Raw genomic sequence first — 288,358 nt, 5'->3', positions numbered from 1 at the left:
ACATAAAATTAATGTTATACTACCAAACTAGGACATCATCTTTGTTAAGTGGAGTGTACTTGAGAAACAAGCAAGATGTGAAATTTAGAGACTGAAATAACAGTTGAAAAAGCCAACATGAAAAAACTATGTACTGAATGATTCCAACTATATTACACTCTGAAGAAGGCAAAGCTATGGAGACAGTAAAAAGTTCACTGGATGCCAAGGGTTCGGGGAGAGGTAGAAAGGGATGAACGGATGGAACACAATGGACTATTAGGGCAGTAAAACTAGTCTGTAAAATATTATAATGGTAGATCCATGTCATTATCCAGAATATGACCTCTTCCTACACTCTCCAGTATAACCACCCTTGGGAAGTATGTGTGTGCTCACAACACTCATAGTATGAGCATTTTCAAATGCTCAGTCGTGTCTGACTCTTTGCAACCCTATGGACTATAGCCCACCAGGCTCCTCTGTCCTTTGGATTTTCCAGGCTAGAATATGGAAAAAGAGTGAGTTGCCATTTCCTCCTCAATGGGATCTTCCCAACCCGGGGATCAAACCCATATCTCCTGTATCATCTCCTGCATTGGCAGGTGGATTCTTTTTCACTGAGCCACCTGGAAGCCAAAAATGGAATCAAGATTGCCAGGAGAAATAGCTACAACCTCAGATATGCAGATGATACCATTCAAATGGCAGAAAGTGAAGAGAAACTAAAGAACCTCTTAATGAAGGTGAAAGAGAAGAGTGCAAAAGCTGACTTCAAACTCAACATTAAAAAACCAAGATCATGCCATCCAGTCTCATCACTTCATGGCAAATAGAAGGGGAAAAGTAGAGGCATTGACAGATTTTATTTTCTTGGTCTCCAAAATCACTGCAGACAGTGACTGCAGCCATGAAATTAAAATATGCATACTCCTTGGACAAAAAGCTATTACAAACATAAACAGCATACTAAAAAGCAGAGACATCACTTTGCCAACAAAGGTCTGTAAAGTCAAAGCTATGGCTTTTATTTGTTTATTTAACTTAAATGCAAAGCACATCACGTGAAATGCTGGGCTGCATAAAGCACAAGCTAGAATCAAGATGGCCGGGAAAAATATCAATAAGCTCAGATATAAAGATGACACCACCCTTATGGCAGAAAGCAAAGAGGAACTAAAGAGCCTCTTGATGAAAGTGAAAGAGAGAGTGAAAAAGCTGGTTTAAAACTTAACATTCAAAAACCTAAGAAAATGGCATCCGGTCCCATCACTTCAAGGCAAACAGATGAGGAAACAATGGAAACAGTGACAGACTTTATTTTCTTGAGCTCAAAAATCACTTCAGATGGTGACTGCAGTCATGAAATTAAAAGATACTTGTTCCTTAGAAGAAAAGCGATGACAAACATAGCGTCTTAAAAAGCAGAGACATTATTTTGCCAACAAAGGTCTGTATAGTCAAAGCTATGGTTTTTCCCAGAGTTAGACCATAAAGAAGGCTGAGTGCCAAAGAATTGATGCTTTTGAACTGTAGTGCTGGAGAAGACTCTTCAGAGTCCCTTGGACTGCAAGGAGATCAAACCAGTCAATCCTAAAGGAAATCAGTCCTGAATATTCATTGCAGAACTGATGCTAAAGCTGAAGCTCCAATATTTTGTTCACCTGATGTGAAGAGCCAGAAAAGACCCTGATGCTGGGAAAGACTGAAGGCAAGAGGAAGGAGATGACGGAGGATGAGATGGTTGGATGGCATCACTGACTCAATGGACATGAGTTTGAACAAGCTCTGGGAGATACTGAAGGACAGGGAAGCCTGGCATGCTGCAGTCCATAGGGTCACAGAGAGTCAGACATGACTGAGTGAGTGAACAGCAACAATGATTTTTCCATTAGTCATGTATGGATGTAAAAGCTGGACCATAAAGAAGGTTGAGCACCAAAGAATTGATGTCTTTGAACTGTGGTGCTGGAGAAGGCTCTTAAGAGTCCCTTGGACTTCAAGGAGATCAAACCAGTCAATCCTAAAGGAAATCAACCCTGAATATTCACTGAAAGGACTGATGCTGAAGCACCAATACTTTGCCACCTGTTGCAAAGAGCAGACTCTCTGGAAAACACCCTGATGTTGGGAAAGACTGAAGGCAAAAGAAGAGGGCAGCAGAGGATGAGACAGTTAGATAGCATCACTGACTCAATGGACATGAGTGAGCAAACTCCTGGAGATACTGGAGGACAGAGGAGCCTGGCGTGCTGTACGCAGTCATAGGGTTGTGAAGAGTCAGACACAACTTAGCAACCAAAGAACAAAGATACATATCATTATACATTTGTCAAAACCCATACAATGTACAAGACAAAACGTGAACCCTAATACAAACTATGGGACTTTAGTTAAGGATAATTTTCAATACTGGTTCATCAATTGTAACAAATGAACCACACTACTGCAAGATGTTTACAACAGGGGAAATTGGATGAGGCGCAAACATGTGAGGGTATCCAGGAACTCTGTGTACTTTCTGCTCAGTTTTTCTGTAAATCTAAAACTGCTCTTTAAAAAGTCTATTAATTAAAAAAAGTAAAAATAACAATTAGATGGGCTTTTGGTAAGAACAAGGCAGAGCATTTAAAACCTGGTAGCATATAGCAGCATACATTTTAGGCTACCAACTTGAGCTTCTTTGTTTCTATCAGTTACAGAGTTACTTTTTAAGTACTGTGACTATTGTTACAGAAGCAGATCAGTTGAGGCCTCAGGAGCTGCTACATGGATTCCCACTTCAGTACATGGAATCTTGTCCCTACTTAGTGGCTGCAGCTCATCAAACTGGCACCATGCGGTTAAGTGACTCTGAACAGATAGGTTATACACCAGTGAGAATCTAAGCGTCTCAGTTTGATCCCAAATTACACAGGTATAATTTGAATATGCTGGAATGGGATAAAAACTTAAAAATTAGGATATGAAACAGTATTTGCTGCTTTTAACCACAAGAGTTCTATTACAGACCACTAGTGAAGGTCTACCTGTTACACTGTTACTAAAAAAGCAAATATCTACACTAGGTATCTAACCAGCACCAACATGAACCTGACCAGCAGACCACCCCTAAAAGTCAGGTTTCACAGCCCTAAACACAAGACTGGCACCAAACTGAAAATGCCTCCTTTTAGGCACCATGGAAGCTCTGTCATTCGACAGAGCCTACAGATGTCAGAGCATGGAGCTCAAAGGGGACATGGAGTTTCAGAGGTTCTGACAGTGCGTTATGGGGTTTTGACGAGTTGGAGAAAAAACTATCTCAGGCAGGACTTCGGTGGTCAGGGCTGCCAGCACTGCAATTTTTAAACTGAGCAAGAAAACAAAGTCTCTACAGCCACTTTCTGAAGGTGAGAAAGTATGCGTAAGTATTTTTTCCTCCAGATATAGTAAATTCATGTTGTCAAAATTATTCTGTTCTTAAGGGGTTTCTCCCAATCAAGTTTAAACTCATTGGTCACGGATACGGGTGTCTGGCTCCACTGGCATCCAGGTGAAAGTGAAACAAGATTTTCTTTTTCCCTTCATTTTTCAGTTTACTATGCCAGATATCTTCACTTTGTGCCTCCACTAAAGGGCTCCTGTACCCTCTGGCTTCTGACTGGTTCAGCCATGTGGAAGCCAACAGCTGCAGACTGGAGGAAAGGAAGACAGTACGGTTGGAAAACATACTCCCCAAGCTCTCTCTCTGCCACTACTGGGATGTCCTCTCCCGCAATCCTTTCACTTTCAGGGTCCCAATGACTCTCTCTCCTCCCTCTTCAGGCTTAGGAGTGCTAACAGCCTGCTAATAAGTAGCCACAGGGTGTACAGTATTCCGTGGATTCCTACCACCCACAATCTTACTACATTCCCCTCAGATTATCCCAACGAGAAGTGTGCTATCTATTCCCTACAGGGTCCCTGGCTGATAAAGATACCACTGAGTTTCTAGGATGGACCTTCAGAAACTACTAAGTACAAGATTTGAAGGAACATAATTTTTCCTAGGACAGGTGTTCTCAGTACTTGGGATCTACTTCAGTGATGAACTAGCGCTGTGATGTTAGATGGCCTACTGGTCCTTTAGAATCTTCCTTAAAAATAAGGTTTATCAGAAATTTGACTCAGAATCAATAAAACTCCTGAGACTTTAAAGAAACTTCACCAATTTCAGTGAGAAATAGTATAAGCCACAACTGCAAAAAAAAAAAAAAATATATATATATATATATTCTATATAAAGTACCTTCTAGCTGAGACTGCACATGACAAGTTAACGTTAATGCAAAACTTCAATTTCTTTGACTATAATTCACAAGTGTAAAAATCTTTTTGATAGTTTATCTTACTTCCTCTTATTCTTTAAAGAGGATGAATCTCTGAACATCCATTTTCTCCCCAAAATATTTATAATGGGAGGGTGCTTATATTCAAATTTAAGCATAGTTTTTGACAGTTTTTTCTAGGAACATCTTAACATCAGTTCAGTTCAGTCGTTCAGTCGAGTCCAACTCTTTGTGACCCCATGAATCGCAGCACGCCAGGCCTCCCTGTCCATCACCAACTCCCGGAGTTCACTCAGACTCACGTCCATCGAGTCAGTGATGCCATCCAGCCATCTCATCCTCTGTCGTCCCCTTCTCCTCCTGCCCCCAATCCCTCCCAGCATCAGAGTCTTTTCCAATGAGTCAGCTCTTCGAATGAGGTGGCCAAAGTATTGGAGTTTCACCTTCAGCATCAGTCCTTCCAATGAACACCAAGGACTGATCTCCTTTAGGATGGACTGGTTGGATCTTCTTGCAGTCCAAGGGACTCTCAAGGGTCTTCTCCAACACCACAGCTCAAAAGCATCAATTCTTCGGCACTCAGCTTTCTTCACAGTCCGACTCTCACATCCATACATGACCACAGGAAAAACCATAGCCTTGACTAGATGGACCTTTGTTGGCAAAGTAATGTCTCTGCTTTTGAATATGCTATCTAGGTTGGTCATAACGTTTCTTCCAAGGAGTAAGCATCTTTTAATTTCATGGCTGCAATAACCATCTGCAGTGATTTTGGAGCCCAAAAAAATAAAGTCTGTCACTGTTTCCACTGTTTCCCCATCTATTTGCCATGAAGTGATGGGACCAGATGCCATGATATTCGTTGTCTGAATGTTGAGCTAAATTTAAGCCAAATTTTCACTCTCCTCTTTCACTTTCATCAAGAGGCTCTTTAGTTCCTCTTCACTTTCTGCCCAAAGGGTGGTGTCATCTGCATATCTGAGGTTATTGAGATTTCTCCCAGCAATCTTGATTCTAGCTTGTGCTTCTTCCAGTCCAGCGTTTCTCATGATGTACTCTGCATATAAGTTAAATAAGCAGGGTAACAATATACAGCCTTGATGTACTCCTTTGCCTATTTGGAACCAGCCTGTTGTTCCATGTTCAGTTCTAACTGTTGCTTCCTGACCTGCATATAGGTTTCTCAAGAGGCAGCTCAGGTGGTCTGGTATTCCCATCTCTTTCAGAATTGTCCACAGTTTATTGTGATCCACACAGTCAAAGGCTTTGGCATAGTCAATAAAGCAGAAATAGATGTTTTTCTGGAACTCTCTTGCTTTTCCAATGATCCAGCAGATGTTGGCAATTTGATCTCTGGTTCCTCTGCCTTTTCTAAAACCAGCTTGAACATCTGGAAGTTCACGGTTCATATACCGCTGAAGCCTGGCTTGGAGAATTTTGAGCATTACTTTACTAGCGTGTGAGATGAGTGCAGTTGTGCAGTAGTTTGAGCATTCTTTGGCATTGCCTTTCTTTGGGATTGGAAAGAAAACTGACCTTTTCCAGTCCTGTACAACATGATCTCATTTTACAGTTTCTAAACTATGTTGGACAACACTGCAGATCATTTTTTATAGGAGCTAGACTAGGGTGGTATTTCCACCTCTGTACAGGGAAGCTTTCAAGACTATTTAAACAATGTGTGGTTCTGACCCATTTCAGGGCCTGCTAGGAGAAAAATCTGTATTGCCATCAGCTGCTCAAAGAGGATCCACAAAGAAGAAATGAGTTGCACTGAGGGGGCCGCTCAGGAAAATGTAGCAGGAGTACTCTTGACAGAGTGCTGTTCTCATTCTCACCCCCACAGAGCCAACAACCCAACAGGATCAGTTTAGGGTGTCTCTAGGGAGCGTTATTGTGACAATTCTTCATTACATGGAACCTTCTGCGCATTGCAGGGTATCTTGCATCCATGACCCCCCTTCCCCCCACCCACCCACTATACACCATTAGTATTTTGTGATCATTGTTGCAACAAAAAAAAAAGCTTCCCTAGGGAAAGATAACAATCCTGCTTTAGAACCTTTGGGTTAAAAGAACAAAAATCTCAAAAAACACTTCTCTCCTGCTCTCAATGTTTCCTTCCAATGTGAAGGGAACCTCATGAAAATAACATTCTTGGCCTTTTGCCAAAACTTTACTCCCTCTTCACGAAGGGAGGCACACAGACTTATTGATTGAAAATGTTAAGAAAATGGCATGTTCAACTCATTTCCTCTTCCCTTTCCCTTGGAAATAAGATGATTGTATGGGCAGCTCTGACCCTGCAGGGTAGTGCCTACCCAGTCCTGTGCTGTTCAGGACTGGGTGGGGAAAGCTGCCTGGCTCTGTTTAGAGGAAGCCCACTGCCCCTACAGTTAAACTACAATTTTCAACATTAACTTTATGAAACATAAAGATGGTATTTTGATCGCCCATTGCCTCAGTTCACACAAAACATTAAAACAGGGACAGTATTTACTGACCCTCCTCAAATCCACACTTCTGCCTGTCTAATAACAAAGTTTCTACTAATCTAGATTTCTTTCCCCATCTTTCTTTAACAATACTTTTCATCATCTAAATCAAGTCCACATTTTCGAAATTTTTTTCTTTTTGAAAGAAGTCTTCTCAACCTCTCCCATTCATATGCAAGTCTACACTTAGAAATAGCTTGGCTTTAAAAAGCTTTTGGAAACATAAACAGCAAGTGCCATCCAGGAAAACCCTAATTCACAATGATTTTCCCCAAATATTTTCTTACTTCTCTCTCTATTCTTAGATCAGCCTTTTTCTGAAGAATCTTCAATGAAATAATTTTATCACTAACATGAATCTTTAGAAAACATAGAGATTCAAAATTCACTGTTAAAAGAGTTTATTATCTCTCATTCTTTTATTAACAGTACTTTAATTGCCAGAAATATTTTCCACAAAGATATCCCAATTCAAATCTTTTGAGCTACTCAACTGTTCAACTATTTGGGGTTTTGAAGGAAAATAACAGACAGCATTTTTTCAGCCACTTTTTCCTCTTAATCACTAAATACATATACTTTAAGAGAAATTTAATCCAGCTTCTTCTGGTTTGCTTCCATTTAAATCATTAAAATGTTGTTTCTTAAAAGTTATTTGCTGTCCAAGAGATTTTTTTTAAGCTAGCTTCTTTGCTTAAAAATCCAAGTTGGCCATAAGAACATGAGCTCTGATGCCAAAAGGCTCAGGTTTGGAATAAAAGTGTGAGCCCCAAGTTGGAAATCAGTTTTAAATGCCGGCTATGACCTAAAGGGACCATGTGGACTCCTTCCCCAACTCATTGAGCCTTCCGAGGAAACAAACATTGCAGCCGAGGTTACCAGAAGGTCTTCAAAATAAATCCTGCATTCAGTAATGAGTCAGGGCTTCTGGAAATTCTAATTTATGCCCTTAATAGTCTTGTTTGTCCTAATCATGTGTGATTTATCCTCTATATTGTTTAAGAGGGAACATGCTTTCAACTAATATTTAATTCATAAAATGATGAAATGAATTAACCCTTTTTTTTGTTTACTCTTTTCATCCTTCAAATCTAAGAAAAATCCCTTCAATTTGAAGAGAATGAGTCCCCTTTGAGTAGCACCATTATTTGAGGTCATCTTACGTCCTACCATCTACTAGCAAAAAAACAATCTCTTATTTCCTCAAAAGTACCATTACCAATGGTAGGAGATTTTTGAATGCTTTTTTTTGCTGCACCATAAACTAGGAAAAGCACCTACTTTCAAAAAAAAAAAGCACCAAACTGCCATGTAACATTGACAAAGGTGAAAGAAACTCTTGGAAAAAAATTTTCTTCTTTGCTTCGTGGTTAGAAAAAAAACTTTAACTTCCTTTCAGCAGAAATTTCTCAGTCTTCCTAGTTAGAAGAGTAAAACCAGCTTATTTATTACTGACTTTATTGTTTAAAAATATATATAACTCACATTCACCTACCTTCTTCAAAACAATCAATCTGGAAATATATATCTATTTCTATAAACTGTGAAGCTCAAAGAAATGAAAGCAACAATTTTCAAAGATACCAAAACTATTTCCTGTACAGTTTGACTAGGGGACATTGTCAGTTTTCAGAAGGCTGGTTTTTGATGAATAAGAAAGAAGCATTCAAGAACACATCTGGTTTTCCACACTGATTAGCATTTAACAATCCTAGTTCTAGCTTCTCAACTTAAAACATGATGTCAAAATGTCCTTAAGATTAAATGACTTTTAATGGATCCCTATCTATCTACTTCCTGAGGGATTAACAGTCCAAAAGTCTATTAGACTGCAATCTAAAATACTACAATTTTCTATTACACTGTTGTAACTTAACAGTACACTAAATTAACGCATTACACTGCCAACCTGTAAACAATTATTTACAAAATGATAATTTATATGTCAATTATACACTGGAGGTTTATTTATAACTATCTTAATGAATTATGGTCAGTAGTGGTTACAAAAATAAAAGATGTATAAACATGCCTAATTGAAAATTCTACAGTACCTTTACTTTGTAACTTTCATAACTCATTATTATTAAATTTTTAATTAGTACAAAGTTACCCTTATTCATTGCTACAGTTATGCTTTTAAATTGATTCTTTGTTGCTTTTCTCTTTCTCTAGCCAAGACTTCATGATCCTAAACATAAATGACACAAGATATAAGACAATTATTGACTAATAATAGCAAAAAGTAACCATTTTCAGGGTTCCTCAAGTATTTTTACTGGGCTTCCCTAGTGGCTCAGACAGTGAAGAATCCACCTGCAATGCAAGAGACCTGGATTCAATCCCTGGGTTGGGAAGATCCCCTAGAGAAGGGCATGGCAACCCACTCCAGTATTCTTGCCTGGAGAATCCCCTTGGACAGAAGAGCCTGGCGGGCTATAGTCCATGGGGTCACAAAGAGTCGGACATGACTGAGCAACTAAGCACAGCACAAGTGCTTATGAAGCTATTTGCATAGCTCAATGCTGACATCTGTAGAAAAATAATATGTTTTTCAGTAAAAAAAAAAAAAAAAAAAACTAAGATTTTTCTTCTTTTACATGAGGCTTATATAAAGGTCAGCACAATATTTTAAAGTTTTCTTTGTGAATCTGCTACAAGGAAGAAAATCTGACAATTCCAAACAAGGGTAAAAATATATATTGTGAAAAAATAAATCACAAAAAACTCAACTATTTTAGACATCACTCATACAATGAAAAATAAATCTTAAGGTTAATATTTTAACATCATGGCCCATATTTAAAAAGTATCATTTTAATCTTAGAAGGCAATGCTTTAAACACAGAAATCTTAGAGAGGATAAATATAATTGTACATTCGTAACACATCTGCACAAGCCAAGTAAAAGCAAACAAAACCACTGGTAAACAGCCAGATAGATCATAAGAAGTATCATGTCTCAGCTATTGTTTACTATAAAGCATGAATAGTATTACCTACCTGCCTCAGTTAGATTAACATTTCCCTGACAGTAAATTCTATTTTTTTTTTTTTTAGGAATTTTCCATTCCTTTTAGACTTTATCCGTTTGCCTCATGGATGGAGTTTGCCTCATGGATGGACCCAAGAAATGATTATTATTTTTCTATTTGTATTTTTGTTTTCTTATCAACATTTTTGTTTTCTCATAACCAAAATGCACAGAAAGCTTGCACTGTTTGTATTCAATAAATCTCACTCAACATTTGGCATAGCTCACCCCAACCTATCTTTAATAGGCAGCAATCCCTTTCCCCAGAGGTGCTGTATCATTCTGACAATCAAGGCACTGGTGTAATTTTCCTTTGCCAACATGACGAAACAGGGAACATTCTACACCATTTCACAAGCACCAGCCCAATGAGACCATGAGTTCAGCTCTGTCATGGTACAATACTACTGTGATAAAATAAAAAGGTCCATGTAATAATTTTTAGTTTTTACATATTCTCTGCAAATTTTAATACTAAGAATCTCATTTGTGGTTGTTATTTAGTCTCTAAGTCTTGTCCGACTCTTTTGCGACCCCATGGACTGCAGCTCGCCAGGCTCCTCTGTCCATGGGATTTCCCCACAAGAACACTGGAGAGGGTTACCATTTCCTTGTCAAGGGAATCTTCCCAGCCAAGGGATCAAACTCACTTCTCCTGCATTGGCAGGCAGATTCTTTACCACCACGCCACCTGGGAAGCCCAAGAATCTCATTTAGAAGAAAAATATCCAAAAAATAATCCAAAGGAACAGTTACATTTTCCTATTAGGCTCTTAATTTCATAATAGGCTACTCTAGAAAGTCTTCCTGATTGATTCTCCAAATCAGGATAAAGTGACAACCACTAACAAGTCAAAACAAAAGTCCTATTTCCAATAAGCCAGATAAGAAAAACACACAAGAGAGCTCACTTTTTTTTGTCAGCTGTAACCACAAGATAGACTGGCTGAGCAACATTAAACTTGTCTCTGTCATATAATACCCTCAGTCTGGGATATAACTGAATTTATAATGACAGAAGCAAAGTTGTAATGCACAATTATATAATTTACTTGATCATTTGCTTTCCATATAGGAAGTAACAGATTGACCAGTTGCATTTTGGCTGAGATGAATTCTACCATTATTCAGGGTAAAACAATTTTGTTGAAATCCGGAAATCCTTCAGAAATCATCTCTAAATCTCTCTGATGACTCGACATTGTTTCTTTTTCCCTTGGAATAGTATACAGCTGTGTCCTCTTTTGTAAAGGCTCTGGACCTACATTTAAGCATAGTAACTGTTTGGGAAACCATAAATATATCTCACATATTTTACAGAAGAGATAACCACTCAGGTCATTCAGTCAGATCTCAATGATTGAAACAAAAAATAAAATTCAGGGATGAAGAGATAGAAAAAAGGCAAAAAATCCTTGTTGGCATATTCCTTTCTAAAGGAAAACACACTGTCTAGGATATGGGTTTTTCTTTCTCATTTTATATCTCAGTTGACAATAAAGTGGAACTCCTACATATTTAATAATATTCCCTCCCAGTTAAGTTATACTCCAGGAGAGGTATTTTATGGGCTGTGGAACATTCTTATTCATGACGTTAACATTTTAGAATAGGCTGATGGGTAAGCAATGCATATTCTATATTGATGAATAAATGATCTGGATCCCAGGATATATATCTTCAAAGTTCGAAAACTTACATTGTCCAGTAAAAATTTCTCATTATCGCCCTTTGAAAAGGTCTTGAAATTGCAACCATCCATAGCCAAATATCATTTTCTGAAATCTGTCCCCTTATACATGGATTTATGAGTCCCATGGTTAGACAAAGGGAAATTATCCAAGGCAAAGTTGTCCAAACAGGCAGCTTTCCAGCAGATTGGAGCCAAAACAGTTCTCTGGAGGTAACTGCACAGGTTCAACTGCAGCTGTGTGGGAACTATGAACAACAATCAGTTCTATGAAGAGTTTGGGTGACTCCAGGAAGAACAAACTGGGAAGATGGTTTTTGTCCTAGTCTATTGGTATGTATTTTTTAAGTGGGGAGGAGGCTTAAAACATTTATGTATCTGTAGTGTTTCTGGAGAAGGTAATGGCATCCCACTCCAGTATTCTTGCCTGGAAAATCCCATGGACGGAGGAGCCTGGTGGGCTGCAGTCCATGGGGTCACTAAGAGTCGGACACTACTGAGCGACTTCACTTTCACTTTTTACTTTCACTCATTGGAGAAGGAAATGGCAACCCACTCCAGTGTTCTTGCCTGGAGAATCCCAGGGACGGGGGGGCCTGGTGGGCTGCCGTCTAAGAGGTCACACAGAGTCCGACATGACTGAAGCAACTTAGCAGCAGCAGCAGCAACAACGTTTCTACCTCTAAATAGTTATATTACATGATGTTATGCAAATTACCATTATAATATCATAAACCTTTTTGCACCTCAAGTGTATTCAAGTAGGAAGCCAAGCAGAAGCATAACACTGAAAACACAGTGAAAAATAAAGAATACCATGGTGCCTACAAAGAATAACGGTCTTCCACACGAAAACTAGCTGTACATATGTAAATCTCATTTGATCCTCTGGATAACCCAAGAGGTAAGTAGTAAAGTTATTATGATCCTTTCACAGATAAGGAAATTAAAACTCAGAAAGGTTGGGAAATAGTCAAAGGTGCCCAGACAGTAAGTAAGAAGTAAGGATTCACACCAGGTATTCTTTTTGAGAACCAGCACTCAATCCACACGTGCCTTAAGGGCAAGCTCTACCTAAGTTTTAAAACGGGAGTAGTGTCACTGCTCCTGCACTGGAGCGGACACATTACTGCTACAGACAAAACCTGTGTTCCGTTAGCAGAAAATGTGGGGAAGAAGAGGGGTGAGAAAAAAAAAAGAAGAGGAGTGAGGGGGGTGAGGTGAATATTGGGTAGAACTGACAGTATTTGCAACATCTTATCTGAGCCTTCTGGTGTTCACAATTATTTTTCTTTTTCATTATGCAAAATTTCAAACACACACAAAGTAAAAAGAACAGTGTAATGAATTTCCATGTACCCACCATCCAGCTTCAACAGTTATAAACATTCCGCTCTTTGTTTCATCTTTCCTATTTTTTTTTTTTTTTAATTTTAGTTTCTGACCTGGCCAGATTTCTAAGTAAACTAAAATATAAAAGAAAGCTTGACTAGATAACCAGGAGAAACAGTGTCACTATATATCTAAGTTCAATCTAACTGCTTTTACATGCGCTACTACTGGCAAGACACATTTGATTAAAGGAATCACTTTAGTTACAAGTATATAGAATTCAAGCGAAATATCTGGCGAATCCAATTGTATATGAAAGGGAAAATGCCTTTATTATTCACAAGGCTCCTGATTTCTAAGAAGAAGGGAGTCCTTTGTTGGCTGATTAGATTGTTGAGTGAAAAGGTAAAATACAGAAAATTAAAAAAAAAAAAAAACTATCACTATAATCCTTTCAGAAAAGGTTGGAATAGAAAAATCTATGAGGAAGAAGCAGCTAAGACTCAGTATAGCTGAGAAGCTGTTGGGATGAAGTTGGAGAGTAGAGAAGAAATATGATACGGGTTGCACCGGAAAAAGAATTCTGGAAAATTAACAAGGAGATATGTATTAAGTTTTGCATATGGTATGTAACAGAGAAGGCAATGGCACTCCACTTCAGTACTCTTGCCTGGAAAATCTCATGAACGGAGGAGCCTGGTAGGCTGCAGTCCATGGGGTCGCTAAGAGTTGGACACAACTCAGCGACTTCACTTTCACTTTTCACTTTCATGCATTGGAGAAGGAAATGGCAACCCACTCCAGTGTTCTTGCCTGGAGAATCCCAGGGACGGGGGAGCCTGGTGGGCTGCCATCTATGGGGTCGCACAGAGTCGGACACAACTGAAGCGATTTAGCAGCATGGTATGTAATGTACATTGTTCTCCTCTCTCCATGCAATGTTCAGAAAAATTTCTATTTTTTACTAATGCACTGAAAAATTGAATATATTTGGGGGAAGCCTTGAAGTGCTGAGTCCTGCTTCAAAATAGTCTTCTCAGAAGAATACTACCATGTTAAAATAATAATTATGTGTTAGAGGATCTTTTTTAAAGTATATCTGACTTTTCCCTTTATTATTTATATCACACAAATAATAAAATATATATATATATATATTTAACGTATAATAGAGCATATAAGAAATATAGTCCATTGAAGCATACTGTGCCCCTAAGGGGATCACAAGGCTACCATTAACTATGCAAAAGTCTTGGAAGCCAAGGGCAGGAATGCCAGACTTAGCTCTGACCCTCCTCCAACCCCTAGAGAATGTTTTATTATGCATCAGGGCATCTTGATTATCATGGTGATGACAAGGAGGCCTATTACTGATTGGCACCTAGTGCCTTAGAGGTAAGAGACATCAGTAATGAGCCACATAAGCATTTCATTTTTTTTTTCCATACAGATATACACTCTGTATATATATATATACACTATATATATATACAGATATATCCATATAGTTCATAATCTGTGAAAAAGTATATCTTACTAGAGTGTTCCATTCATATAAAAGGTAGGAATTGGTATCCATGTTTAAAATTTTTGAAATTTGTCCTAGTTCTAGCTTGAAATTTCTCTACTGACATGCAGAAAAGAGTGCCTTTGTATTATTAAATGACATTTCATTAAAGAAAATCTACTAATTTATAATTAATGTGTATTCCTAAAATAACATCAAGAATGAAACTGGCCCCTTAAATAACTGTCATTAGAATTGATGCAATGTTCAGAGACACATCAAAATAAATCAATCTGTATCTGTTGGTGTTTTTGTTTTGCTTTGTTTTTTTCAGCAGTTAGTATATGTTAGGTTGCTTCTTAAAAAATATATTCATTTTTGCATTTTATTCCCATCTACACATGTGAACTATAAAAAGAAAAAAAAACAGAAGTGGAGGAAAGTATTCTTATTGGGAAATCACAAATGAAATGATATGTATTAATGGAGGTAAAGAAGATGCATGGTTAGAGACAAGTGAGAACCAAGTATAAAAATGAAGTTTATATGTTCTGAAATGAGGGATGGGGATATGCTATTCAAATACCATTACCTAGTCAACAAAGACTAATTCTAGGCCAGTCGTGAACTTCTCACATATCCTTAATGTTGAAATAATCCATAGTTATTTGTGACCCTTAGTAAACTACTATAAATTCTGCAGTTTACCTGGGCTATACATAAGGGATCTTCAGCCATCATCTGTGGTATGTCAGATACTGTCCTAGATACAATTGCGCAAAAGTGGTTTTCTGCCTCAAGGAATTCAGACTCTAAAGGAGAAGACCAAGATGTAAATAATTAAGTAAATAAACTTTTATACTTGAAATAATAGAAGTATACAAAGGATCAAGTATACCAAGAGACCAAGAAACAGTTTCGTAAATGAAATGAGTCTTAAATGGAGAATACGGGCCAGGGAAAACTGGCATTCCACAGAGTAAAGAGACTAAATAAAAAGCAAAGAAGTACGATACTTTACAAGATCTTCAAGTAATCCCACATGACTAAAGCATAGAATGCAAGGAATAGTATGGTAAGAGATGATATGAGAGAGCAGGATGCAGCTCATTGAGGGCCACGCTGAAAAACTGTGCCACATCATATAGAGAATCCACAGAAGCGCTTTTAACTGACAAGCAACATACTCAGATCTTAGAAATATTTATCTGTTATCAGTATTGAAGATGAAATGAACAAATATGAATCAAGATAAGAGAAAACTAAAATATCCAGGCCAAGTGATGATGGGTTGAATTACACTTTGAAGCAGTAAGAATGGAAAAGAGGTAGCTTTACGTCAGTGATGTTAACAACGGAGAATCAGTTGGGTTTTGTTACTATATGTGACTGTAGTTCAGACCTAGTCCTGTCACCTACTAGCTGTACAACCTTAAATAATTTACATAATTTTCAATTCAAATTTCTCCTTGACATTAAAATAAAAATAATAATCATTCCTAACTCACAGAGAATGGTTGTAAGAATTCAGTGAGTTACTGAAATATCTTAAATGCCTATCACAGTATTAGATCAGTTTCCATTCATTCCTTTGTGATTTGAGATAGTATCATAAATTACAAACAAATTTCCTTTGCCAGATGTGGAAAGTGGTAAACAATTATCTTCTCAGAATGATTTTTTTGTCTACTTCTCTGCTTGGGCTTAAAAATGTTGGTATTTCTTCATCATCAAAGGAATGAATGGAAAACTAGTCCCCAGGTTTATACATTTGTCAAGTGTAGATGAGAATTTACTTATGCAGAAAAAATATAAATGACAAGTTTTGGACATGTTAAGTGTCTAACATAAAGTAGGACCTCAATAAAAATGCATTGAGTTGGTGAATAAATGAATGCTTGAAATGTCTATGGGAAAACTGGAAGATTTCTATCTGTATGTATCAGATATTTAGGATGCAGCCCTATATTACAAGTATAGATCTGGGAAATGTTAGTGTACAAGTATTCTTTAAATCCATGCATGATTGATTTCAATCAAGCGACCCATGTACTACAAAGGACAGATGAAGGGCAAACACAAAACAAGAAATACCAACATTTTTAAGACCAAGCAGAGAAGTAGACAAAAAATCATTCTGAGAAGATAATTATTTACCACTTTCCACATGTGGCAAAGGAAATTTGTTTATAATTTATAATACTATCTCAAATCATAAGACTTTTGTCAATATAATCATACCCTTCACATAACAGTATGTACTGAGATTATATAGGGGGAAAAGACAATATAACCTATAAAATATGAGGAAGTCTCTCTTTTCTAGTCCCTTTATTAGATTTTTCATGAAAATATTTCCTAGTGAAGAGTCTCTGACAGAATACACACAAGAAACTTAGTTAAATATAATTGACAGTTGAAGCAGAAAGAACAATACTTTTCCTATAATTAAAAAGTAGACTATACAGTTTATATGTTGAACTATATATAACTTATATGATTTTATATAAACTTATACGATTTTTTAAAACTACATATAGTTGGTCTCTGCTTACAGTTCCTTAAACAGAGATCCTAAAACCTTTGTAATTTCCTGAATAACAGGAGTCATAGGAGCATCTTTTGTTCTGATATTTGGTCTTTATCTTTGGTTCCTCACACAGAACTACCATGTCTCTTGAATTTTCCTGGGTACTAAAAGCATCTTTTGTCCTAATGAGGCCTCTTCTGGTGGGTCTTTACACAGTTGGTCACCAGAAAGACCAAGGCATGATCAAAGGGTTGGAATTTTCAGCCCTCCCCTTGACCTCTGGGGAGGTGGGAGGCACTGGAGATTGCGATCACCAATTGCGATTGGTGATGACCAATAGTGAATGATTTACTCAATCAATGAAACCACCATTAAAAACTCCTAATGATGGGGTTCAGAGAGCTTCTGGGTGGGTGAATGCATCAAGGTGCTGGGAGGGTGATATGCCCACAGAGGGCACGGAAACCTCATGTACCCCTCCCCATATTTTGCCCTGTGTACATGTTCCACTTGGCTGTTCTTTGTTGTATCCTTTAATACTATACCAGTGATAGCAAGGGTTTCCTGATTTCTGCAAGACAGTCTACCAAACTATCCCACTTGAGGAGGGAGTCTCAGGGACCCCTGACATATAGATGGCTGTTCAGAAGTATAGATAGCCACCTAGGACTTGCTACTGGCATCTGAAGTGGGGGCAGTCATACAGAACTGAGACCTTAACCTATAGGGTCTGTGCTAACTCTGGGTAGTGTAAGAATTGAATTAAATTGTAGGAAACCTAGTTGGTGTCAGAGAATTGGAGAACTGGTTGTTGGGTGGAGGAAAAAGTTACTCAAAAGTGTTAGTTAAAGCAGTCTGGAAGAGAGAATAGCCAATGCAAATGCTGAGTACCAAACAGAAGTTTCAAGGGCTTCAGGATATTTTCTACTTTCATGGCTAATCTCTAATAGCCATATGGTCTTAAATAATATATTTCACAAATACAACTCCTCTCAATTTTTTCAATCTTAACACTATAAATAATAAGGAGAAAATGTGTACTGGCTAGCCCTTAGTCTGGCAAACAGACTTTCAGTCTGCTAATGAGGTAAATGACTTCAACAAAATTAAAGCTACCCTAAAAATTTTTTTAAATAATAAAAACTTGCAAATTTTTTCCTCAGGCAAAACTTATACAGGACTGAGTAAACCTCATTATTATTTCCTTTTCTTCATAATTTGCATCAAACTTATGTTTAATGGAGGTTCTGCCTACAGCATGGTTAACCTGGAAAAACTGCACTAGTTGAAACCTGGTTCCAGACGGCAGAGTCTTTAAGAACAATTCTTTTTACTGAGAAGCTGACAGGAAATCTCCAAAGACGCAACACAACGTTCTTCTGGAGCAAGAAACAATGGATTCTGTAACTCAGATCCAAACACCTCTCTTAAAATGCATGGAGAGAAATGCAATGGTACAGAAGCAGAGGGACTGTGCTGGCCTCACAGTCAAAGTTACTCTTAACCTTAACTTCCCCATTTAACTTTATCTCCTCCTTCTCACATTATGAAAATTTTTGTGACATTTTCTTTACATATGGTTCTTTGTATTTACAACACATTACAGAATGTTTTTCCCACTGAATCCTGTGTTCAATATCATTTATAGAACAGTCTCTCTTTTTTTTTTTTTCCAGTTTCTTCTCATAACCCAGCTAGCATCATAAAGTGAAGGTCATAGCTTTGTATGCGGGAGCCCCTAGACAAAGCATACTTCTATTTCAAGTTTGACACAGGTGGCAGTGTATCTACTTTGCAATCATGTTTAGTACTGAGCACAGGTGAAATACACATGCTTATTTCCTAACACATAAAACTTAAATTGGCATAGCCAGAGGTTGTTTATCCTAAGAGTCTTCTCAGCCTAAGCTAAATTAATTCTCTTCCAGTTCTTTTTATCCAGTACTCTCAGCCTGTGTACCATGGCTCTAAATTCCTAATTACTATAAAGTAATTTTCTTCCCTTGAGCTAAGCCTGGTAATATGCTTCTAACAGATGACCTCCAGAATTTGTAATTTGTAACATGTAAGGCCAAGTCTGAGAATAATTTTACATAGTTTAAATGAACATAATAAAAATCACAACAGCATCTCTACCTTTGCCAGGGAAGTTGAAAAAAAAAAAAAAAGGCAATAATAATACACCTAAGCTTAAAATAATGTTCCTAAAATGAACTCTTTCCTTCTCATTAAAGTTATCTTTCCATCTTCATATATCCCAAGCAAATAATCATTGTTTAAGATTTCAAATCCAAAATTATTTTCCTTTAATTTTAGAAAAGTGACCAAATTTGGATTCTGCTGTGTTTTTTATGGGAACGGTACACTTTGATACTGGGTAAGGGGAAGGATATGTTTCCCTGTTCAAAGACTGCTTCATTTTTCAAAAAGTAATTTCAAAATCTTTCCATAAATCTTCAATTATTTAAATAATCATGCGTGAGTGCCTGCTAAGTCACTTCAGTCCTTTCAGACTCTTTGTGACCCTATGAGCTATAGAACCCCAGACTCCTCTGTCTATGAAATTCTCCAGCAAGAATACTGGAATGAGTTGCCATGCCCTCCTCCAGGGGATCTTCCTGACTCAGGGATCAAACCTGCATCCCTTATGCCTCCTGCATTGGCAGGTTGGTTCTTTACCAGTAGCACCACCTGGGAAGCCTCTGACTAATCATATCAAACCCAAAACCTAATATTTTTAAGTTTTAAAATGTGAAATAAGTAATTGAAGCTCTTCCTGAATAATTACCACTAAAACTGACTAGTCATTCATTCATCTTAAACCCACTTACTTACATAGATTAAGGTGAAGGCACAAAATAAAGCTACCTCTGTAAAAATCACCCCAAGAGTAGAAGATTCCAACTACTGCTAAGCGTGCCAGTCACAGCTAAAAAGAGCAAAGTTGCAGGTGTCTTAAAGACAGGAAATAAAAATAAACCCAATTTTTCCAAAAATATAAAAATAAACAACTTTCCACTTGCAATGGGAACTTCCTCCTTCATATAGGTGAGGAAAAAAGCAATTCTCAGGGGCACACATTTTCCTACAGCCATGAGTATTTTCCAGTCATGCTATTTTAATCCCAACTAAGCCACCCTCCCTCTCCTTTCTCTCAAGAACATTTATTTATGACTGGCTGGAAGACTGGAGAATACAGTACATGAAGCTTCTGGACTTTTTTTTTCTAATAAGACTGCTCAAATGTCACAAAATATATTTGCCTTCAAATATACTCTCAATATATAAAAATTCAGACCAGTGTACCCACTGCTTCCTAATTCCAATTCAATTTAATCATAAATGGAAAATATGTCCAAGACAACAGAGTCTCTGAGTACTTGATGGTGGCTACATTATTCAAAAAGCTTCACAAGCATGACTGAAAAAGAGAAAGCCTGACGCACCCAGGAGAGATATCAAGGAGACAATTGTGGCAGGAAAGGGGACAGAAGAAACATTTCACAAAACGGAGGAGAAAGGAGAAGAGTGCAATCAAGTTAATGACATTGACTATTTGAAGAATTGGGAAAACTCTCAAAATAAAGCATAAAAATTGGGACAGGAAATTGTATATACAGCATGACTCCAATTTTGTGATACAACTGTGTATTTTCTTGAAGAAAATATTGAGGGGGGTTGCACCTAAATTAGTTGGGCTTTGTTTGTTGCTTTTTTTTTTTTTTTTTTTTACTTTTTCATTCCACTCTGTATTTCTTATCACAAATGTGCTTGTGAGATTGAAAAAATACACACTCACGTGCCTTTCGTGAAAATGCGGCTCCTTTCTTGTCCTTATAATTGACATGATGCGTCGCTAAAGTTCGGGCTCTCAGTAGAGTTGGGAAGTAAACCGGTCCAATAAGGTTACTCCTTTTCTTCTGGCTGTAAGATACAACTTGAGGGTAGAAGAATAACTTCCGGCTAAGCAAGGCCTCTTTGGAGTAATGGCAGCTCGTGAAAGGCTTCTGTCCGAGGGCAGCACCTCGCATGCTGGCAGGCCTGGTCTCTGTCCTACGAAACCTACTGAAGACGTGCTGGGCTCGGCCAGCATTTAGAAGCCCCGAGCTCCACCAAGGCAAAAGAGTAAACTAACACAGCGTCTCCTAGCCACTCAGGATTGCCCAGAACCGCGGCTCCCAGGCTGCCCTGCGCCACGCACCATCGCGCACACCACGCACCGTCTCGCTCAGCCACGCACCTCAGGCCGAAGAGCCCGGCCTCTGAGGCAGGCGGGTGTAGTACTGCGGCTGGTCTGTAGTGCTGCTCACTCCCTAATTTGAAGCTTCTGTGACTGCAACTTGCACAGCTCGGTTGTGATGTCTGAGTCTCTCAAACGCAGCCATCATTTCCTTGAAGGAACAATGAGGTGCTTCCTTGCTTCCCATCCCGACCATACATTTTCCTGGTAATGCGGCCTTGGTGCTTTTAATCACCCCTTCAGGAGCAACCCGCGCCGGAGGCCAGGGGCGACAACAAAAGGAGTTACCCCGCGTCTGAGGTCAGGGGCGGCAGCCGGGAGGAGATACCCCACGCCCCAAGCCCGAGGCCATGGGCGGCGGCGGGGAGGAGCAACCACACGACTGAGGCCAGGGGCGGTGGCCCGGAGGACCAACCCCACGTCCAAGTAGCCGTGGCTGCATGGGCGCAGGAGGGCCTAGAGGAGCTATCCCACAGTGAAGGTCAGGAAGGGCGGTGGTGAGGAGATACCCCTCGTCCAAGATAAGAAGCAATGGCTGCGCTTTGCTGGAGCAGCCGTGAAGAGATACCCCACGCCCAAGGTAAGAGAAACCCAAGTAAGACGGTAGGTGTTGCAAGAGGGCATCAGAGGGCAAGCACACTGAAACCATACTCACAGAAAATAGTCAATCTAATCACACTAGGACCACAGCTTTAACTCACTAAGCCATGCCCGTGGGGCAACCCAAGACGGGCGAGTCATAGAGAGATTTGACAGAATGTGGTCCACTGGAGAAGGGAATGGCAAACCACTTCAGTATGCTTGCCTTGAGAACCCCATGAACAGTATGAAAAGACAAAATGATAGGATACTGAAAGAGAAACACCCAGGTCAGTAGGTGCCCAATATGCTAGTGGAGATCAGTGGAGAAATAACTCCAGAAAGAATGAAGGGATGGAGCCAAAGCAAAAAGAATACCCAGCTGTGGATGTGACTGGTGATAGAAGCAAGGTCCGATGCTGTAAAGAGCAATATTGCGTAGGAACCTGGAATGTCAGGTCCATGAATCAAGGCAAATTGAAAGTGGTCAAACAAGAGATGGCAAGAGTGAATGTCAACATTCTAGGAATCAGTGAACTCAAATGGACTGGAATGGGTGAATTTAACTCAGATGACCATTATGTCTACTACTGCGGGCAGGAATCCCTCAGAAGAAATGGAGTGGCCATCATGGTCAACAAAAGAGTCCGAAATGCAGTACTTGGATGCAATCTCAAAAACGACAGAATGATCTCTGTTCGTTTCCAAGGCAAACCATTCAATATCACAGTAATCCAAGTCTATGCCCCAACCAGTAACGCTGAAGAAGCTGAAGTTGAACGGTTCTATGAAGACCTACAAGACCTTTTAGAACTAACACCCAAAAAAGATGTCCTTTTCATTATAGGGGACTGGAATGCAAAACTAGAAAGTCAAGAAACACCTGGAGTAACAGGCAAATTTGGCCTTGGAATACGGAATGAAGCAGGGCAAAGACTGATACAGTTTTGCCAAGAAAATGCACTGGTCATGACAAACACCCTCTTCCAACAACACAAGAGAAGACTCTATACATGGACATCACCAGATGGTCAACACCAAAATCAGATTGATTATATTCTTTGCAGCCAAAGATGAAGAAGCTCTATACAGTCAGCAAAAACAAGACCAGGAGCTGACTGTGGCTCAGACCATGAACTTCTTATTGCCAAATTCAAACTGAAATTGAAGAAAGTAGGGAAAACCACTAGACCATTCAGGGTATGACCTAAATCAAATCCCTTATGATTATACAGTGGAAGTGAGAAATAGATTTAAGGGCCTTGATCTGATAGATAGAGTGCCTGATGAACTATGGAATGAGGTTCGTGACATTGTACAGGAGACAGGGATCAAGACCATTCCCATAGAAAAGAAATGCAAAAAAGCAAAATGGCTGTCTGGGGAGGCCTTACAAATAGCTGTGAAAAGAAGAGAAGCAAAAAGCAAAGGAGAAAAGGAAAGATATAAACATCTGAATGCAGAGTTCCAAAGAATTACAAGAAGAGATAAGAAAGCCTTCTTCAGCAATCAATGCAAAGAAATAGAGGAAAACAACAGAATGGGAAAGACTAGGGATCTCTTCAAGAAAATCAGAGATACCAAAGGAACATTTCATGCAAAGATGAGCTTGATAAAGGACAGAAGTGGTATGCACCTAACAGAAGCAGAAGATATTAAGAAGAGATGGCAAGAATACACAGAACTGTACAAAAAAGATCTTCACAACCCAGATAATCACAATGGTGTGATCACTGACCTAGAGCCAGACATCCTGGAATGTGAAGTCAAGTGGGCCTTAGAAAGCATCACTACGAACAAAGCTAGTGGAGGTGATTCCAGTTGAACTATTCCAAATCCTGAAAGATGATGCTGTGAAAGTGCTGCACTCAATATGCCAGCAAATGTGGAAAACTCAGCAGTGGCCACAGGACTGGAAAAGGTCAGTTTTCTTTCCAATCCCAAAGAAAGACAATGCCAAAGAATGCTCAAACTACTGCACAATTGCACTCATCTCACACGCTAGTAAAGTAATGCTCAAAATTCTCCAAGCCAGGCTTCAGCAATATGTAAACCGTGAACTTCCTGATGTTCAAGCTGCTTTTAGAAAATGCAGAGGAGCCAGAGATCAAATTGCCAACATCCGCTGGATCATAGAAAAAGCAAGAAGTTCCAGAAACACATCTATTTCTGCTTTATTGACTATGCCAAAGCCTTTGACTGTGTGGATCACAATAAACTGTGGACAATTCTGAAAGAGATGGGAATACCAGACCACCTGACCTGCCTCTTGAGAAATTTGTATGCAGGTCAGGAAGCAACAGTTAGAACTGGACATGGAACAACAGACTGGTTCCAAATGGGAAAAGGAGTTCGTCAAGGCTGTATATTGTCACCCTGTTTATTTAACTTATATGCAGAGTACATCATGAGAAACGCTGTACTGGAAGAAACACAAGCTGAAATCAAGATTGCCAGGAGAAATATCAATAACCTCAGATATGCAGATGACACCACCCTTATGGCAGAAAGTGAAGAGGAACTCAAAAGCCTCTTGATGAAAGTGAAAGTGGAGAGTGAAAAAGTTGGCTTAAAGCTCAACATTCAGAAATTGAAGATCATGGCATCCGGTCCCACAACTTCATGGGAAATAGATGGGGAAACTGGGGAAACAGTGTCAGACTTTATTTTTCTGGGCTCCAAAATCACTACAGATGGTGACTGCAGCCATGAAATTAAAAAGCGCTTACTCCTTGGAAGGAAAGTTATGACTAACCTAGACAGCATATTCAAAAGCAGAGACATGACTTTGCCAACAAAGGTTCGTCTAGTCAAGGCTATGGTTTTTCCTGTGGTCATGTATGGATGTGAGAGTTGGACTGTGAGAAGGCTGAGCGCCGAATAATTGATGCTTTTGAACTGTGGTGTTGGAGAAGACTCTTGAGAGTCCCTTGGACTGCAAGGAGATCCAACGAGTCCATTCTGAAGGAGATCAGCCCTGGGATTTCTTTGGAAGGAATGATGCTGAAGCTGAAACTCCAGTACTTTGGCCACCTCATGCGGAGAGTTAACTCATTGGAAAAGACTCTGATGCTGGGAGGGATTTGGGGCAGGAGGAGAAGGGGGCAACAGAGGATGAGATGGCTGGATGGCATCGCTGACTCGATGGACGTGAGACTGAGTGAACTCCGGGAATTGGTGATGGACAGGGAGGCCTGGCATGCTTGGAAAGAGTCGGACACGACTGAGCGACGGATCTGATCTGATCCACACCACAAAGTTAATCGCGACTTGCGTGTCTGACCATTTGCTTCCTCAGCCTATGTTTGACTTTGTGTGCACTTGATCTGACTTAGACTTCCTTTATATCCCTTTTCCCCTTCCCATGGCAGTAGTTCTTCACTTCTTAGGAACCGTAATGCTGGAATGGATGCGTGACGGCATGCAAAGTCACTTCAGTCCTGTCCGACTCTTTGTGATGCCATGGACTTAGCCCTTCAGGCTCCTCTACCAGTGGGGATACTCCAGGTGAAAATTCTGAGTGTGTTGGCATGCCCTCCTCCAGGGGATCTTCCCAACCCAGGGATAGAATGGAATGGATGCAGAGAAACTCTAATTTCAGAAGGTTTTAAAAAAACGATAATTTAATACTACAAGATACTCCATCACATATATTTCCTACTTCTGTAATCCCCTCCCCAAAATATTAGTTTTAAAGTATGATGAAGAGAATCCTACGGTTATTCTGAAAGCACAGATAGCCAGGTAGTTCTTATTTTCTGCCCACAAGATAAGTTTTCTAAAAATACATTCCATTTTGAATTCCCCAAGAATATGTTGCCAATCCTGCCTGGGACAAGAGAGCAGGATGAGACATGGATGAGCTCTGTAATGTATATGAAGTGCTTAGCCTTCCATACGTATTGGTATTCTATAATGTTAGCTATGATTACCATACTGCAGAAAAAGAGAACCAGAGAAATAGATTTGAGCAGAGTGCCACAGTAGGCGAAGAACATGTGTGAGTCCCACACCCACATGGACCCATAAACTGATCACTAATTTCACCCTCAATTTCAAATTGCTACCCTAGTCCAGAAAACAAGTACACTCATTTTTGATCTCACTTTCCATAAAGGAAACTGTAATACTGATCCTGGCGGGAATACTTGCCACCATTATTTAAAATGTTCTAAGTTGCAATGAAAGGAATGAACCCTATACAGAAACACAATTTGAACCCAAGGTATATATAGTAAGATGCTGTATTACAAGCTTTCACTATTTTCAGAAAATGTCACTCTAGAAATGAAACATTAAGCATATACACAGTTGAAGATATAGAATTCTGTAGCCTGTTACATGGATTATGGAGAGGAGGAAAAGGGGAGAGAAATGGAGGAAAAGAAAGAGTTTTGCCAACATAAACTCTGATTTGAGGAGATGAGGGGCCTGTGGAGAGGATGGTGCGGGCAAATTGATGAGGAAGATATTTGGTTAGGAAACCGAAGGAAATCAGTTTGAAATGACTGTGATAGAGTACCTTCCAGATATAAGCAGTATTAGGGCCTTTCTTTTCACTTTTAAGTATAATTTGAATATAATATTAATATTTTCCATTTTAAAAATAAAATATTAAGAAATTTTCTCTTTTTTTAAGGAAAAACCTAGCATCTAGTTGTTGAAGACTTTACAAGACTGTTCCTCATTTAAGCCAAGTCCACTTAATAAGGTCAGAACAAATTCAAACTTAATGATTTGTGGATTTTTTTTTTAATAAACAGCATACTACAAGATGACAGATATATAAAGGAAAAAGAACGGTAAATCATTTGCAAGTTTATCAGATTAAAACCAGCAACTACCATTTCAAATGTTCTTGGGTTTTTATGTTGTATGAATAGAAATCATAGTTTATAAATTGTTAGCAAAATTTCTATTTGATGCACTTTTCAGCATATGGTCCTTCAGGAAGATTATTTTGAAGGACAAAAAGATGCTACTAACCAATTGTGTTAACTTGATCCCAGACTTACCAATGGTAAGAGAAATAATCATTGCGTGTGTGGAAAAAGCTTTTTCTGCAGCACACTATTTAAAGAAGTAAAAATAAGGATGTCGTTGAAGCTATTTCAGATAAATTCTAAAGATCTAGTAAATGCCCAGATCACTTTGTGGGTGGAGCAAAAAAACACCATGTAATGGCTAACAATGCTTTAAAATCACTACAAATGTAAATGTCTATTTCACAAGTATTGGTTTATGTCATGTAGTGACTCAGGTAACACTCACAACTACAACCATAACATAAAATATTCCAGAGGGAAAAAAAACAATGAGAAGCCTGAAAACCAGAACACTGTCTTAAACTGAAAGGACAGTAAAGACACATCATTTTTGTATTTTAAAATCTCCTAAAACTTGGATTTTCCTGTAAGCAAAAAAGGTATCCTCCTGAAGAGCTCATACACAGTGTTATATATGTTTCCATTGCAATTCTAAAACTCTTCATATTGATTATACTTTTCTGGATGCCTGCAAAAATCTTCTCTGAAATGGAGAATACCCTCCAGAGCAGAATTTCTTTTTCAAACAATACAACTTGAAGAGTCACAGTGCCCTCTAGTGGCCAACTGATAAGACCCACTTTTACTTCAATCTCAGAAAACAAAAAGTTTTCAGTGAATCTTGTATATTTTCAAATAGTTTTTCCCATAAATATTAATAAATGCCAATTTCTGTTTCTGAGAGGGAAAAATATTTATGGTCAGTTAGCACATAGCACAGTGGATAATGACTCCCTTTTTTGTCCATTGCTCATATAGTTAAGTTGTATCTAAATGGCAAAAAAGGCTTAACTCCAATCAAGCCTGCAAAACAAGGGCCATTAAAATGTACAAATGTAAAATTTTAATCTAGAATTGTGGTAAGGACAATTTTATGGAGTTTTGGATCTGTAGTTAAGTCTCAAATCTGCCAGTGTCTGACAGTGAGACCTGTGGAAAGGAACGTGATCACGCTGCACCTCACTTCTCTTCATGTGTAAATGAATAAAAGTTGGCAGTATTGGTGAGGATGCAGGAAAATGAACTCTAAACACTTCTAGTAAGAGCATTGATGCTACAACCTTTCTGGAGGGAAAATTGGCATTGACTCTCAAACTAACAGGCGTTTCCTAAATTTATTGTCAAAAACTCTCCAAAACCAGGATTTTCCAAATGTACATTGCCTTAGTGCCAGAATAAGTGTCAATATTTAATTCTTACTCTGTCTCATCCACTAAGTGCTTTAAGTATTTTTTCATTTAATTCTCAAAAAAATCTTATGATCCAGAACCATAATTAACCATATTTACGTGTCAGGAAACTGAGGAAACTCAGATGTGAAACTGAGACATGCAAACGTGAAAAGCTGCCCAAGTGGTATAAACTTACCAATAACTGCTAAAACCTGGATCCAAACCCAGACTGTATGGTTCAGGGTCCACACTGCTGACCACTTGCTCTACTTCCAGAACTTCCTCTTCTGGGAATTTATTCTAAGGAAATAATCAAGAATATGCATGAATACTTTTATTTTTTTAATTTATTTTTAACTGAAGGATAATTGTTCTACAATGTTGTGTTGGTTTCTGCTGTAGAACGAGGTGAATCAGCCATAAGTATACATACACAAAGACTGTTCAACCAGTGTTAATTTCAGCATCATTTATAATAAAGGAGAAGAAAGGAAAATAACCTAAATTACCATTAAAATGATTGTGTTAAAACCAAACAATTGGCTCTGTACCCTTAAAGAGCATCTAATAACATGGAAAATGTTCCCAAATATAGAAAGTGAAACGTTAGAAGCATGCACACATAGATATATATGTATATGTACATTGTGCTCCTATTTTGTAAAGAAATATATGTTCAAGAAAAACGAAGGAAAATTATCCAAGTATAAATAATAATTATGTCTAATTGGTGAGTTTACGGGGTAATGATTTTTATTATCTTTTTTATGCCCATTTTTCAAATTAATTCTAAAAATACATTATTTTAATGACGGGTTCAGGCCAAATGTGCTCTCAGATACTTTCTGACTCTAAATTTTTATTATTTTGAATGTGACAAATAGAGAATAGTCATGGAGTTTTAGAACTAGGGGAGAAAAAAGGTTACATTGTCTCCAGCAGTTTCCAAATCTGTTTGATCTTCAGAATCACCTGAGCTGATCAAAATACAGACTCCCTGCTTCCCTCTTTCCCTGAAGCAAATCACCTGCGCACGAAGCTCAGGTGATTTCTTATGATCTGACACTTTGGGAACTACAAATTTACCCCCATTGCATGACTGAGCGACTTCACTTTCACTTTTTCACTTTCATGCATTGGAGAAGGAAATGGCAACCCACTCCAGTGTTCTTGCCTGGAGAATCCCAGGGGCAGGAGAGCCTGGTGGGCTGCCCTCTATGGGGTCACACAGAGTCAGACACGACTGAAGTGACTTAGCAGCAGCAGCAGCAAGTAGTAAAACAGGATTCTTCTAAACCAAACGCAGACCAGAGTCATCATATACCATTATAAGCTATCATATCCTATTATCAATTGATATTGATATTGACAAACTTTAACTTTAGTTTCAATTCCTTAATTTTGTTAAGGAAAAAGTGCATCTTACAATAAACAACAAATTTACTAATGAAAAAATTTTAGCCATAAAAACAATGAAAGTTATACCCACCAACACTGAGCAGAGAGAATGTATTTTTTTTTTTTTTTTTTGATATTTATTCCTTTTGGCTGCGCTGGGTCTTTGTTGAGGCATATGGACTTTCCTAGTTGCAGAGAGTAGGGGCTACTCTTTAGTTTCGGTGCATGGCTTCTCGCATTGGCTTCTCTTGTTGTGGAGCATGGACTCGAGTGCGCGGGCTTCAGTAGTTGTGGCTAGGCTCAGTGGTTGTGGCTCACAGGCTTAGTTGCCTCACAGCATGTGGGATCCTCCTAGACCAGGGATCAAACCTGTGTCCCTTGCATTGGCAGGTGGATTTTCAACCACTGGACTAGCAGGAAGTCCCTGAATTCTTACCTATATTCATTGCAAATAGCTTGTCCTCATTTCTCAAATACATGCTTACTTAAAGGAACCAAGATTTATCCCTTAGTGCCCACAAGACCCAAAATCAGATTCCCTCCCCCCACCCCAAAAAGAAGCATACATTTCAGTTAACACAGCAAAAAAAAAAAAAAAAATTGTTTCAAGCAAAAGATCATCCAAAGGTTCTCAGTAGTCCTAGTTGCACAGAGTAAGGAAAAGACACTCTGGACACAGTGAAAGCATTTATAAAGAGAGAAGTTAAGACTTGCAAAATCTCTCTTGAAGTTCCAGAATTTAAGTATTTGTCACCTTTTTGAAGCTACTTAGCATATTCTTGGGGCAGCAATTTTTATTTGTGGTGTAGTAACCTGAGTCCCAAATTGGCTATATGGAAGAAAATAAAGTTTCACTAACTCTCAGGGAGATTCATATCACCTGAGTCTATCTTATTCAAACCACAAACCTAGTTGCATGCTATACCCATGGCACTTTGTACATGAAGACATCTACCCGAGGTGTACCCAAGCAGAAAACAGGAAGCTGGCTATTGATCGAAAGTGAAGAGTGAAAGTCACTTAGTCATGTCCATATTCTGTGACCCCATGGGCTGTAGCCTGCCAGGCTCCTCTGTCCTTGGGATTTTCCAGGCAAGAATACTGGAGTGGGTAGCCACTTCCTTCTCCAGGGGCTCTTCCTGACCCAGGGATCAAATCCAGGTCTCTCACCTTGCAGGCAGACTCTTTACTGTCTGAGCCACCAGGGAAGCCCACTGATTTTAAAATGATAGGTAAATAAGATTGAAAGGTAAGATGGTTCATCTCACCTTCCTAAAATTCCAAACTAAATATCTCCTGATATTACAGTCTTAAAACAAAAATGCATACACTCACAAAACATTTAAAAATAAAAACCAGGACCAAGGTTGAATTTTAAAACTTCATGAAAATTGTTGGGTAGTAGTGGGCATTGAGGCAACATTAATTGTGGGTAACATGTTCTGGTGGGCTGCCGTCTATGAGGTCACACAGAGTCAGACATGACTGAAGCGACTTAGCAGCAGCAGCAGCAACATGTACTGTTGGTTTGACTGCTTTGGTGACTCATCAGATAACACCTTCCCCCAAGTTGTAACTGCAAACTGTGCTTCAGTGCCCTTACCTGAGCCTTCTCTCTGCTTTCTTACAGTCCTGGAAAATGTTCTACTCAAGGCAGCAAGTACACACAGAGCCCAAATGAACTATAATTAAAGTGGCAAGAGACCAAGGAAAAGAGCAGTGTTAGTTCAATTGTTTCCTTTGCACGGGTAACAGATGGACTCCAAGGTCTAATAACCCTTTGTACTTCAGCTAAGGCTGACAATGCGTCATTATACTCAGATGGAAGCAAGAAGAAGGTGCCTAGCAACTTGGGCTTGGAATGCCTAGGCTTTTGTCAATTTACATCATAATCTTAATATTAAACAGGCTTGCTCTCATTTGCCAGTCATCACCTCATTTTATGTTTTTCAAACACAAGAAGATTAGTCTTTCTTGAAAGTACTTTAGCCCCTTAGATACAGAACAGTAGTAGTATTTTAGAGTCTCCCCTTATAAATGTGTACATAAAACTGCCATGATCCTTGATGGAAATTATATCAGTAAGTTGGGGGGCCTACCATGGGTAATATTTTCATTAGCAACAGTATGCACATAACCCAGGCTCTTTTTGGAATTCAGTAGGATACCAAGGACTATTTTTGGGGCCTCATTACTCTTGTATTCTTGTACTTTATGTATATAAGAAGTCATTAGAATGTCTATTTAATTTTATATTCTCCTTTTTAAGCTCTGTTTGTCTATATTTTATGCTGCAAATAAAATGTGTGTGTGTTGGGTTGTGTGCTCAAGCATTTCAGATGACTAGATGATGATATGTGTTCAATGAATAGTTGATAAAAGAAGACAAGAAGGAAAGAATGAAGAAGGAAAGGAGACGTGAGAATGAATAAAAATCACTGAACCATCAGTGAACCGCCTGCCCTTCTCACAGCATAGAACAGGCAGAATTTTCATTAGTAACATATAACCAGGAGGATGAAAATCACAATTTATCTCCAATAGCCTACTATGATGTCTATTTATATCAGTCTAGGAGAAAGACAGAGTTTGTTAATCTTTCATTCTATGGTAAAGAAAAGAAATATTGGGGGAAAATTCATTTCTATCAGGAAACCCAGAAACATTGGTTGCAGATGTAAATATCATTTCCTATCCTTAGGTCCCAGGTAAACAGCTTAACATAATAGCTGGCATTCTCCTGGCTTTCTTACTGCAGATGCCAGTGAAAAAGAAGAATGAGATCATTATACAGATGACGAAGTTATCACTGAACTCTTGCAAATCTTTTTGACAACAACAAAAAATGGAATAAGAAATGTTGCCAACAGAATTACCACTAAGATGAAGAATATATAACAGTGTATGTTACTCATAACAGGACCCAACCTCCCCAGTAGCTATGGACATTTGGAGTCAGAAGACACTTCAAGGAGGAGAAAATTAGGAGATTTTTATAGACCACATAGTTCTCATCAACTCAGGAGAGAGAGAGGAAATGTCCCAATCCAAACTTTACTTGGAGGAAGAAACTTTTCCCAACACTACTGATGTACTTTGGTCTAACATAATGTCTTCTCCATTGCCATACTCTCTTGCCATGTGACAACCTCTAGTGAGAAAAGTTGTGTCTATCTCATCTTTATCTTATCCCTATCATCCTATGGTATATAACCATATACTTGGAAGATCTTAAGTAAATGTTACAAAGGGCCATAAAATAGTTTAGAAAAGAAAAAATGTGAGAAAAGCAATTAGTGAAACAACTAATGGAAGCAAAGGCAAAACAGAAAGAAAATCACTGTGGCCAGAACAGTCAAGGCTTCTCTCTTGAGTGGATAAGGTAATTTTCCTGCTTCAGGCACAAAGAGGGATTTGATTTTTTTTTCTTCCTTATTTTTCACATCCAGTCTATTGAAATATTAGTAGACCTTTTCAAGATGGGTGTTAAACTTCTACAAGTTTAGCATTCTTTATGTAAAGGGATAAAGGTAGCCAAAGACTGTCCTAATTTCAGCTGGACAACTAACTTCCTGTGGAGCCTTGAGAATATATTTTAACCTTTCCAGATCAAGGCCATGGCTTTCTCATGGGTAAAAGAAAGCTAAATTATCTTCCTATGCTTCATTCATGAAGTGTGTTAGAATCCAAAAAGACACTGGTAAATTTTAAAATATTTTGTTACTTTTTTTCCTCCGAAGATAAAAAGGGATCATCCCTCCAATGAAGGGAAGACATGACGTCTACAGGATTAAGTCATTTTAGATTCTTAAATGTATGGCATTCTTAAATAGGAACCTCAAACCTTCAGTTCTGGATAACCTCTCACAATTGCACCACTGTTTTAATACATTCTTACAATGCCAAGGTTTGAGAAAAGAGGGTAAAAATACCTTCTCTGGGCAATTTGTGTGCAAATGGAACAGCTTATTAAAGATTCCCTCAATGAGATGCGTAAACACTGGTGTTGGCCACAAAGAAACAGTTTCCTAGGGCAAACTTCATGGTTTGATTTCCCAGAAATACCCTGGAAACTGAACAGAAGGAAACGCCTTATACCGCTTTGTCTGTAGCCACAAAATACACACATAGGGTCCCACCCAGCCTGAATTTAACCCTGTGCGCCCAAAAAGGACAAAAATAAGTTTTAAAAATCCCATAATGAGGCCATTGTACACATAAAAATAGTATCTGCACTACCTATGCATGAAAGCCAATATAATTGTGGCCAAAGAAACTGAGTTCCTTCAGAGTAGAAATGTGAACAGGTGCCCTGTGATAATATGTTCTAGGCTAGAAACCATTCAAGGTTCCCTCTGCTCCCCTCAGCTCTACTTAGTTTAAATCCACCCTGGGTGGAGAAGGAAGAGGGTAGTTGGCAATTTACTCAATTTAGAATATTTCATAGACTTCAGTGAATATTTATAAGAATATATTTAACTGTCAAATATTAATTTCTTTTAAGAACTGTCATTATTGTAATTGTTGATCTAACAGAAGAAGATTTAGAACAAATCATTCAGACTTGTTCTATTCTTATATGGTTACCTATATGTCTACTACCATCTTATACCCCAAATGAGGCTTATCATTGTCTTTCTATCCTACTCCCATCCCATCAAACTAATTTACTGCCAGGATTAGCCACTTCTATTAGCAGATTGGAAACTATAGAGTCAACATCAACCTCTCTCCTTCTTTCCATAACTCAACTGATCAACATTCCTTTAAATAGTTCTTAGAAATGCTTCTCATTTTCTCTGCTGCTGCCATGGTCCAGGTCTTTGGCATCCTGCCCTGATTGCTTCCAATCTTGCCTTTCCACCGCTGGTTCTCAACACTAATTGTACTACCTCAAAAATTTGAGAGGTACCCCCAAACTTCATACACCTATCCCTAGAGGGTAAGTTGTTGCTTGCCTGCTTCACTCAAAATAATAAAAACTTTTAGTGTAGAGACATGTGGAATTTTTTATTAATGTTAAATTGGGGTGCTTTATAGTAACAGGCTTCCCAGGTAGCACTAGTCATAAAGAATCCACTTGCCAATGCAGGAGATATAAGAGACACAAGTTCGATCCCTGGGTCGGGAAGATCCCCTGGAGAAGGAAATGGCAACCCACTCCAGTATTCTTGCCTGGAGAATCCCAAGGACAGAGGAGCCTGGCAGGCTACAGTTCCATAAGGTCTCAAAGAGTGAGATACAACTGAAATGACTGAGTGCAAATACATGCACTTTATAGTAATATCTATTTTCATACTGTCAGCTGACACACAAGTATTTCTGGTCAGTGAGTATAAAATGCCTGTGCCATTTATTTTGTAGGAAAAATTTTTCTTTGCCCCAAATTACCCACAGGTTACAAACTGCTATAACTGAGTTAGTGATTATCACTGTCACGTGATATGCTGGACAGATCATGGGACTAGGAAATTTGAGTTCTGATTCTTGGATAAGTTATTTATTCTGATGGGTTTCTGGTGGTTTTTTTTTAATGAGAATAATATTATTTTCCTTTCATACCTCACAAAATTATTGTCAGGGTTAAATGAGATAATATATATATAAAAAAGTATGTACAACTACAAATTATAAATGGCCTCCTCTTCAGATATATATTTTATTTCTAAATAGACTATAAATCTTTAGAATTGTCTAACTTTGTTGTAAGTAAATATTGCAAATGAAGCAATATTCTACAAAGAAGAAAAGGCATTTTTCAACAGCTATTGTCTCTGTAATCATGTATGCTTACTGTACACCGGAGGCAGCCCTCTGTACTTAAAGAAACTGTAAGTCAGAGTATGTGGAACCCCTCTTAGGTTGCCAGTACTTTCTCCCACATCTGTAATCACTCCTCACTGTCCTTGGCAAACCCTCCCTAAATCTGCAAATAATTCCTGCTCCCTAATTTCAAAACCAAGAAAAAGCAGCCAAAGCAACAGGTAAACTGCCAGCCATGTTTTGATTCCACATAGGTTCATCAGGCCTAGTTATCTCCCAAATTCCCCTGCAAAGAGGGCTGGAGAAAAATACAGGAGCTGCTGCCAAGAGTGAGGATGCTCACATCTGGTGAGGACGCCTTCTCACGTGTTTGACGGTGAGAAAAGAAAGTGTATCTAAATGTTAATTCACAGGATGGCATTGAATGAGTGCAGGGGCAAAGTAGAGGACCAAGACTGGTTTCAGCCCAAAGCCACATAGCAGACAGATTTACATTTGCTTAGGTCCCTACTTGGAGATTAATCTGGATTATCTCCCAATTCAGGGGCTAAAAAATTATCCCTGGAACTGAAGGGATTTCTAATCATATTCCAATAAACCTGATAAATCCTAGTTAACTTCAAATCCCATGGGATCTTAGTCAAAAACAAAAGCAATGCAAACAAAAGAAAACCTCATAAAACAGAAACTACCTATATCAAACTTCTTTATCCTAGATATTTAGGAACACCATCAAGTTTTAACAACAATAAAATACATAATTCTGAATATAAATTCAGAGGATTCTTCAATTAAACTGTATTTAAATGCAATATGCATGTATTATTAAATTGAGAAATTATTTCTAAATAATAATTAAGATTATTATTGAAGATATGTTTAAGATAAATTGGCAAAATACATTTCTTCTAAGAGTTTACAATATTATCTTCTGTTTCTCAATCATTTGGAGTTATTGAATCTTTTAAAAATCTAATGAAAGATACAGATGCTCTTACCAGAAATACAAATACACCTATAAAATTTACATCCATTTTTTCTTGCTTGGACATGCCCAGTATTCATACACAAATGTGATCCCCTACTTTTGTTTATGTTATTCATGTAGTATTAAATGTTGTCTCCCCAACCCCATCTCTGTCTGGCAAAGTCCTACTCAAAGTCCTGCAAAGTGACTTCCATCATGAATCCTTTCCTGAACATTCATATCTAATGCTTATTAAGAATCCTTAATGTTGAAGAAAAATAGATATGAAGATAATACAAAGTAGCATAATATTAAAGCAATAAATAATGCTTTAAGAGCTAAGACCAACGAGCATTTATTTAGGTGTAAAATGCTCAGGAAAGGATTCATGATGGAAGTCACTTTGCAGGTTGTCCTTGAATGGACAATATTAAAAGAAAAGGGACTAAAACGAAATCTTGAGACTTCCTCAGAAAATTGTTCAATTGCCCAGTTTCCAAATAAGTAAGACTTTAGCGATAGTTTGTAACTCATATCAGGTTTCCGGGTCCCTGACTCTTTAATTTTAGACTCTGCAACATAAAGAGACTGATCTACTGTGCATAAAAACAGAAGGTGTTCCAATACTCAACAATAAGTAGAAATAAACAATGTTGCCAAAGTCAGCAAAAATACTGATTTCTCCCAAAGAGAAGGAATCTCATCAAAACAGTTTAAGCAAGAGTTACTTGACAACAGCAGGCACCAGAACCTTTATCAAAAACCTGCCTCAGACTCAGCCTTCTCAGAATAATGAGAGCTAAATGAGACCCAAGTAATCATCTAATGCAATCTTCCTCAAGAAAACAAAAAGCTAATGTCCAGGGATATTAAGGAAGTTGCTTTTGTAATAAACAACGGGACTAGAGCGTTTGTCTCCTGACTCCCATTTCGGGTGTACTCTCCTCAGCGGCATACTTTCAAATGCTTCCTTGAGTCATGAATTAACTCCATGGATTTGGAGTTAACCTGTGTCCCACAGAGCAGACCTCAGGAGAATACTGAGCTGCCATACTGATGGATTATTGGGGTTGCTTCCAGCTGTTTGAGCAGAATCACTCAAACAGCTGGCTGCGATGAGGGATGAGTGACTATATACATGTGTGCTTAGTGAGGAAATGGTTAGAAAACAGAAAGTTTCTTCAGAGGTGCCCTCTACCTTCCCCGTGGCTGCTGAGAGATCATAAATCAGAGGATTCCATATTCTCCAGCCTGCCCTTCTCTCTCTATGAGCCTCATGGCCCCATGTTAGCTATCCCTATTCCTGGGACTTGAGAGAATGTAAATGCTTAAAAATTGCTACTCTATGGAACAAAGAAGCAATGTAATGAAAATGGGCTTTAAACTTCAGAATGTGGGAAGCTACATTGAAAGGACCCTTCACTACACTGTGGTCTTCCCAAGTGGCTCAATGGTAAAAGGCTCTGCCTGCCAATGCAGGAGACGCAGGTTCAATCCCTGGGTCAAGAAGATCCCCTAGAGAAGGAAATGACAACCCACTCGTTTTCTTGCCTGGAATAATCCCATGGACAGAGAAGCCTGGTGGGCTCTAGTCCAAGGGGTCACAAAGCGTCTGACACAACTGAGCACGCCCGCACTGCCCTGTTACAGAAACAGAAACCAAAAGCTTTAACAAAAATGGTTGAAGAGTCAGACTCTCTGGGAGCAGAACCCAGGAATCTGTTCAACAAACTGCCCAGGACTCTAATGTTAAACAAATTTTAAAATTCTCCAGTATAATGTGTATTCAAATTGTTTCCCTGAGGTTACATTTTGGGTGTTCTAGTTCAATAGCTAATCTAAAAGTCTTACTGGGGAAAAAAGCAACACAAAACTGCTGGAGATTAAATGTGACAATGCAAGTACTAGAACTAGAAGGTTTTGGAGATTGTATCCAGCATCCTGTTTCTCATGGAGAGGAATGCAGCATGCATTACAGAAATTTCCAGGTGTTGCACATTCATGGGAAGGAAGATTGAGTGTAGCATTTATCTTCCTACCTTTTTCCTTAGATTACTGATAGTAAAATTCAAAAAAAGGTATCAATTTCAACTTAATTCCTGAAGGAGAAACAAAGAAACTAAATGTAGACAAAATTTGATAACCAATTTACCCTCCATATGCTAAATCATTAACTTGTTCTTAGCTTAGGTACCAAACAAAGATTTATGTGCCCCAAAATATTCAACTCACTTGACACTTTACTTAAGAAAAAACAGCAGGCCACTCACTTAGTGAGACTCTGTTTCATGGCTATTTATAAATGGAGTAGAATAACAAATCATTAGGACATGTCTGAGAGGGGGGAAAGGCATGAATAACTACAGTTATTATATTTCATGTGTGTCAGTCTACTATCTGAGCATTTATAGAGCCCACAGGAGGAATTTTTTGATATTTCTTTTCAGTTAAAACCAGCTGGTAAAACTTATAGCTTTTCTGGTTCACAGAAAACTATGGCCTTTGTACAGGAAGGGTGTTGCGCTTCTAGGAAATAGAGAATAAATGATATTACAGAGAAATATTACTTTTCAACTTCTTTTATACTGCTCTATATCACAGTCTAACTTCAGTGTTTCTCCCAGACCTTCTAAAATCACAGAAAAAAGAAATCACTTTGGAAAATTAGATTAGTCTTACAGAAGAATATCTCAAGGGAGGAACAGTTTACTGTGTCAGATGAGGTTTCTTTTATACAAAGTCAGATTTTACCTGCACACAGATATTCCTTAAAACATTGGAACTTATTAGCTAAGATAAAGCTTACTCAGCAAGATTTGTTATATCTTGCTTTACATCAGCACTAAATATTTATCTGTTGTAAGGAACATTTTCTCAAAAAAATAGCAGGAAAAATTTGGATTATTTATCAAGTGACACACTCTGGAGATCATACAATAAGTTTTAGAATATTTGGGGTGCATTGAAATTATACTTATTGTGATAGGATAAAGATTCTTATACCATGAATTTTTCAAGCATGGGAAAAGATTCTGATGGATTGGCAATGCTTACTTCATAACCTGACTGGTTAGTTTGTGAAAATCGGTGAACCATATTTTTTGTATACTTTTCTCTACATTTGTTACATTTCACAGTTAAAAGTAAAACGAAAGAGACCATATCTCAACCATTCCTTAATCTCTGGTACCCCCTAAGAATTTATTTAAATTACATTGAAAGGATATTGTTTAAATTCCAAATCTTCAGAGCAAATAGAATGGAAGAGGATAAAATAGAAAAGAGAGACGTCAACTAAATGTTGGAAGATAGAAGGTACATGGAAAGTACATGGAACAGAATAGAGAGCCCAGAAATAAACCCACACATTTAGGGTCAATTAATCTATAACAAAGGAGTTAAGAATATGCAATGGAGAAGAGGCAATCTCTTCAATCAATGCTACTGGGAAGACTGAATGGCTACCTATAAAAGAATGAAATTAAAACGTTCTCTAACACCATATACAAAAATAAACTCAAAGTGAATTGAAGACCTGAATGTAAGACCAGAAACCATAAAACTCTTACAGGAAAATATAGAACACTCTTTGACACAAATCATAGCAATACTTTTTTGAATCTGTCTCCTAAAGCAAAAGAAATTAAAAATTGGGCCTAATTAAATTTTTAAGTGTTTGGACAGCAAAGCAAACCATCAACAAAATGAAATATAACCTACTAAATGGGAAAAAATATTTACAAATGATATGACCACTAAGGGGTTAATATCCAACATATATAAATATTTCACACAACTCACCGTAAGAAAGCAATTTTAAAAAGAAGACCTGAATAGACATTTTTTCCAAACAAAAAATGCAGATGGCCAATAGGCACTTCATCAGGGAAGTGCAAAACCACAATGAGATATCACTTCACACCTGTCAGGCTATCATCAAAAAAAACACAAATGACAGTGTTGGCTAGGACGTGGAGAAAAGAGAACACTCGTTCATTGTTGGTGGGATTTGATGTAGCCACTGTGAAAAACAGTATGGAAATTTCTCCAAAAATCTAATAATAGAAGTACCATATGACCCAGCAATTCCACTCCATGAGTATTTATCAACAACAAAAAAACAACACTGATTTGAAAAGATATAATGCCTTTGACTGTATGGATCACAACAAACTGTGGAAAATTCTTAAAGAGATGGGAATACCAGACCACCTTAGCAGCCTCTGGAGAAATCTGTACACAAGTCAAAAAGCAACAGTTAGAACTGGATATAGAACACCAGACTGGCCCAAAATTGAGGAAGGAGTATGTCAAGGTTGTGTATTGGCACCCTGCTAATTTAACTTATATGCAGAATATCATGCCGGGCTGGATGAAACACAAGCTGGAATCAAGATTGTCAGGAGAAATATCAACAACCTCAGATACACAGATGACACCACCAATATGGCAGAAAGTAAAGAGGAACTAAAGAGCTTCTTGATGAAAGTGAAAGAGGAGAGTGGAAACTCTGGCTTAAGACTCAGTATTCAAAAAATTCAAAAAAGTATTTCATGCAAAGATGGGCTCAATAAAGGACAGAAATGGTATGGACCTCACAGAAGCAGAAGATATTAAGAAGAGATGGCAAGAATACACAGAAGAACTGTACAAAAAAGATCTTCACGACCCAGATAATCACAATGGTGTGATCACTGACCTAGAGCCAGACATCCTGGAATGTGAAGTCAAGTGGGCCTTAGAAAGCATCAATAAAGCTAGTGGAGGTGATGGAATTCCAGTTGAGCTATTTCAAATCCTGAAAGATGATGCTGTGAAAGTGCTGCACTCAATATGCCAGCAAATGTGGAAAACTCAGCAGTGGCCACAGGACTGGAAAAGGTCAGTTTTCATTCTAATCCCAGAGAAAGGCAATGCCAAAGAATGCTCAAACTACTGCACAATTGCACTCATCTCACACGCTAGTAAAGTAATGCTCAAAATTCTCCAAGCCAGGCTTCAGCAGTATGTGAACCGTGAACTTCCTGATGTTCAAGCTGCTTTTAGAAAAGGCAGAGGAACCAGAGATCAAATTGCCAACATCCGCTGGATCATGGAAAAAGCAAGAGAGTTCCAGAAAAACATCTATTTCTGCTTTATTGACTATGCCAAAGGCTTTGACGGTGTGGATCACAATAAACTGTGGACAATTCTGAAAGAGATGGGAATACCAGACCACCTGATCTGCCTCTTGAGAAATTTGTATGCAGGTCAGGAAGCAACAGTTAGAACTGGACAAGGAACAACAGACTGGTTCCAAATAGGAAAAGGAGTTCGTCAAGGCTGTATATTGTCACCCTGCTTATTTAACTTCTATGCAGAGTACATCATGAGAAACGCTGGGCTGGAGGAAACACAAGCTGGAATCAAGATTGCCGGGAGAAATATCAATAACCTCAGATATGCAGATGACACCACCCTTATGGCAGAAAGTGAAGAGGAACTAAAAAGCCTCTTGATGAAAGTGAAAGTGGAGAGTGAAAAAGTTGGCTTAAAGCTCAACATTCAGAAAACGAAGATCATGGCATCCGGTCCCATCGCTTCATAGGAAATAGATGGGAAAACAGTAGAAACAGTGTCAGACTTTATTTTTCTGGGCTCCAAAATCACTGCAGATGGTGACTGCAGCCATGAAATTAAAAGACGGTTACTCCTTGGAAGGAAAGTTATGACCAACCTAGATAGCATATTCAAAAGAGAGACATTACTTTGCCAACAAAGGTTCGTCTAGTCAAGGCTATGGTTTTTCCTGTGATCATGTATGAATGTGAGAGTTGGACTGTGAAGAAGGCTGAGTGCTGAAGAATTGATGCTTTTGAAGTGTGGTGTTGGAGAAGACTCTTTTGAGAGTCCCTTGGACTGCAAGGAGATCCAACCAGTCCATTCTGAAGGAGATCAGCCCTGGAATTTCTTTGGAAGGAATGATGCTAAAGCTGAAACTCCAGTACTTTGGCCACCTCATGCGAAGAGTTGACTCATTGGAAAAGACTCTGATGCTGGGAGGGATTGGGGGCAGGAGGAGAAGGGGACGACAGAGGATGAAATGGCTGGATGGCATAACTGACTCAATGGACATGAGTCTGAGTGAACTCCGGGAGTTGGTGATGGACAGGGAGGCCTGGCGTGCTGCGATTCATGGGGTCGCAAAGAGTCGGACATGACTGAGCGACTGAACTGAACTGACTGATTCAAAATCTAAGATCATGGTATCTGGTCCCATCACTTCATGGCAAATAGACGGGGAAACGATGAAAACAGTGACAGATTTTATTTTTTTGGACTCCAAAATCACTGCAGATGGTGACTGCAGCCATGAAATTAAAAGACATTTGCTTCTTGGGAGAAAAGCTATGACCAACCTAGACAGCTTATTAAAAACCTGACACTTTACTTTGGACACCTGATGTGTAGAACTGACTCGTTAAAAAAGACCCTGATGCTGGTAAAGATTGAAGGCAGGAGGACAAGGGGATAAAATGGTTTGATGGCATCGCCAACTCGATGGACATGAGTTTGAGCAAGCTCTGGGACTTGGTGATAGACAGGGAAGCCTGGCATGCTACAGTCCAGGGGGTTGCAAAGAATCAGACACCACTGAGTGACTGAACTGACTGAATGCACAAACCCTAATGTTTATAGCAGCATTATTTGCATTTGTCAAGATATGGAAACAACCTGAGTGTCCATCAACAGATGAATGGATAAATAAGATGTGATATAAATATATATATATATATATATGAAACTGAAAGTGAAAGTCGCTCAGTCGTGTCTGACTCTTTGCAACCCCATGGACTATAGTCATTGGAATTCTCCAGGCCAGAATACTGGAGGGGGTAGCCTTACCCTCCTCCAGGGGATCTTCCCAACCCAGGAATCAAACCCAGGTATCCCGCATTGCAGGTGGATTCTTTACTAGCTGAGTTACAAGGGAAGCCCAAGAATAGTGGAGTGGGTAGCCTTTCTCTTCTCCAGGGAATCTTCCCGACCCAGGAATCAAACAGGGGTCTCCTGCATTGCAGGCAGAGAAGCCCACATTTGTGTGTGTGTGTGTGTGTAATGGAATACTACTCAGCTATAAAAATGAATGAAATGTTGCTATTTGTACCAGCATAGGTGGACTTGGAGGGTGTTATGCTAATTGAAATGTTAGACAGTAAAATACAAACACTGTATGATATCACTTATGTGTGGAATCTAAAACACACAACAAACTAGTAAATATAACAAAAAAGAAACAGAGTCTCAGTTATAGAGAACAAACCAGTGGTTACTACTGGGGATTAGAAAGGGAGAAGGGGCAATATAGGAGTGGACGATTAAGAGGTACAAACTATTGTGTATAAAATAAGCTATAAGGGAATATAGCCAACAGCTATAATAACTATAAGTGGAGTATAAACTTTAAAAATTATGAATTTTTAAATCACTATATTTGATACCTATAACTTGTATAATATTGTACATCAACTATACTTCAATTTAAAAAAGCAGATATGCAGATGGCAATAAGAACATGAAGATATACTTATGTCAGTAATTATTGTCATTGTCCTAATATCATCAGGGCAACACAATTAAAACCATGGAGATACAACTACACACCTAGTAGAATGGCTAAAAGTAAAAAGACAAAAGATTGACAATACCAAGTATTGTCAATTGGAAAGACTGTGATAGAACTGGAACTCTCATTTCACCCCAAGCACTTATCCAAGAGATACGAAAGCATATATCCATACAAAGATTTGTAAATGACTGTTCATAGTAGTTTTATTTATAATAATAAAAAACGGGAAACAATCCAGTCATCTATCAACAATTTACACCAAAAAAATAGTAGTACATCCATACAAGGGGATACAATTCAGCAATAAAAGTAAACAAACTATTATGGTTTGCAACTACATGAATGACTCTCACAATAATTATGGTAAGTAGAAGCCAGACCAAAAAAGACATGCTTTATGACTCAGTTATGTAAATTCTTGAAAATTTAAGCTAACCATTTTTTTTTTTTCTTTTTGCCACACAGTGCAGCTTGTGGGATCTTCTTTCCCTGACCAGGGATTGAACCCATACCCCTTGCAGTGTAGAGTGGAGACCTAACCACTGGACCAGCAGGGAATTCCCACAAGCTTATCTTTATGACAAAAAGTTTATAAGTAATTGCCTATCAGGTGATACTCAGTATGGAGAGATTATAAAAGGAGACAAGGAAACTTTTGAGAGTGATGGTGCATGTGAGTGTGTGCTCAGTCATGTCGTGTCAGCTGTTTGTGACCCTATGGATTGTAGCACACTTTACTCCTCTGTCCATTGGATTTTTTTTCTAGGCAAGAATAGTGGAGCGGTTTGCCAATTCCTCCTCCAGAGGATCTTCCCAACCCAGGAATTAAACCAGCATTTCTGTGTCTCCTGGATTGGTTGAAGGTGATGGGTATGTTCATTATCTTGATTGTGGTGATGGTTTCATGGGAGTAAACACATGTCAAATCTTAACAGATTTTTCACTTTAAATGTGTACCTTTTTGTATTGTGTATTATACTTCTATAAAGCTGTTATTAAGAGCTATATATCAAATTAAATATAATGATAGATCTGAGTAATATTTACATAATCATAATAATATAAACCGGAGAAGGCAATGGCAACCCACTCCAGTACTCTTGCCTGGAAAATCCCATGGACAGAGGAGCCTGGTGGGCTGCAGTCCTTGGGGTCAATAAGAGTCGGGCACAACTGAGCGGCTTCACTTTCACTTTTCCCTTTCATGCATTGGAGAAGGAAATGGCAACCCACTCCAGTGTTCTTGCCTGGAGAATCCCAGGGATGGAGGAGCCTAGTGGGCTGCCATCTCTGGGGTCTTACAGAGTCAGACACGACTGAAGCGACTTAGCAGCAGCAGCAGCAATAATATAAACACTGAGTAAGACATGCTTTTTTAAAAGGCTGAGGGCTGGGTTATTTAATTTGATTTTTTCTGATTTCTACTGAGGTTTCATACCTCTACATATACTGATTGATTACTTGGGGTTTTTCCTTCTTATTCAAAATGCTTATGCACGCATTTTGCCCTTTTTGGTGAGTTTTCCCTCCTTGCTGAAGGGCAGGAGTTCCTTATTTACTCTAGATATTAATCCCTTTTTGGATCTCTTTGCTGCAGATGTCTCCTGTCAGTCTGTCCCTGTCAGTTAATTTTGGCTAACTCCATCCTCTTCCTTGCAGGCCACCTAAATTTCCCTATCCAAAACACTGGGCAGCTCACAGCTTCAACTGACTGTATGTGTCAGCTGTTTCAACCTTATCACTCTGCTATTCTTCAATTTAATATGCTGAATAAACTCTAAAACATCTTAAAGGAATCTGCTGTATTATGAAATCAGTGAGTTTGCCTGCAGAAGAAGTTTGCCCCAGCCAGAGAAATCTATACATAACTTTAGAAAATAACAGGCTATATAAGGTGGTGATGAGAGAAATAAGGTGTTTTATTAAACTTTGTCCACCTTCACCCCTCAAATTTCCCACATCCACTTGTTTTGAGGCAGTAAAGTGCAGTAGTAAAACTTCCAGACAATGGACATGATTTCAAATCATGAGCCTCCACGTCCCTTTTAAAATGGAGTTGGTAGTATCAACCTCACAGAACTGTTTCCAGGATGAATTATGATAGCATAAGTGCTTAACTGAGTTTTCCCAGGTGGCGCTAGTGGTAAAGAACCTGCCTGCCAATGCAGGAGACACAAAAGACATGGGTACAATCCCTGGGTTGGGAAGATTCCCTGGAGAAAGAGATGGCAACCCACTCCAGAATTCTTACCTAGGAAATCCCATGGACAGAGGAGCCTGACAGGCTACAGTCCACGGGGTTGCAAGAGTCGGACATGACTTAGTGACTAAACTCTCCCCCTACAAGTGCTTAATTGGCACATCACCTGGCCATGCTGCTGCTAAGTCACTTCATTCGTGTCCAACTCTGTGCAACCCCATAGACGGCAGCCCACCAGGCTCCCCCATCCCTGGGATTCTCCAGGCAAGAACACTGGAGTGAGTTGTCATTTCCTTCTCCAGTGCATGAAAGTGAAAACTGAAAGTGAAGTAGCTCAGTCGTGTCCAACTCTTCTCGACCCCATGGACTGCAGCCCACCAGCCTCCTCCATCCATGGGATTTTCCAGGCAAGAGTACTAGTGTGGGGTGCCATTGCCTTCTCCGACCTGGGCCATAGTTAACACCCATTAAATGGTAGCCATGATTCTTACCTAGACTGCCCTCCCCCAGCCCATTCTCCTTTACAACCTAGCAAAAATCCTTCTACTTATATTTTATCTTGTATACCTTTTTAAAATTTTTTAAATATTTCATTGAGGTATAGTTGATTTACAATGCTATATTAGTTTCAGGTATAAAAAAAAAATTCTGGATTTAGAAAAGGCAAAGGAACCAGAGATCAAATTGCCAACATCCGTTGGATCAGAGAAAAAAGCAAGAGAATTTCAGAAAAACATCTACTTCATTGACTATGCTAAAGCCACTGACTGTGTGAATCACAAAAAACTGTGGAAAATTCTTAAAGAGATGGGAATTCCAGTCCACCTTACCTGCCTCCTTAGAAATATGTATGCAGGTCAGGAAACAACAGTTAGAACCGTACATGGAACACCAGACTGGTTCCACATTGGGAAAGGAGTACGTCAAGGGTGTATATTGTCACCGAGCTTATTTAACATATATGCAGAGTACATCATGCAAAATGCAAGGTTGAATGAAGCACAAGCTGGAATCAAGATTTCCAAGAGAAATATCCATGACCTCAGATATGCAGATTACACCACCCTAATGGCAGTAAGCGAAGAGGGACTGAAAGCGTTTTGATGAAGGTGAAAGAGGAGAGTGAAAAAGTTGCCTTAAAACTCAACATTCAAAAAACTAAGATCATGGCATCTGATCCCATCACTTCATGGCAAATGAAACAATGGAAACAGTGACAGACTTTATTTTCTTGGACTACAAAATCACTGCAGTTGGTGACTGCAGCCATGAAATTAAAAGATGCTTACTCCTTGGAAGAAAAGCTATGACCAACCTAGACAGCATATTAAAAAGCAGAGATATGACTTTGCCAACAAAGGTCCATCTAGTCAAAGCTATGGTTTTTCCAGTAGTCATGTTTGGATATGAGAGTTGGACCATAAAGAAGGCTGAGCACTGAAAAACTGATGCTTTTGAAATGTGGTGTTGGAGAAGACTCTTGAGAGTCCCTTGGACTGCATGGAGATCAAATCAGTCAATCCTAAAGGAAATCAGTCCTGAATGTTCATTGGAAGGACTGATGCTGAAGCTGAAACTCCAATACTTTGGCCACCTGATGCGAAGGACTGACTCATTGGAAGAGACCCTGATGTTGGGAAAGATTGAAGGCAGGAGGAGAAGAGGACTTCAGAGGATGAGATGGTTTGATGGCATTGCTGACTCGAGGGGACATGAGTTTGAGAAAGCTCCAGGAGTTGGTAATGGACAGGGAGGCCTGGCATGCTGCAGTCCAGGAGGTTGCAAAGAGTTGAATACGACTGAGTGACTGAACTGAACTGAATAAAGCAAAGTGAATCAGTTATTCATATACATATATCTACTTTTTTTCCTTCTACTTTTAAGGCTAAATTCAAAAGACATCTCTTCCATAAAAGCATCCCCAGATCATTGCAAGCTGACTTCAGGACATGACTTCTTAAACCCCATTTTCACCCCCAAAATACTCATCATGCCAAAATATTCATCACTTTCTTTTCTGTAATCTCAAGTGCATTATTCATTTACTTACATGTATCTTTACTTACATGACAATGCCACAATGAGATCAATATGTGACTATTTCCCACCATGAAATGTGAACTCCTGAAGTCAGGAATAATTACTTCTGTCATTTTTAACATGATAAAGGGTTTTCTTCTTAAATATAGCTAGCAGCTAGGCTAAACATGTTATCCAGATCCAAATGATAAAGAGATTGAAGTTAAGAGAAACAGTATTTTGACATATCATAAAACTATCTTTTAATATAATAGAAGAAGGAGGAAGGTGGAGAAAGAAAGAGGAGGAGGAAAGAAGAGGTAAGAGTAGAGGGAGGAGAAAAGAAGGGATTTGAGGGAAAAGGTGGTGAAGAAGAATCCTGTGAAAGATTTGGGATATAACAATATCCTGCAACATCACCTCTTTTCAAAGTAGTTCAACTATACCCACCATATGAATTTCACCAATAGCAGTTTATTTAAATTGCTAAATTTAAATCAGTGTGTATCTATTATTAATTAAAGGCTCAGTGTCAGCCACTTTTAATTGTTAATATTATGTAACAGAAAGTTCTATGGTTTTCCCAACAAGTCATTGTGGGAAAGCTCACATGGTGAGAAACTATTTCCATATAAAATTTTCAGTTCTTGGTGAAAACTAAATACCTAATTGAAATAACTCTTATAACACTCATCTTTCTGTCTATAACATTATAACCCCTGTCTATAACACTCATCTTTCTGGAAAGGGGTGTCATATATTGCAACACCCATAGTATGAAAGCCAAAGTCCCCAGCCCCAAAATATTTCCATTCTATTTTAATGATATTTAACTTATAAAAAGGCAACACATGTTTGAGTCAATATTTAAATACGGTTTAGTCTTTAAGTGAAAATTTTTATTTTTGTTTTAATTTTTACTTCCAAAGTAAAGTAGGACATTGCATTTATTTAATATCCACATAACCTGAATAATGTTTACCGTACTCCATGTTGGTAAATTAATTTTTAAAATTAAAAGTGAGTATTTATGACTTTATACATATACTTTATTCTTATCTTTTGAATATGTTCTGGTTATTTCATTAAAATAAATCACTACAAATTGGATTGACTTAAAACAACAGCAGTCATTTTATTATTTTCACTAGTTTTTGTGGGCCAAGAATTAAGAGAAGGCTCATCTAAGCAGTTCTGACTTGGAGCCTCTCATGAACTTCGTGTATTCTGCCTAGGACTTTCTGGGGTATTACAAAGACTATTCTAGCTCCAGCTATTACCCTTAGATCTTTGTCCTAAAGTCCTTTTGAAATTTGAGACCAATTTGCTACCTGAAAAGACTGGTCTGAATCCTTTGCATTTCCTATGAATTTCATTCAAAACTGAATAATTTGTTCATTAGCCCATCACTCTCCTCTTTTATTTTATTATCAGCCGCAGGAAAAGCCAGATCATCGTGTTTATTAGGAACAAAACCTATGTTCCACATTCACACAGGCAAGAATTTTGCAGAAGTTCCTTCCACTACATAACAAGGATCCCTCTTTATCTAGCTTCCAATCAATGATTTTCTCACTTCTCTTTAAGCCCTTCCAGACAGCCTTCTTAGGCTACTGCTTAGGCTACTGCTAACCCTTAGGCTACTGCTAACACTCTATGTTTCTTCCAGCTATCACTAACAACCTCCCTAGTGCTCCAGATTTTAACTGAAAATCTCTTCCTAAAGGATTCTGTCCACATGACATTTTTGTTATGTCAGCATTCCATTTCTGCATCAAATTCTGTTCCAGTTATCTATTGCTACGTGATAAATCACCCCAAAATGTAGTTGCTTAAAACAATTATTGTATTATCTTTTGTGATTTCTGTAGCTCAGAAGTTCAGAAAGGGATCAGTTTAACAGTGCTGGCTACCAGTCACTCCTTTGTAGTCGCACAGTAGATGTATTGGAACAATGAGAAGCTGGAGCAGCTGGGATGGCTAGACATATCTCTCCTAACTTGTCGATTCAGTGTTCCTCTAAGCACTGTCTTGTAGGCTAAATTCAGCTCCCTCACAGCACAGCAGTAGCAGGGAAGTCAACTTTCATGGTCTGACTTCCTCCAGAGCAGTCATCCCAAGAGAACTAAATAGAAGAGTATGGCCTGTTCTCTGCTAGTATCATAAGAAATGCAAAGTCACCTCAATTGGACTCCATTTGTGAAGCAATTACAGTCCTGCTGCTGCTGCTGCTAAGTCGCTTCAGTCGTGTCTGACTCTGAGACCCCATAGACAGCAGCCCACCAGGCTCCCCTGTCCCTGGGATTCTCCAGGCAAGAACACTGGAGAGGGTTGCCATTTCCTTCTCCAATGCATGAAGGTGAAAAGTGAAAGTGAAGTCGCTCAGTCGTGTCCGACCCTCAGCGACCCCATGGTCTGCAGCCTTTCAGGCTCCTCTGTCCATGGGATTTTCCAGGCAAAAGTACTAGAGTGGGGTGCCATTGCCTTCTCCACCCAAATTCAATTTGAGGGAGGAAATTCACTCCATCTTTTTATGGGTGGGTGGCAAGCTTCTAAAAGTGTATGTGGCATGGCAATTATTTTGCAACCATTTTTCAATAATACAATCTGCTACCTAATAATACTTTTAGCCTTTGTTCCATATGGTTTCTTTCTCTAGCTGTTTTTGGTGACGTAAAAATTGCTCAGTCATGTCCAACTCTTTGCAACCTTATGGACTATACAGTCCATGGAATTCTTCAGGCCAGAATACTGGAGTGGGTAGCCTTTCCCTTCTCCAGGGGATCTCCCCAATCCAGGGATCGAACCCAGGTCTCCCTCATTGCGAGCAGATTCTTTACCAGCTGAGCCACAAGGGAAGCCCAAGAACACTGGAGTGGGTAGCCTATGCCTTCTCCAGCGGATCTTCCTGACCCAGGAACTGAACTGGGGTCCCCTGCATTGCAGGCAGATTCTTTACCAACTGAGCTATCAGGGAAGCCTAGCTGTTTTTAAGTGAGAAGTAAAACAAATCATCAGCCCTTGAAACAGGATCTCAGTTGAGACTGGAGTAAGTGACCATCATTTAACACTAGGTAATCATGGGATTTTTTTTTTATCATGATTTTGAAATTATGGATCCATAATCCTGATTACTACATGAAATTAGATTTTCACTATATACTTTAACGGAGAAGGCAATGGCACCCCACTCTAGTACTTTTGCCTGGAAAATCTCATGGATGGAGGAGCCTGGTGGGCTGCAGTCCATGGGGTTGCTAAGAGTTGGACATGACTGAGTGACTTCACTTTCACTTTTCACTTTCATGCATTGGAGAAGGCAATGGCAACCCACTCCAGTGTTCTTGCCTGGAGAATCTCATGGAAAGAGGAGCCTGGTGGGCTGCAGTCCATGGGGTTACTAAGAGTCGGACACAACTGAAGCGACTTAGCAGCAGCAGCATATACTTTAAAAGGAATCCATGCTTCTTTTTTTCTTTAAAATATCTATAAATACAATTGTGTTGTTACTCTTCTTCTGTGAAATACTAGAGTACATTGCTATTGGGCAACCTTGATTCCTCTACAATGAATGATACAAAATATTAAACATTTCTTTCTTCACTCACTTTCCATACATGTAGCAACATATATAATTCTTTCTTTTAAATAACTTTATCAATTCACCAAATAACAACAAGAGTCATATCTGATCAACAGGGGAGTTAAAATTATTTTTATTTTTTTCTAATTTTTTTTTACTTTGACCAAATCATCCAGTGCAAATTTTTACTTTTACCACTGGAAAGGAATCAAAACTCTTGCAATTTAACTTCATCCCCTTGCATTGTATGTTACATGCTATAAACTTAAGAATGATTATGTTTTCAGTGATTCCAACACCTCCATATGTCAGTGTATAATACCATAGACACATAGTTAAGAGAAAGATAAATATATGAAAATAGAATTTAATAAGCAGTTTAAAACATCTAATACCATATATGCACATGTACATAACTCACTCCTGCTTTGAAGAGATATTAATAAAATGATATTGTATCCCCTAGAAAGAGGGACCCATCCATCACACAAAGTGTAGTTTGTGATTCTGTAGCAGTTTGGGGAAGCAGCTATCCACCCCAGCTATCCACACAACATCCCATTTGCTTCTACAACTGAGGAACAGATATAATCAGATAGTGTGAATACCTTTGTCTTTCTTTCTGGCTTAAGTGAACTCTGGAATTGAATACACTCCAGATTTTTTTTGACAGTCCAATACCAACACACCAACGTTAGTCCAAGTGAAAATAAAATGCGGAAGGTTTGATTTGGGAAGAGCATTGATTTTGGCATCAGAAAGACAGTGTTCAAATCCCCAATTAATAGTTCATGTATTACCTCTGGAATCTTCAGCAAATTCCTTCTTTCTGAGCCTTTACTACTTCGATTGTATTAACAGTTTCACACATGTTTGGGTATGTCCACATCTATCAAATTGTATGCATTAAGTTTGTACAGTTCTTTGTATATTAATTATACCTCCATAATGCTGTTCTTGAAAACAGTTGATGGTATAACATACCTGCCTCAGAAAGTAGATTTGAGGAATCTGTGCAAGGCTATACAGTGCATGATCCATGAGCAGTCTGGAAGTTATTTTTTGGTAGTAAAGGTTTAGCTTTATTTACTCAGATAATTGCAGGGTTCTAAGAAATGCCAACAGAAAAGAGGAGGAAGTGGAAGTGTAACTGGACTAGAGAGAGGGTCTTTCCTTAAAATAACTTTGCTTTCCTTCCAAATAGAATTTATTTTCTGAGAAACAGAGAGTGCTAAGACAAGCTAACTAAGGGAGTGTTTTAGCTTTAGCTCTCTGAGAACAAGGCCTGGATTCCAACTCCAACCTCTATACAGCTGACTTGTTAGGGTTCATACCCATTCTAATGCAAACACATGAAAATGATTAAACAGCTGAATTCCAGCCTGGCTTCTCAATACTATGGCTTGTTTAGCTCTTAGCAGGGGATACTGCTGTGGCCAAAAAACCTGGTTTACCACAAAGTGATTTCTGCAGAGAATGTAAAATCATATCAGCAGGTTTGTTACAAATCACATCTTGGCAATAGAATAAAGCTTGAGTATTCAATTGGCAGTGTGTACGTGTACCTTCTATACTACTGTGTCTACCCTAGAAGATTAAAGTGGAGGGTTAAAAATAGCCTAGATAATTTGGATAAGAGGAACAGTAATAAAACCTGCTGTTTACTCATGGAGAAAAACAGTGATGTTTACAATATCCAAACTTCATGGACTTAAATAATTTGAACACCCAGTTCCATTTGTATTTACAGATAATTTTATCAGCATATTTAAAGGAAATTGCCTAACTTTCTTCTCTTTTATGTTTGACACAGCTCATTGTTAGAGAACTGACAGAATCAAAATCTTCCAAAGACACCATCCACCGATCTGAAACCCTCACATTTAAATCCAGCTGAAAATAAGGTAGAATTCTTTATTTTATAAGCCAAGATAGAATCCTTTTTTTCTCTTAATTTTTATTTATTTATTTCTGACTCTTGCTACATGGGCTTTTTCTCCAGTTGCAGGGGAGTGGGGGTCGTGGGGAGCGGTACTTTGTAGTTGCGGTGAGCGGGCTTCTCACTGTGGTGGCTTTTTATGCAGGACACAGGCTCTAGCTTCAGTAGTTGTGGTGCAGGAGCTCCAGAGCACAGACTCAATAGCTGTGGTGCACAGGCTTACTGTTGCATGGCATGTGGGATCTTTCCAGACCAGGGATTGAACCCGTGTCTCCTGCATTGGCAAGGAGATTCTTTACCGCTGAGCCACCAGGGAACCCAAAGATACAGTCCTTTTTAAAAGGTGCATCTCTTTAAGAATTTTCCACACTTTGTTGTGATCTACCCAAAGTTGGTGTAGTCAATAAAGCAGAAGTAGATGCTTTTCTGGAACTCTCTTGATTTTTCAATGATCTAAAGGATGTTGGCAATTTGACCTCTGGTTCCTCTGCCTTTTCTAAATCCAGCTTGAACTCAGCAATGGCCACAGGACTGGAATGATAAGTTTTCATTCCAATCCCCAAGAAAGGCAATGCCAAAGAATGTTCAAACTACCGCACAGTTGCACTCATCTCACACGCTAGCAAAGTAATGCTCAAAATTCTCTAAACCAGGCTTCAACAGTACGTGAACCATGAACTTCCAGATGTTCAAGCTGATCTTAATATGTTTTTTTAATACTTAAATATTTTTTTAATATTTAATATCTTTTTTAATATTTAGTTTTATGCCAGCTCTTTCACTCTCCTTCTTCACCCTCATCAAGAGGCTCTTTAGTTCCTCCTTGCTCTCTGTCATTAGAGTGGTACCATCTGCATATCTGAGGTTGTTGATGTTTCTCCGGCCTGTCTTGATTCCAGCTTATAACTCATCCAGCCCAGCATTTCTCATGAAGTGCTCAGTGTATAGGTTAAACAAACAGAGTGACAGCAGACATCCCTGTTGTACTCCTGTCTCAATCTTGAACCAATCAGTTTTTCCATACAGGGTTCTAACTGTTGCTTCTTGACCAGCTTTGGCATAGTCAATGAGACAGAGGTAGATATTTTTCTGGAATTCCCTAGCTTTATCTATGATCCCGTGATGTTGGCAATTTGATCTCTGGTTCCTCTTCCTTTCCTAAATCCAGCTTGAACATCTGGAAGTTCTTGGCTCACATAATGCTGAAGCCTAGATTGCAAGATTTTAAGCATGACCTTACTAGCATGGGAGATGAGTGTAACTGTCTGATGCTTAGCACACTCTTTAGTACTACCATTCTTGGGAATTGTGATGAAGATTGACCTTTTCCAGTCCTGTGGCCACTGCTGTTTAGTCACTCAATCGTGTCCAACTCTTTGTGACCCCATGGACTGTAACCAGGTTCCTCTGTCCATGGGGATTCTCTGGGCAAGAATAATGGAGTAGGTTGCCATGCCCTCCTCCAGGGGATCTTCCCAACCCAGGGATTGAACCCATGTCTCCCACATTACAGGCAGATTCTTTACCATCTGAGCCACCAGGGACACCCAGGGAAAGGAATACATCAAGGCTATATATTGTCACCCTACTTATTTAACTTATATGCTGAATACATCTTACAAAATGCCAGGCTGGATGAAGCACAAGCTGGAAAAAGATTGCCAGGAGAAATCTCAATAACCTCAGATATGCAGATGACACCACCCTAATGGCAGAAAGTGAAGAGGAACTGGAGAACCTCTTGATAAAGGTGAAAGAGAGTGAAAAAGTTGGCTTAAAACTCAACATTCAAAAAACTAAGATCATGGCATCCAGTCCCATCTTCATGGCAAATGAAACAATGGAAACAGTGACAGACTTTATTTTCTTGGACTCCAAAATCACTGCAGATGGTGACTGCAGCCATGAAACTAAAAGACGCTTGCTCCTTGGAAGAAAAACTGTAACCAGTCTAGATAGCATATTAAAAAGCAGAGACATTACTTTGCCAAGAAAGGTCCATCTAGTCAAAGCTATGGTTTTTCCAATAGTCATGTTTGGATGTGAGAGTTGGACCATAAAGAAACCTGAGTGCCAAAGAACTGATGCTTTTGAACTGTGGTGTTGGAGAAGACTCTTAAGAGTCCCTTGGACTGTAAGGAGATCAAATCAGTCAATCCTAAAGGAAATCAGTCCTGAATGTTCATTGGAAGGACTGATGCTGAAGCTGAAACTCCAGTACTTTGCCCATCTGATGCGAAGGACTGTCTCGTTGGAAAAGACCCTGATGTTGGGAAAGATTGAAGGCAGGAGGAGAAGAGGACTTCAGAGGATGAGATGGTTTGATGGCATTGCTGACTCGATGGACATGAGTTTGAGCAAGCTCCAGGAGTTGGTGATGGACAGGAAGACCTGGAGTGCTTCAGTCCATGGGGTCTCAAAGACTCAGACACGACTGAGTGACTGAACTGAACTGAAAGTTTAACTCTGCAGAATAATAATATAACCTAAAGGTTTATATCATGTGTGTAATTTTTCATTCACTATAAAAATACTTGTGTGATATAAGTAAAAGCAGTCTGTCTCCAAGTTATAAAAATAATTACTTTATAACAATAGAAATGGAAGAACTCAAACATTATAAATGTTTAGAAAATCAGTAGGGGTATATCCCTATAACTTTTTTATTAAAAAAAAAAGAAGAATTTTTGCTTTCGAAATCATAGACTATGATAATTCAGCATATTCAGACTATGAAGATCATTTTATTGTTGATTCCATATTTTTTATGTCATGCTTTTTTCAGGTGAGTTATTTTTCAAATTATTATATCCTTTTCTACAATAAAATAATTTCCTATACTCTTAAAGCTAGTACTTGCTAAGAATAAAAGAATGAATAAATAAGTGAATGAATTCCACAATATCCATAAACATCGGGGTCTTGAAAATGGAAATGAAGAAAAAGAAATTCAATCTTTCTCTCCAAGTAACCTAAAAATCAGTGTTTGTTCATAACATAGTACCACAGAATCCTTTTCCAGGAACTTTATATAATTTTTTTTTCCTGTGAGTAGAGTCTTGCGTCTGTCTTCTATCATCATGTAAGTCACTAATCCACTGACCTTCTTAAGCTTGTCCAAGATTCCTGTATGAAAAGATAAGCCATCTTTTTATTGAACCTTTTGTCAAAAAATATATATAACAAAATTTGCCATTTTAACCATTATGAAGTATAGAATTTGGTGGCGTTAATTAGATATATAATGTTGTGCAACACATACTACTATTTGTTTGACTTGCATAAAGGAATATAAGAAGAGCCAAAATTTTTCTTAGAAAACAGTTCTGCAGAAATCAGAACTGAATGTTCATGTTTTTCCTTTATTTTCCAAGGCTGTTGAAACTCTATTCTCTTGGTTAAGGGCTTACTTAATGGGGCTTACTTAATTACATGTTCATAGAGTGTGGAACATCATGCTTTCCAAACTTACCAAATTTCACTCCCACTTTAGTTTAAAAGGGTTTCAAGAGTCTGAGGTATTGGGAGGTCTAATGCTGGTATGAGTCCAAGGTCAAAACAACTATCACCAGCAATCCTTTCTTTATACAAAGAAATAAGAAAATGATGACTAAAGATACAGAAAGTAGGATATTCTTTTTTCTTAAAAAACTACTATTTTTGTTAGAAGATAAAGATTATGGTAATCATCTATTCAGGCAAGAAAACTTTTAAGATTTTCTCATTTTGCAACAGAATTTCAAAGTTACCTCTTGCTCTTTTTTGTTTCTAAGTATATAGATCTAATCTTAATCAGGAACACAGAACACATGAACTTAAATTCCTTGCCAGAAAATGAAGGCTTAAATTGACTCCTGTTCAATTTTTATCAAACGTCTACTTGCAAAAAAAAAAAAAAAAACAGCATTACTGAAAGGACTTAAAATCCATTCATTCCATGAGAAGTTTTAAGGTTTATTCCTATGTATCAGGATAGTATTTGGAGATATTAAACCAAAGTTTTTAATTTGTCGCACAACCAGTTTTCAAGCACTCTGCCTTTAATACTGAGGCAGCAGCAATAACTTCCTATATGAAATGCCCCTGGGCTAGAGCAGATACAGAAAGAAAACAGTAAAATTCCTGGCTTTTGAATTCACAAATAGACTTGTAAATCTATGGTAAATTATTGACTCTCAGTTGCACTTGTAAGGTACATGAAATGGAAGGGTGTTTTGAATTTTTTTTAATATATATATTACCTTCCCTTTTGAATTGAAAATCTACATGTCAAAATCCAGAACCTAGTATATACACCATGAAAATAGAGTAAGGAAGCCTCAAAAGTGACAAAAGGAACTTAAGTTCATGTGTTCAGCGAGAGTGAGGAAGAAAAAGATCAGAGTATGTGGTCAAGTGTTGATCCTAGTGGGTGCATGGGGAAGGACTTCAAGACTCTGCTCCCCAATCATAGTTGAATGTCAAAGCTAAATGTGTCCAGTATACTGTGAAGGGGGCTGCTGTAGAACTCTGTGGAAGACTGTTGACTCTTTGAAGCTACTACCCCCAGGAGCTTACAGCAGAGCATCTGGTGGTGGGCCAGCCTGGGGCTGCTGTTGGTCAGTAGGGCCAGCAGTTGGGAAGAAGAGCTGGAAGCAAAATGAGGGGGCAGGATGATAAGCTATAAACTGCTAGCCTCTTGGCATCTATCTTCACTTCCTCTCACCAGTGACAGCTTCCAAGTATGATGGCTGTTGTTTTCACTTCCGCTTCCCAAATCTTCCTGCAGCATCCTGTGTAACCAACTGGAACCTGACAGTGAAACATAGTTCACAGCATAAACAAGTTCACAAGGAAAGGATCTAGTACGAGACTGCTGAGGAACAAAGTGAGAATTAAAGGATATGTTAAGCAAGAATACAAACACAAGTGAAGAAAGAAAGCATTCCAGATGAAGCAGCAGAATGACCAAAGGCACAAAGGTGGAGAAAACAAAGTGTGGGAGGAGCCCAGAACATACAGGCAAGCAGGAACACATGGGTGCTGGGTTCGTTAGGGAAGCCATATGATGGAAAATCCCATGGACAGAGCAGCCTGGCAGGCTTCAGTCCATGCAGTCACAAAAATTTAACTGGACATGGCTGATGCCAATAAAGTTGACAGAGTAAGTTCTTGAGGAAATTAGTAACGTGATAGAAGTCAGGAGAGAAAGTTATGACCAACCTAGATAGCATATTCAAAAGCAGAGACATTACTTTGCCAACAACGGTTCATCTAGTCAAGGCTATGGTTTTTCCTGTGGTCATGTATGGATGTGAGAGTTGGACTGTGAAGAAGGCTGAGCGCCGAAGAATTGATGCTTTTGAACTGTGGTGTTGGAGAAGACTCTTGAGAATCCCTTGGACTGCAAGGAGATCCAACCAGTCCATTCTGAAGGAGATCAGGCCTGGGATTTCTTTGGAAGGAATGATGCTAAAGCTGAAACTCCAGTACTTTGGCCACCTCATGCAAAGAGTTGACTCATTGGAAAAGACTCTGATGCTGGGAGGGATTGGGGGCAGGAGGAGAAGGGGACGACAGAGGATGAAATGGCTGGATGGCATCACTGACTCAATGGACATGAGTCTGAGTGAACTCCGGGAGTTGGTGATGGACAGGGAGGCCTGGTGTGCTGCAATTCATGGGGTTGCAAAGAGTCAGACACGACTGAGCGACTGATCTGATCTGATCTGAAGCATGTACAATAACTGAAAGTGGAAAGAGGCCCAAAGGGGTCATTGAAGTGATTGCTGCCTATGAGATCATGAAAACATGGACAAGGGTAGTGACAGTGTGACAGAAGAAAGAAAAAAAATCTGAGCAACAATAACTGACAAGTCAACAGAATCTAACCCGAAACTGAAAAGCAGTGCTTCCAGGGGATGGAGCATTAGATAGCAGGTTAATAAAAGCAATGCTTTCAATGATTTATTCAACTATAAAAATGATTTGGAACCATATCAACTGAGTGAAAATTTATGCACTAGAGCACTTCACCACCAACTCTTCTGAAGTATATGAATCAACTGAGATAAAACGGCTTCCCAAGGTTTCCAGACTGGCCTCATTGTTCAGAATGTTTGTGGTATTCAACCTCATTTATCCTAGTTCAACCTCTCATAGACTGTTTTATTTATTGATGTGGAGGTAAATGAAGATCACTGAAAAGAGAACAAACAGAGGCTATTTATTCAGAGCTTGCTATGTCATCTCATCATCTCTTGTGTTTGGCAAAAACTCAAAGGCAGGCAGAGGGGTGGGAAAGCTTTATAGTGAAAGAAAGAGTAAAGGCTTCAGGTGTGCTCTGATTGGAGGCTGTTGGAAAGCTGGAGGTGAGCTACCTAGAAGCAGGGCATATTAGATTGGTTTGGAGAGCATATTTGACTTTCTCTGTTCAGTCCTGATTTGAAAGTAATGGCAAAAATAGGAAAGTTGGCAGTCATTGACCAAGCCCTGATACTTCTGGGCCAGAAGTATTCTGCAGAGATGTGGTTTGGCTTCCAGGGCTTCCAAATCAGAGTTCTGTTGTCATATATGGTCTGATCATCATCAGCTTGCATGTTTAGCATACTTACTGGAGAGATGTGAATGATAGTTCACTGATTTTCATTAATTCAGTACCTTCACAAATTTGCTTGTCTGTAGATTTACTGCCCAAAATATATTATTGTGTTTAAGTACATGAAAAACACCAATTATCATGAAAGTCTTCCAAGAGGAAGAAAAAAAAGAAATAGTTGTCACTCATGTAGAGGAGTGTATTTATAAGTATATCCATAATAATGATAAAATCTTCCTAAAACGCAGCTCTTCTTGTGACATAATTTAGCTTAAAAATTTATAATGATTTCCTATGGTCAACCTCCTTTGCGTAATATCAAATTTCACCATCCATTCAATTCCCAAACAGTTACTGAGTGCCTATGACTGCTAAGCATTGTGTTGAACTTTGGGGGGATAGTCTCTGCCTGAGAAAGTCAGTGATTAATATGTAATGTTATAAATACCAGTACAGGACATTGTAAGAACATAGAAGAGGAACATTAAAAATCAGATAGTATACCTCCCAATCCTCCACCCAGTGGCAGAAGGCAACCCAAGCCCAGGCTCTCCAAAGCCCTGCACACAGTAGCAGGAGACTGCTGGAGTCTTCAGACCCTCCACGCACTGGCAAAGAGCAACTCCGATGTGATGTATCCCAACCTTTTACCAGTGCAAGAGACACTTTCTTCGTGAAAAAGCAGACTGAGCAGGAAGCACACTAGAATGTTTGACAAAAGAATAGGCCAGGTGAAATGCTGTCCATCCTATGGGCCCACCATCCTCCATTCACCACCTACCTTGGTCCAGTCAACCTGTAGTCCTGTGAAAAATAATAAACAAATGCTTAACAAATGCTGGGTTTAATTTTTTTTTTAATTCTTATAGAAGTTTTAGATCAGGTATACCTGTGGCGGATTCATTTCGATATTTGGCAAAACTAATACAATATTGTAAAATTTAAAAATAAAATAAAATTTAAAAAATAAATAAATAAATAAAACAAAGTCAAGAGGGTGATACAGAGATTTCCCAAATACCCACTTCCCACACAATTACCTAACCTCCCACTTTATCAACATCACTCACCAGAGTGGTACATTTGCTAAAACTGATGAACCTTCATTGACCATTGTAATCACTCTAAGTCTATCGTTTATATTAAGATTCACTCTTGGGCTGTGCTTTCTATGAGCTTCATGTACATAGGTTAATGTGTAATGACAGATAGCCTTCATTACAATACCATACAGAGTATTTTCACCACCCTAAAAATCCCCTGTGCTCTGCTTACTCATCCCCACCCACCCCCCACCACAAACATACACCCTTGGCAACAATTGACTTTTTTATTATCTCCCTCGTTTTACCTTTTCCAGAATGTCATGCAGTTGGAACCATACAGAATATAGCCTCTTCTTGGCTTCTTTCACTTAGTAATACACATTTAAGTTTCCTCCATGAGGTTTTTTTTTTTTTCAGTTGTGGGATCTTTTTAATTGTGGTTCATAGGGTCTTTAGTTGTGGCATGCAAACTCTTAGCTGCTGTATGTGGGGTCTAGTTCCCCAATCAGGGGTCAAGTCCAGGCCCTCTGCATTAGGAACTCAGAGTCTTAGCCATTAGACCACCAGGGAAGTACCCCCTCCATGTCTCCATGTCTTTTCATGGCTTGATAGCTTGTTACTTTTTAGAGTTGAATAATATTCCCTTGTCTGGATATAACATGGTTTATTTATCAGTTTACCTCCTGGAGGACATCTTGATTGCTTCCAAGTTTTGGTAATTATAAGAATCCCAGGGACGGGGGAGCCTGGTGGGCTGCCACCTATGGGGTCGCACAGAGTCAGACACGACTAAAGCGACTTAGCAGCAGCAGCAGCATCCAGTCTATCAGAGAAGGCAATGGCACCCCACTCCAGTACTCTTGCCTGGAAAATCCCGTGGACAGAGGAGCCTGGTAGGCTGCAATCCATGGGGTCGCTAAGAGCTGGACACGACTGAGTGACTTCACTTTCACTTTCTTTGGTAATTATGAGTAAAGCTGCTATAAATATCTTTGTGTAGGTTTTTATGTGGACATAAGTTTTAAACTCCTTTGATTAAACAAATACCAAGATGTATGACTGCTGGATCATATGGTAATAGTATTTTAGTTTGTAAGAAACTTCCAAAATGCCATCCACAGTGGCTGTAGCGTTTTGCATTCCCACCAGCAGTGAATGAGAGTCCCTTTTGTTCCACATCCTCATGAGCGTTTGGTGGTGTCAGTGTTCTGCGTCTGACATTCTAAAAGGTGTGTAGAGGTATCTCATGGTTGTTAATCTGCATCTCCCTGTTAACACAGGATGTAGAACATTCTTTCCTATGCTATTTGCCATCTGTATACCCTCTTTGGTGACATGTCTGCTCAAGTCTTTGGCCCATTTTTGAAACAGGTTGTTTGTTTTCTTATTGTTGAGTTTTAAGAGTTCTTTTGTATTTTGGATGGCAGTCCTTTCTCAGATATGTCTTTTGCAAATATTTTCTTCTGCTCTGTGGCTTGTCTTCTAATTCTCATGTTATTATCTTTCACAGAGCAGAAGTTTCCAATTTTAATGAAGGTCAGCTTATCAATTCTTTCTTTCACAGATCACATCTTTGGTGTTGTATAACAAATGCTGTTTTAAGCCACTACAGATTTTTTTGTTTGTTTGTTTGTTTTTCAGTAGTGTGTTATGCACGGTAGTTAACTTGTACTTACTGGAGAAGGCAATGGCACCCCACTCCAGTACTCTTGCCTGGAAAATCCCATGGACGGAGGAGCCTGGAAGGCTGCAGTCCACGGGGTCGCTGAGGGTCGGACTCGACTGAGCGACTTCACTTTCACTTTTCCCTTTCATGCATTGGAGAAGGAAATGGCAACCCACTCTAGTGTTCTTGCCTGGAGAATCCCAGGGACGGGGGAGCCTGGTGGGCTGCTGTCTATGGGGTTGCTGAGGGTCGGACACAACTGAGCGGCTTCACTTTTCACTTTACCTCAGAAGTCATGGTGGAAAAAAAAAAAGCAATTCATTAACTTCATTGCTGTAAAAATATGCTTCTCTTTTCTTATTTTCTATTTTCTTTATCCAATTATCTAAGCTTAAACTCTCAAGAGTTATCTTAATGTCTTCCCACTCCAGCATTTACTTTATTCTGTAGGCAAAAGAAAGCTGCTGAAAGATTTTAAGCAAGGGAGAGACATAAACAAATTTATACTTTATAAAGATCTGTGCTAACAGTTCTCAAAGTGTGGCCCAAGAAACCCTGGGTTCCCCAAGACTGTTTTAGAAGGTTTTCAAGGTCAAAAATATTTCCATAATAATATATCATTCACTCTCATTTTTTATGAGTGTACAGTGGAGGCTTACAGACACTACATAACATGTGACCTCATAACAGATTGAATGTAGAAATAGATGTGTGAATTCATCTGTCTTCTATTAAGAAGAGTCTCTACCAATATTACAGAGACTTGCAAAAAAATAAAAAGCAATGCCATTCTTCTCACTAAATTTTATTTTGTTTTATAAAATATACTTTTCATAAAAATGTGTACTTATCTTAACATGAAATGATATTACTTTTATTTTTAAATTTTTAATTTAAAGTTTCTCAGTGTTAATTTTTAGTATATTAAATATTTCTACCACCCACATAAACAAAACTTTCTGGGGTCCTCAATAGTTTTTGAGAGTATAAAGTAGTCTTGAGACAAAAAAAAATGAAAACTACTTATCTAGACTGGAGGTGATATGATAAATATTTTCAAAAAGTGCTTCTTTTCAAAAGAATATAGATAAAAATCTAGTTGGAGGCTTTCAAAGTGAAAACTGTGCTAATATAAACCAAGCAATGTGGATTGGCAGGAAGAGATGGATAAAAGAGATGTTAAAAGAGATAGATTCAATAGACCATAAGAACTAAAAGATTTGTAGTATGGAGTTTCCTTTTAAAACTAAAAATACAGCTACCATATGATCCAGCAATCCTATTCCTGGGCATATATCCAGAGAAAAGCATAATTTGAAAAGATATATGTACCCCAATGTTCATTGCAGCACTATTCACAATAGCCACGATATGGAAGCAACCTAAATGTCCGTTTTTTAGGAGGAATGGAGAAGCTATAGTACATATATATAATAGAATATTACTCAGCCATAAAAAAGAATGAAATAATGCCATTTGCAGCAACTGAGATTGCTGCAAATGGCATTAGAGATTGTCATTCTAAGTGAAGTGAGTGAAAAAGAGAAAGACAAATATCATATGATATTGCTTATATGTGAGTGATAATTGCTCATGTCTGACTCTTTGTGACCGCATGGACTGTAGTCTTCCAGGCTCCTTTGTCCATGGAATTCTCCAGGCAAGAAAACTGGAGTGGGCTGCCATTTCCTTCTCCAGAGGATCTTCCTGACCCAGGGATCGAACACAAGTCTCCTACATTGCAGGCAGATTCTTTACCATCTGAGCCACCAGGGAAGCCTTTGCTTATATGTGGAATCTAAAAAAGTGGTACAGATATAGAAAACAAACTTACAGTTACCACAGGGTAAAGAGAGGTAGGATGAGACAGATATATTGGGAGATTGGGAATGATGTATACTACTACTATATATAAAACAGATAACTAATAAGGACTTGCCATATAGCATAAGGAACTCCACTCATCTGTAATGGCCTATATGGAAAAAAAAATCAAGAAAAGAAAGGATATATGTATATGTATAGTTGATTCACTTTGCTGTGCATTGAAACTAAATCAATATTATAAATCAACTATAGTTCAACAAGAACTTTTAAGAGAAGTATTTGTAGAGGCTAAAGGAATGGGAAGACTCTAGGATTACTGCTGGATTTCTTCCTTAGGAAACCACTCACTTGAAAAGCTACAACTTCTCTTTAAAGAACAAGGCCTTTTTGTCTGTGAAGCCTTTATTGACCTACCTATGTTTGGCCACACATGGCCTAACATTTAACTCCATTCTTAAACCTGCCCCACTGATTATGATCATTTGTCTGGTATGCCTCTGCCTTCTACTGGACTTGAGTTTCCTGAAGTTGGAGATAATATCCTAACCATTTATGTCCTCAGTGTCTCCACAATGCCTGCCATGTATATACTCAACAAATGTCAGAAGAATGTATAATAGATAAAAATTATTGACTCATCCCGACCTTTTTTACTCACTAAAAAATTGTCTTGGTCTGCTAGCTTCCCTGCAACTTGACCCATTGTGTTCAATTTTGCCAAAAATTCTCAGATTTCGAGAAAGAGAGAACTAAACTGGAAAGACAAAAAGAAAAGACAGAGTAAGAGACATAGAGGCATGTTTGGGAGAGAAATATTGGAAACTTAGCACAAAGAGAGGCACCAGGACGACAAAGGGGCATTGGAGAATAAGAAAGAATAAAGAAAGCCTCTAGAAAGATTCATAACGAAGGACTATGAACTTGTTGTTCATTTAATATTCTTAAGGAGGCCAAATAAGTGTGGGAATTACTTTTTAACCACCTTTGGTTGTAAGCTGTGTTTCTTTAATGCAGTACTATGCCAAAACTGGACCATATGGGGCCTAGGAATTTATTTAGATTATAAATGAAGCATACATGCATGAACCAAATTAATGTGAGACATTTTCCACTGAAAGACTTTGTTTTGTAGTATTTTGTATGAATTTTTGTTAAGCGTGTACAGATACTTTGGTTTTAGCCTAAGCTGTTTCCTCTGCTGGGATTCAGACATGTCTGGGCATGTCTGATGAGGTATTGGAAGCCCACAGGTGTCTATTTATGCAGATTGATCTGTCAAGGGGTGTAGAGTGGCTGCAGGGAGTAGGGCTTTTCAAGGCACACTATGGAAGACATCTGGGATTTTAAGGGAACAATATGGTGACTCTCCCACTCGGGACTCATAGTCTTGTGTTTGAGCTCTAAGGAGAGAGAGATGCTATAGGCGAAAATGGAAAAAACAAACAAACAACAACAAAACTTTTTTCCCAAAGGAACTTATGAGACACTTTCTAACACCCTCTTTGTTTGCCTGCTGACAAGATACATTCTGTGCAGAACACAACTTTTTCCTGGGCCAGGGTCAATTGCAGAGCATGCCTTTCTACATGGTCCCTCATTTGCAGCTTTGGGAGTTTCAGAAGTATAGCGAAAGCAATCAGCAGCCACTCTCAGTTATTTTCTTAGAAAGAAGACATCATTGAGGAGAAGGGCCATTCAGAGTGCGTAAGAGATACCCCTAGAGATACCCAAAAAATATACTTGGCAGTTAATTTTCAGAAAGCTAAGGCTATCACCAGTAAGTAAAATTCGAGTTATTGAAATTAAGTTGACCTAATTTGTGCCCACTGGTTTCTGCCTTGGGATGACACAAGTCTAGCACCATGTTCTGTTGAAGCCATGTTGAAGAATGAATATTTGTTGCCTTGATGAGTGGATCTCTTATTTTATTTAGTGAGTAAGTCTTACTTCATTTCAGAAAGAATTTGAGGCAGCTATCTAGTTTGTTTAGCAATGAGTTGCAGCCTGAAGCTATTCCACTGAAACAATTTATTGCTAAAATCTAAGAGACATCATGATCAAAAGCCTATTTGTCAAGTGTCTATTCACAGGTGGTCTTGCACTTAAGGCCATTCACCAAGAAAGCTTTCAAGCATGACCCATGTTCCTTGGAATTCTATGGTCTGAAGTGGGTTGAGAACTCATTTCCAGAAGGGAATAAGATTAGAAATTTCTATTTAGAAATGATGAGGAAAATAGGGAAATAAGAATGAAGAAAAATAAAAGTTAGCAGTCTAGGCAGAAGCACATGCTCTATTATGAATGTTATATAGAACTCTTGCATCTGTTTCCTTTTATAAAGGGACCCTATGGAAGCCTTTTCCCTTTACATCATCTGTTTACTACCATTTTGCCTTTTCATAGCATATGCACCCCAAAGACTCACAAATCTCTTCTCAGAAGATGTTATGAGGTAGAGGATAAGGTTATTTTGTTTTGTTTATAGTGAATCTATGCTAATCTTTCAAAGAATACTTTACCCCCACATGTAACTTTGGGTTTCATTGGTAACTGTGTGAAAATTTTCCAGAGATGAACTGACCTGCAAAGAACTATATTATAATCTTAAATATATATATATAGGATGTGAAATGGATCAAAATTAGCTGATTCAACCAGTCCATTCTGAAGGAGATCAGCCCTGGGATTTCTTTGGAAGGAATGATGCTAAAGCTGAAACTCCAGTACTTTGGCCACCTCATGCGAGGAGTTAACTCATTGGAAAAGACTCTGATGCTGGGAGGGATTGGGGGCAGGAGGAGAAGGGGACGACAGAGGATGAGATGGCTGGATGGCATCACTGACTCGATGGACGTGAGTCTGAGTGAACTCCAGGAGTTGGTGATGGACAGGGAGGCCTGGCGTGCTGCGATTCATGGGGTTGCAAAGAGTCGGACACGACTGAGCAACTGAACTGAACTGAACTGAACTGAACTAAAAGTATGAACTGTCATGATTTCTTTTTCTGTTTTTCCTTCTACACAAGTAGTTGTTAACTTTCTCCCAAGAAATAATTCTTTTCCATTTCTAGGAAACCCAGTATAAAGCAAGGAAAATCTAAAAAGCTATTGGTTTCACTTTTTCTTTAGAATTCCTGTACACTCTTCTAAAAGATTGACACTAATACCAGCAAAGGGAATCTGAAATTTGATCTGCTTCTGGGTAGTAAATTAAATAAAGATTTTTAGACACCAATCAAATCTCATACTACTTCACAGATGTTGCAATGAAAAAGTCAAAGCCTGTTAGGGTTTCCAATTAGTAAGCTGCTCCTTCCCATTGCTGGGCTTGCAGATAAACACAGGTACCGTGATGGATGTGGAGATAGAGAGACTTAGGCCGTGGTCAGACATTACACAGATGTCCTTCATAAACGTCAGAGACAAAATCGACAATTCCTTGGAGATTGGAGTTTTCAGGGCTAAAACTCTAGACGCATTCATCACAGAAGCCGGCAGGTTGCCATTGCCCTAAAGCAGAGCCAAGCTAAGCGTGCTTAGTTACATTAAGATCTTGCAGCACATCTAGTAATCAGGGGCTCTAAAATGGAAAGCCAAGCATTAGTGTATAAAAGTCATCTTGGGAAGTAAAATCACAGACACTCAGTTTCAACTTGTGGAAGCTTATGGTAGAATTGCAGTCATTTTCTCTGGACTTTCTACAGTGAAAGGAAATCAAATTATTCCAGGAGGAAAGTATGCTGTGGTTTTCTTTTCCGAGGAAAACACAATTTGCTCTCTCCTATTATGTTTGACTGAGGTCAGAATTGACATTGTTGCCAGTGTGTCTGCTATTAAAAGTCTTGAATAAGCCTTTAAATAATGACAAGTTAAAATGCAGAGCAGACAGAGAAAACCCCAAAGGCTTTCTTTTTGCAGCTAATATGAATCATTCATTTATTTCAGTAGCTTGAGACATTTATGTTTAAACACACTTAGAAAAATCAGTGATTCTATGTATAACATGAGTCATTTAAAACCTCATCTTCTTTCATGAGAAAGTCCAGTCTTTAACCTGGCTCAGTCTGAGCAAATATTTCATTATTTGAGTGTTCATCTATATTTTAATGTTAAGTCTACAGCTTAGTTTCATTCTAAATGTTATTTCACCTAAATTTCTAGCTTCCTCTAAAGCATTTAGGAATTTCTCTTTTAAAACATTTATTAAGAAAAGCCAGTAGAATTCAGGAAGTTTATACTAACTCAAGCATAAAATTCTTAGAGAATTCTAGGACAGTGATTAGTGATAGTTTACATTAACCAGCTATAACAAAGATACCCAAATAAAGTGATTCAAACAAATGGAATTTTGTTTATCTTCCTTAAAACAATTCAGATATAGATGGCTAGTCCACAAAGCCATCTGGGACCCAATTCCTTGTATCTTTTCATTTGGCATCCCCTGAAGGGTTGTCCTGGCCAGAGAGTCAGAACTGAGTCACCAACAATTGAGTGTTCCCGCCAGCAAGAATGAGGAAAGATAGAAAGTAGAGGGCAAGCAACTTCCTTTTAAAGGAGCAACACCCAAGTTGCCTACATCACTTTTACTCACATTCTACTGGCAAAAAAATCATTCACACAGCTGCAACTGGTTATAAAGAAGCTAGAAAATGTAGTGTTTAGCTGGAAAGCTGTGTGTGCCCAGCTAAAATTCAGAGAATCTCTTACTAAAACGAAAAGAGAATGCATACAGGGAACAAACAGCCTCTGCCAAAGACAGTGTATCCTCAAGTGTGTTAAGGAAATACTAGTTCCTTGAATTGTTAACAAGCTTACCAAAAAAACAGAAACAAGTTCTTTACAACCAAGACTTAGAGCCTTTAATACACTAACGGTTAAACTCTATGAGGGAGGAATAGATTTCCTACATTTCCTAGATTTATTTGACCACGGGACTCGTTTTTCAAAGGTCAACTCTTAGAGCTAATATGTGGTAGAATACATATTAGGGAACACTACTCTGGAATACTGCACTTAAATTCATTAGCTACAAATCAAAATTCTCCCAAGAGAAAAAAGAAAACATTGGCGTATTCACACGCTATACTCTTTGAAGGAGCTGAATATACCTAAAGAATGTGTATTTAAATTCTTTCAGTGAGCTTATTAAGATTAGTTTGTGAAACTATTTTGCTTTTCCTTTAAGGGTTGGGGCGGGGGGTGTATTTCTTTATGAAAGACAAAATAAATGCATATGATAGGCATCCTGCATAATGGAGTGTCCAAGAGGTTAATGGTCTAACCCAGGCTAAATCAGTAAGGCCACAAGTCAGTTTAACAAATGGAATATAAGTTAAGCATTGTTTGTGGTGCCAGTTCAATGTCCTTTAATACACAAAGCCACAGGGCTGGGTCCAGTTAATTGGAACCCTTGTATCACCTAGAATATTCAGTGGTACAGGATGAGGCAGTGGAGGCTAAGGACATTGTCTTCGCTACCCAGGTCAAGAAAACACCCTGAGACTATTTTCCAGTACACAGCAGCAGTCATCACTGGTACTTCTTTTATCTTTACGCAAACTCTAGAGTCTAAGACACTCTTAGATACTACCTAATTTGCCATCAGAGAACTGGCTTTTTATATTTGTTTGGTTCATATTCCCTATATCAGTGTTCAGTGTCTCTTAGACTGAAAGGGCACTGCTGAAATTCTGGTGAAAATGACTTTAGAATCCCCCAGCCCTGAGTTCAAATCCTGACTAGGGCACTCCCCAGCTATGAGACTCCTCTGTCCATGGGCTTCTCCAGGGACTGGAGTGGGTTGCCATGCCCTTTCTCCAGGGGATCTTCCTGACACAGGGATCGAACCAATGTCTCTTACATCTCCTGCAATGGCAGGCAAATCTTATCATCTGAGCCACTAGATATGACTTCAAACAACCTAACTAATTTGAGCCTCAGGTTCCTTGTCTATAGTATGAAGACTATTATGTCTGCCTCAAAGTTTTTGTGAGACCAAGATAAGAAGTAGTACACAGAGATGTACTAGAACAATGGCTGCCACATGATAGAAAGTCCTCAAAATGTTAGCTTTCTTCCATTCTTCCCACTTTTCCCCAGCAGAATGATTAAGATCATGGGTAATGAAGACATACACACCTAAGTTTCAGTCTTTGCTCTGCCTCTTAGTAGCCATATACCTTGAACCAGTTTTTTTAATCCCTTCAAGTCTGTTTCCTAATTCATAAACCAAATATTAATATTTAATTAGATTATTAAGGAAATATAATATTAAGAAATCAGTACAGTGCCTGACATAGTTTGTATTTCATCAAAAAGTGAAAGTGAAAGTGTTAGTCCTCAGTCATATCCAACTCTTTGTGATCTCCATGGACTGTAGCCCACCAGGCTCCTCTGTCCATGGAATTCTCCAGGTAAGGGAGTGGGTAGCCATTCCCTTCTCCAACAGATCTTCCCAACCCAGAGATCAAAGCTAGGTCTCCTGCATTTCAGGCAGATTCTTTACCATCTGAGCCAATTTGGAAGAAAAATATGTGCACCTTGTTGATAAAATATGGGAGTAAGCACTTAATAAGTTGTTGTTAACATGTGTAACATTATTAAGGAGACTTATATGGAGACCCAAGGTAAAGCTTACAGAGGTTGGAAAGATCAACAACTTTAGTGCTAGAAAACCAAGTACAATCAGAAGAGCTATCATTATGGCCAAAATATAACACAATTAACATAATAAGAAAGCTATATCTGTGGTGTGAAGATACTAGAGAAGAAGCTGTGATAAACTCTAGACTAGGATTACGGGGTAGGCGGTGAGAGAAATGAAGATGGATAGAAAATGCTTCATCATAATTGATTCATAAAGATGGTTTTGAAGAATGAACAAAAGTGTTTAATGGCTTTAAAAGAACATCCCAGACAGATGAAAAAGCCACTGAAAAATACCAATTTGGGGGGAAACACAAGATAGCTCAGTATTACTGGAATGCAAATTGCTTTCATCTTGGATGAGAGAGTTCACAGGAATCCACATGGCCAGCAAAGATAAGCCCTCTTCATTCGCTGAAGGGATGCCTTCTTAAGTAAAGGAATTTAAATCCATTCAGAAAAGAAACATAAAATAAATGTACCTAATCGCCTAACCCTGTAGGATAATACAAAAGGGATGAGTGAAATCTCTAGGGCAAAAAGAAAAATAGACTTGCAGATCCTATTTCCTAAAGAAAAGTATGTACTAATCAAAGAACAAAGATAGCAAATTCGAGTGTCCTTCATATTTTCAAGAGGCTAGTCTCAAACAAATCCACAGGCAAAATAGATCATTCTTTAAAAAAAAAACAAAAACACTGATTTAAGCACATTTTATTTCCAGTCTAAATTTTAAAATTTATTATCAGTACAATCATTTCATCAGAAAAATCATGATAAAAAGAACATACTATTCTTATATTAAGAAAACTAATAATCTTCATTCACTGAGCCATTTAATATATGGAACATGGAATGAATCTCCTAAAGTTTCTACTATAGTCTTGAAATTTTACATCTTCAGTCTTTCACATATACCTGTTTCTAACTACTGTGCATAGATAATGAAAATTCTAAAGGACAAAGCAGAAAATTTAAGCCTGAATTCTGCAATAAGGAGCTCATGATCTGAGCCACAGTCAGCTCCAGTTCTTGGTTTTGCTGACTGTATAGAGCTTCTCCATCTTTAGCTGCAAAAAATATGATCAATCTGATTTCAGTATTGACCATCTGGTGATATACATGTGTAGAGTCATCTTTTGTGTTGCTGCAAGACGGTGTTTTCTATGACCAGTGAGTTCTCTTGGCAAAACTCTGGTAACCTTTGCCTTGCTTCATTTTGTACTCCAAAGCCAAACTTGCCTGTTGACCAGATATCTCTTTACTTCCTACTTTTGCATTTCAATCCCTATTATGAAAGGACATCTTTTGTGGGGTGTTAGTTCTAGAAAGTCTTGTAGGTCTTTATATAACTGTTCAACTTCTGCTTCTTCAGCATTAGTGGTTGGGACACAAACTTGGATTACTGTGATATTGAATAGTTTGCCTTGTGAACAAACTGAGGTCATTTTGTCATATTTGAGATTGCACCCAAGTACTGCATTTTGGACTCTTGTTGACTATAAGGGCTACTCCATTTCTTCTAAAGGATTATTTCCCACAGTAGTAGATACAATGATCATGTGAATTAAATTCACCCATCCCATCCATTTTAGTTCACAACAAAGCAGAAAATGGAAAATACTAATGTTACCTGTGTTAACAAATGCTGTTGGCTTTTGACTACCTTGCTTAGCTCTGTATGTGTGCTTGGTTACTCAGTCATGTCCAACTCTTTGTGACCCCACGGGCTGTAGCCCACAAGGCTCTTTTGTCCTTGGGATCCTCCAGGCAAGAATACTAGATTGAGACTCATAACCTTCTCTAAGATATCTTCCCGACCCAGGCATTGAACCCAGGTCTCCTGCATTGCAGGCAGATTCTTTACCATCTGAGGCACCAGGGAAGCCTTTGGCTTTGTATAAAAAAGGGTATACTGAAATTCTCCCTGAGATATGGCCAAGGGCCACATGTCAGTATACCCAGCATGTGCCACCATACAGCAGGGCTCCAGCTAGGATCATGGCAGCATAAAACCCTGCTCTCAGGAATCATATATGGATTCAGTTCAGTTCAGTTTCAGTTCAGTTGCTCAGTTGTGTCCGACTCTTTGAGACCCCATGAACTGCAGCACACCAGGCCTCCATGTCCATCACCAACTCCGAGAGCCTACTCAAACTCATGTCCATTGAGTCGGTGATGCCATCCAACCATCTCATCCTCTGCCGTCCCCTTCTCCTCCTGCCCTCAATCTTTCCCAGAATCAGGGTCTTTTCAAATGAGTCAGCTCTTCGCATCAGGTGGCCAAAGTATTGGAGTTTCAGCTTCAACATCAGTCCTTCCAATGAACACCCAGGACTGATTTCCTTTAGGAGGACTGGTTGGATCTCCTTGCAGTCCAAGGGACTCTCAAGAGTCTTCTCCAACACCACAGTTCAAAAGCATCAATTCTTCAGTGCTCAGCTTTCTTTGTAGTCCAACTCTCACATCCATACATGACCACTGGAAAAACCATAGTTTTGACTAGATGGACCTTTGTTGGCAAAGTAATGTCTCTGCTTTTTAATTGCTATCTAGGTTGGTCATAACGTTCCTCCCAAGGAGTAAGCGTCTTTTAATTTCATGGCTGCAGTCACCATCTGCAGTAATTTTGGAGCCCAGAAAAATAAAGTCTGACACTGTTTCCACTGTTTCCCCATCTATTTCCCATGAAGTGATGGGACCAGATGCCATGATCTTAGTTTCCTGAATGTTGAGCTTTAAGCCAACTTTTTCACTCTCCACTTCCACTTTCATCAAGAGGCTTTTGAGTTCCTCTTCACTTTCTGCCATAAACGTGGTGTCTTCTGCGTATCTGAGGTTATTGATACTTTTCCCGGCAATCTTGATTCCAGCTTGTGCTTTTTCCAGCCCAGCGTTTCTCATGATGTACTCTGCATATAAGTTAAATAAGCAGAGTGACAATATACAGCCTTGACGTATTCCTTTTCCTATTTGGAACCATTCTGTTGTTCCATGTCCAGTTCTAGCTGTTGCTTCCTGACCTACATACAGGCTTCTCAAGAGGCAGGTCAGGTGGTCTGGTATTCCCATCTCTTTCAGAATTTTCCACACAGTCAAAGACTTTGGCATAGTCAATAAAGCAGAAATAGATGTTTTTCTGGAACTCTCTTGCTTTTTCGACGATCCAGCAAATGTTGGCAATTTGATCTCTGGTTCCTCTGCCTTTTCTAAAACCCACTTGAACATCTGGAAGTTCACGATTCACATTTTGCTTAAGCCTGGCATATGTGGATTAAGTGAAACAATAAAAGCTAGAAGCAACAAGCTATGAGAATAAATAGGAAATTTATTCTCTACCTAAAGGTAGGTCTTTGCTGTGGAGACAGCATTTGAAAGGCTATCAGTGGAGACCCCTGACCCCAAGATACTGACACCAAAGGTTTTACAGAACCAGTGTCAGGGTTTAAATCTACCAGACTGTTCCTCTCATCCTGTCTCCCCAACCTTGAACAATACATACCAGAAGGGACCAGCCTTATTTTAAACTGCCCTTGACTATCAAAATCTTCGCTGGAATCATTTTACCAGTCACTGTGAAAAAGAATGAGACTCAGTGGGGATCAGAAAGGAAGAAGAGAACATTCATAATGAGGAAGATCATATCCCCAGGGTTGGCTAATGCCCATGGGCTTTCTACCCTAGGCTTTTGCTAATGCCATGACTTGTCTACAGGCCTTCTCAAAAATAGTCTTTCTCCATTTAAAAAACATCACCCGCCTTGTTTCCCTAATGCCCAATCACCAGTTGAGGTTTTTCTGCCTTAGTTCTATTTCTTTTTCTTCTCTGAAACAACTTCTTCAAATTCCCAACAACCTTCTCTGTTATGTTTAGGTTCCATAGCAATCATTTGGGGACAACATTTAATGATTTACAGCTTTGTGGCTTTCTTTACAGACTATTTTAAGACAGAGACAGATATTTTCATGTCACAGAATTGAGCTGTTACAGAAATAGAAGAAGGGAAAGAATTTAACACCTTTCATTTTCTCTCCTTTTGCTTGGGGTGGTACTTCTCCCTGGGCCCTGAGTAATGATAGCTCTGAATCTGAAGCCAGCTGACTGAAGAGGCAAAAAGATAAGGATGCGACTGAGCACGAGGAATTAGCAGAGAATCAGTAGTAACTAACTTCCCACCACCCGCCCCCAACCCCCCGCCCTGCCACAGTCATTCTTTGTCCTCTGAGAGGACATACTTGGCTTAGAAATGTTTTCTAGAAACAATGGTTACTGTTTCAAAGCAGCAAAGGAAAAAAGAAAGAAAGAAAAGAATATCCTTTAAAAGTTTATTCTCCAAAAGGTCAGGGGATGGGTCGTGGGGGCTAGAATAGGTGTGCACAAAGTAAGTAAACAACTTAATAAACAAAGAGTGGAGAAGACAGAGCAGGATAGGTAAAATGCAGTGGAAAAGATCTTGCTAGAGTAACTCAACAGCTTGTAATCTCCAGGCTGATCTCTTGGTAGGCTTTCTGTGTTAAAAAAAAAAAAAAAAAAAAATTCCCTGGGAATTAATGATTTTTTATTCCAAATGCCCTTTTCTCTCTTTCTGATGGCCTTAAAATAAAATTGTGTTTTCAGAGTCTGAGGCCTCGTGTCAATCTTGTTTCTCAGTGGCTAGGACAATAGTTCCTGCTACTTTTGATAAAGTAGTTTAAGTTGGGAGAATGCTGAATTAAGGAAACTTAAACTGTGTTTATATTTCTAGGATTCATTTCATTTGTAGTATGAGGGGTGGAGTAGAGGTGAATACATTTCAGTGTTTCCTAAATTCATTTTTCCATAGAACTGTTTTTCTAAGCACCCTAGTCTCCTTGTGGAGGATATTTATGAGGAAATATTGATTTTTCTGCTTAAGCACTCTTAAAAATTATCAAGGACCCCCAAAGAGCTTTTGTTTATTCATATTTACCATGTTAGAAATGAAAACTAAGAAAATTTAAAATTGTATTCATTTAAAGACATAATTTGGAAAACTCAGCAGTGGCCACAGGACTGGAAAAGGTCAGTTTTCATTCCAATCCCAAAGAAAGGCAATGCCAAAGAATGCTCAAACTACGCACAGTTGCACTCATCTCACATGCTAATAAAGTAATGCTCAAAATTCTCCAAGCCAGGCTTCAGCAATACATGAACCGTGAACTTCCTGATGTTCAAGCTGGTTTTAGAAAAGGCAGAGGAACCAGAGATCAAATTGCCAACATCCGCTGGATCATAGAAAAAGCAAGAGAGTTCCAGAAAAACATCTATTTCTGCTTTATTGACTATGCCAAAGCCTTTGACTGTGTGGATCACAATAAACTGTGGAAAATTCTAAAAGAGATGGGAATACCAGACCACCTGACCTGCCTCTTGAGAAATTTGTATGCAGGTCAGGAAGCAACAGTTAGAACTGGACACGGAACAACAGACTGGTTCCAAATAGGAAAAGGAGTTCGTCAAGGCTGTATATTGTCATCCTGCTTATTTAACTTATATGCAGAGTACATCATGAGAAATGCTGGACTGGAAGAAACACAAACTGGAATCAAGATTGCCGGGAGAAATATCAATAACCTCAGATATGCAGATGACACCACCCTTATGGCAGAAAGTGAAGAGGAACTAAAAAGCCTCTTGATGAAAGTGGAAGAGGAGAGTGAAAAAGTTGGCTTAAAGCTCAACATTCAGAAAATGAAGATCATGGCATCTGGTCCCATCACTTCATGGGAAATAGATGGGGAAACAGTGGAAACAGTGTCAGACTTTATTTTTCTGGGCTCCAAAATTACTGCAGATGGTGACTGCAGCCATGAAATTAAAAGACGCTTACTCCTTGGAAGGAAAGTTATGACCAACCTAGATAGCATGTTCAAAAGCAGAGACATTACTTTGCCAACAAAGGTTCATCTAGTCAAGGCTATGGTTTTTCCTGTGGTCATGTATGGATGTGAGAGTTGGACTGTGAAGAAGGCTGAGCACCAAAGAATTGATGCTTTTGAACTGTGGTGTTGGAGAAGACTCTGGAGAGTCCCTTGGACTGCAAGGAGATCCAACCAGTCCATTCTGAAGGAGATCAGCCCTGGGATTTCTTTGGAAGGAAAGATGCTAAGGCTGAAACTCCAGTACTTTGGCCAACTCATGTGAAGAGTTGACTCATTGGAAAAGACTCTGATGCTGGGAGGGATTGGGGGCAGGAGGAGAAGGGGACGACAGAGGATAAGATGGCTGGATGGCATCACTGACTTGATGGACGTGAGTCTGAGTGAACTCCGGGAGTTGGTGATGGATAGGGAGGCCTGGCGTGCTGCGATTCGTGGGGTCACAAAGAGTCGGACACGACTGAGCGACTAATCTGATCTGATCTGAAAGACATAATAATAAACATCTTACATGTTAACATAAATAACAGTTTTTTATTAAAAAAAAAAAAACCTACATTTTCCAAAATCAAAAATATCTTGTGATGAGATTGGCATAGTCTTACAAATGTCTTTAAGTTCTGGATTAGTAGGAGACAACTAGATTCTCATATCACTTCTGCATTCCACCTATTGTGATAAGTCAGGCAATCTCTGGAAACCTCCCCCATATACTTATGAAAGAAAGAGAGTGAAAACAGCCAATGTCATCTTACTATCATTATGAACAAAGCTTAAACCTCGAGAACTCCCTAAAAGGGCCTGAGAGACTCCTCAGAGGACCTCGGACCATACTCCAAAAACTGCTAGACTAGGGCATGAATGGCCAATGGGAAGAGGCAGGAGAGGAAGGAAATAATAGATCATTTATGAGTGTCTACCATATGCCAAGAGACCTGCTAGGAATTTTGATGAGCATTAATTTCACCTACCACCTAAACTCATTTAAGAGGTAGTCACTATTTCCTTTGTCTGTGCTGGTGAGAAAACAGAAGGATTGTATAACTTACCCAAGGTAAAAACAACTAGTAAGAAGCAGCCAGTTTGAAACTGAGTTAAGGACACCAAAGTATCTTATAAAAAGAGTTTTCAGTGTTGTATCATTATTAAATTTTATCGTTGCATAACAAATTACCACAAACTTAGTAGCTAAAAACACCCATTTATTGTCACGGTTATGTATTAATGTCAGAAGTCCTAGAGCTATCCAAATGGATTCTCTACCCTGAGTATCACATTTAGGCTGTTAACTGGTTGAGTTCTCATCTGGAGATTCTTAAAAGAATGTGCTTCCAAGTTCATTTGGGCCAAATTCAGCTCCTCCCAGTTGTAGGACTGAGGTTCTTGTTTTCTTGCTGGCTACTGGACAAGGGTCACTTTCAGCTCCTAGAAGTTATCCTCAGGTCCTGGACACTTGACTCTCTACATCTTCAGGTCAGTAATGGGGAATCTTCCTTGCATGTAAGAACTTTGGCGTCTACTTGCTTCTTTTTCCATTTCCTAAATTTCTCAGAGGTGAAATATATGTGCTAACCTCAATTGGCTCTCTGTTCCAAGATAAATGCATCCATCTGGGGTCAGTAGCCCAGTTCTGCACCACAACCAGCCCACTAGAGTACTTCATAGAGCCAGGAAGATAAAACCTCTCCCTTTCACAACTGAGCTGTTATCTCCTTGTACCTTCTGAACTCAAATAGTCAGGCAGCCCTGGCTTCTCGCCTATAGCCCCATGGTTCCATGTCTCCAGTTTTCCATGAGGAAGGGGATTAATATCTGTTGCTCACATTGCCAGCCATCTTTCATCTTCTCTCAAAGTGTCTTTTCTCCCTTTTCCCTTTCTTCTCATAAATTCAGGCATTCTTATATCACATTTCTCAGCTAGTACTAAATTTAAAGATCATGTCTACAGAGCATTGTTATAAAAGAGCTTCATTAAGTGCATATAATACATGATTTTAAAGTTAAAGGTTTTGTGAAGTTCTACAAATTCTAGTCAGAACATTATTAAGTATTAAACAATTCATATTAATTTTGCTTAGAGAATTTATAAAAACATTGCAAAATGTTTACTTTTTTTTTCTAATTTTATTTTATTTTTAAACTTTACATAATTGTATTAGTTTTGCCAAATATCAAAATGAATCCATCACAGGTATACATGTGTTCCCCATCCCGAACCCTCCTCCCTCCTTCCTCCCCCTCCTCCCTCCTCCCTCCCCATACCATCCCTCTGGGCCGTCCCAGTGCACCAGCGCCAAGCATCCAGCATCGTGCATCGAACCTGGACTGGCAACTCGTTTCCTACATGATATTTTACATGTTTCAATGCCATTCTCCCAAATCTTCCCACCCTCTCCCTCTCCCACAGAGTCCATAAGACTGTTCTATACATCAGTGTCTCTTTTGCTGTCTCGTACACTGGGTTATCGCAGCACTGTTTATAATAGCCAAGACAAGGAAGCAACCTAGATGTCCATCAGCAGATGAATGGATAAGAAAGCTGTGGTACATATACACAATGGAGTGTTACTCAGCCATTAAAAAGAATACATTTGAATCAGTTCTAATGAGGTGGATGAAACTGGAGCCTATTATACAGAGTGAAGTAAGCCAGAAGGAAAAACATAAATACTGTATACTAACGCATATATATGGAATTTAGAAAGATGGTAAAATGTTTACTTTAATGTAGCTGAAAATCAGCTTCCTTTCCTCCTCTTCCTTTTGGGCTGTTGTAAAATTAATGCCATCCAGAAAGCAAACATTTATTTTTTCCTTTATTTTTGTCTATATAGATTTTCACTTATAAATTAAAAAAAAAAATTCAGAGAATAATATCATTAGTCATTTTCCACAGGTAAATATTCATTGTAATTCATGTGAAACATCATCTTAATAGCCAGTAAGAGTGGAATTAGCAGAAGGATTTATGAAGTGGATTACAGCAGCGACAGAGCATATAAGGGACAGGAACAAGGAAAAAGAGATGGAGGGATGTGGGGTGAGAGGATGAGACAACAAGAGCCATGAAGAAGAGGTAAAAGCAGGCAAGCAGACACAGAACGTGCATAAAAAAGAGCAAATATATCAGAATCATTATGCCTTGACTGATCAACTAATAGCATTTTTTGCATCAAGCAGTTTCAGAATCTTCTGTTTATGTATCTAGGGATTGTTTACAGATACACACAAACAAATACAATTATAAATCTATCAGCCAGAGCTTTAAGAAATTCACATATTAAGCCATGAGTCACTGATCTAAGTCTCATGGTTTTGGCCTGAGGATCTAAGAGTAAATACAAAATTAAAGGGAATTACGGAATCCATAGTTAATTTGGAGATGCTTTTTGGATTTATATCCCTACATAGGTAACCATATTATCCTGAAGAGTAGAAAATCATACTTTTTTTAGGCCAAAAAAAGAAAAATTTGTGTGGTTTACTCACATAGTAATGTAAGAATAGTTCCTGGATAATAAAAACTACACAAAGTCAGTATCATCCTTTCAACAGCATTTGTGTCCTGACTATTAGCAGAAGAAACCAGAAGTATGGACATCTTCTTTAATATTTTCAATTCTTTATCCAGTCATTCACAGGCATATCATTTTAATACAGGCTTTTTGATGTATGTTTGGTTGGGCCACCATAACAAAAATACCACAGACTGGGTGGCTTAAACAATAAATATTTATTTCTTCACCATTCTGGCAGCTGGAAGTCCTAGATCAAGGTGTAGGTAGGGTTTGTTTCTTCTGAGGACCTTTCTCCTTGGCTTGTAAATGACTATCTATGTCTTTACAATAGTCTGTTGTGTTTCTGTGTCCTAACCTCCTCTTTTTATAAGGATACCAGTCATATTGAATTAGGGTGTGCCCTAATGACTTCATTTTACCTCAGTTACCTCTTTGAAGACCTGATCTCCAAATAGAATCACTGTCTGAGGTACTGGGGTTAGGATTTCAACATGTGCATTGGGGTGGGGACACAATTCCAACCATAACAGTAGTCCTTTTTTAGAAACTTTGCTCTAATAAAAGAAATTCTTTTTTTTTTTTTTAAACTTTACAATATTGTATTGGTTTTGCCAAATATTGAAATGAATCCACCACAGGTATACATGTGTTCCCCATCCTGAACCTTCCTCCCTCCTCCCTCCCCATACCATCCCTCTGGGTCATCCCAGTGCACCAGCCCCAAGCATCCAGTTCTTATCTATAGATATGTCATCCCAGTCAATGGTTGCTACCCTCTTTAAGTTTTTCACAAGTAAAGTATCTGAAAGAAGAGTTTCAAAGCAGGGTAACGGACAAACCTGATTTGTCCCCTGAAGTTTCCTCTTCTATCTGTGACTTTCTCGCATTAATTCGGACACTACCATCATGCCATCCATGAGATAAGTACACTTCTTTGTTCTTTTTGTTTGATTGTTTGTTTAAAATTTGCTAAATCTATTGCCTCTAATAAAAGGGGACTGTAAAACATTGGGGGAAAATGTAGAAAAAATTGCTATAAACTCAGGCAAGCTCTAAATGAGCCTAACCCATGGACTACTGAAACTAGTGTGTAAATCCTACCTCTGCTTCTCATATAATGTGAGGTTCCTTACTATTTACTTCACTCTGAGCTTTAGTTTCTTAATGTGTATGATAAGAACAGTAATTCCTCTGTGGAGACTTTATCTGAAAGGAAACCCCAAACCAGGCAGGTTCAGATACCTGACATTGGCACATTCCTGCCCTATGGTGGCTATTTTGAGAAATATGTGGGCAGTGGGAAGGGCAAAAATAAAATATGTAAACTGTGAAACATAAACCATGAGATACTTTCTTCGTAATGCACACTAGTTTTCTGTTAATTTTCTTGCCTCCTCAGTGTTTTTCTTTCTTAGTACTAATGAAAGTGAAAGTTAAAGTCGCTCAGTTGTGTCCGACTCTTTGTGACCCCATGGACTATACAATCCATGGACTTCTCCAGGCCAGAATATTGGAGTGGGTAGCCTTTCCCTTCTCCAGGGGATCTTCCCAACCCAGGGATCAAACCCAGGTCTCCTGCATTGCAGGCGGGTTCTTTACCAGCTGAAGCCTCAAGGGAAGCCTTAGTACTACTATCAGTGAAATAAGTGTTAGTTGCTCCGTCATGTCTGACTCTTTGCAGTCCCATGGACTGTAGCCCTAGCCCACCAGGCTCCAGTGTCCATGGAAATCTCCAGGCAAGAATACTGGAGTGGGTTTCCATTCCCTTCTCCAAGGGATCTTCCCAACCCAGAGAACTATCAGTACTCCAAAACAAACAACACAGGAAATTTCAGGAGTCATTTAGTTACCCCAGAGGAATTACAGTACATATTTTTATCTTTATTTTTCCTTCTTCTCTAAATCACAAGGATTTGTGGCAAATATCTTTGTGTCCCTAATGAGGCCTTTTTTTATCTGTGATAAAGTGCACAAAACATAAAATTTAATATCTTAACTTTTTAAGGGTATAGTTCAGTGGCATTAAGTACATTCACATTGCTGTGCTACCTGAAAGAAAAACCATTTGTTTTCCTGAATGTGATAATTATGATCATTGTAAGTAGTTCAGAGAGATGTTAAAAATCAAAGCAAAAAGTTACCCTAAATTCTACACCCAGAAGAAATCACTTTTTATCTTGACAGCTTCCCTGAATATCTGACCTAAACTTTAGATGTTGTCTTCATGACTGGTGAGAATCACATATATTTTGGCACTAACCTTAAGTGTACTGCTTCTCTACCTCCATTCTGTGTTTTTCTACATAAGGTCCAAGCTGACCGCTGCCCTCCCCCCTTCAGTATGCAAAGTACTTCTTAAAGAAGGCTGCATTTGTAATAGAAATGAATGGTGCTTAAGACAAGAGTGAGAACAGCAGAGAAAAGCAATTGATGTAAATTTTCATTTTATGCACCTTATCCTTTTAAAGAAGTCCGTAAGTCATTTCTGCTCCAAGAAAACTTTCACTTAACTACCCTGTAGTCTCTGCTGCTATATAACCCCCTTACATTTCCCCTCCCCATCTGCTCTGGCTGACTTCTATTCCCAAAATTCCTTCCAATTTCATAGGCAGAAAAGTTCAGCTTTATCTTTATCCCTTCCTTGCCCATCACAGCTATGCCAGAGGAGCCGAAGCATACCCACCTAGCACACTGTTTTCTTGCAGAGGATTCAGAAGCCATCATTTGAAATAACAATTTTCTCTCTCTACATACATATAAATTTTTACAAAATAGTATCCACTAACAGGGCTGCTACCCTGCACAATTCTGGGAGCACCATTCACATCTTTGTCTTTGCAGATGGGCATCTCTTCTCTGTATGAGAGACCTTCGGTGCTATACTTGTTATTGTGTAACTCTACAGTGCCATGGATATTTTTCCATGTCACTAAATAGGTTATATATCATTATTTTTAATAGCTGTGTAATGTTCCATGCTATATAATGTCCCATTGTCTGTGAAGGACACGCATAACTGATCCCTTTTTTCTCATTATTATGAACAATGTTATAAATGACTTTTTAATTATATACCTTTGTGAAGATATCAGATTATATCCTTAGAATAAATTCCTATAGAATAAAAGCTATATACACTATATATTTTGCCACATGTTTCAAAGTACCCTCTTAAGAAGTGCCAGTTTTTACTACATGGGGATTCTTTTTCCTACATCCAATTTACAATCCTGGACATTATTATATGCTTTCTCCTTTTGTTAATGTGATAGGTGAAAAAATGGCATCTTAATAAGTTTTTCCTTTCTTGTCTCTGTTTACGAGCAAAGTTGTATATCTGTTTTATATTTTTATTGGCCATTTTATACTTTTTCATACGTGAATAACATCTTTATCTTTCAGTCCATTTTTCTACTGGTGGATTTGTTTTTTTCCACCAGTTTATAAGAGCTATGTAAAAATTATCAAAAGATTTATCTAATTCTGGTTTTTATTTTACATTTTGGAAGTTCCCTTTTATTTCAAGGCCCTTGCACTATTAAAATTAGACCATGAGCATGAGACATTGCTTCAGTAAAGTGATAAATGGGGAGAAGAAAAAAATTTTTAATTCTTGACTTAGAGTTTGAAAATAAGTACTTGTTATCCACAGTACAGGTGATAGTCTTAAAAGTCAAAACCTTTGACTACAAAAAATAGGAATGAAGCTTATTTCCTGATCCATATCTGTTATACATGTTGCCAGTATTGTTTCTTTTTCTTAGATTGTAGTTTACCTTCAACCTTTTAGGGGGTTGTTTTGATTTGGTTTTGGTTTATTTCTTCATACATCTTTAAACTTATTTCTTTGTTTTCTGGCTTAGCTATCCCACTTTGAAAAGTTTTCTAAACTTCTACATCATAAAAATATTCAACTGTATTTTCTCCATTATTCTTGCAGCTTTATTTCTTATAGTTAAAACTTTGATGCATTTAAATTTATTTCAATGCAGAAACTAGAAGAAGAGATTCAGCAATTTTTTTCCAAATGATTTTCAGCTTTCCCAACATGATTCATTAAATAGTTTATTTTTCTTAAGTTTAATCGTGTTAAATTTCTGTATACAAATATATATCTGAATTGTGCTTCATTAATTTTTATGGCTACTATTACACAGACTGTTTTCACTGCTAAAGCTTCAGAATATATTTTATACATGATTGATCAAGCATCCCCTAATTAAAATTTATTTTAAGAAATTTCCTGGATATTCTCATATAGTTCTTCTTTCAGATAAAATTTAATTTGTCAAGGTGTATCCAAAATGCATTTTAAACTTTTTTTAAGTAATGAAGTTATAGTTATTATTTTTACACTATTGTGTCTTCCTATTCAAAATAACTTACATATTAACATATAGAAATTACTAGCCTTCATATACACAACCAAAAACTAAGTAGGGATATAAGGGTATCAAAAAGCCCATTTGCAATAGCAACAAAAATATTGAATACCTGGGAAAATTTACCAAGAAGTATGCAATGGCACCCCACTCCAGTACTCTTGCCTGGAAAATCCCATGGATGGAGGAGCCTGGTGGGCTGCAGTCCATGGGGTCACTAGGAGTCGGACATGACTGAGCGACTTCACTTTCACTTTTCACTTTCATGCATTGGAGAAGGAAATGGCAACCCACTCCAGTGTTCCTGCCTGGAGAATCCCAGGGACAGGGGAGCCTGGTGGGCTGCCGTCTATGGGGTTGCACAGAGTCGGACACGACTGAAGCGACTTAGCAGCAGCAGCAGTGCAAAACATATACTAGAAAAACTTTAAAACACTCCTGAAAAACATAAAATAGAGTTGAATAAATTTAAAAAACCATCCCTTGTTCCTGGATAGGAAAACCCAACATCTTAAAGATGTCTGTTGTCCCTAAGCTGATTTACAAATTAATGCAGTCTCTTGATAGAAATACAAACAAGTTTTTTTAATAGAACTAGACTAGACAATTGATACTAAACTTCATGTGGAAACATAAACATATAAGAATAGTCAGAAAAACACTAAAAACGAAAATCTGTGGTAGAGGGCTATTGTTGTTGTTTCATCACTAAGTTGTGTTTGACTCTTTCGTAGCCCGCCATGCTCCTCTGTGGGCTTCCCTTGTAGCTCAGTCGGTAAAGAATCTGCCTGCAGTGCAGGACATCTGGGTTCAATCCCTGGGTTGGGAAGATCCCCTGGTGAGGGAAATGGCAACCCACTCCAGTATCCTTGCCTGGAAAATCTCATGGACAGAGGAGCCCAGTAGGCTGTAGTCCATGGGGTCACAAAGAGTCGGGCATGACTGAGCAACTAACACTTATTTACTTACTTATGCTCCTCTGTCCATGGGATTTCCTAGGCAAGAATACTGGTGTGGGTTGCCATTTCCTTCCCCAGGAGGTCTTCCTGAATCAGGGATCAAACCCACATCTCCTACATTGGCAGACTGGTTCTTTACCACTGAGCCACTTGGGTAGCCCATGATATAGAGAGTGGTGACTGAATCTACCAGATATTAAAACACCACAGAATCTCTATAATTAAAATAATGTGTTGGTGTTGGTGTATCCATAGACAAGTTAAATAGAATATTAATTCAAATAATAGACTCAAGTATATATTATTATATATATTAAGCTTTAGTATATGATAAAAATGGCATATGAAGTTGCTACAGAAAAAAAAAATGGACTTTTTCAAATATGGGATGAACAACTGATTATTCACTTGAAAAAAAATAAAGTTAAATCCACACCTCACAATACACCTACACACACCTCTCCAAAAGGAGTAGAGATTTAAATGCAGAAAATAAAACTATGCAAGTACTACAAGAAGATACAGTTGAATTCTTCACTAATATGGTGTAGGAAACAATTTTCTAACCATAACAAAAAAAATCCATAAACAGTTTTTAAAAGATTGACAAGTTTGACTCCATGAAAACTAACAACTTTATTTGAAAGAAATGGCAATGACAGCAAACTGAGAAAAATAAAATTTGCTACATAGATCACGAAGGATTAATATCCCTAATATTTAAAGAACTGTTAAAAATTGAAGGATAGAAGAACAAAAACATATAGAAAAATGGACAAAGATTTTTATCCTCACTCATGATAAGAGAAATGCAAATTAACCACTCGTTGACAAGGCTTACAGTAACTCACACACAGTTGGTAGGAAAGCAAAGATAGCAGTGAAAACAAAAGCATAATATATGGGGAAACAGCCCAGTGCTGAGCACTGGTGATAAAAATGAATAAAGCACAACCTCTGTCCTTGTATGCTCAGTCTCTGTCCTCAATTCTTTGAGAAGAAAGCAGAGCAGGACTTAGACACATAAAGTGTAATTTCAGTGTACTCTGCTAAGTGCCAGAATATCATAAGTGCAGACAGGAGAGCACTTAACAGACTAGAAGGACTTCCTGGAGGAAGTGATGCCTGAAGCAGTACAAGTGAGCCAGAAGAAGCAAGCAAAGGGCACATGAGAATGTGCAAGATGGTGCCATTGTGGTGTTTTAGGAAAAGTAGCAGCAGTTAGTTCCGCAGCAGATATAATCCTACCATGGGACCAGAGTACTAGGTGGCATCAACAGTTCGAGTTAGTCTCTTTAACTTTCCTTTTTCAGCTTCCATGACTAACTAGCATTCTCCATAAACGAGTGGATATATTCAATCAGGTTACGGTGAAGTCAGGCTCACCCGGGGGCTATTTGGCTTTTTACAGTCTGATCATTGGTGTCAATAGTTAAGTTTCCCTCCTGAAGTGTAATCTGACTCCCAAACTCCTGGAAAACACCTCACTGCACAGCCCACCTCAAAGTACTCAAATGGTCAGGTGTGTGTTTCAAACACATGTATCATTTTCTCTGTAATATACATAACAGATTGCAAAGAGCAATGACTGCTCAATCTGAAAACCAGGTAGTATATGATAGAAAGGATCTGGCAGAGAAATGATGAGGGTCCAACTACAGAAATCATGAGGTGGAAGAGGGGCCAGAGTTTCCTCAAGTCACAATTCTCCCACATACAGAGAAATTACTTTTCTTACTATAAGGTTGAAGCCTGAAAGTATCTTCATCTAGCATTAAATAAATATAATCAAAATATCACATATATAGTAGGAGGGCTTTCATTTTTATGTATCAATTCAGAATTTGAGCACTGGTTTAGTATTCTACAAAAAAAAAAAAAACACACACACACATTAGTGAAAATATTCATTGGGGTAGAATTTACCCCATAATGATACAGACTTCCTATCAGTCTTGTAACAATGAAAACACATTCCAAAAAGCAGCAGAATTAAATTCATAATCAGATTTCTCATTATAAATGAGCCTCATGAAATAAAATTAGCTGCTTCTCCAAAAATAGCACTTAGTAGTTGTTGTAGAGGAGCTGGAAGAGCACAGAGCATTCCAGAGAAAATTAAGCTCTTTTTGTGTTTGTTTTCTGTCAGCTGTGTTATTTTCCAAAAGGAATTCTCTTTTCTTCCTTGTGTGCTAAGTCGCTGCAGTCATGTCCAACTCTTTTTGACCCTATGGAGTATAGCCCTCCAGGCTCCTCTGGCCATGGGATTCTCCAAGCAAGAATACTGAAGTGGGTTGCCATTTCCTTCTCCAGGGGATCTTCCCGACCCAGGGATTGAAGCTTTGTCTTCTCTGCCTCCTGCATTGGCAGGGCAGTCTTTACCACTAAGCTACCCAGGAAGCCCCATTTTTTTTTCTCATCTCTTTTTCTTTTTTAAAATTGCTATTTATTTTTTTTTTTTTGGCTGTTCTGGGTCTTCATTGCTGTATGTAGGCTTTCTCTAGTGGCAGCAAGTGACCCTGGCAAATTTTATCACTTATTACTGAATTATAGGCTATAGGTGGCAGATGATGAGATGGCTAGATAGCATCACCAACTCAGTGGACATGAATTTGAGCAAACTCTGGGAGACAGGGGAGGACAGAGGAGCCTGGCGCGCTATAGTCCATGGGGTCACAAAGAGTCAGACACAACTTAGCTACTGAACAAATTGAGTTATAGAATCAATATATGCTAAGTTGCTTCAGTCGTGTCTGACTCTGTGCGACCCCATAGACGGCAGCCCACCAGGCTTCCCCGTCCCTGGGATTCTCCAGGCAAGAACACTGGAGTGGGTTGCCATTTCCTTCTCCAATGCATGAAAGTGAAAAGTGAAAGTGAAGTTGCTCATTCGTGTCAGACTCTTCGAGACCCCATGGACTGCAGCCCTACCAGGCTCCTCCATCCATGGATTTTCCAGGCAAGAGTGCTGGAGTGGAGTGCCATTGCCTTCTCCAAGAATCAATATAGAATCAATCTCAACACTGTTGAGATTGCAACAGCGTTACCTAATTTCAACAGCAAAGAAGGGTCTTATATATGTGAGATAAGAATCTGGTTAAACTTCCAAAAGTCTTCCTTTTAGAGGTGATGTACATTTTTAAAGCTTAGGTATCTGGTATTTTATGATTTGCTTGAGAATTACTTAAAATCCTATACCACACAGACCTTTAAGAGTATTTGCCTCTTACCTAATGCCATCTGTTGTAGATCAGCTACATACATACATACATATATATATATATATATATACACACACATATATAGCATCATCTCCAAAGAATTCTCTGTATTATTTATAAACATTATAATATGGGTTGTAATAAGTTATGAAAAATGCAAACACATCTGGAGGTAATTTAACAAAAATCAATAAACCACTTATGAATTGAGCTATTATTTATATGTTATCTGATTGGCTCACTAAACATTTCCATTTTTCCCTAAACATTGCCAGTTTGTCCAAACATGCCTGAGTTGATCAAAAGACTCAGTGGCTACATAAAACACTAATTAAGTTTTTCATAACACTGTTCCTCAGAACGCTAAAATCCTCTTTCATTGGTGAATCTTCATTTGGGCAATAGGAATGTGAACACTTCAGGCTACACAGTCAAAAGGAAATACAGTTATAGAGGATCATCTAGGCAGCCTATATAGGAGAAACTACTCATGAAAGATTACTTTTCCCAAGTTTTCTAAATCATTACTTCAAACCTCAACATCCTTTTGTCCATGCCAATATAACTATCAGATATTCCCATAAAAAGAGTCCCTTGTACATTTTCAAACCACCAAAACCACAGTCATATGTATTTATAATCCCAGCGGACTTGCCCTTGCAAAATTCCAATTGATTTCAGCAGGACACACCCATTCCCCAGAGCGATGTTAGCTTTTCTCATCCACTTTAATGAGAGAAAACATTCTATTAATAAAGCAGGTGGCAACCATTACAAATATCTTATGAAGTATTAAATAGTGGGGGATTTCTCTGAGCCAAGAAACAGTAATATACAATAACCATTATGTACACTGTACTGGCAAAATCGTTCTTTTATAAACTCACCAGATTTGAGTGGATTGACATCTCACCCTAACAGAAAGGAAGGTCACTGTTTCTGACTGCCTTTTGTGCCAAGCACAGTACTAGACACGTTTATACAGTATTATCTTATAGACAAGTAACTATTGTTCTTACAGGTCACATAAATTACCTACTAAAGGACACACAATTATAAAGGATCAGACCTACTCCAAAGCCCAAGCCCTTCCTACTTTACGACACTATACACAACCCTAACTGAGGGTCTAAAACAAAAAAAGGAAAGGCATTCTAATTTAACTCCTATGTGAGCCCAAGTGTGCAGAGAGAATGTAACTCCACTTTGACGTTAATATGATTTTCCTCATGAGCCCACACCCCCTGGATAGTAGGGGAAAAAAAATAACACCAAATCTGCTTTAAACTTTAGTCCAATCCAGTGGTTCGAACTGTATCCACAGATGGCATCTAGTGGATCCTGTCCACCAGACTCTCTCTACCATTGTGCAGCCAGACTTGTGTTCTAGATGACCAGACAAGTCATCCAGCATCCTACTCTATGAATGCAGGACTTTCAATCTGCTCCTTGATATGCTAAAGGGGAAAAATACAGGATTTTAGAGAATCCTTTCTTGTCCAATGACCTGGTTTGCAAAACTTTTGTCTATAAGCAAATCAAAATTTAGTAGCTACATTCCTTCTACACCTTCTCTCTGTCCCCACCCCAAGTGGGATTCCTAGACCAGTCAGAGCTAAGATTATATATTCAGAGAAGCAAAAGAGAAAAGCATATTGGTGAAACTACTAGTTTCACCAATCATACAGTCATGGGTGAATGAAGCTAGTACAATAGAACCCCAATTTTGTGAAATTGTTTTTCATTTGAAAATATAAACTTCACTATGAATATATCATATATACATATATACTATGGAAATAAACTGGATTATAAATTGTTGCAGAATCTTTTAAAAGGGTTCCCCTTCGATTTTTTAATTAAAATGTTCAACTGTTAAATTAAGAATCAATCCTCAAAGCAAGTAATTTGCTGTTTTTCAGTCACAAAGTCATGTCCGACTCTGTGACCCCATGGACTGCAGCACACCAGGCTTCCCTGTCCTTCACTATCTTGGAGTTTGCTCAAACTTATGTCCATTGAGTCAGTGATGCCATCCAATCATTTCGCCTCTGTTGCCTCCTTCTCCTCCTACCCTCAATCTTTTCTGGTATCAGGGTCTTTTCCAATGAGTTGGCTCTTTGCATCATATGTACATGTAATTTTCTTTGCACTTCACCCTCCAAGGTAGCAGGAGTAATGTAAACATTCTAATATGTGTTTTTCCACACCTGTATCCACATTTATACAAACATATACAGACATGCAAAGATATAAATAGGGGTTTTAAATATTTTATAAATAATCTATACACATTGCTCTTCAACTTACTTTTCTCCTTTAACAGTCTCATTTAAACTAGTCAAATTGATTAAAACAAACTCCCACATGAAGAGTAGTGAACACATTTCAAAATTTCATTTGACTCATTAATGAAGAAATCAGCCAAATGACAACATTGATTCAATTTGGACGTGAGAAACTTGGACTTATATAAAGAGTGAAAAAAGGAATACCATAAATAAAATTGCTAAATTTAATATTAAAATGGTCATTGTCCTACAGGGAAATAAAATCATAACCTCTGGGGTTATCTCCTTTACTATACAAAAAAAGTCATCACACCTTATTAGATTTCTATCAGCTAACCTTTAACTTTATTGAGCTGTAAAATGTCTGTGCCCTAATCAATTGTAAACATTAAGTTAGGCCAAGTCTTTCTTCCTCAGAATAGAGCTAGATGACCCTCAGACTGGCTTGTTAAAAAATGCTATAGCAGGATATTAAAAGCATGCAATCATCTTTCTTGCGTTATGTTCAAGTTTTAGAAATTTTTTCCTAAACATAATAGATCATGAATATCCTTCAGATATACATACATATATATATGTATACCTCCAATTAACTTTTTAATAAATGTATAATCAGTCCATAGTATAAATATTCTACAAACAAGCCAATAAGCATTAATGGACATACATATTTTCCCCAATATTTTAGCTATAAATAATACTGTTTTAATATCTATGTATATATATTCTTTGATAGTGATGCCTCTGTTCCTAAGATAGAATTCCCCAATGCAGGGTCATCAAAATAAAAAAATACATAGATATTTTAATTAAACAGCTATTGCCACACTCTTTTATGAGTTTTGACAGTATGAGATGTAGTCCTATGTACGTTTTTACCCTTGTGAAGTCAAAATAATCCTAGCAAGACTGAAAATACATGATACCTTTCTGACTGTGCAATCACATGAAAAGATAACAAGTAATTTTCATGACAAGAACTTAATGACAATGATTACTCAAACTATAAATCAAAAAATAAATGTATACATCTTTATTGGTTTCACAATAAAATGTTAACTTTTTAATTTGCTTCTCTTGATGATTCTAATACATTATATTTGGTACTATTGATTTAAAATAGACAATATGCCTCTTATTAATATATAATAGTTACTTTGTTTCTTGTCTAGCTCAAAAAAATGCTAACGCTAAAGTAATCATATTGTGCCATCATTTTTTCCCAAAACACTTGAAAAAACAAAACAAATAAACATAACAAGACAGAAACAGATTCAGTCCTCCCAACTGAGGAGGACTTCTAATTGCATTTGTTTTCAAGTACTTTTATATCCTCAAGTGTTTGAAACAGTCCTGACACAAAGGCAGAATAAGCATTACCATTAAGTGCATCTGATTAAACATATCATTTAAGGACTTTGGGCTTTTCTGGTGACTCAAATGGTAAAGAATCTGCCTGCAGTGCAGGAGACCTGGGTTTGATCCCTGGGTCTGGAAGATCCCCTGGAGAAGTAAATGGCAACCCACCTCAGTATTCCTGCCTGGAGAATTCCATGGACAATGGAGCCTGGTGGACTATAGTCCAAGGTGTCTGAAAGAGCTGGACACGACTGAGTGACTAACACTTTCACTTAAGTCCTTTGTTTCCTTACTGATTTTCCATCTGGATAATCTGTCCATTGATATAAGTGGGGTGTTAAAAGTCCCCTGCTATTATTGTGTTACCATCAATTTTTCCCTTTATGTTGTTAGTATTTGCTTTGTGTTTAGATGTTCCTATGTTGGGCACATATATATTTATAATTGTTATGTCTTCCTGTTGAATTGATCCCTTATTCATTACTGATTGTCCTTCTTTGTCTCTTGTTACAGTCTTTGTTTTAAAGTCTATTTTGCCCAATACATGTATTGCTACCACAGTTTTCTTTTTGTTTCCATTTGTATGGAATACACTTTTCCATCCCCTCACTTTCAGTTTGTGTATACACTTAGATCTGAAGTGAATCTCTTGTAGCAGCATGTATATGGGTCCTGTTTGTTTATTTAGCCACTCTGTGTCTTTTGAGTGGAGCATTTAATCCACTTACATTTAAAGTAATTATTGATATGTATGTACTTATTGCCATTTTTTCTTTATTTTCTGATTGTTTTTGTAGTTCTTGTTTGTGCCTTTTTCATTCTTTTGCTCTCTCCCTTTGTGATTTGATGACTAACTCTAAAGTTATGTTTAGATTCTTTTCTCTTTTTGTGTGTTTATCTATTACAGATTTTTGGTTTGTGGTTGCCATGATGCTTGTACATAACAACCTATGTATATGCATGATTATTTTAAGTTGATGCTCTCTTAAGTTCAAATGCCTTCTAACAACTTTGCATTTTTACCCTCCCCGCTACACATTTATTGTTTGGGGCATCATATCTTGCATATTTGTATTGCATGTCCTTTAACTACTTATGGGGTGGTTTTACTACTTTGTCTTTTACCTTCCTAATAGCTTTGTAAGTGGTTGATCTACTGCCTTTACTGTATGTTTGCCATTACCAATGAGACTTTTCCTTTCATAATTTTCATATTTCTAGTTGTGGTCTTTTCTGCTTTACATTTCTTAAGTCAGGTTAGTGGTGCTGAACACTTTTAGGTTTTGCTTATGTGTAAAACTCTTTGTGTCCTTTAAAGCTGACGGATAGCATTGCCAAGTAGAGTATTCTTCATTGTAGTTTTTGTCCTTTCATCACTTGAAATACAGTAAGCTCCCTGCATATGAATGAGTTCCAAGAGTGCATTTTTAAGGACAGTTTGTTCGTAAGTCCAACAAAGTTAGCCTGGGTACCCAACTAACACAATCAGCTAAGTAGGGCTCTACTGTAATAGGTTTATAATACTTTTCACACAAAAAAACACAATAAACATTTTTAATCTTACAGTACAGTACCTTGTAAAGTATGGTAGTGCAGTACAGCTGGCATAGAGGGGCTGGCATCCATTGAACAGGCAGGAAGAGTTGCTGACTAGAGGAGGGAGAGGCAGTGGAAGATGGTAGAAATGAAGGATCATCAGCAATAGAAGACAGAGGCCAAGCTGCAATTTCACTCACACCTGCCATCGATGACACAGATTCTGGTTCCTTGCTGGATTCATTTCTATCTACCCTCTTGAAAAAAATGAATCAGTGATGTCTGAGCAGTGTCTCTTTTTTTCTTGTCATAGATAACATGGCTGCACTGGATTGCATTCTGAACAGCTCCTGCAACCTCCGTGTACCATTTTACGTTTTCGTCCTATGCCTCAAAAACTAACAGTGCCTCCTCAAATAAAGAAAATCCCCTTACCATTTCCTGCATCGTGAATCTCTCTGGTTCTTCAGTTACTTCTTATTCCTCTCATCTTTGACCTTTCCCTGGGCCTCCAATTCCATCAGGTCTTCATTAGGAAGCTCCTTGTGTTGTACAGCAACAGCACTGTTCATTAAAGTACACAAAACACAGCCACTTACAGAGGATGCATGCGTGTGACAGTGTTCACCGGGCATGTGAACTGACTTATGTGATTGGGCATGTGAACGCGTCTTCGCATCTTTGAAAGTTCACAACTTGAAGTTTTGTATGTAGGAGACGTACTGTATATCATTCCGCTCACTTCTGGCCTGCAAGATTTCTGATGAGAAGTCAGCTGATAGTCTTATTTCCTGTAATTAACTAATTGTTTTTCCCTTGCTGCTTTTAATCCCTCTATTTTTAACATTTTAATTATAGTGTGTCTTGGTATACACCTATTTAGGTTCATCTTGTTTGGGACTGTGATTCCTAGACCTGGATGTCTGTTTCTTTCCAGCTTAAGGAAGTTTTCAGCTGTTATTTCTCCTGCCTCTTTCTCTCTCTCTCCTCCCTCTGAGACCCCCATAATGTAAACATTGCTACTGCTAAGTCACTTCAGTCGTGTCCAACTCTGTGCGACCCCATGGACTGCCACCTACCAGGCTCCTCCGTCCATGGGATTTTCCAGGCAAGAGTACTGGAGTGGGGTGCCATTGCCTTGTCCAATGCAAACATTAGAATACTTAATATTGTCCCAGAGAGCTCTCAAACTAACCTCATTTTTTAAAAAACCTTTTTTTCTCTCTGTTTCGCTCTGTGATTTCCACTGCTCTGTCTTCCAGTTCACTGATCTGTTCCTTTGCATCCTCTAATGTTCTGCTGATTCTTTCTCATGTATTTTTTATTTCAGTTGTATTCTTCAGCTCTTTATATTTCCTTTATACTTCCTACCTCTTTCTTAAACTCCTCACTGTTTATCCATTTATCTCCCAAGTTCATTGAGCATCTTTATGATCTTTACCTTAAACTCTTTATCTAATAAATTGTTTACTCTGTTTTGCTTAGTTCTCCTGGGTTTTTTTCTCCCTCATCCCTTCATTTGGAATGTACTCCTATGTCTCCTCATTTTGCCTAATTTTCTGTGTCCATTTTTATGTATTAGGTAAGTCAGTTACATTTTCCAAACTTGGAGAAATGGCCTTATGTAGAAGACATCCAATGGGGCCCAGCAGCACACTCCCTTCTGGTCACCATCGTATATGTTATGGGGTGCTACCTATGTGGGCTGGGTCAGCCCTTCTGTTGTGGCAGGTCTGACTACTGTGGGCATCCTGGTAGAGGGGCTAACCCCTACCCCAGCTGACTGTAAGGGCATTCCTCACATGATATCTGCCAGCCCACTTGTAGCTTTGGGAGCTGCGGAGACCCAGAGCTAGTGCAAGCCAATGATGGGCAGGGCCAGGTCCCAGCACAGCTGGCTGCAGGCCTGGAGGGACCTGGGACTGGTGCCAGCCAACTGGTGGGCAGATGAGGCCCTGGCATGAATAGTCTAGGGTAGCACTTGCCAGCATCAGTGTCCTTATATAGAACAAACTCCCCAAAATGGCTGCCATCCAGTACTCTTGCCTGGAAAATCCCATGGATGGAGGAGCCTGGTGGGCTGCAGTTCATGGGGTCGCTAAGAGTTGGATACGACTGAGCGACTTCACTTTCACTTTTCACTTTCATGTATTGGAGAAAGAAATGGCAACCCACTCCAGTGTTCTTGCCTGGAGAATCCCAGGGATGGGGGAGCCTGGTGGGCTGCTGTCTATGGGGTCGCACAGAGTCAGACATGACTGAGCAACTTCATTTTCACTTTTCACTCTCATGCATTGGAGAAGGAAATGGCAACCCACTCCAGTATTCTTGCCTAGAGAATTCCAGGGATGGGGGAGCCTGGTGGGCTGCCATCCAAGGGGTTGCACAGAGTCGGACACGACTGAAGTGACTTAGCAGCAGCAGCAGCAGCAGCAGCAGTAGTAGTAGTAGTAGTAGTAGTAGTAGTAGTAGTAGTAGTAGTAGTAGTGTTTATATTCCCAGGGGAGTTCAGTTGCCTTCTGCTTCTCTGGGAGGCTCTCCAGGATCAGCAAGTGCGTCTGATTGAGGGGACATAGAATTCATTCCAATTTATTGCCTCTGTGCTGGGACTCAGAGCATACAGGTTTTTAAATGTGCCCTTTAAGAATGGTATCTCTGATTCCTGCAAGCCTTCAGCTCTCCCATATACACAAACCCTGCTGGCCTTCAAAGCCAAGTATTCTGGAGGCTTATCCTCTCAGTGCAGGATCCCCAATGTAAAAGCCTAATGTAGGGCTCAGACCCCTCACTCCTTGGGGAGAACCTCTGCAATTGTGATTGTCCTCCCATTTATGGGTCATCTCTGGGGGGACAGTCTTGACTGTACTGCATCTCCATCTCTCCTACCCATCTCTTTGTGGATCCTTCTTTATATCTTAATTGTGGAAAATCTTTCCTTCTAGTCTTCAGATCATTTTCATGACAGTAGCTCTGTAAATAGTCATATTATGAGTGTGCTTGTGATAGGAAATGAACTGAGTCTTCTTACTCTGCCATCTTGCCTACAGCCCCAGTTCTTCAGTCCTTTTTAATGAATGGATAAAATTTGTTTACCCATTCATCCATTAATGAATATTTTAGTTGTTGCCACGCTTTGGCTACTGTGAATGGTGCCACTATGGATTGAAAGAAGCCACACACACACATGCACAATCAGATACTGTATTATTCCATTTATATGATATATAGAGCATAGATAAATCCATAGTGTAAGAGGGCAGACTGATATTTTCTTGGGGCTGGAGAAAGAAACAAATAGGAATGAACACCTGCTTAACAGATGTGGAGCTTCCTTTTGGAGTGATGAAAATGTTTTAGAACTAGATATAAGTGGTAGTTACACAATGCTGTGAATTGCTAAATACCACTGACTTGTTCGTTTTAGAGTGACTGCATACTGTGAGCCCTCAGTTGTATCCAACTCTTTGTGACCCCATGGACTGTAGCCCTCCAGGCTCCTCTGTCTATGGGATTTTTCTGACAAGAATCCTGCAGTTGTTGCTATTTCTTCCTCCAGGGGATCTTCCTGACCTAGGGATCAAACCCATGTCTTCTGAATTGGCAGGTGGATTCTTTACTGTTGAGCCACCTGGGACTCATGTTATGTCAAGTTCACCTCTAAATAAATCTATAAATAAATATCTGGTGCAGTTTCTGTCTCCAAACTGGGCCCTTACGGATACTTATGCCTTCATCAGACAAACAGCAGCCGTTGGATTTGCTTTTACCACTTGAACCACATGACTGGCACCAGCCCTTGTTCCTGTCTCTTCCTCAGATTTCCAGTTTAGCAGGTGATTGACTCTCAGAGGAAAACATTGTCTTGACCTATGCCACCCAATATGTGCCAGCCTTCTGTGGCTATTTAAGTAAGTGTAATTAAGTAAAAGAGTCAGTTTCACTGACACTTGAAAGTACTCATTATCCAGTGACTAGTAGCTACAATGTTGCACAAAGCATTTCCATCATTGCAAAAAGTTCTATTGAATGGTGTTGGTCTGCACCTCACCAACAGTCTTTCTGTCATAAAGCTTCCAAAGTATTTTGCAGCTATTCATCAGCCTGTAGTTACAGTTTCTTTTAGAGCCTAAATGAGAGAAACCAAGGAAGAATAAGTTAGGTTAGGGACATTTTTCTTTGCAGATTTCTCCACTTAACTCTACCCTTTCTTCAACCAGTAGTTCAGTTCTCATCCATCCCTCTCCTCCCTAAATACACATCAGTATTTATCGCATTTAGAAGTCTACATTTATTTTGATTACATATTAGTTCGACCTATAAATCTATAAACTCCTCAAGGCCAGAGTTTGGGGTTTGGTTTTTGTTTGTTTTTTTCGTATACACTCCCCACATTCAGTGGTATATTCCTTGAGCATTCACCAAATTCTTGATGACTGAACATCTGATGAGGCCAGCTCTGATTTCATGGGATTGGTTCCAAACTGAAAAAATAAAACTTCTGCCAGCATAGTGGTAACACCATGCCTAAATAAACAGCAGTGATTTGCAATGCCTTCCTCCTATGACTTCTTCTGGTTTTGATTTTTAATGAATATACCACTTCAAAAACATTCTTAGTGTGGCTCAGCCCAAATAGCTCCAGAAGGAGATGGTAACCTCCCTCGGTGAAAACCAGCCCAGCACTAAATCCTTTTTGTTCCTGGGTCACAGAACAGATCCAAGATCAACCCTGGGTGATAGAAGCCAGAGACACAAGCCAAATGCCTTTCCCTTAAGACATTTTCCTAAATATTCTTCCTACTGTTAAAAGATAAACTGAGGCATATTAAAAATTGTAAAGGTTTCTTTGAGCAAAAATCAATTTGAATCAGGCAGCACCAAACCACAAGTGGTTAGGAGTGCTCCACTGACAGGAGCTCCAGGGAGAACTTCTATAGAGAAAAGGCAGAAGCAAAGTCAGGAAATTATTGATTGGCTATAGCTTAAAGCCTAGTTGGCTGCTTGTGATTGGTTGTCCTTAGGTTTTAATTATGCAACCCTGAAGCACTTACAGGCTTAGATTTGCCTAAGTAGGCTGCTTTAGAGCCACCTCAATCTAGTGGCCTCCTTGTTTAATCAAATACTGCATATGTTATGTGTCTTTCTGAGAAAACCCACAGATGACTAAACAAGAGGGTCCAACTCTAGGGTGACTAGTCAGTAGTGGTCTTGAATGACGTTTTCCAAACTCTCACCAGCCTACGCAGAACCAGTCTGTAAGTGACAGCAACTCCCTCATATTTATGAATAGTGACTATGAGTTTGAGGAAAATTTGTGCTTTGAGTAGTTCACACGTTACGTTTACAGCTTTATATCTATACAGAGCTGGTAAGGAGTGATCCTCCTCCTACTTTACTGCATGTACAATAGTGTCATTCTTCATTTAAAGTGGGAATGACCAAGATTCATGTGTGCCATGGCAAGTAGCTTAGCCTTGCTAATTGAAGAAATAATAAAACATTAAGAAAGAAAGTGGGTAAATACAGAATGCCCAGGTGGTGAGAGGCATATCCAGTAGAGATACCCATGTGAGCCAGTTATTACTGATACTATCACACTCTCATCTCTTATTTCTACTTCCTCTACTACTTTCTCAGTCCAACTTACAGAAACTACTTCCCTTTCTCTCTAAGCTACACTTGGTCAATTTTTAGAGTGATCAACACATACAGGAACCCAATCTATTAATAGAATACTGGGCACATGAGTAATATGCAGTGGAAGCCATCAGTGCCTTTCCCATGTCTCTTGGTCAGGCTTACCAATTTTGTGCCCATAACTTGACCTCCAGTTACTACCATCTGTATCTCTTTGCCTGAACACTTTCTCACACAGCAGAAGAGAAATATCAGGGAATTCACACTCCTCTGCAAGAAGTCATTTTCCAGTGATGGATGACAACTGGTATCTAAATAACTGATTTTCTTGCCCCTTAGAATGAAATCACTGTGAAATGTATATTCTGCACTGACTCCCAACATTCTCCAGTGAGATGAAGCTCGAGTTTTCCAAGGTGGTAACTTGCCCTTTTTTGACTGCCTTCCCTTCCATATTTCACTTCCTCACTTCCTTACTGATATTTACTGGGATCACCTCCCAGATAAACTACGTGCACTCAGGTCTTTGTTTCAGGGTCTGCTGCAGAGTGAACTCAAATCAAAACATATAGTAATAATAATAGTTATCATTTGTTCAGCACATGCTGTGTGAGAGACACTATTCTAAGAGCTTTGTATATATGAAGGCATTTAAATGTCACACAATTGGACAAGTAGTTACTGTCACCATTATCCCTAGTGTACAGATGGGGGAACTGGAGCACAGAGATGTTAAATACCTATCCCTTGAACCTGGTCAGAATGGCTCCAGAACCTTTGTGCCTATGCTATACTATGCTGCTCACTACCTCAAATGGGCCTTTGAGAAATAAATATATTAAAACAAAAAAGGAATAAAATCAGAAATTCAGAAGCCACAGTGATTAATTCATATATTCTAAATGCCTAACAGAAGAACCAGGAGACAAAGTACTTATTGATTAAAAGGTAAAGAAGAGAGTGGAGCAAAACTTAATAGATAGAGGAAGTAGGTCCCCTAAATAAAAATTATATTGACACTGGAAGATTAAAGATGACTGCAAATGTTTTACTGTTATTGGTGGTGTTCAGTTGCTCAGTCGTGTCTGACTCTTTGTGACCTTCTGGACTGCAGTACACCAGGCTTTCCTGTCCTTCATTATCTCTGAGTTTGTTCAAACTCAGGTCCACTGAGTTGGTGATGCTGTCCAACCATCTCATTCTCTGTCGCCCCCTTCTCCTCCTGCCCTCAGTCTTTCCCAGCAATCACAGTCTTTTCCAATGAGTCAGTGCTTCACATCTGGTGACCAAAGTTTTGGAACTTCAGCTTTATCATCAGTCCTTCCAATGAATATTCAGGATTGATTTCCTTTAGGATTGATGGGTTTGATCTCCTTACTGTCCAGGGGACTCTCAAGAGTCTTCTGTGTATGTGCTTAGTTACTCAGCCATGTCCAACTCTTTGCAACCCCATGGACTGTAGCCCACCAGGCTCCTCTGTTCATGGGGATTCTCCAGGCAAGAATACTAGAGTGGGTTGCCATGCCCTCCTCCATGACATCTTCCCAACCCAGGAATCAAACCCACATCTCCCACATTCCAAGTGGATTCTTTACCATCTGATCAGCCAGGGAAACCCTCAAGAGTCTTCTCCAACACCACAATTAGAATGCATCAGTTCTTCAGCACTCAACCTTCTGTATGGTCCAACTCTCACATTTGGATACATGTCAGGAAGCAACAGTTAGAACTGGACATGGAACAACAGACTGGTTCCAAATAGGAAAAGGAGTTCATCAAGGCTGTATATTGTCACCCTGCTTATTTAACTTCTATGCGGAGTACATCATGAGAAATGCTGGACTGGAAGAAACACAAGCTGGAATCAAGATTGCCGGGAGAAATATCAATAACCTCAGATATGCAGATGACACCACCCTTATGGCAGAAAGTGAAGAGGAACTCAAAAGCCTCTTGATGAAAGTGAAAGTGGAGAGTGAAAAAGTTGGCTTAAAGCTCAACATTCAGAAAACGAAGATCATGGCATCCGGTCCCATCACTTCATGGGAAACAGATGGGGAAACAGTGGAAACAGTGTCAGACTTTATTTTTCTGGGCTCCAAAATCACTACAGGTGGTGACTGCAGCCATGAAATTAAAAGACACTCTTTGGAAGGAAAGTTATGACCAACCTAGATAGCATATTCAAAAGCAGAGACATTACTTTGCCAACAAAGGTTCGTCTAGTCAAGGCTATGGTTTTTCCTGTGGTCATGTATGGATGTGAGAGTTGGACTGTGAAGAAGGCTGAGTGCCGAAGAATTGATGCTTTTGAACTGTGGTGTTGGAGAAGACTCTTGAGAGTCCCTTGGACTGCAAGGAGATCCAACCAGTCCATTCTGAAGGAGATCAGCCCTGGGATTTCTTTGGAAGGAATGATGCTAAAGCTGAAACTCCAGTACTTTGGCCACCTCATGCGAATAGTTGACACATTGGAAAAGACTCTGAATGCTGGGAGGGATTGGGAGCAAGAGGAGAAGGGGACGCCAGAGGATGAGATGGCTGAATGGCATCACTGACTCAATGGACGTGAGTCTGAGTGAACTCCGGGAGTTGGTGATGGACAGGGAGGCCTGGCGTGCTGCGATTCGTGGGGTTGCAAAGAGTCGGACACGACTGAGTGACTGATCTGATCTGATCTGATCTTACTGGAAAAACCATAGCTTTTACTATAGGACCTTTGTCAGCAGTGATGTCTTTGCTTTAAAGTGTGCTGTGTAGGTTTGTCATAGTTTTTCTTCCAAGGAGTATCTTTTAATTTCCTCCTATTAGGATATGGAAGCTAACTTCCCTCTCCCCTGAATCTGGACTGGACCCCTTGAATCTTGACCTACAGAATGCACGGAAAGTAATATTCTGACTTCCCAGCCTAAGTCTAAGAAATCTCGCAGTTTTGTGGAAGTCTTTTAGAGTACTCTTCTCTGGAAAACTTGCATTACCAAGGGAGAAGTCTCACTAGCCTGAGGCCACAAGTAGTACTCATATTGACACTGTCAGCTGTGCACAGCATTCCAGCAATTTGGGAGAAAGTCCCAGACATCTTGGAACCCTCTAAACCTGTAGTGTACCAATCTGTCCCAGGTGTGGGCAATAAAGCGATTCAGAAAACAAACAGAAATGTGATCTGATTTTTATTATGACTGTGAGCTACTAATTCTAAACAATGTGAGTCTTAAAACTTTACTACTTGAGAAAAATCTTTTGTTGGCCTGGTTTCTAAAAAATTGCTATCACTGCTGTTTAGTTTCAGTAATATACATGTAAATATCAAATTAGCCTATTTGTGTTACTTATTCTTTAATAAATATTATACTGTACATGGTAGTTAATGTGGAGAAATCCATTATACTGTCAACCTCCAACATACGCAGACTCAGCAAAGCATGTTCATTGCGAGTTCTCTGAAAAGGAAAAAAACTTTTCAGTTCTTCACCTGTGTGAGAAAAACCCCAGTTCTTCCCTACTGTGTCTTTCTTCCCTGTGTGTCCCCTTTGCTACTTTTCAGAACACTTCTGGTCACCAAATGTGTGGAGTTTTCCCCCACAACAAGCAATTCTCCATGCTACCAGCTGGATGTACTAGAGTGTAACTCAATTCTGACACTGTCTACCTGGTTATAATGTCAGATCCCACAAGATAAGATTTCAGGCCCTCAAGACTGCTCCCCCAACAAACATACAAACATATGTATGCACTTCAGATACCAGTCACAAGAGCAGTTTATCACTTGGACTTCTGACCAATGGCTATACATCAAACATTCCAATGACTCCCTTGTTGGGTTCAATTACTATGCTACAGTGGCCCACAGAACTCAGGGAAATACTTACTTACGTTTATCATTTTATTAAATAATATGATAAAGGGTGCAGATGAACAGCCCAGATAAATAGATAATGTGAGGTGCAGGAGGGTCCTGAGCACAGGGGCTTCTGTCCCTGTGGAGTTTGATACATCACCCTCCTGATGTGGATGTGTCCACAAATCATTAAGCTCCTGAACCTTGAGATTTCATGAAGGCTTCTCACATAGGCATGATTAATTATTAACTGTTTCTAACCCCTCTCCCTTTTCTAGAGGACAAGAGATAGGGCTAAAATTTCCAAGCTTCTAATCATGGCTTCGTCTTTCTGGTGATCACCCCCCATCCAGGACCCATTCAGGAGCCCACTCAGAGTTGCCTCATCAGAACAAGAGATGCTCTTACTGCTCTCATCACCTGGGATATTACAAGGGTCTTAGGAGCTCTGTGTCAGAGATGGGTCAAAGACCAAATACAAGGTCAAGAGGTCTTCCAAGTGTTATCACTTAGTAATGTATAAGCTTAATGACCCAGATAACCACGATGGTGTGATCACTCACCTAGAGCTAGATAGCCAGGAGTGTGAAGTCCAGTGGGCCTTTGGAAGCATTACTACAAACAAAGCTAGTGGAGGTGATGGAACTTCAGCTAAGCTATTTCAAATCCTAAAAGATAATGCTGTGAAAGTGCTGCACTCAATATATCAGCAAATTTGGAAAATTCAGCAGTGGCCACAGGACTGGAAAGGTTAGTTTTCATTCCAGCCCCAAGGAAGGGCAATGCCAAAAAATGTTCAAACTACTGCACAATTGCACTCATCTCACACACTAACAAAGTAATGCTCAAAATCCTCCAATCTAGGCTTCAACAGTATGTGAACCAAGAACTTCCAGACATACAAGCTGAGTTTAGAAAAGGCAGAGCAACCAGAGATCAAATTGCCAACATCCGTTCAGTTCAGTTCAGTTGCTCAGTCATGTCTGACTCTTTGAGACCCCATGAATCGCAGCACACCAGGCCTCCCTGTCCATCACCAGCTCCCGGAGCCCACTCAAACTCATGTCCATCAAGTCAGTGATGCCATCCAGCCATCTCATCCTCTGTCATCCCCTTCTCCTCCTGCCCCCAATCCCTCCCACCATTAGGGTCTTTTCCAATGAGTCACCTCTTTGCATGAGGTGGCCAAAGTATTGGAGTTTCACCTTCAGCATCAGTCCTTCCAATGAACACCCAGGACTGATCTCCTTTAGGATGGACTGGTTGGATCTCCTTGCAGTCCAAGGGATTCTCAAGGGTCTTCTCCAACACCACAGCTCAAAAGCATCAATTCTTAGGTGCTCAGCTTCCTTCACAGCCCAACTCTCACATCCATACATGACCACTGGAAAAACCATAGCCTGGACTAGATGGACCCTTGTTGGCAAAGTAATATCTCTGCTTTTCAATATGCTATCTAGCTTGGTCATAACTTTCCTTCCAAGGAGTAAGCATCTTTTAATCTCATGGCTGCACTCACCATCTGCAGTGATTTTGGAGCCCAGAAAAATAAAGTCTGACACTGTTTTCCACTGTTTCCCCATCTATTTCCCATGAAGCGATGGGACCAGATGCCATGATCTTCGTTTTCTGAATGTTGAGCTTTAAGCCAACTTTTCACTCTCCTCTTTCACTTTCATCAAGAGGTTCTTTAGTTCCTCTTCACTTTCTGCCCTAAGGGTGGTGTCATCTGCATATCTGAGGTTATTGATATTTCTCCCAGCAATCTTGATTCCAGCTTGTGCTTCTTCCAGCCCAGCGTTTCTCATAATGTATTCTGCATAGAAGTTAAATAAGCAGGGTGACAATATACAGCCTTGACGTACTCCTTTTCCTATTTGGAGCCAGTCTGTTGTTCCATGTCCAGTTCTAACTGGTGCTTCCTGACCTGCATATAGGTTTCTCAAGAGGCAGGTCAGGTGATCTGGTATTCCCATCTCTTTCAGAATTTTCCACAGTTGATTGTGATCCATCATAAAAAAGTCTACAAACAATAAATTCTGGAGAGGGTGTGGAGAAAAAGGAACGCTCTTGTACTGTTAGTGGGAAAAAACCACCATATGACCCAGCCATCCCACTCTTAGGCATATACCCTGAGGAAACCAGGATTGAAAAAGATACATGTATCCCATTGTTCATTGCAGGACTATTTACAATAGCTAGAACATAGAAACAACCTAGATGTCCATCGACAGATGAATGGATAAAGAAGCTGTGGTACATATACATAATGGAATATTACTCAGCCATAAAAAAGAATGTATTTGAGTCAGTTCTGATGAGGTGGATGAACCTAGAACCTATTTACAGAATGAAGTGAGTCAGAAAGAGAAAGATAAATATTGTGTTCTAATGCACATATATGGAATCTAGAAAAATGGTACTGAAGAATTTATTTACAGAGCAGCAATGGGAAACATAGAGAATAGAATTGTGGACATGGGGAGAGGGGAGGAGAGGGTGAGATGTTGGAAAGAGTACCAATGGAAACTTACATTACCATATGTAAAATAGATAGCCAAAAAGAATTTGCCGTATGGCTCAGAAAACTCAAATAGGGGCTCTGTATCAACCTAGACGGGTTGGATGTGGAGGGAGATGGGAAGGAGGTTCAAAAGGGAGGGGATATATGTATACCTATGGCTGATTCATGTTGAGGTTTGACAGAAAACAACAAAATTCTATAAAGCAATTATGCTTCAATAAAAATAAATTAAAGAGAAAAAAAAGATTAAATCTCAGCTTGTATTTGCAGAATTTTAAAAATGGACTTCCTTCCCCCAGCATCCACTTGAGAATTCTAAATGAACACTCTTAATTCTGGTATGACAATGTCCATACCTGGACCAACCATTATGCTCAAAAGAGATGAGTTTTTCTAATCCCATTCAGATCTAATCAGATTAGAAACCACCACTGTAATCCTCTGGCATGGCAGAGGAGTAGCTCTTAAAAGGTAAAGATACGTAGCAGACAAATAGGTGAGAGATGTTCCTTACATTGTGAAGAAAAACAAATCCAGTAGCTCCAAGGACACAGTTAAAAGAACATTCACAGTAAAAGGCTAGTGAAAGAAAGGGTTAGAAAGTAGGGAATGAGCCAAAAATGTATAATATACTAAGAAGTGAGGGGTAGAGACAGTTTCAAATAGCACAAGAGAACTTAACAAAGCCTAATCCAGTACCCAAGGGAGAAAAAGAGCCAAGTATATATCCCAAAATAGTGTGACTTGCTAGATATATTATGTAAATATGTAACGAACATCTCCTTGTGCCAAGTCTGTACAAGGGACTGGAAAAATATTGCTATCTTCTTGTGGTTTACAGTCTCTCTGGAGATACAGAGGCACAGACTGGCACATGCAGGGTGAGTTCTGTCTATGGAATGCAGTTGTGGCAGGAAGCATAAGAGCACTGCATAGTGCCTATGGTGTTTTCTCTCAGATGTCCACTTTGACTCTAGATCCATAGCAATCAAACAATCATTCAATAAATATACAAAAAAGAAGGGACTTATTATACATTATAGCTGATTCACTTTGCTGTACAGCAGAAACTAACAATATTGTAAGGCAACTATACTCTAATAAAAATGTATTAAAAATATACAAAATAATTCTACAAAAAATAGAAATGAAAAAAAAACTGTGTTACATTGTCTTCCTACTAGTGAAAAACAGTCCATAACTGATGTGGACAACCATTACTACGTCTCCACATGCCACTAACATAGAAAGTGGTTTGCAAACTACTTTTATCTATTCCGTTGTCAAAAGGATACACTTATAGTCATATATTATCCCAGTACACCACAGGACTGCCCCCAAAGATGTACTTTTTATATTTTATCTACAAACAAACACTGTGAGGTTCTATGAGTTCTATGAATTCATCTAGCATAGTTAATTGGAGAAGGAAATGGCAACCCACTCCAGTACTCTTGCCTAGAGAATCCCATGGACAGAGGAGCCTGGTGGGCTGCTGTCCATAGAGTCGCACAGAGTCCGACATGACTGAAGCGACTGAGCATGAGCATAGTTAATAAAATTACCTGTGAGAAATTAAAGACCCAAGTAAATAAAGAGAGAGACTGTGTCCATATATTGTATTTATACTGGATCAGTAGGGTCATCCTTTATGTGTATTAGGCAGTTCCTTCCTGTAATACTTGCCAAAAACACATGTTAAGTTTCTTTTTGTCTTGTGTTAATGTTCTTTGGGTTAGACTATTGTTGGAAAACATCAAATTGTTGTATTTATTTATTTTAATATTCAAAAATGATTTTACTTGCTACAGAGAAATGTATAATTTAAACCTCTGATGCACAAATACTCATTTTTTATATTAAGACATTCCATTGGCAATATTAGAAAACCCAACATAGTAGAGATGTTAATTCTCCCCTGATCTATAGGCATAATCTAAATTCTATTGAAGTTCCAGCAAAGTTTTTTATACATATATACAAGGTTATTTGAAAATTTATATGAAGAGGCACAGAGCCTAGAACAGCTAAAATCATCTTGAAAAACAATAATAAAGTACCCAATATTAAAGTTTACTGTATAAGTATGGCAATCAGTTTATTAAAAAGCAGAGACATTACTTTGCCAACAAGGTCCATCTAGTCAAGGCTATGGTTTCTCCAGTGGTCATGTATGGATGTGAGAGGTGGACTATTATGAAAGCTGAATGCCAAAGAATTGATGCTTTTGAACTGTGGTGTTGGAGAAGACTCTTGAGAGTCCCTTGGACTGCAAGGAGATCCAACCAGTCCATCCTAAAGCAGATCAGTCCTGAGTGTTCATTGGAAGGACTGATGTTGAAGCTGAAACTCCAATACTTTGGCCACCTGATGCGAAGAGCTGACTCATTGGAAAAGACCCTGATGCTGGGAAAGATTGAAGGCGAGAGAAGAAGGGGACGACAGAGGATGAGATGGTTGGATGGCATCACTGACTCAATGGACATGAATTTGAGTAAACTCCGGAAGCTGGTGATGGACAGGGAGGCCTGGCGTGCTGCAGTCCACGGGGTCACAAGGAGTCAGACACAACTAAGTGACTGAACTGAACTGAACTGAAAGGTGAATTGAGGAGTTTTTAGACTTGACACAAAAGCACAATCTATAAAAGGATAAATTGATAAATAGTAAAAGATCATGTGAAGAACATGAAAAGACAAGCCACAGGCTGGGAGAAAGTATTTGCAAACCACATATCTGACAAGGAACTAGTATCCAGAATATATGAAGAATTCTTAAAACTCAATGGTATTAAAAAAAATAGAAGAGAAAATGGGCAAAAGACATGAAAAGACATTTCACCGTGGAAGTTCTACCGATGGCTAATAAGCACATGAGAAGATGTCCAACATCATTAAACATTAGGGAAATGCAAATTATAACCACAGTAAGATAGTACTACATACCGATCCAAAATCACTGCAGATGGTGACTGCAGCCATGAAATTAAAAGACGCTTACTCCTTGGAAGGAAAGTTATGACCAACCTAGATAGCATATTCAAAAGCAGAGACATTACTTTGCCAACAAAGGTTCGTCTAGTCAAGGCTATGGTTTTTCCTGTGGTCATGTATGGATGTGAGAGTTGGACTGTGAAGAAGGCTGAGAGCCGAAGAATTGATGCTTTTGAACTGTGGTGTTGGAGAAGACTCTTGAGAGTCCCTTGGACTGCAAGGAGATCCAACCAGTCCATTCTGAAGGAGATCAGGCCTGGGATTTCTTTGGAAGGAATGATGCTAAAGCTGAAACTCCAGTACTTTGGCCACCTCATGCGAAGAGTTGACTCATTGGAAAAGACTCTGATGCTGGGAGGGATTGGGGGCAAGAGGAGAAGGGGATGACAGAGGATGAGATGGCTAGATGGCGTCACTGACTCAATGGACATGAGTCTGAGTGAACTCCGGGAGTTGGTGATGGACGGGGAGGCCTGGCATGCTGCAATTCATGGGGTCGCAAAGCGTCAGACACGACTGAGTGACTGAACTGAAACTGAACTGAACAGACCGATCAGGACAGTAGAAACAAAAGAATTAGTGACAACAGTAAGTGCTGACAGAATTCACAGAAACTGGATCATTCTGCATTGCTGGAAGGAATATAAAATGGTACTGACACTCTGAAAACAGTTTCACAATTTCTTATACAATTAGACATGAAACTAAATGACACAGTAGCTGTACTCTTGGGCATTTATCAGAGTGAAATGAAAACTTATATTTATAGAAAAAATTGTACATGGATATTTATAGTAGCTTTGCTCATCGGTGCCAAAAACTGAAAACCCCAAAATGTCTTTCAATAGTTTAACCATTCATAGCATGGAATACTTCTCAAAGAAACAGTTATTACACACAGTGGTGAATCAATGTCCAAGGAATTATGCTGAGGAAAAAAAGCTAATCCCTAAAAATTTATAGAATATGATCCAACTTATATAACATTCTTGAAATGACAAAATTTTTGAAATGATGAACAGATTTTGAGGTTGCAAAAAATTCAGAATAGGTAAGGTGACTGTTATAAAACGGCAACACAAGAGATTTTTGTGGCAATAGAACTGTTTTTTTTTTTTTTTAGTTTTTATATCTAGTGTGGATACATAAACCTACACATGTGAAAATAAACTATGTAAAATCAATTATAAACACACACATGCAAATAAAAGTAAATCTGAATAAGATTTGTGGATTATTTATAATATACTGTAGTTTTGCAAGATGTTACTATTAGGAAAAACTGGGTAAAGGATACTTAGTGTCTCTCAGCATTATTTCTTACAACTTCATCCAAAATTTCAATTATCTTAAAATAAGAAGCCTAATTTTAATAAATTATCTCTAGATCTTAGTCTTCAAAATAATGCAGTCTACCAATACTAACTCTTAACCTGTAAGAGCTGTCATAAAGGTGGAACAAGAATCCCAGGTCTCACTCACTTTGTCCATTCCTGGTTGCTGCAATGTGTAGGATTAATTGTATGATTATAATCGAAAGAATTAGAATCACCTTAGTTGGACTCTAGGCTGTTGAGTACGGAGCTTGAGGAACAGAAAGGAAAAGAGGAGGTGGCATCTTCTTCTTAGATGTATTTGCTACCTCACAAATGGTCCACAAGAAAGTCAAAAACTTTAAGGCAGAACAGGTAGGTGTCTGCAGGTGGACAATGGCCTATTCACAAAAGAAACCAACACAGAAGAAAACAGTCAGTTGGGTGTGTTTTTCACCACAATGAAAAGCAATCATAAGTTGGAAACTGCGGGAAACTGCCAGGGCGCCTGCTGCTGCTATTGCTTCCCATACAGTCAGTGTGGATATGAAGAAGGGAGAGCCTCACTGTCTCTTAAGAAAATATTGCAATTCCCTCTTTAGACAACAGCAATAAAACCACCATATTACAGATAAAGAAACCTATGGCCAGAAGTGAGAAGTGAATTGCCAACCTCTCAGTAAATGACAAAGGCAGGATTCAAAACCAAGTTTTCCATTTCCGAGGCCAGTATTCCCTCCAAGGCCAGCTACACCCATGGCTGCTACAGTTTAGACAGTCTTTGGCTAATAACTATACAGAACATTTCAACTGGCAGAAGAGTTGCATGGTTAAGTTGAACATTCTCACCTTTCACCATGTGGATTTTGAATATTAGTTTGGAAAGATAAACTTTTGAGTTTGTATGTAGAAAAATTGTGTTGCACGTGAATATTTCATTTTATTAATTACGTTAAATGCTTTCAAGTACACTTGATCCTCACACAATCCTATAAAATAGGCAGGCCTGAATTTGTTATAACCAGTTATTAAAATGAGAAAATTGAGGCTCAGTGAGGCTAAGTGACTTGCCAAAGATGACATAGTTTTATGTTAGAGGTAAAGCTGGAACAAGAACACATTCTCTATCCTCAAGTTTCTTTACACTTCTTTCCCTATTTTATTAATTTTCTTTTATGTATAGATATATGTTATAATCAACCACCCAGCTTAAGAACCTGAACCTTACTAATGCTCTTGAAGCTTCTATATTCCCCTCCCCAAGGGCCACTGTATTTCACGACCCCAGGGAGCATCATTCACGTAGAATGAAGTGGGAAGCGTGCCCCCTGGAGTTATGATCCTGACAGTCCTGCCCCCATCTCATCTCTCCACTCAATCCTATATTATGTTTATCATTATCTTACTTTTCTTGATATTTCATCACCTATCTTTATTGCTCTGAAAGTATGTTGTTTAATTTTGCCTGGTTTTTACATTTTTTTAAACAGATTCATACAGCACCCAGTCCTGCACAACTTGTTTCACTTTCTGTTCTCTGTGTGCTGACTGATGTGTTTCCTAATCCCCAGGTGCAAGAGTTTTTCCTAGGCATAGAGGTAGGAGTTAATTATTATATTGTAGATTTACACATCTTTAGTATTACTAGATAATTTCAAATTATTTTCCAGTATTTAGTACCAATTTATATTTCAGTCATCAGTGTTTAAGAATTTCTGCTTTATCCACATCCTCAGCAATTATCCACAACCTAAGCAACTATTGGTAATGTACATTTTATTTTTTGTTATTATAATGGATACAAAACAGTGCTTCATTTTACCTCATTGTAGTTCTATTTGCATTTACCTGATTACTTGAAGTTGAGCATCTTTTCTTAATTTTTTAGTTTTATTCTGTTTCTTCTTCAGGGCAACACCTGCTCATGTTGCTGGCCCATTTTTCTGTTTGATTACTTTCCTTTTTCTTGTCCATCTTTTTAAAGGAATTAGTATATTTTAGGCAACATTTATTTGTCAGTTATACATGTTGAATGTTTAAGTTGAATCTTGTGTTTAAGATATACTTTGATAAGCAGATCTTAATTTTGTCTTTCTTTAGCAGATCTTAGTTTTAATACAAGCATTACAATTGATCTTTTCCTTTATGGGCTAATATTTTAATTCATAATATGGTGAAAGATATTTATATATAACACTGAATAATTTAAATATCATACTTTTTAATACACTACTGGATTTATAAGTCTGTTCAGAATTTTTATAGCCATTTTTAATGAATAAAATTAGCCTGCAATTTTCCTTCCTCCTATTCTCTGTTTGGTTTTTGACATCAAGATTGTACATCCTTGTAAAATAGATAAGTATGTGAAATAACTTTGTTAAGATTGCAATTATGACTTCCTTTTGCTAGATCTCAAAAGAAAAAGTCTCTGGCCTGATGCTGTCTTTGTGGAAAGATAAGTAACTACTGATTCTGATTCAATTTCTTTACAGGTTATAAGTCGATTCAGGTTTTAAAAACTTAAGACAGCTAGGGTAAACATTTTTCTAGGAATTTGTCCACTTTGTTTTAAAATTTATTGGCATGAAGTTGTTTGTGCTTTTCTCTAATCTTTTTAATCTGTGCTATATCTGTATTTGATATTCTCATTACTTGTGACTTTTCTCTTTTTGATAGAAATCTTGCTGTCTTTTTTATAATTTTACTAGTATTTCAAAGCATCAATTTTTGACTTCTTGATTCTCTTCTTGTATCATATTTTTAATTTTATTAATTTCTCTCTTATCTTTATTTCCTTCCTCTTACTTTATATTTATTCTCCTGTGCTTTTTCTAATTTCCAAAGTAGCCTGAAGAGGTCAATAATTTTTAAATTTCTTCCTTTATAGTACAATTATTTAAGGTTCTAAGTTTTCCATAAGTTCTCTTTTATTCCAGATCAAAATTTTCTCATTTCCAGTGATTTCTTTTTGACCAATGAACATTAGAAAGGTTTTGAAATTCCCAAATGGAAGGGGTTTATTTGGTTATCTTACTATTTCATTGTTTTATTGATTTCTAACATAACTGACTTGAAGTCAAAAATATTATATGATATTGATTCCTTGAGTTCTTGTGCTATAGCCCAGAAAATAGTCAGTTTTTATGAATGATTCATGAGCTTGAGAAGAATGTATTTATACCAGTTAAAAAGTTCCATTTTCTAAATATGTCCATTAGATTTAGCTTTTTAATTGTGTGATTAAATACTCTATACTTTCACTAGCATTTTTTGTTGGCTTAATCTATAAATTACTGAGAGGATTATTAAAATTTCCCATGGTGAATGGTGATATTTATGAATTTGATAAATGGTTGATACACAGTAAATATAGTATATCAGTTTCTATTTCTATTAATTTTTACTTTACATACTTAAAGGTATGTTACTAGATACATTTAAGCTTGGAATGATGAATTAAACCTTTTAAAATTAAGTATATGTTAATCTATTTTTCTACGGTTTAAACTTAAATTCTATTTTGTCCAATATTTATATGGCTATACCAAGGTTCATTTCATACATATTTCCTTATCTTTTCCTACCCTTTTATTTTCAACCTTTTGGTGTCCTTATGCTTCCAATGTTGTATGTTTGTATGTATTTTGTTATCCAGTCTAGCAATGTTTCTTTTTAACTAGAGCATTTAGCTAATTTATTTTTCTTGAAAACACATATTTATTGAAAACATATATATTCAGATTTAGTTCTTATTTTGTGCTTTATTTTATCCTTCTTTTTCTGTTTCTTTTCCCCTCTTTGTCTTCTTTTGGATTAACTAATTCTCTCTGCCTTCTTTCTGCTATCCTCCTCTAAGAGCTGGAAATAAATACACTCTATTTTTCCTCTGCCACCCCATAAACTTAAAATACATACTTAATCTAACAAAATTTGAAGTTAATCAATATTTATTGTCAACCGAACAATATGTATACAATTTAGTGTGCTTTAAAAAATGATGATCACCATTGCATCCTACATTTAAATAATACCATATTGTCCAAAAGGAAAAATTAGATCAGATCAAGGAGAATCAGGAGTGCTAGGCAGAATGAGGCAGGATGCAATTTTAAATATAGAGGTCAGTTTAGGCCTCATTGAGAAGATATTGCACTCATCTCACACGCTAGTAAAGTAATGCTCAAAATTCTCCAAGCCAGGCTTCAGCAATAAATGAACCGTGAACTTCCAGATGTTCAAGCTGGTTTCAAAAAAGGCAGAGGAACCAGAGATCAAATTGCCAACATTCGCTGGATCATCACAATAAACTGTGGAAAATTCTGACAGAGATGGGAATACCAGATCACCTGACCTGCTTCTTGAGAAACCTGTATGCAGGTCAGGAAGCAATAGTTAGAACTGGACATGGAACAACAGACTGGTTCCAAATAGGAAAAAGAGTACATCAAGGCTGTATATTGTCACCCTGCTTATTTAAATTCTATGCAAGGTACATCATGAGAAACGCTGGGCTGGATGAAGCACAATCTGGAATCAAGACTGCTGGGAGAAATATCAATAACCTCAGATATGCAGATGACACCACCCTTATGGCAGAAAGTGAAGAGGAACTAAAGAGCCTCTTGATGAAAGTGAAAGAGGAGAGTGACAAAGTTGGCTTAAAGCTCAACATTCAGGAAACTAAGATCATGGCATCTGGTCCTATCACTTCATGGCAAATAGATGGGGAAACAGTGGAAACAGTGGCTGACTTTATTTTTCTGGGCTCCAAAATCACTGCAGATGGTGACTGCAGCCATGAAATTAAAAGACGTTTATTCCTTGGAAGGAATGTTATGACCAACCTAGACAGCATATTAAAGAGCAGAGACATTACTTTGTCAACAAGGTCCGTCTAGTCAAGGCTATGGTTTTTCCAGTGGTCATGTATGGATGTGAGAGTTGGACTATAAAGAAAGCTGAGTGCCAAAGAATTGATGCTTCTGAACTGTGGTGTTGGAGAAGACTCTTGAGAGTCCCTTGGACTGCAAGGAGATCCAACCAGTCCATCCTAAAGGAGATCAGTCCTTGGTGTTCATTGGAAGGACTGATGTTGAAGCTGAAGCTCCAGTACTTTGGCCACCTGATGCGAAGAGCTGACTCATTTGAAAAGACCCTGATGTTGGGAAAGATTGGGAGCAGGAGAAGGGGATGACAGAGGATGAGATGGCTGGATGGCATCACCGACTAGATGGACATGAGTTTGAGTGAACTCTGGGAGTTGGTGATGGACAGGGAGGCCTGGCATGCTGCAATTCATGGGGTCGCAAAGAGTTGGACAGGACTGAGCAACTGAACTGAACTGAACTGAGAAGATATTTAAGCAAAGATGTGAAAGATGCAGGGTTTGGGACAACAACATACCAGTGAAGGGATCAGCAAGTGCAAAAGCCCTAAGGAAGGAACAAGGTTGGAGAGCTCTAGGAACAGCAAGGTCAGTGTGGTTGGAACAGAGCGAGTGAGGGGAGAGTACGAGAGACAAGTCAAACAAGCAGTGGAGGGTCGCCTCAGACTGGACCTTGTGGGGCATTTTAATGCCATGTGACCCTTACTCAGAGTAACATGTGAAGCCTTTGGAGAGTTTTGAGCAAAGAGGTAACATAAATTGACATTTATGGCGGATTCATTTTGATATTTGGCAAAACTAATACAATATTGTAAAGTTTAAAAATAAAATAAAATTAAAAATAAATAAATAAATAAATAAATTTAAATACCAGACCTTAGAGAACTTTACTCAAAAACAATATTTTATTTCTACTCATAATTCACATACAAATGTGTCTTACTTGGATAAAAGGAAATAAGGAAATATCATGGGAGATGGTTTTTAAATATTTGTGTTTAATGCTAATTAAACCTTTTTAATCTAAGTTTTCAGCAGCAAAACAAAAGTATAGATGATCAGGATGAAAATTATGCCCTAATTGCCCAAAGAATTCCACAACTACTCTATATTAAATATAAAACACATGTAAAATCTGCTTTGTTCCTTAACAATATATCATGAAATTTTTTTCATCCAAACAAATATATATCAAAATTAGTTTTTCATGGCTAGGTAAGGTTCTATTAAATGAATGAACTATAATTTTTCCAGCTTTATTGAAACATAATTGACAAATCACATTGCATAAATCGAGGTATGCAACATATTGATTTGACAAACTTAACATATTGTAAAAGGATTATACACAGTAGTATTAGTTTATATTTCTTACCTCACGTGATTATCATGTCCTTTTTGTGGTGAGAATATTTAGGATTTACTCTCTCCACAACTTTCAGGTATATAATATAATATTGTTAACTATTATATTACATATATCACCATCTTGTACTTTAGATTCCCAAAACTTATCTTATTACTTAAAGCTTGTGACCTTTGACCAACATCTCCCCATTTCTCCCATTTCCCAGCCCCAGTAACCACCATGTCTATTTAGGTCTTCTGCCCATTTTTTGATTGGGTTGTTTGTTTTGCTGTTTCTGAGATGCAAACAGCTTTTGTGCATTTTGGAGTTTAAGTCTTTGTTGCATTGTTTGCAGTTATTTTCTTCCATTCCATAGGCTGTTTTTTCATTTTGTTTATGTTTGCTGTACAAAAGCACATTTTCTTAGGTTTCATTTGCTTGTTTTTGCTTTTATTTCTATTGCCTTGGGAGACTGACCTAAGAAAACATTGGTATGATTTACGTCAGAGAATGTTTTGCTGATGTTCTCTTCTAGATTTATGATGTCATGTCTTATATTTGTCTACATTTTAATTATTGATAAGTAAGAATTTAGTAATAACATCTTATTTAGTGTTTTCTGACTTTTTAGTTCCTTTCTCTTTCTCTCTTCTTTGGCATTTTGATGGTGTCATGTTTAGATTACTTTCTCATTTTCTTTTGTGCTTTTACTAAAAGTTTTTTCTTTGTGGTCACTGTGAGGTTCACATATAACATCCTAGGTTAAAAGCAGTTTAAGTTGGAAGAAACTTAAATTTGAACATGTTCCAAAGCTTTATCTTTTTACTCCCTGCTCCATTTTATACTATTGATGACAAATTTTACATATTTTAATTTTATATATCCCTTAACTAATTATTGTCATTTTAGTTAACATTACTACTTTTGTAACCTTCATGCTTATTTTATAAGTGATTGCTCCACTATTTATTATATATAATAATAATTATATATCATTAATGTTATATATTAATATTGTGAGTGAGATTTTTACTTTCATGTACTTTCTCACTATTAATTAGTGTCATTTCTTTTCAGGTTAAAGAAATCTCTTTAGAATTTCTTGTGGGGCTGGTTTAGTGATAATGAACTCCAAAAGCTTATGTGGGAAGCTCTTAATCTCTCCTCCAGTTCTTAATGATAACTTTGACGGGTACAGAATTCTTGATAGGGAAGTTTTTTCCTTTTAGTTTTTTTGAATATGTCATGCCATTCCCTTCTAGCTTGTAGGTTTCTGCTGAAATATTTGCTGATAGTCTTATGGGGTTTCCCTTGTACAAGTTGTTTTTCTCTCATTGCTCCTTTCAGCATTTCTTATAAGGTATTTCCAGTGGTAATGAATTCCCTCATCTTTTGTTTGTCTGGTAAAGTCTTTTAATCGCTCCTTCATTTCTGAAGGATGACCTCACTGTTCATTCTTGGTTGTAGTTGCTTTTTTTTTTTCTTTCGGTGCTTAAATATATTACCTCACTCCTCTGTCTCTAAGGTTTTTGCTGAGAAATCTGCTGAGAGCCTTATAAGGGGTTGCCTTTAAGTTACAAGCTTCTTTTCTTTTCTGTTGCTGCTTTGAAGATTTCCTCTCGTCTTTTGTTTTTTACAGCTGTATTATAATATACCTTGGAAAGGATCTCTTTGTGGATTTGGTTTGGTGACCTATAAGCTTCCTGAGCTAGGATACCCAAATATCTTTCCAGATTTTGGAAGTTGGGGGCCACTATGTCTTAAATAAGCTTTCTGCCCCCTTCTCCCTCCCTTTGTTCTTCTGGAACTCCAGTAATTCACAAAGTGGTTCTTTCGATGATACCACATACACTTTCTTTATTCTTTTGTTTGTTTGTTCTCCTCTGACTGTATCATTTCAAAATTTTTGTCTTTTATCTCATGGGTTCTTTCTTCTCCTTGACCTTTCTGATGTTGATGCTCTCTATTGCATTTTTCAATTCTTTCACTGTATTCTTCAGATCTAGAATTTCTGTTTGGTTGTTTTTATAATTTCTATCTCTTTGTTAAACTTCCTATTTTGTTTCTGTATTGTTTTCCTGATTTAATTAAATTGTCTTTCTGTGTTTTTTTTGTAGTTCATTGAGTTTTCTTAAAACTATTTTGAATTCTTTATTGGGTAAATCACAGATCTACATGTCTTCGGGGTTGGTAACTGGGAGATTATTGAGATCCTTTGGTGATATCATGCTTCTTTGGTTTTTCATGTTCCTCTAAGTTTTGCTATCCTTACATTTAAGATGTAGTCACAATCTCCAGTCTTTACTGACTTTGGGAGAGAAATACCTTCTCTCAGCCCTGCTAAGCAGTTCTGAGGCTTTCTCAGACCTTCTGCAGATATACGTGCTCCAAGCTTCTTGCTCCTTTTGTGGCAGAATTACTAAACTTATATGCTTCTCTAATTCCTTCAATGCACCATTCTGCATGATGACGGTCCTCTTTTTTTCCCCAAAGGTGGCGCTAAACCTCAAGTTTGTCACATCTTCCTAGACCACAGATTTGGGCAGGCTTTCTACACATGCTCCGCCAAAACTTGCTTCCTCACCACTGTTGGATGCACACACAGCAAGTCAGCACAGGGACAGAGCAGGAGGAGGACAGGGCATACGGGGGGTGCCCATGGGCCAGCTGGGGAATCTGTGGATGAGCTATTCCCAGTGGCTCATGGGAGGGCTTCTAGTGGAATCCATGACACATTTAGTATTATCTGTATCTCTTAAATGTCCTTCAAGAGTCCTACCTGTCCAATCCTGCTAGTCTCTTTTCACCTCCCAGCTCTGCAGCTCATAGTTAACATGCTCTGATTCAGTATTCCGATAGGGCTAGAGAGAAATGAGCCTCTTTGGCTGATACTGAATCACATACCTCAGACAAAGACACTTTTCTTTGTGGTTGTTGTTCAGTCACTAAGTCGAGTCTGACTCTTTGTGACCCCTTTGACTGTAGCACATCAGGCTCCTCTGTCCTCTACTATCTCCCAGAGTTTGCTTAAATTCATGTCCATCGAATAACTGATGCTATATAACCATCTCATCCTCTGCCACCTCCTTCTCCTTTTGCCTGCAACCTTTCCCAGCGTTCGGGGTCTTTTCCAGTGAGTTGACTCTTCACATCAGGTGGACAAATTATCGGAGTTTAGCATCAGTCCTTCCAATGAGTATCCAGGGTTTTATTTCCTTTAGGACTGACTGTTTTGATCTCCTTGCTATCCAACGGACTCTCAAGAGTCTGCTCTAGCACCACATTTTGAAAGCAATCTTTAGTGCACAGCCTTCTTTCGGGTCCTACTCTCACATCCGTATATAACTACTGGGAAAACTATAGCTTTGATTATACAGATCTGTGTTGGCAAATTGATGTCTCTGCTTTTTAATATGCTGTGTCAGTTTGTCATAGCTTTCCTTTCAAGGAGCAAGCATCTTTTAACTTCATGGCTGCAGTCACTGTCCACAGTGATTTTGGAGTCCAAAAAAAATAAATAAATAAAATCTGTCACTGCTTCCACTTTTTTCCTTTCTATTTGTCATGAAGTGATGGGACCGGATGCCATGATCTTAGTTTTCTGACTGTTGAGTTTCAAGCCAGCTTTTTCACTCTCCTCTTTCACTCTCATCAAGAGGCTCTTGACTTGTTCTTTTGTTTATGGATGGATGCCAAAATTACTGCTGTGGGAGGGTCAGTGTATAAAAAATGAGGAATATTTTACTCTGCTGGCATCACTCCCACAATTTATTTTTAAAACACTTTTAATTCCCTTATATATTTCCCTATAAATGTTAGGTTTTTCCCATTTTTTTCTATTATAAACAACTTTTCAGTGAACAAATTTGCATTTACTGCTTTATTTGTTTCATTACTTCCTGAGTATAAACGTCTAGATGTGGTATTGCTAAGTCAATTTTCTAACTATCAAAAGCTGTAACTTTTTGAAATCTAATTGTTCATTTGACTTTCTGAAAAATGAACTAACTGTATTCTTTTGACATTCTTTTCACCACTCTGTTGGTCAATAAATCCAAGTATTATCCAAGCTGTGCTGTGACAACGGGTATTTAGCCAGGTGTAGACAGAGAAAGAACAAGTCAACTATCCCAAATCCTTTGGGAAGTGTGCATAATGGTCTTCTCTCACAAGAAAAATAAAACAGGAGAAACTGAAAGAAAATTTTGGAAGGCTATAACCTGCTATTCTTTGGTTTCAGCATTTCTGATGATTATTATGTCATTTACAAACGATGGTCCAGGTTATTCTGCTCAGATAACACATATTTCTCTTCTCCAACAATGTTAGTCTTTTATGTCTTCCTTCTCAATGTTCTTTAAAATGTTGTCTCTGGAGAAAAGAGAAGAATTAAAAACAAGGAAGAATTTCTGGCAGAACAGTTTGATCTGCACCATTAAATGTGCTCTGTCTTCTGTCTTTCCTCCAGTTTCTCCCCTAGTTAATAACTCTTCAGAAAAAAAAAATTACTGATAGAATTATTTTCCTTAATCTCTGTGTAGTTTAATTTGGAAACTTTCCTAGACCAATATCCAAAGTAATTTAGGACAAGTGAAAAAGGTGAAGTTGACCTTGACCAAAATTCAAGCAATCGCTTATGGTTGGTTCTGTCAGAGGACCTGGTGATCAGGGCTGTGGCAACAGGAGCAGCTCAGAAGGAAAGCCTTCAGCATCCTTTCACCTCCCTGAGTGGTCCAGGGCTTGCTGGTCAGAGTAGGAGGGTGGATTTCAAACAGTGGGGTGGCATCCTGAAAAGGATACCACATTGAGAATATAATGGTTTTGGTTTGTGGTTTGAGACTCAACTATTCCAACTATCAACTTGGAACACATCGGCACTTAGAAGCAATAGCATATAGCAGTCAAAAGCCCAGGCTTTGGAGTCAAGCAATGGAAAAACAGAAGGCTTTGTTCTAAAACTCAAGGAGTCTGGATACTAGAGTTTTAAGCATCTAAAAGTAAAACATTATCATCAGAAGGCTTCTGTTTAAAGCAATCTTGCTGCCAGTCAAGAGGAAGTTTGCCTGTGCCTTTGAATCATGGCTCTGCCATTTATTAGGGCTTGGATCTTGTCTAAGTTATTTAACTTCTCTCAGCCTGGGTATCCTCATCTTTAAAATGGAAATTATGAAAAAATAAATAAATAAAATAAAATAAAATAACTACCCTTGAGTTACTGTGAGGATTAAACGTGCATAGCACTCAGCACAGTGTTTAACACTGAATGCTACAGCTATGTTTAAATTATTATGATTACATATTCTTTCTAAATCACGATTGACTCATCTATGAATTCTTGATGATTACTATAGTTTCTTCTAATTTAAATATTTTATATTTAAAATACTGTGCAAGCACAAAATCTGTACCTATATTTAAGATTTAATCACAGTGCTTCAGATTTTAAAATATACATTGCTTATCAGTTAAATGTATGCCACCTTAACTAACAACTGAGCCCTCAAATTCCATTTAACTCAGTGACAAACAGAACATACACTTATGATCTCTTTCGCTGTCTCCACCTCTCTGAGCTGTTTTCCTGCAACACTATCTCTCCCCAGCACTCCCAGCCTCACTTTTCTCCTTGATATTACAATGAACACATGATACACAATCCCAACTTAGAGTCTTTACACTTGTTGTTCTCACTTCCTGGAATGTCCTTCCCCTAAATATTCACATAATTTTCTCCTTCACTGCATGCAAGTCTCCTATTAGAATGGCTTGCCCTAACCACAGCCTTCCTCACTATCAGTCTCTGTCCCCACATCCTTGGTCTATATCACTCCACATGTTTCATACATGTTTGTTCTTGTTCACGGCCCTCACTATGAATTATGTTCCATGGTGGGAAAGGTTCCGTCCCTGTTCCTAACTGGTTCCCCAGGGTCTGGATGTATGCCTGACACATAGTAGGAACTCAATAACCATTTGAAAGAAAGAAAAAGAGTAAGGAAAAAAGAAGAGAGGGAGAGAGAAAGAAAAAGAAAGAGAAAGAGGGAGGCAGGGAGGTATGAAGAGTGGACAGGGAATAAAAGAGTTATGGTTAACCTCTTTCTAAAAACATGTGTACAATCTATTGGGAGCCTTAATTACTTCAACTGACAAGAACTTTTTTTTTCCTTTTTTACCCCACCTTTATTGAGAAGAAATACTTTTAATTCAGGTGTATGTTTGAATGACTGAAGAAAAAGTAGGAAAAGAGAGGGTTTTAGGCTGAGCCTAAATTGACTCAGCTGACTTGTACAGACTCCCGACTCCAGAGGTCCTGAGTCCATCTGTCCAGTAAAGGGGAGGAAAATGTGAGCTTGGAGTCTTTAGAAGATGTGGAAGCCCATCTCCATGCTGCCTGCCTGGAGCTCTTCCCCTTAAAGGGTCTGCTCAATCCCCTTTGGACAGAAATCTGGGGGCAGGGGGCTGGAAATGGGTTTTGATGTTTCTTCTTAGTCGTTTTCATGCGTGTAAGCATGAAAAGTCGCTTCAGTCCTGTCCGATTCTTGGCAACCCCATGGACTATACCCTGCCAGGCTCCTATGTCCATGGAATTCTCCAGACAAGAATACTGGTAGGCTAAACAAAGATAAAGACTAACCCACATTACAGAAATACAATCACTTTTGCCTTTATTCTCAATAAAACGTTTTGATTTTTCCCTCAAGTTTTAAATTGACAACCAGGAATGGAGTTTATTTTGCTCTGCTAATCTCTCTGTGTGTGTGTGTGTGTGTGTGTGTGTGTGTTAGTCACTCAGTTGTATCCAACTCTTTGTGACCCCACGGACTGTACTGCCAGTCTTCTCTGCCCATGGAATTCTCCAGGCAAGGATGCTGGAGTGGATTGCCATTCTCTTCTCCCGAGGAGCTTCCCAACCCAGGGATGGAACCTGGTCTCCTGCATCGCAGGCAGATTCTTTACCATTTGAGCTACAGGGAAGTCTAAGCAAGTGTAAATTTACTTCCAGGTTCCATGGAAAATTTGTAAACAGAACTCTTTTAAAATTTGTTCCCAAATAGAGAATTGACTTTATTCTGTTCCTGCTGGCATGAAGAAGGGGCAGAATCTGGCAGAAAGATCATTTTTCCAAAGAATTTTTAGCATTATGTCTAGTACCATAGCTCTTGCCTCTTTCTATATTGTTCCTGCTAATTATTCCAATAAAGAATAAGACTTTTTGATATTAAAAGCAAAACAAAAACACAATCAAAGGAGGAATGCTTATTTTTATAGACATTTTCATATTTATCATTGTCATTTTGTCAATGATAAATACAATGGCTTGTTTTATCAACCCTTCACTGAGTGTCCTAAGTTCGGGGCTACACACCAGAAGTAATGGATATGTCTGAAGCAGTCCTGGCTTTTGAGAAGTTTTCAGCCCAGGAAGGGAAACAGAGAAGTGTAGTGACAGAGAGAAATAAAGGGTAATGGAGAGTAGTCAACAGGACTGGAAAGAGGTCGCATGTCATGCATTCAGGGGCTTATGGAGACCCTCAGGTCGTCAACATTTATCGAATGCTTTTCTACAAGGCATTGTTATATACCAAATATTCTTAGTTCTTGTTACAAAAATTCTGAGTCGCATCTACACTATTTTCTGCATCCCACTTACAAACAAGCTTATTTTTTAACACAAAATCTTATAGATTCTTTTTACATGCTAGATGCATACCTAAAAAATTTTATGCATGTTTTTTAAGTCATATGAATTTTGAAGGACTATTGTAAAAGGATGCCTGTATGATAATTATAATACATTATAAAATGTTTGGAAAACAAAGAAAAATATATACAATATGTATAGCAATAATTTCACCACCCACACAAAAATCTCTGTTAATAATTCATAGTATTACACACACATACATAAATATACATATGCACACACATGTACACACTTATGCAAACCTATACATAATACAGTCGGGATCATACACAGTATATTGTTTTGTATTGTGCATTTTTGCTTAAAAATGAAATATGAAATATCCTAAATGGATAAATACAACCTTCCCATCTGCTTATGTCTGCAATAACATATACAATCCACTTCAAGGAATTTTTTGTCATTTCTAACAAAGTAAAATCTGTGTTAAGTAATTTATCTGTTACAACTCTGAACTTTTCTCCAGAAGGCTTTATTAAAGCAGAATAGATTTGTACAAATAAGTTACCTTGAAAAATTTCTTGTTTTCACCTGTAATGAAGAATTTCTACAAATCTGAGACCTATGTTATTTTTTCTGTTTCTTAAAAGGAGACCCAGCAAGTTGTATATTCCTCCCCTAATTTATGATAGTGACCATGGCATAAAGGTTTAGACATCTTTAATAACAATTTTACACATTTATCAGCAAAATATTTAGGAGATCAGAACTGGTTTAATAGAAATAAAATGTTCTTAATCCAGCTTATTTTGAAAATTCAGGACAATCATTTTTACAACATTAATTTTTCCTATTATAAAAGTAATACATGCTTCTTGGAGATAATTTGGAAAATGTAAATGTAGAAAGTAAACAATTAGCAATAAAGTTACCACTCCAAAATATCTTTTCTAACAATTTGCTGAATATCCATTTTATTCTGTTCAAATAATTTAAAAGTTATAATCATACATTTTGTCTCATTTTTAAACTTATGAACATTTAAAAGTCCTCCATATAATTTGAAAACATCATTTGGGGCTTCCCTGGTAGCTCAGTGCTAAAGAATCCATCTGCTAATGCAGGAGACATGAGTTCAATCCCTGGTCTGGGAAGATTCCCACATGCCACAGAGCAAGTAAGCCCATGCACCACAACTATTGAGCCTGCGCTCTAGAGTCCGGAAGCCGCAACTGCTGAGTGCATCTGCCACAGTTATTGAAGCCCATACACCCTAGAGCCGGTTCTCTGCAACAAGAGAAGCCACAGCAATGAGAAACCCATGCACTGCAACTAGAGAGTAACCCACACAGCAACGAAGACCCAGCACAGCCAAAAATAAATACAATAAAATAATAAAAAATAAAAGCATTATTTTAATAACATAATACCCCTCATATAAGTGTATTATGATTTAATCTGCATTTTAAATTTCCCAGTTTTTTTCAAAAGTGAATAGATTTGTGTATAAAGTTTTTCTATGTTTAGATTTATTTCCTTGAGTTAATATGATAGTCTTTTCGGTATGTCAACCTGGCTAGGCTACAATCCCCAGTTATCTAATCAAAGTTTAATCTAGGTGTTGTTGTAAAGGCACTTTATAGATGTGATTAAAATCATAATTAACTGACTTTAAGTAAGGGAAATCATCCTAGATAACCTGGGTATACCTCACTCAATTAGTTGAAAGCCTCAGAAGCAGAGCTGAGGCATCTCTGGATAAGAAGAAATTTCTTCCGTGGGCTACAGCTTCAACTTGTGGGTCCCTGAAAGTCCCAGTCTGCCCTTCTGACAGCCTGCGCTGCAGATTTCACACTTGCCTAGTCAGCCCCCACCATGCAGAGCCAGTTCTCTGAAATAAACCGCTTAATATATATCTCCAACTAGTTCTGCTTCACTGGATGAGCCCTGCCAAATACAGGTATACCCATAGAAGTACACAAACTAGGTTAAAAATCTCACGCAATTTAAAAGTCCATGACACTATTACTGTGACTTTTTCCTTATAACTTTCTCCATGGTTTTTAACATATTTAAATGATGTCCTGCTTGCCAACTAACTTTACATAGCTTAAAAACTTAAGCAAGTAGCTGGAATCATGTTTGACTGAAAATGTGTTTTATAGCTAAGCTAAGAAAAATTACACTTAGAATCAGCCAGGTTGGTGGCACTTGTTCAATCTGTATTCTAAACAAAGTGTAACCAAGACTTGGTCCAAATCCTTTCCCAACAGAGTCGGTGTTTGTTCAACGCATCTCAGCTAACACTTCATTATCCAGGCAATCTAAGGACTGCCATGATACATTCTCTCCATTGGATTTGATTTTTTTAAGGGACTATTTTATTTATAGTATAGTATCAAACCTGTACTAAGCAAAAAGATTTCATACACACCTCTGTGCTTATATACACACATACCACCCCAGACACATTCTACTTTTAAAATATTACTTATGCATCTTGTCTAGGGGCTTCCCTGGTGGCTCATACAGTAAAGAATTTGCCTGCGATGCAGGAGACCTGGGTTCGATCCCTGGGTCAGGAAGATCCTCTGGAGTAGGGAATAGTAAACCACTCCAGTATTCTTGCCTGGAAAACTTTATGGACAGAAGAGTCTGGTGGGCTACAGTCCATAGGTCACAAAGAGTCAGACACGACTGAGTGACTAGGCACAGCACAGCACATATATAAATTATGGAGACAGAAATGGCAACCCACTCCAGTATTCTTGCCTGGAAAAATCCCATGGACAGAGAAGCCTGGCAAGCTACAGTCCATGGGGTCGTAAAGAGTCAGACATGATTGAGGGAATAACAAAGATCTTGTCTAATATGATCCCTATGACTTTTCAATTATTCCTTGTAACTTCTCTTCAGACTTCATCTAATTTTATATATGAAGAATTGTTTAAACGATTTTAGATTTAAAAATGCTATACCAATTAAAAATAATAGCACACTGATGAAGAGTATGTAAACTGACAACTTATAAAGTCATGTGTATTCTTATTCCAGAAAGTTGAACAGGATACTGCCATCACTGAAAGACTTAATCAGTGTACTGTTTTTTCCATAGAATCTATATAATTGGCTGTCTATTTAGATCAGGTATGCTACTTCATATCAACTATAATACCTAAAAACAATTATACAGAGCTTTTAAAAGTCTAAGTTTTAAAAATTGACCTCAGCTCATTTCTTCCTTCCTCCCGTTCTCCTTTTACTCTCTACTGGCTCCCATTTTAAAATATTTTTTCCCTTACCTCACTCACTCATTCTTTCTTTTTCATACATTCCTCCCTACTGACTTCCACTTTTAAAAATTATCTACCTACCTACCTATTTATATAACTACCTACCTACCTATCTATTCAACTATCAATCATCTGTCTTTCTGTCTTTATTTTTTGTCTTTGTTTCCCTGACTCATACTTTTAAAATCTGTCCCCCACCACACTACTGCACTTGATTTTTGTCATGGCTCCTAACTCTTACATGCTCTTTCCTTCTTTAACTCTCTCCTGTACTGACTCCTCCTTTCTAAACTTATTGCCTGCCTCCCCCTTTCCCTCCTTCTCTTCCTTCCTTTCCAGTCTCCCATCTCCTCCATCACTCTTTTATTCTCTTTCTACTGGCTTATTTTTAAAACATTCTTCTTTCCTTCTCTCTCATTTTCTATAATTTTTGTCCTATCTTACTACTGGCTTTAAAATCACCTCTCTATCCACCTAGCTATCTAATCTACCTACCTACCATCCAGAGGTCATGCTTCTGTTTTTATTTCAATTTTTGTCTTACTTCTTTTGAACCTCTTTCTCCCCATCTTCTACACTATATTTATTTTTTTTACTAGCTCCTCCTTTTAAACATCTGTCTTTCACTCTCATAGTCTCTTCATTTTTATTTTACTATTTCCCCAGCCTCTCCCCATTTTAGAATTCTCTTTTTCCTGCCTCCTCCTTTCCTTCCTTCCCTCCTTCCCTTTGTATCTTGCTTTCTCCCTACGTTCCTCTTATACTTTCTTTTAAAACTGGTTCATCTTTTAAACTTTTTCCTTTCCTTCGCTCTCTCTCCTTTCATCTTTTTAATGTTGACTTTTTCACCAGACTTTTCATATAAAACCCTTTCTACTTACCTGTCTATCCTTCACCTACCAAACTACATAGCTGTCACCCATCCATCTGTATGTTGTTCTTCAGTTGCTCAGTCGTATCCGACTCTTTGTGACCCCACGGACTGCAGCACTTCAGGCTTCCCTATCCTTCATCATCTCCCAGAGCTTGCTCAAACCCATGTCCACTGAGTCGGTGATGCCCTCCAACCATCTCGTTCTCTGTCGTCCCCTTCTCCTCCTGCCGTCAATCCTTCCCAACATCAGGGTTTTTTTCTGATGAGTCAGCTCGTTGTACCAGGGGGCCAAAGTATTGGAGCTTTAGCTCCAGCATCAGTTCTTCCAATGAATATTCAAGGTTGATTTCCTTTAGGATTGACTGGTTTGATCTTTCTGTCCAAGGGACTCTCAAGAGTCTTCTCCAACACCACAGTTCAAAAGCATCAATTCTTCAGCGCTCAGCCTTCTTTATGGTCCAACTCTCACATCCATACACGACCACTGGAAAAACCATAGCTTTGACGATGTGGACCTTTGTCAGGAAAGTAATGTCTCTGCTTTTTAATATGCTGTCTAGGTTTGTCTAGCTTTTCTTCCAAGGAGCAAACGTCTTTTAATTTCATGACCACAATCACCATCTGCAGTGACTTTGGAGCCCAAGAAAATAAAGTCTGTCACTGTTTCGATTGTTTCCCCATCTGTTTGCCATAAAGTGATGGGACTGGATGCCATGATCTTCGTTTTTTGAATATTGAGTTTTAAGCCAGCTTTTTCAGTCCCCTCTTTCACTTTCAAGAGGCTCTTTATTTCCTCTTCGATTTCTCCCATTAGGGTGGTGTCATCTGCATATCTGAGGTTATTGGTATTTCTCCTGACAATCTTGATTCCAGCTTGTGATTCATCCAGACTGGAATTTTTCATGATGTACTCTGCATATAAGTTAAATAAGCAGGGTGCCAATGTACAGCCTTGACGTACTCCCTTCCCAGTGTGGAACCAGTCAGTTGTTCCATGTTGGGTTCTAACTGTTGCTTCTTAACCTAAATACAGGTTTCTCAGGAGGCAGGTAAGGTGGTCTGATATTCCCATTTTTTAAAGAATTTTGTACAGTTTGTTGTGATCCATACAGTCAAAGTTCATCTGTATATCTTTATTTTACTGGATTATAACTGAATTCTTTTTTAGATCTCTGTCTCTCCCTGCTCTCCACTTCTTTGCTTCCTTTTTCCTCATTCCTTCCTTCCCTCCCTACCTCTCTCTCTTCCTACCCTTTCTCTATCTTTTCCTCACTCCATTTCTTTCATGGTCTCTGTCTTTCTCTTTTCTTTCCCTACCTGTCTGCATGCCTGCCTTCCTTCTTTCATTCCTTCTTTCTTCCTTCCCTTCTCCCTTTCTAACTCCTGCTCCTTCATCCTTCTTCATTTCCTCATTTCTTCCTTCCTTCCTCCTGCCTCCTCTTCTCCTTTATCCATCCATTTATGCACCCTCTCCCTCTTGTCCTTTTTCATTCATTTCTCCTTCCTTCACTCCTTTCCCATCTCCTTCATCCTTCTTTCTTCCTCTCTGTCTCCCCTTTCCTTCTCTTCCCTTCTTCCTTCCTTCCATTCTTATTTCATTTATACTACTCTTGTTTCAAAATGTTATCTTTCTTTCCCTCTTTCTTTCTTTATACTTTTTCTTTAGTGTTTAACACTGCCTTCTCCTTTTAAAATCAGTTCTTTATACCTGTATATTTACCTATCAGGCTGTCTCTATATCCAGCTGTCAATCACTTTCTGTCTTTATTTTAAAGACTTCTACTTTTTAAAATCACACATACCACACATTTGTACTTGATATTCTTGCTGATCCTTCCTCTCACTCTCACATTCCTTTTCCTTCTTTATGTAACTCTTTCCCCCTACTGATTCATCCTTTATAAACATCCTTTTATTTCTTCTTCCTCAATTATTTCCTTGCTTCTCCCCCACCCCTACTCCCTTCCTTCTTTTACTAGTTCCTTTTATTTATTTTTTTAAATTTTATTTTATTTTTAAACTTTACATAATTGTATTAGTTTTGCCAAATATCAAAATGAATCCATCACAGGTATACATGTGCTCCCCATCCTGAACCCTCCTCCCTCCTCCCTCCCCATACCATCCCTCTGGGTCGTCCCAGTGCACCAGCCCCAAGCATCCAGTATCGTGCATTGAACCTGGACTGGCATCTCGTTTCATACATGATATTTTACATGTTTCAATGCCATTCTCCCAAATCTTCCCACCCTCTCCCTCTCCCACAGATTCCATATGACTGTTCCATACATCAGCGTCACTTTTGCTGTCTCGTACACAGGGTTATTGTTATCATCTTTCTAAATTCCATATATATGCGTTAGTATACTGTATTGGTGTTTTTCCTTCTGGCTTACTTCACTCTGTATAATAGGCTCCAGTTTCATCCACCTCATTAGAACTGATTCAAATGTATTCTTTTTAATGGCTGAGTAATACTCCATTGTGTATATGTACCACAGCTTTCTTATCCATTCATCTGCTGATGGACATCTAGGTTGCTTCCATGTCCTGGCTATTATAAACAGTGCTACGATTCCTTTTAAAAACTTCTTTTCATCTCTCTCACTTAGTATAATGTTTGTTCTGTCTTACTACTGGATTCTCCTTTTTAAAATTATATCTATCTAGCATCTATATAAAAACCTCTTGAAGAAAGTGAAAGATGAGAGTGAAAAAGTTGGCTTAAAGCTCAACATTCAGAAAACGAAGATCATGGCATCTGGTCCCATCACTTCATGGGAAATAGATGGGGAAACAGTGGAAACAGTGTCAGACTTTATTTTTGGGGCTCCAAAATCACTACAGATGGTGACTGCAGCCATGAAATTAAAAGACGCTTACTCCTTGGAAGGAAAGTTATGACCAACCTAGATAGTATATTAAAAACCAGAGACATTACTTTGCCAACAAAGGTCTGTCTAGTCAAGGCTATGGTTTTTCCAGTGGTCATGTATGGATGTGAGAGTTGGACTGTGAAGAAAGCTGAGTGCTGAAGAATTGACGCTTTTGAACTGTGGTGTTGGAGAAAACTCTTGAGAGTCCTTGGACTGCAAGGAGATCCAACCAGTCCATCCTAAAGGAGATCAGTCCTGTGTGTTCTTTGGAAGGACTGATGCTGAAGCTGAAACTCCAATACTTTGGCCACCTCATGCGAAGAGTTGACTCATTGGAAAAGACTCTGATGTTGGAGGGATTGGGGGCAGGAAGAGAAGGGGACAACAGAGGATGAGATGGCTGGATGGCATCACCAACTCGATGGACATGAGTTTGAGTAAACTCTGGGAGTTGATGATGGACAGGGAGGCCTTGCATGCTGTGATTCATGGGGTCACACTGGGTGACTGAACTGAACTGAACTGAACTGAAGCATCTATATATCTAATTGCCTAGCTGTCATCAATCTGCCTATTGGTGTAGTTCTGACTGACTTCTTTTTAGGGCCCTCCTCCTGCTCTGTGCAATTGTACTTAATTTTCACATTAGCTCCTCCTTTTAAACTCCTCTGTTCATCTTGCTGTCATATTCTCTCTGCTTTTCTATTTTGTCACTTTCCCCAGTCTCATCCCTTTTAAAAGTCTTCACTTTCTTTCCTACCTCTTTCCATCCCCACTTCATTCCATCCCTTTCTTTTTTCTTCCTTTCTTCCTTCTTCTTCCTTCATTCTTTCCTACTCACTCTTTCACTTCCACTTTCATTATTTACTCGTTCCTTTTTTGCACTAGGTTTTCTTTATTGGCTCCTCCTTTTAGTTTATTCATTTCCTCTCTTGCTTTCATTATTTTTTGCAGTAACATTTCTTACGCCTCTTCCTTATCAAACATATTCTTTCTTCTCCTCTTTCTGTATAGGACATTTTTCTATACCTAATCTCCAGATTCACTGGTTAAAAATTAAAATAAATGGAGAAGAAAAAAGAATACAAATAAATGTTTCCAAACCCTAAAATAATTAAAAGATATAATAAGGACACTTGTAACACTTCAGTGCTAGCTAAATTTTGAAAGTTATAGGACATATTCTAAGTCTTGAATAATGATTGTTCATTCTTTGAAAATTTCTCAGAAGTCCCCTAGAACTTTTCCAGATCTGATTCTTTATTTTTCAGGTGCCAAGATGTCTGTTGCAGATTTTAGGCTCCAAAGCTTTCCTAGTAGTAGGGTGTACTAAGACTTGCATTTTTTTTAATCTTAGCTCTGCTACTTACTCACTGTTTGACTTGGCAATAGTAAATGCCTCAGTTTCCTCATTTGTAAAATGTAAGTAATAATCCCCACCTCATAGGGTGGTTGTGAGGATTTGAAGAAATATATTCATAAAGTGCCTAGCATAGGGCCTGGCCTGCTGTAAGCAGCCAGGACATGGTTGTGTTGTGGTGGAGGTGGAGTTGACAGTGGTGATGGGTGTTGATTGCCTACAAAAGAAAATAGACAATTTCCTGAGCTTCACTAATTGAATGTGGGAGAAGGGCTTTAAGTGGTGGTGTAGTGCCTTTTGGTTGATCTGGCTTGGATTGCCCATTGGAAATATTCATTAATCTTTCAAGTTCCCTTTACTCCACACCCTCTCTAGCAATTATTATTGGTATACTTTTTTGATGATGACTATTCTGACTGGTGTGAAATGGTACCTCATTGTAGTTTTGATTTGCAATTCTCTGATAATTAGGGATGCTGAGCATCTTTTCATGTGCCTGTAGGTCATCTGTATATCTTCTTTGGAACAATGTTTATTTAGGTCTTCTGCCCATTTTTTATTGGATTGGTTTTTTTTTTAAATATATTTATCTGTGTAAGCTGTTTGTATATTTTTGTAAATTAAGCCTTGGTTGGTCACATCATCTGCAAATATTTTCTCCCAGTCCATAGGCTGTCTTTTCCTTTTGTTTATGGTTTTCTTTGCAAGAGCTTTTAAGTTTAATTAAGTCCCATTTGTTGTGTTTTTAGTTTTGTTTCTATTACTCTAAGAGTAATTTTTAGAAGACTTAACTAACTAAAATACATATTTTTCAAAATATGCCTGCTTTTCAGGTAATTCATCTGTAATTTCAGATAGTTTCATTATTCTAAAGCTCTACTAAATGGGAGATTAATGAGTAGAAAGTTCATGGATAGACTTGGGAGTTACCTCAATTCAACGAATATTTGTTGAGAACCTACTATGCATCAAGTCCTGTTTTGAACACTGTATGAGAATAGAAAACTATGGATAAAATACTCCTATCCTCAAGGACAGAATGTGAAACAAACATAAAGTAACTATAATATAAGGCAGGTCATAAGACCTGGCAAAACCATAAGCTAAAGGTATAATTCAGAAAAGAGGGGTCACATCCAAATAAAAACAGTTCAGTCACCCAGCCATATCCGACTCTGCGACCTCATGTACTGCAGCACACCAGGCCTCCCTGTCCATCACCAACTCCCAGAGCTTGTTCAAACTCATGTCCATCAAGTCAGTGATGCTATCCAACCATCTCACCCTCTGTCATCCCCTTCTCCTCCACCCTTCAGTCTTTCCCAGAATCAAGGTCTTTTCCAATGAGTCAGTTCTTTGCATCAGATGGCCAAAGTATTGGAGCTTCAGCTCCAGTGTCAGTCCTTCCAATGAGTATTCAGGAATATTCAGGACAAGATGGTGGATTAAAAGAATGTGTGCTCATCTTCTCATGAGAGGACTCCAAAATTGCAACTCGCTGCTGAACAACCATTGACAGGAGAATGTTGCATCCCACCTAAAAAATATACCCCACATCCAAGGAGAAGCCCCAGCAAGATGGTAGGAGGGGCAAAATCCCATTTAGAATCAAATCCCATACCCACCAGAGATGCTCGGAGAGCTCAAACAAAACCTTGTGCACACCAGGACCCAGGGACCCCACAACAGACCGAGCCAGATCTGCCTTTGTGTGTTTGAGTGTCTCCTGTGGAGCCACAGGTCAGCAGTGACTGGCTGCAGGGACAGAGACTCTGGCTGCAGCAGACCTGGGTCACCCAGAGTGTGGCATAAGCCCTCTTGGAGGAGGTTGCCATTAGCCCCACCATAGAACCGCCAAGCAGATGACCAACAAACTGCAGAACAATTATACCAAAGAAATTCTCATACTTTTAAGAAAGTTCTAGGACTCACAACAAATTTCCCAACTTGGAGATCTGGCAAAGGGACTGAGAACCCCCAGGGAATTTGACTTTAGAGGCCAGTGGGAGATTGAGCCAGACTTGCCTGTGAGTGTCCAGGAGTCTCCCATGGAGGCTGACAGTTTGGCCTCAAGCCAAGCAACAGGGAGGGAACACAACCCCACCCCTCAACAGAAAATTGGATTAAAGATTTACTGAGCATGGCCCATCAGAACAAGACCCAGTTTCCCCCACAGTCAGTCTCTCCCATCAAGAAGTTTCCATAAGCCTCTTATCCTTATATATAAGAGAGCAGACAGAATGAAAACCACAATCACAGAAAACTAACCAAACTGATCACATGGATCACAGTCTTGTCTAACTCAGTAAAACTATGAGCCACGTCATGTCGGGCCACCCAAGACAAATGGGACATGGTGGAGGGTTCTGACAAAACATGGTCCACTGGAGAAGGGAATGGCAAGCCACTTCATTAATCTTGAGAACCCCATGAACAGTATGACACTGTTCATAAGATATGAAGATATGAACAGACGTGTCATAAGATACTTTTCACTGTCAAAAGATATGACACTTAGAGATGAACTCCCCAGGTCAGTAGGTGCCCAATATGCTACTGGAGAAGAGTGGAGAAATAACTCCAGAAACAGTGAAGAGAGGGAGCCAAGTGAGAACAGAGAGGGCTTAAAAATCTGCATGGATGCACCAAGAAGTTGGATAGAATTTTGGCAGGTAGCAATGGAGAAAGGTTATTTCTAGCAAATGGAACAGCAAGAGCAATGTGAAAAGTGAGAAAATGTGGCATACTATTAGAAAAAAAAAATATGCTGATAGGTCAGTAAAGGTTTGGGGTGAAACAAATTCAAGATAATGTCAGTAGCTAATGAGAAGACAAAATATTGGGGCCATCACATATCAACGGAAGCAATTAGATATGGACCACAGGATTGCAGGGTAATGTGGTTAGAGTCAAGTTTCTTGAACTTTTCCAAGGGCCCAAATGTTCTTAAAGGATTCTGTGGGAGAAACTGCCCTGCTGGCCTCATGTTATTCCCCTAAATGCCTCATTTTCTCTGGTAGTTATCAGAACTAGGAGTTGCCCAGTATATTATCAAGATTAAAATTTAAAAATTGTTCCAGATATGCCTCATTTCCAAAGTAGTTACAGTCCTCCACAAAATGTGGATAAATATTTCAAAAGATCAAATTGTATTCCGTATGCTCAAAATCACATAGTGCTTTCTTTTACAAAACAAAAGATAATTTTGTACTAAGAACCCCTGTTCACAGTTTGTTTCTCAAATTTCTTTTAAACCTATTGCCCCTTTCTAATAAACCTAAAACTCTCAGGCCATTTTAAATTCTGTTTGAAAGTTCAGTGTAAATAAACACTAAGACTACATAAAAAATAATTTTATAACTAAATACATTTTTAAACTAAGTATCCTTGTTTGGATTCTCATGTCACCACCAGCTACCTACCAGAAAACATCCCCTAACACATACACACACCAAACTCATCCACAATATTTGAAATAAACAAAAAAACACTGACTCTAAAACAGTGCCATTGCTTACCAAAAGAGTGCTTTGCTGTCTCAGAGCTAATTCCACACTCAAAGGAGGGCAAATTTATTAAAATTCCAAATCATCTACACTAAAGGAAGGAACTAAAGGCAAATAATAATAATAACAATGAAGAAACCAAAAGTCATATATTTCTTACCTTGGAATGCTAACTGATAATTTTCTAATCGTGTTTAACCTAATCTATTGTTGGGAGAAGGCAATGGCATCCCATATCCAGCACTGTTGACTGGAAAATCCCATGGATGGAGGAGCCTGGTAGGCTGCAGTCCACGGGGTCGCTAAGAGTCAGACATGACTGAGCAACTTCACTTTCACTTTCCACTTTCCACTTTCCACTTTCATGCATTGGAGAAGGAAATGGCAACCCACTCCAGTGTTCTTGCCTGGAGAATCCCAGGGACAGGGAAGCCTGGTGGGCTGCCGTCTATGAGGTCGCACAGAGTTGGACACGACTGAAGTGACTTAGCGTCAGCAGCAATCTATTATTCAGTTCAGTTCAGTTCGGTCGCTCAGTCATGTCCTACTCTTTGCGACCCCATCAATCGCAGCACACCAGGCCTCCCTGTCCATCACCAACTCCCGGAGTTCACTCAGACTCATGTCCATGGAGTCAATGACGCCATCCAGCCATCTCATCCTCTGTCGTCCCCTTCTCCTCCTGCCCCCAATCCCTCACAGCATCAGAGTCTTTTCCAATGAGTCAACTCTTCGCATGAGGTGGCCAAAGTACTGGAGTTTCAGCTTTAGCATCATTCCTTCCCAAGAAATCCCAGGGCTGATCTCCTTCAGAATGGACTGGTTGGATCTCCTTGCAGTCCAAGGGACTCTCAAGAGTCTTCTCCAACACCACAGTTCAAAAGCATCAATTCTTCGGCGCTCAGCCTTCTTCACAGTCCAACTCTCACATCCATACATGACCACAGGAAAAACCATAGCCTTGACTAGACGGACCTTTGTTGGCAAAGTAATGTCTCTGCTTTTGAATATGCTATCTAGGTTGGTCATAACTTTCCTTCCAAGGAATAAGCGTCTTTTAATTTCATGGCTGCATTCACCATCTGCAGTGATTTTGGAGCCCCAAAAATAAAGTCTGACACTGTTTCCACTGTTTCCCCATCTATTTCCCATGAAGTGATGGGACCAGATGCCATGATGTTCGTTTTCTGAATGTTGAGCTTTAAGCTAACTTTTTCACTCTCCTCTTTCACTTTCATCAAGAGGCTTTTGAGTTCCTCTTCACTTTCTGCCATAAGGGTGGTGTCATCTGCATATCTGAGGTTATTGATATTTCTCCCGGCAATCTTGATTTCAGCTTGTGCTTCTTCCAGCCCAGAGTTTCTCATAATGTACTCTGCATATAAGTTAAAGAAGCAGGATGACAATATACAGCCTTGACGTACTCCTTTTCCTATTTGGAGCCAGTCTGTTGTTCCATATCCAGTTCTAACTGTTGCTTCCTGACCTGCATACAGATTTCTCAAGAGGCAGGTCAGGTGGTTTGGCATTCCCATCTCTTTCAGAATTTTCCACAGTTTATTGTGATCCACACAGTCAAAGGCTTTGGCATAGTCAAGAAAGCAGAAATAGATGTGTTTCTGGAACTCTCTTGCTTTTTCCATGATCCAGTGGATGTTGGCAATTTGATCTCTGGTTCCTCTGCCTTTTCTAAAAGCAGCTTGAATGTCAGGAAGTTCACGGTTCACGTATTGCTGAAGCCTGGCTTGGAGAATTTTGAGCATCACTTTACCAGCGTGTGAGATGAGTGCAACTGTGCGGTAGTTTGAGCATTCTTTGGCATTGCCTTTCTTTGGGATTCGAATGAAAACTGACCTTTTCCAGTCCTGTAGCCACTGCTGAGTTTTCCAAATTTGCTGGTATATTGAGTGCAGCACTTTCACAGCATCATCTTTCAGGATTTGAAATAGCTCAACTGGAATTCCATCACCTCCACTAGCTTTGTGATGCTTTCTAAGGCCCGCTTGACTTCACATTCCAGGATGTCTGGCTCTAGGTCAGCGATCACATCATCCTGATTATCTGGGTCATGAAGATCTTTTTTGTACAGTTCTTCTGTGTATTCTTGCCACCTCTTCTTAATATCTTCTGCTTCTGTGAGGTCCATACCATTTCTGTCCTTTATTGAGCCCATCTTTGCATGAAATGTTCCCTTGGTATCTCTGATTTTCTTGAAGAGATCTCTAGTCTTTCCCATTCTGTTGTTTTCCTCTATTTCTTTGCATTGATCACTGAAGAAGGCTTTCTTATCTCTTCTTGCTATTCTTTGGAACTCTGCATTCAGATGTTTATATCTTTCTTTCTCTCCTTTGCTTTTTGCTTCTCTTCTTTTCACAGCTATTTGTAAGGCCTCCCCAGACAGGCATTTTGCTTTTTTGCATTTCTTTTCCATGGGGATGGTCTTGATCCCTGTCTCCTGTACAATGTCACGAACCTCATTCCATAGTTCGTCAGGCACTCTATCTATCAGATCTAGTCCCTTAAATCTATTTCTCACTTCCACTGTATAATCATAAGGGATTTGATTTAGGTCATACCTGAATGGTCTACTGGTTTTCCCTACTTTCTTCAATTTGAGTCTGAATTTGGCAATAAGGAGTTCATGATCTGAGCCACAGTCAGCTCCCGGTCTTGTTTTTGCTGACTGTATAGAGCTTCTCCATCTTTGTCTGCAAAGAACATAATCAATCTGATTTCGGTGTTGACCATCTGGTGATGTCCATGTGTAGAGTCTTCTCTTGTGTTGTTGGAAGAGGGTGTTTGCTATGACCAGTGCATTTTCTTGGCAAAATTCTATTAGTTTTTGCCCTGCTTCATTCCGTATTCCAAGGCCAAATTTGCCTGTTACTCCAGGTGTTTCTTGACTTCTTACTTTTGCATTCCAGTCCCCTATAATGAAAAGGACATCTTTTTTGGGTGTTAGTTCTAAAAGGTCTTGTAGGTCTTCATAGAACCATTCAACTTCAGCTTCTTCAGCGTTACTGGTTGGGGCATAGACTTGGATTACTGTGATATTGAATGGTTTGCCTTGGAAGCGAACAGAGATCATTCTGTCGTTTTTGAGATTGCATCCAAGTACTGCATTACAGACTCTTTTGTTGACCATAATGGCTACTCCATTTCTTCTGAGGGATTCCTGCAGGCAGTAGTAGATATAATGGTCATCTGAGTTAAATTCACCCATTCCAGTCCATTTGAGTTCACTGATTCCTAGAATGTTGACATTCACTCTTGCCATCTCTTGTTTGACCACTTCCAATTTGCCTTGATTCATGGACCTGACATTCCAGGTTCCTATGCAATATTGCTCTTTACAGCATCGCACCTTGCTTCTATCACCAGTCACATCCACAGCTGGGTATTCTTTTTGCTTTGGCTCCATCCCTTCATTCTTTCTGGAGTTATTTCTCCACTGATCTCCAGTAGCATACTGGGCACCTATTGACCTGGGGAGTTCCTCTTTCAGTATCCTATCATTTTGCCTTTTCATACTCTTCATGGGGTTCTCAAGGCAAGAATACTGAAGTGGTTTGCCATTCCCTTCTCCAGTGGACCACATTCTGTCAGATCTCTCCACCATGACCCACCCATCTTGGGTTGCCCCACGGGCATGGCTTAGTTTCATTGAGTTAGACAAGGCTGTGGTCCTAGTGTGATTAGACTGACTAGTTTCCTGTGAGTATGGTTTCAGTGTGTCTGCCCTCTGATGCCTTCTTGCAACACCTACCATCTTACTTGGGTTTCTCTTACCTGGGGCGTGGGGTATCTCTTCACGGCTGCTCCTTACCTTGGATGAGGGGTATCTCTCACCACCACCCTTGATGACCTTCAATGTGGGATAGCTCCTCTAGGCCCTCCTGCGCTCGCGCAGCCACGGCTCCTTGGATGTGGGGTTGGTCCTCCTGGCCAACGCCCCTGGCCTCGGGTGTAGGGTAGCTCCTCCCGGCTGCTGCCCCTGACCTCAGACGTGGGGTAGCTCCTCTCGGCTGCTGTCCCTGACCTCGGACTTGGGTAGCTCTTCTCGGCCGTTCCCGCTCCGTTGCAGCCTGGCACTCTCGGCCACTGCCCCTGACCTCAGACGTGGGGTAACTCCTCTTGGCTGCCGCCCTTCGGGCATGGGGTCCTCCTGGCTTCTGCCCCTGACATCAGACGTGGGGTAGCTCCTCTCTGCCACACCTAAGTGCGCCGGTCACAGCCACCCACCTAATTTCACACTAATTTGTAATGTAAGAGACAGACTGGAAACAGTGCTGATTAGAAGAAGCCCCTGAAGTTCCAGAACCTGTTGGGGTAATTCATAAGACAGATAAACCCATGTACGGAAAGCTGAGAACCAAGATATTGTAAGGTTCGTGACTTAAAAGAGAGGCAAATGGTTTCCTTTGTATTCTCGTCTTTTAGGTTGGTAGCATTACATTACATTATAATACAATTGAGACAATTCTTAAAGTTTGCAGTTTTCCCTTATTTCACATAATTTCCTCTTGCCTTTACCTTGCTGTTCCTTGGATACTCAGATGTTCTCACACCTTCTGATGTACCTAGACACCATCCATCAATTAGATTGTCATTTCTCAGGAAAACACTGAGGCAAAAAGGTAAAGGAAAGTCACAGAATGAGCCATTCTCATTTTTATAGATGAAAACACTGAGCTGATAAAGGGCAACTTCTTGCAATCAAATAGTACTTTCTACTTCTTAAAGGACGTCATGTGTATTATTTCAATTTATTTAACTCTCAGAGTTAATAATAGAGTCTTCCTTGATAATAGAGTTAATAATAGAGTCTCCTTGATCTTAAAAAGTGAGTTCCTTAGGCAGGTGTGGAATATATTAATATTTATGCTTATGATACTTGGACTAACTTGGATTAATTTTTCACATATAAATACAAAAATTAGGAATAAAAATGCTAAAAAAAAACAATGTCTGGCCCTAAAGCTAGCAAATAAATATTCAGTCTTATGTCCAGTCTAAAATAAACCTCTCCAAAGAAAACTGAAGCTTAAAGAAATTGCTTCTTTCAGTCATCTCCATAGTAAAAGTTCATGAGGACTTGTAATGGGTCTCAAATTATTTGAGCACATTTTGCTATGGCATACACACAATATTTTGAGAACTGCAATACCCAACATAATACCTATGCATAGAGAATGTGTCCAAAAAAGAGATAAGTTTGTAAGTTTAGTTCAGTTCAGTCGCTCAGTCATGTCCGACTCTTTGCAATCCCATGAATTGCAGCACGCCAGGCCTCCCTGTCCATCACCAACTCCCGGAGTTCACTCAGACTCACGTCCATCGAGTCAGTGATGCCATCCAGCCATCTCATCCTCTGTCGTCCCCTTCTCCTCCTGCCACCAATCCCTCCCAGCATCAAAGTCTTTTCCAATGAGTCAACTCTTTGCATGAGGTGGCCAAATTACTGGAGCTTCAGCTTTAGCATCATTCCTTCCTAAATTAAATTGTATAGGGAGCAAGAAAATAGGTAAGCATAATAAGGAAGATTGAATGGAAATAAAAGTGGAACAATTTCAGTGGTATCTTATAATATAGTGGAAACTGTATAATATTTAGATTCATTTAACTCATTATATTACTTTTATATCATAATTTATTTTTATATTTTTTAATTATATGAGCATTTAAATAAAGGTAAGTCTAAAATTATGTCAAATTTTTTACATCAGGAATTCTCTAAAAACTGTATTTTGTATTACTTTTTAATACTAATATTTTAAATTGTTATATTTTATGAGAAATTAAATCACATTAAAAATTAAGGATTTCTTTCTATTATAATCTCAATGTATATTGTATGTTCTTGTGCCCTGTGGCTCACTCATCCATTTTTTGGTTTTACTTTTGTTTGTTTTAGCATTCAATGGCATACTGACATAATTTAGAAAATGAAAATTTTCATTTTTATTTCTCAAACATATGAATGAATTGCATTGGAAGTGTAAAAACAAAAGTGTACAAATGTCTTTGAACAGAGCAATGAATGCCCTCTAGTGTTTCTTGCTAGAATATCAGATTTAGTAATAAAAAAATTGAATATGCAAATTATATTTTCATAACTATTTAAAAAATAAACTCATAAACAATAAACTCTGAAGTCTATGTTTTAAATGCTACCAAAAAAATGGAATAGCAAGACATTTCATTAAATGTTGTCCTACCTAAATAATAGATATTATTTTAATGTATACACAAAGGTGATAGAAATCAGAGCTCTTCATTTTTCAGATACAGGGCAGCTGACACCCCTGAAAAGTACATCCTGTCTTTCTACTACTACCTTTCTCGCAAATTCCAGACTGAAGTAGTTACAGGAGACATTCTTAAAGCATCACTATACAAGTACTTAGTCACAAAACCACACTTTTCCCTGTCCATTGGTATGCATACACAGAGCTTCTATCTCTGGAAGACAAAACACAATTTCCGTGAACATCTTCTGCCTCTGTTTGAGTCTCCCATTGGTAATAACAATGATGAAAAGAAAAATCAATAAAGGAACACAATTTATCTGGACCTGTCAAACTCCTGTGTTCCAGTGTGCTTTGGCTTAACTTTACACAGCAGCAACCATTACAAGAATGAAAAATGCCAGTTCCTCCATTATCAAGAACCAGTGCCTGGTCAATCTTATGTAGCATTTGCTTACAGAGAAGCAAAGGCACTAAAGCATGTTGGGTGGTGACCAGATCACTGCATATCATTTCACTAACTATGGAAAATCAACACAACAATCACAAACCAAAAAAAGCATTGGAAAATATTTGAGTTGAATACATCGAGTAGTGGATTTTCTTTTTTTCTTGACCAGTACCCTTTCACGTTCTTTTAGAGCACCACACCTCTTCTGGTACGTGGGATTGGTATTGCATAGACGGCATTTTACCTTCTCAAGACCACAGGGTGGGCATGGAATGCAGCCCTTGTCAGACTTTGAGGAATATGATTCTTGGACAGAATGAAGAGAGGATGAAAAGCTGCTTCCAAGATCCTCAGAACCACCAATTCTGACATATTTTATGAGAAATTAAATCAAGGTATAGACATTCAACTTTTCCTCAGAATCTGTGTGAGATACCAGTTATCTTATTATTTTCTCTTTTTGCTTCAGCTAACCAGAATGTGTGTGTGCTCAGTCACTCAGTCATGTCTGACTCTTTGCGACCCCATGAACTGTAGCCCACCAGGCCCCTCTGCCCATGGGATTCTCCAGGCAAGAATGTTGGAGTGAGTTCCCTTTCCTCCTCCAGAGGATCTTCCCGATCCCAGGGATCAAACCTGGTTCTCCTATGTTATCTTCTGCAGATTCTTCATCTCTGGAAGAATGAAGCACCTGGAAGCCCATATGGCTGTAGCCAGGTTTTCTACTTTGTTAACCATGGAGCCACTGGTTTCTTAAAGTTGTTCCTTTGTCTAAGGGAGTTTGTGTGCTTTATCTTCCACAGAGGATATCTGTCTGAAAAGCACACCACATATCTAACAAACTACTGATTACTCAGACTCAGTCATCTTTATTATTAAACAATTTATATATTTTACATGAAAGAAAGTAAAATAAGGCCAATTTTGTTCACGTAAATAGTTACTTTCAAACATTTTTGTTTAAGAAAGCAAAAGTCCGTGTCTTAGCATGGACTATGAAATTCATAACTCCTGTAAAAGTCAGAATACCTATTTGTTTCTTTTATAATATTTATTTATTTGACTGTGCTGGGTCTTAGTTGCGGCATGCAGAATCTAGTTGCCCGACCAGGGATCGAATCCAGGTCCCTGGCATTGGGAGTGCAGCGTCTTAGCCACTGAACCACCAGGGAAGCCCCACCTATTTGCTTCTTTAGCAGATAATTTCACTCAGTCAGTTCAGTTGCTCAGTTGTGTCCGACTCTTTGCGACCCCATGAATCGCAGCACATCAGGCCTCCCTGTCCATCACCAACTCCTGGAGTTCACTCAGACTCACGTCCATCGAGTCAATGATGCCATCCAGCCATCTCATCCTCTGTCGTCCCCTACTCCTCCTGCCCCCAATCCCTCCCAGCATCAGAGTCTTTTCCAATGAGTCAACTCTTCGCATGAGGTGGCCAAAGTACAGCTTTAGCATCATTCCTTCCAAAGAAATCCCAGGGCTGATCTCCTTCAGAATGGACTGGTTGGATCTCCTTGCAGTCCAAGGGACTCTCAAGAGTCTTCTCCAACACCACAGTTCAAAAGCATCAATTCTTCGGCACTCAGCCTTCTTCACAGTCCAACTCTCACATCCATACATGACCACAGGAAAAACCATAGCCTTGACTAGACAGACCTTTGTTGGCAAAGTAATGTCTCTGCTTTTGAATATGCTATCTAGGTTGGTCATAACTTTCCTTCCAAGGAGTAAGTGTCTTTTAATTTCATGGCTGCAGTCACCATCTACAGTGATTTTGGAGCCCCGAAAAATAAAGTCACTAGAAAATAATTTCACTAGAAAGACAATTAAACAATGATAATATAACCTGCATGTGCTATGTGCTTTAGTTAACAGAAGTTTTTTTTATGTGGATTATTTCATTTAACCTTGATGACTGTAAAAGAATCAAAGTTTTTTGTATCCACATCTTAGAGATAAGATAACTGAAGCTAAAAGAGTGTAAGTGGCTTTACCAAGGTCCTAAGGGTTATCACGTTGGGAAGCCAACCCAAACACAGGTAGTCTGTCCTCCAGGTTATGGTTCTTCCCACTATACCACACTACAAAGTAGCATGAAGTTTTATTGTCCTAGAGTTGCATTACCTCTTAGTGTAAGTATCAGGGAGATGGAAGTAAACCAAGAACAGAGCAGTGGCACAAGGCCCCTGGTCACTTTCCAGGACTTGTAAGTTACTGGAGCTCAGTGGTCTTCTGTCAGGAACTGCGAAATGTCTTTTACTCCACGGAATTGATTATTCTCTAGACTATTTCAATAATGTATGTCCCTTTTGATTGGTACAAACAACAAAAGGGTTCTAACTTAGGAGTCCAACCTCAGGTCATGGAGCATCAAAGAGTCAAGTGGCCCCACAGGACACATGCCCTTTTCCACATATGCACTAATCAGCCAAGCTAGGAGAGACCTAGACCTGAGTATAAGATGTCAAAATCTAATTTAAGATGTAGGTAACCCAGGTACTAGAAAATAAGACAGATATCTCCACTTTCACATTTTCCATGAAACTTCTGGAATGGATACTGCTGTTAGTCTGGGATCTCCAAAGAGCAAGATCTCTACCAAAACTGGATTAAGAATTCTATTAAAGGAAAATGCTTGTGTAAAAAGAAATAGGGAGGGTGCTGGGAAAGGCTGGGAGAGTCATCAGACTGCATACAAATCTAATCTGTGAGAATAAGAGACTGAGAGACGGAATGAATGGATGCACCCAAGACTGCTGTGCAGTCTAAAGAAGGTTTGGCAAAAAAAGTGAGGGAAGGCCTAGAGCCAAACTGGGCCAACAAAGGAGTCTCACCTATCTTCCAGGACAAGGTCAGCCTCAGTACATCACTGCACTCAGTCCCTGGTGGGAGCCGCCAACAGGAAGTGCAGCCTGGATCAAACCAAGGGGTGGATGGGTCTCAAAGCACTGCAGCAGTGGCCTTCCCTCTCTAAGGAACATTGTTACTGCCCTACCACAAGGTATGAAGGGAAGGTGTAGGAGAAAAACTTTTCAAAATTCTTGAAAATGTCAGAGTCCTGTTTTTATCAGAAATTCATTGGTTGTTTCTAAAAAGAACCAATTCCACATAATTTGAGCACAATATCAATAGTATTACCATAAATAGAATACTGAGAAAAACATTCTGAAATACACCCTTTAGAAAATGAACAATTCTAAATCATCAACTAAAAATAATTCAGTAGTTTAGCTCAACACCAGATGGAGCTCTTTTGCTTTTTAAAACTGAAAGAGGCTGGTGTTTTCTTAATTTAATACAGGTTTAGATTGATTATTTCATAGGTCTTCAGCCATCTTTTGAAATCATTTGAGTGCATTGGCACCGTATTTGTCACATTGTAAACAATGTTTTTCCAAATACCATGAACTAGATCAAACTGTAATGTTAATCAAATAAAACCAAGACTAAACACATTGCTAAATCTTTAAAATAAAGTTGTAAATGTCTGCATTCTTCTAAAGGAAAGTGTTAAGAACCTAATGTAAATCTATCCTTAAAAAAACTGATAATTACAGAAAATCCTCTCCTAAATCTCTAATTTGTATAGTCATTCTTTTTTTATATACAAAATACCTTTTCTATAGGAAAAATATTTTTTAAAAAACAAGTCTTAAGTTATAAAGTATAATATTTTTAACAACTTTGCTGTGCCAGTTTTCAAAAGAAGCTAAAGGATTAAATTAGCAATGTTTATGATATAGACATGCTTTTTTGTAAGTAAATCCTAACTGTGGGAGGTATTATATTTATGTTCTGTGCCTCTGCTTCAGGGTTCTTTAACTGTCATTGCAAGGAGACAGATATAGATACAAAAATATGAGCTTTTATAATCAAAAAACATTTTTTAAAATGATAGGACTGACATAACCTTAAAGGAAGATATTTAATGGAATAGTTTGTATACCTATTCTTTCATTCATTCAAGAAATGCTTGCAGAGCTTGCTTTTGCTGAAGCTGCTTTTGTTGTTCATCACCCTGGAGCTTGAGAGTTCAGAAAGCATACAGTGAAGCAATCAGTTATACTAAAGGCTATTGTCAAAGAAGGCAATGGCAACCCACTCCAGTACTCTTGCCTGGAAAATCCCTTGGATGGAGGAGCCTGGTAGGCTGAAGTCCATGGGGTCGCTAAGAGTTGGACAGGACTGAAGGGCTTCACTTTCACTTTTCACTTTCATGCATTGGAGAAGGAAATGGCAACCCACTCCAATGTTCCTGCCTGGAGAATCCCAGGGACGGGGGAGCCTGGTGGGCTGCCGTCTATGGGGTCACACAGAGTCGGACATGACTGAAGTGACTTAGCAGCAGCAGCAGCAGAGGCTATTGTAATTAAGGAAATAGAGGATACTGTGGGAGCACAGCAAGGAAACCTAATGGCTGTTCTAGTCTAAAAGAAGGAGAAGAACCTCATAAGAAGTGAAATTTAAGCAGAGACTCCAAAGTAGGAGAGAAAGAGGCAAAAAACAAGAAGCAGAGTATTTTAGGTCAAGAAACACCTTTTATAAAGGCCTGGGGGTGAAATAGAGTAGGTCAAATTCTATAAAGTAAAAACATTTTAACATAGCTAAAATACACAGTTCTAGAGGAAGGGAGAAAAATAAAAGATTAGGAGAGATTTGTTGCCACCAGGAAGTGGAGGATCTTTTGACTGAATTAAGAAAAGTGAATTTTATCCAAGAACAATCGGTAGTATTTAGAAATCAAGGTTCTGAATTAAAAATCGAAAGGCCGTGATAACCAGCCTAGGAAACGTTCAGTGTCTATGGATAAATCTTCAATATCCCTACTAAAATAAACTGCTTAGACATGATAACTTCAGCTTTTCTTATCCATTAGAACAGTACCATTGAATGAAACACAGACTCCATTTATATAATTACTATTGACTTAAATGACTTTAAAAAGTTATACTGCCTTTCAGATCTTCTCTTTTTGGTGTAATTACATTTATACCCAAAGCACCCTAATTAAATTCACTGTTAAAGTGAAATTTCAGTGTCATGCTTTCAGAAAAATACAGTCACTAATTTACTCAAAACACTTCTGGGCAGGAAATTTCAAATGGAACAAATCTGAATTGAGCTCTAAGATAAGATGATTCAAAATACTTTGCTAAGTAGATCCATCTATGCCAAGAGATACATTCTCTGCATGTTGTGGGGCACGTTAGCTATTTTCATGTATTTCAAAGCACTGTGATATTGTTTTCAGTTGCTACGGCTTTCTTGTCAGGTGCAAAATGATTGTGAGCCTCCTAACGGTTAAAAACTGATGCACTTCATGCAGAAGGAAGAGCAAAACTTCCAAAGAGTGAATCTCTCACACCCTCCTCCACCACTCACTATCAAATCATCTCCTTCTCTTTTGGAAAATATGAGAACTCTTCATTGTTTTATTTTTATGTAAAATCTCAATTTACTTACTCCCAAATTTTGTTTATTATATCACTCGCATCATTCAATTGTTATATTTTTTTCTATCTGTGAAAAGTGTTTGGTTATTTGAGTTGAGATGAAATATATTATCATTTTCCCATTAAAATTCACAGAAATACTTTTTAATAATTGTGGTTTTACTGTGATGGTGCGGTTGTCAGGAATGAAATACTGTCACCAATCAAAGAATGCTGCTGCTGCTGCTGCTAAGTCGCTTCAGTCGTGTCCGACTCTGTGCAACCCCATAGACGGAAGCCAACCAGGCTCCCCTGTCCCTGGGATTCTCCAGGCAAGAACACTGGAGTGAGTTGCCATTTCCTCCTCCAATGCATGAAAGTGAAAAGTGAAAGGGAAGTCGCTCAGTCGTGTCCGACTCTTAGCGACCCCATGGACTACAGCCTACCAGGCTCCTCCATCCATGGGATTTTCCAGGCAAGAGTTCTGGAGTGGGGTGCCATTAGGTGTTCATTAAAGGACAGAGTTGAAACCAAACATTTGAGACATGGCAGTAAATGTAAATAGGCTTCCACAAAGTAAGAAATTATAAAAGAGAAATAACCATTAAAACAGGATATTTTTAAGTCATGTGAGATTACTATGTAAGAAAATGAACTAGATAATTTCCCAGGAAAATGCAAGGTACTAAATTGATTCCATAACAGATAGAATGTTTAAAAAAGTGTATAGAAAAAAACAGTAAAAGTTATTACAGGACTACTGCATGTGACAGCACCAAGTACAGATGATTTCTAGCAGGTAAATTCTACCCAAAACACCAAAGACCAGGTAATTCCTAGGGCTTCCCTGGTGGCTCAGATGGTAAAGGATCCACCTGCAATGCGGGAGACCTGGGTTCAATCACTGGATTGGGAAGATCCCCTGGAGGAGGGCATGGCAACTCATTCCAGTATTCTTGCCTGGAGAATCCCCATGGACTGAGGAGCCTGGTGGGCTATTGTCCATGGGGACGCAAAGAGTCAGACACAACTGAGTGACTAAGCACCCACAGTGCATAGGAAAAGAGGCAAATCCCCCAGATTCTTTCTACAAAGTAAGTATATCCACATACGATATTCACACATGATAAAAACAGGACAAAATATTGCAGGCCAATCTTACTTATGAATTTTAACGCAAAATTCTAAATAAAATATGAGCAACACAGAACCTAAAACCATAATAAGAAAATAGTACACTGTGATCAAATTAGATTTATCCTAGTAATACATGACTGACTAGTGGAGGTGATGGAATTCCAGCTGAGCTATGTCATATCCTAAAAGATGGTGCTGTTAAAGTGCTGCACTCAATATGCCAGCAAATTTGGAAAACTCAGCAGTGACCACAGGACTGGAAAAGATCAGTTTTCATTCCAATCCCAAAGAAGGGCAGTGCCAAAGTATGTTCAACTACCAGACAATTGCACTCATTTCACATGTTGGAAGGCTATGTTCAAAATCCTTCAAGTTAAGCTTTAGCAGTACTGAACCAAGAACTTCCCGATGAACAGGCTGGGTTTAGAAAAGGCAGAGGAACCACAGATCAAATTGCCAACATTCGTTGGATCATAGAGAAAGCAAGGGAATTCCAGAAAAAAAAAATCTACTTCTGCTTCATTGACTGTACTAAAGCCTTTGACTGTGTGGATCGTAACAAACTGGAAAATTCTTAAAGAGATGAGAATACTGGGCCATCTTACCTATTTCCTATATTCTGAGAAACCTGTATGCAGGTCAAGAAGCAACTCTTAGAACCTTACATGGAACAACTGATTGGTTCACAACTGGGAAAGAAGTACATCAAGGCTGCATGTTGTCACCCTTTTTATTTAACTTATATGCAGAGTACACCATGCGAAATGCCAGGCTGGATGAATCACAAGCTGGAATCAAGATTGCCAGGACAAATATCAACAACCTCAGATACACTTTAATGGCAGAAAGTGAACAGGAACTAAAGAACCTCTTGATAAGGGTGAAAAAGGAGAGTGAAAAACCTGGCTTAAAACTCAATATTCAAAAAACTAGGCTCATGGCATCTGATCCCATCACTTCATGGCAAATAGTTGGGGGAAAAGTGGAAGCAGTGATAGATTTTATTTTCTTGGGCTCCAAAATCACTGTAGCTATGAAATTAAAGGACTCTTGCTCCTTGAAAGGAAAGCTACAACAAACCTAGACAGCATATTAAAAAGCAAAGACATCATTTTGCCAACAAAGTTTCATATAGTTAAAGCTATGATTTTTTCCAGTCATCCATGTATGGATGGGAGGTTTGGACCATAAAGAAGGTTGAGAGCCAAAGAACTGACGCCTTCGATTGTGGTGCTGGAGAAGACTCTTGAGAGTCTCTTGGACTGCAAGGAGATCAAACCAATCAATCCTAGAGGAAATCAACCCTGAATATTCATTGGAAGGACTGATGCTGAAACTGAAGCTCCAATACTTTGGTCACCTGATGCAAAGAGCCAACTCACTGGAAAAGACCCTGTTGCTGGGAAAGTTTGAAGGCAGGAGGAGAAGGGTACAACAGAGGATGAGATGGTTGGATGGGATCACCGACTCAATGGACATGAATTTGAGCAAGCTCTGGTAATGATGAAGGACAGGGAGGCCTGGCGTGCTGCAGTCTAGGGGGTTGCAAAGAGTCAGATATGATGTAGCAACTGAACAAGAAAATTAGATCCACACCTCTCACCATACATGAGAATAAAGTCCAAATGGTTAAAGACCAATCAAGTATGAAAGAAAAAAAAGAAAGAAACCCTACAATAGTAGAAAAATCAGATAAATTCCCTTATAATCAGAACATGGGGAAAACTTTCTAAAAATGATTAGGAATGCAGATGCAACTAATGATAATGTTAAGTAAATTTGACTGCCTAAAGAGAAAAATCTTTTGCATTAACAAAAAGACTAAATACCATAAGCAAAGTCAAAGGATAAATGACAAGCCAGAAGAAAATGTCATATACAAAGGGCTGATTTAACATGTTAAAAAAAAAATCCTAAAAGCTAAAGGAAAAAAAACTGTCCCCACCATGAAGACCATGACCACAATGAAGTAGCAGAGACTAGAATACACTCCCATCTTAACTGAAAAAACAGACAAAACACTTGAAAGAATGGTTTTTAGACACTGAATCACAGGCAGCACAGCACGAGAGAAGCAAAACAAATGAAGCGATGCCTTTGATGGCCCCAGCTTTCTGCCTGGAGAGAGTTTCCAGGCCACAGAAGAGGGAGGAGGAACTCAGAGCCAGGCTGTCACCACTGAGTTGAGGAGACAGTTAGAATTTGGAGGAGGTTAGGGTGGGGCAGAGCACCACAGAGGAAGAAGTTGCTAGGGCAGGAGACAGCTGTGCAGCTAGAGAACTAAAGAGGACTCCTCTTGAGTCTTCAGCTAAGCTCTGGTAAGAACATGCATGTGAAGCAACCTCCTGAGGCCAGAGAAAGAACCACTGGAAAGGAGCAGATGGAACAATCCTCAGAGTTTACACAGCACTGGGAATAGTTTATTTCCCCCAAGCCTGAGTGGAGAAGCCTGAAATGTGGAATCTGGTAGAATATGAAGCTTTCATGACAGAAAGGAGGTCAGAGCTTGCTTAGGGATGGGAGTGAGGGAGGAAAAGGAGATGGATTACAAAGGATGCAAGGGAATCAGTATGTTCATTACATATGTTAAAGCTCAAAAATAGTATATTCTAAACAGGTACTGTTTATCCCATGTTGATTATTCCTCAGTATAAAACTATAAGGGAAAAAAAACTTCTTGAAAAATTCAGAAGAAGAGAAAAGAGACCAAAACTCCAATAGAAAAATTGGAATATAGGAGCAGACAATTTTTTAAAAAAGAAAAATACTCTTAAACATATGAAAAGATGAATAATTTCATTTTTAAGAGAAATGCAATTCAGTGCTCTGTGGTAACCTAAATGGGATGGAAATCCAAAAAAGAAGGGATATATGTATACATATGGATGGTTCACTTTTCTGTACAGTAGAAACTAACACAATGTTTAAAGGAACTGTACTCCAATAAAAAGTAATTACCAAAACAAACACTGAAACAAAAGAGAGAAATGCAAAATGCTGATGCCATTTTTTTACTTCTCATATTGGCAGAAATTTAGGAGGTTTGCACCACACACTTGAACTGATGAAGAAGCAGGCATTCTCAAACTTTTCAGTGGTTGACAGGGAAAAATGATACAATCCACTCAGTGGAAACGCAACATCTACCAAAACTGTGCAAGCATTTATTCTTTGTTCCAGCATTCTCACTTCTAGGGATTTACCCTAAAGATACACCTGCAAAGGTTTATTAAATGTGGCCTTACTGGTAATAGCAAAAATAAGGAACCATCTAGATGGCCATCCTTAGGAGCCTCATTGAATAAGTCATTGAACATTGACATATTGATTATTATGTAACTCCAAAGTTGAATTCTAATAAAAATAAATGAAGTATGTTTTGAATTGATGACATAATTATAGAAAAAGAATTAAAGTATCTTTAAAGTACAGTAATCTGACCTTATCCTTAGGTGACACACTTTTAAGGACAAAAAGAACTGCAAGCAAATATTGAACTTCACTTCAAATGTTTGGCTTTGGTAGTGGACTTGGCATCATAACTCTAATTAAAATTTATACGAATTATAGGAAAAAGCAAAGGAATGAGTATTTGGGGAAATGAGGTTCTCTCTATGGGAGAAAGGAGATGTATATATGGAAAGGAAGAAACTTGGGGCCTGGTTTTGGAATAGGAGGTATTAGTATTTCAAAGGGGCCTCCCTGGTAGCTCAGCTGGTAATGCAGGAGACACTGGTTTGATTCCTGGGTCAGGAAGATCCCCTGGAGAAGGGATTGGCTACCTGCTCCAGTATTCATGGGCTTCCCTGGTGGCTCAGGCAGTAAAGAATCTGCCTACAATGAGGGAGACCTGGGCTTGATCCCTGGATTGGGAAGATCCCCTGGAGGAGAGGCATGGCAACCCACTCCAGTATTCTTGCCTGCAGAATCCCCATGGACAGAGGAGCCTGGCAGGCTACAGTCCATGGGGGTGCAAAGAGTCAGACACAACTGAGTGACTAAGCACAGCCCATACAGTATATCAAAACAAATTCTTTAAAAATATATATTTTCTAGTTATCTCCATTGGAAGGACATAGAAGCTAAGTGAACACACCTGTTTCTCAATGTTAAAAACTGTTCAGGGTCTGAGGTTTTATCCTGCTTGCAACCCAACAAACCAATCTGCCAGAGCTTCATGAATGCTAGCAGAATACAAGGAAGTTCTGGGTCAGCCAAGGACTCCATTATTCATAGAAACGGCAGTGGCTTCCCTGGTGACTCAGATAGTAAAGAATCTGCCTGCGATGTGGGAGGCCTGAGTTCGATCCCTGGATTGGGAAGATGCCCTAGAGGAGGGCATGGCAACCCACTCCAGTTTTCTTGCCTGGAGAATCCCCATGGACAGAGGAGCCTGGTGGGTTGCAGTCCATGGTGTTGCAGAGTCGGACACACCTGAGCCACTAAGCACAGAGTCACCATTTGTGCCAGCTGCCCAGCCCCAATTTCCACGGGCAATGTGAAAAGAACCATGTGGTATCGGGACATGCAGGGGGTTCTATTACAGATGGACACTGAACTTAGGTAATCTGAATCTTATAGAATGCGAAGGCTGTCTGGCATTTGCCCCAGAGAAAGACATTATCTTTACTATACTGGACAGGAAACAAACCTGTCCTTGGCTCTGGAGAAGGCATATCTTCTACGACTATTCACTAACTACCCAAACATCTTTGTAAAGACCATCCAGAGCAAAGGGCAGTTACTGCATCATTCACAAGATGTACAGAAGCATAAGAGAACCAGCATCTAGATCTAAGTGTCTAAATATTATTCCACACTTAAAAAAAAGAAAGACTCCTTTGACAAATGGCTGATTATAAGTTTGGAGCAAGGAAGGTACAGGTGGGTCTGGCATATCCTATTATGTCAGAAAACAGGGAATCCTTAAAAATTGATGAAGACATTCTAAAGAACACGGGAGCTAGAACAATTTGAGCATCAAAGAGAATAGTTGTAGAGAGGATTATAATATATTATACATAAAAAGAACCTGCAAGACCATAGTAATCCTTAAAAGGGTGGTTGTGCCAGTTAGTAAGTGAAGGAGCAATGAAAGAATGAGAAAATAAATATGGATCATCAATGAATGCTGAAACATCTGGTTAAAAAGTCATTGAGGAATACAACACTGACAACACTCCAAAGATTGTTCATTGATTATGAATAGGAATAATATTTACTTTTATAGAGGACAGCTCTGACAAGCTTCACCTTAACCAAATGTTTAAACTTTACATCACCAAAGTTGAGGCAAATTGACATTATATGCCTCCCAATGCCATGCATTGAAAGCAATATCACCTATGTAGTATTCATATCAAAATGTTTAATCTGATGCCAGTCATGAGGAGACTATGAGATAAATGCAAATTGTAGACCATTCTACAAAATAACTGACTTGGACTCTTCATAGAAGTCAAGTCAAGGCCCCCACAAGAAAGACTGATAGTGTGTTCAAGATAAAATATTAAAGAGACATGACAACTGAATGCAACAATTGTTGATTGGCTTCTGTTTTTTTAAGCTCCTGAAATATTACTGAACAGCTGGAAATTTGGAATATGGCCCATTTATTGATAATACTCATTGGTGTATCAGTAATATTGTGATAATAATATTGCAGTTATGAAAGAAAATGCCCTAAAGTATTAGAAATAAAACATCTGTCTGCAATTTATTTTCAAATGATTTGGAAAAACAGAGTATGAATGTCAGTTCAGTTCAGTCACTCAGGCGTGTCCAACTCTTTGCGACCCCATGAATTGCAGCACGCCAGGCCTCCCTGTCCATCACCATCTCCCGGAGTTCACTCAAACTCATGTCCATTGAGTCAGTGATGCCATCCAGCCATCTCATCCTCTGTCGTCCCTTTCTCCTCCTGCCCCCAATCCCTCCCAGCATCAGAGTCTTTTCCAACGAGTCAATTCTTCTCATGAGGTGGCCAAAGTACTGGAGTTTCAGCTTTAGCATCATTCCTTCCAAAGAACACCCAGGGCCGATCTCCTTTAGAATGGACTGGTTGGATCTCCTTGTAGTCCAAGGGACTCTCAAAAGAGTCTTCTCCAACACCACAGTTCAAAAGCATCAATTCCTCAGCACTCAGCCTTCTTCACAGTCCAACTCTCCCATCCATACATGACCACTGGAAAAACCATAGCCTTGACTAGATGGACCTTTGTTGGCAAAGTAATGTCTCTGCTTTTCAATATGCTATGTGGAAAAATGCAAATTGATTCAATCTAAGCAAAAAGCATATGAGTGTTCATTGCATTGGTCTTCCAACTTTTCTATAGGTTTGAAAGTGAAAACCTACAGTTGTGTCCAACTCTTTGTGACCCCATGGACTGTAGTCTGCAAGGCTCCTCTGTCTATGGAATTCTCCAGGCAAGAATCCTGGAGTGGGTAGCCTATCCCTTCTCCAGGGGATCTTCCCAACCCAGGAATCGAAATGGTGTCTCCCACATTACAGGTGGACTCTTTACCACCTAAGCTAGAAAACAAGACAATAAATCACATTTCCTGGTCATTCTTTTCAGACTGTGATTCTAATCCCTTATGGACTTTCAACGTACCCATCTTTAGGATCATTTAAAGTTCTTCTTTGGAAGCATTTTCTGATTTCCTTATGATTTAAACATAGGATATCATCAAAAACTGTATGTGGAATGCTGCTATACAAATGTCTTTGACCTAAGGTTGATAATAGCCTTAATCTTGTATCCAAGATCATTACTTTGTTTAAAATCTTGAATTTCTACACTATACACATTGAGATTATATCTTAACTGACTCTCAGATCCCTCTCCTGGCTCTGTATGTAACTGATACACATGGATATATCTAAATGTGGATTAATTTCTCATGTCTTTTCCATTATTGAAATTAAATATCCCTTATTTTTATCCACGCATATAGTTATCAAGATCTTATAGTTTATCCCATAATAACTAGAATTCCCAAAATAGCTCAGTGACAAGTGATATTTTCAAGTATAAAGATGTCACTGTCCATACCTGCTTTCCTTATTTATAAATTGTTAAACCTGTCCAGCCCTACCATCTTCAGTTTTGGAGGCCCCTACTATTCACAGTCCTCTTGCCAGAGAGTTTTTGTTTTATGTTTTTAATACTATTCTTTACATCTTTTAAGTAGCCTACCCCCTCATCACTTTATCCCTTCATATCACTGGGAAATATCATGCAGACTTTCTGAATGATAAAACAGATTATGTATCATGTCTGTATGTCCTCATTCATATATGTCCCCCCAAATAAATATGAGCCAGATGTAATAATCTTAAATAAATCGTGCTGTCTTTCCCTTACAGAAAACATCTGTTTAAGTGTTCTAAATTCCATTTAGCCCACTGAGGTCAGTACACTGATGTTCTATGCAGCCATTGCCTTATTTCCTTTCAGGTTTCATCTCACTTTCTTAACTCTCATTTATGTGGACACATCATCTCTGTTTTAACCACTGCATTATGTCATTATTTATATTTGGGTCATGACAAACTAAAAGGTACTGAAAAAGGCACAGAGGTTTTGTAGCACTTCTGTCTACTTGATGGACATGAGTCTGAGTGAACTCCAGGAGTTGGTGATGGACAGGGAGGCCTGGCGTGCTGCGATTCATGGGGTCGCAAAGAGTCGGACACGACTGAGCAACTGAACTGAACTGAACTGTCTACTCCCAAATCCCACACAAGTGTGTGGCTCACCTCACTTTTATCTGTGTGATGCCCTCAAAGGTTCAATGAAAGTTGATACAATCCATTATTAAACTATACCACTGTCAGCAGTTGACACAATCACACAGAATCCAAGAGAGTGTTCAAAACACATTCCTGTATTCTATGACTGAGTTGTATCTTCCAACTCAAAAATTTAGGGGTGTCACCAGAGGTCTCAATGCCACTCAGTTGACTGCAGCTCTTCTGAAGAAGTGGTTACATGGCAGGGAGAGGAGTTGGTGGAACAGCCCTTCCCTATTTTGTTCTAAGGATTTACATTCAGAAAGGATTCAGATCTGGGCAAATGAAACTTGATCCACCTACCTATCATTCTATCTATCCATCACTTCACACATTTAATAAATATCAGGATGAAAAAGCTGGAATGTCGGTTCAGTGACCTGGGAAATGGCAAAGGTGTATCAGTAGAGAATCAGATTAACAGGGTGTAAGTACTCCTGTTAAATGCCAGTGGAACAAAAGTGGGAAGAGACGAGACAGGGCAGAGCCTGGAGGGCCAGAGTTAAGAGCCAATTCCTGAGAAAGTGACCAGGACCCCTGGTCTTATGGGAGGCTTAAAACCAAACAAGATCCCCACCCCCCACCCCTACACTGGTTAGGAAGATGGAACAGGAGCCAAGTGATAGAGGGTTTTAGAAGCATTCTTAATGATAACACAGGAATTGCTTTACAATGCTGTATTAGTTTCTGCTGTACAACAACGAGAATCAGCTATATGTATATATAGTGAAAGATGCTCAGTCGTGTCCGACTCTTTGCGACCCCATGGACTATACAGTCCATGGAATTCTCTAGGCCTTTCCCTTCTCGAGGGGATCTTCCCAACCCAGGGATCAAACCTAGAACTCCCGCATTGCAGATGGAATCTTCACCATCTGAGCCACAAGGGAAGCCCTATGTATATATAATTTGTTGTTAAGTGAATGATGTGCATGACAAAAAGTCAGAAGTGTTAAATTGTTATAACCTTGTCATCGAGCCCTCACAGTGTCTGGAAGAGTGTAAAAAACAGGTACAGATCATTGGCAGAAAGAACACAATCTTACCTGAGTTCAATCATAAACATATTTAAGGTTCAGATAGTACAAAACACTAATTACCTATGTTACATGGGCCAGTGTGTACTCAGAAGTCCTATTTCTCTTCCTCAGTCCTCACTTATTCCAAATTTCTCCTGCTGAGGAACGCATCATTCTGGTGTCTTCTGTGGTCAAGGACTTTGCAGTCTGTTTTTGGCTCTATTTTCTGGTGCAATAGTGGTCCCTCAAATTTTTCATAAAGAAGCACCTTACTCAGCAAACAAAACTCTTCAGATTATTAATAATAACTTCAATCTATCTTTAGACTAAAAGATCCTCCTAAATGATGAGAAACTGAAAGAAGACTGAAGAAAGCTTATCTCTCTGGGTAGAGAGTAAAGAGTAGATCAAGATGCTTCTGTAATTTTTAAAACTCTAGACATCCTATATATATATTGTTCTGGGATGTAGAAAGACAAAATCATGTCTGATATGTCAAAGGCAGTCAATTACTAAGACTCCACTCCATGCTTTCACCCACGTTGTTATCTTTTTCCTTAGGCAGAGTATCCACACACAGTCACCACCTCAGAACTGCCAGGGGAGAGCAGGGCTGGCACGAACAACTGAAGCAACCAGGCATGTTAGAGAAGGAAAGAGTTTGGAAATTCTCCAGACACTCACAATCCACTTTACTTTTCTGTTTAGTGTTGAATTCCACTGTGCAGCATCCTTGCCAGGTCCTGAAAGCTCTGTTGATAAACTCCCTCAGTGACAAAGAGCCTCCTCACTATGGTGAGTCTTTTTTTATATTGCACTAAATGCTATGGTGCACCGCTCCAATTCCTCTCCTCTCTGCACCCTCTCTGCCCCTTTTAGGATGGAGGCACCCCTTCCTGATCCCACTGGGAATGTCAACAGGTGAGCCTTTCAGTTGCATCTCACTTGAGGAACTGTCCTCAGCTGAAGAGAGTCACTGTGCCCAACATGACACCTCTTTTCTAGGTTGAACTGATACCAGGATACAAAGGTTTTTTCCCTTTTGCCTCAACTCAGGACACTGTCTCACATCAAGCCCATGGAGTAGGCTGAGGCTTTTGTTGAGGTGGTATAACAGTTCAGCTTTTCACTCTGCCCAGTCCTGCTCCCTTCACTCTCCCTATGGTTGTTGATTCTAAGAACACTTCCCTATAAATCTCCTACATGGAGATCTCCATCTCATCTCAGAGGCAGTTTCTCAAGGAACCCAACTTGTGGTATAAAGTATAAATCTACTTCGGTATTAGAAAAGTCTACTTGTCCTAATTCTGACCTCAGAAGCTGTACTGGATAAAACAATCTCTGCCCTGCATGATGGTCTTTTGGACCTTTGAAGTTATTAAGTGCCTGAGGGAGTTTGTGAGATGGAAGAGGCACCAGAGAATGCCATAGAGTGTGGTGTCTTGGAAACCATGCCTGCCTCAGAGCTGCCAAGCACAGCTAGAGATATTCCGACCCATGGGACTAGTTGTTCCATAAACAATTTCCCATAACCAATCTTAAAAACACTCTGTATTAGTTTTCTATTATGCAAATAGTTCCTGCATAAAAAATACCACAAACTTAGTGGCCTTAAACAACACCCACTTATTAGCTCACCATACCCACAGGTCACAAGTCCAGGAGGGCTCCACTAGATTCTCTACTTAGGGTCTCACAAAGGCAAAATCAGTTTCAGCGGGGCTAAGATTTTATCTGCAGGATCTGAGGAAAAACCCTCTCCCAGTTTGGTTCAGGTTGTTGGCAGGATTTAGTTTTCTGTAGTTGTAGAAATCTCCATTTCTTTGCAGGCAGGCAGGCATGGACCACTTTCTGCTTTTAGAGGCCTTTCTCATATAGCCCTCTCCATCTCCAAATTGGTGAAGTCCTGTATATTCTTCTCATGCCAATCTCTCTAACTCCCTCTTCTGCTATCAGCCAGGGAAGGCTTTTTGCTTCAAAGGGCAAACAACTAGCTCTAGATATAGCTCACTTTAAGAAAATATTACACATGTAAAATCCAGACTTATAATGAAAACACAACTGAATAGTGATCTATAACATCATAGGCTTTTCACAAAATTTAAAATTGGAAGGAAAAGTTATCTAACCCTTTCAAACAAAAGATTAATTAGTAAAAACTTAAAGTGAAATAGTAATTACCCAAAATAGTTACAAAATAACTTCTGTATATAACAGATTTATAATGAGATTTCTTTAAAAAGTAGGTTACCATGTATCCTTAAATGATACAGTGTTTCAAAATGACATGTATATCTGAGAATGGAAGTCTAAAAAACATAATAATAGAAAATTTTCACTTGCAGAATGCCAATTTCAAATTATCCTTTTTATATATTTATAGTTGAATACATCGATTCTAAAAGTAATATATATTTGCTATTTTACATTCTGAAAAAAGTACAGAAAGCATAAAGGAGAAGATAAAAGTCACTCAATTCTAATTCCAGATGTAACCATTTTTAAGATTTGGTGAATATGCATTCAATTTCCTAACTGAATGTCATTAACCATTCTATTTAAATTTCATTTTAATAAATACACATTAGTTCACTGTATGAATAGACTTTAACCTACTTAAGTTACACTAATTTTGGATATCTATATTTTTAATATATTTGCTGTGGTAATATAGTATGATGAACATTATGACCTTCATTTTTTATCATTTCCTTGGGATTAATTTCTGAATTAAAAGATATGAACATTTTCAGATTCTTGAAACTCTTGGACTCAAGGCCACTAGGCAGAGTGTAGGGCAGAACTGAGGTACCTTACTCAAAACAGAAGGATTAAGTAAAAGTCAATGTATGTTAAGAGATGAGATCTTCATTATTCACCTCTTCATTCACTTGGCTCCCAAAACACCGGCAGCCAGGATTCAAGACACTGACCCAACAGAAAAATCCTGCAGATAATGACATTTGGAAATCCTACAATGAAAAGCTAAGCCCCATTTAATAATTCTACGTCTTAAAATTAATCTATTACTCTTTATATCTGTAATCTGCAATCAGTAGTATCTTTCAACTCAAACTACATTTTTCAGCGTGTTCTCCATTTATCCACAATTATAATATCGTGCAGAATACTTTACTGCCCTAAAAATCTTCTGTGCTCTGCCTATTTATTCCCTCCTCAGGCAGTCACCAATCTTTTTACTGTCTCCATAATTTTGCCTTTTCCAGAATGCCATATGTTGGAATCATAATGTATTTTGCCTTTTCAGATTAGCTTCTCTCACTTAGGCTTCCTGTATGTCTTTTCATGGCTTGACAGCTCATTTATTTTTCACACTAGATATTATTCCATTGTCTGGATGTACCCTGTTTGTTTTTCCTTTCACCTACTGAAGAACATCTTGGTTGCTTCCCAGTGTTGGCAATTATGAATAAGGTTTCTATAAACATCCTTGTTCCAAGTTTTTGTGTGAACAAGTTTTCAACTCATTTGGTAAATACCAAGGAATGTGACTGCTGGGTTGTGTAGTAAAAGTAGGTTTAATTCTGTATGAAACTGCTGAAGTATTTTTCCAAAGTGGCTGTACCATTTTGTATTCCCATAAGCAGTGAACAAACACTCATGTTGCTCCGCATCCTCACCAGCATAGTGTTGCCAGTGTTTGTGTTTTAGACATTCCAACAGATGTGTAGCCGTATCTCATTGTGTTAATTTGCAGTTCCCTAATTAGGACTTCCCTGGTGGCTCAGATGGTAAAGAGTCTGCCTGCAATGTGGGAAACCAGGGTTCCATCCCTGGGTTGGGAAGATCCCCTGGGGAATGAAATGGCAACCCACTCCAGCATTCTTGTCTGGAGAATTCCACGGACAGAACAGCCTGATGAGCTACAGTCCATGGGGTCACAAAGAGTTGGAGGTGACAGAGCTCCTAATATGCACAATGGCATATGATGTGGAACGTCTTTTCATACCTTGCTTGACAACTAAATTTCTTCTTTGGTGAGGTGTCTGTTCAGGTCTTTTGCCCATCTTTAAAAATCAGTTTGTTTCTTTTCTTATGTTGATTTTAAGAGTTCTTTGTATATTTTGAACAACAATCTTTTTTCAGATGTCTTTTGCAAACATTTTCTCCCAGTGTTGGCCTTTTTTCCCTCATTATCTTGACAGCACCTTTGCAGAGGAGTTTTTAATTTTAATGAAGTCCACTTTATCAACTATTTCTCTCATAGATTGCTTTTTGGTGTTATATTTAAAAAGTCATTACATGCCCAAGGTCATCTAGATTTTCTCCTAGACACTATATTCTAATGTCAAGTGTATTTTTAAAGCAAATGGACTCCAAAAAGAGAATAAAGGGTCTATACTAGGCAGGGCAGCCACTATTTTTTATTTATCGTTGTATCTCCAAAGACTAAAATTCAGTTTGGCACATGACAAGTAATAACGTATACGATGACCTGGATGAATGAATGTAACTGGTCTTTTTAGTCAGAATGTAAACTCCCACCAATAACGGTTACCCAACTCGCTTCCCTTACTCGTTTTCTGGCCTCCCTCGGAGCAGTTCATGCCTCCGAGCCCCTCAGCGGCCCCTCTACTCTTCCTGTTCTTGGCCCTCCAAGCTGCAGGTGGTAGCTTCTTGGGGGCGGTGCGTGGACACGGATGTCCCTCGCCTGGGACAGCCTTGCGATTCGAGAAGGAAGACTGAAGAGCACTAGGCGGCGAAAGAGCGCAGCTTCGGGCGCGGGGCTGGAGACGCTCGACGGCTGGCCGCGGGCGCTCGGGACCCTGCTGAGAGCTCGATCAAGCGGGAGGGGCGAGGGGCCCAGACGGGGAAGCGGGGAGCCCCGGACTTGGTCAGCCCCAGGTGGGGTGGCGGCCGACAGAGCGCCCATCTGCCCGGGTCCTCCGGCGCAGGGGCGGTCCGGCCGCGGGCCCTGGGGTTTCCGAGATCCGCGCAGCTTGGCCCGAGGGCGAAGGAGAGGGAGGGCGCTCGCTAACACCTCAGCCCTTCAGTCCCAGGTTCTTTCGCAACGGAAGCGGGCAGCCTTTTCCTTCAGCTCTCGGTTTCCCGGCGGCGGCCCGAGCCGTGCCCCAGGCAGGCGGCGCCTCGAGCGCCCCGGGAGAGACCTCGCCGACCTCTGCGCCTAATATCTGCTGTGCGCCTTTGCAGCGATTGTTTGCAGTGGGCATGTTTCAGGTGGGCAGGGCCAGCATCCCCAAACCTGCCGCCCACAGCCTGGAGGACCTGGACTCTGTGCAGCGCGTCCTCTTACACAGGTCAGTGCTGGGCCGGGGTATTCGGCGAAAGACCTCCCTTCGTTCCCGGGGAGGATGGCGAGGGGAGGGGCGACCTTTCCTTCCGGGGTCTTGCCGGGAACGTCTCTTTTGGGATTCTTCTCCGTGCGGTCCTCCGGATGGGAGTTGAGTCCTAGCCTCCACCCCTTCCAGAATCGGGTGCCTCGGATTCACCCGATTTGGTCGCGGGGAGTCTACCTCCGCGCGGGACCTGGTTATCCACTTCACTGCAAAATACATCACTTTCTTACTATACACGGCGGGGGGGGGGGGGGGGGGAGCCAAGCTGCTCTTTCAACACCTCTAAACTTTCTCCAGGATTAAAAAAAAAAAAAAAAAAAAGAGCTGAGAGTTTTGTTTGGATTTTGGTTGTGATCTGAATTAGAAGGAGCTACTTTTTAACAATTCTAAATTCTACGTGCCACCACCACAGACCCATATAGATTCACGGATGCGCGTCCACACACATAACTGCACAAAAGAAACGTGAGCTCGTCTCAGAAGGGTGAGAATCCCAACTTGCCGGTAAACTGCTAATGTAGTCATTTACTTTGTCTAACCTTAAACTTTATAAAAAATGGACTAACAAACATTAAATCCCATGGTAACGGTAAGCGGTTTATGGAAGAAAAAGTAAGAATTCACATGGAGAGCAAATTCTCTTTCCATTCTAAGATTAAGAGAGAATGGTTGAAAGGCCAGGCAGCTAATGCTGCTTTAGTTCTAGGAAAGCCTGGACTTGGTAAGACATAATGTGGGGAAAACTCTTTTAGAAATATATCAAAAGTATCTCTTGAATACATTTGTAGGGAGAAAGTGTAAGTGGCGCTTAGTAAGTAACTGTCAGGGGGAGGCTTATGTGAGTTCTCTCATCTGCAAACGTTTCATGTGACCCTTTTAAGTCTTTGTACAAAACCATATGAGCTGTAGAAATCCTGTTCTGTTAGAAGTGTGAGTAAAGAAGAAAGACATCGTGCAAGGAAGAAATCGGGTCTCTTCGATTTTAAAACTGTCTTCTGAAACCTGCAATTTTCCACAGTTGGTTTTCTTCTCTTCTTCCCCCTGGAGAGCCCCTGCCATAAACAATAAAATATTATCAAATGAGCAACTAAAAGGGGATTCTGCTAAATTCCCAAAGACAATTCTCCCTGCATTTGATAAAATTACAGTCCAGGAATAAGCCCCCAAAGTATTAACTAGAAATTCATTCACAGCATGACTTTGATAAAGTCAGGAGGACTGTTTGTTTTAAATGCTTAAAACTCTGATGCAACAGAATTCCTTCATGTTTTAAATGTCAGGTGCCAAAAAATTCCAAACTGACTAACACTACAGGCTTTCGGATCCAAAGCACAAACCTGTCTGAATGAACCGGGACAAAAGAGCATGTTTAAACTATAGCCATCAAAACTGAGATGATTATTTCAGAAGTAAGTAGTGGAGTGTTTCTGGAATAAACCTGCTCAGTATATGAAAAGCTACTTTATCTGAATTACAAATAACTGCTCCCACATGCTATAGGAACCAATGGGATCTGAAACTGTAAGTGTCTTTGTCAATATGATGGCTAATAATTCTCTATTTTTAACATTCTCTGAAAATCTTTCTGCTTTTGCAATACATTATTTTTGTTTTCAAACAGATTTATTTAAAAATTTCAGACATCTATAGATGTTTCTATTTCATTTAATGAAGATAGATTTTCACACAAGTTTATGTATAATCAAATGTCTTTTGCTAGTATATGCAAAGATTTGTTGAGACATAATATAATAGAAATTAGAGAAGTCAGATAACCTTTAAATTACACTCATTTATCATCACAGTTCTCAAGCTCTAGACCAGTGCGTGGCCTATGTTTTTATATCAGTCTTACAAAATTTTTATGTTTTTCCTTTAAAACATCCCTTGTAAGATAGCCACAAAATTTGAGCAGTTGCATTAAAGAAACCAGTAGCCATGAGCCATAGAAATTTTATAGACAAGAGAAAATAGAAGACTATTCTATTTTTACATCTTAAAGGATGATTCTTCTGAGTGTTTATTTTTTAATTACTTGTATATTTTCCATTGTAAATATGGTTTTCAAAATGTAAAGCGTTAAATTGCTATGCTTTTGAAAAAGATACTTCAGCCAAACAAAGACTGAAGCAAAGTGCCAAATTTTTCTCTGCATGAGGTGTTAGCTTCAAAATATGTCAGTATTAAAATGAAACAATAGCTCGGCAAAAAATATTCAGCTATTCTGTTTTTTGATAAAAAGTTACATACAGGTTGTTTGAGTCAGGGACTCAAAGCTTCATTATTGCATTTCTCAGGTATTTTACTTAAATAAAATCAATAAATATTTGTGTCAATCTTGATTATAGGAAGTACCCAAATAATATTAGCACTCAAATTTTGCAGATTTTTAAAAAATGTGTGCACAAGGTTACTCCAATTTACTCATTCCCTTGGAGTCCTATTCTGTTACATACTACATAGTTGTGGGACTTGGCAAGACAACCTGTCTATACTTTCCTGTTCATTCTGTAATATATCCACCTTACAGAGTGGTGGGTAAACTTCAGGTGATATTTAAATGCTCTATAAAATGAAAGTTCTATGAAATAAAAAGAATTCTGTTTACAAGTAATCCCTAAGAAATTAAAACAAAACACAAAAGGATACCTATTTCTAAACACTCTGAGAAAATTCAGCTAAGTGACTTTTGTCCAAAGCCTAAAGGCTAATGTATTATTCTGGTCCAGGCTAGAGTGCCAGCATTTTGATGCTTCAAAGGAAGTGAGCTAAATGTGAATCTCTGAAAATGTTTGATGACCTAAATTGGCAACAGCAAAATAAGCATCTTTAAAATACTTCAACTATCCAGAAGTCTCAGGGGTAAAGGATGTCCCATTAGATAATAATCCTGATGAATAAAATATCCTCTTAAATTCAAAAAGTAAAAACTAAAATCAGTAAGATCAAAGCTCTTTGAAAATACAGTATATATCACACACTGCTCTATTTCCTAACATGTAAGACATTAAATTGCAAAGTTTATCTCATTTAGTTCTTAGCAACCCTGTATAGTTGGCAGGGATTATTATTGCTGTCTTCAGATGAAGAAATTGATTGTGTTCACAGTCAGTTGGTTATTAGTCCCAGAATCAGGATGAGAACCTGGCTCCCCTAACTGGGGAATGCATGGCGCTTATGGATTATCAAGCATTTTCATAGTTGTTATTATTGTAGTGTTTGACAGATAGCGACTTTCTAAAGATATTACTGAGGGTACTTGACGCTCATTTAGAAGCTATGGTTTTTGTAAATCTCATGTGTTTCCCACTTTTTTCTTCATCAGCAGATTGTCAGGCATTAAGAATTTTTACTGCTGTGTATTCCTGTTTTGATTGTCAGCTACTGATCTATGGCAGTAGAACAGTTCACCAAATTTGTTAGAATTTGTAAATGAAAATATGAAATGAGAATAGTAGGAGTAAGTGAACTGGGTTTTGGGTTCAGCTTTGTGCCATCTACTTTAGTTAGCTTTATGCTCACTTCTAGATTCTCATCTATATTCCATTATTGTTCAGATGCAGTATGCATGATCTTAGAACAAATTCCATGCATTCTTATAGGTAGTTCAATTTTTATACAGGAAAGTGAAATTTTCCATCATAATGCAATTCTATAAACATGAGATTGCTGAAATGTTATGTATTATGAATCTATCCCAAATTTGAAAAATTCCACATTATGTAGTCTCAGGTTTTAAAATGCTATTTTGCCGAGTCTACCAGTTAATTATTCATGATTTTAAAATGACTGTGGTTGTCAGTATTACTATATAGCTCATGAATTACTATTTCCATCTTCACAATTAAGGCAATATTAATTAGTTCCTAATAGACCTCTGTTACATGAGTTTTTATCTTGCAATTAAAATTTTTTTAATGGACATGACCTCCTGTGGCCCTATTTTCATTTAGTTCTCATTGCTAGCTTATATTACTATTTAGGAAAGAGCTCTTGAACCTGCTAAAGATACTAAATATTTAATTATGGTCTTATCTGGTGTATTTTATGTCAGTATTGTATTGTTTGCCTAGTTGAGATGGTAATCAATGGAATAAGGACCTGATGTCTCATGTATTAAACTAAACATATTTGGGCCTCAGAAGATGGCTGGCTATTTGTAGTGGAACAGAAAATAAGAATATACCTAGGCCTGGGAATTCCCTGTAGCCTACTGGTTAGGATTTTGGGCTTCACTTCTATGGCCCAGAGTTCAGCTCCTGGTCAGGAAACTGAGACCAGGCAAGCCTCCAAGTGCAGCCACAAAAAAAAAAAAAGAACCTAAATCTTTTGAGTCTTTCTGCAAAGTCAGTATTCTTACAAAGTCCTTGAAAATTCTTTTCCATTCTTCATCCTCTCCAATACATCTAATGGTATCAAATATTAATTTAGTTAAATATGATATATAAAGTTAGAAATGTGGAAATCAGATTACCCTCAAATTTTAAATAAGAATTTTAAAGGATTGCTATTATTTCTTCTTCTGTGAAAGATCAGGCAAAGGGAAAACTTTTTCTGGGGAGGGGGAGGAATTTTGTTCATTAAACTTATGGAAATTAAGTTGACATAACTCAAATACTTACCTAGTGTGAAAGAACTTTTCCTAAAGATATACTTTTATGTGACACTTCTTGCCCTGGTTCAACCTTATGTAAGATAGAAGACTGAAAAAAAAAAAAGTCATGTCTTCTAGGAATTGTCATTTGGTAGCAAATATAGATGTATTCCTACATAATTTAGATACTAGGCAGACTGGCAGTTAATTAGAACTTTATGTGATATGTTATAAAGGGAAGGTGGAAAGAGGAATTCTTACTAAGGTAGGAAAAGAGCCTGGGGAGACTTCTTGCAAAAAATACAACTCGAAATTGGATCTTGAAGGAAAATGTAGTGTTTTGGATAAGCAGCATTCCATAGTGAGAGATCTGCGTGAGTAAATGATCTACAGAAGAGTTAAAAAAAATCTGACACTTTACGTGTTAGGTATTTTACATGCATTGACTCATTGGATTCAACAGTCCTGTGAAATAGGTACCGATATCCTAACTCACAGGTAGGAAAAGTAAAGTGTGGAGAGATTTTTCACTCAAGATTAAACCCATGATTGTTTCTAAGGCAGGGAGAGTTCTGCTGCCAGGCTCAAAACTAGGAGGTGGGAATGGGTTCCTGTTTAGGAGATGGTCAGTGGGCCTGTAAGTAGGAAGCATAGAACCAAAGGAAGGCTAAGGGCAGTTTTTCCCAAGTTTTCCTTTAACTTGAGGATCACTAGGGCTACTTTTCAAAACAGAGCTTTTCAGGCTCCTCCCCTGGAGATCCTGATCTTGTTGAAGTGGGGTAGGATCCTAAAGCTGTATGTTTAACAAGCATCTCAGTTAAGATGTGTCGATTAGTTAAGTTCGACAGTTTGATTAACTTGATTAATGTATAGTAGGAAATAAAGTCTCTAATTCCATATTAGTGCTCAGTTATTTGTAGAACTGGAAGGTATTGTTTTTAGAGACTTCACAATTTGGATTTTATTCTCTGTTTAATGGGGTGGCATTGTGACTTATGAGCAGGGTATGAAATTATCAGATGCTTATAGAAAAAAATGAAGTGTTATTTATAGTAGAAAATGTGTGCATGCATGCTAAGGGACTTAAGTCATGTCTGACTCTTTGCAACCTATGGACTATAGCCTGCCACGTCCTCTGTCCATGGGATTCTCCAGGCAAGAATACTGAAGTGGGTTGCCATTTCCTCCTCCAGGGTATCTTCCCAACCCAGGGATCGAACCTGTGTCTCTTATGTCTCCTGCATTAGTAGGTGGGTTCTTTACCACTAGCGCCTTTGTTAAAATTTAAAATGTCTTTTTTTTTTTTTTTTAATTTCCAATAAGGTGCTTTTAAAATGAGGAAAGTCTAACTTTATTAAAGAGGCACTGAAAGCATTTTAATTTTAGAATGGAATCTTAGGGATTGTGGTGAGAATATGTATGTTTTAAGATGAAACACAATATAACTATTATAGCAATTCCACCTTTTAATAGTATCTCTAATTTTAAAAGTAATACACCTTTATTTGGGTGGGGGGTACTCAATATTGATGGAAATATGTTTCTTTTCTTTCCGGACTCTACTCTCTTGAGGCTTCTGACTCCATTACTTTCCCCATCACTTTTACCTGGCAAGACTGTCTTCTAACTACTAGAGAAAATAAACACCATCACGTGGAGACTGCCTTAGCCTCCTGAGTGCCACTGGCAAGTCAGCATCCACACCTGCACCCTCCTCTGGGTACCAACTTCAGAGACGAGGTGTTGAGCAAGGTCATATCTCTCCATCTGTTCCTTAGGTGCCATCTCTTTCTGTCATCATCCCTTTACCCATTTATCCCTTTATGAACTAGTCCCCTGTTTTCTAATATTTGTGGTATGTGGACTTCTCTTTTCAGGAAAGACTTACAGATTTCCAGGGATGACAAACTTTACTCTAATTTAAAATAAGCAGGTATAAGCTCTGTGTTTTACAGCTCTTTCATAAGATAAAAACAATTTATAAATTAATACAAATAAACTGCAAAACAAAATTCAGTAGCTAGTTAACAATTATTAAAAAGCAAATTTAGAAATCAATACAAATAAAACCATTCAGATCAGATCAGATCAGATCAGTCGCTTAGTCGTGTCCGACTCTTTGGGACCCCATGAATCGCAGCACGCCAGGCCTCCCTGTCCATCACCAACTCCCAGAGTTCACTCAGACTCACGTCCATCGAGTCAGTGATGACATCCAGCCATCTCATCCTCTGTCGTCCCCTTCTCCTCCTGCCCCCAATCCCTCACAGCATCAGAGTCTTTTCCAATGAGTCAGCTCTTTGCATGAGGTGGCCAAAGTACTGGAGTTTCAGCTTTAGCATCATTCCTTCCAAAGAAATCCCAGGGCTGATCTCCTTCAGAATGGACTGGTTGGATCTCCTTGCAGTCCAAGGGACTCTCAAGAGTCTTCTCCAACACCACAGTTCAAAAGCATCAATTCTTTGGCGCTCAGCCTTTTTCACAGTCCAACTCTCACATCCATACATGACCACTGGAAAAACCATAGCCTTGACTAGACGAACCTTTGTTGGCAAAGTAATGTATCTGCTTTTGAATATGCTATCTAGGTTGGTCATAACTTTCCTTCCAAGGAGCAAGCGTCTAACCCTAACCCTAAAACCATTAAACTTAGGATATTCAAATATACATAATTTAATGTGACAAATGAAACTACATTGCAGCTTGAAAGTTTAAATATTTAATGGCTACTGCCCAGGTTCTTTTGGGCAATATATATGCATATATCTCTCTGGGCTATGGGATGACTCATCTTTCACTACTCTTCACTGTTTGGAACATACTATTCTGTAATGACAAGATAAGTTAAGCCTTCCTCTAAGAAATCTGCTGTGGCCCTACATGTCCCAAGTTTGTTTTCCTTTGGGTATTCCATTAGAACTCTGTATTTACCACAGTACACTATATGTTATGAATTGCACATTCATCTTTCAGTCTCTACCATCTACCCATATAGTTTAAGTTGAATCCCCAGCCCTCATCCATTGAGATCATAAAATAACATTAAGATCTTTTTAAAAAATTAACAGCTATAATAGGAACATTTTCCCATGCATTGCTTTTGAAAACATTTCTATTAACATCATAATATTGATCATACTTTATATATAAAGACATTTAACTTTTACCCTTTTGCTGAACATTAAGCTTGCTTTCAGCTTTTTATTTTTATAAGTTTTATAAATTTTATTTGCAGCTCTTATTTTCTCAGAATAGATCTCTAATACTGAATTACTCATCTCTAATGGAAAAGACCCTGATGCTGGGAGGGATTGGGGGCAGGAGGAGAAGGGGATGACAGAGGATGAGATGGCTGGATGGTATCACCGACTCAATGGACATGAGTTTGGGTAAGCTCTGGGAATTGGTGATGGACAGGGAGGCCTGGCTTGCAGTGATTCATGGGGTCACAAAGAGTTGGACACGACTCAGCGACTGAACTGAACTGAACTGAATAGCTGAATTACTGGGTGCTGAGGAGTAAATATAATCTAATGGTTAATGACTTCGCTCTTGTTGGCTTTGTTTCCTGCTACCCGTGTGACCATAAACAAGATGAATAACACCTCTCTAAGCTTCAGTTTCCTTATTTTTGTATAGATAAATTTAGTTCATGTATGTTCATATACCCATGAATAGAACAAGTAATTAGAGCAATGGCCGAATCTAAATAAGTGCTATTATTTTGTACATTCCAAAAATAGTTGGTGCAAGTATTCGCAAAAGACAGGTAAATTTTACCTGTGTACACTTCGGACTTCGGTGATGAGAACACTTCATCAAATTATAAAATTTTCAGCTAGAAAATGAACACGCAGTTGATTTCACAATATTGGCACCAATTTGAAGCACCTCTACAACATCTGCTTGGAAGAACTGTGAAAATATTTACTTCTGTGAAACAGTAAGAAAACCAAAGAAATAATGGCGCATATTTACATTAACACCTACATGGCATTGCTTAAAAGCGTCCATTCCAAGCACGTACAGAGAGGTAGAAGGTAGTTTTCCTTTACTCTAGGGAAACCCAGGCGGAGCCCATCTAAGGTTTTGGACAGGCTTTCGGCGTAGCAACAAAGTGCAAACTGCAAGAAAAAAAAAACCCAGTGGGCCTCCACTAGTTTTAGCAAGTTAAGCTGTTCCAAATGAGTGTCTTTCGGGGAGCGTAAGTGGTTAAGTTTTAGCTTCTTCCATTCTTCCCGGATGTCCTAGAAATTTTAGTTCATTGGCTCCTTTCTGTGGATCTCAGTTCTCTCCAAGAAGCTTCCCCGTCTCCCTGGCAACCTGAGCTGCCACCAATTGCAGCTGAGGATTGGTGGTCACGTGGCCCCGCTCGCTTCCCGAGAGGAGGCAACATGGCGGCGCCGGCAAGCAGTAGATGCGGGGTTTGAATTACTCTGCTTTTAGCAGCGGCATCCCTGCTGATGGCGTCTCTGCCGTTGTGCGGTTCGGTTCGGAGCCCAGAGGGACTCCCTGGAGACCCTTCATCACAAGAAGATCGTCAGGATTATGATCCTGAAGATCCGGTCAGCGGCTCGGGTTCATACTCCCCTACGAGTACAGACTCTAAGTAAGGTTCTCGAAGAGGGACAATTAAATCCATCCTTTCTGTCCCGAAAGTGTACACGTGGGCTGGGGAGACTTCGAGAGTGTTGGCGTGGTAGAGAATAAGTGTTTGAGGTTCTATAATAAGTGGGGGTTATTTGCACCAGGTTTCAGCTGTGCGATGTGAGCCGAAATGACTGTTACTGTACATTCTTTGTTATTGTAGGTTTTAAGGAGGAGGGTCTCTTTGGTGAGTTTAGTATCAGAGTATAATCTGCTAGAGTGTTCACAAAATTCTGTTCTGTCGCAGTGTCTTCTTGCTTTGGTGTCATGATCTTTGTGACTTTAATCTCAATAGTATTTAGAGTGAAGGGACACCTTCTAAGTTTGGTCAGCTATTTAAGTTATGTAGGTTTTTATGCCGTTATAAAACTGAATAGATGTATAAAAGAAAGTAGATCAACCCTAGCCTCACCAAAGAGAACAAGCTCTCAACTTTTTTGGGGGTGTTTCTGCTTTATTTTAGCTTTCAGGGGGATGGTATTTCTGCTGTATTTTCCTATGAACTTCCATGGTTTTCTTGTTTTCTGTTTTGTGTCATAATGTAACTTTTAAATACAGAGTATCTCAAGTATTATTTTCTACTTTCTTATCCCTAAAAATGATGCAAAGTTATTTTTGTTCACAGTACCCAATGCTGCTTCAGTTTTGAAGGCATTTATCCCTTGCTGCTATGGATTGAGAACTTTTTGGAAAGGTCAATTAAAGTAATTAGTGTTTGCTTGAAACAACTAGCTGTGAAACTGTTCTGGTGCCAAAGCATCAATCAGTGACTGCCATATATAGTCATTCTTAGAATGACATTTTATATGTATTTTAAAATAACAGGAGTCTTTAATGTGTATTTAGGAGTATCAGTTACTTGGCAGTTATTTTCACCCATAGGTATGTAAAACATTTTTATCATTATCTTTAAAAAGTAGGAGGAGAAAACCATCACTACTGGCTGCTTAAATGTGTTCTAGAGGCTTAATGAGGACAGATTATATTCTGGAAGACTTGAGCAAATTAAAGAATATCAAATACTTTGTGTAATCTTCTACTGTGGTCATTTAAAAAATAATTTAGAAATTCATGGCTGTCAAGCCAGGCTGCTTGAAGGGAAGTGTGGATTATGTGGAACCTTCTTTGGTCTTGCTATTGGAGCCATAGACAATGTGAGATTCAAACTCTTGGTTTCTCTACATCTTAGAATCACACACTTTTAGTCCAGAGAGCATCTATAATCTTTTTAAGGTCACACAGTTGAGTGCTGTCAGTGGAGAAATTTAGGAGACCTGTTTTCAAAGGGGGTGTTTTGATTTTGATGAATAAATAAATGAGCTAGCCCTGTTACCTGGAAAGTGAGCAAGCTAAGGACCTTGTGTCAGAAAATGTGTTATTTCAAAGCATTTTGTGATTCAGAGAGTTGGACAGGACTGGAGCGACTTAGCATGCATGTATGCATTAGAGAAGGAAATGGCAACCCACTCCAGTATTCTTGCCTGGAGAATCCCAGGGACAGAGGAGCCTGGTGGGCAGCCGTCTACGGAGTCGCACAGAGTCGGACATGACTGAAGCGACTTAGCAGCAGCAATGTGATTCTGAATACATGTATATATGTATTATATTTTAGTTTTTTCTTTAATGGCCTTTAAATTTTCTGTATCAGTCATTTCCTGGTCACTCCATATGTCCCAGTATCTTTAACATCCTAATAATAAGACTACAGGAAATCTCAAATGTAAACTGTTTAGCTGGTCTACATTTCAAGTCCTACCAAGATACAGATTTTATGGCTGTCATTTCTTGGTGTTTAGAACGTACGAGTTGATATACTGACCTGACCAGGTAGGCTTCTGTCGGTTTTTTCCTTATGATATTTACCTCCCTAAGGTGCAGAGTCACCAGTGCAAGTGATGGCCTTCCCAGCTTGGACAGTACACTGGAACACGTGGATCAAAGATGCAGGGATGTGAACCTAAGCTTTCTCATCAAAGCTAAGAGATGAATTGCTTGTTGTCTTTCATTGCCTACATGGAGGTTATTAAGGAAGTTACGCCACTTACTGATTCACATAAAGTGTTCTGAACTTTCAAGGTTCCAGTTAATTTCTGCATATTCTTTCTGGAAATTGTCATTGTTTCTGACATGCTTTGAAACTGAAAACCAATTTGAGCTGCAAGTTATTGTCAATACAGAATTAATAAGTTTATCATTTTTTAGAGAAGATGTCTTTAAGGTACATTCTGGTTATAGTACTTTTAATAGGTACTTTTAAGAGGAAATTTTTAAATTAGTGCAGTACCTCCTAACCTGGCATATTGGCTAGTCCCTGAGGAAGCTTCAGAGGTAATACTGGAGGGTGGGTTGGGTTGAGGGAACCATTGACTAGTTTTCAGTCCTGAAATGACAGAAATACTTTACTTGGAATAACTCCATGTTTCTTTGCTTTGGTTTACAGTTATCCTACTCATTGAAGCCACGGGTTTGTGTTGGCCAAAGTTACCAGTTTTCATAAAATTGACCTAGAGTTTTGATTTTTCAAAGTGAATTGTTTATTGTTGTGAGTTTTAAAACTTTGACTGATGGGGAGAAAAAGGGATACTTTAGAAGGAGAATTCAGCTATAAAAAGCTAAAGAATGTCCACTGAAAATAAGAAGACTGACTGGAGAAGAGAAATATGTCCTTTAAACTTTTTTTCTGGGATATTTCAACATCTTTATTGAAGTGTAACTGACATATAATAAATCATACATATTTAAAGTGCACAATTTGATAAGTTTTGACATGTATACATCTGCCAAGATAATGCACATATCCTTGTCTTCCAGAAGTTTCCCTGTGTGCCTCCCCAATACTACTCATGCCTGCCTCACTCCTTACAACCACTTATCTGCTTTCTGTACTGATAGATCAGTTTGTATTTCCAGAGTTTTATAAAAATGAAATCATACAGTATGGACTCTTTTTTGTCTAGCTTCTTCTACTCTGCATACTTATTTTGAGACTCATTCATATTGTTGCCTAAATGTAGTTTTCTCCTTTTTATTTCAGAATAGGACTCCATTTATTTCTGAATAGGATTGAGCATAGTTATTTTGAGATTCATTTTGTTACTTAGATGTAGTTCTTTCCTTTTTGTTTCTGAATAGAATTCCTTGGATATATCAAAATTTGTCTTTTTCTTGGGTTTTAATGTGGGAAGGTGCTAAGTGAAGAATCAAAATGTTTCATTCAGAGTTGTGGTGCAATATATTATTAATAATATCCAGCTTAGTACAATATTTTCCTTTTTCTCTCCTACTCTGAACCTTGACTTCTCTTTTCTTTTAATTTTTCTTTTATCAAATTATATCGATTAAAAAGTGAAACAGTATGTAGCTAGGTTTATGATGAGATAATGGTAATTCTCTGCCACCATCTCCATCTCAGCATATTGAAAAGAATTCATTGTCTGCCTAGTTCCCCACTAGTGTTGCCCATCTCATTTGCTGACCTCACTCTGTTTTTACTCAGGTCTTCAGATCTGATAAGTCTCCAATCCTGTTGACTTACTTTTCTAATATCCACCCTACCACCTCCTTCCCCTTCTCACAGGCACCGCCTTACTTAAACTGCTCGCATGTCCCTTATACCAGTGGAGTAGCCGTATAACTGGTCTGGGTGCTTCTAATTTCTCCTGTTTGCTGTCTTTCTTCCATATAGCTGACTGTGTTTACTTTCTAAACTACAGTTCTAAATTGTTTTTCTTGTAGAGAACCTATTACAAAAAGATACAGTGTAGCAGTTTGGATCAAAAGTATAATTAAACACACGCATGAATATTACCAACAAAGCTAACTAAAATGAAGTTGATATCCATGTCCTTATGATCATCCTTATGATCAGGAAAAGAAGGCTGAGATTAAAAAACTTATCTAATATTTCAGGTTTGATCACTGCAGACTATTGTTCAAAGAATTCAGCCACTTCAATTACAATGAAATTTCTTATAATGTAGCCTGAAACAACTGAAACTTTTACTGATTTTTTCAGTATCCATAGCATATTTGCAATGTCAAAATAATTTTTTCAGGAGATTATTATGAGAGGCATTTTGGTTCAGTGTAATAAGTACTAGATTAAGAGTAGGGTTCTGAAAACCTGAAAGTGTTGACATTTTAATTTCATCAAGTTTTCTCTGGTTTTTAGGAATTCAGAATTAATTCTTGGGTATAACTTATTACTTTACAAGATGTCTCAAGAGTGCTATATTCTAAGGGGCAAACACTTGAAGAGAAAATAAAGGCTAAATGTATAAGCTTTTCTGTCTCTTTGGAAATGAAATCTTTGTCTGGCTGCCTTAGAAAAGACATGCTTTTCTTTAACATAAAAACTGTCTTCCTGGTAACTGGGAAACTTTATGAGCCTTCATCTTTTTTAACTTTTATTTTAAAATTGAAAATATTAGAATAATTTTGTTAGGGCAGTGTAACTCCTATGTGTGATGCTATATAGTGGTTGGATGATACATGGCATTATACATTTGTCTAAACCTGTAGATTGTACAACACCAAGAATAAACAGTAACGTAAATTGTGGATTTGGGGTGATTATGATTATGAGTTTATCAATTGTAATAAATGAACCACACTGGTGAAGGATGTTGATAGTGGAGGAGGTCATGCATGTCATGGGGAGGGAGTATATGAAAAGTTGCTGTACCTTCAGCTCAGTTTTGCTGTGAACCTGAAACTGCTCTAAAAAGAAAAATCTATTAAATCATTTTTCTACTCAAAAGCTTTTTGTCCTCCCAGATAAATTCCAGATTCCTTAGGATGCTTTTTAAAGCTATTTTAGATCTGTTCTTTAGCCTCTCAGATCCATCTTTGATGATCTTCCTTTAAGTCACCTTTATTCCTACTTGTCTTAGCTCTGGCCACTAATTTAAAAACATCCTAGGGAATTCCCTGGTGGTCCAGTGGTTAGGACTCCATGCTTCCACTGCAGGGGGCACAGGTTCTCCCTAGTTAGAGAACCAAGATCCCACAAGCCATGTAACATAGCAAAGAAAAAAAGAATCCTAAACTGAGTGGTATATAAACAGTAGAAATTTATTTCTCACAGCTCTGGAGACTGGAAGTCCAAGGTCAAGATATCAACATGGCCAAGTTCTGGTGAGGGCCCTCTTCCAAGTTACAGACTGCACATTCTCATTGTATTCTCACATAGTAGAGAGGAGAAACAAGTTCTCTGTGGCTCTTCTAAGGGCATTAATTCCATTCATGAGGGCTCCACCCTTGTGACCTCATCTAATTCTAATTACATCCCAAGGGCCTCACCTCCTGATACCATTGCATTGGGGGGTAGTGTTTCAAAATATGAATTCTGGGGGAACATAAGAATTCAGTGCATAATATTATTACACTGAAATGGTCACCCATTCTCATTCCTAAATGTTCTTTTACTCCTCCTACACTTTGTACATACTTTGTTCTCTCTGTTTGAAATACCTTTTCTTCCTGTCTCTACTTGTCATCATCATTCAAGATCCCATTTAAGTGCTACTTTCTCCTGGAACCTTAATTGATCCTTTTTAGACTTAATTGTAATGGCACCCCACTCCAGTACTCTTGCCTGGAAACTCCCATGGACGGAGGAGACTGGTAGGCTACAGTCCATGGGGTCGCGGAGAGTCCGACATGACTGAGCGACCTCACTTTCACTTTTCACTTTCATGCATCGGAGAAGGAAATGGCAACCCACTCCAGTGTTCTTGCCTGGAGAATCCCAGGGACAGCGAAGCCTGGTGGGCTGCCGTCCATGGGGTCGCACAGAGTCAGACACGACTGAAGCGACTTAGCAGCAGTGGATCACAACAAACTGTGGAAAATTCTTAAAGAGATGGGAATACCAGACCACCTTACCTGTCTCCTGAGAAGCCTGTATGCAGGTCAAGAACCAGACAGCTAACTGATTCAAAATTGGAAAAGGAGTATGTCATGGCTGTATATTGTCACCCTGCTTATTTAACTTATATGCAGAGTACATCATGCAAAATGCCACAGCTGGAATCAAGATTGAATGAATCACAAGCTAGAATGAAGATTGCCAGGAGAAATACCAACAACCTCAGATATGCAGATGATACCGCTCTAATGGCAGAAAGTGAAAAAGAAATAAAGAGCCTCTTGATGAGCATGAAAGAGGAGAGTGAAAAAGTTGGCTTGAAACTCAACATTAAAAAAGATTATGGCATCTGGCCCCATCACTTCATGGCAAATAGAAGAGGCAGAAGTGGAAGCAGTGACAGGTTTTATTTTCTTGGGCTCCAAAATCACTGCAGATGGGGACTGCAGCCTTGAAATTAAAAGATGCTTGCTCCTTGGAAGAAAAGCTATGACCAACCTAGGCAGCATATTACAAAGCAGAGACATTACTTTCCCAACAAAGGTCCATGTAATCAAAGCTATGGTTTTTCCAGTAGTCGTGTATGGATGTGAGAGTGAGACTGTTAAGAAAGCTGAACACCAAAGAATTGATGTTTTTGAACTGTGGTGTTGAAGAAGTCTCTTGAGAGTCCCTTGGACACCAAGGAGATACAACCAGTCAATCCTAAAGGAAATCGACCTTGAATATTCATTGGAAGGACTGATGCTGAAGCTGAAGGTCCAGTACTTTGGCCCCCTGATGTGAAAAGCCACCCACTGGAAAAGACCCTGATGCTTGGAAAGGTTGAAGGCAAAGGAGAAGAGGACTCAGAGGATGAGACGGTTCGATGGCATCACCAACTTAATGGATGTGAATCTGAGCAAACTCCAGGAGATAGTGAAGAACAGAGAAGCCTGGCGTGCTATAGTCCATGGAGTCACACACAGTCATACACAACTTAGCAACTGAACAATAACAAGATTTAATTTGTCCAGTAACAGTTTTTCTTCTGTGTTGTTGTTGTTTAGTCACTAAATAATGTCTGACTGTTTGTGACCTCATGGCCAGCTCCTCTGTCCATGGGATTTCCCAGGCAAGAATACTGGAGGGGATTGTCATTTCCTTTTCTGGGCAGTCTTCCTGACCCAGGGATCGAACCCACGTCTCCATTGCAGGCAGACTCTTTTACTCCTGTACCGCCAGGGAAGCCCTTGTTTTCTTTATAGCAGTTTTCATTCCTCACTTTTGGCACTTGTGTTTGAGCTAGATGAAGAGCTGTCTGTCCACCTGACTTCTTTTAAAAGCACAGTAAAGTTCTAGCAGAAACCGATTTGCTAGTCTGTGTTTCCAGTTCTACCAGAGTTAGACCATATCCTTAACTTAGTGCACTGTAGACTTGCCCCGTTTAGCTGAAGTATTGGGATAGGAGATGGGGTCATTATTAGCATAGTTCCAGTGGAGATGTGTCCCTGGTGTAAAGAGTTCTTTCAGGCAACAGGTTCACAGTTGTTAGCTCACTGGCTCACCCCTTCTCTGTTGTGCTTCACATTTGTTCCAGTGGTGGCTGTGGCTGGACTGGAAGGAACACCATCAGCCCACCCCAGGTTCCCCACCTTCTCAAGCTAGCACAGATTTTATCCATTAAAAATCATTGTTTCCTTTTAGAAAACAGGGAGAAGACTTTGGAGATGAAAATTTAGATATTGCTGGTAGACAGAACATAGAAATGAAAACACAGAAAAGCATTACGCAGACCAGTCCTTACTGAACCAAGCCCCAGTGGAATCCATGATAATTTGTCATGCTGCTTTTGTTGTGTGTGGTTTTCTCTGTCCCTAGACTTGCCCTGCTGTACCTATTAGTACTATGTAACTACATAGCCACATGTGTTGGCTGCCTAGGTAAAGCATGTGTGCTTTTCCCACTAAAAGTAAAAAAGTATAACGTAAGAGGTTTGAAATTGTAGCCAAAATCTGTTTTCCTTAAGGAAATGTGCCGTGAGGGCTGGCTGTTTCATAATGTTTTTCTCATTCTTGTGGTGACCAAGGAAATGCTGATGCTATTTCACTTGGATAAAATGCTGACATTAATGCAGCTAAGGATGTGAGAGATTCCATAACTTAGAAGAAGAAAAAAAGATGTAGTATCAACATGGAATTCTTGAATACATCAATAATTGAGCAGTGTATTAGCATTATCTAAAGTTTGTTTTCTTTAATATATTTCTGTTACAGCTTATGTAAGCAAACTATCTGCAAATTAGCAAGTTTTTCTCTAGGAAGAAGGCCTCTGCCCATATTTACCACATCATTTAGAGTTTGAACCCAGTTGATGTGCCATCAAACTTTGCAGGCCGACTATAAATACACAGTTATTTCTGTTTAGAGCAAAGCAGAATAAACCAAGTAAGAATCTCATTGAAAGACATTTGCACAATAACAGCTTTGCAGCTTGCACCATAGGATCTCAGAAAACGAGAGGAAAGGATATTTATGTTAATATTGATTACTGTGATTTTTATATATCATAAAATCTTAATTAAAACTGGTAGACTTAAAAATGAATCTTTTATTTTGGAATAAATTTATGTTTACAGAAAAGTTGCGAAGGTAGTACAAAGAGTTTCTGTAAATTCTTCACCCAGGTTTTCTCTGATGTTAACCTTTTACACAAATATGGTACGTTTGTCAAAACTAACATTAGTAATGTTAGTTAGTAATGTCAAAATTAACATTAGTACAGTCCTATTAACTAAACTGACTTTATTCAGACTTCACCGTTCCTCTGCTTAAGTCCTTTTTCGGTTCCCAGATCCAGTCCAGAGTATCATAAGTGAAAATCTCAAAAGAACAGTTTGAACCAAGGTCTGTGACTTCTCAGTTCATTTTCCTTTTATTATGTGTTTTGTCTTCATTTGTATACTACAGTCATTTCCTTGTCTTTATTTTTGTCTCTTACCCCCTTTTTAAAAATTTCTTCCTCTTCTTAAAAAGCAAATTATTCTGCTTAAAGTGAATTATTTTTTAAATCTAGAGGTTAAGAAAATGGATCTCATTCATTGCTGGTGGAAATGTGAATTGCTACAGTCTTTGGGTAAAAATGTATATGTATATACATATATATCACAAGTGTATATATATGTGTGTGTATGTACATATATATATTTTCCTACATAAAAGGATGGTTATTGTATTGTTGTTCATAGGCACACCCCCCGCCAAAAAAAAGTGAATGTAAAGCTTATCAGTAGGTGAGTAATCAAATTCCCTATGTTTCCATAAGGGATATAGCCATTAGGGATTTCTAAATCATGATTTTAAGTGATAAATTATACAGGTGTGTGCATGTGCATATGTGTAGGTTCCAATCACTTTTTCAAAACAAACAGTAGCAGATTTCCCTATATATATATTATATTGTTATAAGAACATAGATTTTCAGAATTTTTTTTTATTGAAGTATAGTTGATATGCAATGTTATGTATCAATATATAATTCCAGTTAGTTTCTGGTATACAGCAAAGTGAATCAGTTGTACTTATATATCTATATTCTTTTTCATATTCTTTTCCATTTTGATTCATTACAGGATATTATAGTTCTTTGTGCTATATAGCATGACCTTGTGTGGTACATAGATTTTAACATCATTTATGTCAGAGAAAGGTAGAAAGGGAAGATGACCTGTACAATAATTACATGCCCATTTATGTAAAATGAGTCTGCCTATATATATAAGAAAGGATGCATGAAAGTACAAGTTGCCAACTAGAAATCTAATCAGCATCAATTCTTTCCTCCTGCTCATCATCACATCTAATCAGTCTCAACATCCTGGTGATTTTCAGGCATGTCTCAAATGTTTTTCCTGCTTTCCGTCTCCTCTCCCATTGCCTTAGTTATATCATATTTGCTTGGACTATGGAAGCAGTCCCCTGCATGGCCTCTTGAATTTTTGTCCACCTCAACTTCTTCTATCATCCTGTCAACGTAGAGCTGTTCAAAGGGTATCTGACTTGGAAACCCTCTACTAAAACTCTTCACTGATGCTCTCTTACCTACACAACAAAATCCAAATCTTTTGCAGGGGTCCCTTGCAAAATTAGAACTCCACATCTCCTATCATTCCCCAACTCACCAACTCTACTCTGACAACCACAGACGGGCTGTGGTTGTCCACATAGACCGAGGAGACTACCCGTCAAGGCCTTTGCTCATCCTGGTACTTTTGTTTAGAATTCTCATCTCGTCCTCTGCTTCAGCCTCCCAAGCCCTCCTCCCTGGCCACTTTAAAACTCACCTGTGTGGTCTCCCTACTGGAAAGTCTCCCTTGATCCCACCCTCAACTTGACCAAGCTGGATAAACTCTCTTTTGCACTGACCATGTGTATTGTTATGAGCTCTTTCTCAGTTTCTCCTCTCCTCTGGACAAGGGAGGGAACTGATGTTTTCATCACTGTAATTCTAGTACTCAGCACAGTGCCTGGCGCTGTTTATTTGTTCCACTACTGAATGCCACCCTCCCTGGCACACTTCCCTGCTGGGATCATTAACTCGTAACCAAAAAGTGGTTTCACATTCAGATTTTAGAGAATAAGATAAATCATGTTTAGCAGGGAGGGATAAATGTTTCTTTGGGATCACGTATCTTTAATATATAGGACTTCCCTGGTGGCTCAGATGGTAAAGCGTCTGTCTACAATGTGGGAGACCCGAGTTCGAGCCCTGGGTTGGGAAGATCCCCTGGAGAAGGAAATGGCAATCCACTCCAGTACTGTTGGCCTGGAAAATCCCATGGACAGAGGAGCCTGGTAGGCTACAGTCTATGCGGTCGCAAAGAGTCGGACATGACTGAGCATAATGATGATGATGATCTTTAATATAAATAACATAGCAGATTAAAAGGGTGAGATGATAAAGCAAATCAGCTTCATTCATTTTCTAATTGATATGTATCTCGTAAGTAATTGTGTATAATTATGGTATTTTCATTGTGCCATTTTAAATTATGGTACATTGTTATCTAATTTTTTATGGCAAGGACACAGTTATTTATCAGTAGAACTGCAGAGTTATTAAATGCTGATTTCTGCAGGTATAGATAGATATATTCAAAGCAACTGATAATGGTGAATAATACACATGTGCCTAAGTGCCTAAAATGATCCACACATTGGGGACCAGCAAGGGCCAAAGAAATGTTAGTTTTGATATCTGGGGATAGTTATGCTTTTTTTTTTTTTTTAACCAAACATATATAGTTGAAAATTCAGTATTAATTACCAACCACAGACCAGGGCAGTGGTTAGTTTCAGAGTGAGTAATAGAATAGTGCGTTTTTTTGGATTAATTTTCACGATATTTAGAAAGAGACACTTGACTCTTAAGTTAAAAGAACCACAGTTGCTAATAATAAATACTGCAGAAAATAGAGATGTCTTATAACTGAATGATGAGGACACAGATTATACCCTTTCATGCCAACGTATTACAGTACATGTTTCTGAAAAAACTCTCTCCACATGTTAGTTTTTTTCCACTGTAACAAATTTTGCTTTAAAGTATACCAATTTGAAAGGTAAACTGTAACATAGAACAGGATAGAGTTTGTGGTTAGTTCTGTTACCTTAAGAAGAGTATTTTTGTTTTTCAGTGCTGTTTCAATCACTTTAATAGCAACAATTTTGTTTTTTTCAATGTCCTACTTCCCAGTTAAAAGGTTTTTTTTTTTATAATCACATGATGGATTATGTAATATGTGGTTTACTTTTCCTGCTAAAATTGTTCATTAAAAAGAATTTTATGGAAATTTTAGGCTACAAAGTGATTATGATTAACTGTGATTGTATGATAAATTAGTTGATCTCAGCAAAGATTTTAGTCCATGGTGAGTGAATGTTCCTTTTTTTGAAACTTTATTATATAAACAAAGTCTCTTAATATTGGTAGGCTTTAGTTTTTGTTTTAGCATGTCAGCCATGATGAATAATTTCTATGCAAATAAGATGTTTTTATGTACAATTTCCAAATGTCTTACATCTGTGGACATAACTGCATAATCAACTACTAACATAAATTATTGTCCAGTGAAATTGTCTAAAGTGAACAAAAACCACACAGGGAATTAAATTTAAAAAACAAAACAGAACCTTAGATTCTAGAAGAGGGCCATCTCTTTTTTTCACTTGTTTTCTTTGCTATCACTGTGCCATTTTGATCCCGTCTCCTCCAACCTCAGTTCTTCAAGGCTCTACAAACAGCATTCTACAGTAAATAATGCTGATGCTCACAGTAAATTAGAAACAGTAAGGAGACTTTGAGATAATCAAGGAGCTTTCACCCTTCCCATCCCCCTTCACCCCAGCCCCTACCCTCATCCCCATGCTGGAAAGGCATAACTGTTTTTCTTATGTTTGGCTGCGATTCAGACTGTCTTTTTTCTTTTCCATAGTGACCTTGAGCCTGAATGGCTGGACAGTGTGCAGAAAAATGGAGAGCTGTTTTATTTGGAGTTGAGTGAGGATGAGGAGGAAAGCCTCCTTCCTGAAACACCTACCGTGAACCATGTCAGATTTAGTGAAAACGAGATTATTATCGAAGAAGATGATTACAGAGAAGGAAAAAAGTATGAACCCAAACTCAAGCGGTTTACCAAGATTTTAAAAAGTAAAAAACTTTTACCCAAGCGCTATAATAAAAAAAATAGTAATGCCAGCGGGCCAGTATCCATTCTAAAGCATCAGTCCAATCAGAAAATGGGAGTTATTGTCCAGCAGCGGCACAAAGATGTGAATATCTACGTAAACCCCAAAAAGCTAACGGTCACCAAAGCCAAAGAGCAGCTCAAGCTTCTGGAAGTACTTGTTGGGATTATCCATCAGACCAAGTGGAGCTGGAGAAGAACTGGAAAACAGGGCGGTGGAGAGAGGCTTGTGGTCCATGGCCTGCTGCCAGGAGGATCTGCAATGAAGAGTGGTCAGGTTTTAATTGGTAAGTCCTGCTGGTGAACATCAGTCCTTGTTTGCAGGGTTAATGGTTGATGATGCCTTGTGAGGAAAGGGATTAAAACAAAATTATACTGAGTCTCAACTAATTAAAGATTGCTCAATGATACTTGGACAATATCATTTGGGATATTTGGGACAGTAGTGAAATTGTAAGGATGGTGTACTGCAATGAGCAGTGTTCTTTAGACAAGCACTTTATGCACTGAATATGCATGCATACCTTATTCAGCCAGGGAACAACTTAACTAATTTTTGAGTTTTTATAAATTTTATTGCATCTTTGTTTTATTTGCTGACAAGAAAAAGAAAATTGACAGTACAGTGATAATTTAGGTTTGAATGACCTATATCCAATAACATGATACAAAAATATGTAATTTAAGAATAAAAATACTTTAAAATTGTATGTTTGGACTTAAGCACACTGAGTTCTTGGAGTGGTTTTTAAATGATTTCCTTTGGCACATTTAGCAACAGTGGTGTTACAAATAAGTTTCCTTTTATGGGCATTTGTCATAAAATATCCTACCAATTTTGAAGGGAAAATAATAAACCTATGAGTTATTCTGAATATGTGTTAAGATGAGCATTTTGTGTTGCTGATATATTTTAAGCTGTTGGATATATTTGAATTAGTAGCAACTTTATTACCTAAGATAAATTAGTTAAAGACGAGACTCTGTTGTTAATGAAACTTACAGGTATTAACAATTCTCAAAGCTGATGGTCTTAAGCTGACTCAGTCTGAGAGCTTTTGATAAAGGAGTTTTTTTAGATTCTTTAGAAACCATTTAAAATATTTTAAAAATATCTTTTACTTAAAAGTCCAACTTTTGTTTGTCATTGATGTAACAGATAATTTTTTGAGCATCTGCTAAATGCCAGGAATACAAAGGTTATACTAATGATCCAGTTACTTCTCTTAAGTAGCTCATACTGTTGTGAAGGGCTTCCCTTGTGGCTCAGCTAGAAAAGAATTTGCCTGCAATTCAGAGACCCCGGTTTGATATCTGGGTCGGGAAGATCCACTGGAGAAGGGATAGGCTACCCCCTCTAGTCTTCTGGCTTGGAGAATTCCATGGACTGTATAGTCCACGGAGTTGCAAAGAGTCAGACACGATTGAGTGACTTTCACTTAACTGTTGTGGAAGAGGTGGGTCAAAAATAAGCAGTTTCCTGCAGTGTGATAAATGCCACGATGGGGATTTGCAAGGGGGAATCTTACAGGAAGGGCATCTGTGCAAAGTGTGTGTTCTAACTGGTTGCAACAAGATCTCCATTTTCTCTCCTTAAAATGTATTTTGATACTCCTCCCATGGAGAGTTATAGTCTGAGTGGGTGTCTCTGCCCCGCCTCCCTGGCCTTGAACTTGGTTGGCCTGCGCCAGCAGCTTAATTGGTACTGTGTGACTTAAGAAGTGGGATCGTAAACAGGCAATGCTGCTTGCCTGTCACCATTCTGTGAGGAAGTGCTTGCCTGTCACTGTTCTGTGAGGACGCCCAGGTGGCATGAAGAGGCCTTGAGTAGTAGTATTCTGGCTGATGGCCCCAGCTGAGGCCCCAGCTACCCTTCCCAATGGCCACCAGATGTGAGTGAAGAGTCTGTCCAGGGAACTCCAGCCCCAGCCACTGTCCGGCTGCAGCTACATGAGAAGCCCTAGTGAGAACCTCAGCTGAACCCCATCCACCCCAGTACCGGGAGAGATAATAAATGGTGGTTGGTGTTTGTTTCTTTTTTTTTTTTTAACTGAGATATAATTGACATATTAGTTTCAGGTATACAGCATAATGATTTTATATTTGTGTATACTCTGAAATGATCACCACAATAAGTCTAGGAAGCATCCATCTTCACATATAGTTACAAAAATGATCAGTATTGTTTGAAGCTAGTGAGTTTTTAGTGATCACTTAGGCAGTAACAGGCACCTGGAACAGGATCTAGTGCATACTTTCATTCTCTGAAGTCCTCACCTTCCTTCTGTGTAAAGTTACAGGATTGGGCCACAATATCTCTAGGGTTTTTTCTTTTAGTTCTGTGAAAGGAGGCCAGCATACCTGCTTATGAAATCCTGCCTGGTTGTTGCAGGATTGCCACCATAATTGTAGGATCCCACATGCTGGAAAACCCCAGCTCATGTCCTCTCTTTATATTCACCTGGGGCCTTTGCTGGGAATACCCATTTGGACTGAGTTTTAGACAAATTTCTAAAATTTTTGTACCCATTTCTCTTGAAACTTAACAGAGAGGTCATTATGACCAGTTAGCCTCCTGTTCCTTATTTCTTTTCCCCTGATAATCACTCCAGTCTGCTGACCCTCCTAGGAATGCCAGTTACCTCTGGGTGTGATCTTTGTGCCTCTGTATGGGAGGAAAGAGAATCAACCAGAGAGGAAGACTACCAGGGTGGGCCTACTGTTTATTGTTAAAATAATTTAAAGGTACCCGAGATGCTAGTAGTCTACTTTATTAACTTGAGTGAGGTAGCATGTATTGTACTACAATTTATGCACTTTTCCTGCATGTGTACTAAATAGCAATAAAAAGTTAGAAAGAAAGATTATAACTTACAAATAAGTAGACAAGGAAATTTGTTGAAATAAAATGATTATTTCATCTTTGGCACAGGGCAAAATGCTTGGCTCATAATAAGCCCTCAAAAACATGTACTGAATGAATAAACTATGTAAAAAGAATACATGCAGGGTTATTGTTACCATCTTTCTAAATTCCATATATATGCGTTAGTATACTGTATTGGTGTTTTTCTTTCTGGCTTACTTCACTCTGTATAATAGGCTCCAGTTTCATCCACCTCATTAGAACTGATTCAAATGTATTCTTTGTAATGGCTGAGTAATACTCCATTATGTATATGTACCACAGCTTTCTTATCCATTCATCTGCTGATGGACATCTAGGTTGCTTCCATGTCCTGGCTATTATAAACAGTGCTGCGATGAATTTAGAAAGATGGTAACAATAACCCTGTATACGAGACAGCAAAAGAGACACTGATGTATAGAACAGTCTTTTGGACTCTGGGAGAGGGAGAGGGTGGGATGATTTGGGAGAATGGCATTGAAATATGTATAATATCATATATGAAATGAGTCGCCAGTCCAGGTTCCATGCACGATACTGGATGCTTGGGGCTGGTGCACTGGGATGACCCAGAGGGATGGTATGGGGAGGGAGGAGGGAGGAGGGTTCAGGATGGGGAACACATGTATACCTGTGGCAGATTCATTTCGATATATGGCAAAACCAATACAATATTGTAAAGTTAAAAAATAAAATTAAAAAAAAAAGAATACATGCAGGAAAAACAATTAGAAGTTAATATAAATACAGCAAAATGCTGTGGTGTTGGATTAGTGTGGGGGCTTTATGGGTGATTGTTGTCTGCTTTTTCAAGTTTTGAACTTTATGATTAAGCCCTGTAGTTTTAAAATTATATAATTTGGGAATAAAGAATGGATGATTTTTTTTCAGCATTTATTTTTTAAAATTCTCTGAGCAGTCATAGGTATTAAGCTTCTGAATAATGAATATTACCTCATAACCTAACTTACACCAGAGATATAAATCACTGCTAGGAAAGAGCCTTCGTCCTTGAATGCTTCATTGGGCAGATGCCCTCATTTATCAAGATCAGAAGTCCTGTTCCAAGTCGGGTATGTGTTCATACCCATCAGTGGACAATTGTAATGTCATGGTGAGTTTGCTAAATGCAAAGCACCTTGCTCAATTGCACAAGGTGCTTCTGTGGTGGTAATTCCTCACTTGTTTATCTCGCGGTGACGTGCACACTGCAGTCGCCCCACAGGCAGGAGGATCATGAGAGCTTTGTCCCGATCAGTGCAGCTTGCTCCGGGTGACCTGCCCTTGTCTCATTGGAGAGTGACCCACCGTTGGCTAAAGTCCCTTGAGCAGCACACTGAGACTGGTGACTCCTCTTTCTTTTCACGACAGCAGAAATCTGTTCTATTCTCACTCTTCTTTGCTGGTTTCTTGGGGGTTTTGCTCCCTTTCTTGGTGCCATTTTTGCTGTTCAGGCTGTCAAGGGCTTGCATGTTTATTTTTATATTTCTGTTAAAGTTTGACAGATAATAGCTCCTGAACCACCTGTAGCAGGTCCCCATCTCGGTCAAGAGCAAGTAGAAGTTCTCCTTTTATCTACATCCTAGAAACTGGCTATCATCTGTGTTTTTTTTTTTTTCTTCAAGATTATTATTCAGGTCATTTAAAATTAGGTGTTCTTTTAAGGATTGGGAAGGATAGGGTTAGAAGAAGTACACATTGGTATTCTAGACCCTGCATACCCTGAAGACTATTTCTGATGAAGAATAAACAAAGTTTTTATTTCAAGTTCTTTTTGTATCAACTTCTGATATGCTCCCCTGTGGTCACTAAATAGATTTGTTTTATATAATATTTGTGCTGTTTTGCTTTTAAATTTTAAAAAAATTTTGGAAGAGCTTTTTGATTTACTTTTAAAAATCATTTAAATTGAGGTGTTACTCTATAACATGCCCAAATCTTAAATGAATACTCAGTGAATTTTAACGTATCTATATACCTTTGTAACTACAACCCAGGTGGGTACTCATATGCTCCATGGTGCATCCTCCTTATTGGTACACCCACCAAAGATAATCTTCTAAAAGTCAGAAGTTTTCTAGCAACAGTTGATTTCACCTCTTCTTTAGCTTCATGTATATGGAAGTATATGGTGTGTATTCTCTTGTTTTTGTTTTCTTTAGTTTATAGTCTATGAGACATGTGGATGTTGTCACTATGTAGTAATCCATTGTATGAATGCATACTATTTGTTTTTCCATTCCACTGTTGACACACATTGGGGGTTTGCAATTAAAATATCTGAAGCTCTCTTTTGAAAAGATAGCTTTGGGTTTTATGAACATGTCACGTATGGATGTGAGAGTTGGACTGTGAAGAAAGCTGAGTGCCAAAGAATTGATGCTTTTGAACTGTGGTGTTGGAGAATACTCTTTAGAGTCCCTTGGACTGCAAGGAGATCCAACCAGTCCATCCTAAAGGAAATCAGTCCTGGGTATTCATTGGAAGGACTGATGTTGAAGCTGAAACTCCAATACTTTGGCCACCTCATACGAGGAGTTGACCCATTGGAAAAGACTCTGATCCTGGGAGGGATTGGGGGCAGGAGGAGAAGGGGATGACAGAGGATGAGATGGCTGGATGGCATCACCAACTCAATGGACATGAGTTTGAGTGAACTCTGTGAGTTGGTGATGGACCGGGAGGCCTGGCGTGCTGTGATTCATGGGGTCGCAAAGAGTCAGACATGACTGAGCGGCTGAACTGAACTGAATGTGTGATTTTACTATCTAATCTTTGGTAGACTGTTATTTGGTATACATTTTTGTCTTCTCCCATTATAGTTGTAACACTTTGATATTCTTTGTTTTCCTATATTTACAATCCCCAAGTAAAATTACTTTTATTTGTTTGTTTATTTTTGACTGTACCGTGTGGCTTGTGGGATCCTAGTTCCCCGACCAGGGATCAAACCCAGTTCCCCTGCAGTGGAAGCACAGAGTCCCAACCCCTGGACCTCCAGGGAAGTCCCCATTTCTATATGTTTAATGAAAATAACTCGACTTACTTGTCTCTCTTCTCTCATATAACTTATCCCCCATATTTTTACCCATGGTACTTGATCCACTAGTAAAGACACTGAAGCAGTGACTTCATTGGAAAGAGAATTTTAAGAGATTTTAGGCCCTTGTAGAGAGAGTCTGGTGCAGTTACTTCCCTCCGTGGGTGAGCACCAGAGGTGTCATGTTCCTTATCCAAGAGCAGACAGACAGCCAGTCAGTGATAAAGCTGGAATCTATGGGTTGTGAATTCTGTTCACAGAGCTCTTTCACTTAACCATGTTGCTCACTTGAGTGGGTGGGGAGTGTCAAAAGATTTCCCTTTGAAACAAAAAAGAAATGATTTAATCCTTTCAAAAATATAATTGGGAAATAAGCTACCACAATGTACTGTTTAATCCAGTGAATCCATTTTGAAACATTTGTTCTCAAGAAGTCATCTATAAGACACACCTGCAAGCCATCCCAGCAGATCAAGTCAGGCCCACCAGTCTAAAATCTCTTAAAATTCTGTCTTTCCAATGAACTCACCACCTATTTTTGTGCAGTCTGCAAACTGAGAATGGTTTTAACCTTTTTCAATGGTTAGAAAACAAATCAAAAGAGTGATATTTTATGACATATGAAAACTTTATGAAATGCAGACATCAGTGTTCATAAATAAAATTTTATTGGAACACAGCTACATTTATTTGTTTATTGCTACTTTAAAGCTACAATGTCAAAGTTGAAGAGTTGCAACAAAGACCATATGGCCTGCAGAGCCTAATGTATTTACTGATCTGAGCCTTTTCAGAAAAAGTCTGCTGACCCCTGATGTAAAAAGAGGAAAAACTATGTGCATGAAAACATTTGTTGAAGCATTTTTTAGTTAGAATAAAAAACAAAAAACATGAAAATGTCAGGCCAACAGTATGGTTATTTAAATTGTAATTTAATAATTATAAATTATTTGTTATTTGACCATTAAAGTTATAATTCTAAAAACTATATAACCAGCATAAAAAATCTTATTCCTTGAGAGATTTAAAAGGAAAAAATAATTCCTGATGACTCCTTTGTGTAAACAGAGGTAAAGACTAAAAATAATTTTCAAAATTAATCATGGCTATAGGTGACTCAGCTGGTAAAGAACCCATCTGCCAATGCAGGAGACCCAGGTTCAATCCCTGGGTTGGGACGATCCCTTGGAGAAAGGAATGGCCACCCACTCAAGTATTCTTGCCTGGAGAATCGCATGGACAAAGGAGCTTGGTGGGCTACAGTCCATGGGGTTGCAAAGAGTTGGACACGACTGAATGACTGAACAACGACAAATAGTACCATAAATAATTTATAGTCATCAGTGGTTTTTCCCAACATTTCTGTAGTATTATTTTCTGTTTTAATGAGAAATGAAAACCTCACAATTTTTCTTATCCATCGTCTTCTGAGAATATGATATTTTAATATCATATTAAATTTTACATGGGCTTCCCTGATAGCTCAGATGGTAAAGCGTCTGCCTACAATGCAGGAGACCCAGGTTCCATCCCTGGGTCAGGAAGATCCCCTGGAGAAGGAAACAGCAACCCATTCCAGTATTGATGCCTGGAAAATCTCATGGACCGAGGAGCCTGGTGGGCTACAATCCATGCAGTTACAAAAAGTCGGACACGACTGAGCAACTTCACTTCACTTCATAATATTAGTAGTTATTATTACTTAATATTACTTAATAAATAAGTTATTATTACTTAATATTCTGTACAATATTAGTAGTTACAATATTTGTGCTATCATTAGTCAAGGAACTCTAGAATGGTAGGTTGGGAGGGACCTTAATTTTCTCTAGTTTAGTGCTTAAGTATTATAGTTGAGGGATTGATATTGAAGTTAAAAAATATAGTAGTTTTTATTCTCTCAAAACTTAAGATTTTGTCAGTAAATGCATTAACTTTAATGAATAAAATGGCAGTACATAACTGCTTAAAAAAGCAGATGCTTTCCCCTCTTAAGTCAAATTCAGCTTAATTTAAATGAACAATTTAAATTCACAATCTGATCCCAACCCCCCGTCTCATACGTATTTTCCAGTCCTCCTGTACATTCAATACTCACTTCTAACAGGACTGATTTTTTCTTTCGCCGGTGACCTCCAAAGGTACCTTGTATATCCATCTGTTCTTTAGCATTCTTGGTCTCTGACTCTCATTTGGTGCTTAGTCAAGGTTGCTTTATATTGTTCAGTGGGTATATTAATTTCCTATTGCTACTGTGACAAATTACCAGACCTGGTGGTTCAAAACAGTACAAATTTATCATCTTACAGTTTTGGAAATCAGAAGTCTAAAATGTGTTTTCCTACACTACAGTCAATGCATGTGTCCACAAGGGCTGCATTCAGTCTGGAGTCTCCAAGGGAGAACTCCTTTCCTTGGCAAGCTTCTAGAGAACTCCTTTCCTTGGCAAGCATTCCTAGCCTTGTGGTCCCTAACTCCACCTTCAAACCTGGCAGTGTAGCATCTTGAAGTCTTTCTCTGACTGACTTTCCTGCCTCATTCCTTTAAAGATCCTTTGATTACATGGGACTCACTTGATTAATCTCCCAATCTCATGTTTCTTAATTACATCTGAAAAGTCTCTTAGCTATGTAAAGTAACATATTCACAGATTTTAGAAATTAGGATGTAGACATTTTTGGAGGACTATTCTGCCTACCACAGTGTGTGTTTTTTATTTTGTTTTATAAGATATGAGTATTATTTTTTTCTTTGCAGTAGTAATAATATATGCTTATTGTAGATCATTTAGAAAATGTAATAAAACAAAGCAAAGAAAAAGTCCAGTCACCCAAAGACAGCATTTTCGTGTGTGTCCTTTCTTTTTCATACATTTATGTGTAATAATTTTGTTCAAAAGTAATTTCTTAAATTGTGTATTCATTTTGCATATAATGTTAGTGGAACTGTAAACTAACTTTTGCATATATATTTCCATAGTCCCTGATGCCTAATGTAGTTAGTATGCTTCAGTACACATTTGTCATTTGATATAAGTAGATGTTGAGAAATTGATGGGTGTTCTGAAATAATAAACTTTACATTGAGGAATTGACTTAAGCATTATGATAAACTAACCTTCTCTCTGTAGGTTTTATTTGATTCTTGAATGTATCTCTTGATAAACTTGGTAGATTTTCCCTCTTATTTCTACCCATCAATAATCCTCAGACTATTGCTTATTTAACAGTTCAAACCAATTCATGCATTTCATTTCCTTTCAGCCTTTGAGATGGCACCATGCATACTAATGACTCCCATGCACTTGTTGAGAAAGAGCTTTCCTGGGGCACAGGCTGCCCACTGCAGTGATGTGATGTCCAGGAAGCCTGCCACCTCTGACTCACCTCATAGGAGGTGCTCAGAAAAACACAAGGAAAACAAATATCTGGGAAATGGAAAGGAGATACAACTCTTTATAGAAAGAGACAGTTTTCTACTAAACATTTTAAAATATTGTGTACATACTACAGTTGTTCTAGGATTAATTTTCATGTCTTTTGTGATGATTCATGTCTCCTAGTTTTAGAGGTTTGCTGGACATGGTGCTTTCAGACTACACTTCCTACAATACTCAACTACAGAACTGTATTCATTAGGGTGTGGGGTGGGGGGGAGGAAAGGAGTCATTTGTGACATTATCAGGTGGTTTTAGTTTAAAGGAACAAGTTTTAAATCGTTTCACTATTTAAGTGTCCTGAGGACAGAATAATCTACAGACAGTAGAACTCATGGTTGGTATCATCCAGAAGTGGTTTTGTTTTACATCAGTACTCCTGTATTGTGTTCAAATTCCTTCATCTTTCCCTTGCCCCCCCTTCCTTCCTTCCTTCTCCCTCTTTTTCTTTCATTATTTTCTTTCTTTCTCTCCTCCTCTCCCTTTCTCCTTCCATTCCTTTCTTCCTTTTAAAAATCAGTATAGGTATAAATAATGTTATATAGTATACTTATTTAATCTCTTGTTTAAAAATAACTAGGGGAGTATGTTGCTTTTTTATTTTTCCAAGTTGAACTAAAGTTGGAAATTTAGTTTGCAAGTTCTTTCTTTTCTTCCAGTATGATTGAGATATAACTGACATAAAGCACTATAGAAGTTTAAGGTGTACAGCATAATAAATTGACTTACATCATAAAATGATTACCATAATAAGTGGTAATGTTTAGTGAGTATGTATCATTTCATATAGGTACAAAGTTAAAGAAGTAGAAAAAGAATTTTTGTGTGTGATGAAAACTCTTAGGATTTACTTTCTAAACACCTTTGTTATGTAACATACTGGAGCATTAATTATACTTATGTCGTAATTACATTCCTAATACTTATTTATCTTATAACTGGAAATTTGTACCTTTTGACCAACCTCATCCAATTTTCCCCTTCCTGGCTTCCCTGCCTCTGGTAACCACAAATCCATTTTCTTTTTCTATGAGTTTGTTTGTTTGTTTGTTTGTTTGGTTTAAACCATTTATTGCCTAGTACAATGCTTTTTTTTTTTTAATTTTATTTTTTAACTTTACAATATTGTATTGGTTTTGCCATATATCAAAATGAATCTGCCACAGGTATACATGTGTTCCCCATCCTGAACCCTCCTCCCTCCTCCCTCCCCATACCATCCCTCTGGGTCGTCCCAGTGCACCAGCCCCAAGCATATCCAGTATTGTGCATGGAACCTGGACTGGCGATTCATTTCACATATGATAATATACATGTTTCAATGCCATTCTCCCAAATCATCCCACCCTTGCCGTCTCGCACAGAGTCCAAAAGACTGTTCTATACATCAGTGTCCTTTTGCTGTCTCGTATACAGGGTTATTGTTACCATCTTTCTAAATTCCATATATATGCGTTAGTATACTGTATTGGTGTTTTTCTTTCTGGCTTACTTCACTGTGTATAATAGGCTCCAGTTTCATCCACCTCATTAGAACTGATTCAAATGTATTCTTTGTAATGGCTGAGTAATACTCCATTGTGTATATGTACCACAGCTGTCTTATCCATTCATCTGCTTATGGACATCTAGGTTGCTTCCATGTCCTGGCTATTATAAACAGTGCTGCGATGAACATTGGGGTACACATGTCTCTTTCCCTTCTGGTTTCCTCAGTGTGTATGCCCAGCAGTGGGATTGCTGGATCATAAGGCAGTTCTATTTCCAGTCTTTTAAGGAATCTCCACACTGTTCTCCATAGTGGCTGTACTAGTTTGCATTCCCACCAACAGTGTAAGAGAGTTCCCTTTTCTCCACACCCTCTCCAGCATTTATTGCTTGTAGACTTTTGGATCGCAGCCATTCTGACTGGCATGATATGGTACCTCATAGTGGTTTTGATTTGCATTTCTCTGATAATGAGTGATGTTGAGCATCTTTTCATGTGTTTGTTAGCCCTCTGTATGTCTTCTTTGGAGAAATGTCTATTTAGTTCTTTGGCCCATTTTTTGATTGGGTCATTTATTTTTCTGGAATTGAGCTGTAGGAGTTGCTTATATATTTTTGAGATTAGTTGTTTGTCTGTTGTTTCATTTGCTATTATTTTCTCCCATTCAACCTGCCTGACTTCAGGCTCTACTGCAAAGCCACAGTCATCAAGACAGTATGGTACTGGCACAAAGACAGAAATATAGATCAATGGAACAAAATGGAAAGCCCAGAGATAAATACACGCACATATGGACACCTTATCTTTGACAAAGGAGGCAAGAATATACAATGGATTAAAGACAATCTCTTTAACAAGTGGTGCTGGGAAAACTGGTCAACCACTTGTAAAAGAATGAAACTAGAGCACTTTCTAACACCATACACAAAAATAAACTCAAAATGGATTAAAGATCTAAACATAAGTCCAGAAACTATAAAACTCCTAGAGGAGAACATAGGCAAAACACTCTCCGACATACATCACAGCAGGATCCTCTATGACCCACCTCCCAGAATATTGGAAATAAAAGCAAAAATAAACAAATGGGACCTAATTAAACTTAAAAGCTTCTGCACAAGAAAGGAAACCATAAGCAAGGTGAAAAGACAGCCTTCAGAATGGGAGAAAATATTTGTTTTGTAAGTGTAAATGACCTACAGCACTGTGTTGGTTCCTATTATATAGCATAGTGATTTGATATTTCTGTACATCTCAAAATTCTCAACTTTTAAGAAAAGTTATGAGGTTGCTCAAAGTGCTATAATAGTGAACCATCATGTCAGACTTGGTGGCCAAACCCAATGCCATTCTCAACTGAATGGCATTTCTTGAGCATCTAAACCTAGGCAGGTCATTGCAGGCTCTCACAGGGCTGGCCTAAGAAACTCCTGCTCACTCTGCACTTTGCCCCTTTCCCGTATGACAGCATATCAAGGAAACCAAGGAACGAAGGCAGAGAGAGGAAGGGAGAACAGCAGTGGGCAAAGTAATGTCAGTTTCACCTGTTCCCCAGCCCTCATTCGCAAAGGTCATCATGAAGAGGAGCAAGGGACACCTACACACAGTAGTGGGTTGCTTTAAAGGAAAGGAACTTGAGTTTAGGAAGCCTAAATCTTTTATAAAGAACAATTATTAATAATAAGACACTGAGGGAGAAGTTATCCTTATTATCCCGTACTTTTGCTCTGGAGGGAGACACTATTTCATCCAAAACTGTTCTCTGTACAATCTTGAAAAGATAATTCAGAACAAAGACTTTCAGTTCCTTGGCTTGTAAGATACAGAAAAGCATGAAAGGTCAATAGAGAGTTGTCTGACAACACTGTTTTATCTATATGCCTGTTTGTTTTGTCTTCTCCAAAGAATATTAAGCTCCATATGTATGGAGATTTTTGTCTGTTTTGTTCATTCTCTATCTGCAGTGCCTACAACAGTGCCTGGCATACAATAAGTGTTTGTTGGATGAATTAATGAATGGTTGTAATTATTTAATGTATATCCTATCAGTAAGAATGATGAGAAAAAATAACCTTGTTATGTGTATTGCAGTTCACTGGTGTTTAGATATTACCTTCATGTTTTGGGAGTAAATTTCCAAATTTAACACTGATCTTTATTTTATTAAAACCACTTGATTTGATAATATACACATTTAAGGGAAAGCCATGGAAAAGGATATTTTAACTGAAACATGCTGTAGATTTTATTGTGGTTGGGGGCTTTTGAAACAAAATGCTGTGTGTAGACAAAGATCAGTAATAACAGTGAATACCCAGCATTTTGAGTTTGGATGTACCACATGGATTTAATTAAAATTTCAGCTGAATTTTTTTACTGTGTGGGTCTAAGTGTTTAGATTCAATTTTGTTAAGTGTAATACTTGCTTAATGCTACAAATTTTCCATTTGTCCCTTGGATTGATATAATTCTCCCAATTGTAGAAAAAAATAAGAATATTCATCTCTTTAAACATTCATAAGTTATATTTAGTTATGGTGCAGTGTTGTGCTGCATTATAGTTTAAGAGTGGGGTGGCAGATTAGCTCTGCCACTAAAGAGTTTTATAATCTTGAGCAAGTCCCTGAATGTCTGCACCACATTTTGTACTGCACTTGGAAGGTCAGATTAGATACTTTTTAATGTTCCAACTCCAGATCTTTTTCAGTTTTGGATACTCGCACAACTGTCTTTCATTGTGGTCATGTTTTCAGGTGATGTCCTCGTTGCTGTGAACGACGTAGAGGTGACCTCTGAGAACATAGAGAGAGTTCTGTCTTGCATTCCTGGACCTATGCAGGTGGGCGTTCTTTTTCTGTGTTTTGTGATGAAATAGGTGTGTCTTGTGCTATTTTCTTTTTATAAAATTCTGAGAAGAGTCATGTATAATGGGTGAGTTATACACTAGAATACTTTAAAATTTTTAGCTCTCAACATTTTTAGCTTTTGGAAATAGTTCTAAAAGGAAAGAGAAATATCTGTAAGAACAATACTAAAAACATACATAATAACCAACTTGCCATTGTAAGTACCATACATATTGATGAAAATCCAGTTTCTCGAGAAGTCATTTTTAACCAGTCATGGAATTTTCTATTCTGACTTATTAAAATCATAATTTCTATAAAGTTTTTAAAAATGTGGTTTAGTTTTGTTTAAACACTATACTCTTTTCTTGATTTTTACGTTATCTAGTTTAGCCTTACTCCTAAGCTTTTGTTTAGCCACATAATGAATTATTTTTCATTCCTTGTAAGGTAAAAATAAATTTTTTCCATAATATGTTATTTTGATACTCTAAGCATTGACATTTTGTATTATAGATGACATTTTTAGGTCATTAGATGTATTTTTAAGATGCCGTACCTCCTATTCAAGAATGTTCTACTCTTGTTAGCATGGGGAATTGGCTTTCTCTCTTTAGAGGGGTAGGAAGGATGATATGCTTTAGAAAGGTTAGCGTATCCATCAGGCAGTAAAAGAAGGAAGCAGTTTTTAGATTTATGGGAATGAAGAACAGAATGCCTAATAAATCAGAATCATACCTGCATGTGATTGAGACTGTGAGGTAACAGGACTCATTACAAAGTTTCTTGTTTTCTAAGAAGTAAAATTTTGTTGTATTCACTTCCTTCTCAAAATACACATACATGCGTGTGCACACATACTTTGAACATACACATACACACACGCACACAGATGCTCTGTAAACTAAGCTGTCTTTGGAAATGCAAAATGAAAGTGCTGGAATGTCTGTGATAGCCAGTGACCAGCCATGCCTAGGAGTGGTTAGACAGATGATGCTGTTTGAAATGAAAAAAAGAATCTGGCAGACACCAGGCATGGAGAAGGAAATAGTAACCCACTCCAGTATTCTTGCCTGGAGAATCCCATGGACAGAGGATCCTGGAGGACTACAGTCCACGGGGTCACAAAGAATCGGACACAACTGAGTGACTAAGCACACCAGACATAGTGCTGGAGCAGAGTGTGCTGGTATCCCCTTTAGTTGCTAGATGCGGAGAGGAACAAGGGTGGGCCAGGGGTACCAGAGCACCTCACTGGGCTCAGACAGGAGCTACTTACCGGTCAGTAATGAAAAATCACAGGATCTTAAAGCCTGACACAGCGTCATCCAAGTAAAGTGGCTGCATGTGAGCCCCGAATGAGGGCTCCTCCTTTCTTGCCTGTGTCACTTGCAGGTGTCCCGACAGTACTGCCAGAGTTCAGCCACATCTGTTCTGCCTTCACAAAAAGTTATGTTTCCAGTGGAGTCACATTATTCTTACAGTTAATTAATACACAGCATTTGCAAATTTGGCGATGCACAGTTGGCAGAAAAAGGAAGAGAAAGAAATGATTTAAATATTTTGGACCAATTTCACCCACCGTTTCCACGTCCTTGTTAAGCATGAAATAGGAGTTGTATATCTGCTGCTGCCCAGTTTGCCATTACAACTGCATTAAATGTTCTGTGTTTAAACATGCGTTTATAGATATATTTATATATATTGTTACAACATTAGTCTTAAGTGCCAATTCTTATATCTTGTCCCAAAATGAGGAAACAGCAGTCCTCACTTCAGCTGTGCATATACTAAAATTGGAATGATACAGAGAAGATTAGTATGGCCCCTGCACAAGGATGACATGCAAGTTCAGGAAGTGTTCCTTATTTTTTGAATATCCAGTATGGTCAATAAATAAATAGAATTAAAAATTAAAAAACAAAATGAGGAAACAGCAAAGATGGAAGAAACACTGTTGTGGGTCAGAATGGTCATATTGAGAGAGTATGTTGAACTCCAGCACGGCCTTGCCTGCCTATTGTAACTTCAAGGGGATTTTGCCCGTATACAGCCTGAGAATTGGGAAGGGAACTAGAGTTTGTAGGGTGCCAGGAAGTATGTTGGTGCTTTGCTAAGAGCATTCCCTTTGATAATTTCATTTGTTCCTCCATAACAGTCTGTATTAATCTCCTGTTTTACACATGAGAGAAAAAGACTCTAGGAGAGAATTAATGATTTGTCCAGGATTACAGAATTAATAACTCAAAGAACTGGAGCCAAAACTGACTCCACAGCATGATGCTCTGATTGCACGCACAGCCTGGTGCGTCTTTGTGTCTGTATGCCCTTGTTCTTGCCACACCTAACTGCAGTGGACTTGTCTCAGAAAAAGCTGTTCTACCTAGTTTGTACCTATGGCATTTAAAACGGTGATTCAGGCAGTAAGAGAAGAGGAATGCTGATTTATAAAGATACCTTGAAAAGTGAAAGTGAAAGTCACTCAGTCGTGTACAACTCTTTGTAATGCTGTGGATAGTCCATGGAATTCTCCAGGCCAGAATACCGGAGTGGGTAGCCTTTCCCTTCTCCAGGGAATCTCCAGGCTCCTCAGTCCTTCTCCAGGGATTCTCCAAGGCAAAAATACTGGAATGGGTTGCTATGTCCTCCTCCAGGATATCTTCCCAACCCAGGGATCGAACCCAGGTCTCCCACACTGTAGGCGGATTCTTTACCAGCTGAGCCACCAAGGAAGCCCAAAGAATACCTTAGGAGACTTTATTTTAATTTTGGAAATAACCAACAGTAGCATGTTAAGCTTATACTCAGGGTATAAAAATAGCCTGAAATGCTTCTCATCATCCAGCAGAAGATGCCCCGGGAGAGAATGTAATGTGGCAGAAAGGTCACTGAGGAGAAGGAGGGCAGATCTCTATTTAAACCTCGCTCTGAGCAATTTTCAAAAGTCTTCTGGGTTTCACTTTCCTCATCTATAATCAGAGGGCATTTGTGAGAATAAATCTCTGAGCCCTCTTCCACCTCTACAGTTCTGTATTTGAATTTTAAATAAGTTCTGCTATAAATAGATTCAGAATACCAGCATGAAGTCCAACAGCAAAGCCTGGACACTAGGTGAAGCACAGGGAGACCAAATCATTTCTCTTAAAGCTAGGTTTTGACATTCTGCAAAACAGCTACCTTTGATTCTTCAAAAATGTTAATGTCATGAAAGAAAAAAAGGCTAGAGAATTGTTTTAGATTAAGATAGACTAAGCTAACATACAACTAAATGCAGCAACTCTTCCTTTTTTGATCCTCTAATGCAATTGGGAATAGCTTTATTGGGACATTTGGGGAAATTTGAATATGATCTTTGTTAGAGAAGAGTATTGTGTGTCATATCCCTAAATGTCATAATTATTTTTGGTCGTGTAGCCTTAGGAGATACGTACTAAGGTACTTAGCAGTGAAGTATTAAAGTAGCTGCAAGTAGTTCTCAAGTAGTTCAGGCAAAATTATTTTTTTTAATAGAAAGAAGGTGAGGATATAAGAAGAGGTGGGTAAGACAGGGGAGAAAGGAGGGAGGAAGCAAGTGTGGCAAAATGTGTTAAGAAAAAAATGGCTGTAACTGAGTGAGGGGACGGAGAAGGCAATGGCAGCCCACTGCAGTACTCTTGCCTGGAAAATCCCATGGATGGAGGAGCCTGGTAGGCTGCAGTCCATGGGGTCGCTGAGTCAGACATGACTGAGCGACTTCACTTTCACTTTTCACTTTCATGTACCGGAGAAGGAAATGGCAACCCACTCCAGTGTTCTTGCCTGGAGAATCCCAGGGACGGGGGAGCCTGGTGGGCTGCCATCTATGGGGTTGCACAGAGTCGGACACGACTGACCTGACTTAGCAGCAGCAGAGTGAGGGGAATGTATGGGTGATCATCGTACACTTCTTGCAACTTTCTGTAGGTTTAAATTTTTTTAAATAAAAAGTTGTAGGTTTAAAAAAAATGTTTCAGAAATTCAAAATGACAAGAACGAAGGTGCCAGTACTCTTCTAATGACTGATTTGTGTGATCTTGATCTGTTGCCACATCTCTGTGTACTCATTCATTCAACCAGCAAGTGATCATGCAGGTAGAACACCATCCCCCCACCCCCTGGCTTCGTCAGGGAATTTGGGTCCAAACATTGCAGTTTTCACTTCCATGCATTGGAGAAGGAAATGGCAACCTACTCCAGTGTTCTTGCCTGGAGAATCCCAGGGACGGGGGAGCCTGGTGGGAGGCCGTCTATGGGGTTGCACAGAGTTGGACACGACTGAAGTGACTTAGCAGCAGCAGCAGCAGCAGCATTGCAGTTGACCAGGACTGATTGCGTAAGTACCGGGCCATTGCTGGTTTTCCTGAAACTTTGGAGGAATCCAACCCCTTTTCTGGAAGACCAGCCTGTAGAACATTACTTCTTAGGCCTATGAGAGGAAAAAAGGCTTCTTAAAGGAGATGATACTTGAGTAGAATATTTTGACTTTTATTATTTCCTTGTTACACAAAAGTGGTGCTCATATATATTGTGGAAAGATTAGGAAGTAGACAGACACATTTTTTTTAAAGTATTTGTAAATGTTTTTTCTCTCAGAACCCAGAAAGTAACTAGTCAATGTCAGTATTTTAAAGAAGATGGCTGATGTGATCAGATTTGCATTTAGGAATATATCCCTCTGGATGGGACTGGAGATTGGGAAACCAGGTGCTCAGCTTTATGATAGTCCAGAAGAGAGGGGGTTATGGTCTGGGCAAAGGCCTTGGCTGTGGATACGGAGGAGAAGAAGCAGGTGAGAGGTGAAGTAGGTGAGAGGTAAAGTATGCGGGAAGTAAAGAGGACAGTACGCTCTGCAGGAGATAATGGAGTCCACGGTGCCTTCCAGTTTTTCTCTTGAGTAGTCCCGTGATATTGTCCAAAAGAGGAGGATCAGAGAGAATTTGCTGAGCCAAGTGGACTCAATTCCTTCAGACTTTTGACTAAGGACTATTCAGAGCATCTGCCAGACAAAGGAGAAAGGATCAGACACATGGAGAGCAGCGAAGACGTTGTGAGAGACACGCGGACGATGAGGCAGAAGTGAGCCTGGAGTCTGGCTGTGCAGTCCCGCGTGTGGAGAGGCTGGCATGGCAGGCAGCTAATGGGGAAGGGAGCGTTGGCTGGTTTGTTTGGCAGAGGCCAAAGCAACATTGCTTGTTATACGATGTGGAAAGGAGAGGATAATTAAAGCAGCAAGGTTTTGGAAGTGGTGAGTTATAGAGTGCATGTCCTTGGACTTGAGAATAAGGTACAGCATCCCCTGAAGGTGTCGGGGGGTGGAGGGAAGGGAAGAGGAAAGAAAGGCTTGGTAAATTGCACAAATAAGAAAACCTTTTGAGAGAGACAGGAGATGATGAAACTGGTCACAGTTTAATGTCCGTGGAGGAACAATAGAATACCTTTTCTTTAGGAAGCTTCACATAAACTCAACCGAAGAAAACCCTTTTTAAAATGAGAAGTTTCATATAAACTCAAGACAAAACTTTTCTATAAGAAGGTTGATATAAACTATCTTATATTAGATGTTACTCAATAAAAGTTTTTTTTTCCTATAAAACATATGATATCCTTAATATTTACGTATGTCAACCCCTTTTAAAAAATAGTGCTTAACTTTTAATTTGGTTATCTGTCTCACCCTTTTATGGTTTTATCAAAGCAACCAGATTCCCTGACATTTATGGCTACTTAGCATGTATGCTTTTCAAAATATCTTGCTAAAGTGTAATTATCTTTGCATTATGGAGCCGGCTTTACTTGCATCAGAAGAATAGTGGCTAAAGTAGTTCCTTAAAGAATGTTAACGGGTGGTTCTGTGGTGTGTGTCTTCTTTGAGTTTTTCTCATAGTGAGGAGAAAACTTGTTTTCAAGTGTGTGTCTCTTCACCAGCATAACATACCAGTCTTAAATTTTAGGTTGTTGTAGCTGTCTAAAGTAGAATTGGTAAATTTTTATAAATCTACCAGCTAATTTCCTTTGGTCATACCCTATCTTTTGACCTCTCCACCCCTGAGAATCTGAGCTGGAGAAGATGCCCCTCCTGTTCACAAGTCCATTTCTTTCTCTGAGCACCTCTCACAGAGAGACGCTCCATCAGACCCAGCCCGCCTCTGTGACGCCTGCTCCCTGAGGTTGTCACTCATCCCCTGCTTGCTACAGTCAGATTTCTCACCCTCCATTTCACTCATATGACCATCTCCACCCTAGAGCCCAGTGCTGGGGACAGTCTTCACAGCTACCCTCTCTAAGGGTACAAAGTCTGCACTAGAGATTTCCCCAAATTCTAAAGATTTCTCACATTTCCAAGGAACACCACCAAAGACTACCATATATTTTCTTTTGGACATTCCTAAATCCTTATTCTCAGATAAAAGAACACCCTAAGTAACAAGCCATTTTTGCTTCATCAGGTCCTCATTCAAGGATTTAATATATTTATGCTTCTGCATGCTCAGTTGCTCAGTCGTGTCTGACTCTTTGCAAGCCCATGGACTGTAGCCCTCCAGACTCCTAAGTCCATTGAATTATCCAGGCAAGAATACTGGAGTGGGTTGCCATTTTCTTCTCCAATATTTATGCTTATTTTTATATTTTTATTTATATATACATATATTGAGCATTACGTAGAACAGATGCCACCCTCAGAACATAAGTCTTTCAGGCCATGTATTGGTTCCATATCGCTTGTTTGGATCAAAACCACACCAAATATTCTTTTTCCCATCTTTCTAAGGTCATTTCTGAAACAGTGTCTCTTCAGCTTTTCTTCACCTCATCCTTCTTATCCTTATATTAATTTTTCAGATAACTCTTGAGTGTTCCTATATAGGATCTCTAACTTGTTTATATTTTTGTTTAGCTTACTTAATATTCCAACACCTCCCCCACTGCCCAGTTATACTAGTGTTCTACTACCTTTGGGTTTTTTTGGCCATACAGCATGCAGATCTTAATTCCCCAGCCGGGGATTGAACCTGCATACCCCCTGCAGTGGAAGCATGGAGTCTTAACCACTAGACTACCAGGGAAGTCCCTAGCCTTTCTAGATACAGTGTTCTAATACCAAGGGCACATTTTTCAGCATCAAGTTTATAGAACACATTGCAGTTAGTAAGGGTTGATCTTTTCCATTTGGAATATTAAATGTTTTATAACATGAACATTTGGCCTCAGAAAAATTTCATGAGGAACTTCTCCCTTCCTACTGTCTAGCCATGACTTGGTTCATCTTAACTCTGAATATATGCATATTGATGAATTTAGACCTTATGTCCCTTTTCTGCTTGTTAGTAAAATAAATCTGAAACTTATTTTAGAAAGGATGTTTATTTAACTAAATTCACTGTAGGTGTGTGTGTGTGTTAGTCACTCAGTCGTGTCTGACTCTCTGAGACCCCATGGACTGTAGCCTGCCAGGTTCCTCTGTCTATGGAAATTTCCAGGCAAGAATACTGGAGTGGATTTCCATTTCCTTCTCCCGCATTGCAGGCAGACGCTTTACTGTCTGAACCACCTTAGGTAGACAAAGATAACTCAGCGCCCCTGAAATATCAGACAGCTACAGATAAGCAAAATTGAATGCAACCATAGTCACTCTTTGCCAACCAAAAAAGAAAGATATCTAGATAGTTTTTCTTTTGGAAAGTTTTATTCATCGGGTAGATTTATTTCACAGTATAATACTAACAATAGATAGGCTGATGGGATTATGAATTTTTTAAAATAATATGCTTATATTTTTATGAGAATATATATATTTAAGACTCATTTTTTAAAATTACAGTGATATATTAGTATTTATCATATATTTAAAGTTGGCCTTGAAAACAGTACCTCTTTTAATAAGTTATTAAAAATAGGGATAATTACTGCCTTGATAGTAATTTTTAAATGTTTCCTCTCAAAATACAACTTACTGCATATAAACAATTTTATCTGCTTTTAAATATTGAAGAGATTTCTTTTACCCCCAGTTTATTGAGGTTTGATTGACAAATAAAAATTGTATCTGTTTAGATTGTACAGTGTGATGATTTAATATACATATATCATCCAGACTTCTGTATTCTTGGTCAAGCATGAATTTATTTTTTTATTTTTAAAATTTAATTTTAAAAAGTCATTGCACTTTAATGTCTAAATTTAAAATTATATAGATTGTTATGATTAGAATGTCCTGACTTATCTGTATTCTGATAAGATTTTAAACATTAAGAATATTTTGTGCCTATGTAGCTTGTGATGATGTCCTTGCTACACAAAATTAACTATATTTAGTGATGACTTCTTTTAGTCAAGATACACTGGTGCTTCTTCAAGATAAGCAAGTTGTCTTTGGCCAGCTGGCATTTAGACACATATCTCCTTTTTCAAGGAAAGGTAATTGAGAAGTGGAAGCTACCTTTCAACGACTGGAAAATGGCCACATTCTGGAATCTTACCAATCTTATTTGATATCAAGCCATGAAATTAAACTATCTTTATAAGATAGATAATCTTCTTAGGGCCACAGTTCAAGATCCAGCATGTTGATAAGGTTTTGTTCTTGTTAGCCTTTATTTTAAAGGACCACAAAGAATATCTAAGAGAAGAATATTTGAATATCACCATTTGAAAGGAGAGCTAATTTTGGTTGTATGAGGTTGCTTTTAATCCTGAATCTCTTCCTGCCAGTTTCCACAGATGAGTCAGTGCTATTAGTATTTGTAATGTAGTGTTACTCTTTATTACACTGTCAGCTTATACTAACTTTTGTTTTCCCGTGGCATATCTTGTATTTGTTGTCAATATTTCGAATACAATGTGTGTGTGTTAGTCGCTCAGTCCCACTCTTTGTGACCCCATGGACTGTAGTCCATCAGGCTCCTCTGTCCATGGGATTCTCCAGGTAAGAACACTGGAGTGGTTTGCCATTTCCTCCTCAAGGGTATCTTCCTGACCCAGGGATCTAACCCACGTCTTTTATCCTCCTCCATTGGCAAGCAGGTTTTTTACCACTAGCACCATCTGGGAAGTCCCTAAAATACAATGACTATGTTTAAATTAATGAACTTAGGTACAGAGATTTATATGTTCTTACTCAATAAATGTTTGTAATAATATGTACCAGCCATTGTCCTAGGAGCTGGAGATACAAATAAAAATAGAATACACAATTCCTGCCGTCAAGGAGCCCATACTCTACAGTGATTTTTTTATGCATACTGGAGTGAATGTGCATGTACAGAGTCTTCTTTGTGAAAACCACTGCTGATTTTCCCTTGTTATAAAATCAATACATTTTAATTTTTTAAAGGTGAAACTGACATTCGAAAATGCATATGCTATGAAAAAGGAAACAACTCAACCAAGACAGAAAAAGGCACAGTTGAACACAAGTGATCTAGTCAAACTTCTGTGGGGAGAAGAGGTAGAAGGTATCCAGCAGAATATTCTAAACACTCCTCACATCGTTATGTACCTCACGCTACAGCTTGACTCGGAAACATCAAAGGAAGAGGTGAGTGTCTTTTCAAAAGTGCAAAGGGAAAAAGTAAGGACAAGGACGTTTTTGTAGACTTCCAAATGCATGGTAAGTTTCCTCAGCCATTCTGTGTCTTGTGTTTCTGGTATCTCTCTTCCACACAGCAGTCTTCACATTGACAAGCTCAGTGAGCCCATTTATAGAGATTACTAAAATATTTGAATTTGTTTCTCCTTATCTTCTTTTAAAATGTCTATTTGAACTGCTTTTTCCATGATATTTTTTAACCTATACTTGGTTGCTTGTATCATTATTATTCTTGCTGTATGTTCTTATTTCTGTTTTCTTGTGATTACTCTAAATATTTTCTCATGATATTTGTCTTAATAGATTCTAAAGTTAAACACTACCTTAACTCTTTTTCAAAATAATTCAAAGCCCTTAGTACACCTTAACTCAGATTTTCCCCTCTTCACATACATGCTATTATCATCAGTAGTTAAGTGCCATCATTTTTTAAAATTCTACAAATTGAGCATAATTATACTACTGATACTGCTGCTGCTGCTAAGTCGCTTCAGTCGTGTCCGACTCTGTGCGACCCCAGAGACGGCAGCCCAACAGGCTCCCCTGTCCTGGGATTCTCCAGGCAAGAACACTGGAGTGGGTTGCCATTTCCTTCTCCAATGCATGAAAGTGAAAAGTGAAAGTGAAGTCGCTCAGTCGTGTCCGACTCTTTGCGACCCCATGGACTGCAGCCTATCAGGCTCCTCCATCCATGGGGTTTTCCAGGCAAGAGTACTGGAGTGGGGTGCCATCACTGGGGTACTATTTATTATTGTATTTTATATATTATAGAATGTATAAATTATATATCATAAAGTTCATATTTTATGCGTCATATTTCATACAGATGAATCATCTTTAAATTTGCATGTATGTTTACCTTTTTTTAATTCACTATTCTTATCTCACCTTATTTGATTATTTTTCTTCTTCCTAAAACTTATACTTTAGGCATTTCTCTTTCACTGAATTCTTTTTGTTGTTATTTATCTGATGCTGCCTTTTTCACCCTTCTTGAGAGGTAGCTTTGTAATCCTTCCTGTAATACTTCCTTTATAAGTCTTCTTGTGTCGCTAAGAAGATGAAGTCAACACATGGCATTGGTCATGCCAACTAAACAGAAAATTTTTTTCTCTAATCTGTTTGAAGACAGTATTTCTTTGTCTTCTGACTTGCACAGTTGATATTAATTAATGACTCTCCATTATTCCTTTTCAAGAACTGTTGTATTTTCTGTGTTCAGTTTCTTGCTTCTGCTGTGTCCAAACTGCTTTTTAACCTCTCCGTGGTATTTGTTTGTTTAAACAGTCCCATTTTTATTTTGAGAAACTCCTGAAAAGTTTTTAACTAATTTACATGCAAATCTGCTGGACTATTCCTGATAATCACTTGTTGCTTGCTTGTCTTAGTGATTCTTTACTTTCTCTAAGCATCTCATACAGATCTCTTCTCCTGATGGGGACTCTGACTTGTGGTGGCTTACCTTGTTATGTTCTAGGATATCACTGACTAAACTTGCTGCTTGATTTTTATCTTTGGGCGTCCTTTGGTTCTAAATGGGGAATACCTTCCTGCAAGGAGAATTTGCTTCTTCTGCTTCTGTCACTGACCTAGGGCACTTCAGCCTCACCCAAAGGTTTGGGTTTAACATGATGGTCCTAGGCTCAACTCACCTACCTAGCTATTGGCCCAAAGCTCAGTGTCCTGACCAAAGACATTGTATGTATCAGCCCTCAAGACAACCTGCCTCTGTCCTTCTGGCCTCTACTTACCACTCCCAGCCTAGGCCCGAAGGAAGGCTATGGAGAGGATATCATTGGAGACTTCTCTAGTTCTTTTATATTGAGCAGTTCAACAAGTATGTTTTGGCCATGAATCTGGTTGTTTTACAGCACAAGGGTCTCACAGCACCTAGTGTACCATAATGCTTTAAGCAGAAGTGAAATCAAAAAAGTTTTTACCGGGACTTCCCTGGTTAAAACTCTGAACTTCTACTGCAGGGGTGCAGGTTCCATCCCTGGTTGAGGAACTAAGATCCCACGTGTTGCAAGATGCTGCCAAAAAATAAATAATTAAATAATAATTTAAAAAAAAATTAGAAGTTTATACCTAATTTATATTTCTTTCGTTTTGAAATCCTTGCAGTCTATACTGTCAATGACAAGTCCATTTTTATTCAAAGTGTATATTTCCTTGTGTTGCTTTTTCATATGTCAGAATTTAGCCAATAACTGAACCAGAAAGGAAGGAATTTACTTACACATATTTTTATAATTTGCTGTGCTCTGAAGAATACATGGAGACCTAGAGGTGATAATTCTAATTTCTTGCACATATTACTAGCCCCTTGCATCTTTAGAACAAATGAGAAATTTAACTATGTATTAAATAAAACACACAGCACATTTCTGAGCTGGTAGCACCCTGCATCTTTCAAGGTTGTCTTGGAGTAGGATAGTGCTGAGGCCTTTTGTCATCCTCGCCTTTCTTTCCATGGGAAAGTGTGTCGATGTTTCTCTAATGAACAGGTTTCGGTCTGTTGACAGCCCTGTATCAACACTGTCATTAGGAGAGGCTTTTTATTCTTACTGAACAGAGTGGAAGCTGCTGCAAATACATGCTACTAACAAGTGCTTTAAAACGCAGCTAATTAAGTTGGTTAGGAGCTGTGGCGGTTGCCAGGTCTTGAATAGTGAGGCTTTGTGGGCTGGTTGCTGCAGAGGTTGAAGCAGAGACTTTCTCAAATGACCTTTGTATTCTGGTATTACTTATTTTACAATTAAATGTCATAGGGTCATTTTGTTTTCATGAGTTACATATTTAATACCAGCTTGTTTTCTTCAAGTTACAAGATTTGGACTTAAAAAAAAAAAAAACTAATCGAAGACTATATGGTTATTTGTTTAAAGTGGTGTTGGGTATTTGGCTAAATACTGTAAATTTGTTTGCCAGTTAAGGTTCAAATTTATTAAATGGACATAACAGAAGATCTTAACGGGTGTTTGACTTAATTTCTAGAGATAAAATGTTTTGTGATTACTTTTACACTAGAAATACTACCAGAAATTCAGGTTATTAAGCAGGCTGTATTTAGCGCACATCTTCCATAGCAGTTTGCATATATTAAATGTGCTTGGTAAGTATAAAAAACAGATGTGTCCAGTTTGTTATTATTTATGTTTTATCCTAATATGGAAGTTGCTAAGATGGACTCCAAGCCACATAATTGTTTCTTTTAAAGAGAGTCGAAAGCAAAGTGTAGAACACTCTTTAGAGAGAGAACAAAAGAAAAGATACAGCATTTTAAAAGTTTGAGTTTCAATCATGGTTATATTAATATTTAAGAATATTGTCATTGAATATCATAAGTGGAAATTACTCTGAATTCTCTATGGTTTCTATCTAGAAATTTTTATTTTGCTTGCTTCTAATTTGTTATAGAGAAAAATAGCATTTTGTTTTAAGTAACAGCAAAAAAGTGAGGTACAGATTGAGTCATCTCTTCATGGAAAAGTACTAACAATGCACATCCTGGTTTTGAAATTTATTTAATTTTATGAAAATATTTGGTCCTGGGAATATACTCTTCTTGAAAACAGAAAACTATTAAGCATTTTTTGAATAGTCCTATGGATTTAGTATTTTCCATAATTTAAAATGTCCCTTTTAAAGGTTGAATTCAAATTAATTTATGACGGGCAAATGCTTTCAAGTTGAAACAGAAGATTTTATAGTATCGTTAATACTTCTTTCTTCTTATCTGCATGACTTAAATTTTGTATTGTCACTTTGTAAGTTTAATTACAGCTTTGTGTTTAAATAAAAATTTTATGTTTTACCAAAGATGAAGCTCATCTTTTAAAAGTCGGTAATGAAAGTAATTAAAGACTCCTTAAAGTTTCATTTAGTGTCTGTGTGCCTATGTAACCATAGGAGATAAGAATATCTATATAATGAAATATAAATGTTAGTATTTAAATATATTGTAAAGGAGATTAATATTTGAAGCATTGCTGGTAATTGGTTTTAGCTATTCCAACTAATCAGTATTCTACTCAGCATATATAGCATGACCAATTTTGATAGTCTAACTTACTTTAAATGTGTATATGTGTTAAAATTCCAGGCATACTTTTCTTCTTATATTTGCATAAAACTCCCACTGAAGCTGAAAGGAGTCATTTTTGTTTGTTTTTTCCTTAATTCGAAGTCTATACTTGGCATGAAAAAAATTATTGTTGGAAAATTTCAGAGGGATTGATATTTCTGTTTCTTTTCATTTAACAGCAGGAAATCCTTTATCATTATCCAGTTTCTGAGGCATCTCAGAAACTCCAGAGTGTGAGAGGGATATTTCTCACACTCTGTGACATGTTGGAAAATGTAACTGGGACACAAGTTACGAGGTAATAATTGACTTTTGTTTAGCTTTAATTCTCTTTCTTTCAAGTTCTTTTTACCTTGGTTCTGACAAAACACTAATGCAGGTATCTGTTATACAAATATGTTTGTATCTATAATGGAAATATTTATATGGCAGGTATGATATCTGTGGATAATTTCTTTCTCACCTCAGTTGTTTCTACTACTCATCTGTTGAAAATTATATGCTCAGTACAGCTGTAGATCTGGGTGTTTGGGCACACTTTACATAACAAAATTAGACTAATGACCTGCATTTTAGAATTTTTTCATAAATGTGATCTCTATTAAGCATGGCATTATGATGAGTTTTGGCTTTTTAATGATTGTATCTTGATTATTAACTTGAGCTTGACAATAGCTTTGTGTTTGGTAAGGATGACTGAATACAAATTTTTCATATAGTTCAAAATGTTTTGTTCTTAAAACAATGGTAGAAAAACACACAATATACCTACACTTTAGAAAAGAGTATTCAGAAGGTGATATCATCTATAATATTTCCTGACTTTGAAATTGTATAGTTAACTTATGGAAAGAGGGGGTTCAAAGTTTTTGAGTTTTGTTTTTGTTTTTGTTTTTTTTTCATAAAATAGATATACAGATTATAAACTATTTTTCTTGATATTTCAGCAGTTTGAACTTTACCAAAAAAATGTTTATCTCAAATTTTATGAGCCTTTCAATACTGATACAATATCAAGTTGGATTTTCTACGCTTTAGCTTTTCTTTTCCCATCTTCTGATTAAAATGACACCTTTAGGATTTTATTCTTTATTGAAGTATATTATTGGTTTACAATGTGTTAATTTCAGGTATACAGCACAGTGTACACACACACACACATCCTTTTTCAGATTCTTTTCCCTTTGTAATAGGTAATTATAAAATATTGAGTATAGTTTCCTGTGCTATACAGTAGGTCTTTGTCTAGGATCTTAATAGATAGGATCTGCAAGCTAACAGGAAGAATTTTTTGTTTTTCTAAATGACAGTGATATTTAACTCTGGGACTATATACACTATATACATATAGTGTATATATAAAAGATTATTTCATTACAGAATGCTAGTAACTGAGGCTCCATTTAGAATATATTCACATTTATAAACCTGGAGGAGGGCATGGCAACCCACTCCAGTATTCTTGCCTGGAGAATCCCCATGGAGCCTGGCGGGCTGCAGTCCACGGGGTCACAAAGAGTTGGACGCAACTGAGCGACTTAGTACAGCACACACATTCATAAAAGCATGTCATAGGCATTTACATTTTTTTTAATAGTTTTATTGAGATATGGTTCATACATCATCCAATTCACCCACTTAAAGTATACAGTTGGATGGTTTTTGGTATTTGCAGATGATGTGAAACCATCACCAGAGCCAGTTTTAGAACATTTTTATTATCTGAAAGAAGAACTCTGTACCTTTCAGCAGTTCACTCACCTACCTACCCCCAAGCCCTAAGCACCCACTAATCTACTTTTTGTCTCTCTAGATTTCCCTATTCTGGACATTTTGTAAGAAAGAAATTGAAGTATGTCATTATTTGTGACTAGCTTCCTTCTCTTAACATGTTTTTAAGGTGCAGGCCTCATTTCTAATCTTTTTAGTAAGAAGATGTGTTTTAAGTTTCTCGATGTGGATTTTATTTTTCTAGATACTTTAGATCTTTGATATTTAGATATTTGTTAGATAAGATGTGGATTAGACATGTGGAGGAAGCAGCTTCCCTGGTGGTTCAGCAGTAAAGAATCTGCCTGCCAATGTAGGAGATGCAAGTTCAATCACTGGGTTGGGAAGATCCCTTAGAAAAGGAACTGGCAACCCATTCCAGTATTCTTACCTGGGAAATCCTATACACAGAGGAGCCTGGCAGGCTACAGTCCATGGGTTGCAAGAGTTGGACATGACTTAGCAACTAAACCATCATCAGATGTGGAAAACTAAATATATATAGGAAAAACTTTTTTGAAAGAGTATGAAGATTATTATTTCAGGGATGCCTTAGCAACATGTGTCTTTTGTTGCATACAGTTTTAAAACTATAGTAAAATTAATTATGACTATAATCTAATATTTGTCTAAAAGTACATGCATTTTTAAAACTTTATTAAGGCAAAACTAATATCCTTTTTAAAATCTCATATACTCATCTACTATATTATAGAAAGTACACTATGTCCTGGGACTCAATAGATAAAGATTGATGGGCGTATTTTAATTTCAAAGAAAACACCTTCTCACCACCTCCCCACACTATAAGATTGAATCGTATTATGTATCCATAGTTTATTGTTGTATCTCTCTTTAGAACACATTGTTTTCTAAATTAATTGAAATATAATTGAAGTACAGTAAATGGCACATACATAAACTGTGTAATTTGATTGTTTTTGACATTGGTATAGACCCTGAAACCATCACCATCATGAATATATCTATCACTCCAAATGTTTCCTTGAGAATACGTTTAAATCTGACAACATTTTGGTTACTTATTTACGTGTTCCATACTAACTGATCATGTTTTGAGCCTGGGACTACATCTTACTTCTTTGTAATCTCTTTTAGTAAATTAGGTTCATAAATAGATAATCAGTAAAAATTTGTTAACACACTGAGATGGAAGCTTTCTTCTTTAAAAAATGTGTATATAGTCAATTAATGTTAGCAGAAGAGTTTCAATAGTTTTTTGCTATAATGAGTCTTTTGTTTGACCAGGTTATTGTGAGCTTTTTGAAGTATGTATTTTAGAATACGTTTATGTTGTACAATTCCTTGCCTTTTCTGTGTGGCAATTAGGTATATGCCAAGAAACTTGCTTATTAAGCATGCAGTTCTTAAATCATAACCATATGTAATCTTTTCTAAATGACTGTTTATAATTTTATGATATTTAAAGATATTCTTAATTTCATTTTGACTCTGTTTTTTTCCTTAGCTCATCCCTTCTTTTAAATAGAAAACAAATTCATATAGCTTATTGGAAAGAAACTGACAAGCTGTTGTTAATTGGCCTGCCTGCCGAGGAGTAAGTTGGGATTTTTGTTTACCTTAAATTCGTTTCTAAAATACTGCTGATAAAGTCTGTTTCATTAAAATGATGACACTTTGGTCAAAAGGTCAATTCAGGAAGTTTTACAATTGAAAGGTTTGCTGCACTGGTTTAATAGCTACCTGTGTTCATTTGGTGTGAAGATTGCAGAAAGGCACCAGGACAGCCCACCTAGATTAATCAGAAAGGCTGTCAATACCGTTTCCTCTAAGATGCGACCAGTACAGAGGTGGCTGAGATCAGCTTGTCCTCTGCTCAGACTTTTGACAGTATCATGGTTTGGATTTTGCATATTTACAGTTTTTATTCCTTTTCCTGTTGGTGATTTTGAAGAAGTAAAGGTCAGCAGAAAGATGTTTTGCCTTGATGTTGAGCATCTTTGACCAAATAATGAATTTTTAACTTTAAAGTGATTTCTTTAATGGTATGTCTTATCATGGTCCCCTTCTTAACTTTTTTGTAAGTATTTTGAAATATATCTTATTTTACTATTAATAGTTGGCTATAAGAATGGGCTGACATTTATCTATATATGTATTAGAAGTGAGTTACTAAATCCAGCCCACACTCAAAGGCAACAGTATCAAACAATGTGTGGACTTGTTTTAACACCACAAACAGGAACTCCAAAGGAGGCTGCAGTGAAAAATATTATAATGATTGTGTTTTAAAAGGGTCTTTAGTTTTGGACAGAAAGAGAATCAAAAATGTTCACATGAAGGGATAGTGGTGCTGTTACATGATGGTTCTCTTTAACCAGCTAATGTGCATTTTTCAGGCTTCCCAGGCGGTGCTAGTGGTAAAGAACCCGTCTGCCAATGCAGGAGACATAATAGATGTGAGTTCAGTCCCTAGGTCAGGAAGATCCCTGGGAGGAGGGCACAGCAACCCACTCCAGTATTCTTGCCTGGAGAATCCCATCAATAGAGGAGCCTGGCAGGCTACACTCTATAGCGTCACAAAGAGTCAGACACGACTGAAGTGACTTAGCATGCATGTGCATTTTTCTGTCTAAAAAAGGACTATAACGAACCCTGCTAGGAGACTGCCCTATGCCATGGGTTGTATAATGAAAAATCGAGTTGTTTTCACAGTATCAGCTCAGTTCAGTCTCTCAGTCGTGTCCGACTCTTTGCGACCACATGAATTGCAGCACGCCAGGCCTCCCTGTCCATCACCAGCTCCCGGAGTTTACCCAAACTCATTTCCATCAAGTTGGTGATGCCATCCAGCCATCTCATCCTTTGTCGTCCCCTTCTCCTCCCACCCCCAATCCCTCCCAGCATCAGAGTCTTTTCCAATGAGTCAACTCTTTGCATGAGGTTTCACAGTATGGGTTTATACAAATTGGAGAATATCCAGAATAAGATGCTTTACAGTGTACTGGCAGGTAAAAGGCAGGGTAGTGCCTTTGGACTTTTGTAGTAGCCCAAAAGGGAAAAGATACAGATAATACAGGGGTAAGATAAGGTCGTGTGGGCAGTTAGAGAGCAAAGAGGAAGGCCCAGCTAAAGAAGTGGACAGAGGCTGCTCTCCCACGTTCTGATGTCACCGTATGATGCCACCAGTCACATTTAGGCAGCTAGAGACAGTGTCCAGAGGTTTTGCCCTGAAGCCAAAAAAGGACTGTCACTGCTGAGCTCTGGATCAAGGTTTTGCTCGATAAGGAGATTATGCTCTAGCCATTTTCTCAGTCTTTATGACTGGGGTGGGGGTGGGGAGGGGGCCTCTCCTAAATTCTTATGTCATTTCCTTCCTAGAGAATTTGGCTTGTTAAGTTAGAATAAATTGGAAGGTCCTCCTCCCTCTCTAACCTGAGCTTCAAGTCAGAAATAGTCCCAGCCACCTCTTCACCCAGCTGTCTTACTGCTCATATCAACCGCTCTGTAGCAGACTCTTTTCCTTTGTTTCATCTTGTTTCACATGACTGTGAAAGGTAGTTGTTATTGTTCTCATTTGTTCTGATTGGGAAATAGAGTATTGAGAGATCATGCACGAGCGCCTCCTCAATGTGAGTTTGTACATCTCTGTATCTCCAACATCATCCATGTGGTTTGTAACTGAACTGGTGTCCCTGGGATTTTTTTCCCTTGTGTGTCTTAATGCCACCGTCTGTATGTTTCTTTCTTCATCACTATACCTTTTACAATCAGGATGAGAAAAGCATTGCCCCACAGAGGACAGAGTGGGGCCTATACTCTAGTAGTAACATGCGTTTTCTTGGTGGGGAGATCATCTTACTGTGATGGCTGCAGTGAATAGTGAGGACGTAACCAGGAAGACAGTGTAGGATAGTAGGGAGAATAACTTTGGAGCCCACCAGCAGGTTCTATTGGAGAAGGAAATGGCAACCCACTCCAGTGTTCTTGCCTGGAGAATCCCATGGACGGAGAAGCCTGGTAGGCTGCAGTCCATGGGGTCGCACAGAGTCGGACACAACTGAAGCGACTTAGCAGCAGCAGCAGCAGGTTCTTGTCCCTGGGTTCCCTTGCAGAAGTTACTTCTTAAACCTCAGTTTACCCATTGGTGTAATGGGAATAATAAGACCTGCTTTGTAAAATTCCTACAAGGCTTCAACAAGAAAGTGTTAAGTCCATTTCTTTCCTTTCTCCTACTTTATTTCCTTTCTCCTACTTTCTTTCCTTTCTCTTTCATTAAGGGGTATCTTTTTGTCACAAGAGTTAGAGGTTCAGTTGAGATTTTAGTATTACTGGAAAGTGTCAAGAATTCACTTTTGTTTCTATGGGCCCAGATATTGTACCAACTTCTTAAATGTATTACTTTTATTTAATCCTCAAAATGAACCTGAGAACGTTTCGCGATTATGGTCCTGTTGTACATAAAGGAAATTAAGTCCTAAGGGGATTAAATAATTTCCATGTACGTGGTGATATAAAAGTTTGTACTCGATCCATGTTAGTACCCCAAATGTAGACATCAGAGTTTTTGATTATGCAGGAAACAACCATTTTACACAGCTGTACTCAGTTAACATACATACTTGTCACATTTTTCATATATGTATAATGTAAAGATCTGCTTCTTTTGTTATGAAATCGTCTATGTTATAAATGAACAGATGTTATTTTGCTTTTTTTTAAGAGTACCTCTTCCTCAGCTAAGGAATATGATAGAAGATGTTGCCCAAACCTTAAAATTTATGTATGGTTCTTTAGACAGGTGAGTACTTCTTTGAATTGAATCTCACATTTTAAGTATATGATTCCAAATTACTTTTTGTGCTTACTAGTGTTCTTGGTTATCAAGTTAGTTGTTTGTTTGTTTTCTTATTTTCTCATCCTTCATGTCTGGCTTTTATTTTACAGCTATAGGCAGGTTTTCATTTGATCCAGTGCTTTTTCTCTTTTGATCTCATAATCAAAGAAATATCAGTGAAATAATAATCAGTGAAATAAAAATCAGTGAAATAATCTTTGATTTTTACATCTTACATCACTATTTTGTGAAATAGTGATGTAAGCGCAATTACATTGTGATTTGATATATTTTCGTAGGGGCAAATGTAAGAGCATTTCTTCAGAACAGATACAGAAAAGAGTTAGAAGATTTCAAATAAGTTTTTTGTATTTTCTTCTGATTATAAGACCATTGTCAAATTACTATCCTAAAATGTGGTATTTTTCCTTAAAAATTTTTTTTAGTAAAAAAATGTGCTATTAAAATAAATAAAAGACACAGTGGAGAAGGTAATTGACTATTTATTTTCATGGATATTCTTCCATATATTGGGTTGGCCAAAAAATTCATTTTTTTTTTTTCCCTCAAGATGTTACAGAGAAACCTGAATGAACTTTCTGGCCAACCCAATATTGTCTATATAATATGAATATACACATTCTTTTTTTTACATGTGAGCTCACAGTGTGCATATTTTTCTGCTTCTTGCTTTTTTAACCTCGCAGTATGTGCTACATCTTTCTTGATCTTAAGGAGGAAATTTGAGGTAGTCATTTAACATTTGAACATGTAAAATTATGAGTGAGAAGTAGATTTTTTTTTTCTCTTTGGAGGATTGTTGTTAATTCCCAGTACTTCAGAGGGCTAAAATGGTACCTTTAATTTAAAGCCTTAAGAGTATATCAATATAAAAATTCCAAAGACAGTTTATACACTTTTCCAAACCATAGTAGTATCAGCTTTGTTGTCACTGTTCTCAGAGCTGCCTAAAGGAATTTTCTGTGATGATGTCATCTGGAGAAATTGTCTAATTTGCACTGTTTTCCTCCAGGTGCCTCTTAGGAGACACCTTCTTCTCAAATCCAATTACGTATTAGCATTTTCCAAATGTGTGAACTACAAAAGGCTGGGCATTCATATATAGTGCTTTTACCTTTTACTAGTAAGAAGAATGTTAACCAATGAAAGTAAGGACTCTTAAGGTGGTTATAAACTGCCTCCTTAAATTTATACTAGATGAGCAAATATTGCTATGCTTTACCCTAACTGAATCTCTATTTTCAAAAACTAGAGATGATCAAAGATTAAATTCCTGTAATGAATTTTGTATATGAAGATAAAGCAATTGGACTTGTTCTATAAATTCCAATGAGTAGGTTGAGGGCCAAGGGATTCTTGATTTCTCTGAATTTCATTTTGATATTTAGCTTCCATTGATTTGGAAGCATCTCCAAGTTGTCAGCAAATTTAAGCAGTTTTTTCCTTACCCAAGTTAGAATTTGAAAGGCAAACTAAAATAATAAATGTCAAGATCCACTGAATTCTTGAAACCAAGAAGCAGTATGGATCCATGATATTAAGTCATTTTGCAATAATTTTTTAATCACAAGTTTTCTGATTATGAAAGATATTAAAGGCCCATTGTGAAAAATTATGAAATGACTAAAAAGTCCAAAACTTAAATTACCACTTGTAAGTTGTGAGCTGGTTAGTCCTCTGTAAGTGACAGAAAACTGATTATACCTTTACAAAGTTTAGAGTTGTGATCAAATTAAAGATATGTTTCCTTCATCATTCCCAGCCAATTCATCAGCAAATCCTAATCAACCTGTCTCCAAAATAAATCTCAAATCCATCCGTTTCTCTCCATCTTCACTATTAACCCTGTCCGACTAACTACTGCTGTGGCTCATTGCTACAGTAACTTCCTGATTACCTTGCCTCCATTCTTGCCTCTTTAATTTCCAAAGTTAGAATGATCTTTCTACACTATTATGTGGCTCCCACATACCTTTCTGATTTCAGATCTCAATCCCCTCTGCCTTTCTGTACTGTTCTGCAGGCATCCTGGTCAAGCCTGTTCCCACCCTGGCTTTTGTACTCTTCCATCTCACTAGACCTTCTTGACATCAGGACCTCAGCTTAAATGCCCTGTTCCTTCTCAGAGATCCTCCCCTAACCATTTGATTTAAAATAGCCAGCCAGTCACCCCATCCATTCAGACAGTCTTGTTCTGTGCTTAGTCCTTTGTACAAGTTCATGTTTTTACTTTTTGATCATTTATCATCATTCTCCAGTAGAATGGGAGCTCCAGGGGAGTAGAGACTTTGTCTTTTGTCTTGATATTTTTATTGCTGTACCTCCATGCATGAGAATAGTGCCTGAAACACAGTAGGCACTCAAGTAATTAGTTGAATGAACCAGTGAATACTAGTCTGATATATTAATGGTATATATATATATCAGTTATTGTGTTATCCAGTAGTTTATACCACTGAATGGTTGTAGGTAATGCTATACTACTTTTACATCACTGAAACCAAGTTTTTGTTTTGTTTTGTTTTTTAGTTTTTAAATAGCTGTGCCTTCATTAGCAAAGAGGGGAGGAAATAACTTAGGCTAATCATGTGTTTACTGTATACCAGTAAGTAATAGGCATAATAAGTACTTGCTGTATACTAGGTACTTTTCATGAGAGTTAGATTGTATTATCCCTGTTTTTACAGTTGGGAACAAAAGTTCAGAGAAAGGTTAGATGATTTTCCTGAGAGATCTACCTAGTGAAAAGCAGTGATAGGGTTCAGTGGTTTTCCCATAGGGCACCATGCACCCTCTGCCCAGTGCATTTGAGAATAAAGTTTTAGGGTAAAAAATATTGACAGGGTGACTTTCTTTATATACTCCATCAGTAACATTATGGCTATAATTCTTATTAAGAAGGGAGGAGTGAGGAAGAGAACCTGTGTAGTTGGGCAAGATCCAGTCCCTTTAGGTTTGTACAAGCGATGACCACCATTTCCCTGTGTTGTTCTGACATTACAGCTCTTGTTTTTTCAGTGCCTTTTGCCAGGTTGAGAATGTTCCTCGTTTGGATCATTTTTTCAGCTTGTTTTTTCAAAGAGCACTTCAGCCCACTAAACTGCATTCGAGTGCCAGTCCCAGCACACAGCAGTACGATGCTTCCAGTGCAGTGCTCTTAGACAATCTCCCTGGAGTTCGGTGGCTCACACTTCCCCAGGAAATTAAGGTACTCTTAGGTGTCATAAATAAGAATCAGAGCCAGTTGCCTTATAATTCTTTATTTTCTCTCTTTTTTTTTTTCTCCCCCATAGGCTTTTTGTTATTTTCAGGATTGCAGGTAAGAGTTAAAAGGGCAACTAGTTGATATGGTAGGAGGTCCAGTGCAGTGAACTTTTTCTTTCTAAATAAAAATTAGTTCTCTCATTTTACTTTAACATTCAGACTTTGTTCAAACTTGGAATACTTTTTGGAAATCATAATTATATGTGTGTCTTACTTTTTAATTCTGTGGTTTTGATTTTATAATGCAGGCTCATTGAGTTAGGTGGATGAAATGATTGGCTAACAAATATTCTTAACTAAAATACAAACTCCACAAATAATACCAAAATCTTTATTTACATGCTTCTAAGTCACTTCAGTTGTGTCCGACTCTGTGCGACCCCATAGACGGCAGCCCACCAGACTCCCCCGTCCCTGGGATTCTCCAGGCAAAAACACTGGAGTGGGTTGCCATTTCCTTCTCCAATGCATGAAAGTGAAAAGTGAAAGTGAAGTCGCTCAGTTGTGTCAGACTCTTAGCGACCCCATGGACTGCAGCCTACCAGGCTTCTCCGTCCATGGGGTTTTCCAGGCAAGAGTACTGGAGTGGGGTGCCATTGCCTTCTCCATTGTTTACATGAGCATCTGTAATTACCCTTAGCCTTGTCCCATAGATAGCTCACCCAAAGGTAATGTTCATGAGGGTTATCAATGAGATTTTAGTCATTTCTAGATCCAGAATAACTTTATGGACTGAAATGACTGAATGAAGACTCATTTCAGACATATTCATCAACAACAGTATATTTAGCCACAGCATTTGTAACAGTATTAATGAGGCACCATGCCATAGCAGTTCCTTGTCCATGAAGAAACTCAAGCTATGTTGTAGTAAAAGCCCAATTCAAGATTCTGCTCTTCATGGAATTCTACAATATATGATCAAATAATTATGCCTTTTGACAGTTTAATAATAATTTAAACTGATATATCAGTCTCTTTACTTAGTTTTCTTATCTGTAAAATTGGAACAATAATAGTATCAACTTCATAAAGAAGTTATAATACATAAAATGCTTAAGAGTCATGCCTTGCACATTGTTGTAATTATAGTTGTGAAATTAGTATTATATATTGTATAACTGGAGGGAGTTGAGGGGTTAGAGCATGTTTAAAGGAAACTTTACCTTCTGATATTCTTTTTTGTCCTTGCCTCTGTCAACTGCCTCCTGCTGCCTTTTTTAACCAAGGCCAATGATTATCATTTTCCTAAATCATTTCCATACTGAAAAGTATGAAATATAGAATTCTACTCCCATCAATAAGAGACAGAGTTTAATTAGATAACCTTAAATTTAATATAGAAAGACCCTGGTTCCAAAGTCTGCCTCATGTCCATTCTGGGGTCTTTTTTCTTCTGAAAGACACGAGACCCATTGTCAGAGGTGCCATCGTCTCTTTCCTAGAGTAGGAAATGGCAACCCACTCCAGTTTTCTTTCCTGGAAAATTCCATGGACAGAGGAGCCTGGTGGACTATGGTCCACAGAGTTGCAAAGAGTCAGACACCACTGAGCAGTTAAGCACACACGCTATCATCTCATGAGTTTTGCCCAAGTTCTCTCCCCTAAGACTCTCTTCACTTAAAGAAATGTTTTCTCCACAAAGTATATCGTCTCTTCTGTGAGAGTAGAGATATAAGACTAAATGTTTTTAGGGGAAGTATATTTAGACTTTGGATATATTAAGATTAAATATTTTCCTTCTAAGAAGTTTAAGACATTTAAAAATATAGGCTACTTCAGTCTTATAAATTCCATGTGAAGGCTTCTTCCTGTATTCAGATTTCTCTTTTATTGACATTATTCCCCTTAGCTTAGCATATATTTGATTAAAAGGACTATATACTTTTTAAAAATATACTAATTTTTAATTGAAGGATAATTGCCTCACAGTGTTATGTTGGTTTCTGCCACACATCAACATCAATCAGCCATAGGCATACATATGTCCCCTCCCTGCACTGTCCCTCCCACCTCCCACCCTGTATACTTTATTTTTACCAGCCTAAGACAATATCACACTGAGAAATCACCGTGTGAACTGATGTATATTCTGTAATCTTTTGACTCAAATTATACCTGTTGGTTTATCTCACCAGAGCTTTGGTTGTACTTGTACTTTCTGAGTCTGACATTTCTATATGGAGGTCAGCCTTTACTATGCCAAGTACTCAGATGTGTGCTGTGCTCTGGGAATCCAGAAAAGTCCTTTGGATGCTCACAGTGTAGTTGGGTAGGTGGAACTTCTACACAGGAAACAATGAGGATATAGCTGAGACGTTTTCACATTTTGTAGTCTGGTTAAGAGAATTAAGAATAATATTTTTGGAAAGAGATAGATACGCTCTGATAAAGTGATCTAAAAGTCTCTGATGAATGTAAAGTTTGAAATACATGGTAATCCTTGAAGTTTTTGTTTTATCAGCAGACTCAAAGAACTCAAAAGCTTTGCTTTTCCCTTTGACATTTCTTACTGTGATTAAAAACTGTAGGATTTACTGACTATATATATTCCAATGGAAAACAATAAGAAATTTTGTGCCTTGAGAAATCTAGTTAAAAACATATAGGTGTGTGAGGTCGTTTGTACCTGATAAATTTTAGGTGGGAATAATTGTTTTTAAGTTGGAGAAAAATATACTTGTTCTGAGTTTAGTATATGGTGAGGTTGCACTTCAGTTTTCTTTCCCAGGTGTTTGAGAATTTCCTTATTTTATATGTCAGACTTTAAAAAAAATTTTTTTCCCTAAGATACACTGGAGTAATTAAGAGAAAAGATATTTTACTTTTTCTCTTAAGCAGTATGAAGAAACAATTACAGTCACCTTGTGTTTTAGACTGTAGAGTTCAGTAGCAGGAATAGCAACCTGTTTAACATTTCTGTGATCAGAAATCTTAAGTAGGTAATTTTCTTTTTGTCCTGTAGTTTTTCACAACAGAAACTATACCCACAAAAAGGAGAACATGAAGTATTTGCTAGATGCAGAAAAATGTAGGTCACAAATGAGTAATAAGTCACACTGTGTGAAAAGCATTGAGAGGCATGACTAATGTTTCCAAAGCTTCTGTCATCTCAGTAAGACACAGTTTGTGAAACGGTCCTGCAGAGAGTGCCCTTGGCCTTTAAAAAAATAAAAAACAAGGATTATTTTCCACAAATACCATACACGCTACAAACTTTAACTGTCAATAGTTTTCAGTTTATATATATGCATTACAGATTAAACCTCAGATTAAATATATTCTGCTTTAAATTTTTGAATGCTTTAGGGAAGGACAAATACATGAAAGAGTTCAGGCAAATTCCATAGGAACAGAAGCTAAATCCTAAGTAAGAGATTTTTCTAATAACTCTGTAGGGTGGTTAAACTGTGCCAGGTTCCAGGGGAACACTTGCTTTCATGATTTAATCCATGAATAAAGATTAACAGTCTTTTTATACAAAAGAATTTAAAGGCAAGAGACAGGGAAGAATGTTGATATTTTCCGAGATCCAACTGTTGAGAAATATATAGAAAATAGAAAAATAGACAATTCATAATAGATTGGCTATATCAAGATTGATTTATTTTACTCTTAAGATTTTTATAGGTTAAAATTTTTTCTGACAAAACTGTAAAGCAGCTTTGTAACTTCATAAATTAGTTTGTATTGAATACAGAGTGAAGCCCATTTTGCAATAATTAAGATGTAAGTGAAAAATGCCTATATGTAAAATACACTGATTTTATTTTTGTAATTGCAAAGCTTAAAAGCAAGATGTTCCATTTTGGGACATTCCTTAAATAACACAAAGGAGAGAGAGATATTTATTTACTTCTTCAAGTAATTATTGGAGGACGAAATGGCAACCCACTCCATTATTCTTGCCTGGAGAATCCCATGGACAGAGGAGCCTGGTGGCCATAGTCCATGGGGTCACAAAGAGTCAGATACAACTGAAGCAACTTAGCACACACAAGTAATTAAGCACTTTTATATGGCCAGTACTAAAAAATAAGTAATATAAATTAAATGTTTGTGTTACAGTTTTTTTTTTGTTGTTTTTTTTTTTCCGTATAGTTGGAATTAGACACAGCATTGAGTGACTTGGAGGCCGCAGACTTTGCAGAACTGGTAAGAGAAGCAGTGGATTTTAGGAAAAGTTGTTTATTTCTTATTTTGTAAATCAGTCATTATTCTAAGTATTTTCCAAGGAGGCATGTAATAATCATTATATGCAGTATCATTTATAACTGGGCTTTGAAAGAAAGACCATATATGTTATAGTGATCGGTAGTATGGTTTTTAATCATTTAAAATAGATACATATTTCCTAGCTCTGTCCACTAGAGCATCACTAGCACCCAGGCCATTGTGTATAAATAATATTTTTCACTTAAGGCAACCAAGATTGCTATGAGAAATGGCTGAATCCAGATTTAGGGCTGAAAATGTACAAGATAAGCTTGGCAACATCTTGTTATATCAGATATCTAGGAAGCTTTCAAAAATTACTAGGTTTAATATAAGGTTCAAGTAATTAGGAAACAACTTGAAGAAGCTCCCACTTGAACATCTATAAAGATAATAACTGCATTGGATTGAAAGAGAACCTATCAGTTACAAGTGAGTCAAGAAAATCAACCAATGTCAGTATATGGATCTTACTTGGATTCTGATTCAGACAAACAAAATATTTTAAAATGTGTATGAGTCAATCAAGAACACATAAACACAGATAACTGGATATTAGGTGGGAATAATTCCTTAGATGTGGTAATGATATTCTGGATATGTATATTTTTTAAAGTTCTTCTGTTTTAGAGATACATTCTAAAGTAGTTACAGATGAAATGATACAACATCTGGAATTGATTTAGAAATAATTCATCAGGGAGAGGGAGGAAGGAGAGAGATGAAACAATGTTAGCCACGTACTGGTCTTTGTTGAAGCTGGGTGTTGATGGGTACCTAGGAGCTAATATATTATTCTATTCTATTCTATTATTCTATTCTAATATATTATTCTATTATTCTGTTCTATTAGTATATGCTAATGTTTTCAGTAATGAACGTTTTTTTAAAAGTAAATGGGACATTAGGAAGTAGAAGCAGTGAGGCTGGGTCATTCTTTAGCAGATTGCTGTTGAAAGTGGGGAGAGGTGGTTCACTTGAAAGGTGGCTTAGTCTTAGCTAAGATCCAGAGCAAATGGAAGGGTATTTTGTTTGTAAAAAGAGTGGAAATTTAAGCAAGGAGAACTGTTCGTAGGATGTACGTTTTTTCACCAATGGGGAAAAAAAAATTAACTGGATACTAATCATTAGGAGCAGTTTAGATCCAAAGTATTAAAATATGTAGGTTTTCAGAACCTAGATTTGTAAGTTTAATTAAAACTCTAACATGTGTGTTCATAGAACATCATTTTAATGAACAGTGGAACTAACTGGTTAGAAAAAGATCTGTTGGGATTCCTTGTCTACAACATCAAGACACAATACACAAAAGAAAAAAGTTGATAAATTGATAATGTAAAATGATATAATTGTTTGGAAAACAGTTTGGAAGTTTCTTAATAAGCTAAACATCTGTACTATGGACATCACTAGATGGTCAATACCAAAATCAGACTGATTATATTCTTTGCAGCCAAAGATGGAGAAGCTCTATAGAGTTAGCAAAAACAAGACCAGGAGCTAACTGTAGCTCAGATCATGAACTCCTTATTGCCAAATTTAGACTTATTGAAGAAAGTAGGGAAAACCACTAGACCATTCAGGTATGACATAAATCAAACCCCTTACGATTACACAGTGGAAGTGACAAATAGATTCCAGGGATTATTAGATCTGATAGAGTGCCTAAGAACTATGGACGGAGGCTCATGACATTGTATAGGAGGCAGTGATCAAGACCATCCCCAAGAAAAAGAAGTGCAAAAAGGCAAAATGGTTGTCTGAGGATGTCTTACAAATAGCTGTGAAAAGAAGAGAAGCAAAAGGCAAAGGAGAAAAGATATATCCATTTGAATGCAGAGTTCCAAAGAACAGCAGGGAGAGACAAGAAAGCCTTCCTAAGTGATCAGTGTAAGAAGTAGAGGAAAACAATAAATCTCTTCAAGAAAATTAGAGATACCAAGGAAACATTTCATGCAAAGATGGGCACACAATGAAGGGCAGAAATGGTAGGGACCTAACAGAAGCAGAAGATATTAAGAAGAGGTGGCAAGAATACACAGAAGAGCTATACAAAAAAGATCTTCATGACCCAGATAATCACAATGGTGTGATCACTCACCTAGAGCCAGACATCCTGGAATGCAAAGTTAAGTGGGCCTTAGGAAGCATCACTATGAACTAAGCTAGTCAAGGTGATAGAATTCCAGTTGAGCTATTTCAAATCCTAAAAGATGATGCTGTGAAAGTGCTGCACTCAATATGCCAGCAAATTTGGAAAACTCAGCAGTGGCCACAGGACTGGAAAAGGTCAGTCATCATTCCAATCCCTAAGAAAGGCAATGCCAAAGAATGCTCAAACTACTGCACAATTGCACTCATCTCACACGCTAGCAAAGTAATGCTCAAAATTCTCCAAGCCAGGCTTCAACAGTACATGAACCGTGAACTTCCAGATGTTCAAGCTGTATTTAGAAAAGGCAGAGGAACCAGAGATCAAATTGCCAACATCCAATGGATCATCAGAAAACCAAGAGAGTTCCAGAAAAACATCTACTTCTGCTTTATTGGCTACACCAAAGCCTTTGACTGTGTGGATCATAACAAACTGTGTGAAATTCTTAAAGAGATAGGAATACCAGACCACCTTACCTACCTCCTGAGAATCTGTATGCAGGTCAAGAATCAACAGTTAAAACTGGACATGGAACAACAGACTAGTTCCAAATCAGGAAAGGAGTACCTCAAGACTGTATACTGTCACCCTGATTATTTAACTTATATGCAGAGTACATCATGCAAAATGCAGGGCTAAATGAAGCACAAGCTGGAATCAAGATTGCCAGGATAAATATCAATAATCTCAGATATGCAGATGACACCACACTTAAGGCAGAAAGCGAAGAACTAAAGAGCCTTTTGATAAAGTGCAAGAGGAGAGTGAAAAAGTTGGCTTAAACCTTAACATTCAGAAAACTAAAATCATGGCATCCGGTCCCATCACTTCATGGCAAATAGATGGGGAAACAATGGAAACAGTGACAGACTTTATTTTTTTGGGCTCCAAAATCACTGTAGATGGTGACTGAAGCCATGAAATTAAAAGACACTTGCTCCTTGAAAGAAAAGTTATGACCAACCTAGACAGCTTATGAAAAAGCAGAGACGTTACTTTGCCAACGAAGGTCTGTCTAGTCAAAGCTATGGTTTTTTCCAGTAGTCATGTACGGATGTGAGAGTTGGACCATAAAGAAAGCTGATCGCCAAAGAATTGATGCTTTTGAACTGTGATGTTGGAGAAGACTCTTGAGAGTCCCTTGGACAGCAAAGAGATCCTACCAGTCCATCCTATAGGAAATCAATCCTGACTATTCATTGGAAGGACTGATGCTGAAGCTGAAACTCCAATACTTTGGCCACCTGATGCAAAGTACTGACTCTTTGGAAAAGACCCTGATGCTGGGAAAGACTGAAGGTGGGAGAAGGGGATGACAGAGGATGAGATGGTTGGATGGCATCACCGACTCAATGGACATGAGTTTGAGTACACTCCGGGAGTTGGTGATGGACCGGGAGGCCTGGCGTGCTACAGTCCATGGCGTTGCAAAGAGTCGGACACGACTGAGCAACTGAACTCAACTCGACTCATTGCTATCTAACTTCCCAAGAGAAATGAAATCTATGTCAATACAAAGACCTGTAAACAAATGTTCATAGCAGCTTAATTTTTAATAGTCAGAGACCATTCAAAGAATCATTGTCCATCAACAAAGTATGATATATATATATGCAATGGAATAATACTCAGCAAAAAAAATTGGCAACAGTTTTGATGTAACTGTTCTATATCTTGATGTTGGTGGCACTTACACATCTGTACACATTTGTCAGAACTGGCAGAATAATTCACAGTTTTATATTAATTTAAAAAAAAGAGGGATCTATTCTAAACTTTTTGTGACATTAAAGATTTAATGTTATATTTTAATTCTGTGTTCTTTTCTTTAGTGTTTTAAGATTATTATTAAGGTATAATTTATATTAAATAAATTTTTTGTGCCCTTTTATAGCCAGTCCCTTTCCCTACCCCCAGTCCCTGTAACCACTGATCTGTTTACTGTGCACATGGTTTTTGCCTTTTCTGGAATGTCACATAAGTTGAATCATATGGTAAATAATTTGCATCTGACTTTTTTTAATTAGGAAGTTTAAATATTCAGTTTCACAAATATTCCATGAGTACATTCTTATGGGGAAATGCAAACAGCAAACATAAAGCTAGCATTTTGCTTGACCCTCATACATCAAAACCAGCCCTGTTCTCAGAGCTACCCATTGTTATCAGTTGATGGATATTCTTGGTAACCTTGTATTTATGATCTTGCATGGAAGTAATTCTGTCTGAAATGTTCAGTGTAGATGATACTGTCATACTGCTAGTAGGAATATAAATTGATGCAACCTCTCAGGAGAACAATCTGGCAATATACATTAAAAAATATGTATCCTCTGGTATAGGAATTCAACCTCCAGGAACTTTTCAACTAAGGAAAATATTAGGGATGTACACAAAGATTTTCTTTCTAAGAATATTCTCCACAGCCTTATTTATACCCTGAAAAATTACTGGAAACAAAATACTACATAAGGGAATCTGTTCAATAATATTGCCATTGAAATAATGTTTAGAAAACTGTCTACTGACATGAAAAAATATTCAAGATCATTTTCTGTGGAAAAAGCAGGGTCCAAGACAACAACTACAGAACCAAACAAAACCCCCAAAATACCAATTGTTGGCAAGAATGTAGAAAAATTGGAAGCCCTGTGCACTGTTGGTGGGAATGCAAAGCAGTGCAAATGTTATAAAACACAGCATGGTGGTCTCCGAAAAAAAATAAAAAACAGAACTACCACATGACCGAGCAGTTGATATACTCAAAAGAATTAAGAGACACTTGCAAACCCACGTTCACAGTAGCATCATTCACAACAGCCAAAAAGAGAAAGCAACCCGCATTCACCAACAGATGAACGAACAGACAGAAATTATGGATAATACATACTGTGAAACATGACTTAGCCCCCCAAAGGAAGTAAATTTTGACATATGCCTCAACAGGGATGAACCCAGAGGACACCACAACACAAGCACATTACAAAGGCGAACAAGCCCATCACGACAGGATAAAATAGTGCACGATTTCCCCCATTGTTGTTGTTTACTCACTCAGTCGTGTCCAGCTCTTTGTGACTCCATGGATCGTACCCCATCACACTCCTCTGTCCATGGGATTTCCCAGGCAAGAATGTAGGAGATGCCTAAAGTAGTCATATTCATAAAAACAAAGTAGAAGAGTGAGTGTCAGGGGCTGGGGGAAGGAAGGGTGATGGAGAGTTGTTGTTTTATAGATACTAAGTTTCAGTTTTGCAAGAGGAAAAAGTTCTGATTTGGTTGCGAACAGTGTGAATTGTGCATAATGCTATTGAGCTGTACATTTAACAGTTATTAAGACAGTAAATTTTGTTATGTATATTTCACCATGTAAAATTTTTTAATTAAAATTCTTTCTAAAAGTTTACCTACAGTGAAGCCAAAGAGCTTCCATACCCTCAAAAAGCTTCCAATAAATTTATTAACACCTCATTCTTAAGTGTGAGGACAGTAAAGCATCACAGGAAATATCTTTGACATAAAAGCAGTCAAAACAAATGAACAAGGATGAGTTTGACTTCTTTCACGTAGCATAATTTATTTGAGATTCATTCATTGTCTGTATCAGTAGTTCAGTTCTTTTTACTGCATACAGTAGTCCGCTGTATGAAGTTATCACAGTGTTTATCCATTCCCCGGTTGAGGGATATTTAGGTTATTTCCAGTTTTCCTTAGGTTTTGTTGTGTTGTTTTTTAATTATAAAAGTAATGCATGCATATTGGGTTAAAAAAAAATGCAAGCATGATTACTAAAAACACATATCCTCCTTCCTCATCCCTCTCCACCAGTTCCATCCCCAGTTGTAACTGCTCCAACAGTTTGGAATGTATTCTTCCAGACTCTTTTCTGTACACATACATGAAAGTGAAAGTGTTAGTTGCTTAGTTGTGTCCGACTCTTTGCGACCCCATGCCAGGCTCTTCTGTCCATGGAATTCTCCAGGCAAGAATACTGCAGTGGGTTGCCATTCCCTTCTCCAGGAGATCTTCCTGATCCAGGAATTGAACCTGGGTCTCCTGCATTGCAGGCAGATTTTTTTACCGTCTGAGCCACTGGGGAAGCCCATACATACCCCTGTACAAGCCAATACATATGTATATAACCAGGTGGTGCTAGTGGTAAAGAACCCGCCTTCCAGTGCAGGAGACCTAAGAGATGTGGGTTCAATCCCTGGGTTGGGAAGATCCCCTGGAGGAAGGCATGCCATACACATATTACATATATATATGGGCTTCTCCAGTGGTTCAGATGCTAAAGAATCTGCCTGCAATGCAGGAGACCTGGGTTCAGTCCCTGGGTTGGAAAGATCCCTGGGAGAAGGGAATGGCTACCCATCCAGTATTATTGCTTGGAGAACTGCATGGACAGAGGAACCTGGTGGGCTACAGTCTATGGATCGCACAGAGTAGACGCACTGAGCGACTTAGCACACATGCATGCCTATATATACACACATACATACACATACCATTGGGGGTGCTATTTTTTTATTAGAAATTCTAAACTTTTTATACAAAAACCTTGATTGTCTTGTTCAAGTATTTCTGTAGATTTATAAAAGAGGAATTACTCAAAGGGTATGTGTATTTAATTTTTTTTACATACTATTAAACCCCAAATATGTTGTACCAGTTTGTACTTTCAAAAATAGTATATGGTAATATCAAATATTTTAGATGATCCCTTTCAATCCCTCTTAGGGTAACAAACATTATGTTCTACTCTTAGGTGTCTCTATTCAACAGTATTTTATAAGAATCAAAAATAAGGTTGTTTTCAGTCAAAAATAAATACATAGGCACCTTATGCCTCAATACAAGGACCTATGTTCAGCAAACTGTATTCATTATCTTGTAATAACCTATAAAGGAAAAGAATCTGAAAAAGTATGTATGTGTGTATGTGTAACTGAACCACCTTACTGTACATCTGAAACTGTAAATCAACTGTGCTTCCATAATAAATAAATAAATACCAAAAAGGAGAAACTTCAGTTACTAAGGGATGTAATGTCCATTATAACTGTTGTAGCTTAACTAGGATATTTTTTAAATCATAAAAAATATATATACATATATAAATCCACTGTGGTTTTTCCCCCAGTCTGAGGATTACTATGACATGAGACGGCTATATACAATTTTGGGGTCTTCTCTATTTTACAAGGTAAGTTAAGCTTGACTTTTAAATGTTGTACTGTTCTGTGAACAAACCTAAATTTTCTCAAACTCTTACAGACATGAAAAATGCATTTACCTCTTTTCCTCTGAATGTAGGTACAATAAAATCTGGATCTTAAAACAAGACTTATACCTAATATTTATAAATACATTAAATATTTCAGTTTCATTTCATTTTAAAGCATTTACAAATTTGTAAGAAAGAAACAGTACTCAAAAGAATCAAGTGTATATGAGAAAAGAGCAATACTTTATTTCCTTTTGCAGTTGTGTAGAACTTTCCCTTATCTTCGAAAAGTAACTGTATCTTATTGATAAATTTTCTAAAATGAGGTAGTTAACTTCCATGTAAAGCAAGTTAAGTTTCAATTTAATTCAAAGTTTCAATTCATCAAATGAATTTAAGTATTTTAATTTTGTATATTTTTAAGCACAGAATTAAACATATTGAAAGAGAATCAGACAATACAGAACTGTAAGTGTGAAAAGTCTCGCCCCACCTCAACTCATACTTCTCTGCTTTTCACCTTCAGAATTCAGTTCTTTGTAATTTTGCCAAATTCTCAGACTAATGCTACTTAGAGGTGATCCTGCTTTATGCTAAAGTCTATTACAGACCTAAGTTATTATACATACTTGATGAATAGTTGAAAGAAAACATTTTTGTTATTTCTTTATTCCACTTAAAACTGGAATATTTTAAACCAACTGAAGAAATACCTGTAAAACTCTAAAAAATATATTATAGGATTATTGCTCTATGTCACTAATCAACTTCTATTTTCTGTGGTTCAATTTAAGGGGTATTTGATATGCAGTCATTTGCCTAAGGATGATCTTATTGATATTGCTGTATACTGTCGCCACTATTGCCTACTGCCTTTGGCAGCAAAACAGAGAATTGGTCAGTTGGTAATATGGAGGGAAGTATTTCCTCGACATCACCTCCAGCCTTCTGCAGACTCAAACACTGAAGTCTTTCAGGAACCCGAAGGGAGATATTTTTTGCTAATCGTTGGCTTGGTAAGTTTACCTTCGTTTCTTTCTTGGGTTTGTTTGTTTTTGCCATTTACTGATTGTCTAAATAAATATATAAAAATGATCATTTAAAATTATAAGCATGTCAAATACTAGTATTCAAAAAAGTTACTCTCCTTTATTTCTTTTATTTTATATCCATTTAATACTCATAAAGAAATGGTAATGAACCCCAAGATAAGATTTTAGCAGGTTCTTAAGATTTTTTTGTTCCCATTTCTTTAAAACCAGAGGTTTTATCTTCTAGTTTGTTTTGGGAAATAGAAAGACATGAAAAGGATATAGAATCAGAAATGATAAATATGTGATTGAAAATGAAAGGATACCACGGATGAAGGCTCTTTGAAGGCTACCTTAGGGGAGTCCATGTGCCAGAAGTGGCAGCTGATGGTGTATCAGGATAAGGCAGTGTGAGATTTGTTTTCAAGGGTCATCAAGTAGCCTTGAGGATAACTAAGAAGAGGAGGGAGGAGTTTTTAATAACCATCACATAATTATGCCACATGCCCATATCTGTTTGTTGTTCAGTCGCTAAGTCATGTCTGACTCTTTGCCACCCCATAGCTGCAGCATGCCAGGCTTCCCTGTCCTTCAGTATCTCCTGGAGTTTGCTCAAACTCATGTCTATTGAGTTAGTAATGCCATCCAACCATCTCATCGTCTGTCGTGCCCTTCTCTTCCTGTCCTCAAACCTTCCTAGCATCAAGGTATTTTCGAATGAGTTGGCTGTTTGCATCAGGTGGCTGAAGTATTGGAGCTTCAGCATCAGTCCTTCCAATGAATGCTCAGGGTTAATTTCCTTTAGGATTAGACTGGTTTACTGTCTCCTTGCTGTCGAAAGGGCTCTCAAGAGTCTTCTCCAGCACCACAATTTGAAAGCATCAGTTCTTCAGCACTGTTTAGTATTCATAAATTTATGCATGCCTGTTACATACATATATTTTCATGTAGCTAAACCTGTATTAGCAGAGACATTACTTTGCCAACAAAGGTCCGTCTAGTCAAGGCTATGGTTTTTCCAGTGGTCATGTATGAATGTGAGAGTTGGACTATGAAGAAAGCTGAGCAACGAAGAATTGATGCTTTTGAACTGTGGTGTTGGAGAAGACTCTTGAGAGTCCCTTGGACTGCAAAGAGATCCAGCCAGTCCATTCTGAAGGAGATCAACCCTGAGATTTCTTTGGAGGGAATGATGCTGAAGCTGAAACTCCAGTACTTTGGCCACCTCATGTGAAGAGTTGACTCATTGGAAAAGACTCTGATGCTGGGAGGGATTGGGAGCAGAAGAAGGGGACGGCAGAGGATGAGATGGCTGGATGGCATCACTGACTCAATGGACATGAGTCTGAGTGAACTCCGGGAGTTGGTGATGGACAGGGAGGCCTGCCGTGCTGCGATTCATGGGGTCGCAAAGAGTTGGACACGACTGAGTGACTGAACTGAACTGAAACCTGTATTAATTTTTTTTTTCTTATAGAGACATTACATGTTATGTGTACTATTAGAAGCTGGAGGCTGTGCATCCAGAGCCATTGGGAATCCTGGACCAGATTGTATATATGTGGATCAGGTCAAAACAACTCTTCACCAGCTGGAAGGGGTAGATTCCCGCATAAATGAACGGCTAGCTTCTTCTCCAACCCCCTGCTTGTCTTGTGCTGACTGGTTCCTCGCTGGGTCACATGAAAAATTAGATAATTTAACCACCTCACCTATCCTCAGTAGGCTGCACGGTGCTTCCAGGGTCGCAACCTCTCCAACATGCAGAAGAACTCTTTTCAGTGACTATTCCTTAAAGACACGTAAGCCCAGTCCATCCCGAAGTGGAGGGCCTGACAGTGGTCTTGAAGGTGAAGGTGTCGGTCTGAGCCCCCACACTACGGAATCTCAGGGTTCTCATGGTTCAGAAGAAACTGGGGCCTTGCTTAAGGTATGTGTTCATTCCTATGTGTACATTCTAGGAGCTAAACTGTCTTCAAGGGAATTTTTAATGACAAACCCGTCTTCATTTGTACTAGTGGTGGTTTTTGTCACTGTTGGCAAACCAATGACTTAGGGCCAAGAGAGAAAGAAATACCAAGTAATAAAACATTGGAGAACTGTCACATCCTTGCACATGTGTTACTGCGGTTCCTGCTAGCATAGGATAAGCCAAGAGGTACAAGTTAGCATTTAAAATGTTTAAAGGAAATGTTGGCAGGAAGGGGGACCCCTTCCAGGGTCCAAGAGGGGGCTCGTGTCTAACACCTGGAAATGAATTATCTGAAGAGACACATGCTGATGAAATAAGAGACTTTACTGGAAAGGGGCTCCCTGACAGAGAACAGCAGGCAGCAGGGTAAGGGAACCCAGGGAGCACTTCTCTGCCACATGTTTTGCAGTCTCAGGTTTTATGATGTTGGGGTTGGTTTCCAGGTTGTCTCTGGTCAGTGATTCTAACTCAGGATCCTTCCTGGTGGCGTGTACATCACTCAGCCAAGATGGATTCCAGCAGGGATTCTGGGATGTTGGTAGGACATATGGACTGGTGTCTCCTCTCTCCTTTTGACCTTTCCCAAATTCTTCCAGTTGGTGGTAGCCTGTCACTTCTGCATTCCTTACTAGGACCCCTCTTGTCAGATAACTCATGCAAGTAGTTAACTACTGTTGTCTGGCCAGGGTGGGTGGTTTTGATCAGCCATTCCCCTAACAGAAACATTGAAAATAATAAGTAGTTCTCCTTGAAAGATTTCTAGTTTTACATTATATCTTCTGTTTGATTTCCATTCTTAGATATAAACAGATCTACTTATAATACTTTTCAGGTCACTAAAAAGAAGTCTGCTCTTCCAAATCCGTTTCATTTGGGGAACCTGAAAAAGGACCTTTCAGAAAAAGAACTGGATATATATAACACAGTAAAGTAAGACACTTCCTTGTTTCATTCTTTTTCACTTAACTCTCTGTCTTCGAGGAAATTTTACAGTGAAAAAGTGCAGTTCCATAACATATAGATTTTATTCAGCAAATATGATATGTCTTATATATGAAAGAAGATAGCTATGCTATTTCCCTGATATTTTTCATTGTGCATCTAAGAAACATAAGAAATAAAAAAGACAAAGTAGTATTTCAAAATGTAAAAGTTTCCATTTATGTCTCTTCCACAGGTAGCCTCCCTTTTGTGTGTCTAATTTTTAAATTAGTTTACTGTTTTTAGACTCTCATGGATGCTGTGGTTTTATAGATACTCCTTAGCTCTGAGTACTCATTCCCAGTGCTTGAGAGTGTTGGTTGCTAATGGCTCATAGTGAAGTCCCCCTACCCTGGCCTTGTCCAACTTGGAAGTTTATTAACTCCGCCAATCTTACAACCTCTCCCTAGGAGTAACATCTAATGACTAATCGATAAGTGAGTACAGGCTTAGCCCCTATTAAATTCAACAAAACTCTGAAAAGCCATCCATGAAAAGCCATCCAAGTTTCAAACATCCTGGCAGTATCTGCTGAGTCCTGCAGTCCTCAACTGGAGCTCAGTTCAGCTTTTCCCTCTGCTCAGTCCTGCTTCCTTCTTGCTTACCCCCACAGCTATTGTCCCCAAAAGTCCTCCCTAATAAACTTCCTCCCTGCATATCTCCCTATCAGAGTCTAGAGCCAGGGAATTGACCTATGACACCCTCTTTAGGAAATAGGTAAAAGTAAATAGGGAATTCTGATGTGAAAGGTGCTGAGTGGGAGGAGCATGTTTAGAACTTAATCTGTCTATAATTATTAAAATATGAACTGTTAAAAATTCACTTCTTGTTGTGCAGCAGCTATTATGTGGTGACTTGCAGGGCTTCCTTCCTAAGCTTTGTATGGTATTATGATAGCATGCATCAGAGAAGGCAATGGCACGCCATTCCAGTACTCTTCTTGCCTAGAAAATCCTATGGATGGAGGAGCCTGGTGGGCTGCAATCCATGGGGTTGCTAAGAGTCAGACTCGACTGAGCGACTTCACTTTCACTTTTCACTTTCACACATTGGAGAAGGAAATGGCAACCCACTCCAGTGTTCTTGCCTGGAGAATCCCAGGGATAGGGGAGCCTGGTGGGCTGCCATCTATGGGGTCGCACAGAGTCGGACACGACTGAAGTGACTTAGCAGCAGCAGCACACTTTCATTAGAGCAAGCAGACATGTACAAATCGAATTCACATTAAAAGAAAAAAAAAGCTGTTCAATATTACTCGGACATAAAAAGGAACACATTTGAATCAGTTCTGGTGAGGTGGATGAACCTAGAGCCTGTTATACAGAGTGAAGTAAGTCAGAAAGAGAAAAACAAATATTGGGGATTTCCCTGGTGGTCCAGTGACGAAGACTCTGTGCTCCCAATGCAGGGGGGCCTGGATTCGGTCCCTGGTCAGGGAACTAGATCCCACATGTCACAGCTGAAGATCCTGCATGCCGCAACAAAGACCCAGTGCTAACAAATAAATAAATTTTTAAAAATATTGTATATTAACACATATATATGGAATCTAAAAAAACAGTGCTGATGAACCTATTTGTAGGGAAGGCTTAGAGACACAGACATAGAGAACAGATTTATGGATACAGCGGGAGAAGAGGGTGGGACGAACTGAGAGAATAGCATGGAAACATATACATCACCATGTGTAAAAATACGTAGCTAGTGGGAAGTTGCTGTTTAACACAGGGAGCTCAACGCAGCACTCTGTGACAACCTAGAGGGGTAGGATAAGGTGAGGGGCTGGGAAGAAGTGAGGGGACATATGTATACTTAGGGCTGATTCACATCGTTGTATGGCAGAAACCAACACAACATTGTAAAACAATTACCCTCCAATTAAAAATAAATTTTTAAAAAGACATTTTAGAGCTACCACCTTCTTAATCATTGAAATGTTTTATATTAAGTTCATATATATGTTTCACAGAGTTGTCAGGAAAAACTTTTTTCATAAAGTCAGGGCAAAAACAAGGTAATTTGTCTTCATAAAATAATGCATTGAAAATCTAACGTGTTAAAATTTGGAATTTAATGTGATGTTTAATATATTATATTCACTAAAAATTTATAACACATTTTAACATCTGAAAAAATAAATTCTTCTGCAATGAAAAAAAAATATTTAGTAGTTAAAGAAAATTAGTTATTTTAAAAAACAAAAATATTTTTTAAACAAAGAAATCTAAATCAAACCTCTGGTGGAAGCCTGTAATAACTTCCCCAATCCCTAATCTTCCATTTAACAAAAACTACTGCTCTGAATTTTTATTACCTCTGTATATTATTTTAATATGTATGTATATATATGTTATTTGGGCTTTATATCTTGGAAAATATTTTGGAAATATTGGAAAAAGGTTATATTGTATTGGAAATATTGGAAAAAGGTTATATTGTAACAATATAAATTTATAATTGTTTTTAAACATAAATATGTGATGTAAATCATAGGCTCTCCTATTTAAAAGGATGCTACAGAGGCATATTTATTCTCCTTACTGACTTGGAAAGATGTTCAAACTATATAGTTAATTTAAAAAGTGTGATATAGACCGGGGTGTAATATACTATCCTAATTTGTTTCGTAAAATAAAAATATATAATATACTAAATAATATGTGGAAAATATTCCACTCAGTAAACAAGTCTTATCCATTCTGCATTCTAGTAATTCTTGAATCCACCCAGCACCTAATAATTGTACCCTAGTTCAAGCTCCTGTTCTCTCACCTGGTTATACTGCAACCAGTTCTCAATTCCCATCCTATCCTGAATCTATCCTCTGCTATAGGAGTGACCTTTCTGAAGAACAAATCCGATTTAATCTGCATGTTTTAAAAATAAATACTTGTCCTTCCATTGGGTAATTGCTTATTTGATGATTTTTAAACTTTCAGTTTATACACTGAGTGAGTTAATATACACTGAGTTAATTTATGATTTTCAAGAACCAGAGGTGCTCATTGTGTTGTGGGATTGTTCTGAGAGAAAACTAAAGAAGTTAATATAAATTTTAATTCTAAACCTCCCTAAATATGAACATTACTAATAACTTTTTAAAAGAATCATTCCTTTTCTGTACCTTTTCTTGAATATGAAAACCTCAGAATTAAATGGTATGTTTTCAATTATTTTCTTTTTGAATAATTACAGTTTTTGTATTTTGATTATTTTTTACTTAATTGAAAAAATACCAGCCACCAGTTGTTAATGAACCCACCACCCTATGGAAAAGTATGAGAAAAATTTATAGATGATCTCCTTCCCTGCCTATCTTTGGCCTCTCTAAAGAAAACCAAAACCATTAGTTAGTGATAAAAAGTTATTCTGATCTTGCTGCCTAATTAACAGTTTAACAGGAGGCGCTGATGGGGGATTTTGGTCCATATGTTTACAGACTGACAATCAGGAAAAAGCAAGGTGTAGTAGAGCAGGCCTCAGAATCAGCTAAGCTCTGACACTGAGCTGTGTGACCTCAAACAAGTTAATCCAAGTCCTCTGAACATTGATTTTGGTTAAAATGAGGATGAAGTGAAGTTGCTCAGTTGTGTCTGACTCTTTGTGACCCTGTGGACTATAGCCTACCAGGCTCCTCTGTCCATGGGGTTTTCCAAGCAAGAGTACTGGAGTGGATTGCCATTTCCTTCTCTAGGGGATCTTCCTGACCCAGGGATTGAACCCAGGTCTCCCACACTGTAGGCAGGTGCTTTACCATCTGAGCCACTAGACTCCCAAAATGAGGATAGTAGTAGTTACTGTCTTACAGGGTAATTATGAGAATTAAGCCTAAGATATTTTAAAGCACCTACCCTGGCACACAGAGGGCATTCGGTATATGATAACTATTACCATTATTTCATTGTCACTGCTACTGTTCTTTACTCTTCTTACCACTGGTAGAAATAAGCAGTACTTATAGGTTCTGCTGGAGTCTCAAACCCCAGTAGGGGAAGAAAGGATAGAAAAGAATGGAGAAGTGAAAATAGTAAGAGAACATGTAAGAGACTGTAATGATGAAAAGTAGTGGAATACTTCTAGTAATGCCATGGATTCTAGAATGTCAACTCAGCTTTGTAGTTGGTAATACTGATTTTATTTTTCTTCAGGATGGTCCATTTGACTGTCATAGTAAGAGACTATTGCTACTAAGCTACTAACTGAAAATCTTAGTTTGTTGGAATGTGTTTTTGTATGTGGTGCACCCTAGACTGATACCTTGTTTATGGCTTGTAGATATCTGGGCCAGACTCAGGCTGAGTTATTCATTACCAACCATGGAAAAAGAGGGCTTTAGCCAGTTTGGGTTGTTTAGCAAGGGGATGATTAAGTTACTTGCAAATGAATTAGTGTTTATCCTTGAATAACATGTAGTATTTGCCTCCATTAAGGGAACTGATAAATAACCCTAGCCTGTATTTTAGATAAGGAGGAAGTGGGAATTTCAATGTTTGGCCTAGTTTTTTTTCCCTAATTATACTAATGTTCTATTGTAGTTAGAAGCTTATTAGACATCTACAAAATTCAAAACGAAGCAACATTTTTAAGTTTACTCTAATATCTCTCTAATTCCTTTTTTTTCAAGACTGACATCTGGTCCTGAGAACACACTTTTCCATTATGTTGCCTTAGAAACAGTGCAAGGGATCTTCATTACTCCTACCCATGAAGAGGTGGCACAGCTGAGTGGCTCGATCCACCCTCAACTGATAAAGAATTTCCATCAGTGTTGTCTCTCCATTCGTGCAGTTTTCCAGCAGACGGTGGCTAAAGAGGTAGGGCACTGCTATAAATATAGCTCTCTGTCAATTTTACTTCTAGATCTCTAAATATTCTGTCTGAAACTCTTTAGCAATAACTATTTTCATTTAATTTTTTTAATAGTCATTCCATCTAATTTGAATGCCAGAGGATTATATTCACTGTACTTAACTTTAAAACTTTCTTTCATAATTCTGAGTTTGATGTCCCAGATTACTGTTTCAGGAAATGGTGGGCCTGTGTGTTTCTATAGCAAAATAGAATATAGTAGTTTGTAATGTAAACTTGCCTCCCATATTTGATATCTGTGATTCAGCCATTATTTGGACATTTATCTCTACCATTTTGTAACTGAAAATTTTTTACGTTTTCAAAGGCAGGATAAGGTATCTGGAATATAAAGGAATAAAGAACAGAATTTACACAATAGTGTTATATATGTTTTAGCCACTTGGTTGGTTGCTTGCTTGCTTTTCAATCCAGAATGAAGTTTTATTTAATATTGTACCTCCAGAAAAGTAGTCATGTTGTATACAATTAAAATCTCAATTACATAGTTTTAATAGCAGGGAAAGATAAGTATTAAATTTCTTGAGAAAGATAAATATATATAAGTTTATTTGTGACTGGTCAAACATCATACTGCCAAAAAAACAAAATAAAGAAGACTGGAAAATGAATGTAATGTGTATAGCAATACATGCACCAAGGTTGCTAAATTTGTGAAGAACTTAGGTGTAACGGTGGAAGAACATTGGGCTGGGAATAAGGACTCCTAGACTGGGCCTCAACTTTTCCTATTTCCTCAGTTATAAAGTGAATGAGCTGAATTATATAATCTCTTAGGACTCATTCAGCAGTGAAACTCTTTGTCTTATAGGATTTCTTCTTCGAGCTACCAGAAATTGGTATTCGGCAAAATGTTATGTTTGACTGTGTATCTCTGTGTGCTTTGCATTCTTATGCTCCTCCTTTCCTGTTTAACATACTAATAGATTCTGTAAGGTTCATTTCATTAACTTACTTAGTAATATAAATTAGCCTTTCCCCTATTATTTAAACTTAGAGGTACCTACCATTTTCCAGATACTACTCAAGATGCTGGGGATACAGCAGTGAACAAAAAGTCTCTTTCATCATGAAGTCTATATTCTAGCAGGGGAAGCTAATGAATTAGCAAGCAGTTTAATATATCAGGTAGGGTAAGTTTCAACAGCAATTATAACAAAACAGAGTCAAGGATGAGAGGTAGTGGTTACTATTTTGAAAGATCCCTCTGATCATGTCAAGTAATATTTGAACAAACACCAGAAGGAATTGAGGGACAAAGCCATGTGGCAAATGTGGAGGCTGAGCTTCCAGACAGAAGGAACAGCCAGTATACAGCCATGGAGGTAGGATGGCTGAGAGCGCGCAGGAGCAGCCTGAGTCAGGAGGAGAGCAGTAGGAGTTGAGATGGCAAAAGCAGCAGGACTGGGTCATGCAAGGCCTGATAGGCTAAGGACCTTTTGAGATTTATCCGGAAGAAGATGGGAAGTTCCTGGGTAGTTCTGGGAAGAGCAAGGACATGTTCCTTAGTTTTCAAAGGATCACTCAGGCTACTCTGAACAAGCTTGCAGGGTAGATAGAGAGGGTGGTAGGCAAGGATCTGTGGAAATTCTCAAAGCAAGAAATATCAGTGGGTTTTGGATCTTGCAGATATAATGGAGGATGAGGAGGATGAGCCAAAAGGATTTGTGTCTTCAATAAGCATTTTGAAAGAAGAAGAATCAAGGATCACTCCACTGTTTTGGCCTGAGCCTTACAGAAAGTCTTTATATTCCAAGTGGGTCATTGGTTTACTAATGATTTTATCAGTGAGAAATTTAGAGAGTATGCTTCAAAGGAAAAATACTACTTTAAGTGTATGTGTTTTAAATACATTATAAAATCATCTACTCATTTAGTAACTCATTAGTAATCTATTCATTAAGCATCTACTGTGTACCCAAACACAACTGCTTTCAAGGAATACAGAGATGAACGGCATATAGTCTCTGCCCTGGGAAAAAGATTCTAATGTACTGGGGAAGAAAAACCTATAAACTGCTAATATAGTATAAATATTAATAAGGTGAGGCTGTGAAACAAATGTGTCCTTGGAGAGTCAAGAGAAACTTTATCCGTGAAGTCTCTTGTAGGAGACGGCATTTAAAGTATGAGGAAGAGTGGAAATTTTCCTGCAGGTAAAGAGAAAGAAGAATGTCATCGTGGGCACTTATGGTATTAGGATCAGCCAGTTCAAATCTATATATGAAAACATTTAAAGCAGCACTATTAATACCAGCCAAGACTAATAATACCTATTAATTTACAGAAAAAGAAAGCACTAAATGGTAAAGATCATTCAGGTTCAACAAATTCAGTGTCTTCTCTGAACCCTGTGAAAGAACATGGTGTATTGTTTGAATGCTCACCTGAAAACTGGACTGATCAGAGGAAAGCACCACCAGTTATGGCTTACTGGGTAGTAGGGTAAGTGGAAGAAAATATTTTTAAATGTTAAAAAGGGGGTAAAGGAGATAAACATTTTAAGATATAAGCATGGATTTATTGCTGCTTGTAATGCAGAAGATGTGGGTTTGATCCCTGCGTCAGGAAGATCCCTTGGAGGAGGAAATGGCAAAACACTCCAGTATTCTTGCCTGGGAAACCCCATGGACAGAGGAACCTGGCAGGGTACAGTTCATAGGGCTGCAAAAAGTCAGACATGACTGAGCAACTGAACACAACACACACCATGAGTTTATTAACATAATTCTAATATTTAGTGTATTTTAGAATTCTGCTTACTAAATAACGCCTTTAAAATTCTTCCCAAGTCTTTTTTTTTATCAAAAAAAAAAAAACAAACTAATTCACTTATCTTACAACATTGTACTAGTAAGACACTAAAAGGTAATGAGTTCATACCCATTGCTATTTCCTTCTGTCTCTAACTTTTTTCTCTCCCTCTTTCCTCCTTTCTTTCCCCTTCCCTTCCCTCTCTTCCCCCTGTCCCCAACCAGCTACAAGACCTGGCCCTATCTGTCCCCCGGCCACCTCTGTGTTTCCACCTCCTGTCGCTCTCTTCCTCCAGCCACTGTGCACAGCCACACTGGCACCAGCTGAACTCTGTTCCTGCTGTTCCTTCCATGTGGGATGTTCTACTTAACCTTTGCCTATCTGGCTCCTCGATATTCAGACCAGTGGTATCATCTCCTGTCAAAGAGACCAACTGTCATCTCTCTCCTACATTAAAGTTATTCTCTCCCCTATCACCCCTTTAATTTTCTTGTTTATCATCTTTCTGTCACTGGAATGTCAGTTTTATGAGATCAGGAATTGTATCTGCCTTGTCCCCCACTGGCACAACACCTGACACAAGTCACTTGATAAATATGTAAGGATTAGTAAATGGAGCTGTGCTTGGCAAAATATATGTGGTGATGCTTAGGTGGGCTGGCAAACACAAAGAAAAAGACACAGTCATTGCATCTGATGATCTTACATCCAGCAGAAGAAATATGAAACATGCTTAAATATCTATGTACTTATGGATGAATATTCTATGGAGAGAGAGAGACAGATATAGCTGGCTATATTTTAACTTTTTTTAAAGGTCAGTCTCCCAAGGCAATAGAAATAAAAACGAAAGAAGCAAATGGGACATAATCAGACTTACAAGCTTTTGTACACAAAAGAAAAACATAAAAAAAAAAGAAAAACAGAAAGACAACCTATGAAAAGGGAGAAAATATTTACAAATTATGTAAACAACAAAGGCTTAATCTTCAAAATACACAAACAGCTCATACAACTCAACAACAAAAAACCCAATTGAAAAATGGGTCAGTTCAGTTCAGTCGCTCAGTCGTGTCCAACTCTTTGCGACCCCATGAACCACAGCACACCAGGCCTCCCTATCCATCACCAACTGCCGGATTCTACCCAAACCCATGTGCATTGAGTCAGCGATGCCATCCAACCATCTCATCCTCTGTCGTCCCCTTCTCCTCCTGCCCCCAATCCCTCCCAGCATCAGGGTCTTTTCCAATGAGTCAGTTCTTCACATCAGGTGGCCAAAGTACTGGAGTTTCAGATTCAATATCAGTCCTTCCAATGAACACCCAGGACTGATCTGCTTTAGGATGGACTGGTTAGATCTCCTTGCAGTCCAAGGGACTCTCAAGAGTCTTCTCCAACACCACAATTCAAAAGCATCAGTTCTTTGGCGCTCAGCTTTCTTCACAGTCCAACTCTCACATCCATACATGACTACTAGAAAAACCATAGCCTTGACTAGATGGACCTTTGTTGGCAAAGTAATGTCTCTGCTTTTGAATATGCTATCTAGGTTGGTCATAACTTTCCTTCCAAGGAGTAAGCGTCTTTTAATTTCATGGCTGCAGTCACCATCTGCAGTGATTCTGGAGCCCCAAAAAATAAGGTCAGCCACTGTTTCCCCATCTATTTGCCATGAAGTAATGGGACTGGATGCCATGATCTTAGTTTTCTGAATGTTGAGCTTTAAGCCAACTTTTTCACTCTCCTCTTTCACTTTCATCAAGAGGCTCTTTAGTTTTTCTTTGCCTTCTGCCAAAAAGGTGGTGTCATCTGCGTATCTGAGGTTATTGATATTTCTCCCAGCAATCTTGATTCCAGCTTGTGCTTCTTCCAGCCCAGCATTTCTTATTATGTACTCTGCATATAAGTTAAATAAGCAGGGTGACAATATACAGCCTTGATATGCTTCTTTTCCTATTTGGAATCAGTCTGTTGTTCCATGTCCAGTTCTAACTGTTGCTTCCTGACCTGCATACAGGTCTCAAGAGGCAGGTCAGGTGGTCTGAAAAATGGGTAGAAGACTTTAATAGACATTTCTCCAAAGAAGACATACAGATGGCCCGTAGGCACATGAAAAATGCTCAGCATCACTGATTATTAGAGAAATGTAAATCAAAACTATGATGAGGTACCACCTCATACCAGTCAGGATGGCCATCATTAAAAAAGTCAACAAATTCTGGAGAGGGTGTGCAGAAGAGGGAACACACCTACACTGTTGGTGGGAATGTAAGTTGGTACAACCACATGGAAAACAGTATGGAGGTTTCTCAGAAAACGAAAAATAGAATTACCATATGATCCATCAATCCCACTCCTGAGTATACACTCAGATAAAACTGTAATTCAAAAACATACACGCACCTCTGTGGAAACAACCTAAATATCCATTGACGAATGAATGAAGAAGATGCAGTATGCACAACGGAATACTACTCAACCACAAAAAAGAAAATAATGCCATTTGTAGCAATATGGATGCAACTATAGACTATCATACTAAGTGAGGCAAGTCAGAAAGGGAAAGAAAATACTATATGGTATCACTTGTATGTGGAATTTAAAATATGGCACAAATGAACCTATCCACACAACAGAAAACAGACTCAGAGATCATACTTATGGGCGAGGGGTAGGGGGAGAGAATGGATGGGAATTTGAGGTTGGTAGATGCACACCGTTACATTTAGAATGATCAACAACAAGGTCCTACTGTATAGCACAAGGGACTATATCCAATCTCCTGGTATAAACCATAAGGAAAAGAATACTATAAAAAAAGATTGTATATGTGTAAAACCGAGTCACTTCACTGTATAGCAGAGATTGACACAACATTGTGACATTGTGACACCACTGTACTTCTATAAAAAGTAAATTAGGACAGTGCCTAGTGAAGTTAGGTGACTTTTACACCTTTTATGATGACTACTTTTGGTGGAGTTGAAATGCTGTTTTCATTCTGCATTTGTGTAGTTCGGTGCTTTGTTCAAAGTTAAGTGTTTTCAGAAAAGTATGTTTTGCATGTATTTTTTTACAGTCTAAAATTTTGACTGCTGAGAAGTTTCTATTGTACAGAACTTCATTTAAATGGTTTTTCTACTGAATCCAGGGTATTCTGAAGATCGAAGCCTGTGTGTAAAATGCTACCAAATGGCAAAAAGCAACAATAAAGTTTGGTTTTTACTTTTCTTTCTAACATATCAATGCTTAGCAGAACTATTCAGATTAGATTGTCAGTAGTAAATTAAAGACAAAAATGCCCGTTCTCCTCGAGTCCATGAAACATACCATACTTAATATACCTGCAATTAAGTGATAAAAATTACGCTCTGTAACTCTATACTGCTAGTGTTAAAAACTAAAGATCTTTCAATACAGCAAATGCTTAATGCTTATATAAATGTGAATTTGTCAGCCTTTATGTAATCTGTATTATATATAGCAGGGAATAAGATGAGTTACACAATGTATGCCTTAAAAAGGCTATTTCTTAAAGCTGTTAGAAGGGGCTAATGGTATTTCAATTAGTTATCAGCAAGTGACAATACATTCCACCACAAATGTACTCTTGTTCTTCTAGCTTTTAAGACTTTATGGAAAAACTGGGTGCTTCAGAGTTTTGAGAAAAAAGAAGGGAACACTACACCTGTGTTGTGGATGATCTGAAGACTTTGCCTGTTCTTTTTTTAAATATTACTTTCAGGTCCTTTGCTTACCAAAGGAGGCCCAATTTCACTCAAATGTTTTGATAACTGTGTTTAAATAAATGCAAATGAAAAGACTAAAAAAAAAAAAAAAGAAGTAAATTAGGTAATACAACCACACACTCTGGAAATTCTGAAAAAGGGGAGGAAATCTGAGATTACAAAGAAAAGCTAAGAGATTCCATTTGATCTGCTTTAGGAAATGAATTGGATTTGGATAGCACATTCTAGGTAAAGGATGGGATGAATAAAGACCCAAACAAGGAAAATCACAAGGCTTGGTTGTGAGTAGACTGGTTTGCTAGGATGGTAGAGGAATGGCATATACAAAGATGAAGTGAAAGATAAAACTAGAAAGCTGTTAGGATCACTGCAGAGAGCCTTCAAATATTGAACTACTGATAGTTCTTTGAGTTGGGGTAGAGAGTTGGTGGAGGAAGGAGCACAGAGTTGGGTGGTACTAATGTTACTCGACACCTACCGTGTAGTACTAAGCTGTATGAGAAATGCTTTACAAATGTTATCCAAAGCAGTAATTCCCATGTGCTGATCCACAGGATTTAGAATCAGCTGAGTCACATTAACCAGGGCTTCCCTGATGACTCAAATGGTAAAGAATGTGCCGGCAATAGGGGAGACCCGGGTTTGATCCCTGGGTTGGGAAGATCCCCTGGAGAAGGGAATGGCTGCTGCTGCTGCTGCTACCCAATCCAGTATTCTAACCTGGAGAAGTCCATGGTCAGAGGAGCCTGATGGGCTACAGTCCACAGGGTTGAAAAGAGTCAGACATGACTGATTGAGTCACTTATTAAAATCAGAAATGCCTGTACCCCATCTCAGACCTACTGAACTAGAATCTATGGGAGTGGAACTCTGTATGTTTAGTAAACTCACTTGTGATTCTGATGTATAACCAGCCACGCTTGGGAGCATCAACATGATCTAAACTCAGTGTATAGTGATCAGCGCTGTGTTATTGGAAGATCAAGCTGGGAGCCAAATGGAATGGTGTGGACATGAGAGAGAATAGAGATAAGAAAACCAGTTAGGCACACGTGCAGGTGTATGCTGCTGCTGCTGCTGCTGCTAAGTCACTTCAGTCGTGTCCAACTCTGTGCGACCCCATAGACGGAAGCCCACTAGGCTGCCCTGTCCCTGGGATTCTCCAGGCAAGAACACTGGAGTGGGTTGCCATTTCCTTCTCCAATGCATGAAAGGGAAAAGGGAAAGTGAAGTCGCTCAGTCGTGTCCGACTCTTAGTGACCCCATGGACTGCAGCCTACCAGGCTCCTCCGTCCATGGGATTTTCCAGGCAAGAGTACTGGAGTGGGGTGCCATTGCCTTCTCCGATGCAGGTGTATAGTAGAGCCATAACTACATTCACAACTGGAATTGAAAAAATCAATAGGTGTTGAATTATGATGATGCTGATCTATACAGAATAGAGAAATTAAAGGAAGTCAGAAATGGTTTAATGTTTTGTATACATTAGTATTGATTAAAAAGACTAAAATTTTAACTTTAAGAAAATCTAAGTTCAATGTTAATCCCAATTCGATGTCTAATAACTATTGTACTTAGAATGATGGTACATCATTGACTATATAATAATAATAACTAACATTTTAAAATTAAGGAATATGACTATAGAAATTTTTACACTCTGAAAAAATAAATGTAATTGACCTAATGCAGAGTACATCATGAGAAACGCTGGGCTGGAAGAAGCACAAGCTGGAATCAAGATTGCCAGGAGAAATATCAGTAACCTCAGATACGCAGATGACACCACCCTTATGGCAGCAAGTGAAGAGGAACTAAAAAGCCTCTTGATGAAGAGGAGAGTGAAAAGTTGGCTTAAAGCTCAACATTCAGAAAATGAAGATCATGGCATCCGGGCCCATCACTTCATGGGAAATAGATGGGGAAACAGAGGAAACAGTGTCAGACTTTATTTTTGGGGGCTCCAAAATCACTGCAGATGGTGACTGCAGCTATGAAATTAAAAGATGCTTACTCCTTGGAAGGAAAGTTACGACCAACCTAATAGCATATTGAAAAACAGAGACGTTACTTTGCCAACAAAGGTCCGTCTAGTCAAGGCTATGGTTTTTCTAGTAGTCATGTATGGATGTGAGAGTTGGACTGTGAAGAAAGCTGAGCATCGAAGAATTGATGCTTTTGAACTGTGGTGTTGGAGAAGACTCTTGAGACTCCCTTGGACTGCAAGGAGGTCCAATCAGTCCATTCTAAAGGAGATCAGTCCTGGGTGTTCTTTGGAAGGAAAGATGCTAAAGCTGAAACTCCAGTACTTTGGCCACCTCATGCAAAGAGTTGACTCATTGGAAAAGACTCTGATGCTGGGAGGGATTGGGGGCAGGAGGAGAAGGGGACGACAGAGGATGAGATGGCTGGATGGCATCAGCGACTCGATGGACGTGAGTTTGAGTGGACTCTGGGAGTTGGTGATGGACAGGGAGGCCTGGCGTGCTGCAATTCATGAGGTCGCAAAGAGTCGGACATGACTGAGCAACTGAACTGAACTAAACTGAAGGCATAGATTATTTAATTATAAATCTAGCTGCATTTCCCCCTAAATCTGTAGATTTAGACTAGTGATTGAATTTATGACTTATTCTTTCAGAAACCAAAAAAATGTAGTAAAATATATTGGAGAGTTGGAGTTTTTTCCTTCTTGGAATTTCTGAAATTAATATGTTCTTTTTCTCTACAGGAGACTCTTTCTTCATCCCAAACTTCAAGAACTTTATGTCTGTTTTCATGACTCAGTTACAGAAATTGCCATTGAAATGGCTTTTAAACTGTTCTTTGGATTAACCTTGTAGCTGTATTTTCTTGATGCATAGCAACACTGTGCATAGACCATCAAGCAGGGTTAGAACTGCTGAGATCTGTTCACAAAGAGATAAGGTTTAACTTATTTTCACTAATCAATACTGAGCATAAGGCTGATGAAGACTGAGATGATACGCTGCTGGATTTGATGCACTAAATCTTATTCTGAGACTTTTGAAGAAAATACTTGATCAAAATATGAAAAAGAGATTGTTAACTTATTTTCCATTTTGGTATATAACATTAATTTATTTACTGATTTGAAATAATGTGATGTGTTTTATGTAAAATTAATATAAGAATGTTTATCTTGGAAAAATACCCAATTTTTTGTGTATTTTTATCAAGACTAATATTGATATCTGGCAAAATAATCATGAAATTGGGAAGAGATGACCAGGTTCTGTTACTAATTAGTCTTGTGACCATGAGCAAGTTTTTGTACCTCTCTGAGCTCAGATTTTTCATGTACAAATGAAATGATTGCTTTGAGGTGTCTAAAGATCCTCTTCAGTAAAATGTGCAGTTTTCCCCCTCTAACCTATTGTTTGGTACCTAAATTATTTGTAATGTTGAGCACTGATTCCTTCTTAGATCAGATATGTTTCTTCTGGGTGTTTTAGTAGATACCTCACTGTGGGGGAAGAGAGGAGTGAAAATTAAACTGACTTTTTTATTTATTTGATTTTCTTTACTCATTCAGGTCAGTTCTATTTTGACTAGGATATATATTTTTAAACTATTTGTTCATATACTTTCATTGTTTTTCTCTTTTTTGAAATATGTTCAGGTATACACACATTTTATACAAGTTCACGAATTTTAGGAAAGTTGTATTAAATCTTTTTTAAAAAACCCTATCATGTTGAAAACACTGAAAAAGTTAATTAAAGAAATTCTTTGGTGACTTCCAATCAATACAAAGTTTTGCCTTACAAATCTGGATGTATTGGGTTTCCCCAAAGGGGTACAATGAACAATAATTTTTAATTATTTAATGAACAATAATTTATTTAACCATGAGTAGAGAAAGAAAGTTACTAAGATCAGAATTTTCTTTAGCTGTCAGAATTTGGCAGATTGAAAGGAAGGAAGAACATGACAATTCTTAATTGACATTTACCCAGTGGATTCTCCTGAATTCTCAGATGCCCCCATGACTTTATAGCACTGGGTTCTCTCTTCGTCAGGATTTACCTTTCGAAAGCAATTTACACCAGCACATCTAAAGCCAGTCTCTGCCTTTCCCTACCTCAAGCATGAGACCTCCAGCTTAATCAGAATTAACTGAAAAACATAGTGGATGCACCATTTTAAATATTTGGTCTTAGAAGAAACACTATTATCCCTCTGTCGTGAGTTTGAGATTTCCCCCCAGGTGTTGAAGATGCAAACCACTATACCTGTCCTATTAGTGATTTGTGGGCCTTAATTTTGGCATTCAAAACAGAGCAAGAAACTTGGTAGAAAATGGCTTGCAATATCCTCCCTTTCAGATTATAATTTTGGTCAAATGATAGACTCTTTACTACTGTCTTAAGACTGCTTGTGCACATATATAAGTATCAAAGTATTGTTTAAGAGTATTTAGTAAATGTCTTAAATTTCTTGATAATGTTCCCTCAAACACCATGAAGCTATTTTTAATATGGAGAATTATTTATAAATGCAGCCATTGATCACCTCAGATTTTCAAACAGACTGAACTTGGGACTTACCATTAGGAACTTTTTGTTTCACTTAGTGAAATTTTGATCTGTTGAACTGTTTTCCTGGTCTCAAAGAATCAGAAGACCACTATTTAATAACTGAAATAAAAAGACAGACTACTGATCTTATATAAAGCCAAGTCCTGTGAAGTACTGCAGATGTGCTCTGTAATGTGCATGTTGCAGAGACATTGTATTTTTAAGAAAGAAAACCAAACATTATCTTGGCTCTTATCTCTAAATAGATATCAAAATAAGTGTGGCAAGTACTGTAAACTTAGCTGCTCATTTTTCCATATATGTTCAGATTCACACCTGAGAGTAGATGCGACTCACTGGACAATAAGTGCCTGTCTGCAACTTTAAATAAAGAGGGACATAGAATGCTTTTGCAGGTATAGAAACATTCTTAGGTTGGATTTTATCATCCTGCAAACGTTCTTTTTCACCAAAGACTGTAATGCAAAAGACTATATTTCCAGCATTAAAAAAAAAAAAAAAAAGCAAGTGCTGTCTTACCACCATCATATATTTTTTAGTCCCATCCCCCCACAAAATTACATTTTAGATTTCAACCCCCATTTCTCCATTTCTCTTTTTTGTCTCTTTGTTTGTCATGTTAGAGAATTTCTCTTTTTGTGCCAAGGGACCTCAAGGATGATGCATACTGGCAAGTTAGTAAATTGCAGTCCCTGCTTTTTTATATTTCTGATACAAATGGGAAGAGCTATGAAACCAATTTACTAGGTTTGTCCACTTTGAACATTCTTGAAAATAACATTGTGAATAATTATTGTTGTCTGTGTGATTTCCCTCTAACTAGTGCCTGGCACACATTATGTGCTATAAAAGTGTTAGCAGCTGCTACTACTACTACTACCACTACTTATTATTCAATATCCATTGGTTGAAAACAGTGGAGTCATCTAAATCATACCCTCTACTGTACAAAATGTTGGAAAGCTAAGAAAAATTATTCAGCACTAAACACTTTTAAAATGAGGATTTATACTTCGAATATTTTAAAATACTTTAATAAATATTACTAAAACTTTATATACTGTACTGCGTGGAAATTAATTTTTTAGAGTTGTACTTCTATATCACTGAAGTTATTTTTGCACTATATTGACAGTTTTTAATAAAGATGTGCAGAGGTTTGTTTGCAGTTGTGTTGACTTTTTGTCCATTCATCCAACAAACATTTATTACGTTTCTGCTCTGTACCAAGCACTGTTCTGAATGCCAGAGATACAGCAATGAACAAAACAGCCAAAAATTGCTACCCTCATGGAGCTTATGTTCTAGTGGGAGAGGTAGACCACAAATAAGTAAAACAAAAGCTAAAAGAAAGAGTGAAGCAAGAAAATGGAGTATGAAGTGTGAGAGACAGGGTGGCTAGGGAAAGGGTTGCTTGGATGGCCTCAGATCTGCAGTAAGTGGGGAAACTAACCAAGCTGATTCCTAAGGAAAAAGTGAACAGTGCAAAGGCCCTGAGACTCTCTATTTTTAATATCAACATATAAATCACCAGAACTTTTTTCATTCAGTAAATCAGTAAATAAAATGCAAAGCAGCAAATTAAAATAAATATTTGCAGCTTAATCTATTGAAAAGAGATGATTCAGAGCTCTTTAATAGGGTCAAAAAAAAAGCTACACTTCTAAGTACTTTCACTTTTGCTGTCTTCTAACAAAGAATATATGTCAAAAGTAAGCTTGAGGATATCATAAAGGAACATGCTATAAACACTGTTAACTACAGAGTCACGTCAGGGGAGGGCAGAAGGGGGGGGCAAAAAGGCAAGGGAGAGAAAATTGCCCTGGGGAGCAGCAGCAGGCTTTTCTGACTTCTGAAAATAACTTATGTTTCCTGTGACCAGAGATGGTTCCTTTAAACTTCTTTTGGCACCTTAAAGAGACATTCTTGCTTGGAGTGTGATTCGGGAAGTTCCCCCTTTAAATTTCTTTCTAAGTGCTTTAAATTACCATAAAAGAGAATGAAGTCTTTAATTTTCCAGATCTTTGCAGATAAAATGCCCATCATTTCTTGAATTTGTGATGGATTTCACAAAGGATTTTGAAGTCAATGCAGTGAGAAAATTTTAAATTTTTCAAGCTAGGAATAATGATAAATGAAATTACTTTAGAAAGAATATGTCAGCAGCATACAATATACAAAGAAACTCAGGCTGAAAAACCAGTTGAGTCAAGTGAGCCGCCAAGAAAAGGAAGGTAGCATCAGACATGGTACCAGTAGGACTTGCCAACTAGTTTTATGAGGTCACCAAAAGATTAACAAAATTCCTGCTCTGGAATGCTTCTGGCCAAAATATTTGGCTTTTTACTAGTGACAAGTACTATTAAAAGTGTTACAACACACTTGGGATAATAAATTTAAAAATGCAAACTAAAGTTTAAAAAAGCCAGTAACTCATCTCACATTTTATAGATGTGTTTAAAGACTGCAAGTCCTGCAGAGTACGAGATGATAAAATGGAAGCTTCCTTCCTTTAGTAGAAACCATCAAACAAGTTGTAAAGAGGAATTCAGAATACATTTCTTTATTAATAATAATAGGACGTTTTTTGCCTCTTTCACACATTCCCTCATTAGTGTGGAGTTTTCCAGCAGTTACATACATGTTGGGCACTATTGCAGCAAACGGAATGCAAAAGCAGCTGTGTAAATCAGGCTTTTATTAAGCCAGACATTTAAAAAGCCTTAAAAAAATATAAAACAAGGCTGTTCTCACTACATTTTTTGTTGGCAAAATAATTGTTCTTTAATATAAAAATGTTACTTATGTAGGGGTTTACTGTTATTTTAAATGAGATTTTTTAAATTTTCTGTTACAATTTCTGAAATAATATATAACATAAAAACAGAAGCTTCTTTGCAGCCTTCTACATGAAGAGTGAAAAGGTATCCTAAAATCAGCTTGTGAACCGCTGTTCTAGAACACGTTCCCAACTCTGCACATTAAAATTACCTGGGGAATTCAAATTCAAGCACAGACAGCCGGGCACAAACCCGTGTCTTCCTCCACCCCCTAACAACACCTCTAATTTGTGCATTCGTCTGACTGAACACCACTGCTCTAGATAGAATTACCAAATTAAATAAAATACAGGAGAGAGAAATGTGTTGAATTATGTTATGGGGGTACAGTCAGTAAAACCAGACACTGACACAGTGACTAGACAGAAGACCCCTGCTACATTTAAAGGAGAAGATTTTAAAGCGATTTCTAATAGAAAGTGCAAGGGTTACTCTAGGAACCAAAACTAAACTTGGTTAGTCCTACACGGTTGATTTTGCTGCTCTGTCGTGTTTGGGCTACTAAATCTCTTTTTACAGGCCTGGCTCTCCCGGATCCCTTCCCATATGAGAACTCACAGCCTCCCAGTCCTGTCCGCCGCTGCAAGCGCAGCCAAGCACCTCTACTTGCGTAGACAGTACCGCGCTGAAGAGCCACGTGTTGGGAGTCACGTGACCGGCTCCACTGGCTGGAGGCGGTTGGAGGCACCTGCGCAGCTCCCCGCCCCTGGCGCGACCTTCTCCCAGCGTCCTGAGCGCGGCTTTCCCGCCAGGACTACGCTGAAGCGGTTTTCGGCTTCGTCCTCGCGTGTCTCCGGCTCTTATTTTGAGCTTCTGCTACCCGTTTTTACGTCAGTTGTTCCACCATGCAGCGTGAACCTCCGAAGAGGAAGCAAGAGAAGAAGGTGGAAAAGGGGCTTTTTGACGCCACATCCTTCGGGAAGGACCTGCTGGCAGGCGGGGTGGCGGCGGCTGTGTCCAAGACGACGGTGGCGCCCATCGAGCGTGTGAAGCTTCTGCTGCAGGTCCAGGCGTCGTCCAAGCAGATCAGCCCTGAGGCGCAGTACAAAGGCATCGTGGACTGCCTGGTGCGGATTCCCCGTGAGCAGGGTGCGTATGCTCCAACCTTCCCTCCGCGCAGGGTCAGCTTCTGGGAAGAGGGAGTGGGTGAGCCAGGAGGGGACGCTGCGCGGGCACCAGGGCCGTGTGTGTCGGGAGTTGATTTCTGTGCCTGGGATAATACAATTTCTTAACCAGTCTATGAGGCTCTGCTTTCCCAGGGTCAAGAAGGCCTACACGTGAGCAGTCCTTGGGCAGGAGGGATCACCACCTTCTCTTTCCTCTACATTTCTCCTTCCTAGTAGGCCTTGCACCCCAGTGCGCCTCTACCTGGCTCAAGAGGGAAATGGTTGACCTCCCAGGATTGGGGGAGATGCCATTAGGCACTTGGCTGTATGTTAATAAGTGCTTTAAGGTTCTGAAATATTTGCTGAAATAACATGTTTAAGACAAGTATGCCAAATGGAGAAGGCAATGACACCCCACTCCAGTACTTTTGCCTAGAAAATCCCATGGGTGGAGGAGCCTGGTAGGCTGCAGTCCATGGGGTCGCTAGAGTCGGACACGACTGAGAGACTTCACTTTCACTTTTCACTTTCCTGCATTGGAGAAGGAAATGGCAACCCACTCCAGTGTTCTTGCCTGCAGAATCCCAGGGACGGGAAGCCTGGTTGGCTGCCATCTATGGGGTCGCACAGAGTCGGACATGACTAAAGCGACGCAGCAGCAGCAGCAGCATGCCAAATAGAGAAGCACTGGGGCCTCTCTAGTACGTATTCAGTGAAAAGAGCTTGTTTGTTCTCAGGAACTACTGAAGACTGACTGGGGTTGAAGCTTAACAGGCACTCACGTCTACACATGTTTTAGGAAGATGCCAAAAAACCTCAGTGGTGCGTGCGTGCTTAGTTGTGTCCGACTCTTCGCTACTCCGTGGACTGTAGCCCTGCCCGGTGCCTCTGTCCATGGGATTCTCCAGGCAAGAATACTGGAGTGGGTTGCCATTTCGTTCTAGAGGGGATCTTCCCCACCAGGGATCGAAGGTGTCTCCTGCATTGGCAGGCGGATTCTTTGCCACTGTGCCTCATGGGAACCTCAGTCTAAACAAACTATTTTAATGCAGTATTTTTAGAAATCAAAATTAATGAGAAAAATCTATGGTGAGCAATGTAAAAACTCTAAGTAGAGACAGGATCAGTTTTCCTTTTTTGCATCAGGCTCTGTTTTTATGTAAAATTTTGATATTTTGGTTCATTGTGGAGTTTTTCCCGTTAATATTGAAATGATTTTAAGGAATAATGAAAATGCCTTGTTAATCATTCATTGCCCTCACCTTGCAGACTGGCTTCTAAGTTAGCTAAGTGAATAGAGGATAAATTGATCAGAAACTTTGAGCTGTATAGTGTAGTATTAGTCGCTCACTCCTGTCCAACTTTTTGTGACCCTGTGGACTGTAGCCCGACAGGCTCCTCTATCCATGGGATTCTCCAGGCAAGAATATCATTCCATTCTCCAGGGGATCTTCCTGAACCAGGGTCTCCTGCATTGCAGGCAGATTCTTTACCATCTGAGCCTCCCATATATAGTTGGATTCAATTGAAACATCTATAAGAATTTTAAAAAGGGAAATAGGCCTATTTGTTGTATATTCTGAACAAGATGTGAAGTGGGTTCAACTCAAGTGCAGGCCTTTCTTTCACTCCTAAGTCTAAGATAGGTTACGTTTCCTCTTATAAAAAAAGGATTCCTGGGAATTCCCTGGTGGTTCAGTGGTTAGGACTCCAGGCTTCCACTTCAGGGGGACACAAGTTCGATCTCTGGTGGGGGAACTAAGACCCTGCAAGCAGAGTATTTAGGGTTGAGGATATAGACTCTTAAGGCATAATCTATACTGTGGATATAGTGTGCCCTGTCTGGGAGCTTAATTTAGATCTTTCATAGTTAATGGCTCACATCTTTTCACTTCCATTTATTTTATCAGAGCAAGCTTCCCATTTCTCTTCAGAGAAGTAGGAGCCTCTTTATTATTTACTAATATGCTTTAAATATTTAGTGAGGTAAAGTTAAATATTCTGGAAAGATTGTGCTGACCAATGCTAAATCATTTTATATTTTAAATGTTTTTTGTAATATTTAAACCTAAATATGTTAAATATGAAGCTTCTCTGGTGGCTCAGCAGTAAAGAATCCGCCTGCAGTGCAAGAGACTTGGTTGGGTCCCTGGATCTACAAAATCCCCTGGAGGAGGGCATGGCAACACACTCCAGTATTCTTGCCTGGAAAATCCCATGGACAGAGGAGCCTCTCGGGCTACAGTCCATCAGTTCAGTTCAGTTCAGTCACTCAGTTGTGTCTGACTCTTTGCGACCCCATGAACCACAGCACGCCAGGCTTCTCTGTCCATCACCAACTCCCAGAGCCTACCCAAGCCCATGTGCATTGAGTCGGTGATGCCATCCAACCATCTCATCCTCTATCATCCCCTTCTCTTCCTGCCCTCAATCTTTCCTAGCATCAGGGTCCTATCAAATGAGTCAGCTCTTCACATCAGGTGGCCAGAGTATTGGAGATTCAGCTTCAACATCAGTCCTTTGGGTTGCAAAAATAGGACACCTCTGAAGACTGAGTACATGCACACACACATTCAATATGGCTCTTGTAAATTGAGACCATTCTGAATAGTATTATGGCTCCAGCTTTCTTTAAGCAGAATTTTAAGAAAATGTTTCCTAGTACATACAAAGCCTTGTTATCAATACACATGGTATATCCTATGCTAAAAGATTAGTAATTCACAACAGGGATAATATTGCCATCTAGGGGCATTTGGGGAAACTTGTGAGGAATTTTTTGTTTAGCACAAAGAGGGGAGTAATCCTTAAATGCAGTGATATGAAAGGCAAAATCCAGGACTGCTAAACATCCTGCTGCCCCTGTACATGGTCAGTCCTGCACAACAAAGACATATCCTGCAATGGAATAACTCAGATCTCCCACTGGATGTTCTTATGGCACTCAAACCTGTTTTTGATTATTTACTTAACGTAAACTGTCCAGGGCATGATTTTAGTACACACTAATTTCAGTAATGCAGCTGTCGTGTAAGTAGAGGAAAGACCGTACTTTGTTTTGCTCAGAATTTTACTGAGAGGTGTTCATCATTGTGGAAACTCATGTTAACAGCTCTGTGTGTCATATTTGATCACCACTTACATCATCTTCATTTTTAAATATTGAATTATGATTGTATAGATATACTAATTATTAAGTCCTTTTTTTAAAATGTCAGTGTGTATCTTAAACACAACAGATTCATTACTATTATGTCTCTGATGTGATCACACCTCACCAATTTACTAATTAAAAATACATATTATAAACTCTTATTTCCTCTTTGTATGTAGCAAAGAAGGCATTATATTGACTTTTCTTGAGCTAGTGAAGAGGTTATTGTCTTTGTATTCTATTTATAGGTAGTAAAGGAAGCATTGTAAAATATTTATTATGTATGGAAAACTGGAACCTGGTGGGGTTCAGAATCACTGTGTTAGATCATTCTGGAACTTTACTAGGCAGTCAGATTCTAAGGCTTTTGTTTTCTGGAATTTACTTTCTGTCTTGTGAAAATCAAGGTACATCGCCATCTCAGCGTTCTGAAGTTTCTCTTGTTTTCCATATTCTAGTTTTACTGATAACTTTTCCTTTCTTTAGGCAATATGAAATGAGGATAAGAGACAGTGAACTCAGAAGGCAAAACTAGGTGCTCTCTCACTATCTTCTTACCTTACGTCTTTCTTTACACCTCAAGGAGACATCTCTTCATTCTTGTTCTGAACATAGCTTTAAATATCTCTTTGGGTGTCTTTGATACTTTTTAGTATCAAAGGGTTTAACCTGACTAATGCTGTTTTTAAAGATTTATTCTTTAGTTGGTTTTATGACTTTCCAACTTTGTATGTATACTTTTATTATTTAGTACTGTTCAAACCTTCATTATACAAATAATGCATGTTTCTTATAGAAAATTACAAAATATAGAGAAACCAAAAGTTTAAAAAAAAACTGCTAATATTACCACAGTTAACATTTTAGTGTCTTGAGAGTGATTCTTTTTCACTGAGTAAGCTATGTATCAGTAAATATATTTTAATTAATATAAACTTCTATTTAGTATATTGTAACATAGGTTTTCAAGGATATTATAAGTCTCAGTTTTTAAGAGCCCAACAGAACTCTTCTCTTTCAGGTATTTCTGGACATGAGTTCATCAGCTGTTTTTAATATGAACTTTTCCAAACATATTTTTCTGAAGGCTAAAGCAGTGAGGTTTTTAAATCTTGAAGATGATATTTGGGGGTATTAAAATATTAGGTTTCAGTTCAGTTCAGTCACTCAGTCATGTCCGACTCCTTGCGACCCCATGAATCGCAGCACACCAGGCCTCCCTGTCCATCACCAACTCCCAGAGTTCACTCAGACTCACATCCATGGAGTCGCTGATGCCATCCAGCCATCTCATCCTCTGTTGTCCCCTTCTCCTCCTGCCCCCAATCCCTCCCAGCATCAGAGTCTTTTCCAGTGAGTCAACTCTTCGCATGAGGTGGCCAAAGTACTGGAGTTTCAGCTTTAGCATCATTCCTTCCAAAGAAATCCCAGGGCTGATCTCCTTCAGAATGGACTGGTTGGATCTCCTTAAGTATATGCTTTATGTAAATAAAATAGGAAAATAAACTTTACTGATATTTATTAAATGACTTGGCTCTGGTACCTATGATTGGCCAAGTGTCAGTTATATATCACAGGACACTAAGGCATCCTGAAAAAAGAGTAAGAGTAACACAGGGGAAAAGGGATGACTGGAGCCCTTGCTCAATTACTGTATAATAAATATAGTTTATGTTGGCTCTGTTAAATGGATTTATAGAGATAAGACTATTTGAATATTTGAAATTGTCAAGACTATTTGAAATATAGATTCACATTATTTTTAAGAATGAACCTCATTCTAAGGGTGCCTTGAGATAATAGCAGATGATAGTATGAAAACATCATAATTAGCAAGATACTTGAAAGTACTGTGTTTTAACTAGTAAAATAAACGCTCAGTTGTGTCCTAATATCTTAAAGTTTGACCTAACCACCCTATCTAAATAGTCCTTCCTCATTCTCCTTCTGCATATTACTGTTTTTTTTTCTGGACACCTAACATTTATTTCTTCATTGTCTGTCTTTGTAATGTAAGTTCCATAAGACCAAGAACTTTATTCCCAGTGCTGTCCCTAGCAGGTCTGCTCTGTGAGTGTGTGTGTTAGTCGCTCAGTCGTATCCGACTCTTTACAACCCCATGGACAGTAGCCTGCTAGGCTACTCTGTACATGGGATTCTTCAGGCAAGAACACTAGAGTGAGTTGCCATTCCCTTCTCCAGGGGATCTTCCCGACCCAGGGATCAAACCTGGGTCTCCTGCATTGCAGGCAGATTCTTTACCATATGAGACACCAGAGAAGCCCCTGCTATGTACTTGGTATCACATAAAAGGTTTTTAAATGAAGAATCCTTTTTTTTTGTATAGTTATTGAGTATAGTTGAATTTCTCTTTTGGATGTGTTTTACAGATGCACATAACAGGATGGTATAGTGGCAAAGGTACATAATTTGCTTTTTTAAGTATGTACGTATTTGAGAATCATTGATTGCATTTTTTTAACTAATAGGCAGACTGTCTAAGTATGTTGGAGTGTACAAGTCTCAAATATACATACACTTGACCCTTGAGCACCATGGGTTTGAATTGTGTGGATTTTTTTTTTTTTCAGTAGTAAATACTACAGTACTACATGATCCCCGGTTGGTTGACTTCATGGTTGCAGAATCGTGGATGTGGAGAAACTACATATAGGGGAGGCAGACTACAAGTTATACTTGGATTTTTGACTGCGTGGGTCATCAGCGCCCCTAACTCTCACATTGTTCAAAGGTCAACTGTATACCCAAACATGCCTAGCATTTCCATTCTTGTAAGTTGACCAGTAACTGACCTGGTAACTTTTCCCCATTTTCCCCTAAGTTTTATATTAATTCTTAATTACTTTCTCAGAATTAAGTTCCAAGGAGGTTTTTTTATCATCTTTAAATTTTGAAGAGATTATTTTTACTAAGCAATTAAGTAAAAAAAAAAAAAAAAAGGCAACACACCTTAGATGTTCTGCTGTTAGAGGAGAAATATACCACAATCCCCATGTTTTTCTGTATCAATTTTGTGATTATATATTTGGAAACTGTCCTTTAATCTGCATGACTGCTGCTGCTGCTGCTAAGTCGCTTCAGTTGTGTCTGACTCTGTGCGACCCCATAGACGGCAGCCCACCAGGCTCCCCTGTCCCTGGGGTTCTCCAGGCAAGAACACTGGAGTGGGTTGCCATTTCCTTCTCCAATGCATGAAAGTGAAAAGTGAAAGTGAAGTCACTCAGTCGTGTCCAACTCTTAGCGACCCCATGGACTGCAGCCCACCAGGCTCCTCCATCCATGGGATTTTCCAGGCAAGAGTACTGGAGTGGGGTGCCATTGCCTTCTCCGAGAATCTTAATGAGTAGAAAATGAAATACTACTACATTTCCATCACTCTTGCTTTTCCTTTGTTTTATTCTGATCAAAAAATACTACTGTTTTTATTCAAAGTGGATTTTCCCCTAGAGGCAATAGAGATGTAATAGTTCTAGATCTGTAGTCAGATAGATGTAGAAAGATCTGGAATTAGGAAAGACTGGGAATCCCAGTCTTTTCCTTACCTTGTAACCTTGAACAACTTTAATTTAACTCTCTCAACTTCAATTTCCTCAGTTCTGTACTGGTTATAATAATATTGTATGTTTGTGAAAGTTGCTCACTCATGTCCAACTCTTTGTGACCCAGTGGATAGTAGCCCACTAGGCTCCTCTGTCCATGGAATTCTCCAGGCCAGAGTATTGGAGGGGGTAGCTGTTCCCTTTTCCAATGGATCTTCCCAACCCAGGCATTGAACCCAGGTCTCCTGCATTGCAGGTGGATTCTTTACCATCTGAGCCACCAGGGAAGCCCAATAATTTTATTACCTACCTCATATGGTAGTTTTGATGGTTAAACAGGATAATCCCTGTAATAAAACAGACCACAAACAGTAAAGGCTGGAGAGAGTGTGGAGAGTAGGGAACCCTCCTTCACTCTTGGTGGGAATGTAAATTGGTACAGTGGCTGTGGAGAATAGTCCAGAGGTTCCTCTAAAAATAGAGCCACCATATGGCCCTGAAATCCCACTCCTGGACATATATCTGGAGAAAAGCATGGTCTGGGACTTCCCTGATGATCAGTGGATGGGAATCTGTCTGCCACTGCAGGGGACATGAGTTTGATCCCTGATTTGGGAAGACTGCACATGCCGCAGAGCAACAAAGCCCATGCACCACAACTACCGAGCCCGCCTGCCGCAACTGCTGAAGCCTAGAGCCAGTGCTCCGCAACGAGAGAACCTACCGCAATGAGAACTGCACTCCGCAATGAGGAGTAGGCCCCACTTGCCACAACTAGAGAAAGTGCATATACAGTAATGAAAACCCAGTGCAACCAAGAAATAAATAAATAAAGCACACACGCACCCCAGTGTTCACTGCAGTACTGTTTACAGCATCCAAGACACGGAAGCAGCCTAAATGTCCATCAACAGAGGAATGGATGCAGATGTGATACAGAAATACAATGGAATATTACTCAGCCATTAAAAAGAAGGAAATAATGCCATTTGCAGGATCAGTGATGCACCTAGAGCTGTCATAATGAATGAAATAAGTCAGTCAGAGGGGGGGAAAACCATATGATATCCCTTATATGCAAAATCTAAAAAGAATTTATACAAATAAGTTTACTGACAAAATAGATACAGATTCACAGACTTAGAGAATGAACCTGTAGTTGCCAGGGGCAGAGAATAGTGGAAAGGCATAGTTAGGGAGTTTGGGATGGACTTGTAAACACTGTTATGTTTAAAATGGATAACCAACAAGGACCTACTGTATAGCACAGGGAACTCAAGTGACAGCCTCGTTAGGAGGGAAATTTGGGGTAGGAATGGATACATAAATGTGTGTAGCTGACTCCCTTTGCTGTCCACCTAAAACTATCACTACATTGTTAATCAACTATACTCCAATATCAAATAAAAAGTTAGAAAAAAAAGAGTGCTATAAAATATTCTACCTTGTGTCCGTTGCATGGTTAGTGCTTAATACATTTTAACTCTAATCATTGTGAATACATTCCTGAATTTACAAATGTTCATTCCTCATCATCATTTGTAAATGAATGTACTTGGGATAAATTTGTTTTACATATAAAGTAGATTTTTGTAATCTTATCTAAAGAACCTACATGGTACATAGTGTACCTAGAGTATAGTTTAATAAAATGCTGAAACCTAGCCTCCCAAAATTATATTTCTATAGAAAATGTATTCAGAATTCCACTTTGAAGTTCCTCCTCTTTGTACTCTTACTAAGGACATTGGCACTCCTAAAAGCCTGGTACATCAGTGAGTTGAAAAAAAGGGAATAAGAGTAAGGTTTTGCAGCATGATAATGTGGAAAAGGGCTAAAGGAAGGGTTTTTAACCTGATACCTGTAGCTTCAGGGAATCCACGAATCAGTAGTAACCATGCAATAGTATTTTGTGTGTGAGAGAAATATTTTTTCAGACATAACTCATTAAAAGCTGCCAGTTTTCCTGTTATTCTTCTAGAGGTTTATTTGTTTCTAGAATTTCATCGAGATGTTGACAGTTGTTTTGTTGAATCCTCTAGGTTGTTTCACGCAAATACAATTTTGCTAAAAGGAATACATTCTGTCAACAATACCAAACCATCTCAGTCATAAATCTGGCACTCTGTCATGGTTCCTGTTAATCTGCATATGTCTGTCATCAGAATTTTCTCTTTATATTCAATTCGTTGCTGCTGCTAAGTCGCTTCAGTCATGTCCGACTCTGTGCGACCCCATGGACTGCAGCCTACCAGGCTCCTCCGTCCATGGGATTTTCCAGGCAAGAGTATTGGAGTGGGTTGCCATTGCCTTCTCCGATTCAATACGTTAGCCAAAGTTAAAAGCTTTTTACTACTTATTTGTGATACTCTTTTGTGAAATAGATATTAATTCAGTACTGTAATTATAATCGGACTTCCCTGGTGGCTCAGACAGTAGAGAATCTACTTGCAGTGTGGGAGACCCAGATTTGATCCCTGAGTCCAGAAGATCCCTGGGAAAAGGGAATGGTTACCCACCCCAGTATTTTTGCCTAGAGAATTCCATGGACAGAGGAACCTTGCAGGCTACAGTCCGTGGGATTACAAAGTGTCAGAAACGACAGAGAAATGAACACTTTCACACTTTTCATAATCATATTATATAACAGCTCACAATCTGAAACCTGTAATATCTCAATACCATCTAAATCAACCATTTCCAAAATGACTATTAATAAATAAGAGCCATGTATAAAATGGGAATTCCAATACATTTTTTATACACAACGCTTTTTAAGCTCAGTTTATTAGTTTTTTAAAAAACAAGTGATGATTTTTAATTTAAATCCCATTTGACTGCATTGGCCATTCTCCAGCCAACATGTTCTTTTTTTTACTTTTAAGATCGACTCTATCCTCAGCCAGTAATCTGTTATTGTGTTACTGTAACACAGGTGTAGAAAATAAAATCTTATTCTTCAGTATCATTTACAGTCATATTTTACTTTCAGTGTTTCTCTTCCGCAAGTCTGCAGAAAATACAAATGCTTAACTATGTTGTTAAATGTTGTTAACTATGAAGAACTTAGAAATCACTAAAAATACCTCTGAAAATTAGATTCATCAATCTCCCTCAGGAATTCAATGTGGCTGTAACTAGCAAGCAATATTCTTTTATAATTTGCTTACATTTCTCATGTTTTAAGATTTTTATTTTGCTTCCATTAAAGAAAACGTTGACCTTTCTTAGGTACAAAAGATATTTGCATGATTAAGGAAAGTATTGTAGTTAAGGGACTGAATTATTGAGCCAGATTGCTTGAGTTTAAATTCCAGGTGTACAATTTTCCGACCTAAGTGATACTGGGCAAGTTATTTAACTAACTTGTTTATGCCTTAGAAGTTGTTTTTAATGCATTTCTTCATATATAAAATGGAGAGATTAATATTACCTACCTCATGGGTGATTATGAGGATTAAATGAATAAAAAACAGTTCCTAGAAATTAGTATTTTTTTTAATATTGCCTCAAACATTTTTACAATAATCATTTTCCATTTTTTTAAAAAATAGACTTTTATTTACTTACCATACTTTAATCATTTTCAAACTTTTCTAGGATTTGCTTCTCCAGAAACTCAAAGCTTCAGTAGAGCTTTGGAGACAGACATAAAACTTGATTCTAAATCCTGATTATAGTTTTTAAATTTATAAAAGTTTCAGTTTGTGCATGTATGAAATGGGTACTATAAGAGAACATGTATCATAATCTTAGTGTGATGATTAAATTAAATGTACAAGTATAGCCTTTGCCAGTGCCTGGTACACATTGAGTGCTCAGGAAGTTGTGGCTGTTATCATTACATGTTAAATGCCCTAGTAATTTATGCCTGCAACTGAATGCCAGGTAACTGAATCAGCTGTGAGGACTGAAAAGATTATGTCTTGGCCATTAATATACATCTTAATTGTCTCTATACAGCTGCTTTACATTCACCTTGGGATTCACTAATACTCAATTTTACTTCCCACAAAGTATACTTATTTATTTAATAAATAAATATCTTTCTGTGTATTTATCTGATCCAACTTTCAGTTTCTGAGCACTGGGCGCAGTCAACTGAGATTATCTTCATTCAAATTTTTATCTTTAGGAGACTGTTTATGGGTATTCTTTTCTCCAAGCTGGGACTAGAGCTATCTTAAGAGTAGCAGGGTTCAACCATCTGTAAATACAACTATGGGTCCTGGAGGGATCGCCTGTTGTATTCTGGGGCAGCTAAAGGATTATAAAGGCAGCTCTGACTTATCAGGTAACACAGTGACTGAATTATAAAGTTTGGTCATTTAGTCCATGGAGATTTGAATTGGGAAGATTATTAACCTTGAAAGTTTCCTCCTGTCTCTTCGTCAGGCCTCTGGAAACTGCCTTGAATTGTGAATTCCTTTTATTTGGCTAGGTTATAAAATATAAAGGTAAGACTCTTTTATCTCATTCTCAGGAGTATATATACAACACAATTTTGTTCCAACAGACTTGTCACCATAGGAATTGTATTTTATGATTTGAAACGAGACTAAACTTCTCTTATGAGTACTAGTAAGCTCTGTTTTTCTATTAGTGAAGAGACCTATATTCAGCTGGTAATGCTTTCCATAGGTTTTTAGGTAGTCAAGGCTTCTTATTGGAAATTAACAAAATTGAAATGGAGTGCTTGGAGTTAACACAGCCTTTTTTCCTTCAGTTGGAGACACATGTAAATTTCTTTTTTTTCTCATGAGAAAAGATGTAAGTTTTAGGTAGTTCAAACAGCTAAGTTTGTTAAAACTATGCAAATTATTTAATAATAATACAAGTTTATATTTAGTATGCTTTCTTTTGTAGGTTTCCTCAGTTATTGGCGTGGCAATTTGGCAAATGTAATCCGGTATTTTCCAACACAAGCTCTAAACTTTGCTTTCAAAGACAAATACAAACAACTGTTCATGTCTGGAGTTAATAAAGAAAAACAGGTAATTATTTTTTATTACTTTTAATTGAATGAAAGATTCTTTAAATTATATAGTGCTTTACAGTTTTTAACAGTTTCACATATGTGATTCAAATTATCCCATAGTAACCCTTTCCCCCACACCCCTATCTGCACCCCTTCCCTTTTCTCACTGGTAACCACTAGTTTGTTTTGTGTATCTGTGAATCTGCTTCTTATTTGTTTTATTCACTAGTTTGTTGTATTTTATAGATTCCACATAGAAGTGATATCATGAAGTGTATGTCTTTTTCTGACTTACTTCATTTAGCATAATACCATCAGAGTCTGTCCATGTTGCTCAAATAGAAATTTTTCTTGCTTTTTTATAGCTCAGTAGTATTCCATTTTATACATATAACATCTTCTTTATCCATTCATCTGTTGATGGACACTTGGATTGATTACATACCTTTACAACCTTGGCAGTTACAAATAATGCTGCTATGAACATTGGGGTGCCTGTATCTTTTTGAGTTGTGTTTTGTATTTTTTGGACATATACCCAGGAGTGGAATTGCTGGATCATATGGTAGTTCTGTTTTTAGAAAAAGCAGGTAATTATATTTTAATGTCTCTAAAATTTTCTAAGAAGTAGTTGGATTTGTCTTACCTGAGGTATTTTTTTCCAATTAGAGCATGGTTGATTTACAATATTGTGTTAATTTCTGCTGTATAGCAAAGTGAGGCAGTTCATTTCAGTTCAGTTCAGTCGCTCAGTCACGTCCAATTCTTTGTGACCCCATGAATTGCAGCACGCCAGGCCTCCCTGTCTATCACTAACTCCCGGAGTTCACTCAAACTCACATCCATTGAGTCGGTGATGCCATCCAGCCATCTCATCCTCTGTCGTCCCCTTCTCCTCCTGCCCCCAATCCCTCCCAGCATCGGTCTTTTCCAGTGAGTCAACTCTTCGCATGAGGTGGCCAAAGTATTGGAGTTGTATAGCAAAGTGAAGCAGTTAGACATGTATATATACGTTCTTTTTAATATACTTTTCCAGTATGGCTTATCATAGGATATTGACTATAGTTTCCTATGCTATACAGTAGAACCTTGTTTATCCATCATATATATAGTATTTTATTTCTGCTAACCCAACGCCCCCCTCCTTCCCTCCCTCACCCCACCATACCCCTTGGCAACCACAAGTCTGTTCTCTATGTCTGTGAGTCTACTTCTGTTTTGTAGATAGGTCCATTTCTTTTATATTTTAGATTTCACATATAAGTGATACCGTATTTCTTTCTGATTTACTTCACTTACTGTGATAATCTCTGGTTAATCCATGTTGCTGCAAATGGTGTTATTTCATTCTTTTTTTATAGCTGTTATTTTCCATTGTATATGTACAACATCTTCTTTATCCATTAAAAATCTGTGGAGTTTTATTTGGGGAGGAGGTGCTTAAGTAGTGGAAAGAATAATAATTAAAGCATTAATAACTGTTAGCATATTATAATATGTATTAAGTCATAGAAATTACATATGGAAATTTAGAATTATATTAACTTTTACAAGTTTCTATAAACCTCTTAACACAAATTTAATAACTAAGGGATCTTGAGTTGGAACTTGTAATAGTTGGAACTTCTTTTGACTACGGACTTGTATCAGAGTCCCCAAGACTGTCTTCATGTTCAGTGATTCACTAGCCCTCAAAGAACTCAGAAAAGCTATTATACTCCTGGTTTATTACAGCAAAAAGATGTAGGTTAAAAAAGCACATAGGACAAAATCTAAGAGAAACTAGGTGCAAGCTTCTGGGTGTCCTCTCCTAGTAGACTCAGCTGGACAGCACTTAGTTCTCCCAGCAATAAAGTGAGACAACATATATAATATACTGTCAGATAAGGTTGCTCACTTGAGCCGTGGTGGTCAGGTCTTTGTGGGAGGGGAGTCAGTTTCATAGGCATGTATAATAGACTCAGCTACTCAGTCTCCAGCTACAGCTGCCACCTACTCAAAAGGTCAAATTGATACAGTTTAGCCCAAAGCCCCAAGTATACAAAGGGGTGTTCACCATAAATCAATGTTAGTATAAACTATCTGGTATTGCCAAAGCTTCTGGCATATAAAGACAGTCTTACTAGATAGGATATTCCACGGGCTCAGAAAGTTTCCTCAAAGGAACCTTTGAGTTTGGTCAAGGAGGGAGATCTTTTCAGTATGTGCAGGGTTTGGGCAACACAAGCCTGCTGAATTAACCCTTTACTGAACATTTTCCACCCTATCTCCCCCAAAAGATAATTCCTGTAAAACTAAGCCAGATGGAGCAATTAACTCCAGAATTAACTAGAAAATTTATGTTACTAACATCTGGCCCTAACAGTGTAAATAACATGGCTCTAAAAGTTTCAGTTAACTCTGATCTCTGTTAAAACTCTGTAATAAATTTCAAATCAGTAGAGCTTGAGGTAAAAACATTTTTAGTATGCTTCTAAAGAATATGCTAACACTTTCCTGGTGGTCCAGTGGTTAAGACTCCATGCTTCCAATACAGGGGGCACAGGTTGTCACTGGTTGGGAAACTTAAGATCCCACATGCTGCAAGATGTGGCCAAAAGATAAGAAAAGAACAATAAAAAAGAAAGAACATGCAGTCTTATTTAGAATGTAAAGATATTCAGTCAAAAGTAATATGTAATGTTTAAATATATATTATTTGTTAAATTTGGCTACTAATGACCCTTCTAATTCTGCCCTTAGACATCAAAATTTTCTCCTATCTCTGTTCCTGCCCTAAGAAAAGTGAAAAAAAAAAAAAAAAAAAAACCCTGAAAATGAAAATTCAGTATTTTGGGTTTCTTATCTGGTTTTCAAAGAAACATAGAAGATAGAAAAAACAAGTCAGTGTATGTGATTTAAAAGTAGTTGGTCTACCACAGTAAATATCTCTACATGCTTCTTGGGCTGGCTGCACTGGTGACAGTACTAGCTGTTGGCAAGGATTCAGAGAAGCTGAATTTTACACTGCTAGTGGGAATGTAAAATGATCTTGCCGCTTTCAAGAGAATATGACAGTTTCTTACAAACGAAACATATGCTTATCATACAGTCCAACTCTTGGGCATTTATCCCAGAGAAAAAAAACCTCTGTTCACAAAAAAGCAAAGTATACAATGTTCATAGAAGATTGTTTCATAATAGACAAAAATTTGGGAATAACCCAGATGTCCCAGGTGAATGCTTAAACTGTGGTACATCACACCATAGAAGATCACTAAGCAATAAAGAGAAACACGTTTTAATAAAACAAGTATTGTCTGATCCTCTTGGGATCTAGAAAAGGCAAGTTCATAGAGACAGAAAGTAGAATAGAGGTTCCCACGGGTAAGAGGGAGGGAGATTCTCTAATAGGTACAGAGTTTATGTTTGGCATAATGAAAAGTTCTAGAAATAGTAATGATGTTTATACAGTGTTGTCCTTAATGCCACTGAATTATACACTTAAAATGCCTAAACAGTAAGTTTTACCATATAGTTTTAAAAAAGAACAAACATGATACAAACAGCAACTTTGAATGCTAACTGAAAAGATACCAATCTCAAAAAATATTTGCTTTCTGATTTCATTTATTTACCATTATTGAAGTAAGAAAATTATAGAGATGGAAAACATAATAGTGGTTATCAGGAGAGAGGGAGGTGGCTATAAAGAGGTCCATAAATGGAGGATCTTTATCATGGAACTGTCCACTGTGATAATTGGTGGTCATATGAATCTGCACATATGGTAAAATGGCATAGAACTAAATACACACACTGATGAGTGTGTAAAACTTGTGAAATCTGAATAAAGTGGATTTCCATCAATGTTAATTTCCTCTACTATAGTTATGCTGGGCTTCGGTGGCTCAGTGGGCAAAGAATCCTCCCGCAATGCAGGAGTCACAGGAGACTTGGGTTTGATCCCTGGGTTGGGAAGATCCCCTGGAAGAGAGCATGGCTACCCACTCCGGTATTCTTGCCTGGAGAGTCCCATGGACAGAGGATGGCAGGTTACATGCAGTTTGTAGGGTCATAAAGAGTCAAACACGACTGAACCACTGAGCATGCACACATGTAATTATGCTAGATATTATCTTTGGGGAAAATTGCTTGAAAAGTTTATAGACTTCATATGTACTAGGATGCATGTTAATCTGCTATTATGTCAGAGTAAAAGGTTTTTAAAAAATAACCATGGTAGGGAGGTGTGTGCCTACTATATACTCTTTCACTGAACTTTTACCTTGCCCTTTGAGGTAGTTATTTTTACCTCAAACGTACAGATAGGAAAACAAGACAGAGCTTAAAGCATTTGCCCTAGTTATTTGTTCATGTCTTTCTAATTCCCAAATTCAGTTCTTTCTACCATACTCTTACTCCTCTTTCAGCTGAGGTGACTAAACTAGATGAGTGTTAGCTGAACCTGGGCATAAAATACGTCTCTGCTGCTCCTAAGCAGCTACCAGCACAGCCCTCATCGGAGACTAGAGCTTCCTGCTCTCTTCCATGCCCACACAAACTGTTAGAAAGAACTTTGGTCCCAGGTATTTGTGCTTGGAGGCAGTTTATCATCTATTTGTCAACAGTTGAAAATGAATAGGATTATTTTCCTCCAAACCCCCTAAACCCTCTTATTCTCCTTTCCTGATTGCTTTCACTCCCTCTCCGTTTATAGTTTGGTGGTGGTGCTCAGTTGTGTCCGACTCTTTGCTACCCCGTGGACTGTAACCTACCAGGCTCCTCTGTCCATGTGATTTTCTAGGCAAGAATACTGGAGTGGGTTGCCATTTCCTTCTTCAGGGGATCTTCCCGACCCAGGGATTGAACCCACGTCTCTTTCATCTCCTACATTGGCAGGCAGATTCTTTACCACTGCACCACCTGGGAAGCCCTCTTTTACAGTATAGTAATATCTGAAATTACAAACTTAAAAAACAACTTCTGGGTCTGTGTTATTTTCAAGCTTAATTGTGGAGGGACAGACTTTATCTGTTATGGAAACACTTGCAGAATTATCATTCAGCATGGAGTCTTCTTGTCTCCTTCCTCCTTCCATCCTCCTTAACCTTTCCTGCCTTCCTTCCCCTAGTAGTTTGGCCATACCATTTATACATTTTGTGCTTGCCTGCATTGCTTTCTCATTGGCCCCACTTTCACTATCAGAGGGGTCCCTGTTTGAATAGTAAATTATGTAAATTATACAATCATTCACCCAGAAAGTTATAGATCTGTTTTCTTTCTCTTATCTAGGAAGAAAGTAGAATGTTAAATTGAACTTAAGATGCACTTTATAAATCTTTGTGCTGCGTAGCCTATTTAATTTGGCCTATTTGCTTGTAAGAAGCAGAGAAATTACTTCAAGAAAAAGACATATTTACTGCAGTGGAATTTGAACCACAGGCAGCTGTAGGGATCAAACTATATACTCTTTATCTTTGTCTCCCAGGTCATTTAGTCTATCTCTGTCTGTAATGATCTGGTATTTTGTGTGTATCTATTTGCTCTGCATTTTCTCATTATTGCCCATCTTTTTTACTTCCCTACATTTTATTTCTTTTAAGTTCAGTGTTAATATCATAGTGATTCCTACTAACCTTTCAAGTGGTGGTGGGGTTCTTTACCTGAGATCCATGCAAACTTGAGGAATAACTTAAACTTTTACAATAAAACTGTGTTTATATATGTGAGATTTTTATTGGGAAAGTATCTGTAGCTTTCAACAGTCTCAAAGTAGACTGAAACCTAAAAACATTATTTAATGTTTTTTCCTTTTCTGTCCCTACTACTAACTGGCCTAGAATTTCTAGATTCACATTTCTAAGATTTAAACTGTGGCCTAGCTCCTCTTTTTCTGCCAGGTTACATGTCATCTTACAAACTATGGATTAGCTATCTTCTGGTCTCATTATCTCTATGTGATTATGAAACATGGCTATCTGTACAGTAGAACTTATGAGTTTCACGTTAAAAGGTACTGTGGGAGTCCAAGTACCCTTCATTAAACAAATATTTATTGAATGCATTACTCTTACTCTGGACAAGGCCCCATGACTTGCTTTGTGAAATAAACAAATGAATTAAGAATTAAGGCCTCGAAAAATGTAGACAACCTAAATGTCCATGCAACTGATATGGATGAGGCCTCCACAGATACCTAACATTTTAGTAATAAAAAGATATATTATTAATAAAAAGCTTTATACAGTCTAAAGAGTGGAGTATCTTATGTGGCTTCTTGTGCTAATCTGGGCCGCTTTTGCTGGAGGATATTAAAATATCTTGGAATTTCAATATATCAGCATCTAGCCTGTATCTCCTAGACTGCCTGGTAAGAAACAAAGCCTGCGTGGACATGAAGTATTTTGGTTGATAATACATGCTTATTTTAGGTGTTTATTTTATAAAAGCATCTTGTAAATCTGGCTTTTTAACCTTATAAAAATAAAGGATTTTTAAAAATCAGATTCTATAGTTTAATAACTACTTTTTAATTAATATGTTTCAGTTCTGGAGGTGGTTTTTGGCAAACCTGGCTTCTGGTGGAGCTGCTGGGGCAACATCCTTATGTGTAGTTTACCCACTAGATTTTGCCCGAACCCGATTAGGTGCTGATATTGGAAAAGGTACGGGATTATTAGAAATGCTAACTCTTCCTTCTTTGTGGTTTTGAACACTGTATTATTTATCATAGTTATGCTTTAACAGTAGTGTTGCATTCAACCTAAAAATTTTATTCTCAACCAAATGGTAAAGTCCATAGAGCCTAAAGATTACTACTTTTTTTCTTTTCTTTTAAACTAGGGAAAGGAAGGCCAACACTATAGTAACAAAAAAGTAAGCCACAAAGAGCACTTTAACTTCTGGTTTGTTTCTGTTTTTGTTATTTAGAGAGCCATCCCCTAGATCCCTTCATGCACTTATTTACCTGTCTTGACTGTGGCCCCTTTCTAGGTTACATGTATAACTCTCACCTTAGATTCCCTTTTCCTCTGTCCTTACTTATTTATCACATCTTTCTGTGTTTCTTCACACCCTTGTTTTGGTAGATGTATTTTTTGATAGCTTTCTAAGGAGGGTGGATAGGAGATAAAGTGAGATCTTGGCTATCTGAAAATGTCTGTTTCACTCTTTTAATATTGGGCCATATGTAAAATTCTGGAATTAAAATCATTTTCTTTCACAATTTTGAAAGCATTACTCTGGAGTCTAGTTTCTAATACTGCTCTTAAGAAATCATTTTCTTACTGCTGATCCTTCTGTATATGACTTTTCTTTCTTGTTTTTCTGGCTTCATTCATTATATTTTTCTCATATAAAACTATCTGGTGGCTATGTGGAGGCTGGGTCCTCTGCACAGAAACTGTAGTATGAGTCTTTACGAGATGGTCAGAGAAGTCCTGATACTGAGACTTGGCGAACAACATCTCTTTCTAGAGATCAGGAGTAAGATAACTGTAGGTCTTGGAAATGGCATCAGAAGTGGCCCTGGCAACATTGCCCAAGGTTCCGGGGCAGCCCCTGGCAGAGGTGCAGCAGTCGTCAGTTCCAGCCATCAGCAGCAGCTTCCTGGGCACAGAGGCTAGGACAGTGCCAGTGCTCCTGAGGACTGGGATGAGGCGCACCAGCACGGAGCCACAGCAGCGGCCTGTCACCTTATAAGAGACAGTGTGGGGCTTGCTGTTCTTGTCTCTCCAGGAGCCTCACAGCACAGAGACGATGGAGAGCTTGGCCAGAATGGTGGCCCCATGAATGGCAGTGGCTACCTCCTTAAGCACTTGACACCCAAATTGACATGTCTCTTGCAATCCCCAGTGGTGGCAAGATGTCTTGACCCTGGTCGACTGGCCAGGACAGGTCTGCTTTTGCCTAGGCATAATCTTTAAAACCTTTCTCTTAAGGGATGCCCCAGGAAAAAGTCAATGATCTCAAAAGTCAATGATCTCAGATAGCCTGATGGGCAAAAAGAAGAGATAGATCTCCTTCAGGGACTTGATTTTCATGTCCTTGACCAGGTGGTCCAGCTTGGTGATGCCCTTGGCTTTGCCTCTGCAAGCTCTGCAACCTCAGCCCTGGACACCAGTGCCGCTGCCAAAGCCTCCACAGAAGCCACCAGGCCCCCCCACTCCAGGGCCTCCAGGCCCCCCCTACAGTGCATTCATCATCCATTTGGTGTTTTTTTCTTTTTAATTACCTTATATCCCTGATGATTTGACATTCACAATGATGTATCTTTGTGTGTCTTTTTCAGTAATTGTGAAGGTTGGCCCCATGTGACTCCAGCACAAATTGGAGCCTTACCACAACAGTACTTAATTCCTTTAATTTTAAATTTCTGTGATTATTGGAGACATGTAGTTCTCTTTTCAACAGTATCTCCCTCTGCAAGAAAGGTTTCAACTTTCTCTGCTCACTCTGAGTGAGTTACCACTCTTCCACCTCCTTTCCATCTTGCCAAAATTTGTGAACTTTATTCTTGTCATGTACTCTTTTTTGCTTTAAACCTGTTTTTCCCTTATTATTATTTTAATAGAATTTCTCAAGGAAGCAGAGATTCATTCAACAAGTATTATTTGGTGCCTCCAGTAAAGTAGGTCCTGCTTGAGAAACACCATATTAATCATGGAGCTCATGGTTCATGTACCTTACAGTCTAGTGGAGATTATAGTAATAAAAAAAGGAAAAAATGACTAAAATCTACTGTCACTTAGCAATAAATGCTAGGAAAAAAAATTTAGGAGAAGAGAATGATGTCAATTTTAGATAAATGATCAGAGAAAAGGCCTCAGAAGGGATGACAGTTTGGACAAAGATGAGGAGTTTGATCTATCATGTTTAACTGGCAGTCCAGATTTTCTTGTTAAGAAAATGAAAATAACATGCATCCTGGTTTAATTTCAATTCTATAGTTTTGTTTTCTCTCAAAATTGGAAGAACCTTATTTTGAAACATTGTATTCTATATATAATTCTAAAATGTTATCAAAGATTTCTAGGTCAAGGGAAAATTAAAAAACAAAACCCATCAAACACTAGAAATATATGACACCGCATCTAAAATATTAATAATCCTTAAAGTTACTAGTTTTTAGCTTTTCCTTTTTGTTTTATCTGTCCTTTTGCTCTTCAACTGAAGCAAGTTGTAGACGTTTTTAATGCCTAAGTATTTTCTGAATGCTAACTAGTAACTTTATTGAATGGTAATTTTATTGAAATGTTTTAAGCCAGTCAGATTGCTTGAATTAGATTGTTTATATAAGAGATTAATATTTGCAGTTAAAATATCTTGATACTACTTGACATCTTAATTATTAAATGAATGGGAAGGTTTCGATTTGTGCCTTGTTTGTTAGAAAGATTTCTAAGTGTTAGTACCAGGTAATTTAAATCTGTAAAATGTTTAATTAATTTACTTTGATTAAAGTGTTTATCTGATTATAATGTTGCTAATAAATTTTAAATGGCTGTATTTTAGGTCCTGAAGAGCGACAGTTCAAGGGTTTAGGTGACTGTATTATGAAAATAGCAAAATCAGATGGAATTGTTGGTTTATACCAAGGGTTTGGTGTTTCAGTTCAAGGCATCATTGTGTACCGAGCTTCTTATTTTGGAGCTTATGACACAGTTAAGGTAATTTGATACTTTAGTATATGTTAAAAAAATTGTTTCTTTTTGTTGTTCTAATTAGTAATATGTTCAGCAAGTATGTTTACTTTAATTATAGAAATCAAAATGATGACATAAGAGACATTATAGCATTCTGTTTAATCATGACTTTGCCATAACCTAATTAAATTATAACTCCATTATGAACCTGAATTTGGATATAAAGCATAGACATAAAGTGTTTGTGCTGCTTGGACTGGAAGACTCAAATAGAAAACATGCTAATTAGATTTATATCATAATTGAATATTTGGTATATAGGTAGGCATCTTCTAACAGTTATTTTCTAATTTTACATTCATTTTGTTATCACTTTTTTACATGCATATTGTCAGCTTACTATCATCATTGGAAAACAGGCAAGGCATAATAGTTAAATATGATAAATATGCTACTATAGCTCAGTAATCTGTTGGGTATTATTAAATTTTGTATTGTTCTCCAGGTTCTGCTATTTGCCTTTTCATTTCAGATGTTAGTAGTGCTTCCGTAAGGTAGGAAACAGAGATAGTAATAATGGCTGCCATTTTTTGATCTGTTACTTAGTTTCAAGAACCTTGTTAAGGACTTTATATCCAAACACTATGAGAGCTTTTAATATATCCCATTTTAAAAATAAATAATCTAGAAATGGCCAAGTAATTTATGTGGCAAGCACAGATCCCATGTTCTTAATCACTATATCATAATGCTTCTAAAAAGAAGCAATGAAATTAATATCAGTATTATTTACTATTAAGATTAAAACCTGAGGGAAATTTTATGATGGTGTCATATATTATCTCTGCTCTCCCTGTTCAGTACAACTGTAGTTGAATGTCATTTTTATTACAGTCTGGACATATTGCTTTTAGTTCGTAGTGTATTTTTTAGACAGACAGATTAATGGAAATTACAGGATATTATATACGTTTATTTAATCGTAGAAAAATTTATGTTCACTCTCCCTCTGCTTTTCTCTATTATAAGCCGTAGTAGTTGTAAAATTTAGAAATGTGTCTTCACTAGCTTAGAGCTTTAAAGCTTATCAAATGTCATCTGTCAATAGTAATAGGCATTCTTTCATCCTGATTCCAACTCTATGAGGAAGAACAATGGAAGAACTTTTTTGGTCACTGGCTGCCATCTCCTCTCGTTTTCAGTGCTATTAATAACAAATCTCCTATAATTGCAGATATACTATTCTTTTTCAAATAAACTTTAAAAATATAGCCATGTGTGGGGTTCTCCTTTCTTATTGATCTCCTGCTATTATTTTAATCTTTCCATACTAAATCCAACTTTTTTATTGCATTTTAAATATAATTGAGCCCTCTTTCATATATATATATATATATATGAATTTTCCTTTGACTTAATAATTTAAGGTATTTTGGAAATTTAGATGGTTATTTGATAATTTTTCTTTTCTAGGGCTTATTACCAAAACCAAAGGAGACACCTTTTCTTGTCTCCTTTTTCATTGCTCAAGTTGTGACTACGTGCTCTGGAATACTCTCTTATCCCTTTGACACAGTTAGAAGACGTATGATGATGCAGGTATTTTATATTATTTGTAAGCTTAATTGAGTTTTCTAATCTCTCTGATATTCAAGTGTAATTTAGAGACATTTGACTAAAAGACATAGGCCCTTCATTTTATTACTAAAATTAATACATGATATGTTTTGTTTTGATTCCTGTCATAAGCAGTGAGTCATCATCCAGCAAAGTTTCTTCCATGTCTGCTATCAGAACAGCAATGTCTTTCTCTCCTGCAGTGTATATTACTGTTTGGAGAGTGGAGGGGCATGGCAGGGATTAGATGAGAATGTGTCTGTCTTAACTGAATATTAGATTAAGTAGAATAAGCCCAGTCACAGGCCACTGACATATGTAATCATTTGTTGTAGTATATTTTAGTAAAAGTAAATAATTTTAACTCCAAGGAGGAAAACATATTTATTATGATGTATATCCTAAATGTAAATCCCCAGACCAAAATTTTGATACTGTTGATCTCCATTGCTGATACTTATTATATTCATTCCTTTAGCAAATAAGTGAGTGACTATTCACCAAGCTCTAGTGAAACAAATGGGCTTCCCTGGTAGCTTAGTCAGTAAAGAATCTGCCTGCAGTGCAGGAGACCCAGGTTTGACCCCTTGGTCGGGAACATCACCTAGAGAAGAAAATGGCAAATCCAGTATCCTTGCCTGGAAAATCCCTGGTGGGCTGCAGTCCATGGAGTTGCAAAGAGTTGGGCACGACTGAGTGACTGACACTTTCAGTGACAAATAAAATAAGGCAGAACCTGCACCCAAACTCATAGCATACTATTGAAAGCATACTATTAATGGTTTAAATAGAAATGTGCATAAGTTCCAGGAATGCAGTAGGAGAGGGGTACTCATGTGCTTAAAAGTGATCAGATATGGCCTCTTAAAGAGCTAAATCTCAGAAAAGAGGCTTTTTCTCAAGATAGTGAGAGAACATTCTCAGCAGAGGGGAAAAAACATTCCTAAAGGTATGGCTTAAAAAGTATTTCAGTATAACCCATATATGATAGCTTTCATAAGGGCAAGTGAAAATAATGAAGCCAGCAAAGCTGTGTTTATTATGTGGCAGAACTGTCCTCAGTATTTTACACTTTAACTCATTTATTCTCAAACTAATACTGTGCAGTGTGGTTACTATCATTGTCCTCATTATCCTCTACAGGATGGTCTTGAAAGAACCCACTGGGCCACATGAAAGGGACCATCAGTCAGTTCAGTCGCTCAGTCATGTCCAACTCTTTGCAACCCCGTGGACTGCAGCACACCAGGCCTTCCTGTCCATCACCAACTTCTGGAGTTTACTCAAACTCATGTCCATTGAGTTGGTGATGCCATCCAACCATCTCATCCTCTGTTGTCCCCTTCTCCTGCCTTCAGTCTTTCTGAGCATCAGGGTCTTTTCCAATTAGTCAGTTTTTTGCATCAGGTGGCCAGAGTATTGGAGTTTCAGCTTCAGCATCAGTCCTTCCAATAAATATTAAGGACTGATTTCTTTTAAGATGGACTAGTTGGATCTCCTTGAAAGGGTAAAGCATATCTAACCTATTTAACCTGTTGCTTCATATGGACTATCCTTAAAGTTGTTTCTTTTATATCTGTTTTCCTCTTGATCTATGTCTGCTACTGCTAAGTCACTTCAGTCGTGTCTGACTCTGTGTGACCCCATAGACAGCAGCCCACTAGGCTCCCCCGTCCCTGGGATTCTCCAGGCAAGAACACTGGAGTGGGTTGCCATTTCTTTCTCCAATGCATGAAAGTGAAAAGTGAAAGTGAAGTTGCTCAGTCGTGTCCGACCCTTCACGACCCCATGGACTGCAGCCTACCAGGCTCCTCCATCCATGGGGTTTTCCAGGCAAGAGTACTGGAGTGGGGTGCCATTGCCTTCTCCGTTATCTATATCTAGCTCTGGTTTAATTGAAAAACTTTTGAAAATAGAAAATTAATTTGTAAATTGAGTTAGGTAGATGTTTTGGTATTAATGTTAAATTGTCTGATTTTGATAACTACTTTGGACATGTAGGGCAATATACTTATTCTTAGAAAATTCACATTGAAATGTTTAAGGGGCAACTGTAGCTGCAACTTACTGTCAAAATAATTCATAAAAAAATTGTGGGTGTGGATTTTTATGTGTACATTGTTATATATATAAAACATAGTACCACTGCCATAACAAAGTACCAAAAACTGGGTGGCTTAAACAACAGAGATTTATTTTCTAACAGTCTAGCAGGGTTGGTGTCTTCTGAAGGCCTCTCTTCTTGACTTGTAGATGGCCTTCTCCCTGTCTTCTCATGGTCCTTTTTGTTCCTCTTCTTATGATCATTTTGGGTAAGGGCCCACTCTAATGAGTTCATTTAACTTTAATTATCTTTATAAAAACTCTGTCCAAATATAGTCACAGTCTGAGGTTCTGGGGTTAGGTCTTTAATATATGAATTTTGTGAGGACACAATTCGTGACAGTCGTCTTTAAATTTTGCATTTTGATTTTATAGCCCACAACTTTGTTAAGCCTTATTACAAATACTTATCAGTATGTATACCTTTTGAAGTTATTTTTTTTTACACAGTGATATAATCTGCAAATATACCACGTTTTTTCCCCCTTTCTTATCAATTCTTATGCCTTTTATTCCTTTTCTTGCCTTTCTGTACTGGTTGAGACCTCTGATTCAGTGTTATATTAAAGAAGTAATAACTGGCAACCTTGTTTTGTTCCTTGTCTTACAGGAAGTGCCTTCAGTGTTACAAAGTTTAATAATTAGCTGTGAATTTTTCAGTTATCCTTTATTATGTTACGATTGGTCCTTTCTGTTTTGGATTACAGTAATTTTTAATCATGAATGGTGGTCATTTTTTTTTCTATATTGAGATGGTCATATTATTTTCTCTTTTCATGTATTAATATATGTATTACATTAATCTATTTTCCACAGCTAAACCAACTTTTTATGCCTGGGATCAATCCAGCTTGGTTATGGTGTATTATATTTTGTACCCTTTGCTAGGTTTGATTTGCTGGGATTTGTTCAGGATTTTTGTATCCATTGTTTCTCTGACATAAGCTTGATATTTTTTTCCTTCTTGTATTATCCTAGTCTAACTTTGGTATCAGGCCTATGCAATCGTTATAAAATATGTTGGGGAGTCTCCCCACTTTTTCTCTTCTTTGGAATAGTTTCTGTGAGATTGGAACTAAATGTTCATTGACTAGTAGAACTCACATATAAAGCCATCTGGATATGTGGTTTTCTAATTTATGAGATTTTCAACAACTGATTGAATTTATGTAACAAATTTAGTATTATTCCAGTGTTTTTTCCTATTCTGTTGGTAAATTATACCTTTAAGGAAATTATTTATTCTGAGTTTTCAAAATAATTGTCATAAAAGTTGTTCATAGTATCATGTTGCTCTCTCTTAATCTCTGGGTCATCTGCAGTGATGTTACCTTTGCCACTTCTAATAATTTAAGAGCCTTTTCTTGTTTTTCCTGAAATAGTGTTTCTACACATTGGTCAAAGTATATCAAATAAGTTTTTATTTTTTATTCTTTCTGTTGCATTATTTCCTTTTTTTCTGGTGGTTCAAGTTACCACTCAGGCTACATCTTACAAATTTATTTGAGGCATTTTAGGGTTATAAGTAAGTTTTAAAAATTTTCTAAGATATGTTTTTCTTAACACCCAAATGCAATATATTTCTAGTTTTGTTTTTGTTTTTGTTGCTATTGATTTCTCACTTAATTATAGTGTGGTGAAATGATAAAATCATGTTATGTGATGCCATCTTTTAAAATTTGTTAAGCCTAATATTTGGCCATTTTTCAAGTATTCCTGAAAAAGTATGAGTATTCTCCAGTCAGTGGAGACAGTATTCAATATATGACTGTTAACTCAACATACTTATTCAACACAGTATTAATTTAAATGTATCCTTGGTGCTACATAAAATCTGTCTTATGATAAAAGATACTAAGATAATGGCAAACTGTTTGTCTTTATATAGAGTGGTGAGGCTGAACGGCAATATAAAGGAACTTTAGACTGCTTTATGAAGATATACCAACAGGAAGGAATTGGTGCATTTTTTCGTGGTGCCTTCTCCAACATCCTTCGTGGCACAGGGGGTGCTTTGGTCTTGGTATTGTATGATAAAATTAAAGACCTCCTTAATATTGATATTGGAGGTAGTTCATCAGGCGATTAAATTGAGAAATGGATATGGTTAACTTCTTAGACATACAACTTACATAGCTGCCATTTGTGTACGTTTTGATAGTGTTACTACTGTCAGTAATTTCTTAAAGTGCTAATTCTGCAATAAAGCAAAGGCTTTTTTCAAGAATTTAAATACTAAAAAAGCAGATAAATGCAGTTTCTTTCCTATTTAGATTCAAACTCACTTTAATGAGACATTTTACTTAAGTGGTACGTGTTATTTTTATTAGTTTAAAATCTTTTTCTTACTTTTGTGATAAGGTAAAATGTACAATGCTAAAATCTAAGAAATGAAAGTATCTTCTTTTAAAATTATATTATTTTAACTGTCTCCCTATCTTTTGAAATCATATGATATGACAAATATTTCTTAAAAGCTTATCAGGAGATGTCATCATGATATCTGTGGGCATAAGTAAGCTTTCTTCTACAGTATCTCTACTAAAGCAGCTCAGGTTATTACTATGTATAGTGTTTATGGTATCATATAGTTTTTAATAAGCACAGATTCTATATCTGATTATAAAAAATGATAATGACTTTAATGACACTGTAAACCTGTAGTTGGAAAGTGAAAGATATAAAGATGGCATATATGCTAGCTTTTATCTTTAAGATAAATAAAATCTTGTTAAATGTGAATGTATCTTAGAACAAAAATTATCCCCTTGAAAATTAGTTTGTATACTTTGTATTGATGAAAATAAAAAAGTTTAAAACTGGCTATGCCTGAGCCTTATTTTCCTTGATGCTAACATTATTAATAAGCAGAGAGTAACCAAATTTTTATCAGAATTGGGAACTGGCTTAAAGACAGAAAGCAGAGTTTTCAGGGTTTTGTACAGGAGTCTGTTTGGTTTTTCAGAAATGTTATAGAAGATAGTACATTTGAAATCCCCAAGATTTTACAAGTTTTAGTGGGTAAAGGAATATTAAGCTAGTGGGAATAAACTGTAGAAAGATTTTATGAGGCAATGAGTGGGTAAAACCAAAACAGAGTGAGTGAACGAACGTCCTGGTGCACAGGGCAAAGTATATTTCAAGGAAAATAATCCAAAGTATACTTTGTAGTCTATTGGGTGCTATCACTTGAGGAAAAAAGTTAACTCTTTTGAAAACGCTTAACATGATTTCTTGCAGAGGTCAACTTAACACAAAACATAACACAAAAAGTTAAATAACAAGATACATGTTTTTGTTTCCTTCTATATTATCAGTAATTCTGTTTACTACAAAAAAGGAAGATTTAAGATGGACCAAAGCATTTAAAATTATAAAACAGTAACAGTGTCCCATACAAACATAAACTAAGAAAAGATAAAAGTTTTCAGCTTGTTCAGGGACATGCTTAGAAGCAAAAAGTCTTTAAAATCCTGAATGGCATCCATAGAGAGCAAACAGGAATTTAATTACTAAATCACCAGACCAAAAGTGTATTCTTTGAAGGCTGGAACATGTATATAGTTAGGACAAAAGAAAGTGAAATGTTACCTAGGGGACTGAAACAACATGCTGTGCCTACCAACCACATGACTCTACAATAAAGCTGAAAGGTTGGAAGGCGTTTTATTTAAAAGGAGAAACTAAGATAGGCACCAGACCATAATACATAGGGAGGATTGCCAACTACCTCAAAGCAATGACTAGGAAAAAGGAAAGTCATCTGTGAGAAATCAAAACCCCCAGGCTTGAGTCACAACAAAAAGTTCAGAATATATATGTAAACACTATCTGTGATACAGGAACTCCAACCTGAATAATTAAAACTGTTCTAGGACCAGTGAGACTTCCTCAGGGCTCTGACAGAAACAAATAACAAAACCTCTCTGGGACACTTCTGTGACCCAGGGCACACAAAATATCCCACAGAAAAAACAACCTTATTGCAGGTGAATTTATAGTGAAAACAAATCATACGCGGAAACAAGCACTCTGTGGAAGAGTTGGTAGGTATTATACAATCAGAATTAGCACCCCTAGAACTAAAAATGTGATAAAATACTCTAAAAGGCTCTAGACTTAGAATGTTTAAAATGATGAATAAAGTTTTAAAGGAAGCAAAATAATACAAATAGTGTAGTTAAAAGAAGAATAGGCAAGTCTGAAAGAACATCTAGAAATGAATGAAATGAAAAACATGACAAAAAGCTAAGAGTCATGTTTGAAAGAACATCTAGAAATGGTAGAGTGTTTGAAATTAAAAACATGATGAAAAGACCTAAGAGTCATAGAAGTTAAAGAGTCCCTACACATTCTAATAGATCCAGAAGACACTGAAAAGGGGTGAGAGGCAGTAATCAAAGGACAATGACTGAGACTTCTCCAGAACCTAAAAAGTTCATCCATCCTCAGGTTAATAAAAAAAATTCTGAGTAGATTTTGCCTAATAAAATCCATATTAGATGCATCCTAATGAAACTACAAAATAAAATGAAATAATGAGATAAAACTCGTAACTTGGAAAGGAACAATATTTAGACTCATCAATAATAATGGATGCTAAAAGATAAGGGACAGTTACTGTCAATCAAAAATTCTATTGGCAACCAAGTTATTATTCAAAAGGTAAATCAGAGATACCACAACATTGTAAAGCAATTATCCTCCAATACAAGAAAATTTTTTAAGTTAAAACATTTTTAGACAAAAATGTTCACCATTCAGAGACCTTTACTAAAACAATTACTGAAAGAAAACTGAACCCAGATGGAAAGAGGGATGCAAAAGCAGTGAAGTAAACATATTGGTAAACTTAGACAAACTCTGGCTATAAAAGACTTTTGGGTGGGAGAGGTAACATAACTTGGTAAATTGGGGGATAATCAG

The 288,358-nt window shown here is 38.2% G+C and overlaps 2 protein-coding genes, 2 long non-coding RNA genes, 1 other non-coding gene and 1 pseudogene across 8 annotated transcripts; 4 read left to right on the top strand and 2 right to left on the bottom strand.

Moving 5' to 3' along the window:
- Positions 1-20,602: 20,602 nt before the first annotated feature.
- LOC132342560 (uncharacterized) lies at positions 20,603-30,994 on the bottom strand. Its single transcript, XR_009490969.1, has 3 exons — positions 30,915-30,994; positions 28,110-28,213; positions 20,603-20,801 (listed from the first exon to the last, which is right to left on the bottom strand). It is a non-coding gene; the product is annotated as an uncharacterized lncRNA (long non-coding RNA).
- On the top strand, positions 21,130-31,028 carry LOC132342561 (uncharacterized). The gene is made up of 3 exons (XR_009490970.1): positions 21,130-21,697; positions 26,336-26,407; positions 30,942-31,028. It is a non-coding gene; the product is annotated as an uncharacterized lncRNA (long non-coding RNA).
- Positions 31,029-163,598: 132,570 nt separating this feature from the next.
- Positions 163,599-255,616, top strand: INTU (inturned planar cell polarity protein). Of its 4 annotated transcripts, none has more exons than XM_010813739.3 (16): positions 163,599-163,773; positions 185,395-185,933; positions 199,273-199,358; positions 208,715-208,918; positions 213,236-213,354; positions 216,316-216,405; positions 219,532-219,609; positions 222,685-222,874; positions 227,032-227,085; positions 234,444-234,506; positions 235,322-235,543; positions 237,036-237,488; positions 238,363-238,460; positions 243,136-243,325; positions 245,668-245,825; positions 252,618-255,616. In XM_010813739.3, the coding sequence occupies exons 1-16, from the start codon at positions 163,685-163,687 to the stop codon at positions 252,727-252,729; spliced, it is 2,745 nt and encodes a 914-aa protein (XP_010812041.1). In that variant the 5' UTR covers positions 163,599-163,684; the 3' UTR covers positions 252,730-255,616. The 4 variants fall into 4 exon arrangements, with proteins under 4 accessions (XP_010812041.1, XP_059731995.1, XP_005217612.1 ...); XM_059876012.1 differs by lacking the exons at positions 163,599-163,773; positions 252,618-255,616 and adding exons at positions 172,781-173,015; positions 251,579-252,606; XM_005217555.5 differs by lacking the exons at positions 163,599-163,773; positions 252,618-255,616 and adding exons at positions 172,781-173,015; positions 246,359-249,367.
- Positions 201,134-201,238, top strand: LOC112442120 (U6 spliceosomal RNA). Its single transcript, XR_003030127.1, has one exon. It is a non-coding gene; the product is annotated as a U6 spliceosomal RNA (small nuclear RNA).
- Positions 255,617-258,075: 2,459 nt separating the features above from the next.
- SLC25A31 (solute carrier family 25 member 31) lies at positions 258,076-286,253 on the top strand. The gene is given in 6 exon segments (NM_001046500.2): positions 258,076-258,377; positions 269,975-270,102; positions 276,616-276,733; positions 279,582-279,736; positions 281,186-281,311; positions 285,321-286,253. Coding segments are annotated over 6 exon segments (972 nt in total). The 5' UTR covers positions 258,076-258,133; the 3' UTR covers positions 285,522-286,253.
- Positions 277,176-278,557, bottom strand: LOC112442085 (small ribosomal subunit protein uS5-like; annotated as a pseudogene).
- Positions 286,254-288,358: the final 2,105 nt, after the last annotated feature.

This window comes from Bos taurus, chromosome 17 (assembly GCF_002263795.3).
Source record: "Bos taurus isolate L1 Dominette 01449 registration number 42190680 breed Hereford chromosome 17, ARS-UCD2.0, whole genome shotgun sequence".
In the NCBI taxonomy this organism is placed as follows: domain Eukaryota; kingdom Metazoa; phylum Chordata; class Mammalia; order Artiodactyla; family Bovidae; genus Bos; species Bos taurus.
Note: the sequence above shows the minus strand (reverse complement) of the source record. Positions and strands in the feature narration are given on the sequence as shown.

Excerpts from the sequence above, each read along its gene's own strand:
- INTU (NM_001205855.1), top strand. The coding sequence starts at position 172,870 with ATGGCGTCTCTGCCGTTGTGCGGTTCGGTTCGGAGCCCAGAGGGACTC. Across the intron at positions 199,359-208,714 it reads GCATTCCTGGACCTATGCAG|GTGAAACTGACATTCGAAAA; the intron begins GTGGGCGTTCTT and ends AATTTTTTAAAG. Across the intron at positions 208,919-213,235 it reads CGGAAACATCAAAGGAAGAG|CAGGAAATCCTTTATCATTA; the intron begins GTGAGTGTCTTT and ends TTCATTTAACAG.